Source organism: Giraffa tippelskirchi, chromosome 8 (assembly GCF_054371585.1).
Source record: "Giraffa tippelskirchi isolate mGirTip1 chromosome 8, T2T-mGirTip1v1.2.pri, whole genome shotgun sequence".
Classification (NCBI taxonomy): domain Eukaryota; kingdom Metazoa; phylum Chordata; class Mammalia; order Artiodactyla; family Giraffidae; genus Giraffa; species Giraffa tippelskirchi.
Genome location: NC_137282.1, coordinates 111,143,252 through 111,387,044, shown reverse-complemented (window position 1 = coordinate 111,387,044; position 243,793 = coordinate 111,143,252). Strand labels below are relative to the sequence as shown.

The 243,793-nt window shown below is 42.2% G+C and overlaps 5 protein-coding genes and 4 long non-coding RNA genes across 19 annotated transcripts; 4 read left to right on the top strand and 5 right to left on the bottom strand.

Annotated features, from left to right (window-relative positions):
* Window positions 1-232: 232 nt before the first annotated feature.
* On the bottom strand, window positions 233-7,777 carry NSA2 (NSA2 ribosome biogenesis factor). The gene is made up of 6 exons (XM_081520649.1): window positions 7,682-7,777; window positions 5,161-5,348; window positions 4,919-5,069; window positions 3,462-3,641; window positions 1,857-2,049; window positions 233-485 (listed from the first exon to the last, which is right to left on the bottom strand). Exons 1-6 carry the CDS (start codon window positions 7,682-7,684, stop codon window positions 418-420), a joined length of 783 nt encoding a protein of 260 aa, XP_081376775.1. The 5' UTR covers window positions 7,685-7,777; the 3' UTR covers window positions 233-417.
* Window positions 7,778-7,951: 174 nt separating this feature from the next.
* On the top strand, window positions 7,952-61,731 carry GFM2 (GTP dependent ribosome recycling factor mitochondrial 2). 9 transcript variants are annotated; one of them, XM_081520621.1, is made up of 21 exons: window positions 7,952-8,101; window positions 14,573-14,659; window positions 16,778-16,862; window positions 18,500-18,557; window positions 19,007-19,104; window positions 21,264-21,389; window positions 22,100-22,188; window positions 26,696-26,784; window positions 28,492-28,552; window positions 28,818-28,997; window positions 34,690-34,770; window positions 36,081-36,229; window positions 37,664-37,804; window positions 37,894-37,993; window positions 38,714-38,903; window positions 40,362-40,438; window positions 42,797-42,935; window positions 51,566-51,745; window positions 53,092-53,207; window positions 60,638-60,820; window positions 61,264-61,731. In XM_081520621.1, the coding sequence occupies exons 2-21, from the start codon at window positions 14,597-14,599 to the stop codon at window positions 61,390-61,392; spliced, it is 2,334 nt and encodes a 777-aa protein (XP_081376747.1). In that variant the 5' UTR covers window positions 7,952-8,101; window positions 14,573-14,596; the 3' UTR covers window positions 61,393-61,731. The 9 variants fall into 9 exon arrangements, with proteins under 9 accessions (XP_081376747.1, XP_081376751.1, XP_081376749.1 ...); XM_081520625.1 differs by having other exon boundaries at window positions 7,952-8,350; XM_081520623.1 differs by having other exon boundaries at window positions 7,952-8,722.
* LOC145517659 (uncharacterized) lies at window positions 9,089-15,108 on the bottom strand. The gene is made up of 2 exons (XR_014062235.1): window positions 14,875-15,108; window positions 9,089-11,596 (listed from the first exon to the last, which is right to left on the bottom strand). It is a non-coding gene; the product is annotated as an uncharacterized LOC145517659 (long non-coding RNA).
* Window positions 61,700-93,247, bottom strand: LOC145517656 (beta-hexosaminidase subunit beta-like). Its single transcript, XM_081520648.1, has 14 exons — window positions 92,925-93,247; window positions 86,316-86,461; window positions 80,313-80,378; window positions 76,096-76,142; window positions 75,726-75,836; window positions 72,089-72,190; window positions 70,086-70,215; window positions 67,576-67,756; window positions 66,835-66,921; window positions 64,468-64,540; window positions 63,477-63,651; window positions 62,435-62,525; window positions 62,173-62,277; window positions 61,700-61,874 (listed from the first exon to the last, which is right to left on the bottom strand). The coding sequence occupies exons 1-14, from the start codon at window positions 93,170-93,172 to the stop codon at window positions 61,814-61,816; spliced, it is 1,623 nt and encodes a 540-aa protein (XP_081376774.1). The 5' UTR covers window positions 93,173-93,247; the 3' UTR covers window positions 61,700-61,813.
* A 3,012-nt stretch (window positions 93,248-96,259) lies between these two features.
* Window positions 96,260-128,188, top strand: LOC145517652 (beta-hexosaminidase subunit beta-like). 2 transcript variants are annotated; one of them, XM_081520620.1, is made up of 14 exons: window positions 96,260-96,581; window positions 102,181-102,326; window positions 108,675-108,740; window positions 113,613-113,659; window positions 113,922-114,032; window positions 117,605-117,706; window positions 119,712-119,841; window positions 122,210-122,390; window positions 123,024-123,110; window positions 124,327-124,399; window positions 126,224-126,398; window positions 127,349-127,403; window positions 127,597-127,701; window positions 128,000-128,188. In XM_081520620.1, exons 1-14 carry the CDS (start codon window positions 96,334-96,336, stop codon window positions 128,058-128,060), a joined length of 1,587 nt encoding a protein of 528 aa, XP_081376746.1. In that variant the 5' UTR covers window positions 96,260-96,333; the 3' UTR covers window positions 128,061-128,188. The 2 variants fall into 2 exon arrangements, with proteins under 2 accessions (XP_081376746.1, XP_081376745.1); XM_081520619.1 differs by having other exon boundaries at window positions 127,349-127,439.
* On the bottom strand, window positions 128,143-129,245 carry LOC145517653 (uncharacterized). The gene is made up of 2 exons (XR_014062233.1): window positions 129,061-129,245; window positions 128,143-128,610 (listed from the first exon to the last, which is right to left on the bottom strand). It is a non-coding gene; the product is annotated as an uncharacterized LOC145517653 (long non-coding RNA).
* A 40,166-nt stretch (window positions 129,246-169,411) lies between these two features.
* Window positions 169,412-182,172, top strand: ENC1 (ectodermal-neural cortex 1). 2 transcript variants are annotated; one of them, XM_081520618.1, is made up of 4 exons: window positions 169,412-169,821; window positions 173,752-173,853; window positions 173,920-175,564; window positions 179,567-182,172. In XM_081520618.1, exons 2-3 carry the CDS (start codon window positions 173,763-173,765, stop codon window positions 175,530-175,532), a joined length of 1,704 nt encoding a protein of 567 aa, XP_081376744.1. In that variant the 5' UTR covers window positions 169,412-169,821; window positions 173,752-173,762; the 3' UTR covers window positions 175,533-175,564; window positions 179,567-182,172. The 2 variants fall into 2 exon arrangements, with proteins under 2 accessions (XP_081376744.1, XP_081376743.1); XM_081520617.1 differs by having other exon boundaries at window positions 173,752-175,564.
* Window positions 182,173-183,485: 1,313 nt separating this feature from the next.
* Window positions 183,486-189,964, bottom strand: LOC145517651 (uncharacterized). Its single transcript, XR_014062232.1, has 2 exons — window positions 189,814-189,964; window positions 183,486-183,989 (listed from the first exon to the last, which is right to left on the bottom strand). It is a non-coding gene; the product is annotated as an uncharacterized LOC145517651 (long non-coding RNA).
* A 4,372-nt stretch (window positions 189,965-194,336) lies between these two features.
* LOC145516440 (uncharacterized) lies at window positions 194,337-196,396 on the top strand. The gene is made up of 2 exons (XR_014061395.1): window positions 194,337-194,569; window positions 195,885-196,396. It is a non-coding gene; the product is annotated as an uncharacterized LOC145516440 (long non-coding RNA).
* Window positions 196,397-243,793: the final 47,397 nt, after the last annotated feature.

Sequence of the window (243,793 nt, the reverse complement as noted above, 5' to 3'; positions counted from 1 at the left end):
GTCTTAGATGTGACAAAACTTCTTGGCCTATTCACATTTAAGTGTGCACTAACCTTTATGGTAAAAGGTATTTTCAACTACACTGGCTTTTCCTTTTTTTAAATGATAGGTCTGCACTGCATAGTACCACTCATTAATGCAAATACTGTTGAAATAAGATATTTCTATAATTGATTTTTTAATCACTTGATTTTTATGAACATTTAAATGATAAACAGATGCAAAAGACCAATTTGTAAAACTAGATCATTTTAATGTTGGCTTTTTTCTTTTTTAAAACAGTACAATAAATAGTTCTCTTTGACTAAAGACAACATGTAAGGTTGATGGGTAGTATTCAGAAATATCAGAGTAATGTTTTCCCAATTGGTGTGTAGTCTTCAGTAATTATAAGGAGTTATTTGTATGTAACTGCTGTTAAACCAGTAAGACTGCATTTATGCATCCATCATTTTCAGGATTATTGGTAACCTGGGCATATTTTCCTAAGGGAAACAAAACAGAACAATGAGGGATGTCAGCCAACAGAAAAGAAACATACGACCTTTGCTTAAACTATTTACAATCACCACTTTTAAGAAAGAAAAAAAGTGAACAACAGTAGTATTACATGAGATTTTATAAAACGAAATCACTTAACATGGCTTTGTGGGTTGACCTGAGCACTGCTCCTTTTCCACACAATTCTTACTGGAAAAAGTATCAAGTATTATTAGCTAAGTTTCAAATCAACTTAACAACCTATTTTGTTTTTGTAATCCAATACAAGTGGCAGCCCTGCAGGCTGCAGTTTACTGGCACCTGGTCTATACCAGGAGCAAGGTAGGAAATGATCCAAGTTTTCAAATCCATTAGCAAAACCTCCAGAAGTGATCCTTTTGGTTTTCAAAAAAATTTTTCTAAACCATAGAAAAAGAAAACTATCTTGGTTCTTTCCTCTGACCTAGCATTATACAGACACAAAAACCCAACTAAGATAAGATAGAAAATAAAGCAAAGTATTTTACTTAAAAACACAGAAAAGATAATCCTAAATTAAACTTCGACAAGTGGAATCATTTGAATGTTAAAAGAACAGTGCATCATGATCAAGGAAAGTGCATTCTAGAAATACATTATGGTTTATTACTATGAAGACTATTAATACATCGATTAATTCCATAAATATTTCAGAGGAAAAAGTATGATCACCTTCACAGATGCCAAAAAAAAGCATTTGTTAAAACGTCAATATTAATTTTGGGTAAAAACTACTGGAAAAGAACTAAAAAAAATATACCTTCTCGGCATAATACTATGGCCTACCAGTAGCCAAAAAATGCTTATTTTTATTAACCTATTTTAAAATCTAGGTCAACATGAAGTACATGCCAATGACTCATGAAGATTCAATCAGTAAGCTATACACTGTATTCTTCCCTTTCAAAGAACTTTAAAGTTTAGAAATACCTGGGTACTGAAAGCAGAAAACTAAGAAAATGAGGAAAAAAGAATTTAAAATTGTTATGTATGACATATTTTAGTTTGTAATTGTCACTTAAGTAGTGTGGCTACGTCTGCTGTATGCCTCCCTTCCCCCATTCGTGGTTAATTTATTTTCTTCCAGTATTTTTCAATTGTAACTTCCCATCTTTTCTCATAATACCTTTTTAAATAAAAAGCAACCAAAAAATATCTAGCAACGTAGTTTATATAACTGAAACCAGTAAACTAAATTAAGAACATTCACAACGTTTTCTAAGTCTTATTCACATCAAGTTTAACTGCATTAAAATCTGCTGCGTACTTTATGTCAACTTAGAAATGTCTATTTTAGGATTATAACACCAAGAGCCCCATATTCAAATTGGACTTACCCCAGATGACTTTGCCTCCTTGTGTTACAAGGCCCAACTCGCTCACGTTCACCTCAATGACGGTTCCTTTGGTAATAACACCCAAAGTTGTATATAGTGGGGATGAGGGATTCTTCTTTACACCAAGTATTGGCAAGCAAAAGGTGGCTTTCAGTTCAGGATGTGTTACATGAGCCTTCTTGAAACGTAATCCCTAGTAACCCAAACACAAGAATGTTCTGAGTTAAAGATGTTAATGATGAATATTGATTCTTTCTGCTTATCTTTTCCAATCATCTCCCCACCCTGCTCCAAAAAGGACTGAATAATATCTCATCTTAAGGCATCGGAGAAAATACAATTAATTCTACAGACAACTTATCCGATAGTTACAGAAAAGTATGTGAGGAAAAACTCAAACACATACTCCTAAAAAGTTTTCACCATGGAACAACTGTCCAGTTGTCTATACTTCCCGAGGGCTTGCGACATGCCAGGCACTGTGCCAGAGCTCACAGACAGTGCATTTCAGCATGACAGCCTTAACAACTCCTGCTATTTAAGCAAACATACAAAAAAAAATGATAAAACAAGGACCAGGAGGTTAAATAAATTGTTCCCAGGCTAAATAGTGTGAGGATGGAATCAAACTTAAGTATCTTGATTCCAAGTCTTTATATACCTCAGCCACCTTCCTTGGTGAAAAAGACTGTCAGCTCTCTGCATTGATGGTTAATACTGGTCAAAAACTGGAGACAGCCCAGAGAAGTTTCTGTTACAGAGACCAGATTCACCTAGTCACCTAGAGCCATAGATAATATGTAAATGAATGGGCAGGGCTATGTTCCAATAGAAGTTTATAGAAACAGGCTGTTGGGCAACATTTTAATTCATTGAAAATGATTCAGGTTGAGAGCTAGAGTAATACTCCCAACTTTCCCCTCTGATTATTTTTCTAAGCAGGCTGGTGTCTAGTTGGGAGATGAACTCATTCTGTTTAAAGGTATTCTGCAAAAATATATTAGGGGAGGAGAGAAGGAGATTGGTTTTGATCATTACTGCTGTCAACAGAAATTGAAGGCCCATTTTAATAACTCTCTTTTGTCACTGATACTTCTCTTACTAAACTGGAATTAACTCTTGAAAAAACAATTTTCAAGTTTTCCAACTGTTCTCAAAGACAAGTGCCAGGCATATAGTAGATCACTTGATGAATGAGTAAAATGACTGTGGAAATGAAGATTCTACTTTTTTTTGCCACACCATGTAGCTTGTGGGATTTCAATTCCCCAACCAGGGATCAAACCTGTGTCCCCTGCATTGCAAGCACCGAATCTTAACCACTGGACCTTCAGGTACGTCTCTGTCATGTTTACAAGTCCAGATTCACTGACGATCTCTGTAATGAGAATTCTTTTTCATTTCAAATCTACGAAGCCAAAGATTCTTGACAGTAGTGGAAAAGTGCTAAACAATACCTATCAACAGCTTAAAAATAGCCTAAAAACATCTTTCAACCTGTTTTTTTTTATACCAGTTTTAGGAATTTTAGGAAACTGTCAAGTACTTCATCCAGTCTGCCATAGGAACTGATCTTTAAGCCACTGCACTCTCACAGGGTCTTACCATCGGCCTAATGAATCTTTCATATTTGGGTGGTTTCCGAGTAAAGCCATCTCCCACAAAGCAGACTTTAGTGACCATCCGCTTCCAGGCTTTCTTCTTTCGCTTTCCTGTTCGGATAACCTTTAATACTTCTGTTTCTCCCTGGGCACGAACTTTGGGTAGTGGGACCTCCCATTTTCCCTAAAATAGATCACAGTTAAAATTTATATTCTTAGTAAAAGACAATGAGAATAAAAAGCCCCGTATTATTTAGTTGTACAAAGTTGTAAATTCACTTTTTTTTGCTTAAGCAAAGATATTCTGGCTCAATTGTTTTCTAGAGATCTACACTGTGTCCTCAACAAGCCTGAAATTAATTGGAACTAGTTAAGTTTACTGCTAAATAGTTCACAGTGTACAACTGGCAGACTGTCTCCATCTCTTATCTCTGTATTTCTACCCTGAATAGATTTTTAGATAATACTACTAGTAAGACAAAATCATCACTCCATATTCTGTACCTCCTTAGAATGTAGATTCTGTGGGGGGAAAAAAAGAATGAAAGCAGCGCAAGGCAGCAGAAAGAATTCTGGACCTATTTATGAAGGACAAACCCTACAGCATTGCATAAATAAGTGCCTGTGAAAACTGGTTTACAACCTCCTGGACTCCAGTCTCATCTGTAAAATGAAGAGAGGTTAAGTAGATAATCTCTAAAATTCGGTGCTGAAGTTCTACTGGTCCAATTTTGATACATAAAAAAGCAGTAAGATTTTACAGATCAAACCTGGAGACTGTTAGTTCTTTAAATACAGATACTGCATATTCTGCTGCTACCTAGATTTGTGACTCTATCCACAGGTGTTTAAAAATAGTATCTATGTCTTTCCCTCAGCTTTTAGCAAAATTTAACTGAATTTGACACTAAGGGCAAGCTAGGAGTTTTTTTTTCTTCTTAATTTCTGAATTTTTATCTGAATCAAATCACTTAGGATGCTTTCCACTACTCTACTTTTTAACCAGTTTTGGCACTGCAAAGCAACAAAAACAAGCAGCTATATCCCTCTCTACAACACCAAAACATCAGGAGTTGTCAAGTAAAAGAAGCTGTTTTAAATAATTTCTTTTTCTGCCCATCATGTGCGGGCTCTTAGTGCCCTGACCAGGACTGATCTTGTGCCTCTTGCAGTGGAAGTGCAGAGTCCTAACCACTGGATCGGCAGGGAATTACCTTAAATAATTTTTGAAAACTAAAGATGCATAACATTCTTAAATTAAATCCTGCTGAATGTTCTCATGGTAAGAAAGCAAAACTTTTTTTATTAGTAAAACATTTTATATGAAAGACTTCAACATCTAAATAATGGTAACAGTTGGACTTTATTTTTCCATTTAACTGAAGAAACTAAGAATCTCAAATATGGATTTAAGTAATTCTCCTGAACAACAAAAATAAAGACCAGTTTTTTACTGCTTACCGCTTTCTCTTTTCGTTTCTGTTTAATCATATTGGAAAGTACTTTAGCTCGAGACTGCCCCTCTCGGTCCAGCAGATACGCAGGTACTGCTCCTTGTGGAGTCTTTTCATCATTCTTCTGTTTGGTGTTTCTCTTCTCGTGCATCTTGATACTACCAACAATGAGAAAGACTCAAGATGATCAGTTTTAACAACTAATACTCAAAAGACATTAACTTGGTACAACAAATAAATTGTACTTACGTCTTTTTCATTTGTATTTTCTCAGCATGGCGCTGTTTATGGTAGAGCTTAGCTTTCAGACCAATCATCTTTTTTGCCTTCTTTGAACGTTCATGAGCCTCTCGACCTTCCTTCTTTCTCTTTTTCTCATGGTAATCCAAACGATATCCATAGCGCTTACGGTGTAACTCGATATATTCATTTTGTGGCTGTAACAATGCAAGAAGTGTTAACTTTAATTGAAAAAAAAAAACCTGACAGAATTATTCTAAAATACTTTCTTGTGAGCACCATATGAAGTATACATTGTCGTGTATCATCCACTGCTCACTTGATTAAATAACTCTTGCACTATTAAGCCTAATCATGTGATGTAAGTTAAATTTTATTCCTGGATGACATCAGGTGTCAGGATTTACTTCTGTAATAAACTCAGTGAAAGTTACTGTTCAGAATAAGAGACACAGATGCATAGAACAGTCTTATGGACTCTGAGGGAGAAGGTGAGGGTGGGACGTTCTGGGAGAATAGCATTGAAACATGTATATTACCATATGTGAAACAGAACACCATTCCATGTTTGATGCATGAGACAAGGGCTCAGGACTGGGGCAATGGGATGGCCCAGAGGGATGGGATGGGGAGGGAGGTGGGTGGGGGATCCAGGAGGGGGAACACATGTAAACCCATGGCTGATTCATGTCAGTGTATGGCAAAAACTATTACAATATTGTAAAGTAATTAGCCCCCAACTAAAATAAATAAATTTATAAAAAAAAAAAAAAAAGTTACTGTTCATTGAAGAGAACTGTCCAAAATCCACTAGACCACAAAAGAGACAATCTGATTCTAGAATCGCTCTTTTCTGAACATCAATATCTGGTTTTTCGATATAATCATCATTCACACTTATTTAAAAATTTTAAAATTTATCCAGTTTTATTAAAGTATAATTTACATACATACAAAGATATGTGCCCTTTTTACATGTAGGTATAGAGTTGTAAGTTTTGACAAGCTATACAGCTCTGTAACCACAGTCAAAATTAAGAATATTTCCAACACCCCAGAAAGTTCTGTGTCACTTTGAAGTAAATCATCTTTTTCCACATCCAACCTGGCATCTATTGTTCTAGTTTTGCCTTTCCCAGAATGAAATGTAAACAGAATCTGCAGTATGCAGCCCTTTGCATCTAGCTTCTTTCACTGAGCATAACGCTTTTGAGATTCCCCTACACTGCTGCATGAATCCATACTTCAATTCTTTTGACAAGTAGTCATTTTATTTTTACCACCGTTTGTTTACTCATTTACCAGCTGACGAATATTTAGCTTGTTTCCAGTTTTCAGTGAATAAACGTGTACCCAGAAGTCTTTGTTCCGACATATGCCAAACTGTCTTCAAGGTGGCTGTACTATTTTTCGTTTCATTAGCAATGTATGGGATCCTCTTTTGCTTCTTAAGTGCCGGTTTTATTTTATATGCCAGTTTTATTTATAAGCGTGTGGTCCCAGTCTATTTGTATTTTAAGATTACAAAAATAAAACAATGATGTCAGGCCAGCTCCAACAACACGGAAAATAATTCTAAGTGTAACAATCAACAAGATACTTTGTATTGTGTGGTGTTTTCAACTGCTATCACATAAACTTGGCAGCAACCGTGAAAAGGGTATGTGGATTTGCCACTTTGCAGAGAAACACAGATTAGGTACCTAGTAGAAAGACAAAAGATCTGGCAGTCAGATCTGGGCTATAAGTCCAGCTGCTTGGCCGTCGGCATGACATACCTTCAGTTTCCTCAGCCGAGATGAAGACTGATACGGGATTAAATACTAGTGTACAGAGTTATCACTAGGATCTGGAACTGATGGCTACACAACTTAGGTGAAGTCAGGAATTCAGCCGAGTGAAACCTGTCTGACACCAAAAGCCTATGCTCAGGCAAATACTCCACTCCACCGACCAAAAGTGAGGTTATTTTCACTCTAGGGTATGGATGTGAGAGTTAGACCATAAAGAAGGCTAAGCGCCGAAGAACTAATGCTTTTGAACTGTGGTGTTGGAGAAGACTCGAGAGTCCCTTGGACTCCAAGGAGATCCAACCAGTCCATCCTAAAGGAGATCAGTCCTGAATATTCATTGGAAGGACTGACGCTGAAGCTCCAATTCTTTGGCCACCTGATGCGAAGAACTGACTCATTAAAAAAGACCCTGATGCTGGGAAAGACTGAAGGCAGGAAGAGAAGAGGGCGACAGAGGACAAGATGGTTGGATGGCATCACCGACTCAAGGGAAAGAAGTCTGACCAAGCTCCGGGAGTTGGTGAAGGACAGGGAAGCCTGGCGTGCTGCACTCCACGGGGTCGCAAAAAGTCGGACACGACTAAGCAAGAGCGCATCCCACGGAGTCCACCCTCATTCCCTCAGCAGTACCTTACTTCCGCCTATCACCCCTCACCGCCAGCCCCCGCGCCCACGGGACCCCAAGCCCCGCCACCTCCTACGCCCTAGGTCCCGAGCGCCCGAGGCGACCTCCTCACCATGGTGACAGCTGCCGAGCCGCCGGGTGCAGTCTCCGCGGTGCGAAGAAGCTCTCAATTTTCGGCTCTCAGAGACCCACGAGCCGATTCCGCACCACCCGCGACAGGAAAGGGTCTCTTCTAACTCGACGGATTCCAGAAAAACCGCGACGCAACCGTTCCGAGCTTCCTTTCTCCACTTTCAGCTAAGAGGGTGGAAGTTGCTAGCCGGCAGCCTTTGAGTGGGGCGCTGCCGGAAGTGGCGAAGTGCGGCGCCGACGGAGGAAAAGCGAAACAGATTTAGGTTCCGCTCACCGTTAGGGCGACCTCGGAGACAGAGCGTAGCGACGTAAGGCCTTTGCACTCTTGGTTGCGGCCGGCACCTGCGCTCTCACTAGCCGGGCGGGAAAAAGACGGCCTCCGAATGCGACCGAGTGCCGGGTAGGTACCGGGCCGCGTCGTGCGGCTCCCGCGTGCCTTGGACCACGCAGCTCACTGGAGGCCTTCTGGGATGCTACAGCCAGGCCGACACGAGAACCGCAGTCTCCCGCCCCCTCACCTCGGCGTTCCCCCAGATGTGGGCCTTTCTCTCCCTCTGGCGAGAGCGACTGGTCTTTGTTCCTGTCACCGTGTGTAATGTGTGCACGATTGAGAAGGATGCGGAGGCGTGAAAACTTACTGTAGAGGAAAGTAAAATTACTGAGCCTTAACGACTGTCAGAAAAGAAAGACAGCGTCCTGTTTTTTCGGACTAATTTCTGAAATTCCTGAGGCCTTTTGGTGCACAGGGCGGTGTGAATTTGCATTTCGTCGTTCTCTAGTGGTACCGAAGAAAGCTGTCCGTTTTACCTTTGAAAGCACGGTCGCTGAAGTTTCTCTAACGAACGTCATTCAGTTATTCGTCTCCCAAAGTCTTAGAGCATGGATTTGGGGCAGTTTTTTTAAGCCTTCATCTTCTAATGTGACTTATTTTCTTTAGAACCCGAACTCATTCTAATTAGCATTTGTATATTTCCAACTGCAGTAAATTACGTAGACTCTTCGTGGGATACATTTACACCTGGTATTGCCTTCCTCACCTGATTCAGTTCACTGTTCTGTTGAGGCCTTCCATGAGCTCCTTGGGCTTCCCTGGTAGCTCAGATGGTAAAGAATCCACCCGCAATGCGGGAGATCCCAGTTGTATTCCTGGGTTGGGAGGATCCCCTGGAGGAGAGCATGGCAACCCACTCCAGTATTCTTGCCTGGAGAATCCCCATGGACGGAGGTGCCTGGCGGGACAGTCCATGGAGTTGCAAAGAGTCAGACACGACTGAGCAACTAAGCGCAGCACAGCATATGAGCTCCTTACTTACAGTTACTGCTGCCTCAGTTCCGCTTTCCTGCTTAATTCTTTGCTGTAGCACCTGTCGCCATAGGAGATGCTGTGTTTTATTCTTTTTGTTTCTTGTTTGTATCTACTGATTAGAGACAGCATGAAGCAGGGATTGTTATTTTTTGCTCACTACTTTTAACCCCATTACCTAGAAGACAGTGGTAGACAATAAATTCTTGTTAATTGAGTTAAATTCTCATGTGGATCATGTGATGTGATAGATGAAAAGACAGCCTCAGAGATTTGAAGTTAGTCATTAAAGATCATAGAAGACTTGGGACTCAGGCAAGTCTTCTGACTAGAGTCCAGTTGGCTTTCTCCCACCACAAGTGAAAGCCCACTTGACATTTCTAGTATAATTAAAAGTTTATGGAGAGTTTTAAATAACTTTATTGATGTGTAATAATTGTGGCACTGAGACAAATGTGTACTGTAGATGAACATTATTAGTGAATTCTTCAAAACCTGAATATACCCATATAAGCAGCACCCAAATCAAGAAATGACCTTCATATGAGAAGACCTCCTCAGGCCTTTTTCACTTCTAAGAGTACCTACTATCCTGACTTTGAACAGAATGGATTAGTTTTCTCTGTTGTAAATTGACATGATTGGAATCATACAGTATGAACTTTTACGTGTTGGTTTCTTTTTGCTTCCTGCCAGTTCATGGAAGTTTTTAATAGGTTTGTTTAAATTGTGAACTCGTGGGGTGTTTTTTTTTTTCATTTGTATTTCTCAAAGCCATATGCCCTTTTCCCTTCTGAATCAGAAGTAGAAAATATTTTAGAGGTTAAGCAATAGTCACATTTTGATTTGTGTGAAAAAGAGGAGGCAAAGCTGTTGCTACGTTGTTTATCATTTCTTCTTACTTTCACCTGGGATTGTGGGATAGAAATGGCCTAAACTAATCAATGTTAGCAAAAAGCTCCCTTAAAAAAATTTCTTCCTATCTAACTGGCAGTAGCCAAGAAGGGTCTCATCACTACTTTGGTGCATCTCCCAAAAGTATATACTAGATACCCACTCTTTGCATTTTGGCTTTCAGAAGCTTGACAGCGTATTCCTCTGATCTGTATGATACTGATAGTATTTATTGGTATAGATAAGGTTAGAAGAACAAGCCAGGAGGATGTGAGAGCTGCTTTGTAAATTGATTTGTTAAAGAGGAAGAACAGGTACGGTAGTAAAAGCCATGCAGAAGGTGTTATGAATGAAATGTTTGTTGTTTTGATATGCAGGGTTTTTAAAGGTCACAGTTCTCCTGAGGCCGGGGATCATGTGTTACCCATTGTCATGTTTCCAATAACCAACTCCTTGTGTTGCTTCACTAAATGTTAGAAGAACAAGGGATTGGAAGGTACTTTTCCAGTTGACCTTTAAGAATATCTTTAATTACTGAGCATTTTTTTTCTAGCAAGCTTTTTTTTTTTTGCCAAGCTTTTTTCTTGAATGAAGTTAAATGCTAGACGAATTTTTAAAATTTAGATAAATAGCTCATCTTAGAACTTGTGACGTAAATCCTGTGGTAAAAATGAGTGTTTAGATAGATAGCTCGAGGTGATCTATTCACTATAAAGAAAAAAAGGCAAAAATGACAGTAGGGATTGACATTAATCAATGATGAACATATTGACCTGATTCATATTTGATACTTTTCTGAGAATATTGAATATGACACAAATCTGAATTGAAGTTTCTGATGCAGGAAAAATTACTAAGTGTGGTAGGTAGCAAATACCATATGCAAACAGACTATTTTATCTTGATGCTTTAGAATCTCTTTTCCTATTAATACATTACTTCATCCTCAGGAACAGCATCTTCATTTATGCTTGCATACTAGTGTATTTTGTGATTGTATTTTAGTGTCCCATGATTCCTGTTTTTGTGTATTAAGCCTTACAGACATGATAGTCCACTGATTTTTGTTTTAAATAGTCGGTGGATTCTTTTGTTTATAGATTGTGTAACTTGTTGATAATTTAGAACAGATATTTAGCTTTTTTCCCCTCATTACTTGCCCTTTTCATAACATAAGGTGTCACACCTTTTAGTGAGTACTAATGTTACCGAAACAAGCTTGGGTCTACTTGCATGAGCACAATAAAGTCAATCTACTGACACCAGATTGTGGAGAAGGAAAGTGCAGTGTTTACTGCAGGGTACCAAGCAAGGCTTCCCTGGTGGCTCAGATGGTGAAGAATCTGCCTGCAGTGCAGGAGACTCAGGTTTGATCTCCTGGAGAAGGGAATGGCTACCCACTGCAGTATTCTTGCCTGGAGAATTTCATGGTCAGCGGTGCCTGGCATGCTACAGTCCATGGGGTCACAAAACATCGGGCACGACTGAGGACTAACACACAGGAGCAAGGAGCCTAGGGAGCTAATGCTTAAAAGGCCTAAACTCCCCGAAGGCTTTCGAGGAGAGGTTTTAAAAGTAGGGAGAGGGAGGGGGATTGTGGGTGTGTGATCTGCTCACGGAGAGTCGCTCTGGTCAGTTGGAGTCTGCCTGCTTGTTGGCATCGTATAGTTAACTTCCACCTGCTGGAGGTTTCAGTGTCTGCAAAACAGCTCAAAGAACAGGGTTCAGAATGGGGAAACTGTTGTTATTTTATCGTTTGGCTGTTTTATTTCCACACTTTCTCACTTCTCTTATTAAATTAGTTCTTTGGAACTTGGGGGAGACCTAGAGGATAAAGTTCTTCTACAGACAACAGGCAAGTGGAGGACTTGGGAGGGGCCTCTGTTCTGGGAAGGCCCCATAGGGCTTTGCTCATTACTTTTTTTGTTTGTTTTTACTTTTTGGCCATGCCCAGTTGTCCTATAGGATCTTAGTTTCTGGTGAGGGATTGAGCCTGCACCCCCTGTAATGGAAGTGTGGAGTCTTAAAAACACTAGATCCCCAAGGAAAGTGCCTCAGTTGTACTTATGTGTTGTCTAAGCCTGAGGAGGTCTGGACCTTGTATAAAGAATCATCTGATAGTACAAGTAGGAAACTATTTTCATTGAAAATCATTGAGCCAAGAGGAAGAAGAATTTCAGTGGCAGGCCCTAAATGACTTCGTAGGTCAAAAAAATGTTTGAGGTATGGTGCTAGGCTGATGATCGAAGATCCCTCCTTTGGGGTCGGTAGTGGAGATAACTTGGAAATACTGTATTTGTCATGAGTAAATATAAGTTCCAAGTATTATGAAAAGAGAGAAGATGGTATGAAAACTTTGTAGGAGATTAGGAAAGGATTCCAAACTGACGCTTGAAGGTTGAATAGAAATTTGCCAGGTGTGTGGCTTTGGGGATTTGAGGACTACTTTCAGACAGTGGCACCATTACACGCAAAGGTGCGAAGGTGTCAGAGCATGGTGTTTCAGAGGAATTTGGGCTAGAGCTCCTGGAATAGAGTAGAAGTAGGAGAGTACAAGGCTGTGAAGGTAGTTAGGGGCAAATTTGTCATATTAAAAGACTTTACAGGTTTTTAAGTAGAAAATTGACAAGATGATGGATTCAGGCAGTATTTCCCACTTAAGTGATCTGAGTACTACCTTTTTAAGTGTGACAACTGAATGTCACCTGAATATTAATTACTTAGTATTTTTCCTTAAATTGACATTTTTACATAAATGATTTCATGTAAACAATACTACAAAATCCCAGGTGGCCCAGCAGTAAAGAGTCCACCTGCAGTGCAGGAGAACACGGGAGACTCAGGTTCAATCCCTGGGTCAGGAAGATCCCCTGGAGGAGGGTATGGCAACCCGTTGCCTGGAGAATCCCATGGACAGAGGAGCCTGGCGGGCTGCAGTCCATAAGGTTGCAACAAAGAGCTGGGCACAAAGGAGCACTCGTGCATGCACGAAATCATAGATTTTGTTGGCTTTTGTCTCTAACATTTGTTTAGTAAATTTTTTTTTCCTCTGTAACCTAAAATAATAATCCTGGGCATTTACTTTGGGAAACACATTGGTGGAATAAGTTAAAAACTTTTGGTCTATAGGAGCCCTTTGCTGTTAAAAATGAGTGAGAACTCAAAACAGTTTTGTTTATATGGGTTATAATTGATACTCACATATTAGAAATGAAAGCAAAACTTTAAAATGTTTTAATAATTCATTAAAATAATAAATCCATTAGATATTAATGTCATTAATATACTGTAATGAAAATACCTATTTTTCAAAAACAAAAATTTAGTTTGAAGGGTGTTTTATATTGTTTTATAATTTTGCAAGTCTTTTAAATGTCTGGCTTAACAGGAAACAGCTTACATCTGCTTCTCTATTTGTTATGTTACTATGATTGTGCTGCTACTACTATGTATCGTGCTAAGCTGACTCTTTGCAACTATATGGACTGTAGCCCGCCAGGCTCCTCTGTCCATGGGATTCTCCAGGCAAGAATACTGAGTGGGTTGCCATACCCTCCTCCAGGGACTCTTCCCGATATATATAAACACGTTGATATATATATATATATATATCTTCCTGATATATATACAAATTTTCTCGATATATATATATATATATGTACGTATTTTTAAATTTTTTTTGGTTGAAGTGTCTGAAGAAAATCTAGCGGCATACATATAAGCGGTTGGGCAAAGGAGGAGTATTTTAATAGTCTTTTCAGAAAATTGTGGATCAACTTATATACCAGGTTTTGACAAGTGATAGTTTCTTAAAGGTTGCAATGTGGGATCAAGCCATATTAGTGAGCTTTTTGTATTCTGTTATGGTAGAATTCTGAAATTGTTCTATTTTAGAATGAATCTAACATATATTATTTTGCAAATATTCTGAAGTTTGGTATTGGAAATGAAGAGGGAATGGATTCAAGATATATTTGGGAAATCAAATCAAAAGGACTGATGGCTTCCTAACTAAGGGTAGTGAATGTTTCTGTCTTAAGAAACAAAAGGGAGAAGATTTAGAAAGGATAATAATGAGTTTTGACGTGACTTCCATAACCTTATCTGTTTACTTGGTGCCCACCCCGCCTCGTCTCATATGCTTCTGTGCATTTTTCTCATTGCTTTGAGAGAGTACCTGATGCATGGTGAATATTTAGTATATGTTTTTTAAACTAAGGGTACTAACTTTCCATGATCATAGAAGAGGACTTGCTTCTATATATTTCTGCTTGAAAAATTAGAATATACAGATAAACCCAAAAGTCATACTGTCAGTGAGAAGGTACCAACTTAACATGTAGATGCTTATCTTTCTGTACTTAATTCTGTTTTTTTTAAACATAAAATGCTTTTTTGCTTGGTGTATTGTTGTAATTTCAATATATCTTTTTCTGCAGTATCTTCACATGTTTCTTGAAGATGCTGAAAAAATAAGGGACTTGAGAACCATGTTTCTCATGTTTAGTTTGAGTTTTCATTTTCTGAATTATGCATTGACTTTTTGATAGCTAAAAGTATTTTTTGTGCTTTTTAACAGTAATACATTTTTACTTAATATACTACATTTACGTTACATATGTCTAACATGTAATACATAAGGTTAGTTTTGCAATTCTGTTATTTCTTTTTCAGAGAATAACAGTTTAGAAGGCCAAGATGTCCAATCTAAGGATATTTGCAGTGAATCGGAAGAAAATATCCAGCTTGCACTACTTTAATGTAAGCTTTTCTTGTAAAGTTAAATGTACTTTGACAACTTCAGTTACTTGACTTCCCTGAAGGTCTAGTGTATTTCTTATACTAGTATAAGAATTTTGTATTTCTTACACTAGTATATCAGCAGTTTCTTAACAGGGAGTATGGAAGAGTCTGTAGCCAACAAGAAGCATGCCTTATCATTAGTCTATAAATTCATTTTGCTACTTTAAAATTACCTGTGCAGCATATTGAGACTATATTCCATTTTGAGGTCATTAGTGGCCCAAGGAGTTACACAGATTTTCTTCAGTGTTTCCATTTTTGATGCTTTCAGAATGTACACCCTTTGAGAGATGATACTGTCTTACCCTGGTCATTATGAAGTAGAAATTTAATTAGTTGAGTCTCTTCTCTACTCTTAATATATTATCTTATAATGATAGTGTTTTATTGCCAGCAACTTGGTAACTAATGTAGAAATAACACAGAAATCACAGGTATGCATTCCTTGACATCATGAAAGGCAGATTGTTACATACACTAACTGCAACAATGCCAGATATATTGACAGCCATTAAGTCTAGTGGTCTAGGGATAAGTTGATGGAGAACATTCAACCTCTATGTGGGAACATTACAAGAAGATACTTGGGAGCTTTTAAAAATGCTAGTTTTTTCTCCCTCCCTTCCCTGTCCTCTGAATGTATTTTAAAAGCTTTCTAGCTGTCAGAGTCACCTGGGAGGCTTGGTTTTTTTTTTTTGCTTTATTTAGTTTTAATTGAAGGCTGATTGCTTTATAATATTGTGATGGTTTTTGCCATATGTGAGCATGAATCAGCCATAGGTATACATATGTCCTCTGTCTCTTGAACCTCCCTCCCACCTCACACCCCATCCCACCCCTCTAGATTGTTACAGAGCCTCGGTTTGAGTTCCCTGAGTCATACAGCAAATTCCCATTGGCTATCTGTTTTACATATGGTGGTGGTTATGTTTCCAGGTAATTTTCTCCATTCGTCCTACCCTCTCCTTCCTACTCCCACACGTGTCCATAAGTCTGTTCTCTGTGTCTGCAGCTCCATTGCTGCCCTGCAAATAGGTTCATCAGTACTGTCTTTCTAGATTCCATACACATGCATTAATATACAATGTTTGTTTTTCTCTTTCTGACTTACTTCACTCTGTGTAATAGACTCTAGAACTGATATCTAGGTTGCTTCCATGTCCTAGTTATTGGGCTGAGAACCCTCAGTAAGGGAGAAAATAATAGCAAATGAAACAACTGACAAAGGATTAATTTTCAAAATATACAAGCAGCTCATACAACTCAATACCAGAAAAACAAACAACCCAGTCAAAAAGTGGTAAAAAAAAAAAAACCTAAACAGACATTTCTCCAAGGAAGACATACAGATGGTTAATAAACACATGAAAAGATGCTCAACATCACTCATTTTTAGAGAAATGCAAATCAAAACTACAATGAGATACCACATTACACTGGTCAGAATGGCCATCATCAATAAGTGTACCAACAAAAAATGCTGGAGAGGGTGTGGAGAAAAGGGAACCCTCTTGCAATGTTGGTGGGACTGTAAATAGATACAGCCACTGTGAAAGACAGTATGGAGATTCCTTAAAAAACTAGGAATAAAACTACCATATGACCCAGCAATCCCAATACTAGGCAAATACCCTGAGAAAACCAGAAATGAAAGAGATACATGTACCCCAGTGTTCATTGAAGCACTATTTACAATAGCTAGGATGAGGAGGCAACCTAGATGTCCATCTACAGATGAACGGCAGGCTTGTTAAGATGCATTATTTGACCCTATCTGTAGAGTTTGGTTCTCTTGGGTGGAATGGGTCCTGAGAATTTATCTTTCAAATAAGGTCCCTGTGATGTTAATGCTGTAGATCTGGAAGAGCCATCATCTAAGTTCAGCTTGAAAGGGCAAGCAGCATTAACTTCAGCCTTAGTTTTCTCTTGTGTAATTTTGTGTTGTCACTTTTTAGAAGAGTTGGAGTTAATAAACTGGGACTACTATATGGAGATTCAAAGCATAGTTATGATGTTAAAGCTACAGTAAAAAGTTAACGCTGAAATAAAATTAACGTTTCTTTTTCTCCTCACCAGAATACGTGTTCCTCTAAAATAAGAGCAAGTCTAAAAAGATTAAAGCCACATGTGCTTCTTGGAAGAAATTACAGTTCCATACCAGGTACAGATGTTAGATTCTTCTCATCTTTCTTAAACTGCCTGCTTTCTCCCTTTTCTCTGTCTCTTTCTCTCTCATTTGCGAGAATCTCCCTTATTAGGGATCTCCAACCATTTTTAAAACGGTGGCTCTCTTTTACTTCTTGGCTATTTCTTTGAGATTGTTAGGAATTGAAGTATTCTGGTAGACGCTAGGTGGTAGTATCAGTCAACTTACACTTCTCATGTGCTGTCTATCCTCTTGAGCTGAGCAAAGGGAAGGGTTGGTGGCTTGAGTAGCTGGCTCAGAGGTGTAGCAGGTGAATCAGTCCACTGCATCAGCAGTTCCACATGTGCGGATTCATCCAGCTGCAGATTGTATAGTACTGTGGCGTGCATGTGTTGGAAAAATCCTCAGATAAGTGGACCTACACACTTCAAACCTCTGTTGTTCAAGGTTCACCTGTAGCTTCATTCTGTAGCAGTTCTCACTGCCATCTTTGTCATGTGAGACTACTGGAATAAAAATACCAATTGGCTGTGTAACTTGTAAAGATATGTGAATTTAATGGCCTGCCTTATTCGACTTCCCTGGTGGCTCAGAGGGTAAAGCGTCTGCCTGCAATGCAGGAGACCTGGGTTCAATCCCTGGGTTGGGAAGATCCCTGGAGAAGGAAATGGCAACCCACTCCAGTACTCTTGCCTAGAGAATCCCATGGATGGAGGAGCCTGGTGGGTTACAGTCCACAGGGTCGCAAAGAGTCAGACACGACTGAGGGACCTCACTCACTCACTATTGGTGAGTATGGGGTTTCTGTGTTTTGCCCATGCAGATTTATTCATAGCAGTACAGATTATCATCCAGTCTTCAGACTGCCATCAGGTTTTCAAAATATATAGAAGTCTTCATAATTTATTATAGAAGTTTGGGAGAACTGGTTTCAATAGCAGAAAGGTGTAGATTAAATTTATAATTGTAACTGCATTGTTTCTGTAGTATTAATAGAGTAAATGGTAAGTGTGGAGTAAGTCATCATGGACTTTTTTATTCCAGAAATACTATTTGGCCTTCTATAAGTATTAGATTATTATAGCTTTCCTATTCAGTGACACCTCCCAGGCCGTCTTTAAAGGTATTATGTCCTTGGAATTGCTGAGGCACGGTAGGTTCCAAGTTGTACAAAAACCATTGTCAGATGATATGAGTATCACTCTTTGCTCTTCAAGTCTTGACAGTGTCAGTTTACAGGACTGTGTGATGTGTTTTTGTTTTCTTGTTTTTTTTGGTTTTAAGTTATTTATTTGGCTGTGCTGGATCTTAGTCATGGCATGCGATCTTTTAAGGTCGTGGCATGTGAGATCCAGTTCCCTGACTAGGGTTTGAACCTGGGCCCCCTACACTAGGAGTGCAGAGTCTTGGACCAGTGCAGCCACTGGACCACCAGGAAAGACCTTGTGCATTTTTCGTTGTTGCTGTTTGTTTGGTTCAAGATCAAGCTTTCTTAGTGCAAAAAATAAATTTTAGGTAAATGAGTGTTACATTTAGTTTGAATTTTACTTTAATTGGTATTATACTATTTGCTTAAAATTCTTTTAATTTCTTTAATTTATAAATTAAGGACATTTTCTTTAACAGTTCAATTTTAACACTCTTTCCATTAGGTTTAATAGGAAATGATATCAAGTCCCTTCATTCCATCATCAATCCTCCTATTGCTAAGTAAGTCCCATCATTGATACTATCTTTTCCATAGGGTGCCATGAAACGTTACAGGTTTCTCTCACAGGCTTAATTCAGCATTTAGTGAGTGCTCTAATTTCTATAACTTCCTGCCCTAGCTAATTAACTATAAATAGATGTTGGTTTGTCTCTTAAAAGCTGTTGTCTCAATTCAGTGCTTGGAATTTTTAATGTTACAGCAGCACACTTTTCATAGAAATAAATATAAGATATTCACAGAATTGTAGTTAGCACTTTGGTTACTTAGCTGTTTTGTCAGAATACTGTGATAGTGATATGTTATCCATTTTTCTAGTTTTTACACTTTTATATAAAATGTTGAAATACTAACCAGTTTTGAAAGTTGCACAGCATAAATATTTTGGTTTTACAGTTTTAGTAATGTCCACCTTATAATACGTGTCTTTTTTTTTCTTCCCTTTTAACAGAATTCGTAATATTGGAATTATGGCTCATATTGATGCAGGAAAAACTACCACCACAGAAAGAATATTATATTATTCTGGATACACAAGATCACTCGGAGGTTAGATTGGATTCCTTCTCTCCCTCCTCACCCCCATTAGAAAAAACATCATTGGGAAATATTTTGATTAAGAAGTCAACCCAGAGATCTTGAGTATGGCATGGAGGCAGTACTGTCTAAGCCACAACATAAAGTTCAGGTAGTTACAGTACTCACCAAAGGATCTTTTTAGTTTCAGTTGAACATTCAGACTCATGTGTCTTGGGCTACAGTTGGCACCGGTCTCCTCAGAAGTCTCTGGGATAGGAAACATAGCTTACAAGCAGAGTAGCAGTAGGTGTTCCTTCCTACAGAAGTTCTTTCAGCAGCCTGCAGAGCTCTGTGGAAACTGTCTTCTTTAGCCACCCAAAAGTGGTCGCTCAGGTGCAAGATAAGGAGATCCACAGGAGCCGCTCTGGCTGGGAAAGCTCATGCCTCGGAGGAGTGAATATCTCTTGTTACAGCTCTGTGGGCCGCCTTCCGGGTTTCTCACAGAGGACATGCCATACCCCACTCAGGGAAACCTAAAGCTACGTATCTTCGTCAGGTGTTTATAATCCATTGTTAATCCTTCCCAAGTCAGATGTAGTTTACCAATCATAAATTATTTTTTCCCTAAGTATATTGCCTAGCAGTGCATTTGGCATACTTGTTTTCTGGGCTCTAGGAGAAAAGAGCTGGAAAGTTAACCAGAGGTCAAATTCTCATGCAGAACAAGAAAGGAATTTGTTAATCTTTAACCCTCAGTAATAGTATTGTTTACCTAAGTTTGAATTTACTTTTTTTATTATAATATGTCAGAAACTGTGATTCTTTTTTTCTACCTCGCTCCTTATCTCTGGTGAAACAGTTTTTTTCTTTTTTCTTTTTGGTTGCACTGGCTCTTCATCGCTGCTTGCAGGCTTTCTCTAGTTGCAGTGAGCAGGGGCTACTCTTTGTTGTGGTGCATAAGCTTCTTATTGAAGTGGCTTCTCCTGTTGTGGAGCGCAAGCTCTAGACTCATGGGCTTCGGTAGGTGCAGCACACAGGCTGTGCGGGCACCGGAACGTGGGCCTAGTAGTTTTGGTGCATGGCCTTTAGTTGCCCGTGGCATGTGGAATCTTCATGAACCGTAGATTGAACCCATGTCTCCTGCATTGGCAGGTAGATTCTTACCCACTGTACCACCAGGGGAGTCCACCACAGTGATTTTGAAATGTGTTCCATTGAGAACCATTTTTCTAGGTCCTTGAAATTGGCTGAGACTTTTATAAAGGATAAAACCACTCAAGATGAGAATCTTCATGATGATAGGTTCCTATCATAATGATAAACACATGAATGTCTCATGGAATTTTTTGCTGTGTAAATGGGAAAATGGGGCGTCCCAGGTGGCTCAGTGGTAAAAAAAAATCCACCTGCCAATGCAGGAGACTCGGGCTTGATCTCTGGGTTGGGAAGATCCCCTGGAGAAGGAAACGGCAACCCACTCCAGTATTCTTGCCTGGAAAATCCATGGACAGAGGAGCCTGGCAGACTACAGTCCATGAGATCGCAAAAGAGTCTTTTGCCCAACTTGCGGAAGAGTTAGCTGATCCACTTTGCTGTACAGTAGAAACTAACAACATTGGAAAGCAACTGTATTCCAATAAAAATTTTAAAAATATTGCAGAGAAGTGATAAGGTTGGAATTAAAATTTGGTTTGTCTGTGCTCTCCAGTGTTCTTGCCTGGAGAATCCCAGGGATGGGGGAGCCTGGTGGGCTGCCTTCTATGGGGTTGCACAGAGTAGGACACGACTGCAGCGACTTAGCAGCAGCAGCAGCAGTGCTCTTTTATGGCATTACTCTGCCTCCTGTCAAGGGATCGGGTGTGAGGAACATCAGGTAAAGATGGGATAGTGAAATTTAAACTAGGAAAAAAATGAAAGAACTATATGACTCAGTAAAATTAAAATATGTAAAGAGTTTAATCTTCGTTAATACAGAAAAAGTATTTTTATGGAATAATTACTCATCTGCTAAAAAAACTTTTTCTAGAATGATGCTTAATTTAGAAAAGGATTAAGAGTCTTAAATATTAAATCAATTATTTTATGAACAGTTTTTCTTAGAGCAAATTAAACTATGCCAGGTAGAAATCAAAGGCCTATAAAATATACTTGCTTTTAAGCCTAACTATGTCATTTTTTTTCCTGGCTAGATGTTGATGATGGAGACACAGTGACAGATTTCATGGCTCAAGAGCGAGAACGAGGCATAACTATTCAGTCAGCTGCTGTCACATTTGATTGGAAGGGGTATAGAATCAATCTTATTGATACACCAGGTATAGTGCTGTTTCAGCAGTGCAGAGGTGCTATATTATTTTGAGGTTTTTTTATTTGTGTGTGTTTTTAATCGTGGTAAAAAAACATGTAAAATTCACCATCTTAATAATTTTTAAGAGTACCGTTCAGTAGAGTTAAGCATGTTCACGTTATTGTGAACTCCAGAAATTTTTCATTTTGTTGACCTGAAACTCTGTACCCTTAAACAGCTTCTCTTCTTTGTCCCCTTGACTGATCTCTGGTAACCACCATTCTACTTTCTAGATCTATGAGACTGACTACTTTAGATACTGCTTATAATAGAATTGTACACTGTCTGTCCTTTTGTGACAGGCTTATTTCACTTAGCAAAGCTTTTTAGGGGTCATGTGTATTGTAGGCTGTGACAGTATTGCTTTCCTTTTTAAGGCTGTGTAGTATTCCATTGCCCATAAGTAAGACATTACGGTATACATACAAAATTTTGTGTATGTACAAAAATATATGATGAATATTTGAATACAAAAAATTGATGGATATTTGGGTTGCTTCCACCTCTTGGTTATTGTGAATAGTGCCCTTCTGAATGTGGAGGTGTAAATATCTCTTTGAAATTATCCTTTCATTTCTTTCGGGTGTATACCCAAAAGTGGGATTGCTGGATCATGTGGGGTAGGGGGGGTGGTGGTTTAAAGATTTTTAGGTGTTCTATTTCTCATCTTTTTCTTAGGTCATGTGGATTTTACATTGGAAGTTGAGCGCTGCCTGAGAGTGTTAGATGGTGCAGTGGCCGTGTTTGATGCCTCTGCTGGTGTAGAGGTAAAAAATATTGCCAAAGTAAAGGTAGAAAGCATGATTTTTTTTAAAAAAGTAGAATGCATCAGATTGATTTAACTATAACCCTTTATTTGGTAAGCTGAAATTGATATTATTATAGCCCTTTATTTCATAAGCTCAAATTGGTATTATTATAACCCTTTATTTGGTAAGCTCATATAAATCCAATTACGATGAAAAGAATTTGGAATAATTTGGAATTTAATATTGAGATGAGATCTGTATATGATCTCATGTACTTCAGAGTAAAAGGAAAGTAAAATTTACTTTTCTGTAGGAAATAATGAAAGTTGGTTTTGAGAAGAGCTGGAGTCTTACTTTCAAGCTAACAAGTTAGTCTGCCATAGCTTTATGGATTCTGGCAGAAGTCAGAGTCAAGGATGAAGGACTATGTTAGTCACCAAAATAGCAATATCCAGAGTGTTAACATTTCCTTGTGCTGATTCCTCAAGCCCTAATTCCCTTAGGGTGACAAAAGAGAGGTCAGATGACAGCTGCATGTACAGTGGAACCCTGTGCTTAGAGAATACAGGTATTTTATAATGGGCAGTAGACATGCCTGCTCTCTGCTCTGAAGGGATACATTGTCTCCCAGGGTTGTAAGCTTTCCTGCCTATTGCTCTGGAAGGAGACACTAACTGCTGTCTGTTTCTGAACTGTTCACTCTACAAACATCTTTGAAAAGACAGTCCAGAACACAGGCAGTCAGTGCTTCTCCTGATAAAACATGCAGAAATGCAAGCAACACATGAAGGATTTTCTCCTAAAACTTAGTGTAAATCTCCTTGAATAAATCCTGAAAATGATAGCAATAATTCTTAAATTATTGCTCTGGGGTCTGTTATGTTCTCTTTAGCTGGTATTTTGTTTGTTTTGTAACCTCAAGATTGGCTTTACCTTGAATATAGAACCATATTAGTTCTTGTAATCTGAAGATTATTAGAAGTGGTATCTTAATTAAGGGATCAAAATCAGCATCCCCCCAAAATGGGACAGATTGACACCATGGGCCTCCTGATATGAGGCACTAAGAAGGATATTGTTTTCTGGCAAAAATGTTTGGCTCAAATTGTGAGAGAACAGACTAACAAATCTAAAATGAAAGACATTCTCCAAAACAGCAGGCCAAGACTTTGGGGTTGGAGGGGGCTGGGAAGCTGTTCTAGATTACAAAATTCTAAAGAGACAAGAAGACTAAATGTAACATAACCTCTTCAGTGGAATCCTGGATCAAAAAGAAAAGATTACAAAGGACATCTTTGGGAAAATCAGATTTTGAATATGAAGTATGTATATTAAAGTATTGTATCAGGGGACTTTCCTCGTGGTTCAGTGGTTAAGACTCTGCTGTTCCAATGCAGGGAGTGTGGGTTCTATCCCTCATGGAAACTAAGATCCCACATGCCACAAGGTGCGGCCAGAAATTTTTTAAAAAATGTCAAATTTCCCTGAATGTGGTCTTTGTAACTGATTATGTAGGAGAATGTCCTTATCCTTAGGAAATGCATGCTGGAGTATTTAGGATTGAAATGTCATGGTACCTGCAACATGATCTCATGGCTCAGCTGCCATCCACCCACACGTACACACATGGTTTTAGTTTGGGTGCCAAGATGGGATTAGATGTAGAAGAGATTTATTGGGGGGAATAAAAAGGGAGAAAAGAGAGAAGTGGCAGAGGGTGTTGAGACCACAGGACAGGCTGACACCTGTGAAGGAGACGGGTAGGAAAGGGATTCTGGAGGAAGAGTCTCAGGCTACAGCACAGTTACAAAAGAGTTTGACTATGCTCTGGAGAGTTTTCAAACCAAAGTCACCTGTTAGAGGAACCCATGTTTTGTGGGAATAGACCTACATTATTACTCTGCTGGACTCAGTCACTGGTTGGGAACAGCCCCCAAGAAGGGGGCCCTTGAAAGAACATGGTGTTGATCTAGAAGGCTAACAATTGGGACCATCAGTTAATCGTGCGCTTCATAGTAGTTTCAAGTGGCACGTTTTCACAGCCACCACACACATAATGTGTACAGAGGCACATGTTTATATATAGAGAGAAAAAAGGCAAGTGCAACAAAATGTTAATATTTGGTAAATCTAGGTGAATGAAGAGTACATGTAATATTTATTGCAGTGTTCTTTCCCCTTTTTTATAGATTTGAAGTGTTTCAAATGAAAAGTTGGAGGGGACATAAAACAGTTCTTGAAAGCCCCACCTGAGGACCCCTGACAGACAGTGATATTTGCTTGATATAAAGCCTGACACTGAGGTCTGAGGTGGATTGTACAGTATTATTTGTATTTCTTTGAGTTACTTCATTTCCTAATGGTTGCATCCTTCCTATCATTATTCTTTACAGGCATTTGACACTTAATCATTCAGACAGATTACATTATTTACAAGATTGAAGTATGCTTAGTAGGAAGTTTCTGGATTTGTGATACAGGAGGCTATTATTTGCTAAAATAGTAGATGAGCTTTTAGCTGACAGGTGGAGTGATAGGAGTTTTATTTTTTAATATGTTTTGTTTCTTGGGAAATTTATAATGTATATCCCCCCTCCAACCCACATAAAAATTAGTGGAGCCACTAGGTAACAATTTCTTAGAGAAGACACAGGAAACAAAAAACAAAATTGATTCATTGGACCTCATCAAAATTACATGTTTGAAACTTAAAAAGCAAAAGTAGGCCTTAGACTGTGAAAAAGATGTATAATGCTAGATAAAAATACTGTTAGAATGCTAAACTTCCAGAGTGCAACAACATCTGATTATGTAGAGAGTATTATTGTCTTGGAAGTATGTACTGAAATTTTCACAGTACATGTGTATGACCATGGACTTGTATCCAGAATATTTGAAGAACTGCATGTCAGTAATAACCCAATAAAACCTAACAATCCAATTTAAAAAAAAAAAAGACAAAGGACTTGAATCAAGGATACTTCACCAAAGAAGCAAGTGAATGGCCAGTAAGCACATGAAAAGATGCTGAGTTTCATTGGTCATTAGAGAAATGCAAATTAAAATTACAGAGAGAGACCATTTCATACCCACAAGAATGGCTGAAATTAAAAAGAATGATGGCAAATTTTGGTTGAGGATGTGTAGTAATTGGAACTCTTAACACATTGGTGGGACTGTAAAATATTATACCCACAGTGAAAGACTATTTGGCAGTTTCTTGTAAAATTAAGTATATACTTGTCCTTGTTGTTGTTCAGTCACCCAGTTGTGTCCAACTCTTTGTGACCCCCTGGACTGCTGCAGCATGCCAGGCTTTGTACAAAGGAATTTAGCAGTAAAAATTAACCAGTATATGCAACAATGGGAATGAATGTCAAAAACATTACATTGGGTGAAAGATGCCGTGGTATATATATGAGGTTCAAGAACAGGCAGAGTGAATCTTCGGACATGAAAATCTCTAATGTTCTATCTCTTAATTGGGGTAGGAGTTTTACAAGTATACACACTTAGCAAAATTCATTGAACTGTACTCGTAAAATCTGTATACAGTTGACCCTCAAACAACATGGGTTTGAACTTCATGGGTCTGCTTACAAGTGGATTTTTTCACTAGATAGGGGCTTCAGACTCCATAAGCCATGGTTGGTTGAATCTGCAGATGCAGAACTGCAGATGGGGAAGGCCAACTGTAAAGTTATAAGTGGACTTTTGACTTTGCAGAGGTTTGCGCCCTAATCCCTGTGTTGTTCGGGGGTCAGCTGTATTTTATTGTATATTAAGTTTTACCTAATAGAACAAATGATAAACTGGTTTCTGTTTTAACAGTGTCAGCATATTAGGTTTTTAATGGTCTAGACTCTAGTAGGCAAACTTTGTATTTAACATGTACAGAAAGTAGAATTAAAAGAAGCCAAATAAAAAAGCATATGAGAATTGTAACTTAGAAATACAGTTGTTGGCTTCCTTTCCCCTCCTTAAGTTTTCTTCATTTTACATGAGTATTCAAACATTCAAAGTAAAAATACTTGATTTTTGTCATAGTAGCATTTTATAGTACATTCCTGTTTGTTCTTTTTACATCACAACTGTCTGAATTAATTAAGGCAAAAGTCCATAATGCACAGATCAGAAAACTGATGAGGTCATTATTGTATGATGTTACCAAGTGTGATTGTTACTAAAGAAGGTGAAGCCAAACAAAGAATGTCTTGTGATTCTTGGTTAAATCCTCTTTCTGTGACTCCCAGTATTTCTCAGTTGTTCATTTCCTTTGTGTTGCAACCTGGTTCACCCAAAGTATTCTCAGTTTGAAGCATAATCTTCAGTCATACTTGATCATTTTCTTAGCTGTTTTAACCTGACAGCATTGAGAGTGGATCCAGAGGTATATGTGCAGTGGTACTAGCTATGCTAGAATGGGGCCCAGTTCCATTATAATACAGGCTGAGGTCTGCTTATTACATGTGTAGTAACAGTTGTTTTTGTCAAATATGTGTTTTTTTCCTTATCTTTGCTTTAGGCACAAACTCTTACAGTATGGAGGCAAGCTGATAAGCACAAGGTACCTCGAATCTGTTTTTTAAACAAGATGGACAAAATTGGGGCAAGGTATTTAAAATGTGTTTCTTTGGCTTATCAAAGTAAGAATATCATTTGAGCTTTTAATGCACTATAACTTAAATTTGGAAACAGCTATTCCCTATAAAGTATAATCTATTCCATGGTATCCCAGTTCAATCCATGGTATCTATTCCATGGTATCCCAGTTCAGTCCCATTTAAAAAAAATTCAAAGCAGCTAATAGATAATAGATAAAGTAATCCCAATGTGGGATTAATAGAGAGCTGATAGCTGATGAAGCAGTCTGATTCTAAGGTAGAGAGGCTTTATCCTATTTTTTAGGCTCCTGACAGAGTGATGTCTTGCTGATTCCACTGGCTCTATTTGGAATTGTATGGCTGAGTCCTTGTATTGCTGAATGGTGCTCCTGTCATTGCTAACGGTAGAGGGTAGAGAATTGTTTCCTGTAGTTGCCTCAGTGAATGGTGTTCCTCCTTGTCCCCGATTTCCTTTAGCTACTGGGTAAAATGCTCTCCATGAAGAGAAACGGGGAAGGAGAACATAGTGTTCTGAGACCTGTATGTAGGGCCATCAAGTTAATGCTGAGATGTAGCGGTGATTTTGCAGACTTAGAGTGGTAATCGTAAATGGACACGTGATTCTGAGAACAGAACTCAGACAATCAAGAATGTTGAAGGATTTGGAGAAAATGTGAAAGGGCGAGAATTAAGAATTCTGATGATTCTGGGGAAATGTGAAAGGGAGCAACCCTGATCTGTGGTATGAGAGTGACAGTAAGAAGCCATAAACCGTGTCTCTTCTAATACCACACAAGTCTACTTTCTGTTTTTGTAACTCTGTATAGTAATTCTAAGGCTGCTGGTTTAAAGGACTTTTGTCTTGATTAGTAAAAGCACAGCAACCTTCAAAATGTGCTAGACTAAGGTTCTGACCATGTTCTGTTTGGAGTTCCTTGAGATAGAATTACTGCTTGTACTGACTGACAGAACCTGTAGTGATGGGAGGGAGATGACTGGATACTAGGTTGCTGCTTAAAGACATTGGGACCAGAATGATCTGCATGTATGTATGAATCAGCCCACATGCCACAGATGGCATGTGTTTCGTAGGTAGGCAGCCCTAGTGTTAGCACAGAAATGAACAGTATAGCATATGATATGAAAAATGCCTGAGATAAAAGTATAGAAAAATTAGGCTGGCTCTTGGAAGAAAGTGGGTAGTCACGTATGATAGCAAATGTATTGATGTTTGTTAGAAGAAAGAATCTTTGACTTGTAATCATAAATCTTGCATTTGAATCTTAACTCCAGTTTATTCTGTGTGACTTGGATCAATTCATTTAACCTTAACCTCAAACTTTAGTTAAATGAAGCTCACAATAATAAAATACCCTAAATACACGTGTTACAGAATTATGATAGAGTCTCAATCACTTTTATCTGAAAAGTGAAAGTGTTAGTCATTCAGTCATGTCCGACTCTTTGTGATCCCATGGATTGTAGCCTGCCAGGCTCCTCTGTCCATGGAATTCTTCAGGCAAGAGTACTGGAGTGGGTTGCCATTCCCTTCTCCAGGGACTGTTAATCTGAAATTAACATTAAAAGATTAGACAAGACATCCTGTGGAAAAATGTTAAATGGTGAACATTAGGAGCAATTTAGGGTTATAATTTTAGAGAACATTCTTAAATCCTATTTTAAGAATCTTAACATTTTAAATTATTTTACTCTACAGTTTTAACTATGCAGTTGAAAGCATCAGAGAGAAGTTGAAGGCAAAACCTTTGCTTTTACAGGTTGGTTGATTAATATTTGGTTTAATTAATATGAACAGATCCTTCTTAGTTTCCATATCAGTTTATTGTGGTATTATTATATACATTTTTGAAGCTATCTCAAATCCTTTTGGAAGAAGTTAGGATATAAGAAAAATAGATTTAAATTATGATAATGATGATAAGAGACATTTGGGAGTGAGTGGGGGAAGTTTTATCACCAGTATAGTTTTAATTGCTTTCTAATGATCATTTAATAAAGTGTTTATCTCACTCTGACTTATAGTTACCAGTTGGTGAAGGCAAAGCTTTCAAAGGAGTGGTGGATGTAATAGGTAAAGAAAAACTTCTTTGGAATTCCAATTCAGATGATGGAAAAGACTTTGAGAGAAAACCCCTCTTGGAAATGAGTGATCCTAAATTACTGAAAGAAACAACGGAAGCAAGGAATGCCTTAATTGAACAAGTAAAGTAAATACTTTGAGCTTACAATTGCTTAAATATTTAGAAACTTTAAAAAATGTTTACTGTGACATTTCATCTAAATTTACATACGGAGTATATAAAGTATAATACTGTGAACACCAGTGTAATCATCACCCAGCTTAAGAAGTAGAATATTAGCAATACTCTTGAATCTCTGTGTGCTACTTCCTGTTCTCTCTCCCTTCATCCACTAATCATCCACCCCCCCACCACCATCTTGATTGCAGTATTTATCTTCCATTTGCTTTGCTTTATAGTTTACTACAGACATATACCTCACTTTCCATGTTTTTGAATTTTACTTAAATGAAATGGGGCTTCCCTGGTAGCTCAGCTGGTAAAGAATCTGCCTGCAATGCAGGAGACCTGGGTTTGATCCCTGGGTTGGGAAGATCCCCTGGAGAAGGGAAAGGCTACCCACTCCAGTATTCTAGCCTGGAGAATTCCATGGACTATATAACCCGTGGGATCGCAAAGAATCAGACACAGCTGACCGACTTTCACTTAAATGATACTGTTTGTATTTTATTACATTTTTCAACATGTTGGAGATTCATTCATGTATTATGTGTGGTTATACTTCATTCATTTTCAGTCTTCTATAGTGTTCCAGGATAATATTATCCTACAGTTTATTGTCTGTTCTCCTGCGGATGGACTTGAGGTTGTTTCCTCTTTTTTTGTTGTTGCGAACAGTATTTCTGTGAACATCTTGGTATGTATCTCTTTGCACACATTGCAAGAATTTGCTAAATATAGGAGTGGAATTGCTAGGTCAAAGAGTATGTCCATCTTTTTTACATTATCAGATGTCCTATATAGTATTTCCATTTCATAGGTGAGGAAACAGAGGCTTAGAGTGCTTTAATAAGTTGTCATATAGCTCATGAGCAGCAGAGCTGGAATCTGAACCCAGATCTGTCTTAGTTAGAGCTAGAGCTCTTACCTCTTTTGCTATACTCTCTGATTTGCGGTGGAGGGGGCATAAAAAGAATACAAGTGGAATCAGTAATTAGGTACAAAACTGGTTCTCCTCTGAGGTGTTTTGACTTGTACCAAAGAGCTTCTAGAACTAACACCCAGAAAAGATGTCCTTTTTATTATAGGGGACTGGAATGCAAAATTAGGAAGTCAAGAAACACCTGGAGTAACAGGCAAGTTTGGCCTTGGAGTACAGAAGGAAGCGGAGCAAAGGCTAATAGAGTTCTGCCAAGAGAACACAGTGGTCATAGCAAACACCTTCTTCCAACAACACAAGAGAAGACTCTACACATGGACATCACCAGATGGTTGACACCGAAATCAGATTGATTATATTCTTTGCAGCCAAAGATGGAGAAGCTCTGTACAGTCAGCAAAAACAAGACCAAGAGCTGACTGTGGCTCGGATCATGAACTCCTTATTGCCAAATTCAGACTTAAATTGAAGAAAGTGGAGAAAACCACTAGACCACTCAGGTATGACCTAAATCAAATCCCTTATGACTATACAGTGGAAGTGACAAATAGATTTAAGGGACCAGATCTGGAGGTTCGTGACACTGTACAGGAGATAGGAATCAAGACCATCCCCAAGAAAAAGAAATGCAAAGAAGCAAAATGGCTGTCTGAGGAGGCCTTACAAATAGCTGTGAAAAGAAGGGAAGTGAAAAGCAAAGGAGAAAAGGAAAGATATACCAATTTGAATGCAGAGTTCCAAAGAATAGCAAGGAGAGATAAGAAAGCCTTCCTCAGCGATCAGTGCAAAGAAATAGAGGAAAACAATAGAATGGGAAAGACTAGAGATCTCTTCAAGAAAATTAGAGATACCAAGGGAACATTTCATGCAAAGATGGGCTCAAAAAAGGACAGAAATGGTATGGACCTAACAGAAGCAGAAGATATTAAGAAGAGGTGGCAAGAATACACAGAAGAACTATACAAAAAGGATCTTCATGACCCAGATAATCACGATGGTGTGATCACTCACCTAGAGCCAGACATCCTAGAATGTGAAGTCAAGTGGGCCTTAGGAAGCATCACTACAAACAAAGCTAGTGGAGGTGATGGAATTCCAGTTGAGCTATTTCAAATCCTGAAAGATGATGCTGTGAAAGTGCTGCACTCAATATGCCAGCAAATTTGGAAAACTCAGCAGTGGCCACAGGACTTGAAAAGGTCAGTTTTCATTCCAATGCCAAAGAATGCTCAAACTACCGGACAATTGCACTCATCTCACACGCTAGTAAAGTTATGCTTAAAATTTTCCAAGCCAGGCTTCAGCAATACATGAACCGTGAACTTCCAGATGTTCAAGCTGGTTTTAGAAAAGGCAGAGGAACCAGAGATCAAATTGCCAACATCCGCTGGATCATTGAAAAAGCAAGAGAGTTCCAGAAAAATGTCTGCTTTATTGACTGTGCCAAAGCCTTTGCCTGTGTGGATCACAATAAACTGTGGAAAATTCTGAAAGAGATGAGAATACCAGACCACTTGACCTGCCTCTTGAGAAATCTCTATGCAGGTCAGGAAGCAACAATTAGAACTGGACATGGAACAACAGACTGCTTCCAAATAGGAAAAGGACAAGGCTAAATATTGTCACCATGCTTATTTAACTTATGTGCAGAGTACATCATGAGAAACACTAGGCTGGAGGAAGCACAAGCTGGAATCAAGATTGTCAGGAGAAATATCAATAACCTCAGATATGCAGATGACACCACCCTTATGGCAGAAAGTGAAGAAGAACTAAAGAGCCTCTTGATGAAAGTGAGAGAGGAGAGTGAAAAAGTTGGCTTAAAGTTCAACATTCAGAAAACAAAGATCATGGCATCCGGTCCCATCACTTCATGGCAAATAGATGGGGAAACATTGTCAGACTTTATTTTTCTGGGCTCCAAAATCACTGCAGATGGTGACTGCAGCCATGAATTTAAAATACGCTTACTCCTTAGAAGGAAAGTTATGACCAACCTAGACAGCACATTGAAAAGCAGAGACATTACTTTTTCAACAAAGGTCTGTCTAGTCAAGGCTATGGTTTTTCCAGTGGTCATGTATGGATGTGAGAGTTGGACTATAAAGAAAGGTGAGCACAGAAGAATTGATGCTTTTGAACTGTGGTGTTGGAGAACACTCTTGAGAGTCCCTTGGACTGGAAGAAAATCCAACCAGTCCATTCTAAAGGAAATCAGTCCTGAATATTCATTGGAAAGACTGATGCTGAAGCTGAAACTCCAATACTTTGGCCACTTGACGTGAAGAGCTAACTCATTTGAAAAGACCTTGATGCTGGGAAAGATTGAGGGCAGGAAGAGAAGGGAACGACAGAGGATGAGATGGTTGGATGGCATCACCGACTCAATGGACGTGAGTTTGGGTGGACTCAAGGAGTTGGTGATGGACAGGGAGGCCTGGCATGCTGCAGTTCAAAGGGTCGCAAAGAGGCGGACATGACTCAGCAACTGAACTGAACTGAAAGAGCTATCAGGGCTTCCCTGGTGGCTCAGTTGGTGAAGAATCTGCCTGCAGTGCGGGAGACCTGGGTTCCATCCCTTTGTTGGGAAGATCCCTTGGAGGAAGGCATGGCAACCTACTCCAGTATTCTTGACTGGAGAATCCCCATAGACAGAGGAGCCTGACAAACTACAGTCCGTGGAGTTGCAAAGAGTCAGACACACCTCTACCTACACACGCACGCACGCACGCGCACACACACACACCCCCCTCTACCTATCAGTAAACCTAAGAAGGATTTTGTAATACAGTTGAGGAGCCAAATTACACTTGCATGTGTATCTCTCAGTGTTCCAGAAGATGGTAGTATATAATGAAAATAAGGAAAATTTGTGACGGCTATCAGTAGATAATAATAAAGTATTCATTGCAAGAAATACATATATATGTATAGAATTAGAGAATAACAGCATATCATACCAGCTAGGATAGTTACTATCCAAAAAACGTAAGAGTTGGCAAGAATGGGGAGAAATTGTAACCTTTGTGCACTGTTTGGGGAATGAAAATGGTACAACTACTATGGAAAACAGTATTGCGGTTCCTCAGAAAGTTGAAAATAGAATTACCATATGATTTAGCAATTCCACTTCTGGGTGTATGTCCAAACAAATTGAAAGCAAGATCTTGAGCTATTTGTACATCCTTCTCCATAGCAGCATTTTTCACACAGCCAAAAAGTGGGAGCAACCCATCTATTCTTCAGCAGGTGAGTGGATAAAATGTACTATATACGCAGTGGAATATTATTCAGCCTTAATAAGGAAATTCTCACATATGCTACAACATGGATGAACTTTGAGGCCATTATGCTAATTGAAATAACCCAACCATAAAACGACAAATACTGTAGAATATTTCTTATATGAAGTATCTAGAGTCTTCAGCGTTATAGAAACAGGAAATAGAATGATAATTAACCAGGAGCTGGGGGGAAGGAAGAATAACAGAAAGAGTTTGTTTCATGGATATAGAGTTTTGGTTTTGTGACATGAAAATGTTCTGGAGGTTAGTTTTATGCCAGTGTGGAATATACTTAACACTATTCACTTAGAGATGGTTAAGATGGTAATTTTATGTTATATTTTACCACAGTTAAAAAGTTTTTAATTAGAGAATAAGATCAGTGCAACTAGAATCAACTTCTTGTGTTCCAAAGGTGAACAGCAATGAAAAGAGTATTTATTATGTACTTACTATATGTTCTGGAAGCCTAGTTTGAATTGGTTATTTAAATTTCACAGTAGCCTCATGGGATAAGTCCTAGTATTATCTCCATGAGTAACCAAGAGAAAGAGAGGTGACATAACTTTTCTTATCTTTTTCTAAATTTATGTTTGCCTGCACTGAGTCTTTGTTGTCGCATGCAGGCTTTCTCTTGTTGGGTGAGCAGCGGGCCACTCTTTGTTGCAGTGCAGAGGCTTCTCATTGAAACTCTTTTGTTAATTTTATTATCAGCTGAATCCTGTCACATAGGCAAATGATTAGGAAACAAATATGAATGAGATTATTTATGTTTTTATTATTGAAATGATACCTTGACCCTCTCAACTTAAATTTATTTCCTCAGTGAAGAATTATAAATAAGATATGTTCTTTCACTTAGGAGATATGATGAACATTCAAAATACTAGAGGATTACCAAAGGAAACATTTTTATGAACTATGACCCCGAATCTATTTATTGATTTATTTATTTTGGTCATGCGGCATAGCATGTGGTATGTTATTTCCCCAACCAGGGATTAAACCCACACCCCCTGGATTGTAATAACAGAGTTCTTACCACTGAACTGCCAGGGAAGTCCCCTCCAGATCTATTTTAAAACAGCAGTCCATTGTATATATTATCTTTGGCTATCAGTCGTGAATTTTCTCTTATTCCTCTTGAATACTCTGAGTCTTGAATACTCTGAGTAGGTAGTACTGTATTGAGGTGCTTTATCAAAAGGCTCTGGCTTCCCATGAGTTGAGAAAACTCATGAGATCATATCTTCAGTTTTTAGTCTCTTTCCTTTGAAAGAAAATCTCTAGAAGATGTGATGAGTTCCTTAGCCTGGATAAGTTGGATTGTGTGACTGTCTTGAAATATTTGCGTAATGGATGTTTATGGTGTGTAGACCTATAGTTGTGATAAGGAATGCAAGTTATAAAACTAAAGCCTTTCCTTACAGGTTGCAGATTTGGATGATGAATTTGCTGACTTAGTTTTAGGAGAATTTAGTGAGAATTTTGATTTGCTACCAGCCGAAAAGGTAAATTTTATTAATCATTTACTTCTGACCAAGTTTTACTATTTGGATGTGGTTTGATAACTGTTGTAGATTTTTTTTTTTCAACTTTGCATATCATTAGAAAATGCTGACTTAAAAATTAGAACACTGTTAAAAGTTAGAGAACATTGTTCATTTTCTGCATCCTTTTCCCTTCATTGTGGTCATTTCACTAAGTAGTAGTAGGGAAATCACAGATAGAAATTTTGTTTTTTTTTAATTTACTGGTCTTTCAGATGACTATAATGGTCATTTTTCTCAGAACATTTTTTCTGAATCTGTTTTAATTGTTAGTGGGAACTTATTCTAGATCTTCCCAGGGTTTTTTTTTTTTTTTTTTTGGCTTTCTTATGAAATACTTCAAACCAGAGAATCGTATTTGAATTATGACAGATTTATTCAAGGTCTTTTTGGTTTTTTCTGCCAGGAACCTTCTCCTATGAACAGTGTTGTTTAAGTGGTAATGTGTTTTAAGTTGACTTCAAGATGAGCCCAGCAAATTCACTTGGTTTTTTTCATGGAAAGAATTAATGAAAAACACAAGATCTGTAGATTAATTTTGAGCCATTTGAAGTTAGAGGTGTAAAAAAATTTTTTTTTCTTTTGCATGAAATGTTATAAGTTTGAATTTTTTTCTTGTTTAGTATTCGAATGGTTAGATGTGATGTTTACTATACCCTGTAGTCACATAATATGATTTCTGTTTTCAAAGAGCTTACAATATAAAATGAAGTTGACCCACCATTCCTCTTATAAATAGCTTGCAAACACATCTAAGGTTTTCTTGATTTTTGTGATCTTTTAAAAGTTGTTTCTAACTTTGGTACACCTCATTTTGCCTTGGATTTTATTTAATGTGGATTTAATTCATTTTAAGAAACTGGAATTCATATTTCTAATTACTAACAAGTTCTTCTAATAGACTAACAAGGTTAAATCACAAGTAATTAACTCACGTTTTCAAGAAATATTTTTATTCAACTACTTTATTTTAGGCACTTTTCCAGTTTTTGGTGATTTAGTGGTGTTTTATGGGATTTGCTATAATGCTTATATAGATTTTACATTCCAGTGGATGGGGGGACAGACAGTAAGCTAATAAATATATCTAATATACCAGATAGTGATTAATGTTATTTACAATGAAAAGTAAATAATAAGACCATAGAGAATGATGGTAGTGTGCTGAGGAGTGATATTTACATGGTTGGTTAGAGAAATCATCTGATTCTGAGATATTTTGGTGGAGGCCAAAATACTACACATGAAACATTAATATCTCTGCTTTATAGCTACAGACTGCAATACACAGAGTAACACTGGCTCAGACAGCAGTGCCTGTGCTTTGTGGGAGTGCCCTGAAAAACAAAGGGGTACAGCCTTTATTAGATGCTATTACTATGTACTTGCCTTCACCTGAAGAACGCAACTATGAATTTCTGTAAGTATAAAAGTATATAGTTTAAAATCTTACAGTCTTGAAAAGATAGGTAGACAGATAGGTCTTATTTTTCAAAAATGGTAGTTGAATCACAATTTTTGAATAACATTGATGAATATTATTCTAAACAATATAATATAGAGTCATTGTAATTTTTACTTGAAAGGGATGTTTGTCATCATCTCTTGTAACCTGCTGTCTTAAGATGGAGCTACTAAGAATGGGTGACTTCTTTGCTGTGTAAAAGTGTAAGTGTTGACCCTTCCATCTTAGTCTGAAAAAAAGAAGTAATGCACTGGGTGTGTTTGATAAATATGCTATAGATATATTTATATTTATTTTGGATTTCAAGATTTTTCATAAGCTCAAACTATTTTGTGACTATAAGGAAAGGTCTGTTGTTTTACTCCTATTGTCCCTAACAGCTTTGTCCTTGGTAATAAATCCTCTAAAATCTAAGTGAGTTTTGTGCATAATGGCAGACAGAGGTGGACTTCAATTCTGTTAACTGGAATCGGAGTCACTTTTCATGTCTCTGTTGGAGAGGCATTATGGCAATGTGATGATGAGCATGAACTGTGTACTACCTGAATTTAAATCTCAGGTCTTCCAAGTTGCTTAACCTCTCATCTGTAAAATGCAGAAAATGGGATTTATCTCATAAGATTGATACTAGAATAAAGGAGCTAATATTTATAAAGCACATGAACAGTGCCTAGTATATGATCAATTCTCTAAATAAGGACTTGTTAAATAAAATTTGGAGAGAACAGGAATAAGATAGAGAAGCTCAATAGTAGAAGTGTCTGATCTCCTGAGTCATGGACTCCTTTGAAACTAATGAAAATATGAAGCTTTTTCCTCAGAAAAATGTACCTATGCACAAAATTTGGCAATTTGAGACAAATTAAAACTTTCTGAAACCTGTCAGTGAACACCAATTTAAGGACATCATTCTGTAAGTGTTGGCATTGTAAACAAATTCAAGTTTATAGTGTAGATTTATATGGTTATGCAGCTGAAGAAAAAGTGGGAGGAGAGAGTGAAAGCAGTAATTGAAAAGTACCTTCTTGTTTATCCTTTATGGGATTTTAAGAAGTGGTGTGATATTCCTAGGTGTATTTTTTGAGGAGGGATGTCTCGGCAAGAATTATTTGCTAATAGAGGTAATATTTGGAAGAGAATCCGATTTTTTGTTGGTTTGTTTTTCTAGTTTTGAAGCATTAATGGTAAGATCTCCAATAAATAATCTAGTCCAGTGGAGGAAGAGAGGTACATAATACAGTATTTAATTGTACTGGGTTGCTAAATTAGAAGATAAGAGTAATCTTTGGAGGACATGAAGGTTAAGTTTATGCAGTGATTCTGATCTTATCTATATAGATATATAGAAGGTATATTTTAAAGGCTCTGGAATTTCTCCTTAATTTTTAGGCAGTGGTATAAGGGTGACTTATGTGCCCTGGCGTTTAAAGTTCTCCATGACAAGCAGCGAGGCCCACTGGTTTTTATGCGCATATACTCAGGCATGATAAAACCCCAAACGGCCATCCATAATATTAATGGAAACTGCACGTAAGTAGAAGCCTAGGTTATTTTCTAAAACTTCTCATTTCTAAACTCATTTCTTTGTACTTTTACTAATATGAATCATGGTTTTACAGGGAGAGGATAAGTCGTCTGCTTTTGCCATTTGCTGACCAACATATAGAAATCCCTTTACTGACTGCTGGTAACATTGCTTTGACTGTTGGGCTTAAGCATGTAAGTGACCAAGTGGTTTTTGTAGGAAATAACAGCTTAAATGTTTAATAAAAGTACGTATTTTGTCATAGCAAAAACCCATACACAACCCAAAAGCTATCAGTAGTGGAATAATGAATATTGAAGTACATTCATCAACATAGTCAAATCACAAACATTTAATACAGAGAAAAATAAATTATGGAACGCTATAAACACTATGGATTGTCTTCATATAAATTTCAAATCCAAGTAAAATAAATACATTATTTATGGATACATACTTATATTTTAAGTTTATATTAGATAGTATTACTCGCATTAGGTTTTTTCCTATCTTGATAACTTCAGACAATTTAACTTTATAACTGATTATGTAAAAAATGAAGATATTTTCCCAGTGAAGTCTTGTAAGGGCAAGAATTTTTGTCTCTTTTGCTCAAAGATAAATTTGATTTGCCAGATGAATTTTAAATGTATTTTTTGTGTGTATGTGTATTTTATTGTTGTCCTCCAGGAGTGTTTTATTGTTAGAATTTACTACAGCAGTATTTTGGATAGAATTCGTCTGTAAGTTAAATTAGCTTTACGAATGTACAGTATAATAAGCTTAGTGAATTTGTCTCTTTTAGGTTTTCATGAAGAGAAAGTGCTACATTAAATTTTTCTTTGGTTTTCATGGTGTTTGGTGGAAGCTGAGTGCTTGCCTGTTGTGTTCACATGCATCTTGTTTGCTTGCAGACTGCTACTGGAGACACCATTGTCTCATCCAAGTCCAGCGCATTAGCTGCATCTCGTCGAGCCAAAAGGGAGGGAGAAAAGAAGCAGAAAGAAAACAATGAAGCAGAGAGGCTTTTATTGGCTGGCGTGGAGATTCCAGAACCTGTTTTTTTCTGTACCATAGAACCTCCATCAATGGCTAAGCAGTCAGGTACAAATAATCTTGGTGCATCAATTAGTGCTCTGAAAATTTAGATAAAATAGTTAGATTTTACTTCAAAAGGTTTTTTTTGTCGTTTTATGTCATAGAGGTAAGCATTTCAGTTCAGTCTCTCAGTCATGTTCAGCTGTTTGCGATCCCATGGACTGCAGCACATCAGGCTTCCCTGTTCATCACCAACTCCCAGAGCTTACCCAAACTCATGTCCATCGAGTTGTGATACCATCCAACCATCTCATCCTCTGTTGTCCCCTTCTCCTCCTGCTTTACATCTTTCCCAGCATCAGGGTCTTTTCAGATGAGTCAGTTCTTCACATCAGGTGGCCAAAGTATTGGGAATCTCAGCTTCAGCATCAGTCCTTCCAATGGATATTCAGGACTGATTTCCTTTAGGACTGTGATCTCCTTGCTGCCCATGGGACTCTCAAGTGTCCTCTCCAACACCATAGTTCAAAAGCATCACTTCTTTGGCACTCAGCTTTCTTTATAGTCCAACTCTCACATCCAAAGCTCCTGGAAAAACCATAGCTTTGACTAGATGGACCTTTGTTGGCAAAATACTGTCTCTGCTTTTTAATATGCTGTTTAGGTTGGTCATAGCTTTTCTTCCAAGGAGCAAGTGTGTCTTTTAATTTCATGCTTGCAGTCACCATCTGCAATGATTTTGGAGCCCAAGAAAATAAAGTCTCTCACTGTTTCTATTGTTTCCCTATCTGTTTGCCATGAAGTGATGGGACCAGATGCCATGATCTTAGGTTTCTGAATGTTGAAGTTATAGTTGGCCCTCCCTATGCTTGGTTCCTCCATATCTGCTTCCCTATATAAGAAGATCTGCATCAAATCCATGTTGTTCAAGGATCAGCTGTATTCTTACTTCTTTGGTGTAATCATTCATCATAGAGTGGGCCCTTTAGCATCTCTTTATTCATGATATAATTTAGCTTCCTTCGTATGTGTTTCTGAAGGCTTTTTTGTTAGCTTCTTAACCTTTGCAGAGTGTAATCAGATGATGTTACTGTCCCATGTAAAACCTTTCATTGGCTTCCCAGTGCAAATCCAGACTTCACCATGGCCTTCAAACCTTGCATGATGTGACTGATCTCTGTCACACATCTCCCTCGTCATCTGATGCTACTCTTTCTTTTGTCTACCAGTATCTAGCTACGCTGACCTTCTTGTTTCTTCAGTAGAAACCATTCCATCTCCTCTATCTGGAATTCTTTTTCTCTGGGATTTTACTTATGGCATCATTCTTTTTGGTTTATGTCTTTATTACATCATCCTGACAGGTCTTCCCAGGTCACTCAATCTCAAGTAAGCTCGCACCACTGTCTTGTCACTTTTTTTCATTCTCTACAAAACATTTCTGGCCATGTGAAATAATTATTATTGTAGTATCTTATCTTAAAAAATAAAAGGTAAAGATAACAGTTATTGTTTATCCTCTAGATTTGGATCATGCATTGAAATGCCTTCAGCGTGAAGATCCCAGTTTAAAAGTGAAGCTAGATCCTGATTCTGGACAAGTACGCGTATTATTATTTAATTTCCCAAATCTTTCAATAATAATGTTTGTGTTCAAGAGAGTGTTTAAGTGCATTTGTCTAAAGCATTGATTCGTCCATGCACCTGAAAGAAAAGGCCTTCTACTTTGGCTCTCTCATAATATAAATTTCTGATTATTATTTTTACTGTCAAGCTAAATTCTCCTTAATTCCTCAGCATGATTATACCTTACTTATATAAACTACTCTCCAACATTTTCACCTTCCAGAATACAGCCTTTTGTGAAATTCTGAAATAAATCTTTCAACCCCAAGACAACACTTTGAGCCTCTTATGCTAAAACTTGCAGAAGCAGTTTACTAAAGGGAGGATGCAAAGGTACTTTTAATGATGATAACACACATAAAATGGGTGAGAAGTGATAGATTGTGGCCAACAGTATGGGAAGAAATAGAGTCTAAAGTAGGTACAGGACTGCACTGTGTATTATGGTATGGTGGAAGAACACATGTTCATTCTACATCTTTTTTTTTAGGGAGGCAGAGTAGAGTTTATATAAAATACTGAGAAAAAGGTCCTTTAAAAGATTATGAATTTGCCTGTAAAAAGGATAAACTCATTTTAGTTAATCTGAAAATCTTTTTTTTCCCCTAAATGCCAACTAAATGATGTAGCAGCTTAGTTTAATTGATTCTGAAGGCTGCAACAGCAATTGCAACAGAAACTTTTTATTTAAAAACCGCCAATACATATTTTTTTAAAAATAGCAAATGACACACATGTGGACAAAGTAAAGAATTAAAGTCTCCCTTTCAATCTTTCCATCCTCTACACAGATAATCAGTGAACAGCCTTTCACACTTTTCCAAACATCCATTTTTCTGCTGTGCTGTGTTATAAAGCATAGTATATATATATATACTTATTTCTAAATGTATATGTACAAATATATAGCAAGTCATTCTATTTGTATTATTCACCAACTTGCTTCTTTTCAAATAATTTCCTTTTTTTAACTTTATATTAAAATATCACAGTCCTACACCAAATAGTCTTTTGCTGTTGTTTCTTACTGAAAGGAAACAAATCAGAAACAGCCACAGGAAGAGACACATAGGGCAAAGTCTGGGAGAGTTCTAAGTGCAAAGCTTTCTTCATCCTCTTCACTCTGTGGAGTACTGCCAGCCAGGGAAGCTCACCTAAGCCTTCGGTGTCCAGAGATTTTGTTGGGACATAATCACATACTGCCTATATGGTTGACGTTTAATCTCTCGTGCCTCCTGTAGGTTTGGGCTACTACCTTCACTCTCTAGGTTGTGAATGGGTATGGCTATTCCAAAGCCTGTATCATAAGTCACATTGTTAGACTGTCTGGCGGACAAAGGTGCCAGACAAGCAAAGACACTTCTATCAGGGAGCATTTTGTCCTAGAGATAACTTTCCAGTAGCTGAAGGCAAGGGCCAGATCTCTTTTGGGGTTAAAGTTAATGCTTCACTATACAGATGGTATATGAATAAAATGGGGCAAATAGGATTACTTGCACTGTACTCTCCCATACACAAAGACCCTCAGGAATAACTATTTTTGTGTTATTTTGTTGTTTGGTTTTTTAAAAATGTTTTAATGCAAATTTGACTGTTCTAACAAGGACCCAAAATAACATTGGTTCAAAAAAGATAAAAGTCAGTCTCTATCACTTAAATGATTAAAGGTTGAAGCTACTCTAGTAGTTTTGACTATCCACAAAACTGTAATGTGTCCAAGATGGTTGAGAAATAGCCATGTGATTGGGAGTGTTTGGGAGAGAGGTTATTTCCCTCATTCACAAGATGTTGCCCTCATTCACATTTCAAGATGGTTATCTACATCTTCATTAAGAGAATGGTTTTATTTATCCTTAAAGACATAACCTAGAAGTTGACAACATCATTGATACTTAGATTCCATTGGCCAGGACTTAACTTTGTGGTTGGGAAGCATGGTTCTAGTTAGCATGCCACTTAGCCAGCTAATAACCCAGCTATTGCAGAGTAAGAGATTGGCTGCGCTGGGTCTCCGTTGTGGCACACGGGATCTTCGTTGCGGCATGAGCACTGACCAGTTACCCGACCAGTGATCAGACCCAGGCCCCCTGCATTGGGAATGTGGAATCTTAGCCACTGGACCACCCCTCGTGATTGACTTTTAATTGATTTATTATTACAGTCAGAAAAGTTAAAAACAGTGTTTTGATGTAGGAGCCAAAAAAAATTTACAGAAGAAATTTTGTTTGTAAGTAATGGGAAATAAAATATACTGATATCATACCTTTATTTAGTGTTTTGCGATAAACAATCTGTCCTTGACCTTTGTTTTGTTTTCTTCCTCTTTTACCCAGACTATCCTTTGTGGCATGGGGGAGCTACATATTGAAATTATTCATGACCGAATCAAGAGGGAATATGGACTAGAAACCTATCTCGGGCCTCTCCAGGTGGCATACCGAGAGGCCATCCTAAATTCAGTTTGTGCCACAGGTAAATACATTTAGAATTTGCTGGTCCTGTTGCTCTCTTTTTCTCCAGGGTCTGTTTGCTGCATCTCTTAGTTTAGTTGCATAAAGCAGGGTTAATATTCACTAGTGTCTTCCGTCACTGGGGACAGGTTCTATGTGTGTGTTTTCATGTTTTTTCAGAATTTGCTTTAGGCACAGCCCTATTTCATTGCCACTCATTTATTACATATACTGGCTGAGCCACTTGTCATGCAGGTGCACAGTGGAATTAACCATTGAAGTAGACAGCTCATCCTGGTCCTTAATACCAGAATGAGTATAAGAATTTGAAGTTGGTGTGCTATATTTTACTCCATAAAATGGAAATGGGGAGTGTGGAAGGTAGAGTTAGATGAAGGCAGTAAAATGGTACTGACTTCCAGCTGAAAGATAAATAAGTGCTAGGGGTGTGATGTACACCATGATAAAGATAATTAATACTGCTGTACATTATAAGTGATAGTTAAGAGAGTATATCCTAAGAGTTCTCATCACAAAGGAAAAAATCTTCTTCTGTTTCTTTAATGTTATAGCTATATGAGATGATAGATGTTCACCAAACTAATTGTGGTTATTATTTCATGATCTATGTAAGTTAAATCCTTATGTTGTACACCTTAAACTCCTACAGTGCTGTATGTCAATTATATCTCAGTAAAATTAGAGATATAATTTTAAAATTTAAAAAAGAAAAAAAATAGAGTGGAAAATAATTTCCACTATTTAATAAACATGGTAATCTTGTGCTGATGGTATTCTTGGGAAACTGAAGTTTTTCTATTTCTGTGCCAAAATGTAAGAATTCACGCTTTTTCTACATATGATCTTTTCAGTTTGGTTCCTTTAAGTAAAAGAACATGACAGTTATTCCCATCCCCACAATAACAAAACATGGACAGGTTTGTGAAAAAATATAGAAGAGAGATGTTTAGCGTAACTAGGGACTTTTAAGCAATTCAGCGGTTTGTAAATAGGCCAGGTGATTGTTTTTCATTACTTGAAAAATTAAACAGGATATAAGGGCATGATGACAACTGATGTGATGATTTCTTTGTCTGGACTTCATTATACCTGGAAAAACAAGATGCTTGGAAAACATAAATTACCTCTTTTAATGTCTGAAGTGGTTAGAATATGATGGAAACTTCCAGAGGTAAAAAAAAGGAAGGTGGAACAGGAATCTTGGAAAATAACCCAGCACCTAAGCCACTAGCTATTCTGGAGAAATCTGTGGTCATATCTAACCTACTACTTGAGAGCCACATTCTCATGGAAACAATAAGGAAAGTCTTCTCCATAAAAGAAGGTTATAAGGAAACTTATCTGACTGGCTTTTGGCAAAGGGGCAGAATTTCTGAGGATTTGTAACCATAGGCTTCTGATAGCATTTTCAGCCTAAGTTCATAGAACCAGTGTGATCTATAAAACTCCAAACCAAGAAGAGCTTAGTGTGAAGTCCTCTTGGTTGGTGATAGACCAAGGAGCCTGGAGAAAGCAAACAAAGGGCTCTTTAGGTAAATGTACCCTCAATCCAGGCCTCAAAGATCCCACAAAGGAAAATGAACTCACAATATTGTTTAAAAAGTTTTAAAATCATAAAACCTTGAGAAAAGGCACAATGAGCAAAAAAAAGCAGTAGAAACAATCAACCTCACAGGCAGACTTCTGATACTGGAATTACCATGGACAGAGTATATAAAATAAATATTATTTTTGAAGAAATAAGGGGATTAGAAAGTATTAGTAAGAAATAGGAAACTCTCAAAAATAATAAGCAATGGAATGTTATCCGAGAAAGAAAGGAAATGCTCAAAAAAATGATGAGGTTCTGTCATAAGGATATAGGAACCAACCTGAAGAGGTTACACTGGCTAAATCTGGATTAATTTGAGCTCCAAAATAGCTAAGAACAATAATTAAGCGATTGACAAAAAGCTAGAATTCGTGAGGCTATACCGATAATAGATCCACAAGAAGAGACTGGTTTTCCTTACACTGAAATGCCAAGTGCTGGCTGTCAGATGTTGAGGAGGGGGTTGGAATAGAAAATCGTCCTTTTGCAAATACTTAATATTGTGTACGTTGTTGAATAGCATATTTGCATAATCTTCCAGTGTTTCCCTCTAAATCGCTTATTAGTTACAAAGTGAAAAACTAGTAACCAGATGCTGCAACAGTCAGACCACCAGTGATCACGTGCTGTTGAGGCACAGGTTACATTTGTGTACATCTAGAAAATTATCAAAAGTTACAGGATTGAAGGAGACCGAAGTTCAGTGGGAAACCATACTATTCATGAGACTTCCCTGGTGGTCCAGGGGCTGAGAGTGTGCTCCTAATGCTTGGGGCCAGGGTTCTGATCCCTGAGCGGGGAACTATTAATAGATCCCATGTACTACAGCTAAGAGTTCACATGCCACAACTAAAGATGTGCATGCTGCAACTAAGACCTGGTGCAGCCAAATAAATTTTTTGAAGAAGAGAAGGAAAGAAAACTATAGATAAGAACCATACTATTAATAGATAAGAGGACTGAATTCTACCCAAAGAAGTGTATCAGACCTTAATACTTACTATAAAAGCAGTCATTATGATACTGATCAACTAATCAAGCTAGGAATAGACAAATATACCAGGGGAACAAGCCAGAAAGCCTAGAAACACACTCATATCTATATGAAAATGCACCTTTCACAGAGTGATATTGAATCTCAGTGGGAAAGGGCGGACTGAATTTCAATAAATGGGCCTGGAAAAACTATTCACATGGGAGAAGATTTAGATTCCTCCCACACACTGTATCAAAACCTCAATTCCAGTTGAATTTAAAAGCCTAAATAAGAGGAAAGAGTTGGAAAGTCTCTCTTTGAGGGCAGAAGAATAAAGAGAATAAATGCTAATATATGCAAAAGAGGAAAGAAAGAAAACCCCAACACTTTTGAAAGTTTTTAAACTTTCAAATTTTTGAAAGACAGTATAGGAGAACGGATGAGTCATGGTGGAGAGATCTGACAGATTGTGGTCCACTGGAGACGGGCATGGCAAACCACTTCAGTATTCTTGCCTGGAGAACCCCATGAACAGTATGAAAAGGCAAAAAGATAAGACACTGAAAGACGAACTCCCCAGGTCAGTAGGTGCCCAATATACTAATGGAGATCAGTGGAGAAATAACTCCAGAAAGAATGATGGGATGGAGCCAAAGCAAAAACGATACCCAACTGTGGATGTGACTGGTGATAGACGCAAAGTCTAATGCTGTAAAGAGCAATATTGCATAGGAACCTGGAATGTTAGGTCTATGAATCAAGGCAAACTGGAATTGGTCAAACAGGAGATGGCAAGAGTGAACGTCGACGTTCTAGGAATCAGCGAACTAAGATGGACTGGAATGGGTGAATTTAACTCAGATGACCATTATATCTACTACTGTGGGCAAGAATCCCTTAGAGGAAATGGAGTAGCCATCATGGTCAACAAAAGAGTCCAAAATGCAGTACTTGGATGCAATCTCAAAAATGATAGAATGATCTCTGTTCGTTTCCAAGGCAAACCATTCAATATCACGGTAATCCAAGTCTATGCCCCGACCAGTAACGCCGAAGAAGCTGAAGTTGAATGGTTCTATGAAGACCTACAAGACCTTCTAGAACTAACACCCAAAAAAGATGTCCTTTTCATTATAGGGGTCTGGAATGCAAAAGTAGGAAGTCAAGAAACACCTGGCGTAACAGGCAAGTTTGGCCTTGGAGTACAGAAGGAAGCAGGGCAAAGGCTAATAGAGTTTTGCCACGAGAACGCACTGGTAATAGCAAACACCCTATTCCAACAACACAAGAGAAGACTCTACACGTGGACATCACCAGATGGTCAACACCGAAATCAGATTGCTTATATTCTTTGCAGCCAAAGATGGAGAAGCTCTATACAGTCAGCAAAAACAAGACCCGGAGCAGACTGTGGCTTGGATCATGAATTGCTTATTGCCAAATTCAGACTTAAATTGAAGAAAGTAGGGAAAACCACTAGACCATTCAGGTATGACCTAGATCAAATCCCTTATGAGTATACAGTGGAAGTGACAAATAGATTTAAGGGACTAGACCTGATAGACAGAGTGCCTGATGAACTATGGACAGAGGTTCGTGACATTGTACAGGAGACAGGGATCAAGACAATCCCCGTGGAAAAGAAATGCAAAAAAGCAAAATGGCTGTCTGAGGAGGCATTACAGATAGCTGGGAAGAGAAGAGAAGCGAAAAGCAAAGGAGAAGAGGAAAGATATTCCCATTTGAATGCAGAGTTCCAAAGAATAGCAAGGAGAGATAAGAAAGCCTTCCTCAGCAATCAGTGCAAAGAAATAGAGGAAAACAACAGATTGGGAAAGACTAGAGATCTCTTCAAGAAAATTAGAGATACCAAAGGAACATTTCATGCAAAGATAGGCTCGATAAAGGACAGAAATGGTATGGACCTAACAGAAGCAGAAGATATTAAGAAGAGGTGGCAAGAATACACAGAAGAACTGTACAAAAAAGATCTTCACGACCCAGATAATCACGATGCTGTGATCACTCAGAGCCAGACATCCTGGAATGTGAAGTTAAGTGGGCCTTAGAAAGCATCACTATGAACAAAGCTAGTGGAGGTGATGGAATTCCAGTTGAGCTATTTCAAATCCTCAAAGGTGTTGCTGTGAAAGTGCTGCACTTGATATGCCAGCAAATTTGGAAAACTCAGCAGTGGCCACAGGACTGGAAGAGGTCAGTCGTCATTCCAATCCCAAAGAAAGGCAATGCCAAAGAATGCTCAAACTACCACACAGTTGCACTCATCTCACATGCTAGTAAAGTAATGCTCAAAATTCTCCAAGCCAGGCTTCAGCAATACGTGAGCCGTGAACTTCCAGATGTTCAGGCTGGTTTTCGAAAAGGCAGAGGAACCAGAGATCAAATTGCCAATATCCGCTGGATCATCGAAACAGCAAGAGAGTTCCAGAAAAACATCTATTTCTGCTTTATTGACTATGCCAAAGCCTTTGACTGTGTGGATCACAATAAACTGGAAAATTCTGAAAGAGATGGGAATACCAGACCATCTGACCTGTCTCTTGAGAAACCTGTATGCAGGTCAGGAAGCAACAGTTAGAACTGGACATGGAACAGCAGACTGGTTCCAAATAGGAAAAGGAGTACGTCAAGGCTGTATATTGTCACCCTGCTTATTTAACTTCTATGCAGAGTACATCATGAGAAACGCTGGGCTGGAAGAAACACAAGCTGGAATCAAGATTGCTGGGAGAAATATCAATAACCTCAGATATGCAGATGACACCACCCTTATGGCAGAAAGTGAAGAACTAAAGAGCCTCTTGATGAAGGTGAAAGAGGAGAGTGAAAAAGTTGGCTTAAAGCTCCACGTTCAGAAAACTAAGATCATGGCATCTGGTCCCATCACTTCATGGGAAATAGATGGGGAAACAGTGGAAACAGTGTCAGACTTTATTTTTTTGGGCTCCAGAATCACTGCTGATGGTGACTGCAGCCATGAAATTAAAAGACGCTTACTCCTTGGAAGGAAGGTTATGGCCAACCTAGATAGCATATTTAAAAGCAGAGACATTACTTTGCCAACAAAAGTCCATCTAGTCAAGGCTATGGTTTTTCCAGTGGTCATGTATGGATGTGAGAGTTGGACGGTGAAGAAAGCTGAGCACCGAAGATTTGATGTTTTTGAACTGTGGTGTTGGAGAAGACTCTTGAGAGTCCCTTGGACTGCAAGGAGATCCAATCAATCCATCCTAAAAGAGGTCAATCCTGGGTGTTCATTGGAAGGTCTGATGTTGAGGCTGAAACTCCAATACTTTGCCACCTCATGCGAAGGGTTGACTCATTGGAAAAGACCCTAATGCTGGGTAGGATTGGGGGCGGAAGGAGAAGGGGACGACAGAGGATGAGATGGTTGGATGGCATCACCGACTCGATGGACGTGGGTTTGGGTAGACTCTGGGAGTTAGTGGTGGACAGGGAGGCCTGACGTGCTGCAATTCATGGGGTCGCAGAGTCGGACACGACTGAGCGACTGAACTGAACTGAATAGGAGAACTTAACCAGGTAAGGCTGAAACTGTGAACTAAAAGATTAGTAAATTTGATGTTATTGAAATTAAGAATGTATTAGAATATAATGAAAGCAAAAAGATATGCTGAGAGAAGATATTTGCCTCACATAAAACTGACAGAATCCAAAAATCACTATAACCATGACAACCAACCAAGTAGAAAAGTGAGCAAAAAAGGTTGAACAGACATTTCACAAAGGAGGCCGAAGCCCCTTGAATATATTAAAAGATTCTCAGTGATTAGGATCATGCGAGTTAAAAGACAAGATGCCATTTTGCACCAGCAAGATTGGCAAGAAAACAGTTTGGCAACTTTCTTATGAAGTTGGCTACGTGTAGACCTTAGTTTTCAGCAGTTCCTCTGGTAGGTATATGCCCTCAAGAAAATCTGTGATACAACTCTAAAGGAAATCATATGAATAATTAAATACAACATCAGATACTAGTTGTTCCTTCAGAAGGCTTCCAGGTTACTGGTAATGTTCTGTTTCTTTAGCAGTATTAGGTTTCATGAGTATTCATTATGTTTTTAGCATATGCATATATTTTTAAGTAAAAAAAAATATTTTAAGTTTAACAGAAATTATGAAGAGTAATTATAGAGCATAGTTAATGCTTAGTTTTCAATTTCAGCTGTGAATCACTGCATTCCACGGTCACTGACATAAACACAGTGTTGTTTTAGAAAAATCTTAGAGATTGGTGATGTTGCTGAAAGTTCAACTTCTCTGTACACCGATGCTGAATCAAATCTTGGAGTCAGAGTATTGGGTGAAATAGAAAAGGGTAGCCTCATTACTTTGTCAGGGAAAGGGAGACACAGCAGGTTCTTGCCTCGAAAAACTGTGTTCCAACTCGGGAGGATTTGATGAGGGATCATGTAACAGTGGTAATAGAATATGGTTGTAATGTGGGGTGGTCTCTGACACGATTAGAGTGTGTGCTTGTCTCAGGAGATCCCATCTCCTAATCTTTTTTTTCCTAAAGTTATCTTCATTTTTCAAAAAATTTTTATCTATTTATTGATGACTGTGCTGGGTCTTCATTGCTGTGCAAAGGCTTTCCCTACTGGCGGTGAGCAAGGACACTCTCTAGTTGTGGTGTGCAGGCTTCTCATTGCAACGACTTCTGCTGTGGAGCGCGGGCTCTAGAGCACAGGCTTCAGTAGTCGTGGCGCACGGGCTTAGTTGCCCCGAGGCAGGTAAATTATAGTTCCCCAGCCAAGGATGGAGCTCTCAACCATTAGATCACCAGGAAAGCCCCTAACCGCCTTCCCAATCTTGATGAGCTTCGCTGATCCCTTTAATCTTGTCTCAGGCGGTTTGTTTTTCCAGTGGTAATGTATGGATGTGAGGGTTGGACTATAAAGAAAGCTGAGCCCCGAAGAATTGATGCTTTTGAACTGTGGTGTTGGAGAAGACTCTTGAGAGTCCCTTGGACTGCAAGGAGATCCGACCAGTCCATCCTAAAGGAGATCAGTCCTGGGTGTTCATTGGAAGGACTGATGCTGAAGCTGAAACTCCAATACTTAGGCCACCTGATGCGAAGGGCTGACTCATTTGAAAAGACCCTAATGCTGGGAAAGATTGAAGGCGGGAAGAGAAGGGGACGACAGAGGATGAAATGGTTGGATGGCATCACCGACTCAATGGACATGGGTTTGAGTAAACTCCAGGAGTTGGTTATGGACAGGGAGGCCTGGCGTGCTGCGGTTCATGGGGTTGCAAAGAGTCAGACATGGCTGAGCAACTGAACTGAACTGAACTGAACAGGTGGTTTCTTGACTGCTTCTCCCTTGATCAGCAACAGTTCCAAATCTGCCCTTTGGAACGCAGGGAAGGTCATAGAGGCTGGAGTCTTGCCTACAAGAAATGGTGGGCAAACGGGCCTCCATGCCAGAGAGCCCCACTCAGTGCCACAGGGCCCCACTCCGTTTCACTGATCGCTGTTGCTTGTTGACAAATGAGGGATACCACTTTCATTTTAACAAATAGATCAGTAGTTTTGGAGGGAAGAAATCATAAACATTAAATACAGAATATATTGCTGGGACAGTATGAAATTTAACAGTTTGTTGTCAAGGTTAAAAACCTTTTAATTTTCATTAGATAACCTTTTGTACTGAGTAAGTGTTTTAAGTAAAAATTTTGTGCTTAAAAGAATTTCAGTCAGATAAATGTTTAAACGTATGATCTGCATGTCAGAACTTGTGTGTTCATCTGCCTCAACACATCCTAACACTGAAGCAATATTAACAGGTGACTCAGAGCAGATGTTTAATGTTGGTAAACACAGCATCTGCGCTTTCTTGATAGAACTGTTTAGTCTGACATTTTTATACTATGCTTAGTGTCTTTTTTGGCATTCTCTTCCACGAGACCTTGAACTTGTTGACTGTAATCAACTTGTTGGACTTGTTGATTTTGCCAGTTGTGGCACCTTGACACCTTTCCAGAACAAACCTCTGAGGTACTATATTTGATTTGTTTATAGATACCTTAGATAGAACTTTAGGAGACAAACGGCATCTTGTCACTGTAGAACTGGAAGCAAAACCCATGGAAACATCATCTCTTCTGCCTGTTACCGAGTATGCAGCAAGCGTTGCCGGAGACCTCTCTCAGGCCTCCCGAGAGGCCTTTGAAAATGGCGTTCACAGCGCGTGCCTCCAAGGTGAGGTAGTCAAATCAGAGTAAGCATGAGTATCACTTTCAGCCCCTTCTAAAAATAGAAATTATTTCATTCTTCTTTTCTAACTTTGGGGGTATTTTCTCCCTATTTCTCCCCATCATGCATATGTCATACCTTGTAGGTGTCCCACACTATTACATATTCTGTTTTGTTTTTTCAGTCTTTTGTTCACTTTGCTTTTCAGTTGTGGGGGTTTCTACTGATACATCTTCTAACTCAGCCTTTCCTCAGCCGTGCCCCATCGGAGCGCGTCAGTGGCCTTCCTTTCTGTTACAGTGTTTTTGATCTGAGGCATTTCATTTTGTTGTTTCTTAGGACTTCTGTCTTTCTGCCGTCACGATCATCTGTTCTTAGTGCCCTGTCCTTCGTCTGTTACGGCCCTTAGCATGGTGACCACAGTTTATATTCTCAACCTGATGATTCAGCATCCCTGCCATGTCTGGTTCTGCTGCTTGCTCTCTGTATTCAGATTGTGCTCTTTGCCCTTCAGTATTTTTCTTGATAGCCAGATGATACACTGGGTAAAAGGGACTGCTCTAAACTGGCCTTTAGTACTGTGGTGGTTAGGTGAGGGGGAGCGTCTGTACCCCTAAGGTTGGGTCTCAGCCGGTGCCCTTGGCCTCTGAGCTGCACAGCTGTTTCTCAGTCCTTTCAGCCCCCATAGGAGGGACAGGATGGCTGGAGTAGACTGGAATTGGGTGCTTCCCTCAAGTCATCTAGGCTCTGATATCCTTTCAGATTTGGCTCTGATATACTACTCTCCTCTGAGGGCGGACCTTGTTAACAATAGAGTGCCTTGGAGTATTTCAGAAAGAATTCCTCTCCAAATGGCTACCCACTCCAGTACTCTTGCCTGGAAAATCCCATGGACAGAGGACCCTGGTAGGCTACAGTCCATGGGGTTACAAAGAGTTGGACACGACTGAGCGACTTCACTTTCACCACCCTCATGAATCTCTGATATTTACTCTGAGAACCTGCTTGAGATCACAAAATTGTGTCCCTCTCCACCCCCAAGACTGGGTCCTCCTGGAGTTTTTAACTCGGACTGGGCCACACTGAGCCTCAAACAGTTTATCAGTTACACTTCAGTGCAACTCCCTGCACTGACCTCTCTCTCTAGTCTCAGGGACAGTGGGTTGCCCTTTGTCCTCCCCTCTCCAGTCAATCCAATAAGAGTTGTTACTTTTTATTTATTAGTTAGAACAGTGTGATGACTTCAAAGTTCCTTACATGCAGGACACTGGAAGTTCTCTGCCTTTTTACACATTTCATTTACCCCTCACTGAATACAATACAGTCCTAATACAGTTTTCCCCCTTACCTAGGACCATTGCTTGGATCCCCAGTTCAAGATGTAGCAGTTACTTTACATTCTTTGGTAATTCATCCTGGTACCTCCACAACTATGATTTCTGCCTGTGTCTCAAGATGCCTACAAAAGGTATGGAAGTGTCCTAATCCTTTTTGCTTTGATTGTGATTGTGGTTTTCATTTCATTCATTTCATTAGTCTACCCTCTAAGGGATAAGGATAAGAGGCTTATGGAAGCTTCCTGATTGGAGAAGCTGCTGTAACAGTGCTTCCTGTAAATGTGCTGCACTCAATATGCCAGCAAATCTGGAAAACTCAGCAGTGGCCACAGGACTGGAAAAGGTCAGTTTTCATTCCAATCCCAAAGAAAGGCAATACCAAAGAATGTTAAAACTTCCACACAATTGCACTCATCTCACATGCTAGCAAAGTAACGCTCAAAATTCTCTAAGCAAGGCTTCAACAGTATGTGAACTGAGAACTTCCAGATGTTCATGCTGGATTTAGAAAAGGAACCAGAGGAACCAGAGATCAAATTGCCAACATCTGTTGGATCATCAAAAAAGCAAGAGAGTCCAGAAGAACATCTACTTCTGCTTTATTGACTATGCCAAAGCCTTTGACTGTGTGGATCACAGCAAACTGTGGAAAATTCTTAAAGAGTTGGGAATACCAGACCACCTTACCTGCCTCCTGAGATAGCTATACTCAGATCAACAGTTAGAACTGGACATGGAACAACAGACTGGTTCCAGATTGAGAAAGGAGTACGTCAAGGCTGTATTGTCACCCTGCTTATTTAACTTGTATGCAGAGTATGTCATGTGAAATGCAGGGCTGGATGAAGCACAAGCTGAAGTCAAGATTGCTGGAAGAAATATCAACAACCTCAGATATGCAGATGACACCAACCTTATGGCAGAAAGTGAAGAGGAACTAAAGAGCCTCTTGATGAAAGTGAAAGAGAGTGAAAAAGTTGGCTTAAAACTCAACATTCAGAAAACTAAGATCATGGCATCCGGTCCCATCACTTCATGGCAAATAGATGGGAAAACAATGGAAGCAGTGAGAAACTTTATTTTCTTGGGCTCCAAAATCACTGCAGATGGTGACTGCAGCCAGAAAATTTAAAGATGGTTGATCTTTAGAAGAAAAGCTATGACTAAACTAGACAGCATATTAAAAAGCAGAGACATTACTTTGCCAACAAAGGTCTGTCTAGTCAAAGCTATGGTTTTTCCAGTAGTCATGTATGGACGTGAGAGTTGGACTATTAAGAAAGCTGAGGGCTGAAGAATTGATGCTTTTGAACTGTGGTGTTGGAGAACACTCTCGAGAGTCCCTTGAACTGCAAGGAGATCCAACCAGTCAATCCTAAAGGAAGTCAGTACTGAATATCCATTGGAAGGACTGATGCTGAAGCTGAAACCCCAGTACTTTGGCCACCTGATGCGAAGAACTGACTCCTTGGAAAATACCCTGATGCTGGGAAAGATTGAAGGCAGGAGGAGAAGGGGTCAACAGAGGATGAGATGGTTGGATGGCATCACTGACTCAATGGACATGAGTTTGAGCAAGCTCCGGTAGTTGGTGATGGACAGGGATGCCTGGCTTGCTGCAGTCCGTGGGGTCTCAAAGAGTTGGGCATGACTGAGCTGAACTGAACTGAATCCTTTTTGCTTTAAGGTACTCTCCTGACAGCCACGCACCACTTATCTGCAGACCGCTCTGCTCCCACTGCCTGACCTTGTGTCCTTGTGTTCTGAATCCTATAATCAAGAGTTTCTTATCCTGGAGAATCTTTGATCTAGGATGTTGGTATTTGACACAGACAGTTACTAACATCCTCTGATTCTGCCAAGAGGCAGGTTGTTGTAATGACTGCTCTCCTCTCCCTGGCTGCCCAGGCGGCACTGGTGTAAAGAACCTGCCTGCCAATGAAGGAGACGTAAGAGACACGGGTTCAATCCCTGGGTCAAGAAGAGCCCTTGGAGGAGAGAAGAAAATGGCAACTCACTCTACTGTTCTTGCCTGGGAAATCCCATGGACAAAGGAACCTGGTGGGCTACAGTCCATAGAGTCGCCACGAGTTGTACATGACTGAAGCGACTGAGCGTGCATGCTGCTTTTCCTATACCAGATACACAGCCATATAGGCAAGCTTGGTAGCTTTGAGTAAAAGACACTTCTGGGGTCAGCTCTGCCCAAAACGGACTATAATCTAAAGGACACTGAAGGTCTAATATTCGTTCCAGTATTGGAGTTCATGTTTATTCTACTAAGATTAATCAAGGATCACTAAAATCAGGTAAGACCTGTTGAATTACAGATAAGTGATTTTCCTTCTCAGAACATAAAGCAGTCTCCTCTTCGTGTGGTTGCCTGGGGATAAGCCCTTGAGCTGGTGGAGGTGATGGAATTCCAGTTGAGCTATTTCAAATCCTAAAAGATGATGCTGTGAAAATGCTGCACTCAATATGCCAGCAAATTTGGAAAACTCAGCAGTGGCCACAGGACTGGAAAAGGTCTTTCATTTTAATGCCAAAGAATGTTCAAACTACCACCAGTTGCACTCAGCTCACACACTAGCAAAGTAATGCTCAAAATTCTCCAAGCCAGGCTTCAATAGTATGTGAACTGAGAACTTACAGATGTTCAAGCTGGATGTAGAAAAGACAGAGGAACTGGAGATGACATTGGCAACATCCATGGGATCATCGAAAAAGCAAGAGAGTTCCAGAAAAAAATCTCCTGTTTTATTGATTACGCCAAAGGCTTTGACTGTGTTGGTCACAACAAACTGTGAAAAATTCTTAAAGAGTTGGAAATACCAGGCCACCTTATCTGCCTCCTAGGAATTCGTATGCAGGTCAAGAAGCAACAGTTAGAACTGGACATGGAACAACAGACTGGTTCCAAATTGGGAAAAGAGTACATCAAGGCTGTAGTTTGTCACTCTGCTTATTTAACTTACATGCAGAGTACATCATGCGAAATGCCAGGCTGGATGAAGAACAAGCTGGAATCAAGATTGCTGGGAGAAATATCAACAACCTCAGATATGCAGTTGACAGCACCCTTATGGCAGAAAGAGAAGAGGAACTAAAGAGGTTCTTGATGAAAGTGAAAGTGGAGAGTGAAAAAGCTGTCTTAAATCTCAGCATTCAGAATACTAAGATCTTGGCATCTGGTCCCATCACTTCATGGCAAATAGATGGGGAAACAATGGAAACAGTAAGAGACTTTATTTTGGGGGGCTCCAAAATCACTGCAGATGGTGACTGCAGCCATGAAATTAAAAGACGCACTTGCTCCTTGGAAGAAAAGCTATGACCAACCTAGACAGCATATTTAGAAGCAGAGAAATTACTTTGCTGACAAAGGTCCATCTAGTCAAAGCTATGGTTTTTCCAGTAGTCATGTATGGATGTGAGAGTTGGACTCTAAAGGAACCTGAGCGCCGAAGAATTAATGCTTTTGAACTGTGTTGTTGGAGAAGACTCTTGAGAGTCCCTTGGACTGCAAGGAGATCAAAGCAGTCTATCCTAAAGGAAATTGGTCCTGAATATTCATTGGAAGGATTGATGCTGAAGCTGAAACTCTAATACTTTGGCCACCTGATGTGAAGAGCTGACTCACCGAAAAGACCCTGATGCTAAAGCTCCAGTACTTTGGCCACCCAATGCAAAGGGCTGACTCATTAGAAAAGATGCTGATGCTGGGAAAGATTGAAGGCAGGAGGAGAAGGGGACGACAGAGGATGTGAAGGTTGGATGGCATCACTGACTGGATGGACATGAGTTTGAGCCTGCTCCAGGAGTTGGTGATGGACAAGGAAGCTTGGTGTGCTGCAGTCCATGGCGTCACCCTCCAGGACCTTAGTGTGCTGAGTGCTGATTCCATGCATTCTTCTCAGTGTGGGAATACTTTAGTTTTGTACGTGACTGATGCGCACTAAAACACTTGCTTTTATGACCATTTTCTAATATTTTGGACTGTGTTTGAGACCTGGTTTTCTAGTCTTATTTGAATCCATAATTACAAAGTTAATTTAAATATCCTAAGTCCCTGACTTAGGAAGGCTGAACTTTAATGGCTTTTTCATGTGAGTTCAAATTCATACTTCTTAAGAATTTTATTTTAAAAAAAACTCACCTACACTTTCAAAAATTTATTTAAATATTGTTTTCTGGAGCATATAGTTAGAAATAATGCCTGTAAGGCGGTCATGATGAAATTGTTGAAAACATTTACCTTCCAATAATTCTTAGAGTTCCACCTGACTTTGGTTTTAGTATTGAAATAACCGTAACCTGAAAGGTGATACAGTGCTTCTAAGTTCGCCTCAAGCGCCAGTATTTTGGCCAGGCCTTCAGAATCTAATACCCCTTGGTTAACCTTCCATTAAGATCATAGTAGAGAATAAGAATTAACTTTATGAGGCCTCCACTTAATCTTTAGTTTTAATTCATTACTTTAAATACTACTAATGAAAGTACTCTGACCCTTGTGAAACTTCATCTGGTTCAGAAACTCCTTGCCTCTGCTGATGAGAAGTTAATGATGCTTCATATAGTTACTGAGCCATCTATGTTGTGCTTATGGCGCACTGGGAACTGAGGGAGCACAATAAGAGGCATATGTTCTTCTTGACCTAAACAAGCTTATGATTTAGAAGGAACTTAAATATAGCCAAACAGTCAAAATATTAGATGGAATGCTCTAAGATTTACAGAAGCTGAGAAGTGGGGAATAGGAGCACAGTTCTTGGTGTCAACTACTAATTGGCACTTGCCAAGAGCATTGCCAACAGCTGAACAAGGGCATTCACCATCTGCCTCGACAGAGGTTGAACCCCATGCTGCTGCAGCTATTGACCTTCATCACCCCTGGAGGGAGTTCAGGGTGGAGTGAGGCACTCTTTGCTCCAGGGAGTCTGTTGGGACAGGTCTTGAGATAGTTGGATGTTTTTAGGAACTGATTTCATGATTCCAGTCCTTGCATCTCCTCTTACCTAGAAAAGCACTAAGTCCCTTTCTGAGGACCTCAGATCCTCCTGGAGATCCCTTTGTAAAATGAGTGCTTAATTGTACTGAACTCCCCCTTCACCAAAATCTTATATATTGACCTTCCCCCACTGCCTCTTTGGAGCAGTCTCTCAAGAGCTCTCCGAGGTGCTGTCTCCCAGGCTGCAGTCTTCACTTTGCCCTAGATGAAACTTAACTTGCATCTTTTTAGTTGACATTGGAAAGAAGTTAATGTTGCTGAAATTCAGCCTCTGTTCACAGGTGCTGAATAGAAACATGGAGACGAGTTTTCAGAGAAACAGGAAAGAGTAGCTTTTATTGCTTTGCCAGGCAGAGGGGGCCACGGTGAGCCAGTGACCTCAAGACTGTGACCCACTGTAGTGTTTCGGGGGCAGGGTGTTTCAACCGATCTATGGTCTATGCTCTTGTGGTTGGAAGTTTTCATTGGGAAGGGGTCTGCTTCTTGTAAAAACAATTCAGGAATGTGTGTCAGGCCTTTATATCTTTAAGGCAACTGTGAGTATGGTAATTCTGCTTCGTGACAGATTTATAGTCTAAGTTGTTACCAGTTCCCCAGCCCAACAGCTATCCTTGTTTCTTCCTCTTCACAGTTCCCAATCATTAACTCCTGAGTCACCATCTTACTTCAAAAGACAAGGATACAGGGGCTTTTACAGTTTCCTTAATTGTTGAGCTGTGATGTTTTGGAGGCTATGGGTACAGTGGCAGCATTCTAGACACAGAAAGATTAAAGAAGGCAGGGGAGTAATGAAATTAGGGTTGGAAAAGTAAAAGAATCCGACTGTAGGGAAACCTATAAGAAACTACACTGAGGAATTTGAGATTTGTTTTGAAAACTGTGGTAAATGATTTAAACATTTTGAAGAGAGCAGCATAATCATTAGAATATAGGAGGGACTGGATGGAGAGCCTCAGGGAATAGACTAGATCTGGGCTAGAATAGCAGCAATAGGAATATAAATCTTACAGCTTACATTGGGGAAAAAGGAAATCAAAGATGCATGTCTGGGTAAACTGAAGACCAGTGATGCCATCAACAGAAAGAGGAAAGAGCAGGCAAGAGTTTGGAAAAGAAAATAATGAGATCAGTTTGGGGCATATTGGGTCGCTGCAAGATACTCAGACATCATCCCAGAGCAGGCCAGTGGATGACAAGGAGCAGCCAAAGACTGTGACTTGAGTACAGCTTAGAGGAAGCTTGGACGCTCTGTGATTAGGCAGCGTTCCCAAGGAAAAGGCTGTGAAAAGAGGACCAAAGACAGACCCACGAGCACAGTACCTCCTGTTCAGTCACACAGAACTCTGACCTTTCCTCAGATATAGCATATTCCTCTTCATTTTTAGTCTTTCCCCCACTCCGTTATGTTACTCGAAAAGATACACTGTGAAGTGTCACAAAGCTTTGGGTAACAATTGCAAAAATACATGGGGTGTATTTAGCTGTTTGCTGTGCATTGTCATTATTTTTTCGTAATGTTTTCTTTCAAGGATTATTACTTTTTCGCTAATTGAGTCATTTCAGTTGATAGTGATATTAAAGGCTTAATCAGCTGCAAAGAACTGAAATTATGTTTTTACTATATATATGTGTGCTCTGGTTTTCTGAAATTTCTACGATAGAATATACTGATGTTTTTACTGATCTGCCCATTTTTCATGATCGTGAAGGTAGGAGGGAGAGGGGAAGGAGGAGGTGCTGAGGTGTGGGGAACAGAAGCGTCTGAGGCCCAGAGCATTACTGGACAGTACAGGCGATGGTAGCGCCCGGTCCTGAGTGAGTGGTGGCAGGTGAGCAGAGGGAGGATGATCAGCCAGAGCCAGATAAGGGAGAGGCCACATTCCAGAGCCCTTGCTCTTTGATCTGGTTTCCACTGCTAAATTCAAGATTATTACATCCTACCTGACAACCAGACACGCTGAGAATATATAGGAAATTGTTTTATTGTGTTTTAACTCTGGTAGGCCAGAGAAGTTAGGTTCCCTTTTAAAGCAAATCACCCAGCTGTATGTGCTTGTTCTTCTTGGCCTTTGAAATCTGAAATTGTTTGTTTTACAGTGAGAGTATGTTTCTGCTTACTGTGTTTTTAGCTCTCTCCTTTATTTCCCTCCTTGATTGCCCTGACTTGTAGCATGGACTGTAACTAGGTTTCAAAAGTAAAAGAGGAGATGTATGAATGAAGTGTATTTGAGAGGGGAAAACCATTTTCTTTCCGTGTCTCAGGCACATGTTCACAGGTATTCTACATAATCAGATTTTACCAAGCATCCTCTTGCAACACATCCGTGAAGGCAGGATCACACCCTACATGAGGTCTCAGGTATACTGTTGGCATGTGTGCATGAGCAAGCGTTAGAGTTTTGGACTTCTTACAAAGAGTGTTAAGGCAGGCTTCTGTATTTTGCTGGAGGCTCTATGCTTAAGAGTATTTAAGTTTTTATGAATCTTCCCTTCATAACAGAAGTCTGATCTGCAGTCTAAGGAAGAGGACTTAACATCCTTTGATTTCTTTAGGCTCTGAAGAAAGCTGATAAGCAAATTTTGGAGCCCCTGATGAATCTTGAGGTGACAGTGACCAGAGAGTACCTCAGCCCTGTCCTAGCAGACCTGGCACAGAGAAGAGGGAACATTCAGGAAATCCAGTCTCGCCAGGACAACAGAGTTGTTATTGCATTTGTTCCCTTAGCAGAAATCATGGTAGGTACTGTGACTAAATCCACATATTTTACATAAGTTGCTGGAGAAATCCCAGGGATTATATCAGCACGGGTGTGGATGCGTGGGGGAGGGCTTTCCAGGCCTCCGCAAAGTCTGACCTCTGCTCTACCAACATGTGTCATCAGCCTAAAGGGCCGTTTTTCCATCCGAAGTACGTATCTGCTTCTACTACTGCTGGCTCTCAGCCAATTCTTCGTGTCATTATCTTCCCCGCCAGCTTCTGCTCTAGGACAGGCGTCTGAGTGCCAGCAGAGTCTTTACCAAACGTTGGGACTGGGGAATACTTCTGAAGCACACCTCCGCTCCTGCTATTCTGTCCTCCACAGTACTTACCAAATTTCTCCTGATAATGGTCAAAAGATGTGCAGGGAGATTTGAGGCTTAACTTTGCAGAGATAACTAACTTAAATTATTTTGTTTAGGGTTATTCAACTGTGCTTCGAACATTAACATCAGGCTCAGCTACTTTTGCCTTAGAGCTGTCTAATTATCAAGCCATGAATCCTCAAGACCAAAGTACGCTGCTCAGCCAGAGAAATGGCTTGTCCTAAGTCCTTGGAGAGAAACTCAGGAGCACCTGCCTACTTTGTTTTCAGTAAGAACAATTTAAGACAGAGACTTGAACAGACGGTGGCACTGGTGCTGCTCATTCTGCTTTATAGCATGAGAAACGTGCTGTGATGGTGAAGGTTAATGTACCTGAACGGCACTGTGTAGCTAGTAATTATTGCTGTTGGTAGTTTAGATTCAGACTTTAGGAATACACGGAGTGATAGATATCACAAGGTTTTGGTTGGTTGATTTCACGCTTCTCTCACAAGAAAGATGTCAGTCTTCTAATGTATAATAAGATGGAGGTTCAATCAATAAAAGCATATTTTATTCAAAAACATGATTTTAAAATCAGGTTGATTGTAGTACAGATTGACTGTGGGCTCTTTCCCCATATTTTTCTTCTGTTTCAGCTCGTTTTCACGTTCTGCCTTCCTGGTCACAATATCCAGTAAAGAGAGGTTGTGCAGCTATTCCTCGTCTGTAGGACAAGTATAAACAAAAGATTTTTAGATTGATATAATTCATCTCTGTCTTAAGAAACTTAGTAGCTCAAGTCAGAGTCACTAAGCCATACCATTAATTGCTGAAGAGAGATTCAGTATTCATAGAGAAACAGTTGCCAATTTTTCCTAATTAGATCACTACCTCTTAGGTCACATACATTTCTCTTTATAGCAAAAAGAAAAAAAATCCCAGTAAGCTAGCTAACACGAAATAAGGTTAAAAATCACCCTGTACTTAACAGTATCCCAGCTTGACAAATAAATGGGCCTTACCTGACCATTCTGCAGCGGTGTCTTGTTAGTCTCCTGTAGGCATCCTCTAGGTCTGTGACTTCTTGGTGACTCCAGAGTCTCTCGCCAACAGCACTCGCCCGAGGCCTAAAATTGAAACCACATACCCCCCAAGGCACTTTAAATTCATGTTTTCTTCAAGAAGCAAACCACACACTTGGGCAAGTTTCTAGTGCTTTCCTGCTTGGGTGGAGAAGGGAACCTCAGGCACCTTAATTCACATGTTCTCCCTTAGATTCCATACCATAATCTTGGAGTAAGGTTAGTTGCATCCACATACTCTCCCCATAGGCAGGCTTCTCCACCAATGACAAGCTGCTTCTGTTCCGGAGTACCTAGATCAAAATCAGTGATGTAAGTTCAGTAGTTGCAACGTGAGGCTCATATACAGAGGCAGTGCTGATCTCTGCTGTTACCCTGGGGCAGGGTTTCGCTCTTGGAGTCTGGAGGACCTTGGGAGAAGTTCACAGCTGTGGCACAAAAAATGGTGGCAAGCTTTATTGCCGCAACTGACCCCACGGTTCAGAGTATTTGTTAGCATGTGTCCAGTAAGGCAGCAGGCCAGTAGTAAAGATACCATTTTATTTTGGTTTTCTGCAAACTTATTTGGACCCCCGAAGCACTTCCTGGTTGCCTGTGAGCAGTGTGCCAAGGAATGCAAGGCGGACTATGCTAGTGACCACCACTCCTGCCTTCAGTACCTATCTTTTGGTATCAAAGAGACCAGGTATCTACAGTAATTACGACTTCTTGATTCTCAGAAAATGCTTTTAGAGAAACAGTTCCTGACAGACCTACAGTTTTGAAACTTTTTAAACACCAGAATATTTTTCCTCAAAGGAAATTGTAAAAGTCTAGTGTACAAAACTGGACAAAGCAGAACTGTTCTTAAGGGAGTTTGAGAGCCTGGAGCCCCTCTACTCAGACATGCCCACCCCCAAGGATGCCGCCTGCTCAGAACCCGATCCCAACTTGGGTCTCTGACATCGCAGAGAAAGCTCAGAGGAGAGACAAGCTCATGCAGTCAGGCCTCTGAAAGCATAGTGAGAAGTCTTATCAATGTAAGGGAATCTTACTTTAAAAGTCCTTTCATTTAGGAAAGAATACGGTTTGTTTCACAAAGTTTAAAATGATACTGAGTTCAGTCTGTTGAATTATACACAAGGAAAATCAAGGATCAAACATAAAAGGGAGGATAGTAGGTGGTACCTAGGTAAAGATTCCCTGGAGGGAGGGGAGGGTTTGAAAAACCTAACACGTCAAGTCAGGGTGGTTGCTTCACTTACCTGCAAAGCCAAGAGGATCGACAGAATAGTACCGTCTCCAGTCTTGTCCATAACTGATCACATCTAAGTACCAAGGAGCAGAAATGATCACAGGGAAGCCAGCTGCTGTAATGTTACTTAGTTCCGTATAGAAGTTGTCCATTTTCCATACTTGAACTACTGTGCCTGGTATAAGCTATTAAAGTTACAAATTGAAATACATATTATTAGGTCTCACAACTACAGCAGATGAAAGTAAAAGTCTAAGGCATTGTAGCTAATAACTAACTCTTTAAGATCCTTGACAAAGCAACATTTTCTTCTTTCCCCTTTCCTCTTTGAGGTAATATCTAATGCTATTTGTAATAAGGACTTAGACATTTCATCAAACCTTAAGGTTTGATATTTAACTTTTTACCTTTTATCTATATACATATAGGTGTAATGAATTAAAGCTTTAGTCCCATTTCTACCACACTATTTTACTTACTTTAGAACTTACAGGATGCCACTAACCCTTCTGGAAAGATAATGATAATAAAAGCAGCTGGACTTTCAAATTTTCAGTTGCCCCATAGGAAAATAAAGAATTCTGATTATGTCAGAGAGAAATGGCATTTAAAATAAAAGGTGTACTTGACAGTGATTCTTAAAATGAAGGTTACCTTAACAGCAATAAAGACTCATTGTTACCTGTTTGTTCCGCCCTTCTGACACAAGGAACATTTTTCAGAGTACTTCAATTTGTTACTAAGAATGAGATGGAGAGGGAGGTGGGAAGATGGGAGAGATGAGGAGGCAGCATTGAAGAATGAAATAAATGGAAGAAATCAAATAAATACCATAATCATTGGTGTCAGTGTGCAACTCTTGCCTAACAGCAGCTTTTTAAACGGAAAGGTAAGCTAACTTCGCAACATTACAAAGAAAGCTTAAAGTTCCTTCCATCCAAGGTGTTAGAGTATTAAGTCTCATATTATCACAACAACACGCAGTATTAGTAACCTCTCACCTTGCCTTCATCATCAAAAACCTCTTGCCAGACTATGGATCTCTTGTTCATGGCTGAAATCATATCCAAAACCCTACCATTGAGAAAAATTACAAAGTTATTTCAGATCACAAACTTAGCAGTGTGTGTAAAGAATGCACATTTTCTACCAAAGACTGCAACACGGAGAGATGCCTTTCAGTATGTGCGTGCAAAGCCACTTCAGTGTCTGACTGTCTGTGACCCCATGGACTGTAGCCCACCAGGTCCTCTTTCCATGGGATTCTCCAGGCAAGAATACTGGAGTGGGTTGCCATTCTCTCCTCCAGGGGATCTTCCCAACTCAAGAAATCGACCCCATGTCTCTTGTGTCTCCTGCATTGGCAGGCAGACACTGTGCCACCTGGGAAGCCTTTCAGTACAGCACAACTTGATAGCAGAACAAGTTAAGTTGGGTGGTGGCCCCTGTGGTTCCTTATTTCTAGCACATGGCTCACAACCTGACACAACAGAAGGGTTCAACAATCATTTGCAGAATGAATCAGCTAAGCATGCCCCAAAGATAGGAAGATGTGGCAATTCATAAGGAAGTGTACAAACAGCAATCTTGGATAATCTCATGAGCACCTCAGAATAAAGGAAACTAGAAACTGTCCTGTGACAGCACCGAAATAACTTCCAACAGTGCTGACAAGCAACGCACAAATTACCTCCTGATATTCAGACAGTGCTGGGTGTTATGCAGGATAAAAAAAAAAAAAATCAAGAAAAAAGAAAATCAGACTGCATCATGCAAAAAGCTAAACACAAAAAAGCTAGAATCTGGGCCTGCTCAATGCAGGGGTTGACAAACTACTCTGCAGAATGTTTTTGTGTGGCTCATGAGCTGAGAATGCTGTTTATATTTGTAAAGTGAAAGTGAAAGTCACTCAGTCATGTCCGACTCTTTGAAAACCCATGGACTGTACAGTCCATGGAATTCTCCAGGACAGAATGTTGGAGTGGGTAGGCTTTCCCTTCTCCAGGAGATCTTCCCAACCCAGGGATCAAACCCAGGTCTCCTGCATTGCTGGCGGATTCTTTACCAGCTGAGCCCCAAGGGAAGCTCCTTTTTACATTGGTAAAGTGAACTGAAGTCGCTCAGTCGTATCTGACTCTCTGTGACCCCATGGTAAAGCACTCTAAAAAATATTTAAAAAGTATGCAGCCATATGCATGCTTGCTCAGGTCATGGCTAACTCTTTGCGACCCCACGGACTATAGCCCGCCAGGCTCCTCTGTCCATGGGATTTTCTAGGCAAGGATACTCGAGTAGGTTATCATTTCCTCTTCCAGGGGATCTTCCCGACCCAGGGATCGAACCCACATCTCATGCACTGCAGGCAGATTCTTCACCGCTGAGCCATCGGGGAAGCCCATGAAACCATATGGGCCCCGTGAAGTCGCCAGTGTCTGGCTCTTTACAAAATAAGTTTACTGCTCTGTAGCATAGGGCAGCACTGTCTAGTAAATCTTTACCTGCAGGGATGGAAACGTTCTATATACGCACTTTCCAATATGGTAGCACCAGTCACATCTAGCTGTTGGCTCCTGAACACATGAAATGTGGCTAATGTGACTGAGGAACTGAATTTTTAATTTTCTTCAAGTATGATTTAAATACAAACAGCCACATGTGGTTGTGGCTGCCATAACAGACAGCACAAGTATAAAGTAAAAGCAATGCTGGAGTTGACAAAATGAATTCCAGGAGCTAGATGGTGATGAAGCCTTCACAGCGTAGCCAGGGTATTGAGCTGAGTTCACAGAACAGATAACTGTTACCACCCTATGTCTCAACAGTTACTGCAAAAGGATGAGAGTCACCGTGTTATTGATTTAAAGAGAATAATGGGTATTGCACCCTCCTTGATGATTTTTCATCTGTACTTTGTGTAACAAAGATTATAACATGTACACTTTGAAAAGGAGTGGAGAGAAAATGAGAAAATAAAATAGTACTAAAAAAGAGCTTCAGTTCAATCGCTCAGTCATGTCCAACTCTTTGCGACCTCATGGACTGCAGGACACCAGGCTTCCCTGTCCATCTCTAACTCCCAGAGTTTATTCAAACTCATTTCCATTGAGTCAGTGATGCCATCCAACCATCTCACCCTCTGTTTTCTCCTCCCGCCTTCAATCTTTCCTAGCATCAGGGAGTTTTCAAATGAGTCAGTTCTTCGCATCAGGTGGCCAAAGTATTGGAGTTTCAGTCAACATCAGTCCTTCCAGTGAATATTCAGGACTCATTTCCTTTAGGATGGACTGGTTAGACCTCCTAAATAAGAGCTTAAACTTTTACAAAAGGCACTGATGAAATAAAAACAAGCAAGCTTTCAAGTAACTTACATCTGCATATAGAAAGATTGTAGTTTCTTAAAATTTTTGCCAAAGCCTTTGTTCATCATGAAATTCAGGACTGCTGGATTGGACTCCCTTAAACAAAAACAGTGATTAAAATTTCATTAAAAGTTCAATATGCCCAATCGTTTTAAAGCAACATATATCCCCAACATCATTTATAAAGATGAAAATCTATTAAAGTTTGTAAAGAGTAAAATTAGCCTAATTATGACTAATTTAAGCCTAAAATAAGCCTAATTATGCCTAAAATAAGCCTAATTATGCCTAAAATAAGCCTAGTTATGCCTAAAAAATAAGCCTAAAATTTAATTATGAGTTATCTTAGCTTTCCACTGCAAAGTGTTTTTAGAAGCTGATATCTTGTAAAAATGGCTTTCCCTAAGCTCCCACATCTTTCTTCCATCTAAGGCTATTTCTACAGAAGACTTTCACTAGAAAAATCGCTCCCACTTAATCATTACCCTCTTCACTAAAGCTATTCTTGTTCTCTATTTTTTTTTTTAATTCCCATTTTTCTGCATCTTAATTCTCCTTCCTACAGGCTTCTGTCAGTTGCACCCATATGCGCATTCTGTAAACAATTCACCGTCTTAGGAGTGGTGCTGCCTGGTTAACACCTCGCAGAGAGGTTCCCCGGAAGCCTCCCTTTTCCCCGGACACCTCTACACCTACTTCAGGGGCAACAGTTTTCAGAAAAGGGTGGGGGCAGTTAACAAATTTTCATACCAACAACGAAAATCTACTTCATCTCCTCCCAGATGAATGAATTCATCTGGAAACACAGTACTAATTTCTTTGAAAAGTTTAGACAGGAAGCTGTAAGTTGAATTCAAAATAGGGTTTATAGGTCCAAAAGTCCCAGTCGGCTCTCTCGCATGATAACATGGAGTCAGGATGTCTTTCTGGCCTAGAAGGAAACATGGAGAATCTTTTCTGAAGGAGTAGTTCAGCCACAAAGACAAGGCTTTGCACATGATTAGACTACTTTATTTTGTTGAAGATATATGTAAGAGATTTTATACAGAAAAGATAAGCGTGTTTACTAAGAGTTACTTTGGTAATTTCTTCAGATAAGAAAAGGGAGAACGAATTCCTGAACACTGCCCCTGTACCGCTTTGTTTCCGCTTCCATCAGCCTCTCTGAGATTTTATCCATTTCAAATACTATCTCAAATACTGGCTGGTGGTTTAGTTGCTAAGTTGTGTCTGACTGTTTCGACCCATGGACGGTAGCCTGCGAGGCTCCTCTGTCCATGGGATTCTCCAGGCAAGAATACTGGAGCCAGTTGCCACTTCCTTCTCCAGGGGATCTTCCTGACCCGGGAATCCAACCTGGGTCTCCTTCACTGTAGGCAGATTCTTTACCAACTGAGCTACAAGGGAAGCCCCATCTCAAATAGTAAGGGCTCCCAAATCTTCAGCTTGCCCCAATCCTTTACCTCAAGTTTCAAACCGTATTTCAAATTCCCTGCTGAATGCAATTAGCTTCACTTCAAATATAATCCTAGAGGGCCTCCCCGGTGGGTCAGTGCTAGAGAATCCGCCTGCCAATGCGAGAGACACAGGTTTGATCCCCAGTCTGGGAAGACCCCATATGCGGAGCAACTAAGCCGTGCGCCACAGCTTCCGAGCCCACCTGCCACAACCAGAGAGTAGCCCCCGCTCGCTGCAACCAGAGAAAAGCCCACACAGCACAAAGACCCAGCACAGCCCAAATGAATAAAATTAAAAAACAACAATCTAACAGAAACCAGAGTCTCTCCCCCAGACACCTCCCGCAGCTTCCCAATTTTCACATTCTGGTAAGCCAGCCACCATCCCACCAAGTCTCTCGCCCCTCTCCTGCTGGAGTCAGTCAGTCGCCAAGTTCTATGGACGGTATTTCCGGAACGTCTCTCAGTTCAATTCTGCTCTCAGACCTTCTCTTCCAATCTGTCACTTTCACGCAGGGTTCCCTGCACTGAGGCTCCCAGCATGGCCCTCCTCTTCTCTGCAACTCGCACTGGCTTCCACGTGTCCTGATGAAGTGCAAACTCCTCACCCAAGGCCTGCCACGCTACCTTTTCAGGCTCGTTCCCCACTATTCTCCATGTCTATTCTAATAATACTTATTGGATGATTATAAATGTTAGGTGCTTTATATTCATTTTTTGATACTCAAAAACATGACATGATAGCTACTACTAATACACCATTTTAGAGATGGGAGGTCTGAGAATGAGATGTTCTATAACTTGCCCAAGGTAACTCAGTTGATAAACGCCAGAAAGTGAAAAGTGAAAGTGACAGTCGGTCAGCTATGTCTGACGCTTTGCGACCTGAGGACTATAGCCTGCCTGACTCTTCTATCCATGGAATTCTCCAGACAAGAATACTGGAGCGGGTTACCATGCCCTTCTCCAGGGGATCTTCACAACCCAGGGATAAAACCTGGGTCTCCCACATTGCAGGCAGATTCTTTACCATCTGAGCCACCAGGGAAGACCATAACTGCCAGGAGCAGGACTCGAATCCCAGGCAGTCTAGCTCCAGAAGCAGTTCTTAAGCACCCAGTAGTAAGGAATCCACCTGCAATGCAGGAGACCCCAGTTCGATTCCTGGGTGGGAAAGATCCCCTGGAGAAGGGACAGGCTACCCACTCCAGTATTCATGGGCCTCCCTGGTTGCTCAGATGGTAAAGAATTCGCCTGCAACTCGGGAGACGTGGGTTCAATCCAGGGGTCGGGAAGATGCCCTGGACAACAGCATGGCAACCCACTCCAGTATTCTTGCCTGGAGAGTCCCCAGGGGCAGAGGAGCCTGGCGGGCTACAGTCACAGGGTTTCAGAGAGTCGGACACGGCTGAGAGGCTAAACACAGCACAGTACATGCTACTCTCTCCTGGGCTGTCCTCCAGCTAAATGCCTTTCCTGTTATTCCCTCAACCAGAAACAAGGATATATTCTTTATCTCTCAAGAACATGTTAGGTGTTGCTGCAGTCATGTAACTGTTTAACTCACTTTTCACATTCTACTTGTTGGAATCATTTCTTGTTTTCTTTTATCCCTTATGTTTATACTTGAGGCAATGCCTAGATACAATGACCTGCTCACAACAGACATAATAGCTATTGAATTTCAACTATCAATAGTGCTACCTTTGTGCAAATCATAAGAACAAAATAAGCAAACACCAAGTCATGAGATGCAGGAGCACATGTGTTCACTTTTAGCAACTCATAAAACACACTCCTTACCTTTTCCCCAAGACTCCGTATGTCCAGGGCTATCAAATTCTGGCAGGACGCGAATCCCTCGTGATCGGGCATATTCAATCACTGTACGGACATCGTTTGGTGTATAAACATGAGAAAAAGAATAGCTTCCCTGTAAAAGTCACATTTATTAAAATGTGTGAGCTGTTAACAGTTCTGTTTGGTATCTGCCAGCAGACTTTTCAGGTATCACGAAGTATTAAAGTCTTATGTGATGTTGGATGACTCATTTAAATTGCCTGTTTACTGCATCTTATCAGTAAGCTCTCAGCACACTTTGGGTTAATTCCAGATTTATTGACAAAACTATCTATTGACAGAACCAGCACCTTGTTTTAGCAGTGTCTACCATCACACTATTTCAACCTCATGTGACTGCATGACAAAACGGAAGTAAAATGTTCTACTCCAAAGTGAAAATTCCGAATACATTGCCCTTGTCAATTTTAGAATCAAAATTCACACATTATTACAAAATATAGCTGTTGGCGTTCAAGATCACTTTAATTACTGCCAGCAGTAAAAATTCCCCTTGAGATGCTCTGATTTTTTTTGTTTCATTAAACATTACCTTTGGTCCTGTTTTATGTTCTTGAAAAATTAGATCTCAATATCAGTAGTAAATAAAGGTCCATTAAAAGTATTACTATGGCACATCTCTCAAGGCATAAATATATAAATATAAATAAATGCTCAACTCCTTAAAAAGTAGTCTTGCCTTCCCCAATCCCAACATCAAATCTGTATTGAATCAAGACCTGATCTAAGTTTACAGTAAATACAGGGGACAGAAGAACATACTGAGACTGGAAAGGCAATCAACAAACCCAGATTGTGGAAAACTACAGGACAAATTGAGCTTCGTTTCCTCAATGAAAATAATAAATTAAAAGAAAAATAAAAAGACATGGTCAGGGATGGGCACCCATAGAACAGATATGTTAACTGACCACAGTGTATGGAGTTTATTTGCATCCTATTGCAAATAAAAAAATTTTTTTAAAGAAAAAGGCACTTGGGGAAACATGAATAATGATTGGCTATCTGGATTATTGCTAATTTTTTAGCCGTGATAATGAGTTATTTTTAAACAGGCCTTTTAACTAATAAGAGATGGTGTCTGAGATTACCTTCAAAATAATGGTGGAGGGGGTATAGGTGTAGGATTGGCCATTACTTGATTATTGAAGCTGAGTGATTAGGAAATGGGGATTCATTAAATTCTACTTCTGTGTATGTTTGAAGCTTTCCATATTAAAAGCAAACAACAACAGGAATGCTGCTAGGATTTCAATCCACACTACATCAAAACTTTAAGGAAAGCTTTGGAATTGTGACCAGAGGACTAATTGAGGGTCATGGCTCTGCCCCTTCATAACTACCACTTTGCATGAGACATGCAGCTTCTCTTGGCTCAGTGACTAGCTTTGTAGTACAGGGGATTCAATGGGACAGTAGTAAGGCTTGCTTTACTGATCTATAATTCAGTCAATTTGAACACTTCTAATGCTACCATTATTTTCTACGAAAGAGCCATTCTATGAAGGAGCCATTATCTCTACGAAGAAGCCATTATCTCTTAAGATTCCCTACTTCATACAGTTTTATAGAGAGAAAAGAAGTTGTCATTTACAGAATTCAGAACAATTCTGTTTAAAACACTTATACAGATGGACTACTTGATAAATATAATTATTTAACCTTATGTTAATCACAAATGCTTCAGGTCTCCTACATCCATTAAGCTTTTAAATTTTTATTCGTATAGCCCCATAAATGTTTACATTTATGAAAACAATTACAAAACCAGACCAGTTTTGTGGACCTAAAATGCTCAGCAATAGCGTATTAAAAATTTAAAACCATGAATATCTAACTTTTACACTGAAATTCTGTCCATAATAAGAAACATTTAAGCTGCAAACTTCCAAGGAAACCACATCAAAAGCTTTTGCACACCAACAGCAGTAACATGAATCACTCACCTTGTTGCTTAATTCAGGAAACGCAATGCTCTGATAAGGGAAAGCCTGGTCGTCCACTATATGCCAGTGGAGAACATTAAACTTATTCAAAGCCATGGCGTCCTGCAGGCAGACAGGGTGAACGTTTATACACCTGAAAACCACCAGGAGATGATCAACTCACACCTGTCAGAACGGCTATCGTCAAAAAGAACACAACAAACGTTGGTGGGAATGTGGAGAAAAGGGAGCCCTTGTGAGCTCTTGGGGGGACTGTACACTGGAACAGCCAACAGTCTGGAGGTTTCTCAAAACACTAAAAATAAAACTTACCATATGACCCAGCAATTCCACCTCTTCGTATACATACCCCCAAAAAGACAAAAAAACTAATCTGCAAAGATACATGCAGCCCAGTGTTCGCAGCCGCATTATTGACAATTGCCAAGATACAGACGCAACCGACGTGTGCATTAACAGATGGACGGATAAAGATGTAGTGTACGTATATACAAGGATGCTACTCTGCAAAAACAAAGAATGAAATTTTACTATCTACGAGATGGATGGACTCGGAGGGCATTATACCAAGTAAAGTAAGTCAGACTGAGAAATATAAATACCATGATATCACTTATATGTGGAATCTAAAACATACAACAAACTAGTGACTATAATAAAAAAGAAGCCGACTCACAGAAAGAACACACACAGGGGGAGAGGAAAGGGAAAAATAATTACATACCACAGATACACATTTCAATTTATTAATATTTACTATGTCCAGGATTGTTCCCAATGTGTCTGTTTCAAAATTTCCTTTTCAACAAGGGAAGGATGTGAAAAAGGTGTATATTTCTTTTCACTTTTCAAAAAGCCTATACACAATTCATATCATAAATCAAAGCTGTAACTTTGCCCTACTGGAAGAGAGCCAGCTCATGAATTCCCAGTAGCTCTTGGCACCACTACTGTGGTGTTTGGGAATAGAGCAGAGGAAAAATGGGATTTACCATTCCCACTGTACTGAGGTTTGAGTGCCAACCCTTTCTTACAAATGAAAGAAATTCAGCACATACACAGTACAAATCCAGTTAACATTGTCAGAAATTTGGGGGACACTGAGACTGATGTTATGTACACTCTGGAGGAATAAACAATATAATATGGATATAAAATATAAATGATGATATGAACAAAATAGAAAGTAAGTGGAGAGACTTTCCCTATCAGAGAATCAAACATATAGCCTCCCTCCTCAAGATGTGGCAGGATGGCGGAGCAGGAAGGCCCTCTTACTCACCTCCTGCCATAAACACAGCAAAATTACAAGTATTAAGAGCAATTATCGATGAGAAGGACCTGAAGCCTGGCAGAAAAGGTTTCTTCACAACACAAGATATGAAGATGGAAACACAAGGAGACAAGTCAGTGGGTCAAGACCCACAATCCTGGGTAGATGACCCCCAAATGGGAGGATATCACAGTTGCAGAGGTTCTCCCCAAAGGGGTGAGGAATCCAAGCTCACATCAGGCTCTGCAGCCCGGGGGGTGGGGGGTCCAACACTGGAACACTGAGCCCCCCAAAACATCTAGCACTGAAGGCCAGCAAGACTTGAATGCGGGAGAGCTGAATGGCTACAAGAAACAGATTGTGCTTTTCAAATTTCACAGGCTCTTAGTCCCCAGGCAGAGGCAGTACTTTTTAAGAAGCCTGGGTCAGAACCACTTGCTGATCTTAGCCTCCCAGAGAGGCAGGAGACAACTGGGAATCCCCCTGGGAACAAAAGCAGTGGAGGGAGCCATTTTGGGGACCTTGCTGACACGGGTGACGTCAAGCGCTATTTTGGAGTCCTCACTAGACGGTCAGCACCAGAGATGTGACTGCCCATCGACAGGCCAGCCCCAGTCCCGAAGCCAGTCCCGCAGCAGCTGCCCCAGGGCGCAGCTCTGCCCACCCATGGAGCAGGCAGCCACAGGAGGCAGGGCCTGTTATATATGAACCTTATGGTAACTACAAACCAAAAACCTGTTAATAGGTACGCACACAAAGAAAGGAATCCAAACATGGCTCTGAAGGGAGCCGTCACACGGCAAGGGAAGAGAGCCAAAGGAGATAAAAGGAGCCAAGGAGAACTCTGGAAACAACCCAAACAATTAACAAAGTGACAGCACGTATATACCCACCAATGATAACTTTAAATGCAAATAAGTTCTCCTATCAGAATAGAGTGGACTCAGCCATAAAAAAAATGAAATCTTGCCATTGTGACAACATGGGTAAATCTAGAGGATATTATGTTAGATACATCAGAGATACATCAGAGAAAGACAAATCCCAAAGATCCCTCTCATCTGTGAAACCTTAAAAAGCAAAATGAAACCAAAACAGACTCAAATACAGAGAGCGGTTGCCAGGAGGGCAAGGGGGTGGGTGAAAAATAGGTGAAGAGGATTATGAGCAACGGACCTCCAGCTACACAGTAAATAAGCCCCGGGAATGTAATAATACTGTAATAACTCTGTGGGGATAGATGGATACCAGACTTATTATGGCGGTCATTTCATAATGTATGCTAATGTCAAACCATGATTTAGTATGCCTGGAGCTAATAGAATACTGTATGTCAACTACATTTCAAGAGAAAAAGAATCATATGTTAATTCATTCCTTAAGTCTAAAATGAGATAAATGGGACATAAAAATTTATGTCAGTCTTTGGTAAATGAGATTATGTGATCACTATTTTATGTATATCTATGTTCAAACTTTTTTTTACACTAAGCCTGTATTTCTTTCATTAAAAATTACAATAATGTCTTTGGAAGAAAAAAATAAAGGTTTTAATGTAAATGTAAAAACAACTTTATAACATGCTATGTTCATAGATGATTCGCTGAAGGTACAGGAAAACATGGGAGGAAAACGTCCTGATCCTCACAAACTGACAGTGATAGGAGGGATGAACCAATAAAAAGGCAGTAAGAGAAAAGACTTCCTGTCCACTTTGCTTCCCAGCTCCCACCACCTGACGTTCCGTATTTCTTTGGAACATTTTCTTAGTTACACAGCTGCTCTCAGATTCCTTTCTAGGCCACTTAAAAATCAGTAAGTGGAGGTCACAAAATTAAAGGTCAGTACCTGGAGATACTGGAGAAAACAGCAGCCCCTCCAGTGCTCCTGCCTGGGAGACCCCACGGACAGAGGGGCCCGGTGGGCCACAGGCCACGGGGTCACCGAGAGTCGGACGGGGTAACTCAACAGCAGCAGCAGCAGCAACTAGAGGTGACATATTCCTAATGAAAAGTCTCAACCCATGATTTGACAATTGAGATTTACATAGAGGGCCAATAGGCAGCATTAAAACTGAGTGTTTTTCTTAATAATGCTGACTGAATACTGAGGTAGCCTCTCTCCCACCTCAATGAGGACAAGAGGGTGATTCCCTAGGGCAGCCTCCACTTCTCAGCAGAGGTAATATATTTCTCAGGGAAGGGAGGGAAGAAAGTCCACTGCTTGCACTTAGTATATGGAAACATACTTAGTATATGGAAAATGAATCCCTTGTTCCAACCAGCACAACAGCATCGTGACCAACATAAAGTAACAACATGAACAAACCTTCAGAACAGACAATGGATTAAAATAGTTACCTACCAGAGTTTTCAAAATAGTCTTAACAGGCAGAAAGTGTCTAGATGTATCAATTAAAATTCCTCTATGAGGAAACCTTGGAGAATCTACAATGTTGGATTCATTGGCAACGAACTAAAAGACAAAAAAAACACTTTTATTTATTTTTAGAATTTTCTCAAGTTTAATGATGATTACACCTGTCTATGCAAGTATTGGATAAGAGATTGATTTAAAACCAAAGTGTAAAAATGATACTTACCATGTAAGAGACACACTTGGGGAGAAGAAACATTCAAGAAGCAATCAATAGCTAAAAAGTTTACATTTTTCCTATAGAATGTTTTCTTAGGTCTACCCAGTAATGTTAGTAACATACAATAATCATACTTACAGCCCCATAAGAATCTTGATAAATCAATTGGCTAAAGGTCTCTAAACCTGAGGAAAATAAAATTTATAATTTATTGCATTAATTTATAAAGGAGACAATAAAGATATATTATCCAAACACAGAACCATAACCAGAAAAGGCAAATAAAATTTAATATGTTATACTCTGTAACATTCTCTAAAATCAAAGCTCAATTTAAAAAATCCCTGCTGCTATCCAAAAAAAATGCTTTACTTTAGTGTAGCCATACCCGTGTTTGTGTTTGAATGATAAACACAAAAAATAGTGGGGGGGAGGGGGGCACTCTCCATCCCCCTTCTGATATCTGTGTCAGAAGCTTTCTCTGTTCCATTTTCACTTTAATAAAATTCTGCTACACAAAAGCTCTTGGGTGAGCAAGCCTGGTCCCTGGTCCCGAAGATGAATCTTCTTTGGAGATCAGCAATCTAACACCCTTCACCATAAGCTATCAGTACCTAAACTTAACAGACGGCTAAGAGGCTCAGAAAACACCATGAAACCATAAAGGCCCAACTTACAGTGTTTTATTTATACCTGCAGAGACTTTTTTATGCATGTGGACTGTTCCCTATATTACAGGCCAATTCCTCTATCTAGCCTTGACTTTACCAAAATTCATGATTGTAGCTGACAACTATATTGCTAAGGAAAATTTTAACCTAAAATACAGGCATACCTCACTTTATTGTACTTCAGTTTCTTGCATTTCACAGATACTGTGTTTTTTACAAATCAAAAGTTTGTGGCAACTCTGTATTGTTAGATGATCAGTATTTTTCACCAACAATGTATTTTTAAAATGGAGGCGGAAACACAACCAACTCCAGTATTCCTGCCTGGGAAATCCCATGGACAGAGGGGCCTGGTGGGCTACAGTCCATGGGGTCACAAAGAGTCGAACATAACTTAATGACTAAACAATGACAACAATTATTAAATTAAGGTATGTACCTATTTTTAAGACATAATGCTAGTGCACTACTGTTGCACTGTACTGTTGAAAAACTACAGTATAGTGGAAGCATAACTTTTATATGCACTGGGAAACCAAAGAATTTGTGTGACTCCCTTTATTGAGATAGTCACTTTACTGCAGCGGTCTAGAACCAAACCCACAATATCTCCAAGGTTTCCCTGTAGTACAAACTCAAATAAAAGAGAAGATGTGACAACATACTATAAAAACACAAAAGATCATAAGAGACTAGTATGACCAATTATACGCCAACAAATTTGACAACTTCGAAGAAATGAATAAACTCCTAGAGAGAAAACCTACCAAGACTGAATTACAAAGAAACAGAATCTGAGACTGATTACTAGTAAGGAGATGGTAACAGTAATAAAACATCTCCAACAAACAAAGGCTAGGACCAGAAGGCCTCACTAGTGAACTGTACTAAACAATAAAAAAGAATTAACGATTAGGATATGACACCAAAAGCAAAAGAAGTAAAAGCAACAATAAACAAATGGGATGACACCAAACTAAAAAGCTTCTGCACATCAAAGGAAATCATCAACAAAATGAAAAGGCAATCTACCATAGGTGAGAAGATACTTGCAAATTATGTATCTATTAAGGGGTTAGTATATCAAGAACACATACAACTCAATAGCAAAAAACAAACAGTCCAATTAAAAAATGGGAAGAAGATTGTGAACAAGTATTTTTTTCAAGAAGACACATAAATAGCCAACAGGTTAATGAAAAGGTGCTCAACATCACTGACCATCAGGGAAAGGCAAACCAAAACCACACGGACATATCACCTCACACTTGTTAAAATGGTTATGATCAAAAACACAAGGAATAACAAGTGTTGGCGAGGATATGCAGTAAAAGGATCCCTCATGCACTGTTCATGGGAATATAAACTGCTGAACCCACTATAGAAAACAACATGGAGGTTCCTCAAAAAACTAAAAATAGAGCTTCCACATGATCCAGCAATTCCACCTCTGGGTATTTATCCAAAGAAAACAAACACACTGAATCCCTCCACCCCAAATATATGACCTCTGTGTTCACTGCAGCATTAATTACAACAGCCAAGATATGGAAACAACCCATCCATCAAAGGATGAATGGATAAAGATGTGGGGTGTATACGTAAACAGCGGAATACTATGTAGCCACAGAAAGAAGGAAATCTTGCTATTTGCAACAACATGGATGGAACTTAAGGCCATTATGCTAAATGAAATAAGACAGAGAAACACAAATACTGCATGATCTCAATTAGATGTGGAATCTGCAAAAAGAAAAACCAAGCCATAAATATAAACAAGAGATTGGTAGTTACTAGAGGCAGGGGTAAGGGGTGGGCAAAGTGGGTGAAGGGGCTCAAAAAGTACAGTCTTTCATATATGCCTAAGTCCTAGGGATGTGAGGTACAGCATACTGACTGTAATTAATAAATATTGTGCTACCTATTTGCAAGTTTATAAAAAGAGTAAATCTCAGAAGTTCTCATCGTAAGAAAACCAATTCTTTTCTAACTATATGTGGTGATGGATGGTAACTAAACTGACTGTGGTAATCATTTTGCATTATATACAAATATCAAATCACTATGTTGTAAAAGTGAAACTAATATAATGTTATGTCAATTATACCTCAAAAAAATTAGGGAAGAATAAAAAGTTCAAAGTTGCTTTGGCTATGCCTCCCTCCTACCCCCAAATACAGAATAACTTTGGAATTTTCTATTAAGTGGCAGTACACTCAAATATCATTTATGGCACATTTGTTACCTTCAAAGTCTGACAGTAAGTGGAAAATAAGGACTTCCTGGACTAGATTCACAAAACGCTCTCAAAAGTTCTTATGTGGAGGGCAGACATCAATAAAGCTGACTTCCCTAACAGGCCCCAGACAAGACAGGCAGACCAGACTGGTAAAAGTTGAACATCACATCCCATTATATGTCAATTATCAAGATGATAATATCTTTAGTTACTTTGGCGGTATCTATAGCTATTTTCATGTCATTATTTTTAATAGGATCACAATCATACATTACTATGACATAAAACAGCATTAACAATGATTATTTTATTTTAGGTAACACTCAACCTGAGGCAAATCCAAAGCCTTCTTTCCTTTTAATTACTATAACTTTGGCTGGTTAGCTCACATTAAAGAAAATTATTCTTCTCCTTTTTCAAAACCATACTAATTTGGAAGCCAGTGAAACAAAATCTTATCCTCTTAAAAGAAGAGGTCGCGGCAGCTTTCCAACAGCAAAAGTAAATGTCCCAATGCCTGAACTTTGAAGTTCAGACTGAAAGTCACAGGAAAAGCTTTTAAGGTTCTTCTCTGCTCACTGCCTCCAATCACTCTGGAGTATATTTTTATCTTTTCACAGCGTTCCTGCAAAGTTTGTTATACTTCTAAATTCACAGGAATTTAAAATGGGGGAAGGGTTCTCTTCTTTTCTAGGTCACCGTGGTGTGTGTAGTTGACTCTGTTCCTGAACGTCTCTTCTTGAGACTCCCAGGATCAAATGATTCCTGGCCAAGAAACAGAAGAAGAATCGTCCAGTTCCCCAGTGGATTCAGCTGAACATGGACAAGGAGAACAAGTGCAACTGCACTGCTGAAAGGAGACCCTGGAGAAGAACTGAGCTGAGTCGATAAGGACGCGCACATGCCATGGCACGTGCATTCATGCCGCACTGAGCTCATGAGCATCCTATCATATCAAGCAGAAAACATCACCACACATGGCTGGACATGTTTTATTGCGACCATGATTTTCCTCTTTGTGTTTCTGCTTCTGCGCTAATAGACTGGTTCAGAAAAAAATATGAGTACACTGTTGTTTGAATAAATAAATAAAATACAGAAAGGACATGCTTGCTACAGAAGGTGACAAGGGGTGACGGATGATAAAACAAAATCTAGTTGGAGCAGATTAGGGCCATTTATAACTCTATAAATATTACAGTTCAAGAACATCAAGGAATTGCAGCATTATGAATGCAATAACCTTCAAACATTTTTAAAAGGTCAAATGATCTTTCTTTAAGTGGTACGTACAGTACTTAATGGAAATTGTTTTGGAAATACACAACGAATCTATAAAGGGCCCAAGGAAGCAAAGTTTTGCTATTAATATGCTTGATTTCCCAAAGTGGCAACTGAAACTATTTCCTTACTAGAAAATAACAATGAAACCCCATAGCACTTACCTCGTAATACTCCCCAAACTCTTTTGGCAGTGAGCGTAGCCACTGGTCCTTTCACAAGTAAATTATCTGTATTAGAAAAAAGAAAAATGTTTCCTGTATGCTGACAGATGGTAACATTTTACATTATATACAAATATCAAATCATTAGGTTGTAAACTTGAAACTAATATAATGTGATGTCAATTGTACCTCAAAAAACCAGGAAAGAATAAAAAGTTCTCTGCTTCATCACCACCCTCCAAGGCCACCACCACTCAGGGTGTCGTGTGACAGCTGGTGGCACCTGGGGAAAACAGATCTATCCGCAGCCAGTCATCAGGGGACAGTCTCTGACCAGGTAGCCTTTCCATCAGAAGAGAGTCACGAGTTAGGCTGATGTGTAAAAATGTACAGAAATACTGAATCACCATGTTGTGTAAGAGGAATTAACAGTGTTGTAAGGTAATTGTACTTCAAAAACAAGCAAGCTCACAGAAAAAGAGAGAAGACTCTTGGTTACCAGAGGCAGGTGGTAACTGGACAAAGGCAGGGAAAAGGTACTAACTTCTGGTTATAAGATCAATAAGTGTAAGGGACGTAGTGTACAACATGATGAACACGGTTAACACGGCTGTATGCTATATACGAAAGTTGTTCAAAGAGTAGATCATAAGAGTCTCAAGAAAAAAATGTTTTTCTTTGTTTAATTTTGTATCTATATGAGATGGAAGTTCCCTAATTTCCTGTGATAATCATTTCACGATGTATGTAAGTCAGATCATAATGCTGTGCACCTAGGCTTACATGGTGCTGTGTGTCAGTTATGTCTCAATAAAACTGGAAGAAAAAAAAGGTTTGCTTTTAATCCCTCAATGATACACAGTACATTTCCCAAAACATATCATTGCTATTTCTGGATCCTTCTTTTCTCCTGAGCTCCAAACCTGTTTCTCCGACTGCCTTCTGTATATCCTCACTTAGAAGTCCAGTGAAAAGTGAAAGTTGCTCAGTCTTGTCTGACTCTTTGCCACCCCATGGAATTCTGAGTACATGGAATTCTCCAGGCCAGAATACTTGAGTGGGCAACCTTTCCTGTCTCCAGGGGATCTTCCCAACCCAGGGATCAAACCCAGGTCTCCCACATTTCTTGCGGATTCTTCACCAGCTAAGCCACAAGGGAAGCCCAAGAATACTGGAGTGGGTAGCCTATCCCCCCTTCTCCAGGGGATCTTCCCGACCCAGGAATCGACCGGGGGCTCTTGCACTGCAGGTGAATTCTGTACCAGCTGAGCTACCAGGGAAGCCCCAGAAATCCCGTAGGTTCCTCCTTAAACTCCACAAGCCCCAGACTGAACTCTTCCCTCTCCTCACTCCAGCCAGCCGAGTAGCTCAAGTCAGGAACCTGGGTGTTGCCGCCGTGACTCCTCCTTCTCCCTTCCTGGAGAGTTCTCTCCCACTACCCCTCTACAGAGCAGGGTCTCACTTAAGCTAAGAACTGAAGTCAAGGGCAAACTCCTCAGTGCCCGTAATTCCTTGATGAAGCCTCTGGTATCGGTCCTGCTCCGTGAGGCCCGAGTTTCCTCTACTCCGGCCGTGCTCTCCCCGTGCCCCTACTCGCCCTGTACCTACACACCCCTAACACAGTCCTGAATCCTCCTTAACATGCACTTGCTAGTCCTTGCTGGGGGTCCAGAATCTGCCTTCTAATGCAGGGGATAGAGTTCAGTCTTTGGTTGGGGAACTCAGATGCCCCATGCCGAGGTGCAACTAAGCGCAAGCACTGCAAGTAGAGGCTGCCCCAACAGTCATTTCAGTCTTTAGAAAGGCTTCTCGTGGAGTCATCCCCAGATCAAGTAAAGCACCGCAAAGCACAGAGAGGTTGAAAGCTAAAGGGATGTGACAGGGAAGACTTTGCAGCAGTAAAGACACTCGAGGGCTGCAGGTCCCTGATTTAACATGGTAGCTCTGCTTCATCATCACCCTGCACCACCGTCACCCAGGGTGTCGCGTAACAGTTGGCCACACATAGGGAAAACAGCTCTAGCAACAGCCAACAGTTAGATGACCATCTTCTGACTAGGAAGCCTTTCCATCAGACGAACCTTCGTGAGTTAGCTGAAGACCAGGCTAAGAACGGATTTGCTATTATGACCACAGTCCAATCATGATTCCTCCCCTCTATTAAATCCTTAATTTAAGCTACTTAAATAGAACTCACCATTTCACTGGTCACTGTTTAAAAGCCAGTTTTTGCCACATTCCAGTTCTGAGATCTCCTGGAATCAGTCAGCACAAAGACTTATATAAAACCATTAATATGTGGCATATGCTACTGCTGCTGCTGCTAAGTCGCGTCAGTCATGTCCGACTCTCTGCGACCCCACAGACGGCAGCCCACCAGGCTCCTCCGTCCCTGGGATTCTCCAGGCAAGAGTACTGGAGTGGGTTGCCATTTCCTTCTCCAGGGCATGAAAGTGAAAAGTGAAAGTGGAGTCGCTCAGTCGTGTCCGACTCAGTGACCCCATGGACTGCAGCCCACCAGGCTCCTCCGTCCATGGGATTTTCCAGGCAAGAGTACTGGAGTGGGGTGCCATTGCCTTCTCCAATGTGGCATATACCTGATGCCAATTATTTTCCAACAGCTGAGGACTGGCTGATATTTAAAAGGATTCCGATTCAACCCAATGCAAAAACCACACATATAAAGCAGTAAGGAGGAGACTATGTTCCTAAATATATGGACAAATAAGCTATAGAATTTTTATTTCAAAGCCAAATTCTTAGTCTTAACACTGATAAGCTCCCTGGGGTGGGATGAAGGCATCTTTCTTTCAATTATCCCTTTCTATACTTTTTGCACCACACTGTTGTTTTGAAGGGTATACATGCAAATAACAGCAATGGATTCCCCTTTTTTAAAAAATAAAATGTTATAGGTAAGACTAAAATCCCTTTTGAGATGCCCACTGAACTCCCCCTACTTTCCTTAGAGGCAACAGCAGGTCTTTTCCTGGGCACTTTTATATCCATGTGACAAGAAACAGAATGCTGCTTTATGTGCACCTTCTTGTATACATGTTGGTCTATAAATGGTATCCTCCTGTACACATTATGATGTATCTTCCTTTGCCCAACTCAGTAATCTATCTTGGCAAGTTCTCCATGTCTGTTCTATCTCCACTTCGTTTTTAAGTATTGGGCTTATTGACGTATGCTGCACTGGGTCTTCACTGCTGTGCATGGGCTTCCTCTAGCTGCAGCGAGCGGGGACTCCTCTCGAGTTGCAGTGCACGGGTTTTTCACTGTGGTCGTTTCTCTTGGCGCAGAGCACAGGCTCTTAGGCATGCAGGCTTCGGTGGTGTGGCACATGGACTCAGGCGTTGTGGCTGTTGGGTTTAGGTGCTCCTCAGCATATGGGATCCTCCCAGATCAGGGGGCGAAACGCGTGTCCTCTGTATTGGCATGCAGATTCTTAAACACTGGGCCACTAGAGAAGTCCTATAACTCCACTTGTCTATTCTCAATTGTTGAAGAGTATTCTCTAGTGTCAACTGACAAGATATATGCAGCCATTCTTCTAGTGATGAACATTGTATTTTGCTTATAAGTATTCACTGTGGCAGGCAAACCACAGAGGACATTCTTGATGTATGTAATTACTTCTCTATGGTAGAAATTAGTCTATCTGGTTCTGAGGGGATGCCTATTTTTATTTCACTTGATGCTGCTGTTAACACTCGTCAGTTTCTCCAAGATTTCCTCATACCCTTGGACAATGGTTGATATCTTGTTATTTCCATTTGTGTGTGTCTTTTATCACCATCATCATCATCATCATCAACTAGTTTAGAACTAATTTATCCTTTAACCAGAAAATTTCATGGCTAGGATATCTCCAGAAGTCTCCCTTTCAGAAAAATGGGGTTTGCAAAGCTGAATGCAAGACAGACTGTAACACCCCAGTCTCGACACATTCCAGTGTTTGGATTTTACAATATATCGTTGTACTGTCAGTCAGCAAAGATTCCTTGGTCATCTGCTGATCATTTCTCAATTCAGATTGCAAAATCTAATTTATAAAGTGTCTGAGTGCTGTCAACTCACATGACTCATGTGGGCAAACCATCCTGCTTCTCTTCTAAGAACAGCCACAGAATTGAAGGGAAATGAAGTCATTTTGCAAAAAGATGTATCAACGCATCAAGAAATCTCATCTCTGATCTAATCAAAAGGATGAAGAGATGTACTTCAACTGTCTGTGAGGCAGTGTGAGAACAAAGGGGTTACTCTGTTCTCTAAGATATGCATTTTCCTCTCTAGTTTTACACCTGACTCACCAGTCTGCTCTTTCTGCACTAATCTTAAATCACCCATTGCTCTTCTTTGATTCCTTGAAACAATTCCATGTAATTTCCAGTCGGTACATACTATGAAAAAGGTCTGCCCATCTGCTTATTCTTTCTAGAACAAGTTAGGAAAAGCCTTGGAGAATATTTTATGCAAACAAAAAATCATGTAGCTAAATGTTGATTATATTTTCAATCAATATAAATGAAGATGGAGTATAAATATAATGCAACATAAATATAAATGAAAGTGAAAAACTTCATCCCTCTCAGTTCTGCATTGTCTATGTGTCAACTTGACTATAAACAGAAATCATGTTCGGACTTTGCTGGTGGCCTAGTGGTTAAGATTCTGTGCTTCCAGATACACAGAACAGTCTTATGGACTCTGAGGGAGAAGGTGAGGGTGGGACGTTCTGGGAGAATAGCATTGAAACATGTATATTATCATATGTGAAACAGAACACCATTCCATGTTCGATGCATGAGACAAATGCTCAGGGCTGGGGCAATGGGATGACCCAGAGGGATGGGATGGGGAGGGAGGTGGGTGGGGGGTCCAGGAAGGGGAACACATGTAAACCCATGGCTGATTCATGTCAATGTATGGCAAAAACTATTACAATATTGTAAAGTAATTAGCCCCCAACTAAAATAAATAAATTTATTAAAAAAAAAAAAGATTCTGTGCTTCCACTGCAAGGGGCACAGGTTCAATTCTTGGTCAGAGAACTAAGATCCCACATACTGTGCCAAAAAAAAGAGAAAGATCGTGCCTATAAGCACAGACTTGATTTCAAAATAAACTATCTAGATGCCCAATATTAAGGGATAATCCAAGTAAGATTTGGCACAGCCATACAGTTGGTAGAACATTATTCAGCCACTAAAAAGGCTGTCATTGAAAAATATTTAGTGAAATTCATTTTGTAGGCCAAAAAGAGGCTTCCCAGGTCATGCTAGTGGTAAAGAACCTGCATGCCAATTTAGGAGACATGAGAAATGCGGGCTCAATCCCTGGGTCATGAAGATCCCCTGGAAAATCAATGGCAAACCACTCCTGTATTCTTGCCCTGGAAATCCCATGGACAGAGGAGCCTGGCAGGCTACAGTCCATGGGGTCTCAAAGAGTCAGACACGACTGAAGCAACTTAGCATAGCACATGCAAAAAGGAAAAACAGAAAAACCACATGTACAGAACCAGACCCCTTTTTCATGCCATTCTTTATCTTATGCTTTTATTTATATCTATGTAAAATATTCAAACGCATTACTCTGCAAAAAAAAATATGTAAGTAACAGGTTAACTCTTGAGTGCTGGGATTATGAATAATTTAATTCCTCCTCTTCACTTACTGTACTTAAAGATTTCCTGTAATGATTATGTTTTAGTTTTGCCATCAGACTTTAACAGTAATTATTTAGTTATTTATTATTGCCATATGTACAGCATGTGGGACTTTAGTTCCCCATCCAAGGATCAAACCTGTGCTCCCTGCAGTGGAAACGCAGTCTTAACCACCAGGCAAGTTCCCTAATGGTTATTTTTTTAAATAATAATTATAAACTCAGTGGTTAAGAGCTCACAATAGTTCATGGAGTAGAGTCAGCTTCTGGCACTCAAGTCTGTAACAAGCAGCTTTGTGTACAATCCATTCCCATGACATAGGTACTCACAAGACTCATCTGAAGTGATGTTGGGAAAACTGTCACACTCTGGGTCCATGATAACTGAGACTTGAAGTTTCTGTAACTCCATTTCACTTGGAATTTTATTATAGCCATGATGCCACTTGTAGAAACCAAATATATAGTCATAGTATCTGTGTGAGAGAGAAATTCAAACAAATTTTTAAACCATTGTTGCTCATTCGCTAAGCTGGGTCTGACTGTGACTCCTTGAAGTACCGCACACCAGGCTTCCCTGTCTTTCAGTATCTCCCAGAGTTTGCTCAAAGTCATGTCCACTGAGTCAGTGATGCCATCCAGCCATCTCATCCTCTGTCCTCCCCTTCTCTTCCTTCCCTAATCTTCCCCAGCATCAGAGTCTTTTCCAGTGAGTCAGCTCTTCACATCAGGTGGCCCAAGTATTAGAACTTCAGCACCAGTCCTTCCAATGAATATTCAGGGTTCATTTCCTTTAGGATTGACTGGTTTGATCTCCCTGCAGTTTAAGGGACTCTCTAGAGTCTTCTCCAGCACCACAATTTGAAAGCATCAGTTTTTCAGTGCTCAGATCTCTTTATGGTCCAACTGTCACATTCATACGCGACTACTGGAAAAACTATAGTTTTGACTACATGGACCTTTGTCAGAAAAGTGATGTCTGTGCTTTTTAATACACTATCTAGGTTGATCATGGCTTTCCTTCCAAAAAGCAAGGGTCTTTTAATTTCCTCGCTGCAGTCACTGTCTGCAATGATTTTGGAGCCCAAGAAAATGAAAACTTTCACTGTTTCCATTGTTTCCCTCTTTGCCATGAAGTGATGTGACTGGATGCCATGATCTTAGCTTTTTGAATGTTGAGTTTTAAGCCAGCTTTCCCCCTGTCTTCTTTCATCCTCATCAAGAGACTCTTTATTGCTTTTCAGTTTCTGCCATACTAGAGTGGGATCCGGTGTAGTCGATTAGCACCGTAGCCATGTTTTATTGAAGACAAAAGAAGGAGGTGACAGAGGATGAGATGATTAGATAGCATCAGGGACTCAATGGGCATAAATTTGAGCAAACTCCGGGAGATAATGAAGGACAGAGGAGCCTGATGTGCTGCAGTCCATAGGGTCACAAAGAGTCTCACATGACTGGCGACTGAACAACACAAGCTAAGTTTTAAATACATACGTGGTAGTAGGTGATGTCGTTGACTCCTCAAACCCGCTACCTGGTATGAGTCCAACTAGAAGCTCCCACCTCAAGCTGCACATCAGCATCATCTGGGACGCATTTTGCAAACAGGTACTGATGTCCAGGGGCTTCCCTGTTGGCTCACCTGGCAAAGAATCTGCCAGCAATGTGGGACCTGGGTTCCATCCCTGGGTAAGGAAGACCCCCCTAGAGAAGGGAAAGGCTACCCACTCCATCATTCTGGCCTAGAGAATTTCATGGATTGTATAGTCCATGGGGTCACAAAGAATCGGACACAACCTAGTGACTTTCACTTTCACTGATGTCCAGACCTTCAGAATCTTTGAGAGTGTGATTTTAAAAGTTGCCTGGGCCATGACCCCGAGTGACTCTTATGAGGTGCCATTATTAAAGTAATCCAACCAATAATCCTGGGTGTGCAAGCCCATTCTGACCAGTGATGGGGCAGAGATGGGAGGATGCTGCCTCTCCGAGGTGAGCACCAAGAAGAAAACTTTCTCTGTCTGTGACACCTACACAAGTGTCAGCCACACCAAAGAAAGCAGGTCAGAGATGGCAATACAGATTTCCTAATGATACTGTTGAGCCACGTAGCCAGCTAGCCCTGAAATCCTGCCTTCTTTTGGACTTCCCAATGTGTGAGATTCTTTACTGTCTGAGCCACCAACGACTGAATGGTTCAAGATAGAGAAAGGAGTAGACAGGGCTGTCTGCTGTCACCCTGTTTGTTTAAACTGTACGCTAAGCACATCATGAGAAATGCCGGACTGGATGAGTTATCAGCTGGAATCAAGGTAGGCGGGAGAACCTTAGACAGAGGGATGACACCACTGTAATGGTAGAAAGTGAAGAAAAACTAAAGAGCCTCCTGATGAGGGTGAAGGAGGGGAGAGAAAGAGCTTGCTTAAAACTAAATGTTAAAAAGACTAAGATCATGGCATCTGGCCCGATTAGATGGGGGTTTAGACGCTAAGTCATGTCTGACTCTTGCGACCCCATGGACTGTGGCCTGACAGGATCCTCTGTCCACGGGACTCTTGAGGCAAGAATAATGAAGTGGTTACCATTTCCTTCTCCAGAGGATCTTCCCAACCCAGGGATCGAATCCGGGTCTCCAGGTTTGCGGGCAGATTCTTTATGACTTAGCTACTGGCCCCATTACTTCATGGAAAACAGAGGGGGAAAAGGTGGAAGTTAGTGACTGATTTCCTCTGCTTGGGCTCTAAAATTACTGTGGATGGCGACTGTAGCCATGAAATCGGAAGATATTTGTTTCTTGGCAGGAAAGCTATGAAAACTAGACAGCGTGCTGAAAAGCAGAGACATGACTCTGTGGACAAAAGTCCGTATACTCAAGGCTATGGTCTTCCGGTGGTCACGTATGGTTGCGAGAGCTGGACTGTAAAGAAGGCAGAGCACCAAAGAATTGGTGCCTTCAAACTGTGGTGCTGAAGAAGACTCCTGAGAGTCCCTTGGACAGCAAGGAGATCAAACCAGTCAATCCTAAGGGAGATCAACCCTGAATATTCATTGGAAAGACTGATGCTGAAGCTCCAGAAATTTGGTTATCTGATGTGAATCGCTGACACACTGGAGAAGTCCCTGATGCTGGAAATGATTGAGGGCAGAAGGAGAAGAGGGTGTCATAGGATGAGATGGCTGGATGGCATCACCAAGGCAATGGATATGAACTTGGGCAAACTTTGGAAGATGGTGAGGGACAGAGAGGTCTGGCATGCTGCAGTCCATGGGGTCGCAGAGAATTAGACATGACTGGGCAACTCAACAACAACAACGTGTGAGATAACAGGTTTTCTTTTTGCTCAAGCCAGACTGAGTCGGGGCTCCTGTTACCTTCCAACAAAAGTATCCCCAGCTAATAACACCAAAGAATCCTCACTAGGGCCTGGAAAATCTACATTCTGCTGATACCTGAATGGCAGAGGAAGAGGGTAGGAAATAAACATTTGAAGGTACTTAGAAGATAAAAGATCACATAGTCTTCAAAGCCTAAGACATGCAACAGATTCTGATAAGCCAGAAGGCTGTATAAGCTACTTATATATAAGACTGTCTTGTGTTTTTTTCCAGGGAAGTAAGGAGAGATAGGAAAGTTCTGATGAACTTGGAAGTGTATGGACGTTAACCAGTGAGACAGTGAAACAGATGAAGGTGCTGAGGAAAATCATTAGCTTAGGAAAATCTTTTTATAATTTAAAAATACATTATTTATTTACTTGGCCGGGCTGAGCCTTAGTGCTGGCATGCGGGATCTAGTTCCCTTACTGAGGATTGAACCTGGGGCCCTGCATTGGCAACATCCAGGAAGTCTAAGCCCCTGGACCACCAGGGAAGTCCCTATCAAAAAATCCTGACAGATTCAAAAGGAAATACAGATCACTAAACTGTATAGCTAAAAAAGGTTAACACAGCAATCCTAGGGCTTCCCAGGTGGCGCTAGTGGACAAGAACCCAGCTGCCAATGCAGGAGACACAAAGATAGTGGTTCCATTCCTGGGTTGGGAAGATCCCCTGGAGCAGGAAATGACAACCTACTCCAGTATTCTCACCTAGAAAATTATATGGGCAGAGGCACCTGGAAGGCTACAGCCCATGGGGCCACGAGTCAGACACAACTGAGTACATAGCAATCTTATGTATACATTACCACAATTTTTAAAAAAAAATTTAAAGGGAAGTTAAAGCTGTTGGCAGCTTTAAGATTTGAGTCAGGTGCTGGCTTGTCTCAAATAAGGAAAAGCTTGGCCCTAGATATTAAAACTCTAACATAAAACCCAAAGGGATCTGATGCAGTGGTATCCAAGGTGTGTGTGAAACAGTCAATAGCTCCGTAATCTCCAACTTTTTGCGACACCATGGACTGTAGCCCCCCTGCCTCCTCTGTCCATGCAGTTCTCCAGACAAGGATACTTGAGTGGGTAGCCACTCCCTTCTCCAGGGGATCTTCCTGACCCAAGCATTGAACATGGGTCTCCTGCACTGCAGACAGATTCCTTACCATCTGAGCCACCAGGGAAGCCCATTTTAGCTTCTCAGGAACTGAAACTCAAGTTTCAGTTAACTAAGGAGGAAGAAAGGTTAAAAAAAAAAAAAAAACCTAGCATGAGATCTTGTTCTAAAAGCTAAGGAAGCAGCCACGTACCAAACAGACATTTCTGCCTGCAAAATGCATACTGTTTCAAAGCAGGGGTTGATAAAAGTAGGTTCTTCAGGAGACAGGAGCCACGAGGATCTGAACACACTGGGGCCTCGGTTTTACCTTTTCTCCATGGCCTAGAGATTCTAGAACACCCCCATCATCTCTAAACCTTTTCTTTCCATCATGCGTTTACTCTAAAGTAGTCAAGGCCCCTCCTCGCTTCCTAGAACACTCTCCTGAATGCTTTCAAGTCACAGCCATAAGGGCTAATGTTTTATAACCTGCTTCCTAACATGCAGGGTGTAATTAACAGCTGCTTCCCACACAGGGCACAAATTAGTTAGGCAAAGTCCTCAGATAACTACCTGCACTCCCTTAGGATGCCAAGCCTTGTTTCTTAAACCATCTCACAGCTTATTCAAGTTCTGGTTTTCTAACCATGGTTGCCTTACATCATCCATGCATTCTTGCCATACTCGTACCATTGAGCTTATCACTCTGTCCTTGTTTTACTAGCAGTATGGCACAGAAGGAAAATCCAGTTTTATGAACTGAGTCCCAGAGCAAATAAGGTGTGTTTATTTTCAAAAGATTCCCAAGTCATGATCTTCATTAAATAGCCTTCAGGTACATTTTCCTTCTCAATATCCCAAGGGGGTAATCAACCACCTTGATATTACTTCTTCACCCAGTCTCTAGCCATTCTGACCTGATTGCAGATTCAACATCAAAGACTCATTAGCGTAGGCATCTAAAATGAGGGTATCACTGTTCCTCTTCTTCTCCTTCAGTTGTGAGCAACTGAAGGAGAAGAAACCAACTCTGCCATCGACTTCTTAAGTCTCTTCAGCCTACGCCTAAGTCTGAGGCCTAGCTGGGGTCAGCAGGTGCTCATTTGACTAGTCCTGCATTTACCTCCCAGCTGCTTGGTGTCCTGCAAGCACAATTAAGCTCTAATGACCTCAAGGAACAAAGACCAAAATCTGAGGGAGGAAAGGACCTGTACAGTGAGAACCAAACCACACTCCTTCAGGGCACCTTTAGGACAGTCCTGCCCTTTAGGACAGGTCCAAGACTGAGGCTTCTTGAGACATCTCCCAAGGGCAATCCGCCTTGCACACGGTGTAGTGAGCAAAGCTAGCGCTGTGGCACAACACCGCAAATCAACTTTCACTGTTGCTCAGTCAGTAAGTCGTGTCCCACCCTTTGTGACCCCATGGACTGTAGCCCGCCAGGCTCCTCTGTCCATGGGGATTTTCCAGGCAAGAATGCTGGAGTGGGTTACCATTTCCTCCTCCAGGGGATCTTCCCCACCCAGGTAGGGATGGAACCCATGTCTCTTGTGTCTCCTGCATTGGCAGGCAGGTTCTTTACAGCTGAGCCACCAGAGAACTCCCCCTCCCCACCTCACCCAACCCAAGTCAACTTGACATCAATTTAAAAAAGAAAGAACAAGCTGGCCTGCGGGCTGCCTCCCTACTACACAATTCACCCTGTGGCCAATGGGGTTAGAGACCTGAGGCTGGAGGGCCGAGAGGTGTTAAGGATCTAAACAAGATGCTGGGAGAGCAAGCACATCAGCGCTCCTGGCAAACAAAAGGAGAAGCAGGTACTGCAGTGCAGTGACCATACCAAAGTAGTGAGGTGAAAATATCCAACACTTTGCATGGAGCAAAGATTGTGGAAGGGAAGGGGAGTTTTTGACAATGCTTCAACCTAAGGACTTTCTGCCACCTGACCTGTTACCAGATTCGGGGAGGAGAGATTGCCTATAAATGACAAACCACTTTGGGAAACCCCGAGTCCCCAAACTTTAAGAACCCATCTTCCTCTTAGAACTCCCTCAAGATAAACTGCCATTAACCCTCCATCCACTCCATTCTCCGAGGCGAACATGGCCACAAACCCTGCGCACCCTACTCCTTCCGCTCAATATCCTGCACCCAAATCAGGGTTCCAGAGCACCCAGGAAGTCCCTTATGGGAGGGAAGGTTGGGGAGGTCAGGGGAAGAGCCTGCGTCTCAGTCCCTGCTGGTCAAGCCACCTCTGCTCTCTTCCAGACCCGTGACTTTGGTCTGGTCACTGGCTGGTTCATCTGTCAAATAGGGGCAAGAGCATCGGCGAGGCTGGACGGCTGTGCAGGTGGTAAGAGGCTCTCAGGTGTTCCTCCTCTCGGCCCCCGCGCCTGCGCTGCGTCCCAGAGTGGTCCGTCCCTCCCCGTCCCGGGGTCCCCTCCCTGGCCGCCCGTCGGGAGCGCTCACCGCCGAAACGCTTCCTGCAGGATTGCGCAGGAGGGGCCGGCCTTGGAAGTGGGGCTGTGCCCGAAGAAGAAGTTTCCAGGAGAGAGGTAAAGCAAGCGCGGGGTCGTCGTCACAGAGAGAGGCAGGGGCCAAAGATTCAGGTCCCGCGAAGCAGACACGCGCGGGATCCGCGACCCCAGCGCCGCCAGCAGCGTCAGCAGCGCCAGCATCCCGGGTAGCCTCAGCCTCCCCAGCCCGCGTTGCTCCATGGCTGCTCAGCTGCTCTCTACCGGGACCCGCCCCATAAGCACCGGCTGCCACCTAGGCTTTGACTTCCCGTCTGTGGCTCGGGGAGGCGGTGCGTGGAGCGAGCGACTCCGAGAGTCAGCTGACTGTGCTCCGCCCGGGCTCCGCCTCCAGGCGGGTGGGACCGTCCTCGGGATCACACCCCGCCTCGGCTCCGCCTCCACAGGGCTGGGGCGGCCCCCGGGACCACCGCCCCCACGCACCCAGCCCAACTCGGGTTTCCTCCCCACCCTGACTTCCTGTTGGCAGAACGCTCGGCAGGGAACGCACAACTTCCTCCCGCCTCTAACACCAGATAACCGGGGTGGTTACTTGCCCTTAAGTCTGGATTTCTCTAAAAGGGCAGTTCAGTTTTAAATATTAAAGGCTGCCGTCAGAACTCCTTAGGACAGAGTTTTGAACAGATGAGAGGTTAAAGATTAGGCGGGAGATAGTCCGTAAGAAAATGGGCGATATTGAATCTTCCCACTTAGACATGATCTCTGACTTTGTAAAGTCTGTTTATGCTTAGCGTCGAAGTCTCATAGCCTACTTGAGACGGGCTTTCTTATTTCTTCTTAGGCATGTTGCTAGATTTTTCATTCCTTTGCTGCTGGTGTTAATAGAATCGCTCCCTCCCCTAGCTCCCCCTTTCTCCCCAGAAATGATAAAAGAATGAGGTAGACTTTCAGTTCTTGGCCTGGAAATATCTTAACAACTGCTGCTTATACCACTGACCTTACCCCACCTCAACCAGTGTGGAAACACACCTGCCAAAGTCTTCCTTGTAAAAGGTAAACTGGGTCATGTCACTTCCTTACTCATACATGCCAGTGGCTTGCTTCCCATTGTCTCTAGTATAAAATATGAGTTCCTTAACATGATCCACATGGTGTGGCGCAATTTGCATCAGCTCTACATGACTTCTGCCTTTCATTACCTTGTTCCAGTGCCCTGACCTTCTGTTACTTGAATCCACTGAGCTTTCTCTTCCTTCACAGCCTAACCTAAAGGTGTCAGGAAAGCAGAGAAGGGAGTGAGAACTAATATAACTTACTGCTGCCCTAGACTGAGCACATTTTCGTCTATCAACTGGCAAAGAGGTTCTCCTTGACCAAACTTGAGACAGGCTCTCTTAAACCCTCTTCTTAACTAGCATAGCCCAGTTCTAGCAAGGATCCTGAGAAGTTACTGGATTAAGAATCCCCCAGCACCATGCTTGATATGTGATCACCCTGGGATTCTGCAGCAAGAATTCTATTAGGTTGGTTTGGCAAGAATCGCCATTACTCTTGATGTCTCCTCTTCATAATTCTCCATCCTCGGACCACTGCTGCCACCTGCTCATTGGCTGAAAATCCCCAGCTGTCTTTCTTGTATTCAGAGTTGAGCCTGATCTCTTTCCCCTATTGTGATTGTCTTGGCACATCCTTCAGTAGTCCTGAATACACGTGTCAGAATAATTAAAAAAATTTATTCACACAATATTTTTGGATCAATCAGCCATGAGGAGTGAGGGGCTAGGGGACATTAGGCAATTTAATTCTAGCTCAGGCTTTTTTTTTTTTGTCCTGGACATGTGGTAAGTGTGAACTTAATTCCTTGACCAGGAATCAAATCCTAACCCCTTGCAGTGGAAATTTAGAGTCTTAATCACTGACCACCAGAGAACTCCCTCTAGCTCAAGTTTATGGATAGATAATTTATCAGTCTATTTCTGCTTTATTGACTATGCCAAAGCCTTTGATTGTGTGGATCACAATAAACTGTGGAAAATTCTGAAAGAGATGGGAATACCAGACCATCTGACCTGCCTATTGAGAAACCTGTATGCAGGTCAGGAAGCAACAGTTAGAACTGGACATGGATCAACAGACTGGTTCCAAACAGGAAAAGGAGTACGTCAAGGCTGTATATTTTCACCCTGCTTATTTAACTTATATGCGAAGTACATCATGAGAAACGCTGGGCTGGAGGAAGCACAAGCTGGAATCAAGATTGCCAGGAGAAATATCAGTAACCTCAGATATGCAGATGACACCACCCTTATGGCAGAAAGTGAAGAAGAACTAAAGAGCCTCTTGATGAAAGTGAAAGAGGAGAGTGAAAAAGTTGGCTTAAAGCTCAATGTTCAGAAAACTAAGATCATGGCATCTGGTCCCATCACTTCATGGGAAATAGATGGGGAAACAGTGGAAACAGTGTCAGACTTTATTTTTTTGGGCTCCAAAATCACTGCAGATGGTGATTGCAGCCATGAAATTAAAAGACACTTACTCCTTGGAAGGAAGGTTATGGCCAACCCAGATAGCATATTTAAAAGCTTTGACATTACTTTGCCAACAAAAGTTCATCTAGTCAAGGCTATGGTTTTTCCAGTGGTCATGTATGGATGTGAGAGTTGGACGGTGAAGAAAGCTGAGCGCCGCAGAATTGATGCTTTTGAACTGTGGTGTTGGAGAAGAGTCTTGAGAGTCCCTTGGACTGCAGGAGATCCAATCAGTCCATCCTAAAAGAGATCAGTCCTGGGTGTTCATTGGAAGGACTGATGTTGAAGCTGAAACTCCAATCCTTTGGCCACCTCATGCGAAGAGTTGACTCATTGGAAAAGACCGTAATGCTGGGAAGGATTGAGGGCTGGAGGAGAAGAGGACGACAGAGGATGAGATGGTTGGATGGCATCACTGACTCGATGGACATGGGTTTGGATAAACTCCAGGAGTTGGTGATGGACAGGGAGGCCTGGCGTGCTGCAATTCATGGGGTCGCAAAGAGTCGGACGCGACTGAGCGACTGAACTGAATTGAGACTTAGGGGCAAGTAACTACCCCAGTTATCTGGTGTTAGGGGCGGGAGAAAGTTGGGTGTTCCGTGGCGTGCGTTCTGCAGTTTCACTGAGGCGAGCTGCTGCAAGAACCCCCGGCGCTGCCAGCAGGAAGTCCAGGTTGGGCTGGGGGCGGCTGGCTGCTGCGGCCGGGCGGGGTCCCCGTGGCTGCCCCAACCCTCTGGAGGCGGAGCACAGTCAGCTGACTCTCGGAGTCGCTCGCTCCACGCACCGCCCCACGGACCCCGGGCGGGAAGTCAGGAGCCGAGGCGGCGGACGGTGCTTATGGGGCGGGTCCCGGTAGAGAGCAGCTGAGCAGCCATGGAGCAACGCGGGCTGGGGAGGCTGAGGCTACCCGGGATGCTGGCGCTGCTGACGCTGCTGGCGGCGCTGGGGTCGCGGATCCCGCGCGTGTCTGCTTCGCGGGACCTGAATCTTTGGCCCCTGCCTCTCTCTGTGACGACGACCCCGCGCTTGCTTTACCTCTCTCCTGGAAACTTCTTCTTCGGGCACAGCCCCACTTCCAAGGCCGGCCCCTCCTGCGCAGTCCTCCGGGAAGCGTTTCGGCGGTGAGCGCTCCCGACGGGCGGCCAGGGAGGGGACCCCGGGACGGGGAGGGACGGACCACCCTGGGACGCAGCACAGGCGCGGGGGCCGAGAGGAGGAACACCTGAGAGCCTCTTACCACCTGCACAGCCGTCCAGCCTCGCCGATGCTCTTGCCCCTATTTGACAGATGAACCAGCCAGTGACCAGACCAAAGTCACGGGTCTGGAAGAGAGCAGAGGTGGCTTGACCAGCAGGGACTGAGACGCAGGCTCTTCCCCTGACCTCCCCAACCTTCCCTCCCATAAGGGACTTCCTGGGTGCTCTGGAACCCTGATTTGGGTGCAGGATATTGAGCGGAAGGAGTAGGGTGCGCAGGGTTTGTGGCCATGTTCGCCTCGGAGAATGGAGTGGATGGAGGGTTAATGGCAGTTTATCTTGAGGGAGTTCTAAGAGGAAGATGGGTTCTTAAAGTTTGGGGACTCGGGGTTTCCCAAAGTGGTTTGTCATTTATAGGCAATCTCTCCTCCCCGAATCTGGTAACAGGTCAGGTGGCAGAAAGTCCTTAGGTTGAAGCATTGTCAAAAACTCCCCTTCCCTTCCACAATCTTTGCTCCATGCAAAGTGTTGGATATTTTCACCTCACTACTTTGGTATGGTCACTGCACTGCAGTACCTGCTTCTCCTTTTGTTTGCCAGGAGCGCTGATGTGCTTGCTCTCCCAGCATCTTGTTTAGATCCTTAACACCTCTCGGCCCTCCAGCCTCAGGTCTCTAACCCCATTGGCCACAGGGTGAATTGTGTAGTAGGGAGGCAGCCCGCAGGCCAGCTTGTTCTTTCTTTTTTAAATTGATGTCAAGTTGACTTGGGTTGGGTGAGGTGGGGAGGGGGAGTTCTCTGGTGGCTCAGCTGTAAAGAACCTGCCTGCCAATGCAGGAGACACAAGAGACATGGGTTCCATCCCTACCTGGGTGGGGAAGATCCCCTGGAGGAGGAAATGGTAACCCACTCCAGCATTCTTGCCTGGAAAATCCCCATGGACAGAGGAGCCTGGCGGGCTACAGTCCATGGGGTCACAAAGGGTGGGACACGACTTACTGACTGAGCAACAGTGAAAGTTGATTTGCGGTGTTGTGCCACAGCGCTAGCTTTGCTCACTACACCGTGTGCAAGGCGGATTGCCCTTGGGAGATGTCTCAAGAAGCCTCAGTCTTGGACCTGTCCTAAAGGGCAGGACTGTCCTAAAGGTGCCCTGAAGGAGTGTGGTTTGGTTCTCACTGTACAGGTCCTTTCCTCCCTCAGATTTTGGTCTTTGTTCCTTGAGGTCATTAGAGCTTAATTGTGCTTGCAGGACACCAAGCAGCTGGGAGGTAAATGCAGGACTAGTCAAATGAGCACCTGCTGACCCCAGCTAGGCCTCAGACTTAGGCGTAGGCTGAAGAGACTTAAGAAGTCGATGGCAGAGTTGGTTTCTTCTCCTTCAGTTGCTCACAACTGAAGGAGAAGAAGAGGAACAGTGATACCCTCATTTTAGATGCCTACGCTAATGAGTCTTTGATGTTGAATCTGCAATCAGGTCAGAATGGCTAGAGACTGGGTGAAGAAGTAATATCAAGGTGGTTGATTACCCCCTTGGGATATTGAGAAGGAAAAAGTACCTGAAGGCCATTTAATGGAAGGTCATGACTTGGGAATCTTTTGAAAATAAACACACCTTATTTGCTCTGGGACTCAGTTCATAAAACTGGATTTTCCTTCTGTGCCATACTGCTAGTAAAACAAGGACAGAGTGATAAGCTCAATGGTACGAGTATGGCAAGAATGCATGGATGATGTAAGGCAACCATGGTTAGAAAACCAGAACTTGAATAAGCTGTGAGATGGTTTAAGAAACAAGGCTTGGCATCCTAAGGGAGTGCAGGTAGTTATCTGAGGACTTTGCCTAACTAATTTGTGCCCTGTGTGGGAAGCAGCTGTTAATTACACCCTGCATGTTAGGAAGCAGGTTATAAAACATTAGCCCTTATGGCTGTGACTTGAAAGCATTCAGGAGAGTGTTCTAGGAAGCGAGGAGGGGCCTTGACTACTTTAGAGTAAACGCATGATGGAAAGAAAAGGTTTAGAGATGATGGGGGTGTTCTAGAATCTCTAGGCCATGGAGAAAAGGTAAAACCGAGGCCCCAGTGTGTTCAGATCCTCGTGGCTCCTGTCTCCTGAAGAACCTACTTTTATCAACCCCTGCTTTGAAACAGTATGCATTTTGCAGGCAGAAATGTCTGTTTGGTACGTGGCTGCTTCCTTAGCTTTTAGAACAAGATCTCATGCTAGTTTTTTGTTGTTTTTTTTTAACCCTTTTTCCTCCTTAGTTAACTGAAACTTGAGTTTCAGTTCCTGAGAAGCTAAAATGGGATTCCCTGGTGGCTCAGATGGTAAGGAATCTGCCTACAATGCCGGAGACCCATGTACAATCCTTGGGTCAGGAAGATCCCCTGGAGAAGGGAGTGGCTACCCATTCAAGAATCCTTGCCTGGAGAATTCCATGGATAGAGGAGCCAGGGGGGCTATAGTCCATGGCGTTGCAAAGAGTTGGAGATGACGGAGCTACTGACTGTTTCACACACACCATGGATACCACTGTGTCAGATCCCTTAGAGTTTTCTCTTCAATTCAGTCGCTCAGTCGTGTCCGACTCTTTTCGAATCCATGGACTGCAGTATTGCAGGCCTCCCTGTCCGTCACAAACTCCTGGAGTTTACTCAAACTCATGTCCATTGAGTCTGTGATGCCATCTAACCATCTCATCTTCTGTGATTCCCTTTTCCTCCCGCCTTCAATCTTTCCCAGCATCAAGGTCTTTTCAAATGAGTCAGTTCTTCACATCAGGTGGCCAAAGTATTGGAGTTTCAGCTTCAGCATAAGTCCTGCCAGTGAATATTCAGGACTGATTTCCTTTACGATGGACTGGTTGGATCTCCTTGCAGTCCAAGCGACTCTCAAGGGTCTCCTCCAACACCGCAGTTCAAAAGCATCAAGTATTTGTTGCTCAGCTTTCTTTACAGTCGAACTCTCACATCCATACATGACTACTGGAAAAACCACAGTATTGACTAGAGTTTTCTGTTAGAGTTTTAATATGTAGGGCCAAGATTTCCTTATTTGGGACAAGCCAGCACCTGACTCAAAGCTGCCGACAAGTTTAATTTCTATTAAATTTTTTTTTTAAATTATGGTAGTGTATACATAAGATTGCTGTGTGCTTAGTTGTGTCTGACTTGTTGTGGCCCCGTGGACTGTAGCCCTTAAGCTGCCTGCGCCCATATAATTTTCTAAGCAGGAATACTGGAGTAGGTTGTCATTTCCTGCTCCAGGGGATCTTCCCGACCCAGGGATGGAACCACGATCTTTGTGTCTCCTGCATTGGCAGCTGGGTTCTTTACCACTAGCGCCACCTGGGAAGCCCTAGGATTGCTGTGTTAACCTTTTTAGCTATACAGTTCAGTGATCTGTATTTCCTTTTGAATATGTCAGGATTTTTTGATAGGGACTTCCCTGGTGGTCCAGGGGCTTAGACTTCCTGGATGTTGCCAATGCAGGGGCCCAGGTTCAATCCTCAGTAAGGGAACTAGATCCCGCCTGCCAGAACTAAGGCTCAGCCCAGCCAAGTAAATAAATAATGTATTTTTAAATTATAAAAAGATTTTCCTCGGCTAATGATTTCCTCAGCTAGTGATTTTCCTCAGCACCTTCGTCTGTCTCACTGGTTAACGTCCATACACTTCCAAGTTCATTAGAACTTTCCCATCTCTCCTTACTTCCCTGGAAAAAACACAAGACAGTCTTATATATAAGTAGCTTATACAGCCTTCTGGCTTATCAGAATCTGTTGCATGTCTTAGGCTTTGAAGACTATGTGATCTTTTATCTTCTAAGTACCTTCAAATGTTTATTTCCTACCCTCTTCCTCTGCCATTCAGGTACCAGCAGAATGTAGATTTTCCAGGCCCTAGTTTGGTGTTATTAGCTGGAAATACTTTTGTTGGAAGGTAACAGGAGCCCCGACTCAGCCTGGCTTGAGCAAAAAGAAAACCTGTTATCTCACACATTGTTGTTGTTGAGTTGCCCAGTCGTGTCTAACTCTCTGTGACCCCATGGACTGCAGCATGCCAGACCTCTCTGTCCCTCACCATCTTCCAAAGTTTGCCCAAGTTCATATCCATTGCCTTGGTGATGCCATCCAGCCATCTCATCCTATGACACCCTCTTCTCCTTCTGCCCTCAATCATTCCCAGCATCAGGGTCTTTTCCAGTGTGTCAGTGGTTCACATCAGATAACCAAAATTCTGGAGCTTCAGCATCAGTCCTTCCAGTAAATAGTCAGGGTTGATCTCCCTTAGGATTGACTGGTTTGATCTCCTTGCTGTCCAAGGGGCTCTCAGGTCTTCTCCAGCACCACAGTTTGAAGGCATCAATTCTTGGGTGCTCTGCCTTCTTTACAGTCCAGCTTTCGCAACCATACGTGATGACTGGAAGACCGTAGCCTTGACTATACGGACTTTTGTCCACAGAGTCGTGTCTGCTTTTCAACACACTTGTCTAGGTTTGTCATAGCTTTCCTGCCAAGAAGCAAATATCTTCCGATTTCATGGCTACAGTCATCATCCACAGTGATCTTGAACCCAAGAAGAGGAAATCTGTCATTAACTTCCACCTTTTCCCCCTCTATTTTCTATGAAGTAATGGGGCCAGTAGCTCATTTGGTAAAGAATCTGCCTGCAAAGCAGGAGACCCTGGTTCGATCCCTGGGTCGGGAAGATTCTCTGGAGAAGGAAATGCCAACCCACTCCACTTTTCTTGCCTTGAGAATTCCATGGACAGAGGAGCCTTGCAGGCTACAGTCCATAGGGTCGCAAGAGTCAGACACAGCTTAGTGTCTCAGCCACCACCTAATGGGGCCAGATGGCATGCTGTTAGTTTTTTTAATGTTTAGTTTTAAGCCAGCTCTTTCACTCTCCTCCTTCACCCTCATCAGGAGGCTCTTGAGTTCCTCTTCTCTTTCTGCCATTAGAGTGGCATCATCCATGTATCTGAGGTTCTCCTGCCTATCTTCATTCCAGCTGATAACTCATCCAGCCTGGCATTTCTCATGATGTACTCAGCATATAGATTAAGCAAACGGGGTGACAGCAGACAGTCCTGTCTACTCCTTTCTCAATCTTGAACCATTCAGTTGTTGGTGGCTGAGATGGTAAAGAATCGCACATATTGAGAAGTCCAAAAGGCAGGATTTCAGGGCTAGTTGGCTAAGTGGCTCAACAGTATCATCAAGAAATCTGTATTCTTGTCATCTCTGATCTACCATCTTTGGTGTGACTGCCACTGATGTAGGTGTCACATACAGAGAAAATTTTTTTCTTGGTGCTCACCCCAGAGAGGAAGCTTCCTCCCACCCACTCCGTGCCCTGCCCCATCCCTAGTTAGAATGAGCTTGCATACCCAGCTTCATACGCCTAGTGAAAGACAGGGAAGCCTGGTGTGCGGTACTTCATGTAGTCACATAGGGTCAGACCTGACTTAGCGAATGAACAACAATGGTTTAAAAATTTGTTTGATTTCTCTCACACAGATATTATGACTATATTTTTGGTTTCTACAAGTGGCCTCTTAGCTCTGATAAAGTTCCAAGTGAAATGGAGTTACAGAAACTTCAAGTCTCAGTTATCATGGACCCAGAATGTGACAGTTTTCCTAACATCACTTCGGATGAGTCTTGTGAGTATCTATGTCATGGGAATGGATTGTACGCAAAGCTGCTTGTTACAGACTCGAGTGCCAGAAGCTGACTCTACTCCATGAACTATTGTGAGCTCTTAACCACTGAGTTTATAATTATTATTTAAAAAAATAACCATTAGGGAACTTGCCTGGTGGTTAAGACTGCATTTCCACTGCAGGGAGCACAGGTTTGATCCTTGGATGGGGAACTAAAGTCCCACATGCTGTACATATGGCAATAATAAATAACTAAATAATTACTGTTAAAGTCTGATGGCAAAACTAAAACCTAATCATTACAGGAAATCTTTAAGTACAGTCTGTGAAGAGGAGGAATTGAATTATTCATAATCCCAGCACTCAAGAGTTAACCTCTGTTACTTAGATTTATGGCACTTATGGCAGAAAGTGAAGAAGAACTAAAGAGCCTCTTGATGAAGGTGAAGGAGGAGAGTGAAAAAGTTGGCTTAAAGCTCAACGTTCAGAAAACTAAGATCATGGCATCTGGTCCCATCACTCCATGGGAAATAGATGGGGAAACAGTGGAAACAGTGTCAGACTTGACTTTTTTGGGCTCCAGAATCACTGCTGATGGTGACTGCAGCCATGAAATTAAAAGACGCTTACTCCTTGGAAGGAAGGTTATGGCCAACCTAGATAGCATGTTTAAAAGCAGAGACATTACTTTGCCAACAAAAGTCCGTCTAGTCAAGGCTATGGTTTTTCCAGTGGTCATGTATGGATGTGAGAGTTGGACAGTGAAGAAAGCTGAGCGCCGCAGAATTGATGCTTTTGAACTGTGGTGTTGGAGAAAACTCTTGAGAGTCCCTTGGACTGCAAGGAGATCCAATCAATCCATCCTAAAAGAGATCAATCCTGGGTGTTCATTGGAAGGTTTGATGTTGAAGCTGAAGCTCCAATACTTTGGCCACCTCATGCGAAGGGTTGACTCATTGGAAAAGACCCTAATGCTGGGAAGGATTGGGGGCGGGAGGAGAAGGGGACGACAGAGGATGAGATGGTTGGATGGCATCACCGACTCAATGAACATGGGTTTGGGTAGACTCCGGGAGTTGGTGATGGACAGAGAGGCCTGGCGTGCTGCAATTCACGGGGTCGCAGAGAGTCGGACACGACTGAGCGACTGAACTGAACTGAACTGACTGACTTAGATTTTTCTTTTTTTGCAGAGTAATACATTTGAATATTTTACATAGATATAAATAAAAGCGTGAGATAAAGAATGGTATAAAAAAGGAGTCTAGTTCTGTGCATATGGTTTTTCTGTTTTTCCTTTTTGTATATGCTATGCTAAGTTGCTTCAGTCGTGTCTGACTCTTTGAGACCCCATGTACTGAAGCCTGTCAGGCTCCTCTGTCCATGGGATTTCCCAGGCAAGAATACAGGAGTGGTTTGCCATTGCTTTTCCAAGGTATCGTCATAACCAAGGGATTGACCCCGCATTTCTCATGTCTCCTAAATTGGCGTGCAGGTTCTTTACCACTAGCACGACCTGGGAAGCCTCTTTTTGGCCTACAAAATGAATTTCACTGAATATTTTTCAATGACAGCCTCTTTAGTGGCTGAATAATGTTCTACCAACTGTATGGCTGTGCCAAATCTTACTTGGCTTATCCCGTAATTTTGGACATCTAGATAGTTTATTTTGAAATCAGGCCTGTGTTTATAGGCATGATCTTTCTTTCTTTTTTTTTTGGGCACAGTATGTGGGATCTTAGTTCCCTGACCAAGAATTGAACCTGTGCCCCTTGCAGTGGAAGCACAGAATCTTAACCACTGGACCTCCAGCAAAGTCCTGGCATGATTTCTGTTTATAATCAAGTTGACACATAGACAATGCAGAAGTGAGAGGGATGAAGTTTTTCACTTTCATTTATATATATGTTGTATTATATTCATATTCCATCTTCATTTATATTGATTGAAAATACAATCAACATTTAGCTACATGATTTTTTGTTTGCATAAAATATTCTCCAAGGCTTTTCCTAGCTTGTTCTAGAAAGAATAAGCAGATGGGCAGACCTTTTTCATAGTATGTACCGACTGGAAATTACATGGAATTGTTTCAAGGAATCAAAGAAGAGCAATGGGTGATTTAAGATTAGTGCAGAAAGAGCAGACTGGTGAGTCAGGTGTAAAACTAGAGAGGAAAATGCATATCTTAGAGAACAGAGTAACCCCTTTGTTCTCACACTGCCTCACAGACAGTTGAAGTACGTCTCTTCATCCTTTTGATTAGATCAGAGATGAGATTTCTTGATGCGTTGATACATCTTTTTGCAAAATAACTTTATTTCTCTTCAATTCTGTGGCTGTTCTTAGAAGAGAAGCAGGATGGTTTGCCCACATGAGTCATGTGAGTTGACAGCACTCAGACACTTTATAAATTAGATTTTGCAATCTGAATTGAGAAATGATCAGCAGATGACCAAGGAATCTTTGCTGACTGACGGTACAACGATATATTGTAAAATCCAAACACTGGAATGTGTCGAGACTGGGGTGTTACAGTCTGTCTTGCATTCAGCTTTGCAAACCCCATTTTTCTGAAAGGGAGACTTCTGGATATAAGCTAGCCATGAAATTTTCTGGTTAAAGGATAAACTAGTTTTAAACTAGTTGATGATGATGATGATGATGATGATGATAAAAGACACACACAAATGGAAATAACAAGGTATCAACCATTGTCCAAGGGTATGAGGAAATCTTGGAGAAACTGACGAGTGTTAACAGCAGCATCAAGTGAAATAAAAATAGGCATCCCCTCAGAACCAGATAGACTAATTTCTACCATAGAGAAGTAATTACATACATCAAGAATGTCCTCTGTGGTTTGCCTGCCACAGTGAATATTTATAAGCAAAATGCAATGTTCATCACTAGAAGAATGGCTGCGTATATCTTGTCAGTTGACACTAGAGAATACTCTTCAACAATTGAGAATAGACAAGTGGAGTTATAGGACTTCTCTAGTGGCCCAGTGTTTAAGAATCTGCGTGCCAATATAGAGGACACGCGTTTCGCCCCCTGATCTGGGAAGATCCCATATGCTGCTGCTGCTACTGCTAAGTCACTTCAGTCATGTCCGACTCTGTGTGACCCCACAGACGGCAGCCCACCAGGCTCCGCTGTCCCTGGGATTCTCCAGGCAAGAATACTGGAGTGGGTTGCCATTTCCTTCTCCAGTGCATGAAAGGGAAAAGTGAAAGTGAAGTCGCTCAGTCGTGTCCGACTCTTAGCGACCCCATGGACTGTAGCCTACCAGGCTCCTCCCATATGCTGAGGAGCACCTAAACCCAACAGCCACAACGCCTGAGTCCATGTGCCACACCACCGAAGCCTGCATGCCTAAGAGCCTGTGCTCTGCGCCAAGAGAAACAACCACAGTGAAAAACCCGTGCACTGCAACTCGAGAGGAGTCCCCGCTCGCTGCAGCTAGAGGAAGCCCATGCACAGCAGTGAAGACCCAGTGCAGCATACGTCAATAAGCCCAATACTTAAAAAAGAAGTGGAGATAGAACAGACGTGCTGAACTTGCCCAGATAGATTGCTGAGTTGGACAAAGGAAGATACATCATAATGTGTACAGGAGGATACCATTTATAGACCAACATGTATACAAGAAGGTGCACATAAAGCAGTATTCTGTTTCTTGTCACATGGATATAAAAGTGCCCAGGAAAAGACCTGCTGTTGCCTCTAAGGAAAGTAGGGGGAGTTCAGTGGGCATCTCAAAGGGGATTTTAGTCTTACCTATAACATTTTATTTTTTAAAAAAGGGGAATCCATTGCTGTTATTTGCATGTATACCCTTCAAAACAACAGTGTGGTGCAAAAAGTATAGAAAGGGATAATTGAAAGAAAGATGCCTTCATCCCACCCCAGGGAGCTTATCAGTGTTAAGACTAAGAATTTGGCTTTGAAATAAAAATTCTATAGCTTATTTGTCCATATATTTAGGAACATAGTCTCCTCCTTACTGCTTTATATGTGTGGTTTTTGCATTGGGTTGAATCGGAATCCTTTTAAATATCAGCCAGTCCTCAGCTGTTGGAAAATAATTGGCATCAGGTATATGCCACATATTAATGGTTTTAGATAAGTCTTTGTGCTGACTGACTGATTCCAGGAGATCTCAGAACTGGAATGTGGCAAAAACTGGCTTTTAAACAGTGACCAGTGAAATGGTGAGTTCTATTTAAGTAGCTTAAATTAAGGATTTAATAGAGGGGAGGAATCATGATTGGACTGTGGTCATAATAGCAAATCCGTTCTTAGCCTGGTCTTCAGCTAACTCACGAAGGTTCGTCTGATGGAAAGGCTTCCTAGTCAGAAGATGGTCATCTAACTGTTGGCTGTTGCTAGAGCTGTTTTCCCTATGTGTGGCCAACTGTTACGCGACACCCTGGGTGACGGTGGTGCAGGGTGATGATGAAGCAGAGCTACCATGTTAAATCAGGGACCTGCAGCCCTCGAGTGTCTTTACTGCTGCAAAGTCTTCCCTGTCACATCCCTTTAGCTTTCAACCTCTCTGTGCTTTGCGGTGCTTTACTTGATCTGGGGATGACTCCACGAGAAGCCTTTCTAAAGACTGAAATGACTGTTGGGGCAGCCTCTACTTGCAGTGCTTGCGCTTAGTTGCACCTCGGCATGGGGCATCTGAGTTCCCCAACCAAAGACTGAACTCTATCCCCTGCATTAGAAGGCAGATTCTGGACCCCCAGCAAGGACTAGCAAGTGCATGTTAAGGAGGATTCAGGACTGTGTTAGGGGTGTGTAGGTACAGGGCGAGTAGGGGCACGGGGAGAGCACGGCCGGAGTAGAGGAAACTCGGGCCTCACGGAGCAGGACCGATACCAGAGGCTTCATCAAGGAATTACGGGCACTGAGGAGTTTGCCCTTGACTTCAGTTCTTAGCTTAAGTGAGACCCTGCTCTGTAGAGGGGTAGTGGGAGAGAACTCTCCAGGAAGGGAGAAGGAGGAGTCACGGCGGCAACACCCAGGTTCCTGACTTGAGCTACTCGGCTGGCTGGAGTGAGGAGAGGGAAGAGTTCAGTCTGGGGCTTGTGGAGTTTAAGGAGGAACCTACGGGATTTCTGGGGCTTCCCTGGTAGCTCAGCTGGTACAGAATTCACCTGCAGTGCAAGAGCCCCCGGTCGATTCCTGGGTCGGGAAGATCCCCTGGAGAAGGGGGGATAGGCTACCCACTCCAGTATTCTTGGGCTTCCCTTGTGGCTTAGCTGGTGAAGAATCCGCAAGAAATGTGGGAGACCTGGGTTTGATCCCTGGGTTGGGAAGATCCCCTGGAGACAGGAAAGGTTGCCCACTCAAGTATTCTGGCCTGGAGAATTCCATGTACTCAGAATTCCATGGGGTGGCAAAGAGTCAGACAAGACTGAGCAACTTTCACTTTTCACTGGACTTCTAAGTGAGGATATACAGAAGGCAGTCGGAGAAACAGGTTTGGAGCTCAGGAGAAAAGAAGGATCCAGAAATAGCAATGATATGTTTTGGGAAATGTACTGTGTATCATTGAGGGATTAAAAGCAAACCTTTTTTTTCTTCCAGTTTTATTGAGACATAACTGACACACAGCACCATGTAAGCCTAGGTGCACAGCATTATGATCTGACTTACATACATCGTGAAATGATTATCACAGGAAATTAGGGAACTTCCATCTCATATAGATACAAAATTAAACAAAGAAAAACATTTTTTTCTTGAGACTCTTATGATCTACTCTTTGAACAACTTTCGTATATAGCATACAGCCGTGTTAACTGTGTTCATCATGTTGTACACTACGTCCCTTACACTTATTGATCTTATAACCAGAAATTAGTACCTTTTCCCTGCCTTTGTCCAGTTACCACCTGCCTCTGGTAACCAAGAGTCTTCTCTCTTTTTCTGTGAGCTTGCTTGTTTTTGAAGTACAATTACCTTACAACACTGTTAATTCCTCTTACACAACATGGTGATTCAGTATTTCTGTACATTTTTACACATCAGCCTAACTCGTGACTCTCTTCTGATGGAAAGGCTACCTGGTCAGAGACTGTCCCCTGATGACTGGCTGCGGATAGATCTGTTTTCCCCAGGTGCCACCAGCTGTCACACGACACCCTGAGTGGTGGTGGCCTTGGAGGGTGGTGATGAAGCAGAGAACTTTTTATTCTTTCCTGGTTTTTTGAGGTACAATTGACATCACATTATATTAGTTTCAAGTTTACAACCTAATGATTTGATATTTGTATATAATGTAAAATGTTACCATCTGTCAGCATACAGGAAACATTTTTCTTTTTTCTAATACAGATAATTTACTTGTGAAAGGACCAGTGGCTACGCTCACTGCCAAAAGAGTTTGGGGAGTATTACGAGGTAAGTGCTATGGGGTTTCATTGTTATTTTCTAGTAAGGAAATAGTTTCAGTTGCCACTTTGGGAAATCAAGCATATTAATAGCAAAACTTTGCTTCCTTGGGCCCTTTATAGATTCGTTGTGTATTTCCAAAACAATTTCCATTAAGTACTGTACGTACCACTTAAAGAAAGATCATTTGACCTTTTAAAAATGTTTGAAGGTTATTGCATTCATAATGCTGCAATTCCTTGATGTTCTTGAACTGTAATATTTATAGAGTTATAAATGGCCCTAATCTGCTCCAACTAGATTTTGTTTTATCATCCGTCACCCCTTGTCACCTTCTGTAGCAAGCATGTCCTTTCTGTATTTTATTTATTTATTCAAACAACAGTGTACTCATATTTTTTTCTGAACCAGTCTATTAGCGCAGAAGCAGAAACACAAAGAGGAAAATCATGGTCGCAATAAAACATGTCCAGCCATGTGTGGTGATGTTTTCTGCTTGATATGATAGGATGCTCATGAGCTCAGTGCGGCATGAATGCACATGCCATGGCATGTGCGCGTCCTTATCGACTCAGCTCAGTTCTTCTCCAGGGTCTCCTTTCAGCAGTGCAGTTGCACTTGTTCTCCTTGTCCATGTTCAGCTGAATCCACTGGGGAACTGGACGATTCTTCTTCTGTTTCTTGGCCAGGAATCATTTGATCCTGGGAGTCTCAAGAAGAGACGTTCAGGAACAGAGTCAACCACACACACCACGGTGACCTAGAAAAGAAGAGAACCCTTCCCCCATTTTAAATTCCTGTGAATTTAGAAATATAACAAACTTTGCAGGAACGCTGTGAAAAGATAAAAATATACTCCAGAGTGATTGGAGGCAGTGAGCAGAGAAGAACCTTAAAAGCTTTTCCTGTGACTTTCAGTCTGAACTTCAAAGTTCAGGCATTGGGACATTTACTTTTGCTGTTCGAAAGCTGCCGTGACCTCTTCTTTTAAGAGGATAAGATTTTGTTTCACTGGCTTCCAAATTAGTATGGTTTTGAAAAAGGAGAAGAATAATTTTCTTTAATGTGAGCTAGCCAGCCAAAGTTACAGTAATTAAAAGGAGAGAAGGCTTTGGATTTGCCTCAGGTTGAGTGTTACCTAAAATAAAATAATCATTGTTAATACTATTTTATAGTCATAATTATAATGGCATGATTGTGATCCTATTCAAAATAATGACATGAAAATAGTATAGATACTTACTGCTGATGTAACTAAAGATATCATCTAGATAATTTACATATAATGGGATGTGATGTTAACCTTTTGCCAGTCTGGTCTGCCTGTCTTGTCTGGGGCCTGTTAGGGAAATCAGCTTTATTGGTGTCTGCCCTCCACATAAGAACTTTTGAGAGCATTTTGTGAATGTAGTCCAGGAAGTCCTTATTTTCCACTTACTGTGAGACTTTGAAATTAACAATGTGCCATAAATGATATTTGAGTGTACTGCCACTTAACAGAAAATTCCAAAGTTATTCTGTATTTGGGGGTAGGAGAGAGGCATAGCCAAAGCAACTTTGAACTTTTTATTCTTCCCTAATTTTTTTGAGGTATAATTGACATAACATTATATTAGTTTCAGTTTTACAACCTAATGATTTGATATTTGTATATAATGCAAAATGATTACCACAGTCAGTTTAGTTACCATCCATCACCGCACATAGTTAGAAAAGAATTGGTTTTCTTACGATGAGAACTTCTGAGATTTACTCTTTTCATAATCTTGAAAATAGGTAGCACAGTATTCATTAATTACAGTCAGTATGCTGTACCTCACATCCCTAGGACTTAGGCATATATGAAAGACTGTACTTTTGAGCCCCTTCACCCACTTTACCCACCCCCTACCCCTGCCTCTAGTAACTACCAATCTATTTTTTATATTTATGAGCTTGGTTTTTCTTTTTGCAGATTCCACATCTAATTGAGATCATGCAGTATTTGTGTTTCTCTGTCTTATTTCATTTAGCATAATGGACTTAAGTTCCATCCATGTTGTTGCAAATAGCAAGATTTCCTTCTTTCTGTGGTAAATAGTATTCCACTGTATACGTATACACCCCACATCTTTATCCATTTGTCCTTTGATGGATAGGTTGTTTCCATATCTTGGCTGTTGTAATTAATGCTGCAGTGAACGCAGGGGTCATATATTTGGGGTGGAGGGATTTAGTGTGTTTGTTTTCTTTGGATAAATACCCAGAGGTGGAATTGCTGGATCATGTGGAAGCTCTATTTTTAGTTTTTTGAGGAACCTCCATGTTGTTTTCTATAGTGGGTTCAGCAGTTTATATTTCCGTGAACAGTGCATGAGGGATCCTTTTACTGCATATCCTCGCCAACACTTGTTATTTCTTGTGTTTTTGATCATAGCCATTCTAGCAAGTGTGAGGTGACATGTCACTGTGGTTTTGATTTGCCTTTCTCTAATGGTTAATGGTTAAAGTTATGACCAACCTAGACAGCATATCAAAAAGCAGAGACAGTATTTTGCCAACAAATGTCCGTGTAGTCAAAGCTTTGGTTTTTCCAGTAGTCATGTATGGATATGAGAGTTGTACTGTAAAGAAAGCTGAGCGCCGAAGAATTGATGTTTTTGAACTGTGGTGTTGGAGAAGACTCTTGAGAGTCCCTTGGACAGCAAGGAGATCCAAGCAGTCCATCCTAAAGGAAATCAGTACTGAATATTCATTGGAAGGACTGATGCTGAAGCTGAAAATCCAATACTTTGGCCAGCTGATGCAAAGTACTGACTGATTTGAAAAGACTCTGATGCTGGGGATGGTTGAAAGCAGGAGGAGAAGGGGATGACAGAGGATGAGATGGTTGGATAGCATCACTGACTCAATGGACATGAGTTTGAGTAAGCTCCAGGAATTGGGCATGGACAGGGAGGCCTGGCGTGCTGCAGTGCACAGGGTCACAAAGAGTCAGACATGACTGAGCGACTGAACTGAACTGAAATGATGCTTAATAATGTTGAGCACCTTCTCATGTACCTGTTGGTTATTTATGTGTCTTCCTTGAAGAATATACCTGTTCACAATCTTCTACCCATTTTTTAATTGGACTGTTTTTGGCTATTGAGTTGTATGAGTTCTTTATATACTAACCCCTTAATAGATATATAATTTGCAAGTATCTTCTCCCCTTTTGTAGATTGCCTTTTTGTTGATGATTTCCTTTCATGTGCAGAAGCTTTTACTTTGGTGCTGTCCCATTTGTTTATTTTTGCTTTTACTTCTTTTGTTTTTGGTGTCATATCCTAATAATTAATTCTTTTTTATTGTTTAGTAGAGTTCACTAGTGAAGCATTCCAGTCCCGGCCTTTGTTTGTTGGAGATGTTTTATTATTGTTACCATCTCCTACTAGTAATCAGTCTCGGATTCCATTTCTTCATAATTCAGTCTTGGTAGGTTTTCTCTCTAGGAGTTAATTCATTTCTTCTAAGTTGTCAAATTTGTTGGCATATAATTGGTCATACTAGTCTCTTATGATCTTTCGTGTTTTTATAGTATGTTGTCACATCTTCTCTTTTATTTGAGTTTGCATTACATGGAAACCTTGGAGATATTGTGGGTTTGGTTCTAGACCACTGCAGTAACGTGACTATCTCAATAAAGGGAGTCACACAAATTCTTTGGTTTCCCAGTGCATATAAAAGTTATGCTTCCACTATACTGTAGTTTTTCAACAGTATAGTGCAATAGCATTATATCTTAAAAATAGGTACATACCTTAATTTAAAAATGTTGCGTTGTTTAGTCATTAAGTTATGTTCGACTCTTTGTGACCCCATGGACTGTAGGCCACCAGGCCCCTCTAACCATGGGATTTCCCAGGCAAGAATACTGGAGTGGGTTGCCATTTCCTCCCCCATTTAAAAAATACTTAATTGATGAAAAATACTGATCATCATCTGACAATTCAAGGTTGCTTCAAACCTTTGATTTGCAAAAAATGCAGTTATCTGTGAAATGCAAGAAACTAAAGTATGCCTGTATTCTTAGGTTAAAATTTTTCTTGGCAATATAGTTGTCAGCTGCTGCTGCTGCTGCTGCTAAGTCGCTTCAGTCGTGTCCAACTCTGTGCGACCCCATAGACGGCAGCCCACCAGGCTCCGCCATACCTGGGATTCTCCAGACAAGAACACTGGAGTCGGTTGCCATTTCCTTCTCCAGTGCATGAAAGGGAAAAGTGAAAGTGAAGTCGCTCAGTCGTGTCCGACTCTTAGCGACCCCATGGACTGTAGCCTACCAGGCTCCTCCGTCCATGGGGTTTTCCAGGCAAGAGTACTGGAGTGGGGTGCCATTGCCTTCTCCGAGTTGTCAGCTAGAACCATGAATTTTGGTAAAGTCGAGGCTAGATAGAGGAATTGGCCTGTAATATAGGGAACAGTCCACATGCATAAAAAAATCTGTGCAGGTATAAATAAAACACTGTAAGTTGGGCCTTTATAGTTTCATGTGTTTTCTGAGCCTCTTTGCCCTCTGTTAAGTTTAGGTACCTTCTAAAGTTCCTATAATATTGTATTATAAAAATTCTTTCTTATACTGCTATAAATTTATTAAGGAACTGGAATTCGTTTTCTTAAAACACTATTTTTTTGTGTTTATCATTAAAACAGAAACGTTATGGGTACAATTAAGTAAAACATTTTTATTTGATTGCAACTGGGATTTTTTTAAATTGAGCCTTGATTTTAGAGAATATGTGACAGAGTATAACATTTAATTTTACTTGCCTTTCCTGGTTATGTTTCTGTGCTTGGATAATATATCTTTTATTGTCTCCTTTATAAATTAATGCAATAAATTAAAAATTTTATTTTCTTCAGGTTTAGAGACCTTTAGCCAGTTGATTTATCAAGATTCTTATGGGAATGTAAGTATGATTATTGTATGTTACTAACATTATTGGGTCAACATAATAAAACATTCTATAGGAAAAATGTAAACTTTTTAGCTATTGATTGTTTCTTGAATGTTTCTTCTCCCCAAGTGTGTCTCTTAGATGATAAATGTAATTTTTGCACTTTGTTTGGTTTTAAATTAATCCCTTATCCACTACTTGCATAGACAGGTGTAATCATCATTGAACTGGAGAAAATTCTAAAAATAAATAAAAGTTTTCTTTTGTCTTTTAGTTCGTTGCCAATGAATCCAACATTGTAGATTCTCCAAGGTTTCCTCATAGAGGAATTTTAATTGATACATCTAGACATTTTCTGCCTGTTAAGACTATTTTGAAAACTCTGGTAGGTAACTATTTTAATCCATTGTCAGTTCTGAAGGTTTGTTCATGTTGTTACTTTATGTTGGTCACAATGCTGTTGTGCTGATTGGAACAAGGGATTCATTTTCCATATACTAAGTATGTTTCCGTACACTAAGTACAAGCAGTGGACTTTTTCCCTCCCTTCCCTGAGAAATATATTTCCTCTGCTGAGAAGTGGAGGCTGCCCTAGGGAATCACCCTCTTGTCCTCATTGAGGTGGGAGAGAGGCTACCCCAGTATTCAGTCAGCATTATTAAGAGAAACACTCAGTTTTAGTGCTGCCTATTGGCCCTCTATGTAAATCTCAATTGTCAAATCATGGGTCGAGACTTTTCATTAGGAATACATCACCTCTAGCTGTTGCTGCTGTTGCTGCTGTTGCTGTTGAGTTGCTCTGTCCGACTCTCGGTGACCCCGTGGCCTGTGACCCACCGGGCCCCTCTGTCCGTGGGGTCTCCCAGGCAGGAGCACTGGAGGGGCTGCTGTTTTCTCCAGTATCTCCAGGTACTGACCTTTAATTTTGTGACCTCCACTTACTGATTTTTAAGTGGCCTAGAAAGGAATCTGAGAGCAGCTGTGTAACTAAGAAAATGTTCCAAAGAGCAGCTGTGTAACTAAGAAAATGTTCCAAAGAAATACGGAATCTAAGGTGATGGGAGCTGGGAAGCAAAGTTGACAGGAAGTCTTTTCTCTTACTGCCTTTTTATAGGTTCATCCCTCCCATCACTGTCAGTTTGTGAGAATCAGGACGTTTTCCTCCCATGTTTTCCTGTACCTTCAGTGAATCATCTATGAACATAGCATGTTATAAAGTTATTTTTACATTTACATTAAAACCTTGAGTTTTTCTTCAAAGATATTATTGTAATTTTTAATGAAAGAAATACAGGCTTAGTGTAATAAAAAGTTTGAACATAGATATACATAAAATAGTGATCCCGTAATCTCATTTACCAAAGACTGACATAAATTTTTATGTCCCGTTTATCTCATTTTAGACTTAAGGAATGAATTAACATATGATTCTTTTTCTCTTGAAATGTAGTTGACATACAATATTCTATTAGCTCCAGGCATACTAAATCATGGTTTGACATTAGCATACATTATGAAATGACGGCCATAATAAGTCTGGTATCCATCTATCCCCACAGAATTATTACAGTATTACTACATTCCCAGGGCTTATTTACTGTGTAGCTGGAGGTCCGTTGCTCATAATTCTCTTCACCTATTTTTCACCCACCCCCTTGCACTCCTGGCAACCGCTCTCTGTATTTGAGTCTGTTTAGGTTTCATTTTGCTTTTTAGGTTTCACAGATGAGAGAGATCCTTGGGATTTGTCTTTCTCTGATGTATCTCTGATGTATCTAACATAATATCCTCTAGATTTACCCATGTTGTCACAATGGCAAGATTTCATTTTTTTATGGCTGAGTCCACTCTGTTCTGATAGGAGAACTTATTTGCATTTAAAGTTATCATTGGTGGGTATATACGTGCTGTCACTTTGTTAATTGTTTGGGTTGTTTCCAGAGTTCTCCTTGGCTCCTTTTATCTCCTTTTGCTCTCTTCCCTTGCCGTGTGACGGCTCCCTTCAGAGCCATGTTTGGATTCCTTTCTTTGTGTGCCTACCTATTAACAGGTTTTTGGTTTGTAGTTACCATAAGGTTCATATATAACAGGCCCTGCCTCCTGTGGCTGCCTGCTCCATGGGTGGGCAGAGCTGCGCCCTGGGGCAGCTGCTGCGGGACTGGCTTCAGGACTGGGGCTGGCCTGTCGATGGGCAGTCACGTCTCTGGTGCCGACCATCTAGTGAGGACTCCAAAATAGCGCTTGACGTCACCCGTGTCAGCAAGCTCCCCAAAATGGCTCCCTCCACTGCTTTTGTTCCCAGGGGGATTCCCAGTTGTCTCCTGCCTCTCTGGGAGGCTAAGATCAGCAGGTGGTTCTGACCCAGGCTTCTTAAAAAGTACTGCCTCTGCCTGGGGACTAAGAGCCTGTGAAATTTGAAAAGCACAATCTGTTTCTTGTAGCCATTCAGCTCTCCCGCATTCAAGTCTTGCTGGCCTTCAGTGCTAGATGTTTTGAGGGGCTCATTGTCCCAGTGTTGGACCCCCCACACCCCAGGCTGCAGAGCCTGATGTGGGCTTGGATTCCTCACCCCTTTGGGGAGAACCTCTGCAACTGTGATATCCTCCCATTTGGGGGTCATCTACCCAGGATTGTGGGTCTTGACCCACTGACTTGTCTCCTTGTGTTTCCATCTTCATATCTTGAGTTGTGAAGAAACCTTTTCTGCTAGGTTTCAGGTCCTTCTCATCGATAATTGCTCTTAATACTTGTAATTTTGCTGTGTTTATGGCAGGAGGTGAGTAAGAGGGCCTTCCTGCTCCGCCATCTTGCCACATCTTGAGGAGGGAGGCTATATGTTTGATTCTCTGTTAGGGAAAGTCTCTCCACTTACTTTCTATTTTGTTCATATCATCATTCATATTTTATATCCATATTATATTGTTTATTCCTCCAGAGTGTACATCAGTGTCAATGTCCCCCAAATTTCTGAGAATGTTAACTGGATTTGTACTGTGTATGTGCTGAATTTCTTTCATTTGTAAGAAAGGGTTGGCACTCAAACCTCAGTACAGTGGGAATGGTAAATCCCATTTTTCCTCTGCTCTATTCCCAAACACCACAGTAGTGGTGCCAAGAGCTACTGGGAATTCGTGAGCTGGCTCTCTTCCAGTAGGGCAAAGTTAACAGCTTTAATTTATGATATGAATTGTGTATAGGCTTTTTGAAAAGTGAAAAGAAATATACACTTTTTCACATCCTCCCCTTGTTGAAAAGGAAATTTTAAAAGGAAACAGACACATTGGGAACAATCCTGGACATAGTAAATATTAATAAATTAGAATGTGTATCTGAGGTATGTAATTATTTTTCCCTTTCCTCTCCCCCTGTGTTTGTTCTTTCTGTGGGTCGGCTTCTTTTTTATTATAGTCACTAGTTTGTTGTATGTTTTAGATTCCACATATAAGTGATATCATAGTTTTTATATTTCTCAGTCTGACTTACTTTACTTGGTATAATGCCCTCCGAGTCCATCCATCTCGTAGATAGCAAAATTTCATTCTTTGTTATTGCAGAGTAGCATCCTTGTATATACGTACACTACATCTTTATCCGTCCATCTGTTAATGCACACGTCGGTTGCGTCTGTATCTTGGCAATTGTCAATAATGCGGCTGTGAACACTGGGCTGCATGTATCTTTGCAGATTAGTTTTTTTGTCTTTTTGGGGGGTATGTATACTGAGAGGTGGAATTGCTGGGTCATACGGTAAGTTTTATTTTTAGTGTTTTGAGAAACCTCCAGACTGTTGGCTGTTCCAGTGTACAGCCCCCCCAGGAGCTCACAAGGGCTTCCTTTTCTCCACATTCCCACCAACGTTTGTTGTGTTCTTTTTGACGATAGCCGTTCTGACAGGTGTGAGTTGATCATCTCCTGGTGGTTTTCAGGTGTATAAACGTTCACCCTGTCTGCCTGCAGGACGCCATGGCTTTGAATAAGTTTAATGTTCTCCACTGGCATATAGTGGACGACCAGGCTTTCCCTTATCAGAGCATCGCGTTTCCTGAATTAAGCAACAAGGTGAGTGATTCATGTTACTGCTGTTGGTGTACAAAAGCTTTTGATGTGGTTTCCTTGGAATTTTGCAGCTTAAATGTTTCTTATTATGGATAGAATTTAAGTGTAAAAGTTAGATATTCATGGTTTTAAATTTTTAATACGCTATTGCTGAGCATTTTAGGTCCACAAAACTGGTCTGGTTTTGTAATTGTTTTCATAAATGTAAACATTTATGGGGCTATACGAATAAAAATTTAAAAGCTTAATGGATGTAGGAGACCTGAAGCATTTGTGATTAACATAAGGTTAAATAATTATATTTATCAAGTAGTCCATCTGTATAAGTGTTTTAAACAGAATTGTTCTGAATTCTGTAAATGACAACTTCTTTTCTCTCTACAAAACTGTATGAAGTAGGGAATCTTAAGAGATAATGGCTTCTTCGTAGAGATAATGGCACCTTCATAGAATGGCTCTTTCGTAGAAAATAATGGTAGTGTTAGAAGTGTTCAAATTGACTGAATTATAGATCAGTGAAGCAGGGAGGAAGGCTTACTACTGTCCCATTGAATCCCCTGTACTACAAAGCTAGTCACTGAGCCAAGAAAAGCTGCATGTCTCATGCAAAGTGGTAGTTATGAAGGGGCAGAGCCATGACCCTCAATTAGTCCTCTGGTCACAATTCCAAAGCTTTCCTTAAAGTTTTGATGTAGTGTGGATTGAAATCCTAGCAGCATTCCTGTTGTTGTTTGCTTTTAATATGGAAAGCTTCAAACATATACAGAAGTAGAATTTAATGAACCCCATTTCCTTATCACTCAGCTTCAATAATCAAGTAATGGCCAATCCTACAACACCTATACCCCCTCCACCATTATTTTGAAGGTAATCTCAGACATCATCTCTTATTAGTTAAAAGGCCTGTTTAAAAATAACTCATTATCACGGCTAAAAAATTAGCAATAATCCAGATAGCCAATCATTATTCATGTTTCCCCAAGTGCCTTTTTCTTTAAAAAAATTTTTTTATTTGCAGTAGGATGCAAATAAACTCCATACACTGTGGTCAGTTAACATATCTGTTCTATGGGTGCCCATCCCTGACCATGTCTTTTTATTTTTCTTTTAATTTATTATTTTCATTGAGGAAACGAAGCTCAATTTGTCCTGTAGTTTTCCACAATCTGGGTTTTTTGATTGCCTTTCCAGTGTCAGTATGTTCTTCTGTCCCCTGTATTTACTATAAACTTAGATCAGGTCTTGATTCAATACAGATTTGATGTTGGGAATGGGGAAGGCAAGACTACTTTTTAAGGAGTTGAATATTTATTTATATCTATATATTTATGCCTTGAGAGATGTGCCATAGTAACACTTCTAATGAACCTTTATGTACCACTGATACTGAGTCCTAATTTTTCAAGAACATAAAACAGGACCAAAGGTAATCTTTAATAAAAAAAAAAAAAATCAGGGAATCTCAAGGGGAATTTTTGCTGCTGGCAGTAATTAAAGTGATCTTGAACGCCAACAGCTATATTTTGTAATAATGTGTGAATTTTGATTCTAAAACTGACAAGGGCAATATATTCGGAATTTTCACTTTGAAGTTGAACATTTTATTTCTGTTTTGTCATACGGTCCCATGAGTTTGAAATAGTGTGATGGTAGACATTGGTAAAACAAGGTGCTGGTAGAGATAGATAGTTTTGTCAATAAATCTGGAATTAACCCAAAGTGTGCTGAGAGCTTACTGATAAGATACAGTAAACAGGTAATTTAAATGAGTCATCCAACATCACATAAGACTTTAATACTTCATGATACCTGAAATATCTGCTGCTGCTGCTAAGTCTCTTCAGTCGTGTCCGACTCCGTGCGACCCCATAGATGGCAGCCTACCAGGCTCCCCGTCCCTGAGATTCTCCAGGTATGAACACTGGAGTGGGTTGCGGCAGATACCAAAGTACAAACAGAACCGTAAACAGCTCATACATTTTAATTTTAATAAATGTGGCTTTTACAGGGAAGCTATTCTTTGTCTCATGTTTATACACCAAACGATGTCCGTACAGTGATTGAATATGCCCGATTACGAGGGATTCGCGTCCTGCCAGAATTTGATAGCCCTGGACATACGGAATCTTGGGGAAAGGGTAAGGAGTGTGTTTTATGAGTTGCTAAAAGTGAACACGTGTGCTCCTGCATCTCATGACTTGGTGTTTGCTTATTTTGTTCTTGTGATTTGCACAAAGGTAGCACTATTGATGGTTGTAATTCAACAGTTATTATATGTCTGTTGTGAGCAGGTCACTGTATCTAGGCATTATCTAAAGTATAAACACAAGGGATAAAAGAAAACAAGAAATGATTCCAACAAGTAGAATGTGAAAAGTGAGTTAAACAGTTACATGACTGCAGCAACACCTAACATGTTCTTGAGAGATAAAGAATATATCCTTGTTTCTGGTTGAGGGAATAACAGGAAAGGCATTTAGCTGGAGGACAGCCCAGGAGAGAGTAGCATGTACTGTGCTGTGTTTAGCCTCTCAGCCGTGTCCAACTCTCTGAAACCCTGTGACTGTAGCCCGCCAGGCTCCTCTGCCCCTGGGGACTCTCCAGGCAAGAATACTGGAGTGGGTTGCCATGCTGTTGTCCAGGGCATCTTCCCGACCCCCGGATTGAACCCACGTCTCCCGTGTTGCAGGCGGATTCTTTACCATCTGAGCAACCAGGGAAGCCCATGAATACTGGAGTGGGTAGCCTGTCCCTTCTCCAGGGGATCTTTCCCACCCAGGAATCGAACTGGGGTCTCCTGCATTGCAGGTGGATTCCTTACTACTGGGTGCTTAAGAACTGCTTCTGGAGCTAGACTGCCTGGGATTCGAGTCCTGCTTCTGGCAGTTATGGTCTTCCCTAGTGGCTCAGATGGTGAAGAATCTGCCTGCAATGTGGGAGACCCAGGTTTTATCCCTGGGTTGTGAAGATCCCCTGGAGAAGGGCATGGTAACCCACTGCAGTATTCTTGTCTGGAGAATTCCTTGGACAGAGGAGTCAGGCAGGCTATAGTCCATGGGTCACAAAGCGTCAGACATAGCTGACCGACTGTCACTTTCACTTTTCACTTTCTGGCATTTATCAACTGAGTGACCTTGGGCAAGTTATAGAACATCTCATTCTCAGACCTCCCATCTCTAACATGGGGTATTAGTAGTAGCTATCATGTCATGTTTTTGACGATTAAAAAATGAATGTAAAGCACCTAGCACTGCACCTAGCATTTATAATCATCCAATAAGTATTATTAGAATAGACCTGGAGAATAGTGGGGAACGAGCCTGAAAAGGTAGCATGGCAGGCCTTGGGTGAGGAGTTTGCGCTTCATCAGGACACGTGGAAGCCAGTGCGAGTTGCCGAGTAGACGAGAGCCATGATGGGAGCCTCAGTACAGGGAACCCTGCATGCAAGGGACAGGTCGGAAGCTAAGGTCTGAGAGCAGGATCGAACTGAGAGACGTTCCAGAAATACCATCCATAGAACTTGGCGACTGTCTGACTCCAGCGGGAAGGGTCGAGAGACTTGGTGGGATGGTGGCTGGCTTACCAGAATGTGAAAATTGGGAAGCTGCAGAAGGAGTTTGGGGGAGAGACTCTGGTTTCTGTTAGATTGTTTTTTTTTTTAATTTTATTCATTTGGGCTGTGCTGGGTCTTTGTGCTGTGCGGGCTTTTCTCTGGTTGCAGCGAGCGGGGGCTACTCTCTGGTTGTGGCAGGTGGGCTCGGAAGCTGTGGCGCATGGCTTAGTTGCTCCACATATGGGGTCTTCCCAGACTAGGGATCGAACCTGTGTCTCCTGCATTGCATTACATCTCCAGTCCAATCTGCAGGGAGATTCTCTAGCACTGACCCACTGAGGAAGCCCTCTAGGATTATATTTGAAGTGAAGCTAGTTGCGTTCAGCAGGGAATTTGAAATACGGTTTGAAACTTGAGGTAAAGGATTGGGGCAAGCTGAAGATTTGGAAGCCCTTACTATTTGAGATGGGGCTTCCCTTGTAGCTCAGTTGGTAAAGATCTGCCTACAGTGAAGGAGACCCAAGTTGGATTCCCGGGTCAAGAAGATCCCCTGGAGAAGGAAATGGCAACCGGCTCCAGTATTCTCGCCTGGAGAATCCCATGGACAGAGGAGCCTCGCAGGCTACCGTCCATGGCTTGAAACAGTCAGACACAACTTAGCGACTAAACCACCAGCCACCAATATTTGAGATAGTATTTGAAATGGATAAAATCTCAGAGAGGCTGATGGAAGCGGAAACAAAGCGATACAGGGGCAGTGTTCAGGAATTCATTCTCCCTTCTTTATCTGAAGAAATTACCAAAGTAACTCTTAGTAAACATGCTTATCTTTTTCTGTATGAAATCTCTTACATATATCTTCAACAAAATAAAGTAGTCTAATCATGTGCAAAGCCTTGTCTTTGTGGCTGAACTACTCCTTCAGAAAAGATTCTCCATGTTTCCTTCTAGGCCAGAAAGACATCCTAACTCCATGTTATCATGCGAGAGAGCCGTCTCGGACTTTCGGACCTATAAACCCTATTTTGAATTCAACTTACAGCTTCCTGTCTAAACTTTTCAAAGAAATTAGTACTGTGTTTCCAGATGAATTCATTCATCTGGGAGGAGATGAAGTAGATTTTCGTTGTTGGTATGAAAATTTGTTAACTGCCCCCACCCTTTTCTGAAAACTGTTGCCCCTGAAGTAGGTGTAGAGGTGTCCGGGGAAAAGGGAGGCTTCTGGGGAACCTCTCTGCGGAGGTGTTAACCTGGCAGCACAACTGGGAAGACGGTGAATTGTTTACAGAATGCGCATATGGGTGCAATTGACAGAAGCCTTTAGGAAGGAGAATTAAGATGCAGAAAAAAAAGGGAATTAAAAAAAACCTAGAGAACAAGAATAGCTTTAGTGAAGAGGGTAATGATTAAGTGGGAGAGATTTTTCTAGTGAAAGTCTTCTGTAGAAATAGCCTTAGATGGACGAAAGATGTGGGAGCTTAGGGAAAGCCATTTTTACAGGATATCAGCTTCTAAAAAAATTAATTGCAGCGGAAAGCTAAGATAACTCATAATTGAATTTTAGACTTATTTTAGGTGTAATTAGGCTTATTTTAGGCATAATTAGGCTTATTTTAGGCTTAATTTAGTCATAATTAGGCTTATTTTAGTCTACAAGCTTTAATAGATTTCCATCTGTATAAATGATGTTCGGGATATATGTTGCTTTAAAAAGATTGGGCATATTGAACTTTAAATGAAATTTTTATCACTGTTTTTGTTTAAGGGAGTCCAATCCAGCAGTCCTGCATTTCATGAGGAACAAAGGCTTTGGCAAAAATTTTAAGAAACTACAATCTTTCTATATTCAGATGTAAGTTACTTGAAAGCCTACTTGTTTTTATTTCATCAGTGCCTTTTGTAAAAGTTTAAGCTCTTATTTAGTACTATTTTATTTTCTCATTTTCTCTCCCCTCCATTTCCAAGTGTACATGTTATAATCTTTGTTACACAAAGTACAGATGAAAAATCATCAAGGAGGGTGCAATACCCATTATTCTCTTTAAATCAGTAACATGGTGACTCTCATCCTTTTGCAGTAACTGTTGAGACATAGGGTGGTAACAGTTATCTGTTCTGTGAACTCAGCTCAATACCCTGGCTACGCTGTGAAGGCTTCATCACCGTCTAGCTCCTGGAATTCATTTTGTCAACTCCAGCATTGCTCTTACTTTATACCTGTGCTGTCTGTTATGGCAGCCACAACCACATGCGGCTGTTTATATTTAAATCATACTTGAAGAAAATTAAAAATTCAGTTCCTCAGTCACATTAGCCACATTTCATGTGTTCAGGAGCCAACAGCTAGATGTGACTGGTGCTACTATATTGGAAAGTGCGTATATAGAACGTTTCCATCCCTGCAGATAAAGATTTACTAGACAGTGCTGCCCTATGCTACAGAGCAGTAAACTTACTTTGTAAAGAGCCAGACACTGGTGACTTCACGGGGCACATATGGTTTCATGGGCTTCCCCGATGGCTCAGCGGTGAAGAATCTGCCTGCAGTGCATGAGATGTGGGTTCGATCCCTGGGTCGGGAAGATCCCCTGGAAGAGGAAATGATAACCTACTCGAGTATTCTTGCCTAGAAAATCCCATGGACAGAAGAGCATGGCTGGCTACAGTCCATGGGGTCACAAAGAGTTGGACACAACTGAGCACGCATGCATATGGTTACATGCTTTTTTAATATTTTTAAGCACTGCTTTACCAATGTAAAAAGGGGCTTCCCTTGTGGCTCAGCTGGTATAGAATCCGCCTGCAATGCAGGAAACCTGGGTTTGATCCCTGGGTTGGGAATATTCCCTGGAGAAGGGAAAGGCTACCCACTTCAGTATTCTGACCTGGAGAATTCCATGGACAGTATAGTCCATGGGGTTGCAGACAGTCGGACACTGAAGTGGCTTCGCACACACTTACTGAAAGGCATCTCTCAGTGTTGCAGTCTTTGGTAGAAAATGTGCATTCTTTACACACCTTGCTAAGTTTGTGATCTGAAATAACTTTGTAATTTTTCTCAATGGTAGGGTTTTGGATATGATTTCAGCCATGAACAAGAGATCCATAGTCTGGCAAGAGGTTTATGATGATGACGGCAAGGTGAGAGGTTACTAACACTGCGTGTTGTTGTGATAATATGAGACTTAATACTCTAACACCTTGGATGGAAGGAACCCTAAGCTTTCTCTGTAATGTTGGGGAAGTTAGCTTATCTTTCCGTTTAAGCTGCTGTTACTCAAGAGCCGCACACTGATACCCATGATTATGATATTTATTTGATTTCTTTCATTTATTTCATTCTTCAGTGCTGCCTCCTTCTCATCTCTCCCATCTTCCCTCCTCTCTTTCCATCTCATTCTTAATAACAAATTGAAGTACTTTGAAAAATGTTCCTTTTTTCAGAAGGGCAGAACAAAAAGATAAGAATGAGTCTTTATTGCTGTTAAGGTAACCTTCATTTTGTTTTAAGTATCACTGTCAAGTACACTTTTTATTTTAAATGGAATTTCTCTCTGACATAATCAGAATTCTTTATTTTCCTTTGGGGCAACTGAAAATTTGAAACTCCAGCTAATTGTATTATCTTTCCAGAAAGGTTAGTGGCATCCTGTAAGTTCCAAAGTAAGTATAATAGTGTGGTAGAAATGGGAATAAAGCCTTAATTTATTACACCTACATGGTATTGTGTATAGACAAAAGTTAAAAAGTTAAAAGGTTTGATGAAATGTCTAAGTCCCTGTTATTACAAATAGCATTAGTTCAGTTCAGTTCAGTTCAGTCGCTCAGTTGTGTCTGACTCTTTGCGACCCTGTGAATCACGGCATACAAGGCCTCCCTGTCCATCACTAACTCCCGGAGTCCACCCAAACCCATGTCCATTGAGGCAGTGATGTCATCCAACCATCTCATCCTCTGTCATCCCCTTCTTCTCCTGCCCTCAATCTTTCCCAGCATCAGGGTCTTTTCCAAAGAGTCAGTTCTTTGCATCAGGTGGCCAAAGTATTGGAGTTTCAGCTTCGACATCAGTCCTTCCAATGAACAACCAGGACTGATCTCCTTTAGGATGGACTGGTTGGATCTCCTTGCAGTCCAAGGGACTCTCAAGAGTCTTCTCCAACGCCACAGTTCAAAAGTATCAATTCTGCGATGCTCAGCTTTCATTATAGTCCAACTCTCACATCCATACATGACTACTGGAAAAAACATAGCCTTGACTAGATGGATCTTTGTTGGCAAAGTAATGTCGCTGCTTTTTAATATGCTGTCTAGGTTGGTCATAACTCTCCTTCCAAGGAGCAAGCATCTTTTAATTTCATGACTGCAATCACCATCTGCAATGATTTTGGAGCCCAAAAAAATAAAGTCAGCCACTATTTCCATTGTTTCCCCACCTATTTGCCATGAAGTGATGGGACCAGATGCCATGATCTTAGTTTTTTGAATGTTGAGCTTTAAGCCAACTTTTTCACTCTCCTCTTTCACTTTCATCAAGAGCCTCTTTAGTTCTTCTTCACTTTCTGTCATAAGGGTGGTGTCATCTGCATATCTGAGGTTATTGATATTTCTCCTGGCAATCTTGATTCCAGCTTGTGCTTCCTCCAGCCCAGCGTTTCTCATGATGTACTCTGCATATAAGTTAAATAAGCAGGGTGACAATATACAGCCTTGATGTACTCCTTTTCCTATTTGGAACCAGTCTGTTGTTCCATGTTCAGTTCTAACTGTTGCTTCCTGACCTGCATACAGATTTCTCAAAAGGTAGGTCAGGTGATATTACCTCAAAGAGGAAAGGGGAAAGCAGAAAACATTGCTTTATTCAAGGATCTTAACAAATTATTAGCTACAATGCTTTAGACTTTTATTTTCATCTGCTGTAGCTGTGAGACCTAATAATACATATTTCATTTTATGTAACTTTAATAGCTTACACCAGGCACAGTAGTTCAAGTATGGAAAATGGACAACTTCTATATGGAACTAAGTAAAGTTACAGCAGCTGGCTTCCCTGTGATCATTTCTGCTCCTTGGTACTTAGATGTGATCAGTTATGGACAAGACTGGAGACGGTACTATTCTGTGGATCCTCTTGGCTTTGCAGGTAAGTGAAGCAACCACCATGACTTGATGTGTTAGGTTTTTCAAACCCTCCCCTCCCTCCAGGGAATCTTTACCTAGGTACCACCTACTATTCTCCCTTTCATGTTTGATCCTTGATTTTCCTTGTGTATAATTCAACAGACATACTCAGTATCATTTTAAACTTTGTGAAAGAAACCGTATTCTTTCCTAAACGAAGGAACTTTTAAAGTAAGATTCCCTTACATTGATAAGACTTCTCACTATGCTTTCAGAGGCCTGACTGCGTGAGCTTGTCTCTCCTCTGAGCTTCCTCTGCGATGTCAGAGACCCAAGTAGGGATCGGGTTCTGAGCAGGCGGCATCCTTGGGGGTGGGCATGTCTGAGTAGAGGGGCTCCAGGCTCTCAAACTCCCTTAAGAACAGTTCTGCTTTGTCCAGTTTTGTACACTAGACTTTTACAATTTCCTTTGAGGAAAAATATTCTGGTGTTTAAAAAGTTTCAAAACTGTAGGTCTGTCAGGAACTGTTTCTCTAAAAGCATTTTCTGAGAATCAAGAAGTCGTAATTACTGTAGATACCTGGTCTCTTTGATACTAAAAGATAGGTACTGAAGGCAGGAGTGGTGGTCACTAGCATAGTCCGCCTTGCATTCCTTGGCACACTGCTCACAGGCAACTAGGAAGTGCTTCGGGGGTCCAAATAAGTTTGCAGAAAACCAAAATAAAATGGTATCTTTACTACTGGCCTGCTGCCTTACTGGACACACGCTAACAAATACTCTGAACCGTGGGGTCAGTTGCGGCAATAAAGTTTGCCACCATTTTTTGTGCCACAGCTGTGAACTTCTCCCAAGGTCCTCCAGACTCCAAGAGCGAAACCCTGCCCCAGGGTAACAGCAGAGATCAGCACTGCCTCTGCATATGAGCCTCACGTTGCAACTACCGAACTTACATCACTGATTTTGATCTAGGTACTCCGGAACAGAAGCAGCTTGTCATTGGTGGAGAAGCCTGCCTATGGGGAGAGTATGTAGATGCAACTAACCTTACTCCAAGATTATGGTATGGAATCTAAGGGAGAACATGTGAATTAAGGTGCCTGAGGTTCCCTTCTCCACCCAAGCAGGAAAGCACTAGAAACTTGCCCAAGTGTGTGGTTTGCTTCTTGAAGAAAACATGAATTTAAAGTGCCTTGGGGGGTATGTGGTTTCAATTTTAGGCCTCGGGCGAGTGCTGTTGGCGAGAGACTCTGGAGTCACCAAGAAGTCACAGACCTAGAGGATGCCCACAAGAGACTAACAAGACACCGCTGCAGAATGGTCAGGTAAGGCCCATTTATTTGTCAGGCTGGGATACTGTTAAGTACAGGGTGATTTTTAACCTTATTTCGTGTTAGCTAGCTTACTGGGATTTTTTTTCTTTTTGCTATAAAGAGAAATGTATGTGACCTAAGAGGTAGTGAACTAATTAGGAAAAATTGGCAACTGTTTCTCTATGAATACTGAATCTCTCTTCAGCAATTAATGGTATGGCTTAGTGACTCTGACTTGAGCTACTAAGTTTCTTAAGACAGAGATGAATTATATCAATCTAAAAATCTTTTGTTTATACTTGTCCTACAGACGAGGAATAGCTGCACAACCTCTCTTTACTGGATATTGTGACCAGGAAGGCAGAATGTAAAAACAAGCTGAAACAGAAGAAAAATACAGGGAAAGAGCCCACAGTCAATCCGTACTACAATCAACCTGATTTTAAAATCATGTTTTTGAATAAAATATGCTTTTATTGATTGAACCTCCATCTTACTATACATTAGAAGACTGACATCTTTCTTGTGAGAGAAGCGTGAAATCAACCAACCAAAACCTTGTGATATCTATCACTCCGTGTATTCCTAAAGTCTGAATCTAAACTACCAACAGCAATAATTACTAGCTACACAGTGCCGTTCAGGTACATTAACCTTCACCATCACAGCACGTTTCTCATGCTATAAAGCAGAATGAGCAGCACCAGTGCCACCGTCTGTTCAAGTCTCTGTCTTAAATTGTTCTTACTGAAAACGAAGTAGGCAGGTGCTCCTGAGTTTCTCTCCAAGGACTTAGGACAAGCCATTTCTCTGGCTGAGCAGCGTACTTTGGTCTTGAGGATTCATGGCTTGATAATTAGACAGCTCTAAGGCAAAAGTAGCTGAGCCTGATGTTAATGTTCGAAGCACAGTTGAATAACCCTAAACAAAATAATTTAAGTTAGTTATCTCTGCAAAGTTAAGCCTCAAATCTGTCCCTGCACATCTTTTGACCATTATCAGGAGAAATTTGGTAAGTACTGTGGAGGACAGAATAGCAGGAGTGGGGGTATGCTTCAGAAGTATTCCCCAGTCCCAACGTTTGGTAAAGACTCTGCTGGCACTCAGACGCCTGTCCTAGAGCAGGAGAAGCTGGCGGGGAAGAGAATGACACGAAGAATTGGCTGAGAGCCAGCAGTAGTAGAAGCAGATACCTGTTTTGGATGGAAAAACGGCCCTTTAGGCTGATGACACATCTTGCTATAGCAGAGGTCAGACTTTGCGGAGGCCTGGAAAGCCCTCCCCCATGCATCCACACCCGTGCTGATATAATCCCTGGGATTTCTCCAGCAACTTATGTAAAATATGTGGATTTAGTCACAGAGTACCTACCATGATTTCTGCTAAGGGAACAAATGCAATAACAACTCTGTTGTCCTGGCGAGACTGGATTTCCTGAATGTTCCCTCTTCTCTGTGCCAGGTCTGCTAGGACAGGGCTGAGGTACTCTCTGGTCACTGTCACCTCAAGATGCATCAGGGGCTCCAAAATTTGCTTATCAGCTTTCTTCAGAGCCTAAAGAAATCAAAGGATGTTAAGTCCTCTTCCTTAGACTGCAGATCAGACTTCTGTTTTGAAGGGAAGATTCATAAAAACTTCAGTACTCTTAGGCACAGAGCCTCCAGCAAAAAATACAGAAGCCTGCCTTAACACTCTTTGTACGAAGTCCAAAACTCCCCAACGCTTGCTCATGCACGCATGCCAACAGTATACCTGAGACCTCGTTTAGGGTGTGATCCTGCCTTCACGGATTTGTTGCAAGAGGATGCTTGGTAAAGTCTGATTATGTAGAATACCTGTGAACATGTGCCCGAGACACACGGAAATAAAATGGTTTTCCCCTCTCAAATACACTTCATTCATACATCTCCTCTTTTACTTTTGAAACCTAGTTACAGTCCATGCTACAAGTCAGGGCAATCAAGGAGGGAAATAAAGGAGAGCGCTAAAAACACAGTAAGCAGAAACATACTCTCACTGTAAAACAAACAGAATTTCAGATTTCAAAGGCCAAGAAGAATGAGCACATACAGCTGGGTGATTTGCTTTAAAAGGGAACTTACTTCTCTGGCCTACCAGAGTTAAAACACAATAAAACAATTTCCTATCTATATATATTGTAAGCCTGTCTGGTTGTCAGGTAGGATGTAATAATCTTGAATTTAGCAGTGGAAACCAGATCAAAGAGCAAGGGCTCTGGAATGTGGCCTCTCCCTTATCTGGCTCTGGCTGATCATCCTCCCTCTGCTCACCTGCCACCACTCACTCAGGACCGGGCGCTACCATCGCCTGTACTGTCCAGTAATGCTCTGGGCCTCAGACGCTTCTGTTCCCCACACCTCAGCACCTCCTCCTTCCCCTCTCCCTCCTACCTTCACGATCATGAAAAATGGGCAGATCAGTAAAAACATCAGTATATTCTATCGTAGAAATTTCAGAAAACCAGAGCACACATATATATAGTAAAAACATAATTTCAGTTCTTTGCAGCTGATTAAGCCTTTAATATCACTATCAACTGAAATGACTCAATTAGCGAAAAAGTAATAATCCTTGAAAGAAAACATTACGAAAAAATAATGACAATGCACAGCAAACAGCTAAATACACCCCATGTATTTTTGCAATTCTTACCCAAAGCTTTGTGCCACTTCACAGTGTATCTTTTCGAGTAACATAACGGAGTGGGAAAAAACTAAAAATGAAGAGGAATATTGCTATATCTGAGGAAAGGTCAGAGTTCTGTGTGACTGAACAGGAGGTACTGTGCTCGTGGGTCTGTCTTTGGTCCTCTTTTCACAGCCTTTTCCTTGGGAACACTGCCTAGTCACAGAGCGTCCAAGCTTCCTCTAAGCTGTACTCAAGTCACAGTCCTTGGCTGCTCCTTGTCATCCACTGGCCTGCTCTGGGATGATGTCTGAGTATCTTGCAGCGACCCAATATGCCCCAAACTGATCTCATTATTTTCTTTTCCAAACTCTTGCCTGCTCTTTCCTCTTTCTGTTGATGGCATCACTGGTCTTCAGTTTACCCGGACATGCATCTTTGATTTCCTTTTTTCCCAACGTAAGCTGTAAGATTTATATTCCTATTGCTGCTATTCTAGCCCAGATCTAGTCTATTCCCTGAGGCTCTCCATACTCCAGTCCCTCCTATATTCTAATGATTATGCTGCTCTCTTCAAATGTTTAAATCATTTACCACAGTTTTCAAAACATATCTCAAATTCCTCAGTGTAGTTTCTTATAGGTTTCCCTACAGTAGGATTCTATTTTACTTTTCCAACCCTAACTTCATTACTCCCCTGCGTTCTTTAATCTTTCCATGTCTAGAATACTGCCACTGTACCCATAGCCTCCAAAACATCACAGCTCAACAATTAAGGAAACTGTGTAAAAGCCCCTGTGTCCTTGTCTTTGGAAGCAAAATGCCGACTCAAGAGTTAATGATTGGGAACTGTGAAGAGGAAGAAACAAGGATAGCTGTTGGGCTGGGGAACTGGTAACAACTTAGACTATAAATCTGTCACGAAGCAGAATTACCATACTCACAGTTGCCTTAAAGATATAAAGGCCTGACACACATTCCTGAATTGTTTTTACAAGCAGCAGACCCCTTCCCAGTGAAAACTGCCAACCACAAGAACATAGACCATAGACCGGTTGAAACACCCTGCCTCCCAAACACTACAGTGGGTCACAGTCTTGAGGTCATTGGCTCACCAAGGCCCCCTTTGCCTGGCAAAGCAATAAAAGCTACTCTTGTCTGTTTCACTGAAAACTCTTGACTCCACGTTTCTGTTCAGATCCTGTGAAGAGAGGCTGAATTTCAGCAATATTAACTTCTTTCCAAAGTCGAGGGGTCACAAAGAGTTGGGCATGACTGAGCGACTGAACAACCGTTGGGTAAGTTTTAGGTGTGTTACAGTGGAACCAGCACCACCGTCAAGATAATGAAACATAGCATATCCGTCGCCCCTGAATGTTTCTTCCTGCCCTTACGTAATCCCTTCCCTGACCCCTGCCCTCCCTAACCTCACCCCGCTCCCTCCTTTCTACCTGTCCAGACAAACTGCTCATCTGCTTTTGTCATCAAAGATTAGTTTGCATTCTCTAACATTTTTTAGAAATCATTCAGTATGTTTTCTTCTTTGAGCCTCTCTTTTTACTCAGCATAATTAAGATTCATACGCATTGTAGTATTGTTACCAAACCAAACTTGGGTTCACTTGCCCTGGCACAGTAAAACCAACCTAGTGACACATGGATTGTGGTGATGGAAAATACAGTGTTTATTGCCGGGCACCACACAAGGAGATCAGGACGGCTAGTCCTCAGGAAGCCTGAGTGCCCCGAAGGGTTTCAGCATAGAAGTTTTAAAGGCAAGGTGAGGGAGGTCGCAGGATATGTGATCAGCTTGTGCACAGCTCTCGGCTTGGTTGACAGCTAACAGAGCAGGGTCACCAGTTAACATAATCGATCCTCAGGCTCCAGTAGGCCTGGGGGTTGTGTGCTCATGATCGTTAAGTAGTTAGCTTCTCCCATTTGGTGGGGGTTTTCATACCTGTAAAACAACCCTGGTATCATGTACTATTGTCTAGGTACTTCAGAGAGGGACTTCAGCAGAGCACATGGTGGGTCTGTCCCAGAGCCCAAAGGGTTCTGCTCCATCTCAGTATTTCTATGCGCACTCTGCTCACAGCAGTAGCCTCCTGGGGGCTCAGAGAAGCTATCATTTTCCTTTTTTTATTTACTTATTTAATTTTTATTTTCGGCTGTGTCATTTTATTTTTTAATATTTGTTTACTTGTTTAGTTTTTATTTTGGCTGTCGTGTCTCAGTTGCATCACGTGCAATCTCTGTTCCCCAGAGTGGGCTTAGTTGCCCTGTGGCATGTGGGATCTTCATTTTCTAAGCAGGAATTGAACCCGAGTTCCCTGCATTGGAAGGCAGATCACTGGACCATCAGGGAAGTTCCACTATCATTTTAAAAGCCCTTATTTAACCAGTTGCTTTACACATAGTATCTCAAATCCTTATAATAGCCTTGTCGTTGTTTGCTTTTCAGTCACTAAGTTGTGTCCGACTCTTTGGGACCCCATGGACTGCAGCACGCCAGGCTTCCCTGTCTTTCACTATCTCCCAGAGTTTTCTCAAACTCATGTCCATTGAGTCAGTGATGCCATCCAACCATCTCATCCTCTGTCGCCTCCTTTTCCTCATGCCCTCAATCTTTTCCAGCATCAGGGTTTTTTCCAGTGAGTCGACTCTTCACATCAGGTGGCTAAAGTGGTGGAGCTTCAGCTTCAGCCTCAGTCCTTCCAATGAATATTCAGGGTTGATTTCTGGTAGGATTGACTCGTTTGATATCCTTGCAGTCAAATGGACTCTCAAGAGTCTTCTCCAGCTTCACCGTTCAAAAGCATCAATTCTTTAGCACTCAGCCTTCTTCATGGTCCAACTCTCACATCCATACATGACTATCAGGAAAACCATAGCTTTGACTAGACGGACCTTATGACTGTCTTGCAAGGTACAGAAAATTGACTGAAACGAGCAGGACCCTGTGGTACCCTCCAGGGGACAAATGTTTTCCCTGCCCTTCATTTCTTGTTTGTGGGAAATAGACATCAAGGAGGCTGAAAGACCTTGTCTGAGTTCTAAAGGGCAGATTCAGTAACTAACCTGGGAAGCAAGGGGATGAAGGGGTCTGCCCTGGTGACTCAGTGGTAAAGAATCCGCCTGCAACTCAAGAGACTTGGGTTTGATCCCTGGGTCTGGAAAATCCCCTGAAGAAGGAAATGGCAACCCATTCCAGTATTCTTGCCTGGGAAATCCTATGGACAGAGGAGCCTGGTGAGCTATAGTCCATGGAGTGGCAAAACAGTTGGACCTGACTTAGCGACTAATTAACAGCAGCAAAGGGAATGAGGATACAAAGGAGAAGCAATCAAGAAACAGCAGTGCAGTGATGGGGCAGGGTCCTGGTGCCACCTCAAGGAATATGCATCACACTGTCTCTAAGTTCTTCTGCACGAACTAAGGCCCCCAACCAGATGGAAGATGGTAATGTCAGGCTGAGCATAAGATTTCCTGTTTCCTCACCAACAACTAATCAGAAGCAAGTATGCACACAGTGGAAGATAATGAAGACTCTGGACACCCCCCCCCATCCCCTCAAATGTTTAACTTCCTTTTCTCCGTTGAAAAACTTTCATGGTCAAGTTGGTTTTTGGAAATGAGTCTGCCTTCTTCCCAGGTTGCTGCCAACTGAATAAAGCAAACTTTCCTTTCCAACCAACACTTGTCTCTTGAGTACTGACTTTCAAGCAGTGGAATCTGAGTTCAGTAACATGGTCTTATGTTACAGATGAGCAAAGTGAGGCTCAGAAAAACACTACTAGGAAGTGTAGTGTTTGAGAGCCAGGAGCTGATTCTACTTGGACTAACTACACATTCTCTTCTTACCATGGGCCAGGCTGCCCCTCTGAAACCATCTTAACTTGTGAAGAAATTGGCTTCCACTATTGAAGCCTGAATCTGGAAAAACTGCTTCTCACCTACGCTCCCCAAACTCCAATCCAGAACAAAGATGAAAAAATTATAAGAAAATGGAATTTTTCTGTGATTAGCCAAAAGCAGAGTTCAAGATCAAAGGACAAATGTGCAAAGAAAAACACAGACAGAAAACAAGCTAGTGATTGAGGCACACTGCTACAGCTCTTAGGAGGTACCCCCCCTACAACACATCCCTTCACCTGTTCCCTGCCTGGGCTGGGTCTAGCCTCCATGGATCATAATCAAGACATGTCATGGCCAGATATCACAGAGCCAGGCTCCATTCCTTTGTAGAGAAGGACAGGTTGTCTATTCTCTGAGAGCCTTGGTCTCTAACCGACCCACTCCTTATGGATTGTGGATGTCATCAATTCAGTTCAGTCACTCAGTCATGTCCAACTCTTTCTGACCCCTTGGACTGCAGCACCCTAGGCTTCCCTGTCCATCACCAACTCCCAAAGCTTGCTCAAACTTATGTCCATTGAGTCAGTGATGCTATCCAACCATCTCATCTTCTGTCTTCCCCTTCTCCTCCCGCCTTCAGTCTTTCCCAGCATCAGGGTCTTTTTCAGTGAGTCAGTTCTTCACATCAGGTGGCCAAAGTACTGGAGTTTCAGCTTCAGCATCAGTCCTTCCAATGAATATTCAAGACTGATCTCCTTTAGGATGGACTGGTTGGGTATCCTTGCAGTCCAAGGGACTCTCAAGAGTCTTCTCCAACACCACAGTTCAAAAGCATCAATTCTTTGGCACTCAGTTTTCTTTATAGTCCAACTCTCACATCCATACATGACTACTGGAAAAATCATAGCCTTGACTAGATGGACCTTTGTTGGCAAAGTAATGTCTCTGCTTTTTAGTATACTGTCTAGGTTGGTCATAGCTTTTCTTCCAAGGAGCAAGTGTCTTTTGATTTCATGGCTGCAGTCACCATCTGCAGTGATTTTGGAACCCAAAAAAATTAAGTCTGACACTGTTTACACTGTTTCCCCATCTATTTCCCATGAAGTGATGGGACTGGATGCCATGATCTTAGTTTTCTGAATGTTGAGCTGTAAGCCAACTTTTTCACTCTCCTTTTTCACTTTCATCACGAGGTTCTTTAGTTCTTCACTTTCTGCCATAAGTGTGGTGTCATCTGCATATCTGAGGTTATTGATATTTCTCCCGGCAATCTTGATTCCAGCTTGTGCTTCTTCTAACCCAGTGTTTCTCATGATGTACTGTGCATATAAGTTAAATAAGCAGAGTGACAATATACAGCCTTGATGTACTCCTTTTCCTATTTGGAACCAGTCTGTTGTTCCATGTCAAGTTCTAACTGTTGCTTCTTGACCTGCATACAGATTTTTCAGGAGGGAGGTAAAGTGGTCTGCTATTCCCATCTCTTGAAGAATTTTCCACAGTTTGTTGTGATTCACACAGTCAAAGGCTTTGCCATACTCAATAAAGCAGAAGTAGATGTTTTTCTGGAACTCCCTTGCTTTTTCGATGATCCAATGGATGTTGGCAATTTCATCTCTGGTTCCTGTGCCTTTTCTAAATCCAGCTTGAATATCTGGAAGTTCACAGTTCACGTACTGTTGTAGCCTGGCTTGGAGAATTTTGAGCATTACTTTGCTAGAGTGTGAGATGAGTACAATTGTGCGGTAGTTTGAACATTCTTTGGCATTGCCTTTCTTTGGGATTGGAATGAAAGCTGACCTTTTCCAATCCTGTGGCCACTGCTGAGTTTTCCAAATTTGTTGGCATATTGAGTGCAGCACTCTCACAGCATCATCTTTTAGGATTTGAATAGCTCAACTGGAATTCCATCACCTCCACTAGCTTTGTTCGCAGTTGTGCTTCCCAAGGCCCACTTAACTTCGCATTCCAGGATGTCTAGCTCTAGGTAAGTGATCACACCATCTTGATTATCTGGGTCATGAAAATCTTTTTTGTATAGTTCTTATGTGTATTCTTGCCACCTCTTCTTAATATTTTCTGCTTCTGTTAGGTCCACACCATTTCTGTCCTTTATTGTGCCCATCTTTGCATGAAAATTTCCCTTGGTATCTCTGATTTTCTTGGAGAGATCTCTAGTCTTTCCCATTCTACTGTTTTCCTCTATTTCTTTGCATTGATCGCTGAGGAAGGCTTTCTTATCTCTCCTTGCTATTCTTTGGAATTCTGCGTTCAAATGGGTATATCTTTCCTTTCCTCCTTCGCCTTTTGCTTCTCTTCTTTTCTCAGCTATTTGTAAGGCCTCCTCAGATAACTGTTTAGCCTTTTTGCATTTCTTTTTCTTGGGGATGGTCTTGATTACTGCCTCCTGTACAATGTCAGGAACCTCTGTCTAACCAGAGATAATTTAGTTTAATATTATCCACTGTAAACAGTGTGATGTGCATGGGGCTGGTTAGCCTTTGAGGAACCCCTAATCAAGAATCCACACTTCAGGGCTGATTAGTGAGCCTCTGAAGCATCCTAATCGAGAAGATACACTCCAGAATTACGGATTAGAATTATTGTTTTTGGAAGAGAGGGTTGATTAACTAGCAGAAGTAATGACTGGAATGATTCCCGTTGAAATGCAGAATTGAAATCTATGACTAATTAGAAAGTGGCTTTCCAAGAGGCTCAGTGGTAGAGACTCTACCTGCCAATGCAAGAGATGCAGGTCTGATCCCTGGGTTGGGTTGGGAAGATTCCCTGGAGAAGGAAATGGCAACCCACTCCAGTACTCTTGCCAAGAAAACCCCATGAACAGAGGGAGCCTGGTGGGCTATAGTCCATGGGGTCACAAAGAGTCAGACATGACTTAGCGACTAAACAGCAGCAGCAGAAAGACTAATGGGCCCTACTGCCCTTACCCAAGCAAATATGAGGATCTGGTCTGCCTTGCCCACGCCTTTGGAGCAGCACTTGCCCTTCAGACATTTGCTTGACCCTGTGCTTTTTCTCATCCCTCTGGCCTGTTTCCTGACCCAACCAGAAAGTTGGCTAATTCTGCTTTAAAAAATACCATTCCTCCTTAGAATGAACCTCTCAAGCAAAGAGCTAGCTGGAATGCCTAAAGATTGCGAGGGGCTTTTCCCCCACTCACAAGAAACCACTGTGTGATCATTTTTATCCCTGCTTGTTAATAAACACTGACATACTTAGCAGAAATTGGTCTCAGATTCCGTTTCATCACAGTAAACAACCTGGTAGCAAATTTGTCAAGGAGAGGATGTACAGTCTCCACTCTCTCGAATGCCAGAGGTAACTGGCTTTTACAAGAATAACAAAAACAACAACAAATAAATTGCCCAACACTGACTTGCTAGTGAATCCACTGGCTTAGGATAGTTTGCAGCACTACCCTTTTAACCTGAAAATACACCTCTACAAGGCCCTGGGATCTCCTACTTCTGTGTATGAAGCAAAGACACACATGCTGACTTCAGAGTGGTGAAGCTAAAAGATTCCACCCGCCCCTTCTGCCCCCCCAGATCCCTACTTTGATCTACAAGTGGAGAGAATTTACCACAGTGAGGTGGCTTCTAATTAGCTGCAAAGACTGGCTGCCAGGACTGCTTCACTAATGTCCTGAGGCTAGTGCTCGGCAGGTTCCCTGGTTGTGTGCAGGGAAGTGAGGCTGTGAGTGTGGAGTGGGGGGTGGGGTGAGGACACCTGGTTGCGGAAAGGGCGGAAGGAGCAACACCTGCTCCTGTGTACTGTGTAACATGATCCTGTTGTCTTTATGAGGACAAGACTTCCAACTGGTCCAAGTGAGCGTTTTGTTGCTGGAAGACAATGAGAACCAGGCCTCCAATCACAGCCAACCAGTCACAGCCAACTTGACCCACTATTATGGAAATTGCTCCAATTAAGTGCATCACATATGCATGTGAAATGACAACTAAGTGCTTGCCTCAGAGGCAATTTTTGCAAATGAAGCTGGGTGTTAACAAAATAGGGTAGTTTGTCCTTTGTTGGGATTATCTGTGACCCAGTGAGATGGCAGCCCTCCTCAAGCCTTGCCTTGTGGCCTGTCATAAATTACTTGTCCCTCAGATGCTTCCTATGGCTTGCAGATGAGCCCCTTGAAATAAATGGGCTTCAATCACCAGTTTCAACAATTGTCCTGTCTCCAAGTAATAAAACATCTGGAAAATTGGACTAAATGGATAAAACAGTTCTCTGTAATAAGTATCTGGCATGCTTACAACTCTGTATAATGTTTTTTTTTAACGACCAGATGTGGTACTTTTGTGTTATGAAGAACAGAGGCATGTTTAGTCATGTTTTTTATTGCATTGAAATGCAACATATATTTTCATAGCTCCCTGGAGAAATGCTCTCCCATTGATTAGGGATTGTTGATGTGTTGGTTTACAAACTTGAAAAGTAAGTGAACCGCTCAGAAAATTGCAGACATAATTTAAACTGTCAATAAACTGGACACTCACAAGGCACCAGCTTAACAAAAAGAATTCAGTCCATAAATTTACCTTCACTCCTAGTGGATTTGTTCCATCAAATATTTGATCTTACTGTCGTGTATATTCTTATCTGTCTTCTGGAATATTTACAGCTTTATGAAAAAATAGTTTCACCAAACTTAGTGTTCACGTCTTCAAGTTTCTCATTAAGAAAGCTTAGCTGCTAACCCACCTGTGTAGTCTCCATTTTATAGACCTTTGTGGGATTCCAGCAAGATGCTTTTAACATCTGTGTATGGGCAACAGAAACAAAGATATTTAGAACACTGTCCACTGGGCTACTATTCTAAAAATCTCCTTGAACACCACACCACCGAAGACACCCCCCCCCATTTATTTTAGAAAGTTTGGAAAAAACAGAAAACTACAAGAAGACATTTTGCTGTACCCCTGAAACACAACATTGTAAACTAATTATATCTCAATTTAAAAAGTAAATGTTTAAAAAAGTATAGAAGAAAACTGAAAAATCATCTGTAGCCATATCTAGTTATTACCACAGTATACATAGGTAGCATTTTTCATTTTATAAGATTACAATGATATTCTATATACTGTTTTGTCACTTCAAATACCACACGTTTTGTTCTTTTAAAATAGGAAACTTGATAGAAAGACTATTTTTATTGAACTAGTTTATTTGGGGACATTTAGAGTTTTTAGGAATGTTCACTGCTGTAAACAGTCTGTGATATTGAAGTTGCCGAGGGCAGGGAGGGAGGCAGAGGGATGGACTGGGAGTTTGGGGTTGGTAGATGCAAACTATTATTTTTAGAATGGATAAACAACAAGATCCTAGTGCACAGGGAACTATAGCCAATCTCCTTAGATACACTATAATGGAAAAGAATATAAAAAAAGAATATATATGTGTAAAACCGAGTCACTTTGCCCTACAGCAGAGATTGCCACAACACTGTAAATCAACAATACTTCAATAAAAAAGAAAAGTCTAGGAGAAATACCTTTCTATAAAAATCTTTTCATAGGTCTCTGATTATTTCCTAGAAGTAGAATGGCTAGATCAAAGGATATGAGCTTTTGTGTTTTTTTGAGCTTTGGTTTTTAAGGCTTTATTTTAATACATACTGTCTCAAGTGTTCTTCAGAAAGGGTGTAATGATGTATGTCATACACACCCACCATGAGAATATGAGTGTTCCACCTTCCATGCCCTCTGGGTCCTCCCATTAGTAACAGTTCCAAAGTAAAGATATTAACCCTCTATCTGCTGTTTAAGGGCTCCCTGGTGGCTCCGACAGTAACAAATTTGCCTGCAATGCCAGAGACCTGGGTTTGATCCCTGGGTTGGGAAGATACCTTGGAGGAGGGCATGGCAACCCACTCCAGGATTCTTGCCTGGAGAATTCCATGGACAGAGGAACCTGGCGAGCTACAGTCCCTAGGGTCATGAAAAATTGGACACAACTGAGCAACACACACACACACACACACACACACACACACACCCCTCTAGCCTGCCCGCCAGGCTCCTCGATCCATGGGATTTCCCAGGCAAGAATACTGAAGTGGGTTGCCATGCCCTCCTCCAGGGGATCCTCCAGACCCAGGGATCAAACCCGTCTCCAGTGTCGCCCGGGGTTTCAGTTTACTCAGTGGTAAACCTGGAGAGAGTGTGGCTCAGCTGGTAAAGAATCCGCCTGCAATGTGGGAGACTTGGGTTCAATCCCTGGGTTGGGAAGATCCCCTGGAGACAGGAAAGGCTACCCACTCCAGTATTCTGGCCTGGAGAATGCCATGGACACAGAAGCCTGTTGGACTAGACAGTTCAGGGGTCCTACATGCTGCAGCTAAGTATTTGAGACAGTCCATGGGGTCGCAAAGAGTCGGACACGACTGAGTGACTTTCACTTTTCAAACCTGAAGAGAAGCTATGAGCTTCAAGTGTGTGCTTTGAAATGTACTTACTTTGTTAATATTTGCAAGTAGGGTTGAGGAATTGAAAAAAAAAAAAATTGGCAGTAGTGGGAGGGGCAATTTCTTAAGTAGGCCTTAAAATGCCCGAATTGGATTTCTGAAACATTTAATTGTGTAGCCCTGGGGAAATGGTTTAACTTCTGCTATTTTTTTTTTCCCCTTGGAAGTAAAATGAAGTTTGTTTCTGACCTACGACCAAATCCTTCACAAAAGAGAAAATATAGCTAGCTAATAAATTTCTGGAAAGATGTACCAACTTTGATGGTAGTCAAAGACAAGGTAAATTAATATAGTAATGAAATAAGATTTTTTACTGATAAAGAAATATAATTTTTAAAATACCCGCTCAGTGCTGTGAAAGTGTGGTTAAATGGACACTTTAGGAGTACACCTGGCTATAATCTTTTTGAGAAGCAATTTTTACAATCAAGCACCTTGAGACTTCTTTCCTTTGGGACCAGTAGGTTCCATCTCTAGTAATTTAGCCTAAAAGAAATTCACCTAAGATGTAGAAAAAAATTGTACATAAAGATGTTGTCAGAGAGTGAATGATACCAGGAAAATCTCAATAGTAGGGACAATGATAGTGTTGTAGATTTTGTAACGACATAATTCATTTAGATTTTTGCTTAAATGACACAGGGTAATCCAAAACAAGTATATTTATGTTAGTAGAGTATTTCGCTATCAGAAATACATAAGTAAATTATAGTGTGCAATCATAAAAAATATTTAGTAAGAGTAACAATAAGAAAATATTCATGCTATAATGTTAGGTGAAAAAAAGTGGAAAATAAAATTGTGTAATCAATATTATATGCCTGTGGAGAAATACCATGCACAGCACAAAGACTAAAAGAAAAATTTATGGGGACATAATGTGCAGCATGATGACAATGGTTAATAATACTGAATTGTATATTTGAAAGTTGCTAAGAGAGCAGCTCTTACAAGTTTTCATCACAAGGGAAAAAATCATAACAATTTATGGTGATGGAGGTTAACTAGGCTTACTGTGTGATCATTTTGCAATACATACAAGTATTGAATCATTATGTTGTACACCTGAAACTAACAAAAAATTATTTCAAAAAAGCTTAAAATCATAGAGGTTTTCTTTGGAGTATGGTGAATGTTCCCCCTTTCTACTTTTCTATATTTTCCAACTTTGTGCAGTGAACACAGGTAAATTTTATACTTGGCTAAAAGTAAACCCACTTTTTAGATGGATATTTTTCCTTGAATGAAAACATAATTACGAAAGGAAAAATGTGTTAGGTAAGGTCTTATTGTAGGTGGACACGAGGCTGAGGAATTCCGCTGAATTCAGATCTTGGAGCAAAGGTACTGTGAAAATACATTTCATGAAGAACCTCTGCAGTATGTCAAATGAACTCTCCATCCACAATGTGAGTGATCATCTTTCAACATTTTTTTATGTATTGAATTTCCTTAAGTAGAACTTAGTTTTAAAAATATGTCAGTTTCAAAATACAATCAGAACTAAAACAGAAAAGGCTTCTTAAACTAGAGGAAGATGTGAGCCCCAGCGGTTCCTCTGGCATGTGTTCCGTTTCTGGCTTTTCTTTCTCACCTGCCTCCCTGTTGATGTTCCCTTATTCTCATTCAGAGGATAACTCCTGGGGGTCAAGGACTGTAAGCTTCAATTTATGTTCAGCTTCCAGAACGCTCTGGGGATCTAATGAGCGCTCTGGGCAAATGCAATTGGCCTCTGCTCCAGCTCTGAGTTTGTCAAGCTCGGAGGCAGAGAGGGGTTGATTGCTCTGTGATCCCCCGTTGATACCAACAGACAGGGCTTCCTGGCTCCCCGCGGCTCAGTCCACTGCTGTCTGGCCTGAAGGGTGGAGGCCAAGCCGAAAGGGATTTCTTAACCATCCTTTTCCCTCTGCTGCAGGGAGGCTGGGTGGCACCTTTTCAGGTGCCCATGTTCTTGCTTTCCTAAGCTGACCCTTTCTTCCAGGCAATACCTTGTCTTTCTTACCCTTGCTGTAGTTGCTTCTCTGGCCTCGTTCAGCTCTCAAACTGGAGTGTGTGAAGCCCTGATGATCAGAGGCCTCTTTGATGGATTCCACGAGCGCCAAGAAAAATTTTTATTTTTGGCAGGATTTCTCCTGTGATCATGGTGATTTTACCAGTTATAAAAGCTATCAGGATTGAAAGACATTTTCTTGGAATAAGACTTTAGTATTCCGAGGCTGCTGGGAGGAGTAGACAGAACTAAAGGTAGCTTGAGCAAACATGTTCTAGTTTTTCTTACCTACCAAGAAGTCCACAGGTGGGCAGCCACTGGCTCAATTCAGCAGCTTAAGGCCCTCGGGGCTGGTGTCTCTATGACTCTCTTGCCTCATCCCTCTGGCTGCTGCGACTTCAGGCATCCTGTGTGGCTGGGGAGAGAGGAGGAAGAGGGAAAGAGGTGGCCTCGGACATATTGGTTTAACCAAAAAGCAAAACATTTTCCAGAAACCTCCCAGCAGGCTACCTTTTATGCTTGATTGGCACCAGCTGAGTCACACTACTACCCTCGCTAAAGAGGTAGGCTGGGCAACCAGCGCTTGGTAAGAGGATGAGGGTTACTATGTTTGGCTGAGGCCAATTGCCCATTATTGCTTAGGGCTGGGCACACTTGGAAATATCATCGAGGTTTGGGATGGCTTGGGGGGGGGGGGTGCCTGATGAGTGGGCTTAGCCAGGCTGAGGGTCTCTGCATCACACACGCCCTATCCTCTTGCTTTCTTCCCAAATGACCCTTGTGTTCTTGACAAAGGTCAGAGCCTCTCTTCCCCTTTGGCTTCTTGCTCAGGTAAAGTGGCGTCTGCCTCACCTCTCTCTCCACTCTATCAGTCACAGACAGGCTGTCGAGGGTCATTCCTCTCTCGCCCTTTACCCTTAGGGTGGAAAAGAACATGATTTCTAAGGTAAGAGCCTTCTTTGACTTCCGAAGTATGATACTAAAGTCCAGCCACTTATCAAGCTTTTGAGGTTTAAATTTCATTTATTCTCAACAAAATGCAATCTTCCTGAGTTGAGGAAGAACAGTCATGTTCAGCTGACAATAATGCGATGCTAGTTTCTGCTAAAACACTCACAGTGTTAGTTTTTGATTGATTGAAAAGAGAAAAGGAGGAAGAATTGAGCACAGTTCTTTTTTTCCCAGAACAGGGAGGATCTGGGGTTGTCCCCCAGCCCTAGGATCCCCTTCCTCCTGCTTCCTCTCTGTGTTCACATCTACAAAGTGCCTCTGAGTCTTTCTCTACTCTCCCTTTTTTCTTTCAGTTTTCTATCAGGCTGGTGGGGACCTCATATATCACCTTGTGATCTCTTTGAGTTCAGAATTGCCTGCGGCTCCCCCTTCAGCATTTCTGTATTTTCCCGTCATCTCTTCCTATCTCGGCCCCTTCACCTGCTCGGTACTGGACGTCGTGTGCTTTCCAGTGTGTTCTAAGATCATTGTGTCCCTGATCTTGACCATGGTCTGCTGGGCAGAGGGAAATCAGGCATTTCATGTTTTGTTTGCAGATGATTGAATTATGCTAAAAAAAAAACAACACCCTAATATTGTGCTGGGAAGTCATTTTGAAATTCTATATTTTTAGAGTATCTTGGGACTCACAGATGCAAATATTACATAAAGACCACACATATTTCTCTCCTGTTTTAAAACTCTCTTTCCTCTATGAAATCTTTGAAATATGATATAAAAAAATGCAAAAGTTACGGCTAAATGGAAAAAAGAGGATGCATGTTGTACTGAAGTGAAACGCCTTGGAGCAGAAGCATCAACCTCCTTATGGCATGGAGATGGACCCAGAGTTAGCCAAACTGCAAGGCTTGGAGGCACAGTCCCCAAAGCTGCCCTCACTTTTGACACCAACTGCAGTTTGTGGGAAGAGGTTCCCCAAACCACCCTCAGTTCTGATAATTCCCTAGAAGAAAGGACTTACAGACCCCACTGAAAGCTATGATACTCACAGTATGGAACATCACAGGAGAAGGATATAGATTAAAATTAGCTGAAGGAAGAAACACGTAAAGCAGAGTCTGGGGGCAGGGGCTGAGAGCAAAGTTTTTGTTTTGGGGACACGTTACAATGTCCGACAAAACAGAAAATATTACCAACCGGGGAAGTTCCTGTGAGCCTCAATGTCTGGAGGTTTTCTGGAGGTTTTCTTGAGGCCCCATTCCATAGGCATGGTTGACTGACCAACTGCCCAGGAGTTGATCCAAGCCTCCAGGTCTACTGATACCATGTGACCCAAAGCTCCTATCCTAAATCACAAGGTTGGTCTTTCTCTCCTGGCCAGCTCCCACCCTAATACTATGCAATGTGGCAGGCCCCTTTGAAGATTTGCTGTGTCCAGGCTCTGCCCTAGACAAAGACACTTCTATCAGGAGTGACACAGACTGCCTCCCAGAAGCGGGGGCAAGGGCCAGACTTCTCTCTGGGCAAAAACCAAATTCTTTATTAGCAAGATGCTTCGCTTCTTACTCATGACTGACATCACAGGCTGCCTCCAGGAAAGTGCAAAGGGAAAGAGGTATCAGAGCCCTTTGGAGACAGCGATTTGTTAGTGGTGCTGGAGATCAAACGCAGTTGTTTGAGTCTGTTTTCTCTCTCACCAGATATGTTCTAGTGACGCTGGGGGCCACAGAGACCAGAGCCCTCAGCTGCCACTTCCAGTGGCTCACAGACGTCAGAGATGCTGAGAAGCTAGGGCTCCCGAGTCTGGTGTCTTTCAAGACACCAGTGCCCTGGGGACTCACAGATGACGTTTCTGGAAGCAAATGACTGGCTCTAACTAGGTCAGAGTCTGTGAACACCTGAACTGGAGATTTGGGGGCACAAAGGCTTAGGGGATTCAAAAGAGATCAAGCAGCTCGAGTTAGAAACTGGACAGGAAACCTTGGACCTTATAAACAAGAGGTGGGAGGGGTGGTTTGGGGGTGGAGGCCACACACAACAGGTGAGGCATCGAGTTAGGAACTAAAGCGGCCAAAGGAGCAAAGAGTGGCAGATTTGTTAGAAAGCCTGTGACTACACTGTCAGTGTCAGGTTTCAGAGGAAAAACATATTCTTCCTTAAGTGAAGGACTTATTAGCTTTCTCATAAGATTCTGATGAATCAGCTCAGTTCAGTCACCCAGTCGTGTCCGACTCTTGGTGAATAGTTGCCTTCTTTTCCTTTAACAATATCTATTGAGCATTTACTATTTCCATTCTAGCTCAAATGGCAAAGAATAGGCCTGCACTGTGGGAGGCCCAGGTTCGATCCCTGGGTCGGAAAGATCCCCTGGGGGAGGGTATGACAACCCACTCCAGTATTCTTGCCTGGAGAATTCCGTGGACAGAGGAGCCTGGTGGGCTACAGGCCATGGGGTTGCAAAGAGTTGGACACAACTGAGTGACTAACACACACATGCTGTTTCCAAGCAATATTCTAGGTGGTGAGGATTCAGCAGAAAGCAAAATAAAATAGCGAAGTCTTTCCCCTCATGGAGCTTGATTTTTATTGGTGGATACAAATAATAAATAAATATATGCCCTGATGTGGTGACAAGTGTACTGAAGAAAAATAAAGCAGGGTAAAGGGATGGAGAGAGAGGAGCTTGTCTTTGATCAGGAACCCAGGGACAGCCTCATTAATCAGGAGACATCTGAGCAGAGACTTGAGGAAAAGGAGGTACCTGGTTATGTTGGTATCTACGGAAAATCGCTCTGGGCAGGAAAACAGTAAGTATCAAGGTCCTGGGCTGGAGGGTGGCTGGAGTGGAGATGAAGCCAGATAAACCAGATCTTGTGGTTGTAAAAAGGAGATGGGAGCCACTGGAGGATGTAAGCTGTAAGTTCATGTGACAGGGACAAAGAAGGTTCACATAACACACACACACACACACACACACACACACACACAGTTATCTCCATGCTCAGCCTTCCTCAGTTACAAGACTGATTTTGCTGTGAAAATCAGATATGGATCCCTTAAAAACAAACTCCGATTCTTTTCATTGCCTCAAGTCATTTGCATTTAATCACAGTACAGTACCTAATTGTGTGAATTAGCATAGAGACTCATTGCTGACTAGTTCTAACTGGCTTTGCCACACAATAATGTATGGTGACTCTTATAGATGCTGAGAGATCAACAGTCAGATGTCTGAAACTCTCCAAAGTTAACAACCACAAAAAAAGGTTCAGTGCTTTAAGAGTTGGTATCCCCATACTTATCTGTATATTGGTTAGAACATTCTTAAAATAACATTGATGCTCTTATTACAGTCCTTATTAGTGCCTGGCATAAGCAAGCACATCATTTTACGTCCTCATGTTAATAGACACTCAGTACTGCTGAAATGGGAAAGGGTACCCTGAACCACTGTGTGTGACTTCCCAGGGCCTCACCACACCTGCCCCCTCCCTGGAGGACTAGTCACCACCGCTACTCCACCACTACTCCTGTGCTCCTGGAATCAAGGTCAGAGAGCTGGTGTCTGTCTCCTGGATGGTCAGCCCCACCCAGCTTCAGCAGCTACACAATTGCGCCCCCTACCTCCCACTCCCCAAACTGTCCCAGGAAAAGTCACCAGGCACTGCATCCACAGGCTCCTGCTTCCCTGCTCTCTCTCCTTAGTTCAGACTTCTTTGTCCTTTGCATTGGACAGAGCTATCTCCCTGCCCCTGGCCCCCCTCCTCTCTAGCGGACGCCCTACACAGCAGTCAGGGTGCTCCGTCAAAAATACATGTTCCATGGTGTAGATAGTTTAACCTTTCAGTGTCACTGCGGGTGCCTTGCAGGGACTCACCCCTCCATGCCTATACTCCTCTCCATCTGCTGAATTTCTATCTTTACACACCCAGCTCAGAAATCACCTCCTTCTGGAAGCCATCCCTTACTTCCCCAGAAAGTCTGTTGTTCTCCCTATATTCTACGCAATGTATTTATTTGAGTCGGATCCCCTTAACTAAGAAATGAAGGCTAACCTCATGTCCAAGGAGCTGCAGCCCCAGGGGATTAAAGAGCTGTTCATATCACTCATGGAAATGTCCCGGTGTGATGCCGTGGTTACTTCTGTGATGCTGCCAAGCGAGGCCTCACTGCACAGGTGTGTCCTGCAGCTCAGCATCACAGATGTCACCCGGGAGCGGAACCTCTGGGACTTCCCTGGTGGTCCAGTGGTTGAGACTCCACCTGCCAATGCAGGAGACGCAGGTTCGATTCCTGGTCGGGAAACTAAGATCTCACATGCCGTGGGGCAACTAAGCCCATTCTGTGCAACTGCTGAGCCCATGTGCTCTAGGATCTGTGTTCCATGACAAGAGAAGCCCACAAGCCATCACAAAGACCAAGAGCAGTCAAAATAAAAAAAAAAAAAAAAGAAAAGCAGGACCTCTGCATCTACCCAGACCTTCTGAGTCAGAGTCTGCAGTTGAACAAGATCCTCAAGTGATTTTTACACACATTAAAGTCTGAGAAGTGCCTGTGTGAGGTTCCCTAGAAAGTGCGCTGTAGAAAGGACTATACCGCTGATGCCTGGGGATGGATGCTTTAAGCTGGGCAGATTCCGAAGATGTGCTGGCTCCTCACACTGGGCACTAGTGTGGGCTGGCCACACCTGGCTCCCCAGGCGCACGTCCAAGTGGGGCAAAAGGACTGAAGGCTGCTTCAACCGGAGAGATCTGGGCAGGCTCGCCATGTACCCCCAGAGCCACCCAGGCAGGCTCGCTGTGTACCCCCAGAGCCACCCAGGCAGGCGTCCACGGGACGTGCGACATCTTTAGCTTCTGTTGGGTAGGAAATTGAGATGCTTGGCGTGAGGTGTCCTTATGGCTGATTCAGAAGCCTTAGACTAGAACCCCACTACTGGTCTCTGAGCTCCCTGGAGGTGTATCCTCAGACCCCCACAACCAGACACATAGGAGGGTCTCCAGAAATGCTAATTGGTGGATTTTGGCTTAAGTGATGCACATTGTACAGTTCATGCCTGTCAGGCCAGTGCAGTGCACAATCACCCTTATGTTTAACAGAAATGAATCAATCATGACAGAATTCTAGGAACTTTATCTGGGTTGAAAGGTATCACATTTAAGTCAAAATTATCTACATTGACAACCACACCATCAACATCACCACAACCCCTGTGCAAACCCCACTTAATAAACTGTGAATGTGTGTCTGTTTGTTCAGGCAAAGCTAGAGGAGGTGCCTAGAGGTCCTGTTAGCAGAGGCATGGCTTTGACGTTGGACCGTGGACTGTAAGTCTGGCCTTCATTGCCTGATAGTCTTGAGGGCCCTCGTTTCTTACGCTTTGTCTAGTTTTAAAAGTGGAAGGTAAATATGGCCCGTGTGATTCCATTTTGGCCAGAAGTGGAAGTTATCTACTTTATTCATAAACACAACACTTTTATGGTGTTTTAATACCCATCAAATTATCTAGGAGGGGACTACTGTGAAAACTGAGACAGCTCTTTGTTTTGTCTGGGACTTTAGCAAGAGTTGGTCATCATTTTGTTAAATCATGTTGCTGTTGTAGCAAGTCATGGGACTTGAATGGACAGCGTATGGCCCAGGTTCAGGCTACATCTGGAGACCCACACTCACCATGACTTTGTGTACGTGGGCAGCTGTCTGACTCCTTTTGATGTCATTTGGTGTAGTCCTGCTAGGGCACTTATATATTTAAGTGCATATGATTTTATTATAATTTTCCATTTGTTTCTCCTCGATACTACAGTGAAGAAATGTTATTGAGTTTTTTGAAGTGAAACTTAATAGGCTGTTTTGTCTAAAAATTCTGTTTCAGGAAGGCAAAGTAGATAGTAAAAATGTGTGCTTAGTTGCTTCAGTCGTGTCCGACTCTCCATGACCCCATGGACCATGGCCTGCCAGGCTCCTCTGTCCGTGGGATTCTCCAGGCAAGAACACTGCAGTGGGTTGCCATTTCCCTCTCCAAACCTGACCTGAGACAAGCAGATAGTAAAAATAATTGACACCAAAAGAGACAGTATCACTGGTACAGTTGTGAGTGGTTCCCTGAGAAGGCCTCTTCCCCTTGCTCCTGATGGGATAGGCCTGGGGCTGCGACGTGACCTCAGAGGAAGCGAGCTCCGTGGTGAATTTGGGCCAAAAGGGCCATAGACACAAACCTACCAGAGTTTCCAGTGTGATGAGGCAGCAGAATCACACAGTGTAACTGAGAGGGCCAGGGACGTCGAGGAGACTCTGCGACCACCTAATGAAGTTGAGACGGGGTGATGGTTGTTTTGGCATGTTGCCATGGGCAGATGGTGGAGGGGGCTAGATGCGCCTCTACCCTTGACCTTAGAAAGCACTTCGGAACTTGGACACAGCCCTAGGGGAAAAGTGGGAAGGTGGGTGGTGGTGAGGGAAAGAATTCGTTCAATGACTCAAATTAAGTTTTCACCAAAACACCTAGAAAAAGAAAATTAGGGACTTCCCTGATTATCCAGTGGTTAAGACTCTGTTCTTCCAACGCAAGGGGCAAGGTTCAGCCCCTGGTTGGGGAACACGTGTGGTGCAGCACAGAGTGGATAAGAAAGCTGTGGTACACATACACAATGGAATATTACTCAGCTATTAAAAAGAATGCATTTGAATCAGTTCTAATGAGGTGGATGAAACTGGAGCCTATTATACAGAGCGAAGTAAGTCAGAAAGAAAAACACCAATACAGTATATTAATGCATATATATGGAATTTAGAAAGGTGGTAATGATGACCCTATATGCGAGACAGCAAGAGAGACACAGATATAAAGAACAGACTTTTGGACTCTGTGGGAGAAGGTGAGGGTGGGATGAATGGAGAGAATAGCAGTGAAACATGTATATTATCATATGTGAGATAGATCGCCAGTCCAGGTTCGATGCATGAGACAGGGTGCTCAGGGCTGGTGCACTGGGATGATCCTGAGGGGAAGGATGGGATGGGGATGGAGAAGGGAGGGAGGTTCAGGATGGGGACACATGTATACCCATGGCTGATTCATGTGAATGTATGGCAAAAACCACCACAATATTGTAAAGTAATTAGCCTCCAATTAAAAAAAAAGTTAGCTATGTAATCATTAAAAAAACCAAAAAACAAAAAGAAATTAAAAAAAGAAAAAAAAAGAAAATTGCATTTCTTATACTTCTAAGTTTGTGTCCTAAGGTCCATAATTACTACCCAAGTATAAGCACCCCTTTCAAAGTAAAAAGTTGAGCAGAATGTCCCCAAGCATGATTTTTCCTACCATTGACTGAGAAAGGACAGGAAGGTAAGAAGTCACTCTGTATTCAGGAGCTGCTTGCTGGCTACCCGAGAGGATTCTCTGACCAGGAGGCACACAAACTAGGAAGAACTCAGGTTCTGAGTAAAAAAGTCTGGGCTCTGATATTTGCCATTTGTTAACTGTGGGCTCTCTGGCAAATTAAATTACATTGCTTTCCCTGTCTCCTCATTAACAAAACAAGGATAATGATAGTATTTACCTCACAGGGTGACTAAGAACATTCAATACACTCTGTAAGTCATGATGTGAGTATAAATGGACACGAGTTATAATTTACAGATGATCCATGTGTATTGTATTACCTACGGACCTCAAAGTGTGCTTGAATTTAATTTCTGTGCAGGCTGCTCACTCCAGACTTAAGTACTAGACCCAACAAAATAAGTTAGGGTTAGACTTTTAAGGGAATTCCTCGTTTGTCTGACATAAAGGTAGTGTTACATAGAGCTGGTGAATAGATTTACCCACCAGACCATAGACCAGGAGGATTTGTGCTGGCATGTCAGAATTAACAAGCATGACTTACTGTGAGCCTTTCCCACTGGGAGATATGCCATGGTTTTCCATTACTTAAGTCTTATCATTTCTTGCACCAAGGAGTTCAGACCAATTAATCACCAAGGAGCAGAAATAAATTACCTCCCCTTTGGGTAACTGGCTCTTTGGGTGATTTAACACTTTTTTTATCTTGAGAGGAAAAGCACAGTGATGTTGTTTAGTTTACAGTTGGAACGGTCTATACTTCCAAGGAGACTCAAGTTATTTGCAAAGGTCAATCCTAAAAGAAATCAACCCTGAATATCCATTGGAGAGCAGAAAAGCTGGCTTAAAACTCAACATTCAAAAACTAAGATTATGGCATCTGGTCCCATCACTTCATGGCAAATAGATGGGTAAACAATGGAAACAGTGACAGACTTTATTTTCTTGGGCTCCAAAATCACTGCAGATGGTGACTGCAGTCATGAAATTAAAAGACGCTTGCTCCTTGAAAGAAAAGATATGACGAACTTAGTCAGTATGTTAAAAAGCAGAGACATTACTTTCCCAACAAAGGTCTGTATAGTGAAAGCTGTAGTTTTTCCAGTAGTCATGGATGGATGTGAGAGTTGCACTAAAAAGAAAGCTGAGCAACAAAGAACTGATGCTTTTGAACTGTGGTGTTGGAGAAGACTCTTGAGAGTCCCTTGGACTGCAAGGAGATCACAGTCCGTCCTAAAGGAGATCAGTCCTGAATAGTCATTGGAAGGACTGGTGCTGAGGCTGAAGCTCCAATACTCTGGCCACCTGATGCAAAGAATTGACTCATTTAAAAAGACCACGATGCTGGGAAAGATTGAAGGCAGGAGGAGAAGGGGATGACAGAGGATGAGATGGTTTGATGGCATCATCAACTCAATGGACATGAGTTTGAGCAAGCTCTAGGAGATGGTGATGGACAGGGAAACCTGGCGTGATGCATTCCATGGTGTTGCCAAGAGTCAGAGATGACTTAGTGACTAAACAATAACAACAACAACAACTTATCATTTATTGATGATGGTTCATCTTTTGAAATTTGGGGGAACTTCCTCTAATTCTTTGGCTCTGAATATGGTCCTGTTACTTGAGGCATCCAGTGAAACTCCGATTAAGCAAAATATTCTGGAAATGGGGTTTTCCAGATAATATCAGGCAAATCATCTGGGCTTAGTCCAAGTTGACATCTATATTTAATGCTTTGTTAGACTTTCTTGGCTTAGCAAGTACAGAGGAATGAGCATACTTTGGATATTTCTTAATGAATTATGAGATGGTTGAGAGTCATTCATTTGTTAAACACTTCACTTGTTCATTCTAAAAATATTAGTTGTTTTACTACTGGGCACTGGGTTAGGGACTGGACACACAATGAGGAAAAGACAAAGGTCATCTGGTGGAGGCTGAAAGGACCCGTGTGCAGGCTGCAACACCACCACTTCACAACTACGTGGTTCTGGATTTCTTCTCTTGGATTCAGTTTCTCATCAGGAAAATTGTCCCCAATAACTAGAATATCTGGATTTCCCAGGTGACTCAGCAGTAAAGAATCCGCCTGCCAAGCAGGAGACGCCTGCCAATGCTGTATCCCTGGATCAGGAAGATCCCCTGGAGGCAGAAATGGCAACCCACTCCAGTATTCTTGCCTGGGAAACCCCATAGACTGAGGAGCCTGGTGTGCTACAGTCCATGGGATTGCAAAGAGTCGGACGTGACTTAGCAGCTAAACACCAGCAGCAACTAGAATATCTAGTTTGCCGAGGACATTTGAAGATAATAAAGCACAAAACACTTAAAAATGCAGTTCTCTATGAATGGTCTTCTTATTTGATGCCTGAGAATCTTGCATTGCTTTACGAAAATAATTTTAAATGGTCCAAACATTCTATCATTTAAAAAGAAGAAGCCATTTCTATTTTCACTCTATGTTGTATTAAAAATAGCACTTTTTTAGAAGAAACTATTGGTTCATCTCCTTCCTTTTACAAATTTTCTTGAGAAAACCAGGACCTCAAGAAATGGACTGACTTGCTCAAGGACCTTGTTAAAAAATAATCTGAGGCATATTAAAAAATTTAAGAGTTTATCTGAGCAGAAATTGAATTGAATTGATCAACATCCAAGCTAGCAGACAGAAAGGAGCTCTAAGGATCCATACAGAATGGAAGACCCTTACAGGCAGAAGGAAGCAAGGACAAGCAAGTTATAGAGGGCAAAAAGCAGGTTGATTATTGCAAAGTTACTTTTCTTTAGGGTGTGGCAGGGCTATCAGGCAGATGACCTAACTAGTGCTAATTAGGCCATTCCTGATTGACTGGTTTAAGATTCCATTTGCAGGAGAGTCGAACTATAATTAAGTCTCAGTTTGGAGATGTGAGGCTTAGCATAAGTGATCTCATTTGGGTCTGTTGTCTTGTTTTAACAAACTCCAGGTCTGGGACTAGAGGTCAGGACGCTCTTGCTCTCATGCAGTTCCCATTACTCATGGTTGTGGGTCAGTCCTACAGCGCATCTGATGATACCAGCTGACAAAGAACAGTAGCTTGTTAACCTCATATTGGGCTGTAACTTCTCTCCACTTGCATCTGTCAAGGAAGAAGAATATAATTATTGTGCCTTCATCCATTTCCAAGAACTTCTGATTTTAATCTCAATATTTAAGCTTGTGTAGCTGACAGAATTTTGGCCTCCAGGATGTCTGCCCTCCATTGTAATGCTCATGGTTATATTGTATTGTGTAGCAAAAGACAACCTAGACAGTATATTAAAAAGCAGAGACATTACTTTGCCAAAAAAGGTCTGTCTAGTCAAAGCTATGGTTTTTCTAGTAGTCATGTATGGATGTGAGAGTTGGACCATAAGGAAGGCTGAGTGCCAAAGAATTGATGCTTTTGAACTGTGATGTTGGAGAAGACTCTTGAGAGTTCCTTGGACTGCAAGGAGATCCAATCAGTCCATCCTAAAGGAAATCAGTCTTGAATATTTCTTGGAAGGACTGATGCTGAAGCTCCAGTATTTTGGCCACCTGATGCGAAGAACAGACTCATTGGAAAAGACCCTGAAGTTGGTCAAGATTGAAGGCAGGAGAAGAAGGGGACGACAGAGGATGAGATGGTTGGATGGCATTACCGACTCAATGGACATGAATTTGAGGAAGCTCCGGGAGTTGGTGAAGGACAGGGAAGCCTGTGCTGCAGTCCATGGGGTTGCAAAGAGTCGGACATGACTGAGCAACTGAACTGAACTGTAGCAAAAGGGACATTGTGGATATAATCAAGGTTACTAATTAACTGGCCTTAAGATAGAGAGATTATCTTGTATTATCCAGGTGGATTCAATGAAATGACATGAGCCGTTAAAAGCAGAGAAGGTAGACAGAAGAGGGAAACAGATAGGTTTGGAAGAAGCATTTGATGCATCATCATTGGTTTGAAGATGAAGAGGTTTATGAGTCAAGGAAATGGAGACCACAGTCAGTCCTACAACCTCAAGGAACTGAATTCTTTCAACAACCTGAAATGAGTTTGGAAACAAAATCTTCCTTAGAGCCTCTTGATAAGAGCTCAGGCTGTCTGAACTAGGACTTTAGCCACGGGAGCCTCTGAGCCGAGGAAACAGTTGAGCCACACTGTGCTGGCACTTCTGACCCACTGTGAGATAATAAATGGATATTCTTTTCCTCTTATTTATTTATTTTTGATGGGGGAGATGTGTGGGTTTTGTTTTTTTTTTTTTTTGAGGTTTATTTATTTATTTTATTTTTTGGCTGCGGTGGGGGTTCGCTGCTGGACTTGGGCTTTCTCTAGTCTCTCTGGCTTCGGAGAGCAGGGTCTACGCTTTGTCCCAATGGGTGGGCTTCTCACTGCGGTGGTTTCTCTGGTTGCAGAGCATGGGCTCTCAGGGTGTGTGGGCTCAGTAGCTGTGGTGCACCGGCCTCGTTGCCCGCGGCAGGTGGGGTCTTCCTGGACCAGGGATCGAATCCGTGTCCCTTGCAATGCAAGGCAGATTCTTAACCACTGTAACACCAGGAAGCCCAACTTACTTATTTTTAACTGAAGGATAATTAGAATACTAGGTTGGTTTCTGCAGATGTTTTTTGTTTTTAATAACACTTTGGGAACTTCCCTGGAGGTCCAGTGGTTGGGACTTCGCCTTCCCTTGCTGGGAGAGGCAGGGGTAGTGGTGGAGGTGTTGGTAGTCAGATTTGATCCCTGGTCAGAGAGCTGGGATCCCATATGGTTTGTGGCCAATGGCAAAAGCATAGAACAGGGGCAACATTGTAATACATTCAATACAGACCTTAACAATCGTCCATATTAAAAAAAAACTTTAGGGAGTAAATAAATAACATTTTAATTTTTGTGGTTTACTTTCAAAAGTTCCTAACATTAACCAAAGTAGCAAATCCACAGGGATGCAGAACCGGCACAGAAGGATGAGAGGAGAGCAGCAGCGCCCTGTCCTCAGCCCTGTCAGCTTCAGCCTACTCTGCAGAGGCAGCCGGGGGCAGTGCTACACACTCTCCAGAGGCAGGTGTCCTTCAGCTGTTCCTCACATCTGTCAATATTGCCTTCATACTGTTCACCTTTATTTCTCAGTTTGAGGTTTTTCATACTGATTTGTTGCTTAGGTAGCTGTTACTTGCCTTAAAAAAAACAAAACAAAAACAGAAAACAAGCTCCAACACGGACAGATTTTTCTTGTGTTCAGCATCTTTCTTCTAAAAATTCAGTATAGGAAAATGTTTTATTAATCATTCTAGTGATTTGGCTTCTAGACAATTGAGGTTTTATTGTGTTTGGCTTCTTCAGGGAGTGAAAAGCACCATCATATTCTAATGGAGGATCCATGCCTCCTCATTGACAACATCCTTTGCCATGTCCTTCTCCAGGGGAACTTCCTGACCCAGGAATCAAACTCAGGTCTCCTGCATTGCAAGCAGATTCTTTACCACCTGAGCTACAAGGGAAGCCTCCCATCTGTAAACCACTGTCCAATCTAAAGCTTTCAAACTTTAGCATAACCTATGTATCCTAGATTTTTAACCACAATTTCACAGTTGCTGGATATAGCCAAGCAGTTCAGTGTGTCCTTTATTTTCCACTGCATGTTTTCTCCAAATCCTTCCAGGAGGACACGCAGAGCTTCACCAGACATTTGGATTTTAGACATTGAAGTGGACAGGTATGTGACTCTTAATATTTGGTGTCGAGTCACAGTTGGCACTAGAGGTAAAGAACCTGTCTGCCAATGCATGAGACATAAGAGACTTGGGTTTGATCCCTGGGTTTGGAAGATCCCCTGGAGGAGGGCATGGCAATTCACTCCAGTATTCTTGCCTGAAGAATTCCATGGACAGAGGAGCCTGGCAGGCTTCAGCCCATAGGATCATGAAGAGTCAGACACGACTGAAGCCGCTTACTATACACACAGTTGGAGAAATAGTGCTTTGTTCCGTAGTTAAGAGACTATGTCTGAGTTACATTTTAAAAAGCAATTTGATTAGGACATTATTTTGCTTGTGAATTGATGTACCAATTTCTAGTGGGTATAGTGTGCCAGAATGAAAGAATGATCTGATAACATGTTTAATTGACTATAGTTAAAGTGTAAAAATGAATAATTAAAAAAAATGCAATTTTAGTCAGTTGATTCCAGCTTCTCATTTGTCACATCCTTATCAGACCTGTCACAGTGAAGCAAAACAAACCAAACAATTCACTTCTTTTCCTTCTCTTATAAATTCACTGCATATATACCAGGGGTCCAAATCTGGCCTTCCAGGGGATGGAAAAGCAGGGGCCCAAGCTAATTAGGATAGTAGAGGAGACAGGATGGGTCAGTGATTAGGAACACAACTCTACTGGGATGAAACCCACCTTGGGTTCTGGATTCCCCCATTGAGAACCTTCAGTCTCTTAGGGTCGTTGTGGGGATTAAATAAGATGGCTGTGTGTAGTCTTTAGCACAAGAAGTAGAAGATATTAAGAAGAGGTGGCAAGAATACACAGAAGAACTATACAAAAAAGATCTTCATGACCCAGATAACCACAATGGTGTGATCACTCACCTAGAGCCAGACATCCTGGAATGCAAAGTCAAAGTAGGCTTTAGGAAGCATCACTACGAACAAAGCTAGTGGAGGTGATGGAATTCCAGTTGAGCTATTTCAAATCCTAAAAGATAATGCTGTGAAAGTGCTGCACTTAATACGCCAGCAAATCTGGAAAACTAGTAGTGGCCACAGGCCTGGAAAAGGTCAGTTTTCATTCCAATCCCAAAGAAAGGCAATGCTAAAGAATGTTTAAGCTACCGCACAATTGCACTCATCTCACATGTTAGCAAAGTAATGCTCAAAATTCTCCAAGCCAGGCTTCAACAGCCAGGCTTCAACAGTACGTGAACCAAGAACTTCCAGATGTTCAAGCTGGATTTAGAAAAGACAGAGGAACCAGAGATCAAATTGCCAACTTCTGCTGGATCATCGAAAAAGCAAGAGTTCCAGAAAAACATCTACTTCTGCTTTATTGACTATGCCAAAGCCTTTGACTGTGTGGATCACAACAAACTGCAGAAAATTCTTCAAGAGATGGGAATATCAGACCCCCTTACCTGCCTCCTGAAAAATCTGTATGCAGGTCAAGAAGCAACAGCTAGAACTGGACATGGAACAATAGACTGGTTCCAAGTCGGGAAAGGAGTATGTCAAGCCTGTATATTGTCACCCTGCTTATTTAACTTCTATGCAGAGTACATCAACCCAAGTGCTGGGCTGGATGAAGCACAAGCTGGAATCAAGATTGCTGGGAGAAATATCAATAACCTCAGATACGCAGATGACACCACCCTTATGGCAGAAAGAGAAGAACTAAAGAGCCTCTTGATGAAAGTGAAAGAGGGAAGTGAAGAATTTGGCTTAAAACTCAACATTCAGAAAACTAAGATCATGGCCTCTGCTCCCATCACTTCATGGCAAATAGATGGGGAAACAATGGAAACAGTGAGAGACTTTATTTTTGGGGGCTCCAGAATCACTGCAGATGGTGACTGCAGCCAGATGCTTGATCCTTGGAAGAAAAGCTATGACCAACTTAGAAAGCATACTGAAAAACAGAGACATTACTTTACCAACAAAGGTCTGTCTAGTCAAAGCTATGGTTTTTCCAGTAGTCATGTATGGATATGAGAGTTGAACTATAAAGAAAGCTAAGCACTAAAGAATTGATGCCTTTGAACTGTGGTGTTGGAGAAGACTCTTGAGAGTCCCTTGGACTGCAAGGAGATCCAACCAGTCCATCCTAAAGGGAATCAATCCTAAATATTCATTGGAAGGACTGATGCTGAAGCTCAAACTCCAGTACTTTGGCCACCTGACGCGAAGAACAGACTCATTGGAAAAGACCCTGATGCTGGGAAAGATTGAAGGCAGGAGGAGAAGGGGATAACAGAGGATGAGATGGTTGGATGGTATCACCGATGCAATGGACATGAGTTTGAGTAGGCTCCAGAAGTTGGTAATGGACAGGGAAGCCTGGCGTGCTGCAGTCCATGGGGTTGCAAAGAGTCAGACACAACTGAGCGACTGAACTGAACTGAAGATAAAATACCACTCTAATGGCAGGAAATGAAGAGGAACTAAAGAGCCTCTTGATGACAGTGAAAGAGGAAAGTGAAAAAGCTGGCTTAAAACTCAGCATTCAAAAAACTAAGATCATGGCATCCAGCCCAATCCCTTCATGGCAAATGTGTGTAAGTTGCTTCAGTCATGTCTGACTCTTTGCAACCCTATGGGCTACAGCCAGGGTCTTCTGTCCATGGGATTTCCCAGGCAAGAATACTAGAGTGGATTGCCGTGCCCTCTTCAGGGGATCTTCCTGACCCAGGGATAGAACTCGTCTCTTCTGTCTCCTGCATTGGCAGGTGGGTTCTTTACCTCTCGCCACCTGGGAAATAGAAGGGGAAGAATTGGAATTAGTGACAGATTTTATTTTGGGGGGGACTCCAAAATCCCTGGGGGCTGTTAGTAAAGAATCTGCCTGCAATGCAGGAGACCTGGGTCTGATCCCTGGGTTCGGAAGATCCCCTGGAGAAGGAAATGACAACCCATTCCAGTATTCTTGCCTGAAGAATCCCAGGGACTGAAGAGTCTGACGGGCTGCAGTCCACAGGATCGCAAAGAGTCGGACACAACTGAGCAACTAACACTTTCATTTTACTTCAAAATCACTGTAGATGGTGACTGCAGCCATGAAGTTAAGAGATGCTTGCTCTTTGGAAGGAAAGCTATAACAAACCTAGACAGTGTATTAAAGAGCAGAGACATCACTATGCCAACAAAGGCCCATGTAGTCAAAGCTATGGTTTTTCCAGTAGTCATATGGATGTGAGAATTGGACCATAACAAAGGCTGAGCACTGAAGAATTGCTGCTTTCGAATTGCAGTGCTGGAGAAAACTCTTGAGACCAAACCCATCAATCCTAAAGGCAATCAACCCTGAATATTTATTGGAAGGACTGATGCTGAAGCTGAGGCTCCAACACTTAGGCCACCTGATGTGAAGAGCCAACTCATTGGAAAAGACCCTGATGCTGGGAAAGATTGAAGGCAAAAAGAGAAAGAGATGGCAGAGGATGAGATGGTTAGATAGCATCACCGTCTCAATGGACATGAATTTGAGCAAACTCCAGGAGATAGTGAAGGACAGGGGAGCCTGGCATGCTGCAGTCCATGGGGTCACAAAGAGTTGGACACCACTTGGCAACTGAACAGTAACAAGACAAAATAAATGCTAAGGGTTCTTGTCACTCTTATTAGCTCCAAGATCATCCCAGTGGACAAATGGGTCCCTGTCCTGCAGCCTTTAGGACAACTTATATTGTATATAAGTTGTATGCATTATATGCAGAAGAGCCAGTGGCACTGTACTGGCCAATGGGCAGTGGGAATTGCTCAATCTGTGCTGGGGAGATCGATGGCCCAGATGTGCCCTTTGTTTGCCAGGCTGTAGGACATAAGAGTTGCAGACTGTCAGCCTCCAGATTACACCTGACAGTGCTCATTTGAGTCATAACCTTCAGAGCTAGACAGCTACTCAAAAGGCTCCACACCATGTTCACTATTTCTTTTCCCATATCTTGGTTGTGTGTGGGTTTTTTTTTTTTTTTTTTGCTTAAAAAAAGCACTTTATTGAGATATAACTGACACACAAAAAGCTGTACATTTTTTGTTTGTTTTTAAATTTATTTATTTTTAATCAAAGGATAATTGCTTTAGGATATTGGTTTGATTTCTGCCATACATCAATTAGCCATAGGTGTACATATGTCCCCTCACTCTTGAACTTCCCTCCCACCCCTCCAGGTTGTTACAGGGCCCCTGTTTGAGTTCCCTGAGTCATACAGCAAATTCCCACTGGGCATCTATTTTTACATATGGTAGTGTATATGTTTCCATGCTTCTCTCTCCACTCATCTCACCCTCTCCTTCCTCCCTCCCCCAGCTGTGTCCATAAGTCTGTTCTCTATGTCTGCCTCTTCATTGCTGCCCAGTAAATAGGTTCATTAGTACTGTCTTTCAGGATTCCATATGTATGTGATAATATGCAATATTTGTTTTTCTCTGATTTATTTCACTCTGTATAATAGGCTCTAGGTTCATCCACTTCATTAGAACTGACTCAAATATGTTCCAAAAAGCTGTACATTTTTAATATATACAACTTGATGAATCTGGGAGTAAGTCTGTATCTATGAAACCATCACTGCAATCTAAGCCATGAACATATCCATCACCTCCAAGCTCCCTCCTGTCCTCTTTATTTATCATTAAAATTTTGTGATAAGAACACTTAATATAAGACCTACCCTCTCGGCAAAATTTCAAGTACACAATACAGTATTGTTAGCTATAGGCACCGTGTCCTAAAGCAGATCTCTCGGGTCTGAGCATCTTGAATTTTGTGTGATTCTTCATTGTAGTCAGAAGAGGGCACTGTTGCTTCATCCCAGTTCTGCACTGTGGCCCTGTTTCTCTGTCCTGCACCATAGTGTCCCATTCATGGCTTTGTTCAGGATGGCAGTTTCCTTTCTTATGTAACCAGGAAGGGGAAAAAAACTTTGTAGCAGAAAAATATATACAGAAAATATTGAGATAGTTTTTAAAGTTTTAACTTGTTAAGTTATGCAACATTGTGTATGGCATTTTAAAAATATACCAGTGACTATGTTTGTAACAGATAACCAACAAGGGCCTCCTGTGCAGCCCAGGAAACTCTGTTCAGTGTTACCTGGCAGACTGGGTGGAAAGGGAGTCTGGGGAAGGATGGATACACGTGTATGTATGCCTGAGGCCTTTCGCTGTCCTCCTGAAACTATCACAGCATTGTTAATCAGCTATGCTTCAATACAAAATAAAAAGTTAAAAAAAATACACAAGTGAGACAGAGAAAATTCATGCTGATGAAACTGATCAAGAATCTTCCTGGAACACTATCAGTCAGAAACATCAGAGTGTAATTTGTTGTTCCTGCTGATTTGGGGCAAGTGACCCAAAAAAGGTGCAGAAGAAACCGATGCACAGTTTTGGGGGACCTGAGATGTTTCCTTGCATTGTGGCCGAACTCAGAGCCTCTTGAAAACAGAAGCCCCTGTGAAAATTAAGGAGGTGCAGTGTTGACTCTCACCCTGCCTGTGAGGTTTCCCCTTTCCTTTCTTGGCTAGTGCCATTCTGAGCCACTTAACCATCTTTAACAGGCCAGTTTTTAATGAGGCAATAAAGCCTTTATTTATAATCCTCGGGTGAAAAATGGCAATTGAAGACCACCATTTCACAATCCAGGCACTCTGCCTTCTCTTGGTTTTCTTCTAAACTAACAGCAATCAGGGTGACAGAAATTGAGCTCCTTTTCTGCCTGTGTTTATGTTCTTTCCTGCTTATTTCTTTCAAGTTTCTTTATATGACTTTTTCTGTGGTTTCAGCTTTGGGAAGAGACACATTCGAAATGCAAATACGAGGACATTGATGGCAAGCCAAGCCTACACAGTAGAAGGCTAGATAAAATGGAACTGGGGACTCCCCTCGCTTGAAGTATTAATATGATGCCTGTAAGTAAATATTGGCTGGATGAATGACTGAATGAGTGGACAAATGAATGAATAAAACCACAACTTTTCAGATAACTGCAGGTAAGAAAATTGATTTAGAACTACTTGAATATATATACTTTTTTAAAGTCCTCATTTCTTCCTGATATTACAGTATTTCCAAATATCCTCAGATCAAGAAATAGCAAGTCTTCCAACTTTATTTGGGACTTTAGGACTGTTTTCAAAAATGACTTATGTGTCTAGGGGAACCTTGTGACTTATTTATTTATTTTTAAAATTTATTTTAATTGGAGGCTAATTACTTTACAATATTGTGGTGGTTTTTGCCATACACTGACATGAATCAGCCATGGGTGTACATGTGTTCCCGCATCCTGATCCCCCCTCCCACCCCCCTCCCCATCCCATCCCTCTGGGTCATCCCAGTGCACCAGCCCTGAGCACCCTGTCTCATGCATCAAACCCGGACTGGCGATCTATTTCACATATGATACAATACATGTTTCACTGCTATTCTCTCAAATCATCCCACCCTCGCCTTCTCCCACAGAGTCCAAAAGTCTGTTCTTTACATCTGTGTCTCTTTTGCTGTCTTGCATATAGGGTCATCGTAACCATCTTTCTAAATTCCATATATATATGCATTAATACACTGTATTGGTGTTTTTCTTTCTGACTTACTTCGCTCTGTATAATAGGCTCCAGTTTCATCCACCTCATTAGAACTGATTCAAATGCATTCTTTTTAATAGCTGAGTATACCTTGTGACTTTATATCCTTGCTCAGGCTGTATTTTCAAAATCATGAAGAGAAACAGTTACGAGAACTTAAAGACAACACACTCACCAGCATCTCTCTCTTCTTGTTCATTCTTTATTTTGACTTGCAGCTTCCTGATTTCAGACTCTGGTCTCAGACAAGTATGTGCTCGCAGAGTGCCATAAAATCCTCTTAATATTCATTCATTCAAAGGTAGGAGCTCATGGACCACAAAGGTCCCTTCTTCTGGCCCCTTTTTCATGCCCAGACATGCTCGGGCTTGGCGTCTTGCCCTGTAGCAAAGCCTATAGGCCAAAGAAAACCTTCATTTTCACTGCTTGAAACAATGGTCAATTCTTCAATGTAATTACTTAGGACAAATTAAGAGTTTAGACCCAGAGGCCTTGGGACACTCAAAAATTATGGAGAAGCAAAGGAAAATGGTTTCAGATGCCCCTGGCTGTGAAAGGCCACACCCTGCAGAGGTCCTGGTGTGATTCTGACAGATACCAGTGAGCTTTCACCTAGGGTCCTCCACCAAAGCCTCAGGGCAGGAAGAAGCAGGGGCTGTGTTTTATATACACACTGTTTTGGCCTGCTGCTGCTGCTGCTAAGTCGCTTCAGTCATGTCCGACTCTGTGCAACCCCATAGACGGCAGCCCACCAGGCTCCCCTGTCCCTGCGATTCTCCAGGCAAGAACACTGGAGTGGGTTGCCATTTCCCTCTCCAATGCATGAAAGTGAAAAGTGAAAGTGAAGTCGCTCAGTTGTGTCTGACTCCTAGCGACCCCATGGACTGCAGCCTGCCAGGCTCCTCCATCCATGGGATTTTCCAGGCAAGAGTACTGGAGTGGGTTGCCATTGCCTTCTCCCAAACAGCTGACTACAGAAGCAGGAATTCCAGCTTGGTTCCAGAGTCTCTGCCCTTAACCAATTAACTGCCAAGAATAAAATACCATGTGGATGCAGAAAGACTAGAATTTAAATGCTAAGCGTCATTATCTCTAATTTTTTCTTTTACTATTCTGTTTCTTCCCCAACGTTCTACCATACAGTGCTTTTGTGATCAGAGAGAAAATAATAAATGCAGCTTTAAAAGCCTGACCCTAAAATCAATAACTCACCACGGGTTGTGAAGATCTTTGTTTTAAATGGCCCTGCAATAGAAGTAACAAGTCTGAATGGCTTGATTTACTAATGACCAGGACCTTACTGAGAAAAACCAAGCAAAAGTGCCTCAAATGTGTCCCTCTGCAGTCCTGTAAGCAGTCAATAAACTACCACTTGCAATGTCACTTGGGGATGTGGAAACTGACAGTCTCATAGAAAGAATGAATTCCCCAGCTCTAACCCTGAATAGAGGGGTGCAGTCCCACGGTGGTGCTCAGCACTGAAAGGTCACAAATACACTGCCACACACAACTTTCCATTAAACATCATTATACACAAGTCCCCTGTATTCCTATAGAGCAGCAATGAACAATTGGAACTGGAAATTAAGAAGTCACACTATAATCCAACTTAATTCACAAAACATGTAAAGTAGTCACACATACAATGGCTTCGCGTGCTAAGTCATATCAGTCGTGTCCAGCTCTTTGTGACCCCATGGACTATAGCCCGCCAGGCTCCTCTGTCCATGGATTTCTCTGGGCAAGAATATAAGAGTGGGTTGCCATTTCTTCTCCAACAGAAGCTTTTAGGAAACAAGTCAAAACTTATAATATGACCATGCCAATTTGGATCCAATTGTAAGAATACTCTCAAAGTTTATCATGATATGTTTAACACAAATACAGTTAAAAAGATATAAATGCAGCAGATGGTAAACCAAAATTTAGACAACTATCAGTTTAGACTACTTGTTTCTTTCCAGAGAGACAAATAACCGACTTGAACAATGCTGATGACTCCTTGCATTGATTCCTTTCCTTTTTTCCTATCCTTGTCTTTTCAATCAATAGTCAAATTAAAAAAAAATTCTCCCTTTTATTAGAGTATTGCTGGTAGGAACTGAAGCCTCATTTCCCTAGGTTTGCAGGCTTGTTGTCTGTGTGTTAGGGTGAAGAGTCCAAGCAGGCATCGCACAGAGCGCCTCAGAATCTCCTTGGAGAATGAAGGCCATCTTGCCTGGCCCCGGGGGTGCTCGCGGCACCCCTCAGAACTGCCTCTGAGGAACATGAGCCCCTTTCCTGGGCAGCCTGCCTTCAGCAACTGCGAATACGGCCATCTGAAGCCTGGCCTTCTCAGCTGACCCGGGGAGAGCTCCGCGGTGCCATTTCTGACCAAGACCGCGTCCCCGCGCAGCCTCTCTCCCTGCCCATCCTGCTGCCCTCTCTTTCCTCCCACAGGTGCTGAGCCCAAAACGCAAGCATGCCTGCACTCACAGGACCCACGGTGCGCCGGGGGAGGGCTGGGAGGGCTGGCACGGCATCTCCGGCTGGGTATTCACTTCCAGCGCGAATCTGACACCCGAGGAGGAAGGGCACAAACCTCCGTTGGGCTCGAGGCCACACCGACTCCACATGCCTATCTCACAAGCCACACGAGGAAGGAAAGCCGTGCCATCTTCCTTAAACACACTCCAATAGAGGAGCAAAGAACAAATAGGGCACTTTTGGAAGACTGGCAGGCAGTGTGCCTGAAAGGCAGGTGGGGCTTTCAGGGGACCACAGGAGGCAGGATGGCAGCTGCTTAGCTCACTGTTTGGTCTAATCCCCTGAGCTGTCCTGTTCCTGGTCCTATGGTCACAGGGTGTTAATTAAATCATTCTCATTAATTCAGCCCAAGTGTAAATTAGGATGGAATGAAGATAAATTAGGTTTGAAGGCAGCTAATACATTTAACCCCATGCTGCTTATTTTGCAGCCTAACAAAATAACATTGTTAAGGGAGATAACAAGGCCAAAGCCTTGGGCACAGCTTCCTAATAGCATTAAAAACGAGACCTTGGTTTGGTGTCACAAGGCAGAGGCGAAGACCAGCTCCCAGGGGCCCAGGGGACCGGCCTAACATCTTGAGGGAGGTGGTGGCCATTGTACAACAGGGACGTCTGTAGAGTTTCCCAGGATGTTTATGACTCCTATCTCCGAAGTCTATATCATCCGGTTTGATCACAAATCTATCTAGAGAGTTCTTCCTGTATAAATACAAGACTTGCTCACCTTTTCTTCCAGTAAGTGAAGTGATAACAACTACCTTTAGGACTGGCTGAGAGATGCTGGAGGAATAACAGTTTGAATGGCTGTGATCCTAAATTGCCAAATCACTTTCAGCTGTGAAGTAAACATTAGAAACTGCCTATAGGCCTGAAAACTTACCAGGCATCGGCTCAAGCAAACCAGTGCACGGTTTGTAGGTAATTTGTCTTCCAGTTTTTATAACCCACAGAATGCTGCTGCTGCTGCTGTTAAGTCACTTCAGTCGTGTCCGACTCTGTGCGACCCCATAGACGGCAGCCCACCAGGCTCCCCCGTCCCTGGGATTCTCCAGGCAACAGTGCTGGAGTGGGGTGCCATTGCCTTCTCCCAACCCATAGAATAAGTAGTGTCTTTTCCCTTCCTCCATGCCACTTATCTCCCTAAGGCAGATGAAGTGAATGTATATAGTCACTGAATACGTTCAAGATTTTCCAGACCACAACTTTTTCCCCACTTCTCTTTTCTTGAAGTGTAGAAAGGTGGCCACGTTAGGTAGAAAAGATACAGGAAAACAGCATGGGTGGATGACAGAATGGCCAGATGGAGTTCTCTCTTTTTTTCACTCCTGCCTGGTGAGCAAAGCTATTTGCAAAGACATGTAAACTTTGCTGTCATGCCCATCCCTCTCCCCCTCCCTCCTTTTAAGGACACTCTGCATTTCTGAGTGGTAAAGACACAACAGAAACAGATGGCCTGTTCTTAGCTCAGCGGCTTCCTGTGGCAAAATCTCCAGCCAACCAAATGAACTCAGGACATGTGTTATTCCTAGGCAGGGTCATCTAGGTACAGGTCCCTGTAGATTTGGTAAGTAACTGAAATAAGAAGGAAATACTTCTCTTTAATGAGAAAAAGTGTATAATCTCTTAACCGAACACCCACCCCCACTCCAGTCCCACCCTCCAGGGCAGATACTAACATTTGGTCTTCAGAACCAACCTGCTTGTTTTTGACCCGCAGTCAAGAGAGATAAAGCGCTAGGAGGAGGTGCCTCCAGAGGCTGCACTGATTACCTTCCCCCACACCTTACCGCAGGCTAAGAAAACATGTTTTTTAAAAGACATCTGTGCAATACAACACGTTTACCCCTCTCGGCTTTTCAGCACCTATTTCAGGTACTTGCGGCCTTTCCGTCTGGTCTTCGCTGATTTTTATCCACATCTTTAGGAACCAGGGGTGGGTTAGCAAAGTACCGGGTCTCTTTACCTTGCAGCTGGCAGACCCCCTGCACGTGGGTCTGACCGGTAACCGATCTGGCCTCTCTAGCTTTGTGGAGCAGCCTGGAGCCGCGACTCTGCATAATAAGTTAAAATATGAAGCAGATTTGTAAAGGCTCGTGGTGAAGCTGACGAGTTAATGCGAACAAAGGACTTCAGAGGGCACTGTCTTTCTTTGTTTGCGAGGAGCGAAATTTCTCAGCGCGAATACCTGGAGGGACCGTGCTTAAAGGAAAGTGGGGTTAAAGGACCGAGAGGGCCTTGAGAGAGGTTTCTATAGTCTCTGGACTTCGGGCGCGTCAGGGGGAGCCTCCTCTGCCTGTTAAACCATTTCTGCGTCTAACATTTAAAAGAAAGCTGGGAAGTGGGGATCTCCACTGTAGCTATAGGGCTAGGCCATTGCAAGTAGCTGTGTGCTCTCGAGCTGGACAATTCACTCCAGATCTCCCTGGGCCTCAGTTTCCCAATCTGTAAAAAAAAAAAAAAAAAGGGCGGGGGCTGGACCGGTAATCTCTACAGTTCATTCACATACTTTATTCCCAATACCCAATAAAAAGAAAAACAGGCATTTCAGCTCCCAGTGGAAAGACAAGCCCTTGGTACAAAGATCAAAAATGGGTTTCATAAATAGTGATCGCCGTTCGAGATTTTTTTCTAATCACTTTTCCTTTTCGTGGCACGCGGCGCTTCAAACGTGTATGCGCTGAGCCATTTTTTTTTTTGCTGAACTCCTACCTAACACAACCTGGCGATAAAAGATAGGAAAGGGCCGGGTCTGAAGCGGCGATTAAAGGTTTATCACTACGGAGGGGTGGCGGCGTGGCCACTCCTTGGAGCAGTTCGTTTTGAATCAAGCATCCGCAGCGATTGGCTGCAAAGCACGTGGTGCGCGCTCCGCCGGACAGCGCCGGGCTTGCAGCCCTGGGCGGCGTGGGGCAGAGTCCGGCCGCGGGTGCCGCACCCGCGGTGGGTGGGGAGGGCGGACGTGGGGGCAGGAAGCGCCCCCGGGGCTCAAGCCGTTCTGGTCCCCTGCCCTACAGAGAAGCCCTACAGCCCGGCTTTGCCCAACCTGCGGAATGCCTAGGGGGTCCAAAATTGTGTTCATGCCTCGCCGTTGTCCCCCTCCAGGTATCTCGCCCAGCGGGCAGGCTGTGTGCGCCCAGGGCGCGAACCACTAACACCCGTCTCGCCTCTTGTCTCTCTTTGCTGAGCCTCACGTCGGCTCCCGCAACGCGGAGAGCACCCTGGGGGGACCGCGCTGTCCCTAACCCCCGCCGAAGGGTCTCTAAGCACCCTGCTCTGCTCAAGACGCATACACAGCGACCCAGGAAAACTTGTTTTACTCGCGATTCCCGAAGGTTGCAGCTGCTGGTGGCTGAGATTTCGCATCCGCTTTGTCTCTCTACTTGCCACAGCCCCCTCCCCCGCTTCCTTTCTCGATTAACTCCCCCGACACGCTCTCCTCCCCTTCCTCCTCCTCCTCCTCCTCCGCCGGCCGCTTTCACGCGCTTCCTCCCTCCCTCCCCTGGTGTCACTTTTTGCCTACGCGCCCTCTCCCCTCCCCTTCCTCCCCTCCCCGTCTCGCCGCTTATAGCCGGGCGCTGGGCTGCCGCGCGCAGACTGCTCGGGCAGCCGGAGAGGAGGCGGGCGGCTGAGGCGCTGCAGAGACCGAGTGGAGACGCCAGGCGGCCGCCGGCGCGCACGGCTCTTTCCAGCTCCCTCCCCCGAGCGTTCAGCCCGCCTCCTTCCGCGGCGCCTGCGGCCGCTGGCTCGCTCTTCCCTCCCGAGCGCCCTCCGGGAGCTGCTCCGCGGGTGGCAGGCACAGAGTCCGTGACCTGGGAATCGTGAGACCGCGGCGATCAGCCCGCGGTAACCAGCCAGCGAGCCGGAGCCCCATGCGCGCTCCTTTCGCCAGGGCAGTCGCTATTGCTCCCTGGGGCTGAGACGTCCGCTCCGTCGCCTCCCCGCCCGGTTACCGAGGCCAGACCCAACTAACTGGTTGTGCGCTGTGGCCGGCCGCCACTGCTGTAAGTCTCCGCCGCCGCCGCGGACCTGTTGCGGGCGCCGCGGGTTTCCGGGGCTGCCTGGTCTGCGGGGGTGTGTGGGTGTGTGTGTGTGTGTGTGTGTGTGAGCGCGCGCGCACCGCAGAGCCCGGAGCTCCGACTTAGGTGGCGGAGGGGAGCTGTCCTCGGGCGGAGACCCCGGCCCGCCGCGGCGCTCCTACGGCAAGCAGAGCCCGGCACTGCCCGAGGGGCCTCCTCTCCGCCGCCCGGACGAGCCGCTGGGGAGAGAGGAGCTCAGCGAGGATACGATCGACCCCCCCCTTCACACACACCCCCCGCCGCCCCACTCGCCTCCGCGGAAAGAGCCGTGCCGGGAGCGCGGGATTGTCTGTTCCCCTTGCACCCTACGGGGCACTGCGAGCCTTGGGGTCACTTACAGACACCCCTGGTGAGGGCATGTTCACTGCGGCCAGATGTCTGTGGGGAATGAATGAAAACTGCCTTCTGAAAAATGAGGTTTTTGTCATGCAAGTTGTTTAGCCTTAACATGCTTAGTTTCGAAGGATAGGAATTGGTAGGCGGGGTGGAGATGAACCATTGAACTTGGCGTGTATCTGGTGTCACCCTCACAGGCATGGCCATGTGTTAAAGAGCGTTACAAGGACTATAGAGGACTCTATGGTAAAATGCTTTTCTTGTTAACAGTCTCTTTCTAGTGTTGTTCCTTTGTTATCAATAATGTAAATTGCCTGAGAAAATCTGCCTAGTTTCTCCTTTGATGGCCTGGAGATCAGGTTCAAAACTTAAATGTGACGCGCTGCTAAGTATTGGAGGCTGAGATCCTGGTTAAAGAGCATTAAGTGAACTGAAGTTACTGTAGCCAGAATTCCTTTTGATGTTCACTGGTAATAGCAGCCCTTTTCCCCTTCTTCTTTGTAGAGGCAGGTTAAGTATATGTGTGCGTTTTTTGGCCACTTACTTGGCATGCAAATATTATTTCTCTGGGGGCTTAAAAAATGCCAGGAGGATGATTCATTCTGTGTTGAAGGTGTGTTTAGAGGCTGTATACATGGTTTCTGCTGATGTTTTCATGTTTGCATACTTTTAAACCAAAAGGCAAGTTGTCTCCCTTGGGTCTTCAAGTGTACCTTTTAATCAAATATTCCCGCAAGATTGTTGGATTTTGACTGTGACAGACTTCTCCATCTGGGTGGCATCCAAGATGACAGGCTAGGCTCTTCTGCTGGCTTTTGAACCTACTTGGGAAATACGGGCGCATAAACACAGGCTGCAAAGAGATGTGGATCCTGTGTCCCGTGTCTTCTAAACTGTTATGTTAAGTGTAGCCTGCCTATGAGTGTTGTTTTACACTGCTGAGGGAAATGCATTCTGGGCCTGGTGGGTGTGATTCCAACTCAGTCTGCAGGCACTTGGGTGCTTCTGTACCTTGTGTAAGAGCCTCATTCTTCTGTCAGAGCTGCATTCACTCTTAGCCAGAAAGAAGGCAGCTTTTTTTTTTTTTTTAATTGAAATACAGTTGATTTACAGTGTTGTTAGTTTCAGGTATACAGCAAAGTGTTCAGAATACACACACTTTTATGAATTCTTTTCCATTATAGGCTATTGCAGGACATTGAGTATATATGCTATACAGTAGGTTCTTGTTGGCTGTCTATTTTATATATAGTAGTGTGTGTATTTTAATCCCAAACTCCTAATTTATTCTTCCTTTCTCCCTTCCCCCTTGGTAACCATAAGTTTGTTTTCTATGTGTGTGTCTATTTCTGTTTTGTAAATAAGTTTATTTCTATCTTTTTTAAAAAAGGTTTTCCATATAAGCATATCTGATGTTTGTCTTTTTCTGTCTGACTTACTTTGTGTGATAATCTCTAGGTCCATCCAAGGGAGGCAGCTTTTGAGGTTGCTTTGGAAGCATTAGTTAAAAAAAAATGAAAAAGCATAGCTACTCATTTGGAATTGTTGCAAGTTTCTATATGAGGCATAAGAGTATTTATACCATTTTTTGAGGTTTAGGCTAAAACTTGTCTTCAAAGTACTTAAGATTGAATGTGCTCATGCAAATGATGACTACAGCAGTTGAACAGCAGGGATGCTAATTCAGGTTTTGAACACATTGGAGAACCTGGTGCATTTACATAGGGTCCTGTCGGTTGCTCTTTGGAGCACTGGGCCTTGGGTAACATGGACTAGACCTTACAGGCTTAGCTTGAGGGGGTTGGTGCTGGCCTCCTCACCATTTGTCACAGCGCAGGTCATGTGGAGACTGATGGGCGCTTCCTAAAGTCTTAACACCAGAGCCCTAGGACTCGGTTGTGTATTTTCTTCTCCAGAAAGTCATGTTTACTCTTAATGAAAAGTTACATGTCTAAAATAAAAGAAAACATGTTTACTCATAATGAAAAGTTACATGCCTAAAATAAAAGAAAACAAGTTTCAGATCCTAATAGTCTGAGACCGGTGTGTCAAAGGCATCTGCCTCTGTTGTTTTCTGTGCCTGCCTTGCCTCCACTGGTCAGGCTGAAGGAAACAAGGCTGGTAAGGACTGGCTGTTCCCTGTTTGGAACAGATACTGTATTGATGCATTTCACCTTCCTGGAATAAACAGCTTCCCTACAAATCCTCTGACAGGCGGGTTCCTGAAGCCTTTATTCCTTTGACTTAACAGAAGGGTAGGGTTAAAAAGGAAAAAGATAATTCAGTTTTTGAAGATAGGTAATAGGCATGTCCTGTATCTTTAGCCTACACTTTGATTACTGAGGAAAGCCAAAGAGTCGATTCTGTTCTGCTGTAATTCCCATTTAAATACTGAGGAAAGCACTGTAGTCAGCAAATAAATTCTAGAGTGACCCTAAGTTAACAATGGCTGGCAACACAGATGCACACACACGTGTGTATGTGTGTTTTGATTTAGATAAATTAACGTTTGCATTCTGATCTCCCTATATGCAGGTGCCAGCATCTGCAGGTCCACAGGGATGGTCCTGGTGATCCTTGTGTAATCGAGAGAAAGCAGTGGATACACCCTTTGTTCTTGCAGCTGGTTTTCTAAGAATTGATTTAAAGCAGGGAGAACAGAGCAACGGAACTCCTGAGTTTGCTACTCAAACTAGTCTTTCTTTTCTGGGCACAAATCCCCATTTTGGAAGCTGGCCAAAGCAGCAAAGGTAGATGGTAATTGAGGCCAGAGTCTATTCTGTGTTTCCAGGATAGCTTGCTGATCAGTATATGGTCATGTTTGTATTGGGGCTCTTTTAGGACTGAAGTGGTAGAGGTGTCTGGTTAGAAATGATTTGTAATGTTAAATAAATGTTTGGTCACTTCAGAAGTTGGCTTACACCCGTGGTTTTAGTGTTACATTTCCAATTTACTATACCTACACTTTGGTAAAGACAGTGGGTCTTACCAAAGGAATTCTTAATGGAATTAATTAGTAGGTATTTGTCTTACACATGGATTTATGTTGCATAGGGCATTAAAACTTGTGCCCATCCTGGCGTTATGAGAGCTGGAGGCCTGGCATTGCAAGTGACCAACCCTGAATCAGCTGGACCAGGGCAGGGACCTGTGAGAATGAGACCTTGATCTTCTTGGCTTTTGCTGACTTACATTCTCAAGGACTTCAGCATCCTGAAAGTTGGCAATCAGGTTTTCCAAGATGAACCTGCTCTTGAGCAGTGATTTTTTTTTTTTTAAACAATGTATAGTTTACATAGCTCAACAGTAGTGTGAGTGAGTGTCTTTCCTTATAGGTAACTGTCTCTGGCTTTGGGTAGGCCTGGCCATCCATTATTCAGAATAGTAGGCAGCGGGGCCCACAGCGAAGTGTTCTGATCGCACATGTCTTTTGTCTTCTGGTTTTGATCATGGCTTTGGTTTGGCTGTTCTGAACACTGGGAGCATCACTCTTCAGTAGTTGTGTGTGTTTTTTTTCAGAAGTGGAAACAATGTCTGTCAGCGTGCACGAGAACCGCAAGTCCAGGGCCAGCAGTGGCTCCATCAACATCTACCTGTTCCACAAGTCCTCCTACGCGGACAGTGTCCTCACCCACCTGAACCTGTTACGCCAGCAGCGCCTCTTCACGGATGTTCTTCTCCACGCAGGAAACAGGACCTTCCCTTGTCACCGGGCTGTGCTGGCCGCGTGCAGCCGCTACTTCGAAGCCATGTTCAGCGGGGGCCTGAAAGAGAGCCAGGACAGTGAAGTCAACTTCGACAATTCCATCCACCCGGAAGTCTTGGAGCTGCTCCTCGACTATGCCTACTCCTCCCGGGTCATCATCAATGAAGAAAATGCAGAATCGCTCCTGGAAGCCGGCGACATGCTGGAGTTTCAAGACATCCGGGACGCGTGTGCCGAGTTCCTGGAAAAGAACCTGCACCCCACCAACTGCCTGGGCATGCTGCTGCTCTCCGACGCGCACCAGTGCACCAAGCTGTACGAGCTCTCCTGGCGGATGTGTCTCAGCAACTTCCAGACCATCAGGAAGAACGAAGATTTCCTCCAGCTGCCCCAGGACATGGTAGTGCAGCTCTTGTCCAGTGAAGAGCTGGAGACCGAAGACGAAAGGCTTGTGTACGAGTCTGCAATTAACTGGATCAGCTACGACCTGAAGAAGCGCTACTGCTACCTCCCAGAGCTGTTGCAGACGGTGCGGCTGGCTCTGCTGCCGGCCATCTATCTCATGGAGAATGTGGCCATGGAAGAACTCATCACCAAGCAGAGGAAGAGCAAGGAGATCGTGGAAGAGGCCATCAGGTGCAAACTGAAAATCCTGCAGAACGACGGTGTGGTGACCAGCCTCTGTGCCCGGCCCCGGAAAACCGGCCATGCCCTCTTTCTCTTGGGAGGACAGACTTTCATGTGTGACAAACTGTATCTGGTTGACCAGAAGGCCAAAGAGATCATTCCCAAGGCTGACATCCCAAGCCCGAGAAAAGAATTCAGTGCGTGTGCAATTGGCTGCAAAGTATACATTACTGGGGGGCGAGGGTCTGAGAACGGAGTCTCGAAAGACGTCTGGGTTTATGATACCCTGCATGAGGAGTGGTCCAAGGCGGCCCCCATGCTGGTGGCCAGGTTTGGCCACGGCTCTGCTGAACTCAAGCACTGCCTGTATGTGGTCGGGGGGCACACTGCTGCCACTGGCTGCCTCCCAGCCTCCCCCTCGGTCTCTCTAAAGCAAGTAGAACATTACGACCCCACAACCAACAAATGGACCATGGTGGCTCCCCTCCGAGAAGGGGTCAGCAACGCTGCAGTGGTGAGTGCCAAGCTCAAGCTGTTTGCTTTCGGGGGTACCAGCGTCAGTCATGACAAGCTCCCCAAAGTTCAGTGTTACGATCAGTGTGAAAACAGGTGGACGGTCCCAGCCACCTGTCCCCAGCCCTGGCGTTACACGGCAGCAGCTGTGCTGGGTAACCAGATTTTTATTATGGGGGGAGATACCGAGTTCTCCGCCTGCTCGGCGTATAAATTCAACAGCGAGACTTACCAGTGGACCAAGGTGGGAGATGTGACGGCAAAGCGCATGAGCTGCCACGCCGTGGCCTCCGGAAACAAACTCTACGTGGTTGGAGGATACTTTGGCATTCAGCGATGCAAAACTCTGGACTGCTACGACCCAACGTTGGACGCATGGAACAGCATCACCACAGTCCCATACTCACTGATCCCTACTGCATTTGTCAGCACCTGGAAACATCTGCCTTCTTAAATGCCTTGCATCCTGGAGAGAGTGAGCGTGAGGTAAGTCAGCTTAGCTGTAAGTATCTGTATAGTTAAGTGAGTTGTGTAAGCTCGTAAGTGGAATAAGACAGGCTCCCTATAGCCCATCCTATAGAGATACCACACAAACTATACCAATAAAAGCACTTGTACCCCAAAGCTTAAATACTTGTGTTGACCACAGCTGCAACACCCCCAGATCATCAGCCAGTGGTTCTGAGCCTCTTCTGAGCCTCAGAATCTCGAGCTTTCCAAAATCTGCCCACCCCAGAGGCTGGGTTTGTTGGGTCTGGGTGGGTCCCAGGCATTAGCATTTTTAGAAAGTTCTTCAGTGATTCTAATTACGACCTGTTTGGGAACCCTGACCTATGTTAATAGTGCCAGCTGATGTCTTCTGAGCCCTCCCCATTTGCTGGCTGCTGGGCTGTGTATTTCACATGGATCTTTTCATTTGGTCCTCACAACAACCCTGTGGGATGTTACTACAGGAGCACTTTATAGATGAAAACATCTGATGTACATAGGGGGTAAGTAAGTTGCCTGAGGTCATAGGGCTTTGCAGGCGGAAAGGTTGGTCAAGACCTCAATCCAGGCAGTCTGGCTCCAGAGGGTAAGCTCATACCAAATGGGCAGTTAGTACACTTCACACTGTTATCACCCCAAGAGATAATTGTTGATATTTAGATTGAGCTTCCTCAAACCCTTTTTGGAATGAAGTAGGGTTTCAAAAATCGAATGCTGAAAATTATTCCCAGTGTATTCTGTCCAAAATTATTTATTAGCTTATTTAAAATGTCCCCCCCCCATCCCCAACCTGACCCCTTTAGGGCATTGACTAACTTTCGTGAAATCTGGGTCTGTCCTTGGAAAAAATTGCACCTGCATTGTATAAGCTTGTCTGATGTGTGGACACGGAGCCATCCAAACCACCCTTCCTGCAGCTTTTCAGAGTTAATCATTCAGGCTGACCCCATTGTCAGGGTGAACAAAAGTTGTGTTTCTGTGTCATATATCTGAGTACATAATGGTTGTCTTGTGTACTTAAGAGTATATCATACTCTTGGTTCGAATAATTAATGGGCCTTCGCAGTTCAGGGTTCAGGGAGCTAATGGCTGCCTTGCTTGCCCTTAAAGCACTCTCAGGATTGGCCCTGAAGTCACTCAAGCGTGTGTGAGTGGAGCACAGAGCACATGGAATGGGTTGATTTGTTTTGGTGACTAGAGGGCTCGTTACCGATAATAAGAGGATAAAGTTTAAGGATCTGCTTTGCAGGAACTGCTTGTGAAGATGAGCTCGTTACTTGGAAAGGGTTGGCTCTGTGCTCTCCAGTATGTTTCACACCGTTCAGGGGGACCATCCAGCAAAGAGGGGATTTGGACTCATCTGTCTTTTCTTTCCTCATCTCTTATAGCTCGTTTAGAAACACCAGTAAAATTGATCTCCCTTTGACATGTAATCTTTTTATTTCTTTCACTTCTTCCATCATCTCCTCCTGTTACAGTTGGTGCAGTCCTTAGTAATGTAATGTTTACCTGTACCGAGACACCATCAGGGGCAGAGGGACTGTCAGGACCGTCCTCTGGGGAGCGAATGGGGTAACTGTTCCAAACTAAACTGGTTTTTGCAGCCTCGCTGGCATCTCAGTAATCCTGAATAAACAAATGCTCTGAAAGGGGTTATTTCATTTGCTATATAAATGCATTACTCAACTCTAAAGCAAGTTTAAAGAACCTTCTAGGTGAAAGCGTCAATTAACAGCATGCTAAATTGGGTGTTAGTCCAGAATTGACTATATTTGCGTAGGAGAGCCTTAAAAATTGCCAGTGACAGTGGCGATACTTCCAAGCGGTGATTGGCTTGGCATCCTTGGAGCGAGATAAGGAATTGGAGGCAGAAAGAGAGAGACCACGGCTGTCTGGTTCTAGTGTTCAGCTGTGGAGTCTGGACCTCTCTGCACTTCAGAGTTCTCCTTTGTTAAATGAGTGATTCGAATTGTGCTTTCCTTAAGATCTGTCCCAGTTTAGACTTGGATGAGTTGATAAATGAGGAAAAAACAAAGAAAGGGGTGAAAATACCTAGCCCATGTCCGTAACATATTAAGTGTTCAATACTGTTACTAGTTTTCATTCCTCCCTTCAATTTAGACCTTACCTCGAAGTGGAATTAGCTCTATGTGTTGTGGGAAAATGAGGTTTCTATGCCTGTTACCTGCTTGTTATCTCTCTACTTCATTTTTGGTACCTTCTTTCTCAGCCCAGAGTGAGTATGTTAGCAAACACTTGAATTCACCCTCTCCTGGGTCTTTGAACCTTAATCACACATGTCCGGCCCCTGGGAAATGGAGCAAAAAAAGTGTTGGGTTATATTCGAAACATATCCTCTCCACTCTTGGTGCAATTAGCCAGAGAATCAAGCACAGGACAAGTAAATTTGATGGGGCTGAATTTGCCTTTATAAAGGATGGTGTGGGCCTGATCAAAGCCACTCTGGCTGTTTCCGACGGGGAGAATGTTGGTTTAAATTTTTAAAGTTTACTGCACACAAGATAGTGTTAAAACACTTAAGCCGGATGGAGTGACTTTCAAGAGGTGCTGTGTAGCTATCAGTCGTGAGCTGCGAGTGCTTCCGGGACCTGGCTTTGCCTTCCAAATGTAGGTGCTCCCTGAATTAGTACAGTGTTAACACAAAGTTTCCCTCTGCCTGAAAGCTTATCCACCAAGGTGATTTTAACTCTTTCTTGCTGCTCTGACAGTGCTGGGAGGGACAGAAAGGAAATGGCTTTGATTTCAGTGCATGTTCATGGTGCTCTGTGGCCCCAACTTGACAACACTTGGATTTTGGTTCGGTTTGTTCCCTGCCCCCCTTTCTGGAGGTGTTTTTGTTTTTGTTTTTTTTTGGTTTGTTTTTCTGTTTGAGTATGCAACATCTTGAAATTTCATATTATTACAAGATGCATTCTTTTGGCCTCATGTTGATGTATAGGTTCCAAGGAGGTAGGGGTGGGGGATGACACCGTAGTCTAAGGAATGTCTTGAAAGCTTGAATCACTGTTTTGAAATGGAAGAAACAGCTAATGGAATGAATCAGACTTCCGAACACACGAGAGCAAGAAGGACTCTGTGAGTGATGAGCGGCTGCTTCTGAATTCTCTTTGTCTCTACTTGGAATTTCAGCATTGGGGCTGCAGATTCCTATGCTGGGGCTGGAAATGTGCTCTGAGAACAGATGGGGGGAGCTTTTCAAAGACAAAAGCCCTCTGCAAACTCTCCTTAGGTAAAATTAGACTTAACCAAGTGTGAAGGATGGGTGGTGTGAGAAACCACCAGCTCCCATGAAACCTGCAAGCTTTGTGGTTACAGCACCTTGAATTTATAATCGACGGTCAGTCAGTCCTGCAGGTAGTAATGCTGAATGCTGCATACCACAGCCTGAGTCTCTTAAGTGTGGACTGATGAACTTGGAGAATAAACTCCAGCCTTGGCAGCTGAGGCCTGGTGTGCTGTCATGTGAAAAGGAGCGAGACTGATTTCTGCCATAATGAATAGCAGAGATGCATTTAAATAAGAGGATTAATATGTCTGCTTTCTATATGGTGAATAAATTTAATTTGGAATCCTTTATGGTAAATGGGCCAAAGGGGGTGGGGGTGAATTGGCAGAGGAATCTCTTGTGACCCTCTGGTGATCACTTTACAGTGGTGCTGTTTAACCATGGAGAGGAATTACGCATATCAGAAGCAGAAGACGTAGCAGCACCTAGGTGTATAGGTTTGATTTGAATGTGTGTATGTTTAATCAGGAGGTGAGGTTCTTTTCTGTGGATACCTTGTTTTTGCTGGAGTGTCTGCATGCACGAATGCACAAGTGTGTTCATTTAAGTTTGCCACTTTAAACATCTTTGTACAGTGCCTGCCAAATGTGTAATTAAGACCTTTAAAAGCAATATTGACCAGCTCTGTCCTGAGTTTAATTGTTTTTTTAGAGTTGAGACTAACAAAAAATCTTCCTTCTCCTCTATTTTAGCTGACTCCATCCCTTGATGAGACAAGATGAGATTTCTACTTTAGAGAGGCCAAATCGAATGAAAGACAAGAAAAAGGAAAAGAAGTTGCTACAAGACTCGCATCCAATCCACTGCACCTTGTAAATGCTTCTAACTGGACATGAAGGAAGGGGGTGGGGGAGGGGGTGGGATTTTCAGTGCAAGTAGCACATGGTTTAAATATGAATGAACAAACCTGTGATCTAGTCCTTGTCTTGTAATTGTGGATTAATGTCAGCATTAATCAGCTTCTCAAAGGGAGAGAAAAACCAGCCCTTTTTTCTTGCTGTACCATATTCAGCATTTGATTTTCCATGGGTTCCACCACTTATGTGTAAAATTTGAAATGGTTGTCACCTCTCTCTGAGGAGCAAGCTTGAAGCCTCCACACCAGCTGCTGTTGGAGATTGGAAAACCCGACTGTGGGGCCAGGAGGGAGCTGGCTGGGCTGGCTGCAGAAGTGAGGACCGCTGGACTCCATGCTAATCTCCCAGGGCTGTGCTCCCCAGAAACGCTTCTGAACAATGGGGACATTGTTGGTAGCTGTTTGCTAGATGTTCTTTTCTATTTATAAGTGACTTTAAAGTTTCCCTTGGCTGGTAAGAAATGTGTTGTAGATTTAGCTATTTATTGTTTGAACCTGCATGCTGAAACAGCGCTTACAGTTCTCTTCACGTGTATGGACGAGTGTGAATGGTTGTACGTTTTGCACAATTTTGTGACCATTGTGATGTGCTCTGCTGCACAAAAGTGAAAACTTTGGCGTTACAATTAGGGGTATAACTGGAGGGTGGGTTGGGAAGGGTTGTGGGGGGGTGGATTTTGTAAATGTCAAGACAGGGAAAGATTACAAGGTAGAAACTTAAAGTTACATCCTAGAGTAGGGAAAGCATGAAGGTCATTTTTTTCTTAAACTTAAATCAGCTTTGGGGTGTCGTGGGTTCTGGTCATGCCAGTGGCTCCTGGGGCAAGGGAAGCCTTCTTTCTGTCCTTCCATCCCTGTCCGATTTACTTGCTTCTGTCTCAGCTACTGAAGTTTGGAAAGGACCAAATCGCTTGGCAGTTTTTTTTTTTTTCCCCTTTGTGTAATATCCTGAGATCCTGGAAATTCTATGGACTAGTTCTGTATATAGGGCACAGGTAAAGGCATTGTCCAAAGTTTATTTATTTGTCTATTTATTACCCTGTGAGAATGCTTGGCCATAACCACAGTTAACAGGAAAAAAACAGAATTCTCAACGACAGAAATTAATTCACTCATCAGATTTGCTTGACCAAGACTGGTCATTCTCTCTTCCTGCTGTAGGGTTTAGCAAGTGCTAAAAGTTCTCCAAGGCGATATTCAGAGGAGTACAATGTATACTTCAGTGCTCCCTCTTAGGTAAGTCTCTAAAAGAACTCTTTGGTGCACAAAAGTGACACGTATGGCCCCCCAAACACCGAAGAATTGTAAGCAGTGGCCCCCGCTGAGAGGCCTCCCTGGAGAGCTGGGAATGGGTTGTGAATACATTCTTTGCTAGTTCCAGTGCTTGTTTGCTAAACATGTGCCGTGATAGGTATTAGTGGTAGACTCATAGGTGCTTCCTCGCAAGTGTCCGGGGAAGCCCAGCATTTGCAACTCACACTGCTTCCATTGCTGTTTCTCATAATATTGTATCTTAGAAAATAGGGTTTAAGACCAATAACCTTTGACATTGTGTATTTGCATTGTCTAATGACAGATAAATCCCTCACATTTCTCTCCACCTGAATACATTAGACTAATTGTACATGTCCGTCTGTGCCGTGAATAAGTGGGCTATAGTTGGACCAAAATAAATGAGCCATTGAAATCAAAGGGAGGGTCTCAATACTTTCCAATAGTCAGTCCCTCGCTCTTAGATGTGTTCTAAGCAATGCAAATGTCTGATTGTACCCTGGCAGTATATTGTAGCAGTTACAGCTCCCTAGTTTATGATGCAAATCTGGCAAGATGTGGGTGTTGCTATGTGGCTTTTGAGAGCAGGGTGAATTTTCTGCAGCTGTTTCGAAGTTGTGGTCTGTCCTTGAATCCTCTATTAATTGCAGTGTGTGAGCCAGAGGGAGCGGTGGTCAGAGTGGGCCTGCAGCCTGCAGGGAACTTTCTGGACTCTTGCTCTTTGAATTGACAGAGGCATTTGGGCTCACTACTTGACCATTCTCACCCTGTGAAATGTCCTACACTTTGAAGCAAATACAATTCACAGCACAGTGCACACAAAAACCTTGGCATAAGACAGAGAAGGTTCTTCTTATTCTTCGGACTGGTTGCTGTGGAAACGGATAACAAAGGGCAGCCTTCCACTTCTGGTATAATTGTGTAGACCCCTTTTCTCTGGGCTTGACACCTGTCTGAATAAGAATGATTAGAGCTGAATAATATCCCTCTCTTGACTATTTTGAGTATGTGGTTCACGTACAAAACTGTGTAAGTTGAAGAAGTGAAGTGTTCGTGTTCATATGTACTTGTTTGCTACTACATTTTTGAGGTTTGGTAAAACTGTTATTTTTTTTTTTTTTCACAATGTGAAACTGAAGGTCAAATAAATTATTAGAGATTTTCTCTTCATTGTGTGTATGGGTCATTATTGAATATAATTTTAGGCATTGAAAAATTGTGCTTTTTCTAGTTGAATTCAAAAGAGGATCATTTCAAATTTTTCTGGGTGTCCTCTATTTCACCATTTAGTTATATCCATTTATCAGAGCAATTTTACACATTAAGTAATTTAAAATTTTGGCCTTTTAGAATATTTAAGCAAACCCAAAGTATACCTCGGTTGGGCTTTCTGATAGTTTAGAATATAAAGTCGTGTACTATGCAGTGATAAGACAGCATGCTTAATATATAGAAATAATTAAGTTTCTGTACTCCTTGTGGGATTTATCTTGTTAGGAAAGCTGTGAGAGAAGAGGCTGGAGGTAAATCCTGTTTTCAGCTGACACTACCTTAGAGTCATTTAAAGTAAGTGGAAATGTATGCATATTATTTCTTTGAAGGGGCATGAAAAACCACAAGTTTAACCCCTCTATTACACTTAGTTTCTTTCCAGTTGAAAGCCGTCATCCCAGCTGGCTCATCGTAAAGCCTCTTGTCCCACTTCCGGATGGCTTCATGTCACGTGGAGATGCCCCCTTATCACTTAAGGTGGATCCCTTGTTGTTATAATGGGCAGAGCAACATTGGGCATAATCTTTTTTGGATAGACCGTAAATACTACCTAATTAGAAGTCTAGGAGAGACACAAGTAGGCAGAATGCAAATACTGCCCTTGGGCTTGGACCAAGATGTCAGAGCAGATGCCTCAGGTTTTACAGAAGCGTCATTCAGTCCCATGCTGGGTGAGGCTGGTCCGGAGCCAAGCCTTGAGAACAAGTGACTGAGGAGTCCTCTGGTCCCTTGGCACACAGTGCTCGTGACCCATGGAAACCCTGTTGGTGACGTCACCTGTGACACCGTGTGACATGGTGAGAGGAGAGAGTTGGTGGACATGTGGGACTCAGATCCTGAGGGAAAGCCTTGATGCTGGTCCTCAGAAGGCTTGAGAAGAATTCATGTAGAGATGATTGGGGACCGACTTACCATTCTCAGGAGTTCTTTATCATCTCAGTAGGGATGTGTAAACAGATTCAAGAAGATACTTCAGATTCCTAATTTTCATTCATTTGGAAATGTCACTTCATTCAGATATCCTTATCACCCCAGTGGTGGCTGCGTTAGTTTGGATTGCTTTCAAATGTATAACATCAATTGAAATCTGGCCATGGTGGTTTAACCACAGTGGTGAAACCTTTTGGAGGCCGGCGGTCCATGGCTTGGATAGTATGCCTACAAGGCCATCAGGGGTCTGGGGTTCTTCTTCTTTTTTTTAAAAAAAAATATTTCTTTTTTTGGTTTGGCTGCGTGAAGTTCTAGCCGTGGCAGGTGGGACCCTCAGTTGCAGACGTGGGATCTTTTGTTATGGCATTCTGGGTCTTTAGTTGCAGCATGTGGGATCTAGCTCCCTGTCTAGGAATCAAAACCAGGCCCCCTGCATTGGGAGGGCAGAGGCGCAGGCTCTGGAGCACCAGGGAAGTCCCAGGGGGCTCTTCTGCCTTAGCATCCTGGGCACGGGCCTGTGGTCCTTATGCTTCCAGGCTGGCAGCTGTGCTTGCTGTGCTTAGTCGCTCGGTCATGTCTGAATCTTGGACTGCAGCCCGCCAGGCTTCTCTGCCTGTGGGATTCTCCTGGCAAGAATATTGGAGTGGGTTGCCATGTTCTCCTCCAGGGAATCTTCCCAACCCAGGGATCGAACTGGGATCTCTTGCCTTGTAGGTGGATTCTTCACCAGCTGAGCTACCAGAAAAGCCCATGGCAGCTGTACCGCACAGAACTACATGTGCATTCTAGGCGGCAAAGATGGGGGCAAAGGGGAAAAAGTATTTGTCAGATAAAATTTCCTTTTTCTTGAGACAATAATAAGTTTTCCGAAAAGACCCACCTCAGAAACTTACACACCTGTCACTGGCCAAAACTGGGTCTCACGACCTCCTAAAGAAGTAAGACAGCCTGATCAGAGGAGTACTTTTACATACTCCTCTTACAAGGCATGACGCCACCCCATACAAAAAAGTGATTTTTTTGTTGCTAAGGGTGAAAAGGAGAGCAGATGTTGCTAAGCAATTGCTGCCTAGGGTCTGCCACAGTGGATAATCCAAGGGTCATGTTAAACAATAGCCCCATTGATGGAGTGACTATGATGCACTGGGGCTGTGCTAAGGACATGCTTTCCTTCATCTCTTAATTCTCACAACAAATGCAGGTAAGTACAGAGAGGTTTCTTAACATTGCTAAGCCTGAATTCCTTCCTCTGTAAAATAAGGATGATTGATTTTTGTTTTTCTTATTCCGTCACTAAGTCGTGTCTGACTCGTTGCGACCTCGTGGACTGCAGCACACCAGGCTCCTCCACCCTCCACTGTCTCCTGGAGTTTGCTCAGATTCATGCCCTTTGAGTCGGTGATGCTATCTAACCATCTCATCCTCTGCTGCCCCCTTCTTTTTCCTTCAGTCTTTCCCAGCATCAGGGCCTTTTCTAATGAGTCAGCTAGAAACATTTATTTATATCCTACATTTAAGCACCAGGCTCAGTGCCTGGCACATGGTTGGTTCTCACTAATTTTCAGCTGTCATTTTTAGACATTTTAAACATCCAATAAATCAGAATCTGAGTGCTTATTCTGTGTGATGGATTGTGTTGACATGTCCATCACCTTAATTGATCCTTAGAGCAATTAGGCACTTTTTTTTTGGCTGCACCCACGAGGCATGTGGGATCTTAGTTCCCCCATGAGGACTCGAACCCATGCCCTCTGCAGTGGAAGCGCAGAGTCTTAACCACTGGACCGACAGGGAGGTCCTGAGAACAGGCACTGTAGATGAAGAAACAGGTTTTGAGAGATTAACTTGCCAAGGAAGTGGTGGAGCCTGGATTTCAAGGCATGCTCTATGAACCTGTCCAGGAATGTGGAGGATGGTGACTCATGGGGCTGAGCCTGACTGTGAGAAACCCAGGACTGCCCATGTCTATTGTGTCTGGGAAGGCGTGACTTGGTGAGAAGGGCTGAAAAGTTTGCTAGTGGTGAGTCCCACCCTGGACACCAGGACTAACGAAGCAAAGGGAAAGAAAATCTACTAGGCCGCTCACAATGTTCCTGGATGACAGATTTCTGAAATTCTGATTGAGGAGAATTTTAAAATAAATGGGGGCCCCCGGGTGGTTGTTACACTTGATAACTCATTGAGCTGTACGCTTAGACTCTGTGTAGTTTTCATTCGTATAATGTTAATTGCTTAAACGTTGAATATACAAATGGACGATGGCCAGTGCATAATAAAAATAGAATTCTGACCCACAAAAACCTGAGCAACCAGACCAGGAAACCAACCGTATTTTCTCCCGTAACCAGCCCAGAATGTCAGCCCGCAATCTACAAGTCAGACTTGGAGGAAGTCAGATTACTATCTCTAGCAACTGGTCTAAGAAGCCAAACAATAACCTGTGCAACAATTGGCCCCAAACAGCCAGGACTTGATTAATAACTTCCAGCTTTTCTAGTTTTTGTTGCTGCTCTCAACTTAGGACCAACCAGAAAAAAAATCAAATATCCCCTCCTAACTATCATATATGCCTGCTTCTAGTTAGCTTGCCTCCCACTTTCCTAGGTTGCCAGCCTCCAACCAGGGCATATCTGAAACCTTCCCTTTTTTCCACTATAAAGCTTTCCCACTTCTGTGCCTGCCTTTGAGTCTCTGCCAAAACCAACTGACAGTGACTGACTCCCCTGCGATATAGCAAGCTCTGAATAAATAGCCTTTGCCTGTTCTCATTTTGTTGGTTTTTGTTTATTTTGACAGACAAATGTTTGTTCAATAAAAAGTTAAATATTTCAATAAAAGTGTTCATAAAAATGAAGTGAGAACCAACATTTTGGGTTCTGGGCAAGCTGGGCTTTCAGAGGATGTTATTTGCATCCTGCATGTCACAGTAAGATGAAACGTACACAACACGTATTGTATGAGAAAAATGAATTTTGAGTCAATGAGGTTGAGATTAGGGCATCTGGTTTGCCAAAAGGAGAGCAGTTGCTTTGTTTGGGAATATTGTGAATAAAGTGAGAACACTTAAGTGAGTTTTACAGCCATATTCACGGTGCACATGAATGTATGAATAAATGCAAAAACTTAGCAGTTAATTCCTGGTCTTGCCTGTCACAAATCTTAAGTGCTTTGCCTGTCTGACACATACTCAGACAAGCCATCTGTCCTGCATTTGAGTTTAATCACAGACAATGAATTGTAAAGCTCTGTTATTTGTCAGACCTTGGATCACTAAGTGCAAGACCTAACTTTCAGAGGAAAAATAAAGTGTACATTGAAGCTTGACTAGGAATTAAAAGCAATTTGACTAAGTAAATTATAAATCTACCATAATCTCGTCCAGCTCTGCTCACAGCCCAGCTTGCTTTGTGAATTTGGGAAGACCAAATGAGGCAAAGTTTCTGTCTTTCTCTTTCTCTGGTCCTGTCTCCTTGGCAACCATAATCATTATAAGGGCAAAGATGGGGGACGGCATCGAGGAAAGGCAGTTGGAAGGGCAGCCAAGTCTTTTACTAATCCTTTTCTTGGGTTGTTGGATGATTTGTTTTGTTACAAAAAGTGATTTTACACCCAGTTTTTAGACATTGCTGGGGGTGTTTATTGAATATCCTAGAAGGGCTGAGAACACCTACTGATACTGTAAGTACAAAGAAGATGAAATCAGTAGATACAAATTGAGCACCTGCAAAGTGAGAGCTAAAACCTCTCTCTCTGAGGATCTAACTAATCTATTTGCAAGCTGTAAATTGCAAACACCCGGGTACCACTCAGCCACCCCCACACATTCTGGCCAAGTCCGTTGCTGCCAGGAGAACCGTTTTGAGAGAAGAGATCTAGGAATTCTGCTATCATGTGTCTGCTCTGAAAGGAAGGAAGGGTGAAAGAGGAAAAAGTAGAAGGATCCTGGGGCAGACGTGTCTGGGGGTCCACCTCACATTCCTTTCGGATGCTTACTGAGATTGCACCTATTCAAGAGACTGAGGCGATCAGTCAGTATCCTGTTAAAATGGAAATCCCTAAGCTCCGTCTGGGGGGCTATTAGTATTTACCTGTTCGAATGATTCAGGCCACTCTGAGGTGGGGGTGGGGGTGGGGGTACTGATCAGTTGCATCAGGGAACCCTGGGGGGGCTTCTGCCCAAGTGGGGCTCAGACTGGAAGCCATACCCAGGGGAGCACACTGGGAGTCAGGAGGCCTGTGGGTCTTGTAGCAGCAGGTGGGAGAACAAATGAGAAAGGCACTAGTTTACTTCAAAAATGTTACTGTTGGTGGGAGGGAGGGATGAGAGGGCAGAGCATGGAAGATTTTTAGGGCCCTTAAGCCCTTCTGTATGATACTATAATCACTGAAATGTCCTTATGCATTTGTCCAAACCCGTAGAATATACACCAAGAGTGAACCCTAAGGTGATAATGTGTCTGTGTAAGTTCCCAACAGATCCAGGCTGTAACAAATGGACGACTCTGGTGGGGGCTTTGATAGAGGTGGAGGTTGTGTGTTGCTGGGTGGGGGGTTATGTTGCAGGTGTGAGAGCCCTGTTCTTTGCTGTCAGTTCTGCTGTCAACCTAAAACTGCCCTAAAAAAAGGTTTATTAAATGCCAAGAAAATAAAAAGAAACAAAGAGTCTTTAAGAGTTGTCAAATCAATTGTTAAACCTAAATAAGTTATATAGTATATATCTATTTTAAAAACTGTTACCACGGGTGGACTTCATGTAGGAAAGAGAAAACTCTCCCATCCTTGCATTCATTGACCCAGGATCCCGGATCAGGCCCTCCTAGCGGAGGCTTAGGACGTGGAGTCATGATGGGGAACCAGCCACCAATTATAACATCGCCGCCAGGAGGATACACTCCAAGCTGCAAACTTACAATTCACACTGTCAGAACCGACTGACTCACAGATTAATGACAGTTGGTATTTTGGCAAATACCTATACATGAATATCTGCATTCACAGTATAAGTGCTGATTCAGAGATTTTTATTTCTGCACATTTTTTTTTTCCTTCATAAGACTTTGTGTTTGAAATTTAAGGACTGTAATATATTTTTATTTCCATGTTCAGGTATTTTTCTCGAGCAGAAAGTCAACTTCATAAATGACAGTTGTTGTTCGGTCACTAGGTTGTGTCCGACTCTTTGCAACCCAATGGACTGCAGCACACCAGGCTTCTCTGTGAAAGTGAAAGTTGCTCAGTCGTGTCCGACCCTTTGTAACCCCATGCACTATACAGTCCATGGAATTCTCCAGGTCAGAATACTGGAGTGGGTAGCCGTTCCCTTCTCCAGGGGATCTTCCCAACACAGGGATCGAACCTCCCACATTGCAGGTGGATTCTTTACCAGCTGAGCCACCAGGGCAGTCCAAAATACAAATGCCTGTGTGACTAGAAATTCATTTTGTCATTCACTGGTCTATTGGCTGGGAACATTTTCTTTTGAAATAATCAGGGAAGGAAGGGATAATAATCCCAGGTTGAAATGTAGAAATGTTCAGAGATAAAACAAGCCATTTGGGAACAACAATGGGTCTTTCAGAAGTTCTGGTAGCACTGATTAAAGATAGCTGGGGGGAGCAAGGTGTCTGTCTCTCAGATGACACAGGTTGGCCTTGCCAGCCGGGGCTAGGGCAGGCGGCCTGAACTATCTGTGAAGAGGCACCTTGGAAATCCCTGGCGGGTGAAGAATGGGGTGGAGCAGAGGCATACTGGAGGCAGGTAACATGTTGGGTGTCCTTTCTCCCAGCAGACCAGAGAGGAGGCTGTGAGGAAGATGAGTCTTGGGGGACAACTGCCTGTACAATCTCTGAACGGCACCCCCAGGTTGTCTTGCCATCCAGGAACCATGTCCAAGGGCAGAGAGTCACCCTTGGGCAGGGATTCCCGAGGCCTCTGGGCTGGCACTGCGTGTGCCCTAAACGCTGCACATTCAGTGAGTTATTCAGGCTGGGTGGTGAGCCGTCATCAGCAGATCCCTTCCTGCCTCTGAGAGCAAGGGCTGCGCAGCGCCCTTCCCTTTGCCTCTCTGAGGAAGGGTGTAGGGGCCCTTTCAAAACAAGAGAAGAAAGGGGCCAGCCTCCAGGTGGGAAGGGGTGGTGGGTCCTGCACCTGGAGGCCAGGGGCCAGGCAGCAGCCCTCAGTGGGGAGCAGAACCAGGGGAAGCAGAGAGGGGAGGAGAGCCGCTCACCTCCTCAGGTTTGGCTCATGCACGGACACCCCTGTCCACAGGTGGACCTGGAGCGGTGTCAGAGTCTGTGACGAACGTACATGGCTTCTGTACCCACCATATGGGACAGAGCCTATAAGAAAGGGAGGCAGGGGGACTTCCCTGGATCCAGTGTTTAAGACTCCAAACTCCCAATGCAGGAGGTGCAGTTTCAGTCCCTGGTCAGGAAACTAAAATCCCACATGCCAAGCAGACCCTCCAAAAAAAAAAAAAAAAGAAAGGGAAGAGGGATGAATAGATGATGGATCTGTTGATGCCTGGCAGGTGTCTCACTAGCAGCAGGAAACATTAGTATTTAGAAAAGCGCTTTCTCTCCTTCCTGCCTTGCTTCACAAGCGTCTGACCTGGGATGTAGTCTGAATCTCTCTCCACTTTCTCTGGTCATCTCCTCGTATTCTTCAGGCCTTTCTCCTGAACATCTCTTGCTGGGCCCATCCTGTCTTGATGTCTGCTTCTCAGAAGGTGTTAATCACTCAGTCATGTCCAACTCTTTGTGACCCCATGGATTGTGGCCCACCCATGGAATTCTCCAGGCAAGAATAATGGAATGGGTTGCCTTTTCTTCTTCCAAGGGATCTTCCCCACCCAGGGGTGGAAACCGAGTCTCTTATGTCTCCTGCATTGCAGGAGATTCTTTACCATCTGAGCCCGACTAGCCCAGGAGGGTCACTGGTGAAGACTGAGATTGAAATTGCTGCCTACCTGCTATCTCACCCCTTGACCTGTGATTTCATGCAGGCCAGGGAGGTGTGGGAGCAGGTGAGGGAAGGTTTCCAATAGGGATGAGATCATTAGCGTGGCCCAGCTCTCAGTATCTCACTTTTAGAGGGATAGTTTTTTTTTTTCACTTTCATTTTTACATTCAGGGGAGATGACTAAATGGTTTTGAAAACTTCCTAGCATTTGGCAGCAATCTGCCTGAGCAGAGTGATATGATTGCTCTGCTCACAACTAAGCTGCAATTTTCAGCAGGATTTCCAGAGCATCTCAGCATCTAACAACTCATGAAAACTTGGCGGTAATTTCAGGATGCCTAACATCTGTTTGTTCGTTGCGTTACAAGTCACCTGGGCAAATGCTCTTCCTCCCTCTGCCCCATAAATGAGCTAATATCCAATTAGAACATTCTGGTTAATAGCAGCAGCAATCATCCAGGGGCAGTCTACAACAAAGCCCTAAAAGTAATGGCACTTCCCCATGTTAACAAAACCAAACCATTATTTTTCTCTTAGCTCAGACGGGCTATTTGCTGTGTGTTACCAGCTATCACAGCTTATTCTCTGAGGAAGCAGCAGCCTTGGTTTCTTTGAAAAGAAACTGCTCCTTTTATCCGGCGGTTTTGAATAAAAAGATTTGGGAGCAATATAATGTGCATTTTACAATAACGTGGTTCCATAATAGCACCGTGGGCCATCCCTTTCTGATCAGTTTTAAAAGCATGACTATTGCATCTATTCAAGATTTTCCAATGGAGACCTTTGAGCATGGTTTTGAAACAGATGTTGAGCATGCTGAGTTCCACAGTTATTTCTCCTCTGTTTTTTTTTCCTCTGAAATGGCTATCATGTTACTCAGGAAGAGCATGAAGACTGAACATACCTGCAAAGGTCTTAACAGCTTTGGAAGCAGCAGAAAGCCCACCCTGGTCACCTTCAATTTATTAAACATCCTGACACCCTAGTAAGTATCTTTCTTCAAGGTTAATTTTCTGTTGCTGGGGTGGAGAATTGGAAGATGACCAAAAGACAGCACCTTAGAAGCCGCCACTAATGGATGCCAGTGTCTCGATGCCATCAGCCAGCCAGGCAGGAGGGGAGGTGCAGGCATTGTGTGGGGCACCCCCATCCTGCCTTAGGGCATCCAGGGCAAACCCCATGGGGCGGCGGGTGACTGCAAGTGGTCTCAGCTGGGGCTCCACCGAAAAGCTGAAAGCTCCCTTTCTGTCATCCATTCAGGTTTTCTCTCTCTACCCCAAAGACAAAGCTTTCGCAATATCATGGGATCAGGACTGATTACCCGTCATGGGTTTATAGTCAACCTTGTATCCTGACTCTTAGCCTGTGCTTAATTTTCTGTGGTGACAATTAAAGCTCATTAAAAAGCTGACACATTGTTTTCAGCCTTCCGCTTGTCTCTGTGATTCACTTAGAAGTTTTAAGAGAGGAGGAGGAGAAACCATATTAGTCACAGGAAAGAATAAAGTTTGGGGCCTCCCTTTCTACATCATAAAGTTATTGGCAATGGGAGAGTTATTGAATGACTTCCACTAAGTCCTTCTGTTGAAATGGTAACAGCAGCAGATGAAGTTAAGCCTTGTCGGGGTGCCATCCTTCACCCACTGGAAGTGGTACTAGCAACTAAAATAGAGTCAGTGACAGCTACACATCTTGCTTGTCACAAGCTTAACCTAGGATTTTAACTGAAGGAGAAATGACAGATGATAAAGAATACGTTTTTAAAATCCGGAAAAAAGTTTTCATGTGGCAACTTGAGAAAAATAATTTCAAACTTCTGTTTACCAAAATTAAAATATCTAAGTAACTCAACCTGTTTCCTGTAGAGTAGGTAGCCTAAAACTAGAATTACTTGAAGAAATAAATACTTAATCTGATATTTAACCTGATGATCATAGTTCCAGATGGAAATATTTCCCAGGGAATTTGAAAACAAATATTTCTGGAGGTGAGGTTTGGGTCTTTATGTGGCACCTATGGTAGGAAGTGTCCACAGAAATGTACCAGAGGCCTGAATGAAGGTGAGAGCATGTTAGCTTGCTCCTGGGAATTAATTTTTTATAAACCACCCACCTTTTGAGAAATAAAAATCAAGGTAGGGCCAAGTGAAACCATTGTGTAACAAATTTTTGAAAGCCTTTAAGTATGACTCATGTGTAGAAGCTGATAAGCGAGAATTGTTTGAAATTTGGGACATACTTTTCCACGGAAGAGCTGTCATCCTTGGGTGAACTTCCTGTGATGGCCTCTAGCATTTTGTGGCCTAAATGCAGCTGACCCCACAGTACCATGCTTGCTTGGATTCTTGGAGCAAGGAGGAGCAAGGAGGATCAATCATACTACTGAATCTGCAACTTGCATTTTTCTTTTAATACGTCGTTGAGCTGTTTCCATGTGGATATTTTTCTAATCTGTTCTCTTTTCCTCTGGAAGCAGCTTGGGCATCAGAACTTTAGAAATATAGTAGGCACCCTGGCCAGGTTTTGTATATCATTCAACAGCAGATAGACCCAACCAGAAACAGTTTGTGCTCCTTTCTGCTTCACGTTGTATCAGCCTCCTCAATCCAGGCTGCCTGATAGACACTTGCTACTGTTGTTTGCTAATTCATGTCTGACTCTTTGTGACCTTATGGACTATAGCCCACCAGATTCCTCTGTCCACGGGATTTCCAAAGCAAGAATACCGGAGTGGGTTGCCATTTCCTTCTCCAAGGGGTCTTCCTGTCCCAGGGATTGAACCCGAGTCTCCTGCATTGGCAGGTGGATTCTTTACTGCTGAGCCACCAGGGAAGCCCAATAAACACTTACTTCACTTTTGCTTTTTGGGGTTCTTTTGCCAGTTTAAGACCTTGGATTTCAGATATATTTGAATGAATGGAATCAGAAAATATATTTTCTCAGTGGCTTGGCTATGAACAGAATTTCTTAATACAATCTCTCAGAAGCATTACTGTATAGAAGTGCAACATCTCAGACCCCCACGTCACTTTTCTTGAAATCTTTACCGTGCATTTGATACCACCATTGTGGTTGTAGCCTTGGAACTGCTGAACTGCTAACAGTGATGTACTAGGTTCTATGTCAATCAACATTGTCCTGGGATGTAAAATATTCAACTAAAAGCTGCTGTGTTGGGCAGCAGAGTAGATGTGCAACAGTATAACATGTCAATTTTATATGTGAGAGAAGAAAATGCACGTGCAAAGCATTTGCCTAAGTTAACTGGCAGACCTTACATAGTATTCCTGCTTTTTACAGCAACACGAATATATTTTTTTAATTGAAGTATAGTTGACTCACAATGTTGTGTTAGTTTCTTCTGTACAGCAAAATAGCTCAGTTATATACATATATACATTCTTTTTTAATATTCTTTTCCATTATGCTTTATTACAGGATATTGAATATAGTTCCCTGTGCTACACAATAGGACTTTGTTGTTCATCTAATTTATATATAGTAGTGTGTATCTGCTAATTCCAAACTCCTAATTTATCCTCCCCCACCCCCTTTCCCCTTTAGTAACCATAAGTTTGTTTTCTAAGTCTGCAAGTTAGTTTCTGTTTTGTAAATGTTTGTGTCATATTTTAGATTCCACATGTGAATGATATCATGTGGTATTTGTCTTTATCTTTCTGACTTACTTCACTTACCATGATAATCTCTGGATCCATCCTTGAACAACATGAATATTTTAATAAAAGCTCTCCCTAAGGTACAAATGATGTGATGAACAAATAGATGTGCCATTTATTTCTTAACTCAATTTTTAGCCTTGAACTAAGTGACGGGAATAGAATTGTACAGCTTTGTTGATCTGTGAAGTGGAAGTTGAGTGCATAAAAGCATTTCGTTCTCGACCTGGTGTCCTCTTTCTTGGGCACTAGGGCTTCTTTTTATATGAGGCAGGCCCTAAGTCATGAGAGTAAGGTAAATGGTATTGCTGCTGTAATAGGGACGCTTGGCTTAATCTTATTTTCCTAGCTTGCAATTACATCAGCCTATGTCACTAGAAGCAGAATGTGTTCCATTATGTAGTGTCTTTAATCTGGAATGTCTCTGTGCTTGGAAACTATTGTTGCTTTAATTATCACCACACCCCAGGAGGAACCAGAGGTGGAAACTCTTACTGGCATTTTAGTGGGATAGGTGAAGGAGTTAAGGAAGAGGTACTGAGTGATGAGACAGCCTCCAATACCCAGCCAGCCTGGAGGCAGAGTGCCGGCCCCGAGGAACCAGGGTAACACTTTCAGACTCTGATCTGCGTTTCTGTGTGAAATGTCTGACAACTAGGATAGTCGATGATCCTGTGGCATCTTGAAGAATTATGTCAACAGTCAATTTGATTAAGGTCACAGAGCCAGGTAAATAACCCTCAGCCTGGCTTTACTATAAAGGAACACATCCCTGACATGATTGTGAATTGATGCTTTTGAACAGTGGTGTTGGAAAAGACTCTTGAGAGTCCCTTAGACTGCAAGGAGATCCAACCAGTCCATCCTAAAGGAGATCAGTCCTGAATATTGATCGGAAGGACTGATGCTGAAGCTGAAGCTCCAATACTTTGGACACCTGATGTGAAGAGCTGACTCATTGGAAAAGACCCTGATGCTGGGAAAGATTGAAGGCAGGAGGAGAAGGGGACGACAGAGGATGAGATGGTTGGATGACATCACCGACTCGATGGACATGAGTTTGAGTAGGCTCCTGGAGTTGGTGATGGACAGGGAAGCCTGGCGTGCTGCAGTCCACGAGGTTGCAAAGAGTAGGACATGACTGAGTGAATGAACTGAACTGAACTCCCTGGCATGAGAAAAAATGTAGCTTTTTCCAGGCATTTTGAATCACTGGTTTGGGGAAGCCTGGCTTAGAGGGTTAGACCAGATGAGGAAGTGTGCTGCTCGCCGGTCTTGCTTTTGGCTTGTCCTCTCCTACCACCCTTGAGGCCAGCAAGCACTCTCTCCCACACAGCCCTGCCGAGCATCCACAGGTACACACATGCACACATGCTCATGCACACACGCTCACTCCAGCCTCCTCAGGTTCTGTGAATCTTCTTCAGTTGACAGTTTAAGGAGAACTACAATTCTGTGATATTAAGAATGAAATTAAACCTGTATTTCATCCAAAAAAAAAAACCTCTCGAAGGACAAAGTGCCTGGTGCTGTTGAGCCAGTTTATTACTTCCTTAGGCACCTGGCATCTCCCAGAAAGCTGAAGAGTCAGCCGGCCGTTCACAGGCGAGGCTTTAAGAATGTGGGAAGGGCATGCACTGCTGCGGGTTGCTGGTTGCAAACAGCAAGAGCTTGCTGAAGGATACAGGGCCTGGCAGGTGGATAATCTGGGGGAAAAGTGCTGATGTGAAGTGATGCTGTACAGGAACACTTGTTTTATTCAAGTACATGAGAAGGAGTTACAGAGGCATCATTCTGAGTCTGGGTTACTTGCCCAGCTGGGGCAAGGAGTATTCCTGCCCTCCAGGAGAGGGCCTTGAGTTGGAGGGACCCTGCAGAGATCACCTAGTCCAGAGATTCTCATGCCTCAAGATACAGTGCTGCTTTTCTTTTTTATTATTAAAAATATTTGCTAATTTCCCCCTTTACTATCCTTGGTTAAAATTGCCAGATAACAAGACACCCAATGTCCAAATGCCATTATAATGCTGTGCTTATGTTACAGTCCAGGTTGCCCGGGAAGGAGAACCAGAGACGGCATCGGGAGGTAGCAAGCACGTGGAACACGCTCTCAGGATCAGCAGGCACGGGAGAGAGAAGGAAGCAGGACTGGGCGGGGCAGAGTTTGGGTTGTGCTTGACCACCATCCCACAAATGGCTCAGCAGATCCCACACGGAGCTCTGGAGCTGGGGTGATCCTACATAACTGTGCCAAATCAGAGCCTTATTACCTGCCAGCGACCACTCAGTGGATGGAGGCAGCCCCGAGGAGTGATGGGGCAGGACCTTGGCAGAGGCAGCCCTCTGGAATGATGGCTGCGAGAGGGCTGTGGCACTCAGCTCTAGGCTGCCAGCAGCCAACACTCCAGCAGCTGAGAAGGCCCTGGAGTGGGAACTGGCCTGGGGCACACAGGGTCTAGCACAACCTGTAAGAGAAAGGAAAAAATAATAGGAAAGTAACCTATAATAAAAGCCTATGAATTTTTGGTATGATAAAATTAAAGATATTCCATTCTATTGTCTAGCCACAACCATTTTTTTTTCCAAGTTAACTTCATCTTTTTACTTTCAAATATTTATTTGTAATATTTTAATAATTTCTTTATAAATTAAAAATGATTTATAATTTCTTTATAGTAAATAAACATATATATATATATAAATTTTTTGATGTGGACCATTTTTAAAGTCTCTATTCAATTTGTAACAATATTGCTTCTGTTTTATGTTTTGGTTTTTTTGGCCAAGAGGTATGTGGGATCTTAGCTCTCTGAAAAGTGAAGTGAAAGTCGCTCAGGCGTGTCCTACTCTTTTCGACCCCATGGACTATAGAGTCCACGGAATTCTCTAGGCCAGAATATTGGAGTGGGTAGCCTTTCCTTTCTCCATGGGATCTTCCCAACCCAGGATCCGAACCCAGGTCTCCCACATTGCAGGTGGATTCTTTAACCGCTGAGCCACAAGGGAAGCCCAAGAATACTGGAGTGGGTAAGTTATCCCATCTCTAGTGGATCTTCCCGATCCAGAAATTGAACCAAAGTCTCCTGCATTGCAGGCAGATTCTTTACCAGCTGAGCTATCAGGGAAGCCCTCAACCGGGGATCAAACCCACACTCCCTGCATTGGAAAGTGGAGTCTTAACCACTGGACCACCAGGGAAGTCCCTAAATATATATTTTTTAAATGTAAAAGATGCACCGGGATTCTCTGGTGGCTCAGTAGTAAAGAATCCACCTGCCAATTCAGGAGACACGGGTTCGATCCCTCGTCTAAGATCGCACACGCCAAGGAGCAAGTAAGCTGGTGCTCCGCAACTATTGAGCCTGTGCTCTAGAGCCTGGGAAATGCAATACTGAGCCCGTGTACTGCAAATACTGAAGCCCTCATGCCCCAGAGCCTGTGCTCTACCACAAGAGAAGCCACGACAATGAGAAGCCCGCAAGCAGGGAGTAGCTCCCGCTCACCTCAACTAGAGAAAAGCCCATCAGCAACGAAGACCCAACACAGCCAAACGAATAAATAAATAAAATTATTTAAAAAAATGCACCCGCTCTTGGTTGTGGCATGTGGGATCTAGCTCCCCGGCCAGGAATTGAACTCAGTCCCCTGCATCAGGAGTGCAGAGTCTTAGCAACTGGACTACCAGGGAGGTCCCTAGCCACAGCTATTTCTTACGAATTAATTTGGGCTTATGAGAAAACAACACTCAATTGAGTATTGTCAACACTTTTTTAATACTTGACATTTTGGAAGAAGGGCCAGGGAAGTGTATTTGTATTTGTACTTGAATGCAGCAGTTACACAGGCAGACTAATACACTGTTACCAGAGATTTACTGAAAGGGTGAAAAATTCTTGATAAAATTCCAAAGAATTATTTGCACACGATGGTACATTTTCAAAGAATTCAGTGTATATTAAATCTGAGAAAAAATACATTGTGTTTATATGTTAAATGGAGTTAGACCTTAGATAATTTTATCAAGGTTTTTGCTTATATAACTGGACATTCATATGAACTTAGGGAGGGATATGGGAAAAATTTTTGCCATGTGGACCAAATCCCACACTTTGTGGTGCTGACTGCCTCTGGTTTCACCCATTAAATGCTAGTGGTGCCTCCCAATGCGTGCAACAATCAAAAATACTCCCACAGATTTCCATATTACCCCAAAGGGTACTATTTCTTCCCCTGAGAACCAAGCTGGTCAATCCTCTGCTTCTAGCTTAAATACATCTGTTTTCTCTTCTCAAGGTTTTTTAAAGCAAGAGATGTGGCAACCTCTGGTCAACCCCTGTTTCAGCAATGCTGTGCTGTGCTTAGTCGCTCAGTCTTGTCCAATTCTTTGCGACTCCTTGGACTATAGCCTGCCAGGCTCCTCTGTCCCTGGGGATTCTCCAGGCAAGAATACTGAAGTGGGTTGCCATGCCCTCTTCCAGGGGATCTTCCCAACCCAGGGATCAAACCTAGGTCTCCTGCATTGCAGGTGGATTCTTTACCGTCTGAGCCACCAGGGAAACCCTATATCAGCAAAGTTGTCCAAATTAAAGAGCCTCCATGTCTATATGCACATGTGGTCAAGGTCAAAATCACACCAGGAATCCCATGGCCTTGAGCCTGGCCTCCCAGGCTCTCCTACAAGGCTTGGGGATGTCTCCCTCAAGTGTTTGAGCTCCAAGCATGTTGTCAAAGGTGCAATCTGGTTTCTTGATGGCTAGCATCCAGGAAGGGCTGTCTGCATCTTGGGCTCCCTTTACTTAGCCCACTGCGGCTGCTCCCCTGCTTCTTGCTGTGGGAAAGCTGAACTTCAGGAGAAATAAATCTATCCTGCCCACTTAAATACAAGCAAAGGAAATGGTTGTTTTCCCTGTGTGCTTGATTTGACCCTTATGGGTCAGATACTGTATTCCTTTCCTCCTACATCAAATGTCCATCCTAGCAAACACAGTGGATGTAGACTCCCTGAAGGAGTGTCAGGCCAAGCACCAAGGAAATGGAATTAGAGAGGAGGGAAGAGGTTTCTAGGATGAAATTGGGGAAGGAGTACATTAAGGCTGTATATTGTCACCCTGTTTATTTAACTTATATGCAGAGTACATCATGTGAAATGGCAGGCTGGATGAAGCACAAGCTGGAATCAAGATTGCTAGGAGAAAGAGCAAAAACCTCAGATATGCAGATGATACCACTTTAATGGCAGAAAGCGAAGAGGAATAAAGAGCTTCTTGATGAAAGTGAGGAGGAAAGTAAGAGGAGATTGAAAAAGCTGGCTTAAAATTCAACATTCAAAAAATGAAGATCATGGCATCTGGTCCCAACACTTCATGGCAAATAGATGGGGAAACAATGGAAACAGTGACAGACTTTATTTTGGGGGGCTCCAAAATCACTGCAGATGGTGACTGCAGCCATGAAATTAAAAGATGCTTGCTTCTTGGAAGAAAAAGTATGACAAACCTAGACATCATATTATAAAGCAGAGACATTACTTTACTGACAAAGGTCCGTCTAGTCAAAGCTATGGTTTTTCCAGTAGTCATGTATGGATGTGAGAGCTGGACCATAAAGAGAGGTGAGCACCGGAGAATTGATGCTTTTGAACTGTGTGTGGTGTTGGAGAAGACTCTTGAGAGTCCCTTGGAGAGCAAGGATATCAAACCAGTCAATCCTAAAGGAGATCAGTCCTGAGTATTCACTGGAAGGATTGATGCTGAAGCTGAAGCTCCAATACTTTGGTCACCCAATGTGAAGAACTGACTCATTGGAAAAGACTCTGATGCTGGGAAAGATTGAAGGCAGGAGAAGAAGGGGACAACAGAGGATGAGATTGTTGGATGGCATCACTGACTCGATGGACATGAGTGGCATCACCAACTCGAACATGAATTTGAGTAGGCTCCGGGAGTTGGTGATGGACAGGGAAACCTGGTGTGCTACAGTCTATGGAGTCGCAAAGAGACAACTGAGCGACTGAACTGAACTGTGAAGTATGACAATCAGTTCAGTTCAGTTCAGTTCAGTCGCTCAGTCGTGTCCGACTCTCTGCGACCCCATGAATTGCAGCACGCCAGGCCTCTCTGTCCATCACCAACTCCCGGAATCTACCCAAACCCATGTTCATCGAGTCGGTGATGCCATCCAACCATCTCATCCTCTGTCGTCTCCTTCTCCTCCCGCCCCCAATCCTACCCAGCATTAGGGTCTTTTCCAATGAGTCAACCCTTCGCATGAGGCGGCCAAAGTATTGGAGCTTCAGCTTCAACATCAGACCTTCCAATGCCTACCCAGCATTAGGGTCTTTTCCAATGAGTCAACCCTTCGCATGAGGCGGCCAAAGTATTGGAGCTTCAGCTTCAACATCAGACCTTCCAATGAACACCCAGGATTGATCTCTTTTAGGATGGATTGATTGGATCTCCTTGCAGTCCAAGGGACTCTCAAGAGTCTTCTCCAACACCACAGTTCAAAAGCATCAATTCTGCGGCGCTCAGCTTTCTTCACCGTCCAACTCTCACATCCATACATGACCACTGGAAAAACCATAGTCTTGACTAGACGGACTTTTGTTGGCAAAGTAATGTCTCTGCTTTTAAACATGCTATCTAGGTTGGCCATAACCTTCCTTCCAAGGAGTAAGCGTCTTTTAATTTCATGGCTGTAGTCACCATCAGCAGTGATTCTGGAGCCCAAAAAAGTAAAGTCTGACACTGTTTCCATTGTTTTCCCATCTATTTCCCATGGAGTGATGGGACCAGATGCCATGATCTTAGTTTTCTGAACGTTGAGCTTTAAGCCAACTTTTTCACTCTCCTCCTTCACCTTCATCAAGAGGCTCTTTAGTTCTTCTTCACTTTCTGCCATAAGGGTGGTGTCATCCGCATATCTGAGGTTATTGATATTTCTCCCAGCAATAGCAATAGACAATTTGGAAATTGAAAAGGAAAGCCTCTGATGTGACTTACTTTGCACAGAATGTTTTATGTTAATTTGGATGTTAGGATTTAATCTTAAAGTGCTTATGCAGCAAAACTGCTGACACCTGTGATGGCTTGGGCTGCACGAGGAATTACAAGACCCTGGAAATGACTGCCTGAGCCTCAGAGTAATTTGCATCCAGAACAGTCCATGCAACGAGATGGAGGTATTTTATCTGCACACCTGAATAACATACAGACAAGTGTTAGTCATTTGTTTATGAGTATTTTCCATTACCGCTCCTCTCCCAATACATGGCAAACATTTCTTATTGTTCTGGTCTGTCCCCTCTTCGATGGGCTGCCAGAAACAGCTGGCATGTATCTGTCTGTTTTTGCTGATGACTTTTCTGATGCACTGGGTTTCTTCTTGGGATTAGAGTGAAAATTTATTGATCTATTGAAAACATTAGTTCATTGTTGCTGAGATGTCTAAGAGTTTTTTTATATATAATGAATAATCAATCACCTTGCTGATTCTAACTCAGAAAGTGATCGTCTTAGGAATTTTGAACAAGCGGATGTTGGCATAAGCCCCATTCTATACTCCAAGGATCGCATCGTGATAATGTTCTAAATCGTGGTATCACCTTTTCTAAAATTTATTTCTGATTGAAGGATAATTGCTTCACAGTATTGTGTTGATTTCTACCAAACATCAAGATGGATCAGCCATAGGTTTACCCATGTCCCCTCCCACCCGAACATCCATCCCTCCTCCCGCCCACCCCACCCCTCTGGGTTGTTGTCCAGTCTGAGTTCCCCGAGTCATACAGCAAATCCCCATTGGCTATCTGTTTCACATATGGTAATGTATGTTTCCATGTTACTCTCTCCATACAACCCACACTCTCCTTCCCCCCACCTCGCCCCAGCCATGTTCTTAAGTCCGTTCTCAATGTCTGTGTCTCCACTGCTGCTCTGCAAACACACCTCTGTAGATTTCACACCAGTTCACATCTCATCAGAAAAACCAGTGCTCAAGATTATGTGCACACAGTTGCTTGTAACAAAACTCTTGTTAAATCTGATGTAGTACAGCCTTACTTAATTCAGTTTAATCTTGATTTTACACGACTTTTCTTAGTTTTTAGAAAAAATAATAAAAGCAATTCTGAATATTTGAGCTTCAAGTAAGGACTCAAAATGGATTTTTTCAAATGCACATTTGGAGGCAGGGCCATCACACTCAGCGGTACAGGCTGTGCACGGTATATCTGCTCTTGGAGACAGCCCCCATTACCAACATATGCAGATGGCTGGACTCCTCCATAGCGTGTGGGTGTGTGCTAAGTCACTTCAGTGGTGTTTGACTCTTTGCAATCCCATGGACTGTAAACCGCCAGGCTCCTCTGTCCATGGGACTCTCCAGGCAAGAATACTGGACTGGGTTGCCATGCCCTCCTCCAGGGATCTTCCCGACTCAGGGACGGAACCCTAGTCTCTTATGCTTCCTGCATTGACAGGCAGGCTCCTTACCACTAGTGCCATCTGGGAAGCCCCTCCTTCATAGTAGGTTTTCTTAAATGCATTATGCTTGTTTCAAGGACATTATGTTACTCCAAACCTCCTCCCTGCTTTAGTTTTCAGATCTGAATTTAGATTCTTGGGATTATGGACTGATGTGGACCAATGCAATGTGGCAATCATCTAGTCCTGGAGATGAGAGAAACTTTATCATTAGAACCCTCCCAAAGTAGGTTAAACCAAAATATGTAAATAAGAATTGTATCAACCTGGGTAATATCATTTGCAATAAAAATGAAGGCGGCGCAGAAACTAATTGGAAGGCAATTCCAAAAGAGGATTCTAAAAAAAATTTTCAGTGAAATTAATGTACAGTTTTTCAAATAGTTATTTTTTAAAATAAATTACCTGCTTAATTAATTTTAAAATAAAAGTTTCTCATTTTTTTTAATACTCAATCCTCAATTTTCTATGCTTCTGAGAACAAAGAATATCATATGTAATTGATTGGACTGATAACTAAAACAAAAGAGCAAAATTGAAGTTTATCTCCTTTTTTCATCTCAAATGAAAGCTGCATTATTTGTGTTCATAGTTTAGAATTATCACCACAAAAATGGAAAGGTTCAATAGGTGGAAAAATATTACAGTGCAAACTGGGGAATTTTTTTTCTCCAAAGCATAAAAGAAGGCTAATTGAAAGTGGACAGAGAACATTAATAGACAATATATCAAAAAGAAAATACAATTAACACCAAATAAAGGAAAATTATTAAGCACACAGTGGTGCAAATTAAGATACTACCCATGACATTTTTTGCCTAACAAATTTTTAGTAAAAGTTAAGAGAGTGGAAAGAAAGGAAGAGAGAGGAGACTGGCAAGCGTGTCATAGAACAAGAGCTTTCATACATTGTCAACAGGAGGATAAATTGATAACAGTATTTGAAGACACAGTCTGGACAAAATTTTAGGCATCTTTGAAAGTTTATACCTTTGACCTAATTATGCCACATCTGGAAGTCCTTGCTGATGAGTAGTCCTCTTTATTCAAAAAAATGTCAGGTTAAAAAGCTTATGGAAGCCCTAGATGTCCCACAGTAGGAGACTGGTGAAGTAAGCAATGGCACGTCCCCTCGATGGGATATCGTCCAATCCCCAAACGTGACATTTACAAAAGTTATGTTATAACAGAGGAAAATGTGTATTATAGAATGCTAAATAAGCATTAAATAGCTCTCAGTTATATGTAGATTATTAAATTGCTTATATTTACGATGAAAGATAAAACTTGAAAAGGAAGAATGAGAAAAAAAATTGAAAAGAAATATACCCAAATGTTAATTATTGTTTTTATTTGAGTAATGACTTGAAAGATGGATCATTTATTTCCTTTTCCCCCTACATTTCTCATTTTCTTTAAAAAAAAAATAAAGACTGTTTCTAAAACTATCCATATAAAAACCATCAATAATAACATGTTATAACTATAGGCCAAGATAAGTGAGCAGTGAGGTTCTGGTCTGGTAACACATAAAAAGTCCTACCACTAAGGGAAATAGGTGAATTTTCCAAAAATTCTGAATGTTGACATGGTTTATGCTGAGCCATTACAATCTAGCTGGAGGCATAACACTGACAATTAGCTTCTTGTGGGTATCATTTTGCACAAACGAGTCATTTGTGAACCAACCTCCAAGGGAAGGATTTTATTCTACATTTTTCTTTCTGGTTGCCTGAAAAGGTTCTGTGGACAAATCACCACCATTTACCCTGTCCTGTGTGAGCTCTGTTTGACTCAGTCCCTGTCCACCAGCCCCTGCTTCTGTGGCTTGCCCACATGTCCCCTTAATTTTCTTAACCAGGGAGGCCTGACTCTGGGGTACTCCACAGAATGGATTTTGGAACAGATCACTCTCAGGCCATTGTGAGTTTCATTTCTAATGACTCATTATTGCCTGTCTGCATAAGAGCCTGGTTTCATCAGATATGATATTTCTTGTTCTTTCAGAATTATGCGTGTAGCTACCAGTAATATCAGAAGTTTTAACTAGAAAAATCTTAAAAAGCTGAGTTGTAACAAACAAAAGGGGCTGGGAAGCTTCAAGGTTTGGAGGAAGAACAGCTTTAAAATATAATCATTTTGAAAACTCCCTTTGCTTTACTTGACTGCAGAAAAAGACTGGCTTTGCCCTTCCCCCATCTTTGACCTAATCATGCCTAGCTGATGTTAAGCTCTCAAATTAAGCATCACTTCCTCATTAGCCGCTTTGCTTGACTCTTAAACTAGGATAGATCCTACATTCTCTGTGGTGGGCTGCCCTTTTTTTTTCCAGGACTTCTAAGCATCACTTCTAAGTATTCATAATTGAAATGAATACTTGTAAGTATTAGTAAATCTTTCTTTCCTGCTGAACTATGAGTCCATGAGAGCAGAGTCCTTATCTATTTTATTTATCATCATGTCCCCAGTGCCAAGAACAGGAGCTTGGTATGCACTGGGTGCTGAATAAATATTTGTTTAATGAATGAATTTTCCGGTGTGACCTACTAAAGCAGAAAAAGAATGGTTGGCACAAAATCAAATAGTGATGGAGTTGGAAACATAATTTATGGAAACATAAATACTAAAGGCTTTACTATTTTTTCTTCTTTTTTCTTTAAAATTTTAATTTTATATACATACACACACATACACAAAATCTCATATCATTGCTCTAGTATTGAGTTCCAGAAGTTTTTTTTTATGTTTGAAAGTTATGAATACGTGGTTTGGGTGGTTCCTCTGCTATGAGAATAGCAAACATTTGGAACCCCTCCAAAAGTTTAGGGTAAATACTTCTAAGACAACTTTACCCACTTGAGCTGTGCTTTTACATAAATAAAATTTAGTACAACCTCAAAGATGCATAGGAAGGTATTCTGCTACTTTGCCTGTCTATGAATCCAGAGATCCCTAAGTCCCTCTTTCCTGAAGTTTACAATAAATTACTCCACTTAGCACGTCTGCTATTCTGCCACTTTGACTTCTTTGCCTTTTGTAAAAGCAAAATTCTTGGAATTTATTTCACAGGCACAAATCACCTTGTAATTCTTTGCACTTAGTTAGTAGCTATTGAGCATGTAACTACAGAGCTGAACAATTACCAGATACTGTAATCATGCAAAGATTTTAATCTTTCAAATTAGATCTCACCTCCACTCTAGGGAAGAATAGAAAATTTACAGGATAATTAGCTCATGGTCTAGTCAGCACTTCCAGGGATTGTCAGGAAGTGTCTGCATGAATGGTCTTAAGGTATTATTTATTTTTTATTAAGCGCCTTTCCTTGAAACTACCCTGCGTGCTTTGCATTGTAGAAACTGGAGAAAAACGTCTTTTGCAAGCTGAGGCAGCCCTTCTGCAATGAATCTTGGGCAGAGGGTGGCATATCTGGGGATGGCAAATTCTGCTACTCTTCCGGGGAACTAGTCTTCCACGTATAAAAAGGGAGCCGAGTAAACCTTTAAAAGTGAGATACCAAAAAGCAAGAAGCCAAAGTTATGATTGTTTTCTTCATAATGTTGTTTTTTGATCTTTCTAAATGTCCTTCCTGGCAATTACCAGTGCAATTGATTTTTTCCCCCAAACATTTAGTTTTTGTTTATGTATTTATTTGGCTGCGCTGAGTCTTAGTTGTAGCAGGTGAGATCTAGTTCCCTGATCAGGGGTGGAATCTGGGCCCCCTGCATTGGGAGCCAGGAGTCTTAGCCACTAGACCACCAGTAAAGTCCCCTATGCTTATTTTTTATGAGTTGATTTTTCAGAAACTTTGGGAGAGAGAATTTTGAGTTGCAGGGCTACCTGCCCTTACCTCAGACTGGAGCCAGATCCACCCTGCTTGATGGCACAGAGAATGCAGAATGCATTCAGTGGTGACACACTCCTAACTTGAACTTGGCTAAGTTACAACAGGACCATCTCCGCAGGCTACACATCAGGGCTCCCTCCTCCAGGTGGGTTATCACACGTTTACCACCACTCGCCACCTGCAGTACAAGAGCCCCAGACCCACACAGGCGCTCAAAGAACGTGACTTCTTCCTTCTTTTTAGTAGCAGACAAGAGAAGTGAGACCACCAGGCCACTGGAGCAGTAGGTGGGGCTGGGAGCAGGGGAGCCTTCTGGCTGCTGGCCCTTCGTTTCTGACAAACAGGGCATTTCCAGGGGGTTGCCTATAAAAATGAGGAGGCTGGAGAGGGATATGGCCAGGAAACATGGGTGAGTTGAAAAGAGAAGTCCCACTCAGCACCAACTCCTGAGACGGGCTGGGAAATTCAGCCGTAAGTAGTGGGATAGTCGGGGACTGCATTCAGGGCTTTGAAACGCTTGGAGCAACTCCCCTTCAAGAGAAGTATTTTTTAAAAGGCATTGAATTTAGTAGTCTTTCAACTTAGCAATTTCATTAGAAGTTGCAAGCCATCCTTTTTTCACTATGATTAAGAGAATTCCCAGGCTGAAATTGCATTGCCAATCAAAAAGTGTTCCTCTTCTGTAAATAAGTTCATTAGTACCATTTTTTTAGATTCTGCATATAAATATCATATGGTACCTGTCTTCCTCTTTCTGATTTACTTAGTATGATGATCTTTACATTGTAGATCAACTGTTTCAATTTTAAAAAAAGTTACAGAGGACTTCCGCTAGCTACAGTCAAAAGGGTCGCAGAGTTGGACATGACTGAGTGTCTAAGTATGCTTGCATCTGTGACCTGTGACCTGTCCTGAATCTAGTACTGCAGAGGTTCAGGAGAAAGACCAAGCCTGAGCCTTATCTCCAAGGGTCTTTCCATCTCACTGGGACAAAGCTAACTCACATAAAATAGTAAGATAAGAGTTAATCACTGGCAGTTTGATACTTGCTAAAAAAAAAAATTCAGAGGGGTTTAGGGAAGGGAGGGAACACTTTGGGCAGATCATTCTTAAAGGCCATAGCACTGGAGCCTTTCTGAGCTTCCAGGCCTGCTGATGGATTTCTTATATTATTATGAGCTCCATTAACATCATCAGTAAAATTATAGGACTGCTAATAGAGATCCATAATAATAAAATCTTGACTATGGTTACAGACTCATTCATTCTTAGAGCCTCATTCCAAAGTGGATGAAGGCCAAGTATTTTAAATCCCTGCTTTATACTGACTGAGAGAGTCAAGTTCAGTACCCTGTCTCCAGCTTTTTATCATGTCAGTAGCAGAGCCGGGGGAAAACAAAATAAACACTAGTCTCCACTAGCTCTCATGAAATAGCTGGAAGAGCCATATCAGATTTGAAGACGGCAATTAGCCTAGAGAAGTCCCAAACATCCAAGGAGATGCGGACAGCCAAGGAAGCGATACATGTGCTTCTTGGATGTGGAACAGACTCCGGAGTTTCATCCGTAGACGTCAGACAATAAGGAGGTATGTGGACCATGTATGGAGAAATTGGACCTGTCAAGATAAGTCGAGATTAGGTGTGTGCATGGGTTTCAATCTCATCAAGGAGCAATTCTAGGAATGTTTTAGAGATAGTGCCAGGCAGGCCAGCTGAGAAAGTGGCTGTGGGAACTCAGCATAAGTTCAGAGGTCAAGGCCTTGGGAACAAATTATAGAAAAGAAATAAAGAAGAAAAAAAAATGATACCTTTTTTTTTTTCCAAAGAAGAGATTAGATTAGAGCAATATCAGGCTGAAGAGACAGGAAGTATTGGTGTGTTCAACAGGTGACAGAGAAGACAAATAAGGGAGAAATGTACATTTGAGGAGTCAAGAGCATCAAATGATACTAAATAATATTTGGTATATGAAAAAAGGAAGGTTAAATGTCAAAGGCAAAAAAAGTACAGCTAAGCCTAGAAAAGCCTGGTACTGTCTGGGCTATAAATTTTAGTCCACCTATTCAGAAAATATAGAACAGAGCAAGTTTCTGAGACCTAGAGGTGTCCGTTGTCGCCTGTCACAGGATGGAGCAGACAGGGCATGATCACCAGTTTGACCAAAAGAGGCAAGTAGGATGGTTCTTAGGTTTAACAGGCTGCTTCCTCCAGAAAGCAGGGCTTCAAACCTTGAATTTCTTTCCTCCTGCATTATTTATTCATTCAACTTTCCATTTATTCACTTAACAAATATTTACTGAGTGCCCAGCTTGGGTCAGTCTCTGTACTGGCTTTGAGGATATGGAGATAAGTAAGACCACATAACACATGCTCTTGGTCAAGCAGACAAAACAGATGGCTTGGAAAATAAGTGATTACAAAATAATCTAATAATGTGTTGTAAGGAAAGAAAGTTCAGAGATAGACAATTGTACTTTTTTTAAATTGAAAAATAACTGACATCCTATTCATTTCAGGCATACTACATAGTACTTTGACATTTATTTGCCTATGTTATGAAGTGGTCACCACAATAAGTCTAGTAACCATCTGTTCCCAAAGTGATTACCATATTCCTTATGCTGTATGTTACATCCCTGTGGCTTATTTATTTTATAACTGGGATTTGAAAATGGCCTTCATCTTATTTCTGGAATTCTATGCTGCTTGCCCTGCACTGGAGACCCATCCCCATCCTCTGTGCTGCTCTTTGGGGACTCTGGGGGCAAGTGAAGGCTATGTCAGGATCACTCATCACTGGGCAGAAACAACACAGATGTGACAGGGAGATACGAAACTTGCATCTAAAGGACACTTTTTGTTGGAGAAGCTTTCCTTTTCACAGCATCCAGCATACTTCAATACTGAGCATCCCTGCGGTAAGAATGCCGGCATTCTTCCTTATCTCACAGCGCAGCTCTGGCCAGATGGCTTTCCTGTTTTGCACAATGACATATGTCATCGTCGGACACAAAGGCAAAAGACTCAGTCGAAAAGTCAAAGGTTCAATCAATAGGCTATCTTGTTGAATTGATATCAAATAAGAAATTTTTGCTAATCTTGGGATTGAAAAGATATCTTTTTATCCACTAAATTAACTAAATTGGAGGCATTTGGGGGCATTAGATGGACAACCAAGTAAACTTTTTGAATCTTGTTCAAGAAAAGTGAAGACAATACTTGTAAACATCCTGGAAAGACCATGTGAAATACACACAGGGTACAGGATTTGATTGGGAGGAAGATCAATGATCCTGCATCATTGATGATATAGGAAGATGTCCTTTATCGTGGTTTATCTCAGCTACTGGTCTATGCCTCTGGCTTATTTCCACACACTTTGTGGTATGAGGGATATGTCAGTAAGAAGGCCTGTATCGGGAGTGATCTAAGTATTCTGTGAACATAGGCTGCACGCATTCATATGAATGATGTTAAGAACTGAAGCAAGTTTGCAGATAATTCAATAGAAAAATATCCGGATGGGCATATATAGATAGTATAAGAGAAGTACATAAACATTTTTGAAGTCTGGCATTATCTTTGCAGTTGCTTCAACTCTGTACTTATCTTGCATGATGTAACTGTGGTCAGGGTATATTTGACCTACTGCTCCAGAACTTTCTTCTCAGAACACATTTTGATACCCAATTATGCCCAAGTTGCTGGTGTGAGCCCATGAGAACAGGCTTCAGCCCCCTATTGCCTGAAGATTGTGTTTATGGTAAGATACGTATTAACTTAGTTTATGTGTTATGGGGAGGGGTCGCTGGGGGCGGGCGCTGGAGAGATGGAGATTACTGGGGTCAGGTGTAAAGTGCTCTCAAGTTCCCCCTTGGTGCTGTCCCTCTCGTGTGGGCAAAGCTTGGGAAAAATTCTCTGGAGAGGCTCTAACATGATTAGTCGATTAAAAGGCTGAGACCTGTGCCACTGTAACTCAGCACCTATCAAACTTAATTTACCACAGAGACCCACCTCTCCTCACATTGCTTCCTTCTCAACATGTACTGACATCCCAAGGAAACCCAGTTTCTTAAAACTCATTTGCTGGGGGCACTCCCAAAAGGTTTTTCATAACTACGTACTCTTTTATAAACATTTAAATGAACATCTATCAGTTTTCATCTTGGATTTAAAGAAGTTCACTCTGTTAGTAGGAGATTGAAAATGTTAATTATATTATAATTTGAAATCACATGAGAATTGATTATAATTAGAATACATAGTTGATGACGCCCTTGACAAAATAGATTTTAAGTGACTTCCTGAAATGCTACTTGAATTAGAAAGAATTCAAACTGAATTTTTACCTGAGGGTTTTATCTTTAAAAAGTTGATAACTCTAGGAATGATTCCAAAAATGTTTGAATGATCAATGTCACTAATCTATATTGCATAGATTATTCTGAATTCAGAACCTCCCTCAAAGATCAAGTTTCATCCTTAACAGAAAGGCTCAAGAGGACGAGGAGACAGGAAACCTGTGCATTTAAGGTATCTTGATGAATCATTAACCTATCACTGAAAGATTTGACATAGGTGAGGGGAACAGCCTTCATTTCAGGTGTGATTCTACTTATCAGGCAGTTTTAGAAAAAAGAACACATAGAAGTTGAAGATCTAGAAGTTGATTCCTTTCAAATAATCCATTTATTTTACATCCCCCCAGAAAGTCTTTGTGGATCCCTGGGGATGTATCTCTATTTGAGGACCCCTTGCCATAGAGTTCTGTTGTCATTGCTTTGAGTGAAAACCCCTGGGCTGTTCTCTTGCCTAAGTCTCCTTTTATCCCCCACCCAATTCTTCCATTCCAAGCCCTCCTTTCTCTAGAACAAAATCAACTTCTTAGCCAAGTGGGGAAGCCCCTCTACAACACAGTCTCCACTACCCTCATGTTGTCTTCCCTCCTAATAGCAACCCCCCTCCCCTACAACTTTACTTCAGCCCCAGGGATCTCCAGGCTCTTTCTTGAACATGCATTGTTCTTTCTTGCCACCATATCCTTGTCCTCTCTGTCTGGGAATATTATTCTCCAGATATCGGCCTCTTGTACCTGTTGTAAGTTCAGTTCAGTTCAGTCACTCATCACGTCCGACTCTTTGTGACCCCATGGACTGTAGGACGCCATGCCTCCCTGTCCATCACCAACTCTTGGAGCTTGCTCCAACTCATGTCCATCGAGTCCCTGATGCCATCCAACCATCTCATCCTCTGTTGCTCTTCTCCTCCTGCCTTCAATTTTTCCCAGAATTAGTCCGTTCTTCGAATCAGGTGGCCAAAGTATTGGAGTTTCAGCTTCAGCATCAGTCCTTCCAATGAATATTCAGGACTGATTTTCTTTAGGATGGACTGGTTGGATCTCCTTGCTGTCCAAGGGACTCTCAAGAGTCTTCTCCAATACCACAGTTCAAAAGCATCAATTCTTCGGCGCTCAGCTTTCTTTATGGTCCATCTCTCACATCCATACATGACTACTGGAAAAACCATAACCTTGACTAGATGGACATTTGTTGACAAAGTAATGTCTCTGCTTTTCAATATGCTGTCTAGGTTGGTCATAGCTTTTCATCCAAGGAGCAAGTATCTTTTAATTTCAAGGCTGCAGTCACCATCTGCAGTTATTTTGGAGCCCAAGAAAATAAAGTCTCTCACTGTTTCCATTGTTTCCCCATCTATTTGCCATGAAGTGATGGGACTGTATGCCATGATCTTCGTTTTCTGAATGTTGAGTTTTAAGCCAACTTTTTCACTCTCCTCTTTCACCTTCATCAAGTGGCTCTTCAGTTTCTCTTCACTTTCTGCCATTAGGGTGGTGTCATCTGCATGTCTGAGGTTATTGATGTTTCTCCTGGCAATCTTGATTCCAGCTTGTGCTTCATCCAGCCCATGATTTCGCATGATATACTCTGCATATAAGTTAAATAAACAGAGTGACAATATACATCCTTGATGTACTCCTTTCTCAATTTGAAACCAGTCTGTTTTTCTATGGCCGGTTCTAACTGTTGCTTCTTTACCTTCATACAGATTTCTCAGGAGGCAGGCAAGGTGGTCTGGTATTCCCATCTCTTTAAGAATTTTCCACAGTTTGTTGTGATCCACACAGTCAAAGGCTTCATCATAGTCAATAAAGCAGAAGTAGATGTTTTTCTGGCGTTCTCTTGCTTTTTCTATGATCCAATGGATGCTGGCTGTTTGATCTCTTTGATGTTGGTAATTTGATCTACCTGTTAAGGAAGAGCTTAACACCTTCCAGGAGGGTTTACCCATCCTTGTATCTCCTCCTTTGTCCCGTTGTCATTGTGTCCTTTGTTTGCATCTCCAGTATATCTTCCATGTCTGTGTGCCTTGTATTAGTGTTACCTGAACAAATGTTTGTCTTCTTTTTAATTTATCTATTTGACTGTGCTGGATCTTAGTTGTGATACTCGAGATCTTCAATCTTCACTGTGGCATGCATACTCTTTAGTTATGGCATGTGGGTTCTAGTTCCCTGGCCAGGGATTGAATTCAGGCCCCCTGCATTGCAAGTGCGGAGTCTAAAACACTGGACCACCAGGGAAATCCCAGGGTTTGTCTTCTTAATCAAGATCAAATCTCTGAGCAGCAAGGAGACTTATACTGTACTTATCTGTGTACCTAACAGCACCTGGCACGGGGCAGGATGAAATGTTGATTGAAAGATGCATCTAATTAAGTTTCAACCCATTTTGAATATAGACAGTACATGGAGTTGCCAAGGGAGAGTATTGATCTCCTTGTACCTGGGGGGCCCCTGTCTATGGAGTTTGTCATTTCGGCACCAGCCCTTAGGACACAAAGGAAGAAGCCATCTGTGCTCCCAACCTACCCTCGCTGCGATGGGGGTGGTATGCAGGTGACTTGCAAGCTGGCTTATATTTGTGGAACAGCTGTGAAATTTGCAGGGTTACCCTTAGACTGTACTTATTTACAAAGGCAAATAAGTATCTCCTTTTGTTTAAAAAAAAAAAAAGTCTGCATACCCAAAGTATTTCAGGTACATGAAAACCTTAGTTTCCCTTAAAGGGACTAACAAAGAATTTCATTCCTTGTTGTCAGTAATGTCTTTGTGGCAGGTCCCTAATCTTTTCTTTTTCAAACTTCCTTCAAAGGATGGTTCAGGAGTCTTTAATTAACTATTAAAACGGGTGTTCTAACATGGGGGCAAGATTTAGAAAATCCCTTTAATTACTGGAACCAGATTTTCTCCTGATGTGTAAATACGAGTTTACTCCTTGACCAAATTGGGCTTTAATTAAACTGGGGGTGGGAGGTTGGGGGCCTGAATACTGGAAAGTGCCTTAATTTGCATTGGTCCCTGTTTCAATGAAATTGGCTTAAGGGTGGGCATGAGAGACTCTTACGGTTTATTGTTTAAACTGGAAAATCAAGCAAAATGGGATTTGCTTTCCATACAGGAACTCATGGAAATTAGACACACCCTTGCCACCTTTGATTTATTCAAATGCCCATGCTATAGGATTACCACGGGGACCCTCAGTGGTATGAGTTTATGAACCGCCATGCATTTCTTTTTGTTTTTTTCCCCCTCTGGATACATTAATCAGGCAAAACTAGGCTTATGGTTCTAGTCGACAAGGAAAGAAAAACCAGAGCTTGCTTTACCCCTCCCTCAATTTAATGCTTAACATTCAATATGGTGCACAGTTTGTTGAGAAAATAAGGTACATGTTTTGTCATTCCCCTTATGGATTTCAGTCAACACATGGAGGTGTTTGAAATGATCGGCTAATCCGGTTTCCTTTCCTTGAACCATCTGGTTCGAATTCTGTCTACCTGCTTGGAGTGCACCAGTCTCGTCTGCATGTACATATAAGGAAGTCACAACTCATTAACAGTTTAGGGAAAATCCCTGTGGAAATATACAACTTTACTATTGTGGTAGATTTCCTCTTGGGAGCAAATTAGATAGGACTTTGATGTAAACCAAAGAAACTTGAGAGTTTTTGGAAGATATGAGTGGTCCTAAAAAAATTCAACTAACTTAAAAGCTTTTATTTTAAGTAGGAACAAAGTTATTGCATACTATCAGCTCACTCACACCATAGCTCAACTTGAAGTGGTCAAGTGATGAGGAGAACATGGCCTTACTCGTTTCATGATAAAGTCCTTGATCAAATTTCAGCAACAAGCATGTAGTAATAAAAAATTAATGGAAAATAATTTGGTGGCAGATGCTTATTATTGGTTGAGCCAAAAGATCTACTCAATCTTCTTACTGTTTCCATTTTATAGACTTACTTTATTGTTTATTTATTTTAATTTTTATTGGAGTATAATTGACTTAGTCTCCATTTTAGAGGCTGGGAAGTTCACCCCACCCTTTCCAGCCTCCCTTGAAGCTATACCACATGTTTTGGTCAATGAGTTAGTTATATGTCAAAGCTTTCTAGGGGCTTCTGGGAAACATTTCTCTTTCCTGATAAGGGAAAGGTACCACCAGACTTCCTTCCTTCTTCTTAGATGCTAAGAGAATGATTGAATGTAGATGTGATGTCCAGAGCACAGCAATCAGCTTATGACCACAAGGGAAAGCCTATAAAAATTGCAGACATCAACCTGAACTTGGTCAGCTACTGGACCCAAACCAACAGCTGCCTCCCTCTAGGTTTCTTCCTATTTAAGCCACCTTGATGGTTACTTGCAGCTGAGAGCAATGTAACCAAGTGGGACCCTATGAGGCCTTCCCAGGACAGACCCCTCCCCCGTGTCCTCTGCTGTAGCTTCTCTCTGAAGTATCTATTAGATAAGGGTATCTCATGCACATTTCCTGAGTTTTTCTATAGATGCTAAAAATCCCACCAAATGGAAGATGTTAACTACGTGATGACCATGAGCATATAGTCCCCAGGCCTTCTGAAGCCAAAGGACTGATGATATTAACCCCTGTGATACTGCTCTGTTAGATGCATACGTGCTCAGTCCTGTCTGACTCTTTGGGACCCCATGGACTGTAGCCAGCCAGGCTCCTCTGTCCATGGGACTTCCCAAGCAAGAATACTGGAGTGGGTTGCCATTTCCTCCTCCAGGGGATCTTCCTGTTGTAGGGATGGAACGTGTGTCTCCACGTTTCCTGCACTGCAGGCAAATTCTTTACCACTGAGCCACCAGAAAGTCCCGCTGCTCTGTTACCTCACCATCAACCAATTAAAGAATTGTGCTTGAGCTGATCACACACCCTGCAACCGTTCTCCCTCACCTGGCCTCTAAAAATACTTCGCTGAAACCCTTCCGGGAGTTCGGGTGTTTTGAGCAATGAACAAAGCAGTGCTTTGTTGTTGTTCAATCACTCAGTTGTGTCTAACTCTTGTGACCCCATGGACGGCAGCACGCCAGGCTTCCCTGTCCTTCACCATCTCCTGGAGCTTGCTCAAACTCATGTCCATTGAGTCCGTATAGTGCCCTGCAATAAACACAGAAATTTCCTTCACCACATCCCCATGTCACAAGATGGACTTTACTATTTGAGGGCGAGTGGACTCAAGTTTGGTTTAGTAACAGCAGTACTAACTGATGGATATAAACCCTATATATTTGTATCTGCTTTGAGACAGTCTTCCTGAGTTGAGTAACTCAGCCAACCTTCCTTCCCCCACCATGGTGCCTGGGATCTCCAGTGGGTTAAAACATTCATGAGGGCCTGGGATGTAGCATTTGGGTCTAAGCATGGAATGGATGAAAATAGTGTAGATTGAAGGATTAAGTCAAAGGCTAAAGACGAAAGATTAAAGGTGATATACCAGCTTCCATTACACACAGGGAGAAGTGATGCAATAAGAATGCTGCAGTCTCTCTTACATGTTTTGAGTGAAAATGAAAAGTCAGCTCTTCATAGAGTATTTGCAGCACCCTGTGCCCCATTGCAGACCCATTCTCTGATTCACCCCCTTTTCCCTCTACTTCTCTCTTCCTTCTTCTGCAGGGCCCAGAATCTCCTAATGAAGTCAGTTTATTTGTTTATTTCTTTGTTTGTCATAACTGAATATTATGGCTATTATACCCCCTTCTCAATTCCCTCCATCTTCCCATTTTTACTTAAGTACTTTCCCTCAGCTCCCCTGGTCTCATCTTACACAAAGTTAGTTCAAAGGTGCATTCAGATTTATAGTGTCTGACATTTTAGCCAAAAAAAAAAAAAAAAAAAACCCCGAAAACCTCTGGTGATGAGGAAATAAAAAGAGAATCTTTAAGAGCAGATGCAGATGTTGTATTTCCTGATTTAAAATGGGATATAGTACCTAAAAGAAAAAATGCTGTTGTAAACATTTTTATTTTTCCTGACTGGATTTTTTTTCCCCCAAAACAGTGCTTCCTATTGACCTAAAATACAGAATAAAGTAGGAAAGAAGGTTACAAAAATCTGACTGTGTTCGTTCTTTGATTTTTCCCTCAGGGTGCAGTGCTGAAGGACAAAGGGGCTTTTCTAAGAGGAGTTTTCCTCTGTCCTGGAAAAAAAATCCCCAAAACAGATCCCCAATTCAGCAGGTCAAAGGCCCACTTCACCAGAGGGGCTGCTTGGATAGGAAGTGGTGGATTTCCTCTTCAGTAGGGATGCTTCCCAGAGCTGGGCAGGTTTGGGGGGAGGGAGGACAACTGTTTGGACCACTCAAATTCAGAATTTAAACTGGGAGAGACCTCTGAGATCCAGTCCCCAGGTTTATGAGGATGGGAGAAGGTGCCACCTCTTGTTGCCAATCCCTGTCAGCCTTGGTAGAAAGGTCGAGTGGGAATTTTTGGTAACTCTGCAGAACCCACGTTTCCTTGACCAAATGAATCTGGGGCAACACTGACAAACTAAAGTTAAAGAAGACTCTTCACTACTGTGGTTCTCTACTGGACACTGGATTTAGTGTCCAGTACTCCCCAAGTTTATATGATTGCAAACTGACTGTTTATCTTTTTGGTGGAGTAGCAAAATATTCCTCCAACAGGAGCACACAGTTCCTACCATGTGGGGAAATGCTAAGGTGATAAATCTGTTACTAGGATCCATCTTCCTTTGCTCCTCAGTCTTGCTCAGCTCTGTGAGTAATAACATCTGACCCTACAGGGCTTCCCTGGTAGCTCAGGTGGTAAAGAATCCACTTGCAATGCAGAAGATCCTGGTTCAATTTCTGGGTTGGAAAGATCCACCGGAGAAGGGATAGGCCACCCACTCCAGTATTCTGGCCTGGAGAATTCCATGGTCAGAGGAGCCTGGCAGTCCCCAGTCCATGAGGTCACAAAGAGTCAGACACGACTGAGCAACTTTCACTTCATTACTTGATCACTTGGACGTGTTTGTAACCCAGTTCTGCAGCTTAGCAGTAACCAAAGTGGGCTACCATCTGAAGACTTTTCTGAAAGAACATGGTCTTAGCAGAAAAAAGTTGGAGGTTGGATACTTATTCTGCCCCTACTTAGTGGCAAGGCACACTTTACCTTTTCAGAGGGGGAGAAAGCTTCAGAGAATATGGTACTGTTTACATGGGCACAGGAAATTATTGGCGAAACAGCAGCTGTATTTTTCAGAGCTTCATGAATTACCCATTGCATTCATGTAGAAAGCCGATCTCTTCCCCGTTTTTGTTTGGTATTGAAACAAACCCTTGGCTAATTCCTTTGTTCAGAGAGAAAAGAATTTGAAAATGATTGTTCTTTTTTAAAAAATAAATTACTTTTCTTCTTCCCTTTAATTTCTTTTTATAGTTGGAATGAAATATGGGTTTGAGATCACTATTCTTTATCATATCCCCAGAGCACTACATATGATGACAGCTTGTAAATTGAATTCCCCAGCCCCAAACTCTCCTTCTGAGTCCAAACCAGTGTTTACCACCACCCACTGCACACCCATTCCAGGACATGGCAGAGGCACTGCAAACTCAGCATCGTTACTCCTGCTCTCCTTTCCCTGCACCCACCCTGACCAAGGGCACTGCTGTCCATCCACTAACACAGACCAGAACCTGGGACTCATCCTTCTTTCTTTCTCCTGAGATTCATTCCCTCACTTGGGTGACTTTTTGCCTCCAATTGTCAAGCTGCTCCAACATAGCTTTAGAAAACGCTCTTCTCCATTGTCTTCCCCTTAGTTCAGCAAAGCAAACCTTGGCATTGCTTACCATCCTTCCAGATCTGACTCTTCCAGCCTCTCCTGTCACCTACTACCACCCCGCCTCACCCTGTGCACACTGATTTCTGCACAGTTCCCCGAACTCACTCTGTTGTTTCACATTGCTCTGACTTGAGCTATTATTTCTCTTTCTCCCAAGGAACCTCCTTCCCCCCACCTTCTTTGCCTACCTCTGTCTGAGGGCTGAGACCTCCATTAAGTGCTTCTCTTTTCAGAGGCTTCCCTGAGTTCCACAGGAAGAAGTGTCCATATCCATCTCTGTGCCGCCACTGTCCCTCCATCAGAATCTTTGGATTTTTACTTGGGCATGCAGAATCGTGAGAAATAATACATGCTTGTTGTTCTGGGGTGAATTGTCATGCAGAAAAAGCAAATGGGTGCAACCTGGCGTCTAATAGATGCTTAAGAGCATTCGGAATAAGCAAGTTGTAAATGCTTCAGGGTATTTTATTTTCCTCTACAAGATGAAAAAAGAAGATGATGTTTTGTGATTAAGTTGCCTAACTTAGAAGTTGACTAATGGAAAAGACCCTGATGCTCAGAAAGATTGAGGGCAGGAGGAGACAGGAGCAACAGAGGATGAGATGGTTGGATGGCATCACCGACTCAATGGGCATGAGTTTGAGAAAACTCCGGGAGATAGCGAAGGACAGGGAAACCCATTGGATGGCAAAGAGTCGGACATGGTGGAGCAACTGGACAACAACAATGGGGAAGAGGGTCACTGGAGGCCTGCCAGAGACTAGTCATTCTATCTTTGCCATTCTGGACCGTTCAGTGGGCAGATGGCAGTGGGCTGGCTGCTCCGTCAGGGCCCTTCTGCACAGGCATTTTTGATGCCCTAAACTCCAGTCTCACAGAACTGGCACCAGATGTCACCCAGCTGGCATCTCCACCTCCTGCGGCCAGCTGAGCTGCTGAGACTTTTCAATGATCCTGTAAGTGTCAAATTATCTGGTACCAAGCCTGACAGAGAACACTCACTTGGTAAGAGGGAGTTTTCTTGTTTTGCCATTTTTTAAGAGGAAAAAACATACAAAACATTTTTTTTTTTTCATGAAAATCTGTGCCTGGGATATGGAAATAGAATGGTTACTAAGGTGCATGATGTTTTGGTTGTTATACGTTCGTGGTTCTAATGCAAATCCCCCTCCGTCTGCACCCTCCCTCTTTCTCTTACTTCCTCAGCCTCTCCCGCTTGACTGACTCCTGCTGCTTTGCCTGTGAAGAAGGTCAAGACTTTCTTACCATAAAGATCCCTTCTTCTTCTTCTTTTTTTTTTGGCCACATTGCACGGCATGTGGGATCGTCATTGCCCAATCAGGGATTGAACCTGTGTGCTCTGCAGTGGACGTGAGGAGTCTTAACCACTGGACCACTAGGGAAGTCCCAAGGACCCTTCTTAATTCTGCTGCACATCCAGTCAGACTTCTTCCATCAAGTGACCCCCAAACAAGTCTCCTCTTGGGCCTCTGACTCCCATTGCTGTTCTGGCTGCTGAAACCTGGCTTCCATTTCAGCTCTTTCATTTACTGCTCCTGCTAATGTCAACTCTGATCTAATTGCCTCCTAATTGCCACCTTGAATGGAAAGTTCAGTCCTTATCTAATTTGCTGCCATCGAAACTCCTCCAGTTCTCTCTCTGAAGCCCCACCTCCTCTGGGCTGCTGGGACATTGCTCTGTGTTGGCCTCTCCTATCCATCTAATGATGTCTTCTCAGATTTCTCCCCTCCTTTTCTATCCACTTATTGATAACAAAGTCTTCTCCATTCTTCAAAACCCAACTCCATTCTACTTCTTCCAAAAAACCAAATCCCATTTCTGTACTTACTGAAGGTCACAATTTTTCTAAGGCTCAATTTCTTCATCTATGAGATGGAGATCCTATGAGAACTTACTTCAGAGGACTGTATGAGGTTTCAATATAAGGAATTTAGCACAGTGCCTGCCATGTGTGGAGGTCTTAATGCATGTTGGTTATTAGAAATACTGTTTCCAGATGCCATCAGTATCTCCATCTCATTGGAATTTATGAATGACTGTCTCTCTCTGGATTAAGAGCTCCTGAGGTGGTTGGGGAGGTAAGGAATTACTCATCTTTTAATTCCTTTCCAACCACTGTCATCTTTCCTGTACCTGATATTGCTTGCACTCATAGTGACAAATTATGTGTCATTCAGTACAATTTAGTTTGTGCATTTCAGTCCCATTCACCAAAGCCACACACAGCTACGTATTGTGTATCAATTGCTGTACTAGCCCCGGAGATGCACGAGAGAGGCAGGCTCAGTCCTCTCCCCCGAGGAGCTCTAAGTTGGGTGAGAGTGAGCTTAGGCACGAACCACCATACTTCCACACCGACTGTGAGATGTATGCTTGATGAATACAGTGTGCCTGGGCTGGAGAACATTGGTTGGTTGAATGGGTAATTCAGGGGATGGACATAGTCACACAAATCGGTGCTGTGATGGTCTGAATCTTCAAGCTGATGGTGTTCTTTGTGCACCAGTAAGGTTGTCCATGTGTGCTTTCTGTCCTGCCTGACAGCTCCTGCTTCTTCATGGGCATGAAGCTTCTATCATTGACCAGACTCCCCCTCCTGGGTTTGCTCTCCTAGGAAGCTTGGAGAACGTAAGCCCAGAGGTCTCTTTCCTAAGAAACAGAAGACAGTTTAGACTAGGTGACCTCTAGAGTCCCTCCTGACCTTGAAACTCTGTGATGGGATAAGAGTGGCCCAGAAACAAAGGTCTGAGTTTCAGCGGCAGCATTCATGCTGACCTGCCTGGCTCATTAGGGTTAATCAGTAAACGGGTTGCTAAGACAATATTTGAGAGGTGGATTCTAGTAGATTAAGGTGGAGGTGGGTAGAAGAAAGTGTACTTTAAGGACAACAGTTGTTACAAGGCCACATAAAACAAGCCTGGCACAAGTCCCTCCTTTTCCTGAAAGTCTTTTATGCCCTGTGGGCCCTCAGCTCATACAGCACACTGGCCTTTAGAAAATATTCTGGACTTAGACCATGATGAACCTCTGACCTACGTGGTTTCTCTTGCTCTTAAAATATGTGTTTGTTTAGTAGCCTGCATGGAGATTAGGAAACGAGATTAGGAGACATTTTTGGGAAATGCCTCATTTCCCATAGTACCTGGTTTTAAGCTGGAGACAGAGTACGTGTTTCATAAGAACTTGATTGAGAGCGTGAAAGCAAAAGTGTCCAAGGACTGTAGGAAATCTTCTGTGCTGGGCAGGCAGGGCATACTAGAGGTTCTCTCTCCTCGGTCCAAGTCCCTGAGAAGGACCTCAGAGATGACCTGGGCTAGAGTTCGGTGGATCACAGTATGGCTTTGCTCCAAACCTTGGACCCACCAGATTCATTGCTGAGGTGAGCCAAATACTTTCATGGTTGGTTTCCAGGAAAAATCAACCAAGTACAAAAAGTGGGGTGACAGTCTTTCTTTGGGGTGCAAGAGAGGCTAGTTTCCCCTTCCTCTGGGGCAGCAAATATTTTATGTCCCAAACTCTGATTTGCTCTTTGAGCTCAGGTCCCACAGTCTTCTTGGAGGTTGAAAACGGCTGTGGGAGTGGTGAATGCATAGTTTTCCAAAACTTCATGCAAATTTATGCTGTATACTTTTTCTGGAGAATGACCCCATTGCTTCAAACAGCTTTAAGTTCCACAAAATGCTAAGATAACACTATTCCATCCACATTTCTGTTGCAGAGACTTTTCTGAGAATGATTTATATAGGAATATGCACAGATACTACAAGAGAGGGTAGGGATGAGTAAGCCTTTGGGCTTGGGGTTTCAAGTTCAAAGGTGAAGCTCAATTTTTTTTTTTTTTAAAGACTTCATTTTTTAAACTTGTTTTTGGTTCACAGCAAAATTGAGAGGAAGGAACAGAAATTTTCCTGGCCCTGCATGCATGCATAGCTTACTCCATTATCAAGATCCCCCACCAGAGTAGTACATTTATTATGATGAGCATACATCGGCACATCATTAAGACACAAAAGCCCACAGTTTACATTAGTGTTCACCCTTAGCGTTCTACATCCTATGGGTTTGGACAAATGTCTATATATCCACCATTAAAGTATCATACAGAGTATTTTCACTGCCCTAAAAGTTTTTGTGCTCTGCCTATTCATTCCTCCCTCCCCACCAACCTCTGGTAACCACTGATCTTTTTACTGTCTCTGTGGTTGGTTGGTTTAGTTGTTAAGTCATGTCCGACTTGTGACCCCATGGACTATAGCCCACCAGGCTCCTCTGTCCATGGGATTCTCCAGGCAAGAACACTGGAGTGGGTTGCCATTTCCTTCTCCACAGGTTGGTTTGTTTTACATTTTCCAGAATGACACACTGTTGGGATCATAAAATATGCAGGCTTTTCAGATTGGCTTCTCTTAATAATATGCGTTAGAGTTTCCTCCATACCTTTTCATGGCTTGTTAGCTCATTTCTCTTTAACACTGAATAACACTCCATCTGTACCACAGTTTATCCATTTACCTGCTGAAGGGCACCTTTGTTGCTTCCAAGTTGTGGCAGTTATGAACAAAGCTGCTATACACACCCACGTGCATGTTTTTCTGTGTCATAGAATTTCAAATTCCTTGTATAAAGACCAAGGAGAAAGATTGCTGGATCATAGGGTAAGAGAGTGATTAGTTTTGTAAGAAATTGCCAAATTGTCTTCCAGAGTGGCTGTCCCATTTTGCATTTTCACTAGCAATGAATGAGAGTTCTTGTTGGTCCACACCCTTGTGGTCTTTGGTGCTATCAGCGTTCTGGATTTTGACCATTCTAATAGGTGTGTGGTGGTAGCTCACTGTCATTCTAATTTGCATTTTCCTGATGGTGTATGAGGTGGAACATCTTTTCATGTGCTTACTTGCCATGTATATATCTTCCTTGGTGATGTGTCTGCTAAGGTATTTGGCCCATTTTTTAACCAGGTTGTTTGACTTCTTATTGTTGAGTTTTAAGAGTTCTTTGTGTATTTTGGATAACAATCCTTTATCAGATATGTCTTTCGGAAATATTTCCTTCCAGCCTGTGGTTTGTCTTTTCTTTCTCTTGACAATGTCTTTTTCAGAGCAGAAGATTTCATTTTAATGAAGTCCAGATTAAGAACTTTCTCTTAGATTGTGCTTTTGATTTGATATCAAAAAGTTACCGCTGTACCAAACTCATCAAAGTTTTCTCCTATGTTATCTTCTAGGAGTTTTACAAATTTGTGTTTTACATTTAGGTCTATGATTCATTTTGAGTTAACTTTTGTTAAGAGTGTGAGGTCTGGGTCTGATTCATTGCTTTGTGTGTGGATGTCTAATTGGTTGAGCACCATTTGTTGGAAAGACTATCTCTTCTCCATTTTATTGTGTTTATAATCTTGACCTTTTTAGCAGCAAACTTGTTCATGTGTGCAGTTGAGGTCTTGACATTAATGCTTACTGAGCATTTAATATAACCTAGCTACTGTTTTAATTGCATAATACACATTTTATCAGGGACTCCTTACAACCACATCATAAACTACCATGATTATCCCCAATTTACAGATAGAGAAACTGAGGTTCTGAGAGATTAAGAATGTGCCTGAGGGTAATAGCCGATTATTCAAACTAGGATTCAAACAGGCAATCCGGTTCTTAGTGATGGATGCTGTGCTTTTCTTCCAAGTGTCCAGGCTTCCAATAAAACTCCAAAGGGTTGTAATGGTAACTTTGACCTTAGTTGTCTCTGGGCATTGGGCCCTTTCCTGTCACTTCTGGGTGAGCAGGCTTTCTCTTGCTCCCTGGTAAGTAAGGTGAGGAAGCTGGAGGAAAACCTGCAGACATGCACATTTCTGTTTAACCCTGGGGCACCTCTGTCAGGTACATAGTGTTAAATGAATAATGACAGAGAATCAATGTCCAGTGATCTCCTGACTTAATTCTCCCTTATTGTGTAATATTCCCAGGCAAGATAATATTTTTGGTATCAAAGCAAATTGGAAATCAGAAAAGGTGAACATGGTCAAAACTTTCACAAGAAAAAAAGAATTAAAAGTTCACACACACAGAAAAAGGGCTTCCCTGGTGGTCCAGTGGTTAAGACTTTGCACTCCCAAAGTGGGGGGCATGCATTTGATCCCTGGTTGAGGAAGCTCTGTATGCCATGTGGTGCAGCCAAAAAACCAAACGAAGTGTGATAGAACCAGAAATACAATTTAGCTAATGGTCTAGTCCTTCTAAATGAAAGCTTCATTTTTCATTAAAGATAGACTATTTGAGGGAATTCCCTGGTAGTCTAGTGGTTAGGACCCTGTCCTTCCCCTGCAGGGGGCATTGGTTCGATCCCTGGTTGGGGAATTAAGATCCCCCAAGATGTGTGGTGAGGCTGAAAAAAAAGAAAAGATTATTTGAAATGAACTATTATTTGAGATAATGAGTTGAGAGATCTGTCCTACACACATGCTCTGCAACCCACTCTCTTCCAGCCACACAAGAAAATGAACCCAGAACTCCAGGACAGCCAGACACTCCAACAGGGAAATGACCTGAGGTTTGACAGAGTCAGCAAAGTGCCTCCTGATCCATCTAATAAGCTCTGAGGCTGAGGCAAATATCTGCTCTGGTGAAGACAATCTGGCCACAGCTGCAGAAAACAAGCTCTGGTGTCAATACCGCCCTCCAGGCCATGGACAGCAGCAAAATGGACCAAGTCCTAAAGACTCAAAGGCTGGGCTTTCCGACGGGACTCCAGTCACAGAGCGGTAGAGCTGAGGGTTGAGTTGGTGGGGAGCTCAAGCTGACCCTGAGCTGATGCTGTTCTGGAGTCCAAGGCCCTGAGGCTTTGTGTCCTGGCCGAGGATATTGTCACAAAACTGGAAATACTTTCCCACTCTCCCTGGATTTTTTTCACTTTCCCCTCCCCACCACCCCCAAATCCTAAAACCTGCGTCCTTCTCACAGAGTCCTCTGTTGATCTGAAAGCATGCAAGAATTTGGTTCAATCTCCTATTGCTTGCCTAACTTCTAGCTTCTACATTTGGCCCAATGGAATAACAAGATTAAAAGCAGACTGGGGACTTCCCTGGTGGTCCAGTGGTTGAGACTCTGTGCTTCCAAGGCAGGTGGCAAGCGTTCCATCCCTGACTAGGGAACTAAGATCCCACATGCCTGTGGGGTGAGATCAAAAGACTATTTTAAAAAAGAGCACATTGGATGACAGCAAAATGACTAAACCATTTCTCACAAAAGACAATTTAAAAAATTTATTTTAGGCATCACTTGAAATAATTGTTATGATGAAGTATGTTTTGAAACTGAGCATTATCCACTGCTTAGAGAAACAGAGGTCATTAGCACGTGATAGAAGGTCGAGTACACATTTGTGGACTACGTGGTCTTCTCCCTCTGTAAACTCTGTGACCCACCCAGTGAGCTCAGGTCATCATCCACGTCATCCTCACAGGTGGCCGGCAAGGGAGGTGGAACAGAATCATTATCATTATTTCACAGACAGGAATCTGAGAGACTGTAACTTGCAGCAGTCCCAAATCAGTTAGCTCTGAATGGAGACTCACTATCAGATGTGTTGGTGCATCTTGCCTTCTTCCTAACACACAGCCCTGCTTCAGTGCATGTCATACAGATGGTTGCTTTTCTTTTTTTATAGTTTTAATTCATTTGTTCATTTTTTTTTGCTTTGGCTGAGCCCTGTGGCATGTGGGTTCCATGACCAGGGATCAAACCCATGCCCCTTACATTGGAAGCATGGAATCTTAACTGCTAGACCACCAGGGAAGTCTCCTGCTTGCTTTTCTGGTTGTTTTCTAGAACTCTTCACACCCTAGAAAAGTCAAAGCCTTGTCCTTTTGTAGTTGGCAATGGCAGAGCCTTCACTTGTCACTGAATTTCCACCGGGGGGGGGGTGGGGTGGGGGTGGGGCGGGGGGGTGGAACAGTGGGAGAGGGATGGGCAGGAGAGCCTTATTTGCCACAGTGAATGCCACCCCCCTCCCTCCTCCATAGTCTTCGACTAGCCAAGAGTGAAGTGGCCTATAGGTCATTCCTGACTTGTAAGCCAGGAACTTAAATAGTGGAAAAGAATTATGTGATTCAATTATACTATTCAGTTAAACGTAAGTAATTACAGTCATCTTCATTCTTTGTAATCTTCTTAACCTCGTGGTATTTCCTGACTCTGACATATTTTGGTGTGATTATATCTATCAGCTGGGATGATGACTAATTCCTCTGAGCTATTTTCTGTCTGTTCTTATTTGTGATGGGGAACTATCTCTTTGTAAATCTGCACCGAAAAGTTCAATTATTAGTATTACTTTTATTTATTTATTTATTTATTTATTTTTTTTTTTTAAATAAATTTATTTATTTTAGTTGGGGGCTAATTACTTTACAATATTGTAATAGTTTTTGCCATACATTGACAAGAATCAGCCATGGGTTTACATGTGTTCCCCTTCCCGAACCCCCCACCCACCTCCCTCCCCCTCTCATCCTTCTGGATCATCCCATTGCCCCGGCCCTGAGCCCTTGTCACATGCATCGAACATGGAATGGTGCTCTGTTTCACATATGACAATACACATGTCTCAATGCCATTCTCCCAGAACGTCCCACCCTCACCTTCTCCCTCAGAGTCCATAAAATTGTTCCATGCATCTGTGTCTCTTATTCTGTCTCGCATATAGGGTTATCGTTACCATCTTTCAGATTCCATATATATGCATTAGTATACTGTATTGTTGTTTTTCTTTCTGGCTTACTTCACTCTGTATAATGGGCTCCAGTTTCATCCATCTCAGTAGAACCGGTTCAAATGTATTTTTTTTAATGGCTGAGTAATATTCCATTGTGTATATGTACCACAGCTTCCTTATCCATTCATCTGCTGATGGACATCTAGGTTGCTTCCATGTCCTGGCTATTGTAAACAGTGCTGCGATGAACATTGGGGTACACGCGTCTCTTTCAATTCTGGTTTCCTCGGTGTATATGCCCAGCAGTGGGGTTGCTGGGTCATATGGCAGTTCTATTCCCAGTTTTTTAAGGAATCTCCACACTGTTCTCCATAGTGGCTGTACTAGTTTGCATTCCCACCAACAGTGTAAGAGGGTTCCCTTTTCTCCACACCCTCTCCAGCATTTATTGCTTGTAGACTTTTGGATAGCAGCCATTCTGACTGGTGTGAAATGATACCTCATTGTGGTTTTGATTTGCATTTCTCTAATAATGAGTGATGTTGAGCATCTTTTCATGTGTTTGTTAGCCATCTGTATGTCTTCTTTGGAGAAATGTCTGTTTAGTTCTTTGGCCCATTTTTTGATTGGGTCGTTTATTTTTCGGGAATTCAGCTGCAGAAGTTGCTTGTATATTTTTGAGATTAATTGTTTGTCTGTTGCTTCATTTGCTTATTATTTTCTCCCATTCTGAAGGCTGTCTTTTCACCTTGTTTATAGTTTCCTTTGTTGTGCAAAAGCTTTTAATTTTAATTAGGTCCCATTTGTTTATTTTTGCTTTTATTTCCAATATTCTGGGAGGTGGGTCATGGAGGATCCTGCTGTGATTTATGTCGGAGAGTGTTTTGCCTATGTTTTCCTCTAGGAGTTTTATTGTTTCTGGTCTTACGTTTAGATCTTTAATCCATTTTGAGTTTATTTTTGTGTACGGTGTTAGGAAGTGTTCTAGTTTCATTCTTTTACAAGTGGTTGACCAGTTTTCCCAGCACCACTTGTTAAAGAGATTGTCTTTTCTCCATTGTATATTCTTGCCTCCTTTGTCGAAGATAAGGTGTCCATATGTGCGTGGGTTTATCTCTGGGCTTTCTATTTTGTTCCATTGATCTATATTTCTATCTTTGTGCCAGTACCATACTGTCTTGATGACTGTGGCTTTGTAGTAGAGCCTGAAGTCAGGCAGGTTGATTCCTCCAGTTCCATTCTTCTTCCTCAAGATTGCTTTGGCTATTCGAGGTTTCTTATATTTCCATACAAATTGTGAGATGATTTGTTCTAGTTCTGTGAAAAATACCATTGGTAGCTTGATAGGGATTGCATTGAATCTGTAGATTGCTTTGGGTAGAATACTCATTTTCACTATATTAATTCTTCCAATCCATGAACACGGTATATTTCTCCATCTGTTTGTGTCCTCTTTGATTTCTTTCATCAGTGTTTTATAATTTTCTATATATAAGTCTTTTGTTTCTTTAGGTAGATATATTCCTAAGTATTTTATTCTTTTTGATGCAATGGTGAATGGTATTGTTTCCTTAATTTCTCTTTCTGTTTTCTCATTATTGGAGTATAGGAATGCAAGGGATTTCTGTGTGTTAATTTTATATCCTGCAACTTTACTATATTCATTGATCAACTCTAGTAATTTTCTAGTAGAGTCTTTAGGGTTTTCTATGTAGAGGATCATGTCATCTGCAAACAGTGAGAGTTTTACTTCTTCTTTTCCTATCTGTATTCCTTTTATTTCTTTTTCAGCTCTGATTGCTGTGGCCAAAACTTCCAAAACTATGTTGAATAGTAGTGGTGAAAGTGGGCATCCTTGCCTTGTTCCTGACTTTAGGGGAAATGCTTTCAATTTTTCACCATTGAGGATAATGTTTGCTGTGGGTTTGTCATATATAGCTTTTATTATGTTGAGATATGTTCCTTCTATTCCTGCTTTCTGGAGGGTTTTAATCATAAATGGATGCTGTATTTTGTCAAAGGCTTTTTCTGCATCTATTGAGATAACCATATGGTTTTTTTCTTTCAATTTGTTAATGTGGTGTATTACATTGATTGATTTGCGGATGTTAAAAAAACCTTGCATTCCTGGGATAAAGCCCACTTGGTCATGATGTATGATCTTTTTAATATGATGTTGGATTCTGTTTGCTAGAATTTTATTAAGGATTTTTGCATCTATGTTCATCAGTGATATTGGCCTGTAGTTTTCCTTTTTTGTGACATCTTTGTCTAGTTTTGGAATTAGGGTGATGGTGGCCTCATAGAATGAGTTTGGAAGTTTACCATCTTCTGCAATTTTCTGGAAGAGTTTGAGTAGGATAGGTGTTAGCTCTTCTCTAAATTTTTGGTAGAATTCCGCTGTGAAGCCGTCTGGTCCTGGGCTTTTGTTTGCTGGAAGATTTCTGATTACAGTTTCGATTTCCGTGCTTGTGATGGGTCTGTTAAGATCTTCTATTTCTTCCTGGTTCAGTTTTGGAAAGTTATACTTTTCTAAGAATTTGTCCATTTCTTCCAAGTTGTCCATTTTATTGGCATATAGCTGTTGGTAGTAGTCTCTTATGATCCTTTGTATTTCTGTGGAATCTGTTGTGATCTCTCCATTTTCATTTCTAATTTTGTTGATCTGATTCTTCTCCCTTTGTTTCTTGATGAGTCTGGCTAATGGCTTATCAATTTTGTTTATCTTCTCGAAAAACCAGCTTTTAGTTTTGTTGATTTTTGCTATGGTCTCTTTTGTTTCTTTTGCATTTATTTCTGCCCTAATTTTTAAGATTTCTTTCCTTCTACTGACCCTGGGGTTTTTCATTTCTTCCTTCTCTAGTTGCTTTAGGTGTAGAGTTAGTTGATTTATTTGATTTTTTTCTTGTTTCTTGAGGTACGCCTGTATTGCTATGAACCTTCCCCTTAGTATTGCTTTTACAGTGTCCCATAGGTTTTGGGTTGTTGTGTTTTCATTTTCATTCGTTTCTATGCATAATTTGATTTCTTTTTTGATTTCTTCTGTGATTTGTTGGTTATTCAGAAGCGTGTTGTTTAGCCTCCATATGTTGGAACTTTTAATAGTTTTTTTCCTGTAATTGAGGTCTAATCTTACTGCATTGTGGTCAGAGAAGATGGCTGGGATGATTTCAATTTTTTTGAATTTACCAAGGCTAGATTTATGGCCCAGGATGTGATCTATCCTGGAGAAAGTTCCATGTGCACTTGAGAAAAAGGTAAAATTGATTGTTTTGGGGTGGAAACTCCTGTAAATATCAATTAAATCTAATTTGTCTATTGTATCATTTAAAGTTTGTGTTTCCTTGTTAATTTTCTGTTTAGTTGATCTATCCATATGCGTGAGTGGAGTATTAAAGTCTCCCACTATTATTGTGTTATTGTTAATTTCCCCTTTCATACTTGTTAGTATTTGCCTTATATATTGTGGTGCTCCTATGTTGGGTGCATATATATTTATGATTGTTACGTCTTCTTCTTGAATTGATCCTTTGATCTTTATGTAGTGTCCTTCTTTGTCCCTTTTCACATCCTTTATTTTAAAGTCTATTTTATCTGAAATGAGTATTGCGACTCCTGCTTTCTTTTGGTCTCCGTTTGCATGGAATATGTTTTTCCATCCTTTCACTTTCAGCCTGTGTGTGTCCCTAGTTTTGAGGTGGGTCTCTTGTAGACAGCATATATAGGGGTCTTGTTTTTGTATCCATTCAGCAACCCTTTGCCTTTTGGTTGGGGCATTCAACCCATTTACATTTAAGGTAATTATTGATAAGTATGATCCCGTTGCCATTTACTTTGTTGTTTTGAGTTCATGTTGAAACATCCTTTCTGTGTTTCCTGTTTAGAGAAGATCCTTTAGCATTTGCTGGAGAGCTGGTTTGGTGGTGCTGAATTCCCTCAGCTCTTGCTTGTCTGTAAAGCTTTTGAATTCTCCTTCATATCTGAATGAGATCCTTGCTGGGTACAGTAATCTGGGTTGTAGATTATTCTCTTTCATTACTTTAAGTATGTCCTGCCATTCCCTTCTAGCCTGAAGGGTTTCTATTGAAAGATCAGCTGTTATCCTTATGGGGATCCCCTTGTGTGTTATTTGTTGTTTTTCCCTTGCTGCTTTTAATATTTGTTCTTTGTGTTTGATCTTTGTTAATTTGATTAATATGTGTCTTGGGGTGTTTCGCCTTGGGTTTATCCTGTTTGGAACTCTCTGGGTTTCTTGGACTTCTGTGACTATTTCTTTCCTCAATTTAGGGAAATTCTCAACTATTATCTCCTCGAGTATTTTTTCATGGCCTTTCCTTTTATCTTCTTCTTCTGGGACTCCTATGATTCGAATGTTGGGGCGTTTCATATTGTCCCAGAGGTCCCGGAGGTTTTCCTCATTTCTTTTGATTCTTTTTTCTTTTTTCCTCTCTGCTTCGTTTATTTCCATCATTCTATCTTCTACCTCACTTATCCTATCTTCTGCCTCCGTTATTCTACTGTTGGTTCCCTCCAGAGTGTCTTTTATCTCCTTTATTTCATTATTCATTCTATATTGATTCCTTTTTATTTCTTCTAAGTCCTTGATAAACTTTTCTTGCATCTTCTCAATCTTTGTCTCCAGGCTATTTATCTGTAACTCCATTTTGCTTTCAAGATTTTGGATCATTTTTATTATCCTTATTCTAAATTCTTTTTCGGATAGATTCCCTATCTCCTCCTTTTTTGTTTGGCTTTGTGGGCATTTCTCATTTTCCTTTACTTGCTGAGTATTTCTCTGCCTTTTCATCTTGTTTAGATTGCTGTGTTAGGCGTGGCCCTTCTGTATTCTGGTAGTATGAAGTTCCTCTTTGTTGTGGAGGTTCCTCACTGCGGTTGGGGTTGGACAGGTGGCTTGTCAAGGTTTCCTGGTTGGGGGAGCTTGTGTCGGTGTTCTGGTGGGTGGAGCTGGATTTCTGCTCTCTTGAGTGTAATGGAGTGACCAGTATTAATTTTTGAGATGTCTATGGATTTGGTGTGCCTCTGGGCAGCCTGTATATTGATGCTCAGGTCTATGTTCCTGCGTTGCTGGAGAATTTGCGTGGTATGTCTTGCTCTGGAACTTATTATCTCTTGGGTGGAGCTTGGTTTCAGTGAATTTATGGAGGCTATTGGATGGTCTCTTATTAATTAATGTTTCCCCTGGCTTTCAGTCTTATTCTTGCAGTAGCCTCAAGACTTCTCCTTCCATACAGCCTCAATAATAAAACTTTTAGGTTAATGGTGAAAAGATTCTCCACAGTGAGGGATACCCAGAAAGGTTCACTGAGTTACATGGAGAGATGAGGTGGGGGGGGTGGGTTGAGGTGACCAGGAGGGGAAGAGGGGAATTCAAATGTGGAGAGAGCAATCTAGCCAGTAAGCACTTCCCTCTGTGCTTTCCACAGTTTGGAACCCTCAGAGTGATTCACAGAGATACATAGAGAGGGGGGAGGAAGGTAACAGAGGTGAGCATGAGTAGAAAGGGAGGAATTAAGAGGGGAGAGAGAGATCTGGGCAGTATCCTGTTCCTGAAGTGTTCTCCGGTACCCAGAACACCCTCAGAGATTCACAGAATTGGGTTGAGAAGAGAAGGAGGAGGGTGGGAGATAGAGGTTCCCTGGGGGAGAAGAAAGAGCATCAATAGGGGGAGAGAGTGATCAGGCCAGTGATCACACTCCTGAGTAAAAATGGGTCCTAAAGATTGGGTTCTTAAATGTACAAAGTTGATATCAAATATGTAAAACACAGATTAAAAATCTAGAGTAGAGGTTAGACTCTTATAAAACTTACAATCTAAAAAAAAAAAAAAGAAAAAGAAAAAAGGGAACAGTGTAAAAAGAAAAAAAACAGTAAAACAGTAAAAAAAGAAACAGTAAAAAAATGTAGAACAGGAAAAAAACATTAAAAAAAAAAAGAAAACACAAAAGGTATAAGATATATGTATGTAGTTTGCTTCAAAAATAGGGTTTTTTTTTTTTTGCAAGTTAATAGTGGGTTATGAAAATGAAAGTTAAAGGTGTAATAGAGGACTTGAAGAAAAAGGAAAGAAGAGAAAAAAAAATTTTTTTAATTTAAAAAAAAAAATTAAAAAAAAATTAAAAAAAAAAAAAATAATAGTAAAAAATATATATATCCCGGACTTTCTCTGGAGCTGTTGTGAGCAGTGTGGGATCTGCTCAGTTTTAGATAGATCCTTATTCCTGCTTATACTTTTCAAGATCTGTAGGTCCTTTTTAATGCAGTCGGTATTAACTACAGGGATCTTAATCTGTTGGCCTGTCCCTTCCAAAGCGCTTCCCTCTGTTTATTTGGCTTCTGTTTGGAGATCTCTTCAGTATCTAATTTCCGCCCTGCAACAAAGCGGTGGAGGTGATCTCTTTAGGTTCGCTTGTTCAATCGTGCTGTGGGGAGGAAGGAACACTGCAATTCTGGCGTGTGTGTGGTAAGCTCGCAGTGTCTCGGCCGCACTGGGTTCGCCCCCGCTCACGGCGTGTGTGCTTTCCCCGTCTACCCTGCTCAGGCTTCAGGTTACTCGGCCGGGGAGCGGGCCCTGAGCTGCGTGCACTTCCCAGGTCTAAGCCGCTCAGGTTCAGGCTCTCGGTTACTCCACAAAGGCGCAGACTCGATTTTGCCCGCGGCTTGTGCCGTTCCCGGTCGGAGCTGCCCAGGCGGCCAGGAGTTTGGCGAGGGCGCTGTCCCCTGTTGGGGCGGTGCGGCTTATCACCTCCCTGGTCCCCGCCTCGGTTTACGGGCGCGCCCGGCTCCGGTGTGCTTTGTGTCGGTTCTGGGGAGCTGGTCTCTGGCTGCGACCCTCCCGGCTGCTGTCGACCCTCCGGGATCTCAGGCAGTCTTTGCTTAAAAACTGGGAGCCTGTTTGCAGTTTGGTAGGGGGTGCCCTCTCTGGAGCCGAGTTTGCCCCTTTCCGGCTCTGGCGGGCCCCGCCTGCCCGCTGTGTCCGGCGGGGGATGGCGCGGTCCGCAGCCGGCTAGCTCTCCTCTGGTATCGCTCAGTCCTTTGTTCTGTGAGCGGGCCGGCAGTGCCTTAGAGTTGGGCTTTTCGCGGGATAGTTCTCTCTCTCTCTCGCTGTCCCACAGTTTAGGTTACTATCTCACGTTAGCTCCCTCAGATTGCCCTCGGGGCACTCGGGCCCGGTCCTTACCCTAGGCAATGCCGCCCGCTCCTCTCCGTTCAGCCCCCACTTGCTGGTGGCGGATGATGCGAGCGTCTGGGGTTCTTTGCTGGGAGTTGCTTTAGGCACGTAATCTGTGGATTTTATTTATTTTTTCCTCCCAGTTACGTTGCCCTCCGAGATAAAAAATCCTCCCCCACACCCGCCGGTGAGAGGGTTTCCTGGTGCTTGGAAATTCCTCCTCTTTTACGACTCCCTCCCCGGGACGGGTCTCCGTCCCTAACTCTTTTGTCTCTCTTTTTATCTTTTATAATTTCTCCTACCTCTTTTGAAGATAATGCGCAGTTTTTGTGAAAGCCTGACGTCCTCAGCCAGCCTTCAGAAGTAGTTTTGTGAAGTTTGGTCAGCGTTCAGATGTTCTTTCGATAAATTTGTGGAGGAGAGAGTGGTCTCCCCGTCCTATTCCTCCGCCATCTTCTGCTCTTCCCCCTAGTATTACTTTTATAGACGTAGCTTAACACCGTACTTGGGACATAGTTATGCCCAATAAATAAATGGTGGGTATAATCATCAAGAATCTAGGTTTGCTCAGGAACTGCTAGGCAGGTGATTTTTGAAGCCCTCCAGTCACATAATAACTTGGGAAATCTGGGAAGCTTTTCAGGAGTGATCACATCAGAAACCCAAGGGAAAGCAGTCAGAGAAATAGTTTAGTGTAGCATTGTTTTATTTATCCCTTTCATTTCTTTAATTCTTCCATGAAAAAAACAGATGAAGACTTTCCAAAATTAACATGCACATTGAAAATAACCACGTGAATGCTTAGTCGCTCAGTTGTGTCTGACTGTTTGTGACCCTTTGTACTGCCGCTTGCCAGGCTCCTCTGTCCACGGGATTTTTCAGGCAAGAATACTGGAGTGGGTTGCCATTTCCTTCTCCACACTTTGGAATAATAATGTCAACGTACTCAATGGACATGAGTTTTAGCAAACTCTAGAAGATGGTGAAGGACAGGGAAGCCTGGCCTTCTGCAGTCCACGGAATCACAAAGAGTCAGATGTGACTTAGCAACTGAAAAACAACAACTTGCTTGATGAGGAAAAGCTGTGACTGTCTTCCTCTCATTGTCCAATATTTATAAAACATCCCCTGAAGGACCATTCTAAGCTGGCCCTGCCTTGTCCAACTCCTCTCAACTTCAGATTCAAAGAACTTTCCCCAGATACCCGCCCCACCCACTTGGTCCTAAGTCTTTAGGACCAAACTTAGGACATTTAATATCCAGTTCTTATGAGCAGTGGGGGAGTGGAGTCAGTCTTGAGTGGCTAATGAGCACTCAGTAATACATCCCGACTCCCAATATGTTTGTCCAGTTTCTGATTTAGACTTCATTTCACTCATCTTGAAACTATCTCGGGGTTCCTTCAGCTGGGCTCCTTCTGTCAAAACAGACAACATAGGGCCAGAACAAGCCTGCACAGTTGCATTTTAATGGCAGGGCAATGGAAACAATTCCCCCCAGTGTGCAAAAAATAAGAGGGTATATCTTCCAAGTTCTAAGCAATTGACTTCTAATAATGTATGAGTGAAATGAGCATACTTTTATTATTGTCCTTTAATATAATTTCCCTCTCAGTCAGTCTCTCTGATCAGGAAGCTTCCATAAGCCTCTTATCCTTCTCCATCAGAGGGCAGACAGAATGAAAACCACAATCACAGGAAACTAACCAAACTGATTGCATGGACCATAGCTTTGTATAGCTCAAAAAAACTATGAGCCATGCTATGTAGGGCCACCCAAGATGGATGGGTCATGGCAGAGAGTTCTGACAAAACGTGATCAATTGGAGAAAGGAATGGCAAACCACTTCAGTATTCTTGCCTTGAGAACCCCATGAACAGCATGAAAAGGCCAAAAGGTATGATGCTGAAAGATGAACTCCCCAGGTTGGTAGGTGCCCAATATGCTACTGGAGATCAGTGAAGATAAAACTTCAGAAAGAATGGAGATGGAGCCAAAGCAAAAACAACACCAAGTTGTGGATATGACAAGTGATGGAAGTAAAGTCCGATGCTGTAAAGAGCAATATTGCATAGGAACCTGGAATGTTATGTCCATGAATCAAGGCAAATTGGAAGTGGTCAAACAGGCGATGGCGAGAGTGAACATCGGCATTTTAGGAAGCAGCGAACTAAAATGGACGGGAATGGGTGAATTTAACTCAGATGACTATTATATCTACTACCGTGGGCAAGAATTTCTTAGAAGAAGTGGAGTAGCCATCATAGTCAACAAAAGATTCCAAAATGCAGTACCTGGATGCAATCTCAAAAACGACAGAATGACCTCTGTTCATTTCCAAGGCAAACCATTCAGTATCACGGTAATCCAAGTCCATGCCCTGATCAGTAATGCTGAAGAAGCTGAAGTTGAATGGTTCTATGAAGACCTACAAGACCTTCTAGAACTAACACTCAAAAAACAGGTCCTTTTCATTATAGGGGACTGGAATGCAAAAGTAGAAAGTCAAGAGCCACCTGGAGTACCAGGCACATCTGGCCTTGGAGTACAAAACAAAGCAGGTCAAAGGCTAACTGAGTTTTGCCAAGAGAACGTGCTGGTCATAGCAAACACCCTCTTCCAACAACACAAGAGAAGGCTCTACATATGGAAATCACCAGATGGTCAATACCAAAATCAGATTGATTATATTCTTTGAAGCCAAAGATGGAGAAGCTCTATACAGTCAGCAAAAACAAGACCAGGAGCTGACTGTGGCTCAGATCATGAACTGCTTATTGCCAAATTCAGACTGAAATTGAAGAAAGTAAGGAAACCACTAGACCATTCAGGTATGACCTATATCAGATCCCTTATGATTATACAGTGGAAGTGAGAGATAGATTTAAGGGACTAGATCTGATAGAGTGCCTGATGAACTATGGATGGAGGTTCGTGACATTGTACAGGAGGCAGGGATCAAGATCATTCCCAAGAAAAGGAATGTAAAAAGGCAAAATAGTTGTCTGAGGAAGACTTACAAATAGTTGAAAAAAGAAGAGAAGCTAAAGGCAAAAGAGAAGAGGAAAGATATACCCATTTGAATGCAGAGTTCCAAAGAATAGCAAGGAGAGATAAGAAAACCATCCTCAGTGATCAGTGCAAAGAAATGGAGGAAAACAGTAGAATGGGAAAGACTAGAGATCTCTTCAAGAAAATCAGAGATACCAAGGGAACATTTCATGCAAAGATGGGCACAATAAAGGACAGAAGTGGTTTGGACCTAACAGAAGCAGAAGATATCAAGAAGAGGTGGCAAGAATACACAGAAAAACTATACAAAAAAGATCTTCATGACCCAGATAATCACGATGGTGTGATCACTTACCTAGCGCCAGACATCCTGGAATGTGAAGTCAAGTGGGCCTTAGGACGCATCACTGTGAACAAAGCTAGAGGAGGTGATGGAATTCCAGCTGACATATTTCAAATCCTAAAAGATGATGCTGTGAAAGTGCTGCACTCAATCTGCCAGCAAATCTGGAAAACTCAGCAGTGGTCACAGGACTGGAAAAGGTCAGTTTTCATTCCAATCCCAAAGAAAGGCAATGCCAAAGAATGCTCAAACTACCGCACAATTGTCCTCATCTCACACACTAGCAAAGTAATGCTCAAAATTCTCCAAGCCAGGCTTCAACAGTACATGAACCATGAATGTCCAGATATTCAAGCTGGATTTAGAAAAGGCAGAGGAACCAGAGATCAAATTGCCAACATCTGTTGGATCATCAAAAAAGCAAGAGAGTTCCAGAAAAATATCTACTTCTGCTTTATTGACTATGCCAGAGCCTTTGACTGTGTGGATCACAACAAACTGCAGAAAATTCTTAAAGAGATGGGAATATCAGACCACCATACCCGCCTCCTGAGAAATCTGTATGCAGGTCAAGAAGCAACAGTTAGAACTGGACATGGAACAACAGACTGGTTCCAAATCAGGAAAGGAGTACATCAAGGCTGTATATTGTCACCCTGCTTATTTAACTTATGTGCAGAGTACATCATGAGAAATGCTGAACTGGATGAAGCACAGCTGGAATCAAGATTACCGGGAGAAATATCAATAACCTCAGATATGCAGATGATACCACCCTTATGGCAGAAAGCAAAGAAGAACTAAAGAGCCTCTTGATGAAAGTGAGAGAGGAGAGTGAAAAAGTTGGCTTAAAACTCAACATCAGAAAACGAAGATCATGGCATCCGGTCCCATCACTTCACGGCAGATAGTTGGGGAAACAATGGAAACAGTGAGAGACCTTATTTTTGGGGGCTCCAGAATCACTGCAGATGGTGACTGCAGCCATGAAATTAAAAGACACTTGCTCCTTGGAAGAAAAGCTATGACCAATGTAGACAGCATATTAAAAAGCAGAGACATTACTTTGCCAACAAAGTTCCATCTAGTCAAAGCTATGGTTTTTCCAGTAGTCATGTATGGATGTGAGAGTTGGACCATAAAGAAAACTGAGCACCGAAAAATGGATGCTTTTGAACTGTGGTGTTGGAGAAGACTCTTGAGAGTCCCTTGGATAGCAAGGAGATCCAACCAGTCCATCCTAAAGGAAATCAGTCCTGAATACTCATTGGCAGGACTGATGCTGATGCTGAAACTCCAATCCTTTGGCCACCTGATGCGAAGAACAGATTCATTGGAAAAGATCCTGATGCTGGGAAAGATTAAAGGCGGGAGGAGAAGGGGATGACAGAGGATGAGATGGCTGGATGGCATCACTGACTCAATGGACATGAGTTTGAGTAAGCTGTGGGAGTTGGTGATGGACAGAGAGACCTGGCTTGCTGCAGTCCATGGAGTCAGCAAGCGTCAGACATAACTGAGTGACTGAACTGAACTGAACTGAACTGATAGCCAATTCACTTTGTTGTACAGCAGAAACTAACACAACATTGTAAAGCAATTATTCTCCAATTAAAAATAAATTAATAAAACAAAGAATGAGGGAATCAAATGGAGAGCCAGAGAGGAGACAGAAAGGGAGGATACAGGAAATAAAACGGGGAAGAGAGGGGCTGGACCCACTGAGTATAGGAGAGCTTTTGCTTCTTGGTGTTTGGGGTTATTTTGGGGGTTGTCAAGACTGCAAAAGAGAGAAGGAGGAGGACCACTCCTTTCTCCAAAGTCCCCTTGGAACGGGAAGACAAGATGTTGAAGATAATTTGGTATAAATTAAGGGTGTATTTTCCCTGTCTTTTTGTGGTTTCTCTAGACACAAGTTAGAAATAAAGTCGCTATTAGTTACATTTTATTTTCAGTTACACAATTATGTCTTTAAACCACCCAGAGACAGGGGCACATGAGGCCCCTCTTGTAATCAAGTTATCACTGAGACCAGCAGTGTAAAAACAGAGTTCAGATAGGATTTTATAATCATGGCTGCTCAGTGCCCCTTTCAGTACTGAAACCCATTTTTGCCACCATAGCCCTTTCTTATCTACTGATAAGGATGACACCTGCGTGACTGCTAGCCTTTGATGTACTTGAAAGATAAAAGTATCCAGGGGTGACACTGACCACAGCACTACACCTATAAAAGTGCTCCATCAACCAGATGTCTGCCCTTGAATAAACAGAAGGTCTAGATGATGAACTGGAATTTTCTTTTCATCTGGATGTTTGCTATGAGGGAGACATTGTCACTGACATCTCAAGTGTTCAAACCTTGGTAGGTTTGATGCAAGGCATATTGCTATCCCAGCAGAGAATAAGCCAAAAATAAAAAGACTAAGAAAGATGGATGATGGAATGGGTCCCTTGGGAGAAAAGATGGTCCCAAGTACAAATCTTGTATTCAGCAAGCACTGTGAACTCAGGCTTAGGGTCATACCTGGAGTACTTGACATATGGAGTGAATCATTTCTAACACCTTCTCTCTCTTTATAGGGCTTCCCTTGTGGCTTAGCTGGTAAAGAATCCACCTGCAGTGCAGGAGACCTGGGTTTGATCCCTGGGTTGGGAAGATCCCCTGGAGAAGGGAAAAGCTACCCACTCCAGTATTCCGGCCTGAAGAATTCCATGGACTGCACAGTCCATGGGGTCGCAAAGAATCGGACACTACTGAGTGACTTTTGCTCCCTCTCTTCAATACAACAAGATTATTCTTAGTGGGATTTCCCTGGTTGTCCAGTGGTTAAGACTTGAGCTTCCAATGCAAGGGGCACTGGTTTGATCCCTCATCAGGGAAGTGAGATCCCACATGCTGCACAGCCAAAAATAAATGAACAAATAAACCCTGATGCCTTTGGTAATAGTTGCACAACTCTGGGCTTCCCCAGTGGCTCAGCAGTAAAGAATCTGCCTGCAATACAGGAGGCGCAGAAGACACACGTTCGAGCCCCCGCTTGGGAAGAGGAGGGCGTGCCAACCCTCTCCAGTATCCTTGCCTGGGGAATCCATGGACAGGGGTACAGTCCATGGGGTTGCAAAGAGTCAGACACATCTGAAGTGACTTAGCACTCACACATGCACACAACCCTGTAAATATACCAAAATCATTGAATTGTGAGAGTAAAGCAAATGAATTGTATGGTATGTAAACTATAACAATAAAAAGGTTTAAGTTATCACAATGAGATTTCAAAAGACAAGATCATTCTTAGTAAGTCATGAAGTAAGCCTGAGAAGAATCATGGCCAGAAAGGAAACAAAGACAGTGAAAATGCTTTTTTACTGAACTGCCTGTGTATAATCGTGCCTGTAAAAAATAATAATACTAGTAAATAATACAACACTTCAAGTATATAAAGGGGAAAGCTAATGTGATAACATTTTTCAATTTACATTACTGTATTTTTTGAAAAAAAAGAAAAAACTTATACATACAGAGTGATCTGCTCCAGTAATGAATCTTGCCATTCACAGTCTGTTCCACTGTTTCAAATTGTAGACACAAGTCAAAGCTCCAAGTGATCGTGTTTCTTCACACTGATAATCACTGTGCCATTATTTTCATTTTGAATCTCCTCTTTAAATGCAGGAATGTCTGGTCCCAAAGAGGTTTGAGACACTAATTGGTGCCCTGAGCTAACTCAAATGATTCTAAATTGTTACAAACTTAGGAAACATACCAACCTCCGATTCTGCCTATGTTGGAGGACTACTGTAAACTAGCAGTCCTCAGAATTAAAGTCCATGTTTTCATGAAATATCAGTTCAGTTCAGTCGCTCAGTCGTGTCTGACTTTTTGCGACCACATGAATTGCAGCACGCCAGGCCTCCCTGTCCATCACTAACTCCCAGAGTCTACCCAAACCCATGTCCATTGAGTCGGTGATGCCATCCAACCATCTCATCCTCTGTTGTCCCCTTCTCCTCCTGCCCCCAATCCTTCCCAGCATCAGGGTCTTTTCCAATGAGTCAACTCTTCACATGAGGTGGCCAAAGTATTGGAGTTTCAGCTTCAACATCAGTCCTTCCAATGAACACCTAGGACTGATCTCCATTAGGATGGACTGGTTGGATCTTCTTGCAGCCCAAGGGACTCTCAAGAGTCTTCTCCAACACTACAGTTCAAAAGCATCAATTCTTCAGCGCTCAGCTTTCTTCACCGTCCAACTCTCACATCCACACATGACTACTGGAAAAACCATAGCCTTGACTAGACGGACCTTTGTGGGCAAAGTAATGTCTCTGCTTTTAAATATGCTATCTAGGTTGGTCATAACTTTCCTTCCAAGGAGTAAATGTCTTTTAATTTCATGGCTGCAATCACCATCAGCAGTGATTTTGGAGCCCCCAAAAATAAGGTCTCTCACTGTTTCCATTGTTTCCCCATCTACCTGCCACGAAACGATGGGACTGGATACCATGGCCTTCATTTTCTGATGTTGAGTTTTAAGCCAATATTTTCACTCTCCTCTCTCACTTTCATCAAGAGGCTCTTTAGTTCTTCTTTGCTTTCTGCCATAAGGGTGGTATCATCTGCATATCTGAGGTTATTGATATTTCTCCCGGTAATCTTGATTCCAGCTGTGCTTCATCCAGTTCAGCATTTCTCATGATGTACTCTGCACATAAGTTAAATAAGCAGGGTGACAATATACAGCCTTGATGTACTCCTTTCCTGATTTGGAACCAGTCTGTTGTTCCATGTCCAGTTCTAACTGTTGCTTCTTGACCTGCATACAGATTTCTCAGGAGGCAGGTATGGTGGTCTGATATTCCCAACTCTTTAAGAATTTTCTGCAGTTTGTTGTGATCCACACAGTCAAAGGCTCTGGCATAGTCAATAAAGCAGAAGTAGATATTTTTCTGGAACTCTCTTGCTTTTTCGATGATCCAACAGATGTTGGCAATTTGATCTCTGGTTCCTCTGCCTTTTCTAAATCCAGCTTGAATATCTGGACATTCATGGTTCATGTACTGTTAAAGCCTGGCTTGGGGAATTTTGAGCATTACTTTGCTAGTGTGTGAGATGAGGACAATTGTGCGGTAGTTTGAGCATTCTTTGGCATTGCCTTTCTTTGGGATTGGAATGAAAACTGACCTTTTCCAGTCCTGTGACCACTGCTGAGTTTTCCAGATTTGCTGGCAGATTGAGTGCAGCACTTTCACAGCATCATCTTTTAGGATTTGAAATATGTCAGCTGGAATTCCATCACCTCCTCTAGCTTTGTTCACAGTGATGCGTCCTAAGGCCCACTTGACTTCACATTCCAGGATGTCTGGCGCTAGGTGAATGATTACATCATTGTGATTATCTGGGTCATGAAGATCTTTTTTGTACAGTTTTTCTGTGTATTCTTATCATCTCTTCTTAATATCTTCTGCTTCTGTTAGGTCCAAACCATTTCTGTCCTTTATTGTGCCCATCTTTGCATGAAATGTTCCCTTGGTATCTCTAATTTTCTTGAAGAGACCTCTAGTCTTTCCCATTCTATTGTTTTCCTTTTTTTGCTTTGGAAATGAACAGAGGTCATTCTGTTGTTTTTGAGATTGCACCCAACTACTGCATTTCAGACTCTTTTGTTGACTATGATGGCTACTTCATTTCTTCTAAGGGATTCTTGCCCACAGTAGTAGATATAATGGTCATCTGAGTTAAATTCACCCATTCCCGTCCATTTTAGTTCACTGATTCCTAAAATGTCGATGTTCACTCTTGCCATCGCCTGTTTGACCACTTCCAATTTGCCTTGTTTCATGGACATGACATGCCAGGTTCCTATGCAATATTGCTCTTTACATCATCAGACTTTGCTACCATCACCAGTCACATCCACAACTGGGTGTTTGTTTTTTTTTTTTTTTGCTTTGGCTCCATCTCTTCATTCTTTCTGGCGTTATATCTCCACTGATCTCCAGTAGCATACTGGGCACCTACTGACCTGGGAGTTCATCTTTCAGCGTCCTATCTTTTTGCCTTTTCATACTGTTCATGGGGTTCTTGAGGCAAGAATACTGAAGTGGTTTGTCATTCCCTTCTCCAGTTGACCACATTTTGTCAGAACTCTCCACCACGACCC

Coding starts and splice junctions, on each gene's coding strand:
- NSA2 (XM_081520649.1), bottom strand. Junction 5,070..5,160: donor AAAATACAAATGAAAAAGAC/GTAAGTACAATT, acceptor CATTGTTGGTAG/TATCAAGATGCACGAGAAGA. Junction 3,642..4,918: donor AGAAACGAAAAGAGAAAGCG/GTAAGCAGTAAA, acceptor GATCTATTTTAG/GGAAAATGGGAGGTCCCACT.
- GFM2 (XM_081520621.1), top strand. CDS start 14,597: ATGTCCAATCTAAGGATATTTGCAGTGAATCGGAAGAAAATATCCAGC. Junction 18,558..19,006: donor ATCAATCCTCCTATTGCTAA/GTAAGTCCCATC, acceptor CCCTTTTAACAG/AATTCGTAATATTGGAATTA. Junction 26,785..28,491: donor ATGGACAAAATTGGGGCAAG/GTATTTAAAATG, acceptor TTTACTCTACAG/TTTTAACTATGCAGTTGAAA.
- LOC145517656 (XM_081520648.1), bottom strand. CDS start 93,172: ATGGAGCAACGCGGGCTGGGGAGGCTGAGGCTACCCGGGATGCTGGCG. Junction 76,143..80,312: donor AGTTTGGGGAGTATTACGAG/GTAAGTGCTATG, acceptor TATTTTCCTCAG/GTTTAGAGACCTTTAGCCAA. Junction 62,526..63,476: donor CGATCCTCTTGGCTTTGCAG/GTAAGTGAAGCA, acceptor ATTTTGATCTAG/GTACTCCGGAACAGAAGCAG.
- LOC145517652 (XM_081520619.1), top strand. CDS start 96,334: ATGGAGCAACGCGGGCTGGGGAGGCTGAGGCTACCCGGGATGCTGGCG. Junction 114,033..117,604: donor AGACTATTTTGAAAACTCTG/GTAGGTAACTAT, acceptor GTCTGCCTGCAG/GACGCCATGGCTTTGAATAA. Junction 119,842..122,209: donor TACGGAATCTTGGGGAAAGG/GTAAGGAGTGTG, acceptor GTTTCCTTCTAG/GCCAGAAAGACATCCTAACT.
- ENC1 (XM_081520617.1), top strand. CDS start 173,763: ATGTCTGTCAGCGTGCACGAGAACCGCAAGTCCAGGGCCAGCAGTGGC.